Source organism: Nyctereutes procyonoides, unplaced genomic scaffold (assembly GCF_905146905.1).
Source record: "Nyctereutes procyonoides isolate TBG_1078 unplaced genomic scaffold, NYPRO_anot_genome, whole genome shotgun sequence".
NCBI classification, from domain to species: Eukaryota; Metazoa; Chordata; class Mammalia; order Carnivora; family Canidae; genus Nyctereutes; species Nyctereutes procyonoides.
In genome coordinates this window covers 48,797,919-49,086,276 of record NW_026575042.1, presented here as the reverse complement: position 1 = coordinate 49,086,276, position 288,358 = coordinate 48,797,919, and the positions used below count along the sequence as shown (strand labels likewise).

Here is a 288,358-nt window from a genome sequence, read left to right as displayed (position 1 = left end):
AATTCTTTAGAGCTAATATTCACTTATATTTATTCACTCAGCCAGTATTTACTGAGTATGTACTATATGCCATCATCACTGATATTCAACGACTAGAATAAATTTGTCCCAGCTCTCAAAATTATATGTAGCAGGTATTATTGAAACTCTTGACTCAGTTACGAGCAAACAGGAAGGCCAGTTTATTCTCTTGAATATATATGTTCATAAGAATTAATATATAGGGGCACCTGGGTGGCTCAGTTGGTTAAGCATCTGCCTTTGGCTCATGTGGGGGTCCCAGAGTACTGGATGGAGTCCAGCATCAGGCTCCCTGCTGAGAGGGAAGTCTGCTTCTCCCTTTCTCGCTGCCCCTCCCCCTGCTTGCGCTCTCACTCTTGGTCTCTCTCTCTGAAATAAATTAAAAAAAAAAAAACTTTTTTTTAAATGAATTCATGTATATTTGACTGGCCTTACCTACTGGTATCCTTCATATTGTGGGGGGGTCTCAACTACTAACATCAAGGATAAGTGCTGGAGAGAGACAGACTTTTGTTAAATCACACAAAGCTGTTACAATTGTTATGTAGATGAGGAATGGTGCTTGAGTTGCTATAAAATCATATAAAAGAAAGGAAGGGGGACCTCCTGCCCCAGGTAGTAGTTTTTAAATTAGAAACTGAAGGATGAATAGGGTTAAGAAGGTGCAGTGCAGTGAGTTGAAGAAGAAAATCTGAGGCAGAGACTACACCACTTACAAAAGTCCTGTGCTCAAAGGGAGTGCAGTATCTTCCAGTAACTGAAAGAAATTCAGTACAGCCAGGGACAGAATAAGAAAAAGAGATGGGGAGCACTGGGGAATCTGAGACCGGCACATTAGCTGCTTGCTCACCGTTCTCTTCCTATGACTCCGAAGTATGGAGTCATCTGTAGCAAAGGAGAAAGTTACGTGGTTCATCAGCTGAAGTTTGTTGAGCGAGTTCTACTAATGTGTCCCTATCTGACTGAAATGTGGTAGGACCATAAGAAGTGGTGAATGGCACAGGGATGACCACTGTCCTCAAACTTTCCCCCCTTTTCCCTGAGGCAAGGTTGGAGGAGCTGGGAGTGTTATGTTTCTAACGGAAACCAAAGTTAAAATGTGTCTCAAATCACCTGCTGTCCCAGTCACATTGCATATAACACACACAGGACACCAAGTCCTCCAGCATGGTGGGTAAGAGGAGCAAACCATACCTCAAGCTTCTTGAAGGTAAGCCAAACCACCCACCAGTGGTCCACTGGGCCACAAGGTTAGGCCAGCCTCCAGGGTGTCCGCACCACGGCAGCAGACATCTGAGCTCTAAGGTTACCAGCCCTTGGAGTCAGCTACTAGCATGTTTATGAATAAATATTAATAAATGAACCCTTCTGTTGACCATAACTGAGTAAAGAATATCGGGAATAGCTGCCACATATAATTGTGACTAAAGAAATTACTGGGTAATTATTTGTTTAATATCTCACTTACCTGCTGAAAGACAAATTCCGCACCCACCCCCCTGGCGGGGGGACCATGTCTTTCCCATTCAACACTGTTTGCCCCCCTGTGGAATGCCTTGCATGTATCTGTCACCCAAAACTGTTCTATTTTTGTTGATAACCGATTGGTGTCATTTCCTTTGATGGGGGACAGTGAAGAAAGGGTATGTGCGGAGGGAAAGATCAGACACCTAGAGCTCAGATGAGAAATCTAGACCCTGTTGATTATTTTAGAAATGAAAACAATCTTAGACATAGAGAAAAAATATTTTTTAAATTGCCATACATGCAGTGTAGATCACATAAAAAAGGGTTTTTCTTTTTCTTTTTTTTTAAAGCCATAAAGCAAAGTTAGTGAATATTCTGTGACTCTACAAAAGGAGATATTCAAAAGCTTGAAATAATGTAGACTAATTTTGGTTTTCTTAATAACTCTTTTATCTGTATTTGTGATATTTTTTATCTAATGGCTCTGAAACCACTGAATTTCATATGTAGTCAGATCTCTATACTTATTTCAAACTTCTAGTCATGATATTCAATTACCATACCCTACTCTATGATAAATGCCTGTCATCATGATCTACAAAACAATCCCAAGTTCAAGAATATTCCTTGAGTTTAACTGCCTTAAAATTCTTAATGTATTGAATGGACATTTTGCTTTCACTAAGGAATTCTTCAATTTATAGCCAGAAAATCATCTCCAATTTATAGTCAGAATGTATAGTCATACTCCTCTAAGGCCCAGAAAAAGTAAAAATATAACACATAGATATATAGCTAGTGAGTAAAAAAGCCAGGACAAAAACTACTTGGTGTTGTTCTTGTTCTACTACCAAAGTACTGCCACTGTGCTCATAACATTATAGTTTTGAATAAAATTAGATTAATTGAAAAATAAATACTTCTCACCCTTCAAAGCTGCTCAAGATTTCAGACATGAAAATGTTTGTACTTTATTAATATTGCATCACACAAATGAGCATTTACAGCTTTGAAGAGCATAGCACTTCACAGCTATGCTCTTTTGGAAAATTTTTAAACCTCCTTTAAAGTTATTTACTTACGGCACATGGCATTTTCTGCCCTTTCTTTTTGGTAAAAGATTATTTGATCCAAGGTAATGAGAAGTATCCCTCTGAGGTTTGAAAATACGTTTTTCCCTCAGAGAGTCATACATCAGAGGCACATTTCAATATTTTAAATTGCTTGGTCAAAGAGCTTGTGCATGGTGAATATTTGCTGGTTGGCTGGCTTATTAGATTTATGGATTAATTGAAATATAAACTGAATACATTTACGATTCTAGGTAAGATTAATGAAATGAAATATGGTTGGTGATCAAATAGAAATAAACTGGCCATGGAATCTTGAATTTTGCGACTTTCACTTTTAGAAAGTGACATTTTCTTTATTTTTTAAAGTTTTTATTGAAATTCCAGTTAGTTAACATACAATGTAATATTAGTTTCAGGGGTACATTAGTGATTCAACACTTATATACAACATCCAGTGTTGATCACAAGTCCACTCCTTAATCCACAGCATCTATTTAACCCATCTGTCCACCCACCTCCCCTCTGGTAGCTATCAGTTTGTTCTCTACAGTTAAGAGTCTATTTCTTGGTTTGTCTTTTTTTTTTCCCTATGATTGTCTGTTTTGTTTCTTAAATTCCACATATGAATGAAATCATATGGTATTTATCTTTCTCTGACCAACTTATTTAACTGAGTATAATACTCTCTAACTCCATCCATGTGTTTGCAAATAGCAAGATTTCATTCTTTTTTATGACTAAGTTATATTCCATTGAATATAGAGGCAGCACCTTATTTATCCATTCATCAATCAATGGACATTTGGGCTCTTTCCATAATTTGGTTATTGTGGATAATGCTGCTACAGGCATTATGGTACATTTATCCCTTTGAATTAGAAACTTTGTATTCATTGAGTAAACACCTTGTAGTGCAATTGCTGGATCATAGGAAAATGAAAAACCATTCCCTGCTCATGGGTTGGAAGAATAGTAAAAAGTCTATATTATTCAAAGCCATCTACACACCTCTTTAGAGCTTAATTTGAATTCATAATGTGGAATAATGTTTTTATTAAAGAAGTCCAGAAAGATAGTCTAAAAAGCTTTATTTTGGGGCTGAAAATAATTTGTCCAAAGTTAGAATTCTAAGAATCTAACCAACCAACTTCTGAACTGTTGATACAAATAAATGCGTGTGAACATGTACTGGAAAGCAACCAACACCAAGTAGTTCTGATCTTGGGTTCTAGTCTCATTTTTACCATCAGATCATGAATGTCCTAGAAATCATTTTTTTAAAATTCTGTAATCCAAGTGTCTTACGTACTTTCTGGCACACACTAGACACACAATAAATGTTGAAGAATGAATGAATGAATGAGTGAATGAATATGCTCCATATTTAACATGGAAATTTGCTTAAACCTTTTAAGATTCAAATTCTTTAAAGAAGATTAAATAATTTTAAAGGTCAGTAGGTTTGTTATTGGATCATCAGTGGGGTCATTTCTTCCTCTAAAGTTCAGTGGCCCATGTTGAATATTACTATGATGTTAAAACTACTTTCTAAGTTCAAATGTAAACTTGTTAATAATAAGTTTGTCTGTGTCTTCTAAATTTAGCATTTGACATTATTGATTAAGACTCATTTGCATGTTCATAGCTATATTTGAAATTAAATAGTATTGAACATATACGTGCGTGTTAAGGGGATATTTTTCTTTATTTATTGCAGTGATGTTTTAAGATAGTTTTATTAAAGATTACAAAGATAAGTTCTAAATAAATGCAGTATAAAACTATACTTAGTTTCAATATTTGAGAACTCCAGTTTCAATTTCTGGTCAACCAGAATCAAGACAATCAGATTGAATGATAGATTTATATCATACATTTTAATATCCTTCATTCTGGAAGCAAGATATTCAATATCCTTTATAGATGACTCTTTCAAAATATTTTTTGACAATAAGACATAAACCTAACCTTGGAATAATGTTCTCTTAGGTCTTCTTCACCTTTAAAATTTTTTGAGGCTCTGCTTATCCAACTAAGCTATGAAGATTTAAAATGATTAATATTAATAGCAATTCTATTCATATTGAGTCTACATAGGAAAAAAGTTTAAATCAAAGTCTTTATAAAATGTATAGTAATATCTTGATCTTAAAGACATGTATTGGTAACCTCATGTGTTCAGAATATGAAAATACATTTAAAAAGCCCTTTAGCTGGTAAAATATTCCTTAAAAATATCATATCTCTCTGCGTCTTATAAGGACACTTATGACTGCACTTGGATTATCTAGAATAATCTTTCCATGTCAAAATTTTTAATTTAATGACATTTTCATAGTTCTTTTTTCCTTTTAGGGTAACATTTGCAGGTTCCAGGGATTAGAACCTGGTATCTGTGGTTTCTATCATTCAGCCTACTACAATAAGGTAGGTGAAAATTAAATGCACAAAAATTCTTAGTGAAGTTGTCAGCATGTAATAAAAGCTAGTCACCAAACAGTAAAAATAGTTGAGTACTTACCATGCACAAGGATCTGCAGATACATCAGTGAAAAAAAAAAAAAAAGATAGATGGATGGAATCTTTACCTTTGAGGAGTTCTTCTCATTTTACCGGGGGAACATATAACCAAAAATGGATAGACTGTTACATAGGATGGATGGATGGATGGATGGATGGATGAATGATAGATAGATAGATAGATAGATAGATAGATAGATAGATAGATAAAAGGACAGGGAAAATAAAGCAGAGCAAGGAGGCTAAAATACATCAGAGGTATGAGGAGAGGAAGGCCACACTTACAAGATGGCAATAAAGTAGATATTTGCTCATGATAAAAAATCCATCAAAGTTAGCCACTATTATTATTAGCATTCATTACAGTTGATAATTCTGTATTTATCTATATCATGATTTGTTTAATATCTTGTTCCCTAATTAGATTTCCATAAAGGCAGAACTGTATCTATTTGAGAAATCACTGCATTGCAGAGTACTTATACATAGGGGATGCTAAAAAAATATTTGTAGAATAACTGTAAAAATAACCAGATTAACAAATATTTTTATTTAAATACAAGATGACATTCTGTCAGACTTCTATTTCTGGCTCTGATTAGAGCAGCCTGAAGCAGTCTAATACTTCAACTTATACGGTTAGATTTAAAACAAACAATACAACCCCACAACTGTTTGAAAAAGGAAAGCTCTGAAGAGAGCTGGTGTGTGGGAGGCCAAATCAGAGACAGAATAGAATCTCAAGAAAGGTGAACTGACATTCTTTAAGCCACTTTTCCCCTTAAGGCATTTGCCAATTGTAAGTATAGGATAAGAGAAAACGAGCAGAGGAACTACAGCCAAGAGTCAGAGGATTCATATTTGGATAACCTCAAAGAAATAAAGAGATATTATGGGGGTTTTCCTACTGATACTAACCAATTCTTTGATTGCTCAACACCAACTGGTGTCCAACAATTCAATTCAGTTCTGACACTAGTTATCTAGAGTTAGCACAGACCCCATAGGTTAAGGGTGCAGTATCACAAGACTGCTCCCACTTCAGGAAATAATAATAATAATAAGATAATTATAATAAAATTTAGATATTATATAATATAATAAAAATATAATAAAAATAAATATTCTTATTTTTGCCCAGCTGCCCATAAATTATAGGGTTCCCACAGCTTCATCTCAGGGTCAACAATTCACTAGAATGACTCACAGAAAGGAAAACAGTTACCTTACTTTTACTGATTTATTATAAAAGATACAACTTAGCAACAATCAAATGGAAGAGATACATAGGGCAAGGTATGGGGGAGGATCACAGAACTTCCATGCCTTCTTCAGGTGCACCACTCTCTCAGTACCTCAAAGTACTCACCAACCTAGAAATTCTCTGAATCTCATTATTTAAGGGTTTTTATGAAGGTTTCATCAAATAGACATAATAGGTTATTAACTCAATCTTTAGTTCCTCTTCCCTTCCCAGAGGGTTGGGGCAGGGGCTGAAATATCCATGTTTCTAATCAAATCTTTTTTCTTCTGGCAACCAGCCTCATCCTGAAGCTATCTAAGCTCTCACCATGAGGACAAGATAGTCCTATCACTCCAATCACTAGGAAATGCCAAGGGTTTTTGGAGATTTGTGCCAACAGGAACAAAGACCCATATCTTTCTATGACACCACAGATACAAAAATTGAATTTGGGGCTCAATTTCCACTTCCAGGAATATGAAGTAGATGGAATTTACCCTATCTCACCCACTAAAAGCTCTGGACATTATATATAAAACAGACTTTAAAAGAGTCCTATGACCATATGACACATGCTCAGCCATTCTATTCCTAGGTATTCACTCAGGGGAAGTGACAGCATGTGCCCATACAGACTTGCACACAAATGTTCATGGCAGTTTTTTTATAATAGCTAAAATTGAAAAGAGTTCAAATGTCCATTAACATGTAAATGGAAAAATAAACTGTAGTATAGCTATACAGTGGAATAGTACTCTGCAATAAAAAAGAACACAAAGATATGAATAAATCTCAAAACAATTTTGTTGAGTGAAAAAGGCCAGAGGAAAAAATACTACACATTGCATTCCATTTATGCAAACTTTTAGAAAATGTAAATATGTAAATATGATGACAAAAATCAACAACATAGTGGTTTGGGGATTTGGAGGCAGAAAAGGATGGGAGAGAACAATTAACAAAGCAGCAAAAAGAAACTTGGATGGTTTCACAGATACATGTATGTATCAAAATTATCAAATTATATACTCTGAATATGTGAAGTCTATCATACATTAATTAGACTTCGAGAAAGGTATTAAAAACCAGTTCCATATTTTTCTATGTGTACATGCAACTGTAGTAAAGGGTCCACAAGCTTACACATCAGAATGGTATGCATGGTTCTACCTCTGGGAAAATGGTTGGAATTGGGGTTGATAAAGTAGAGTTTTCCAGAAAAGTACATGCTTATTTTAAATATTTAAAAAATATATATAAAACAATGTAATAAATTTTATTATCCTGTGAACCCAAATTAGGAAGTGACTAAATCTACAAGATAAGGAGAGAAATAAAAGAAAATTACTTTCGGCAAAAACTTCACAGAAACAATAATACCTAGTCTGAATCTTAAAGAATATTTAGGATTCTATGAAGAGAGACAATTGGGAGATAATAAGCAGCATCAGAGAACAATGCCTGAGGGATCAGTGCTGCACAGTGGTAGGGTGTGGAGTACAGGGTGGGAGAGGTTGAGGTCTGTGCCAGCCAAGGAAGAGTTTGGGGCTTAGAAAGCAATGGAGAGCCCTTATGAGTTGATATTTTGTTTGCTTGTTTGTTTAAGATTTATTGATTTGAGAGAGAAAAAGAGCATAAGAGCAGGACTAAGGGGCAAAGGGAGAGGGAGAGAAAAAAATCTCCAGCAGACTCCCTGCTTAGCGTGGACCTGGAGGCAGGGCTCTATCTCACGACCTTGAGACCATGACCTGAGCCAAAATCGAGAGTTAGATGCTTAACCAACTGAGCCATCCAGGTGCCCTTAGCCACTAAGGGTTTTAAGCAGAGGGGTGCCTGGGTGGCTCATCAGTTAAGCACTGGACTATTGATTTCTGTTCAGGGTTATTGGATCGAGCTCCAAGTCTGGCTCCAACCTGGTCATGGATGGACCCTACTTAAGATTCTCTCTTCCTCCCTCCCTCCTTCTCTTTCTTTGTTTCTAGGAAAAAAAAAAGTTTTAAAAAAGGAATTTTAAGCAGAAACATATTACAATAAAATTTGTGTGTTTAAAAAAATCACTCTGGTGGCACTATAAAAAAAAAAAGATCCTGATGATTTGTGTAGAAGAAGAGTTTTCTAGCTCAGGCACTGGAATGCAGAGAAAGAGATGAATTTAAAAGATCATTGAGGGACACTTGAGTGGTTTAGTGGTTAAGTTCATCTGCCTTCAGCTCAGGGTGTGAACCTGGAGTCCCGAGATTGAGTCCCACATTGGGCTCCCTGCATGGAGCCTCCTTCTCCCTCTGCCTGTGTCTCTGTGTCTCTCATGAATAAATAAATGAAATCTTAAAAAAAAAAAAAAAGATCATTGAAGTGTAAAAGGAGGTTTTAAGGAAACACAGAAGTTTAGGATTTTAGGTGATTGGGGAAATTATGGCACAAATACCAGAATCAAGGAATTTTTGTTATGTTACTTTTTGTTTTATTATTTGAGATTTAGTTTTACAGAGGTGGAGTGGTTGGTTCTAGGCAATTATAGGCACAGAGATTTTTGAGATTTTTGCAACATCTATGATTGACTACAAAAGCCAAACATTTAGGATAGAAATTAGGTTATCAGCCAACAATATGAATGTATTAGCTGACACCAAGAGACTGGTCAGAATCATTCAAAGAAAACATGCAGGAAAAGACTAGAAATTAACTAGTTAAGGTATTTTTAAAAAAGAAAAATAAAGAAGTTGATTGAAAGGTGGGGTCGTGGCAACTAAGAATGCAGAATATAAAAGAGCATGGAGGGGTCAAGAGTTTCAGCAAAGAGAGCAGTCCAGGAGGGTGAAAAGTGAGAGGGATTATTGGAACTGGGCATTGAAAGTCACAGGTGGTGACCTTGGGCAGAGTCTTACAGTGTGAGAGTGGAGACCAGATTAAGATTCTTGGGATGCGATTGATTCAGTGAATATAAGTTAGGTGTTCAGATGGTCTGGAAGAGAAGAGAATGAGAGAATTAGGGTAACAGCTCGAGAGGAAGACTGGGCCAAAAAAGGAGAAGCAGTCTGTGGAAACAGAAGTAAACACAGACGGGGGGTTACTGGAGCAAAATCTAGAAGAAAGCAGAGGATAAAAATCAAGGGCACTCGTTCTGGCCATTGAGGAGGAAGGAGGGATCCAGGAGGTTGCTGGTAAGGGAGGGAAATTGAAGAATTTAATTCTAGGTGACTTTCTTTTCTTTCTTTTTTATAGGAGGTAAGACTATCTGTCAGGGGTGAAGACAATAAAGGTGAAATAATATGATGAAGATTTATAAGAGTTTAAAGCTGGCCTCCATGACATATGTGAAAGGCTAAATAAAACTGCATTAAAAATTATTCAGGGGCACCTGGGTGCCTCAATAGGTTAAGTTCTGCCTTTGGCTCAGGTCATGATCCCAGGGTCCCTGGGATCGAGCCCCATGTCAGCCTCCGTTCTCAGCGGGGAGCCTGCTTCTCCTTCTCCTCCCTGCTCCTGCTCTCTCTGGCTATCTCTGCTGCTATCTCTGCCTCTCTCAAATAAGTAAGTAAGTAAGTAAGTAAGTAAGTAATTGTTCAGAAACTTGCATGGCCCAGCTGGGTTTCGACGTGTGTTTATAATGGCATGCATCAGGCCCTTTAATGTCTATAACCCAATTAGGTCTTATTAGTGAAAAGTGGTTCTCGGTCATGGCTACATGGTGAAATCACATGGGGGGAACTTTAGAAAGCACTTTTGCTTGAGTCATATTTCCAAATACTCTGATTTAATAGGTCTGGGGTGTGACCTGGGTATTAAGAACTTTAAAAACTCATTAGGTGATTCTGATGCACAGCCAAGCTTGGGGAACACAGCACTAAACTCACATCTTTAATTCGTCATACCCAGAGCTGAATTCAAAAATGGAATGTAGTTGGGTTTAAACTAAAAAGTGAAACATGGGTCTCAAACGTAATAATAAATACATGTTCATGAAAGAGCTTCAGAAATTGTAACATCTTTATGCTGCACGCATTCACATTTAACAAGTTTATATTTTTAGCGCCCAGGCTTGCTGCTGTGGCAAACCAACATCAGCATAGACTGTCATAAAATCTAAGGGAATTTCTAAAACTTATCAACTACCTGACAAATAGTGGAACAGGATGAATGATGCCAAGGCTGCATTGTTCATCTTTGAGTCACTGATTCAGCCTATACATTAACCAAAGTATCATGATTGTTCTGAGCTTTTTTTTTCTCTCCTCTCATACTGATTTTTTAATCAAAAACAAATGCCATATATAGTTATATAGTGAGTGAGACAAGAGGAAGTTTTAGCCTGGGCTTTATAGTCCTGTCACTCGGTTTTATAGATTATACCCTTTGATTTGATAAATCTGGTAAGTTGAGTCATTTTTAATAGTTTCAGGAAAAAAAAGATTATAACACAAAACAATAGTTTATTAAATTGTAATAAGGAATGTGATTTCCATCTGGGCCACATTCTTGCTGGTCAATCAACTCATTATTCACTCTTCATCTGGGATGGGGACATTTCATTTATATGGAGATCACATGACTCCATCTTAAGTGTCTGGAACAAAACCAAAATTTAAAAACTCCTCTGAGCAGTCAGAACAGATTCAAGTAGACCCAGACACTAAAACTAGGGTAATTTTGTCATTGGATCGTCCCATGATCCTTCATTCAAACATATGTTTTTGGATTCAGAACACTAATCCTAACTGAAAACAGCCAGTTTGAATCAAGCCATAGGTGACTAGAAATAGCAAACTGAAAGCAAAGAGGAGGGCAGCCCGGGTGGCTCAGCAGTTTAGCACCGCCTTCAGCCCAGGGCCTGATCCTGGAGACCCGGGATCGAGTCCCACATCGGGCTCCTTGCTTGGAGCCTGCTTCTCCCTCTGCCTGTGTCTCTGCCTCTCTCTCGGTGTCTCTCATGAATAAATAAATAAAATCTTAAAAAAAAAATGAAAGCAAAGAGGATTGCTAGAAGGAGTCACAACACCAAAAGCAAGAAACTGAGACGCAGAAGACTGCCTCCCACTCCAAAAAGAAGCAGACATTAAGATCTCACAAAACAGGAGTCATCTCAATTAAATACAAATGGCCTGGCATGCCTCAAGATTCTCTGAGGCCTAACAGAAACTCTGAAACAACAAAAGATTTATTTATTTATTTTTAGATAAATAAGGAAACACGTATGTGTGTGTATACGCATAATACACATATATGTGTGTTGAGGGTTTAAAACTACATTTCTTAATTTAGAGAATTAATATATTGGCTATATCCATCTTTGAAAATCACAGATAAATAAGTGACTAGTTTATTTTAATCATGTTATGGCAGACTAAAATCCTTGGCTCTGATAAAAGCAGATGTGGTGTCAACCTGTTTAGGCACCCTTTCTTCTGTAGTCTACCAAACAAACAAACAAAACAAAACAAAAAACCCTGCTTTGGTTTCAATCTTTTGGATCCATGAACCAAAGCATCATCCCTCTTCAACCCGAGAGACTTTTTTAGCGGTTATTATGAGCTTACATTAGTCTTAGTTCATTTTGCAGGATGAAGGGTTATCCTCTTCCAGTCTACATCAAGTCAACATCATTTATATCTTTCCAGTGAGTTAATTCCAAATCAAAATGAAAGATGAATTACTCCGAGGCGACCTCCCTGCAGTCAGTTAATGTCATCTATGGCAGATAGTATTAACTGACTTTCCTTACTACTCCACAGATTTGGAGATGCAATTTTTTTTTGGGGGGGGGACCTGGAAATTTTTACCTCTTAAATTTATCAGTGTTCATACAGTAATACCACCAGCATTCAATCAGTCCAAAGTGAATAGAGTAATATATGGCCACAGAAGACATTAAGTATTTATTAAGGTGTTTCCTAACATCCAAAAATGCACATACTCCAGCAAGTTAAAAACAAATGGATTTGTAAACTTAAGAAGATCACAAGGAACAGTTCACTTCCAAAATTGAGATCTTAGTAGCATTCAGAAAGTTTTTTTTTCCAGTATCAAAATAGGGCCCAAATGAAAAAGAGTAAAGCATATGAAAGAATTTATGAAATAAAAAGTATCAATTTCCAGAAAAATTATAGAAAAGATAAATGCCCTGGATAAAATCTAATAAATATCCTTTTAAATATATGGGTGAGCTCACAAAAAAAAAAAGGAAAATCCTGGAGGGTCAAAGGAAAACAACTCCTTGGAGAATTAGCCATCACAGGCTTGGGTTCAGATTTATAGCCCTGATTCGGTCAGTAAAGTTTAACTAGCAGAGAGTCTAATATAAAATATATTTTAAGATCAATGATACTCATAGGACTACAGGCAGAAAAAGAAATGCAACCTTTCTCAGGAAAGACAGTCCCTTAATTCAAGTGAAAAGGATCTCTACCTATAAAGTTTTGCTGAAAATGGGTTTATCCTCATCCTCCAACAAAAAGATATAATGAAATTATTACTCTGAAACAATGTGCCACACTGAGTAGCTGTTCTTACACTTATTTTCTCTATAGTCACTCAAAGTGATAAAGTTGGTTTTGTCCATGTTGCTTTCAGTTCTAAATTCTACTCACTGTTCAGACATAATCATTCCATATTTATATATATATATATATAATCTTTCCACATTTTTACATATATTTTAAAATATGTTTATATATATCCATTTTAATATATATGTGTATATATATATATATATATATATATCCTTAAATCTTATCATGCTTGTGAAATAGAAGAAAGAAGCATGAAAAGACATAGAAATATGGCTTTCTTTTCTTTTTCTTTCTTTATTTTTTTTGGCCTTTCTTTTAAAACCCAGGCTTACTCAATAATCAACTAAGAATGTGATTCACCTAATAAGGTAAAGGTTAAACAGTTACATAGTTCCAGAAGAAAAATAGTAAATAGGTAAGGGTAATTATCTTTTTGAAACAACCTTTTTTTTGTGTGGTTATGTCATAGAATTATCACGTTTGGGGTGACTTCCTATACTTTCTTTATGCATATATACATAAAATGATAATGGATTAGATGTCCCAGGCTGTTGAAGGACCAGAATCTGAAAATTTTTCTCAGTTATCAGAAGAGTGGATTGCTTGTTATATGTAGTTTGAGTTCAAAGTATATTCTACGCATTCAATTTGCTCAAACATCAGAAATCCCTACGGGGAATTCTATTTACCAAAATACATTATTTCCAGACTCTGACAAATTGGCATTCTTGCCCACAGATAATTAACTGACTAAAATCTTTCTTAAGAAGGTATATTGAAAACTTCTGGGTGGGTCAGCTACTCTTATGAATAGCAAAGATAAATTTCTGAGAACAGCAGCCCTGAATGTTATCCAAAGCAAGAAAATTCCATTATCTGTCAGGAGTGAGGGCTTTTGTGGTGGGTGCTCTTCACCTCCTGATTCTAAGAGTTGCCTCACAAAGACATTCCAGAGTGTTCTAAGAGGCAGGTTCACAAAAGGTTCTGTCTTCTTTTAGCACCTTCCCTGGAGAGAGAGAATCTGTTTACGGAACAGCCAACCACCTCAGTATATTTCAGAATTATGTGGGATAGAGGTCTGAGATTTAAAGCCATCCTGTGAACACTTCTTTCATTTAACTTTTGCTTTGCAGGATGCTAAAAAAAATTATGAAGCCTTCATACATTAAGAAGACATAACAGAGACTTCTACACTTCAAACTACACATGAGGAAAAGATTGGATATAGTTGATGAGTAAAAGGACAGATATGTGGATTTCCTGACACAGATAGCAAAACTTATGTATTTATTTATTTATTTTTTTGCCAATTTTTAAAAAGATTTTGTTTATTATTTATCTGAGAGAGAAAGAGAGCACATACAATGTAGGAGGGGGGTTGGGGGGAGGAGGAGGAGGTGCACAGGAGAGGAAGAAGCAGGCTCTCCGCTGAGCAGGGAGCCCGATGCAGGCCTAGATCATGACCTGAGCCGAAGGCAGATGCTTAACCAACTGAGCCCCCCGGGTGCCCTGTATTTATGGATTCACTTAGCAAACGTTTACATCATATCATTTGCCAGACATGGTGCTGGGCACTGAGGGAATCACAGGTGAATAAGCCACTGTCACCTGCTTTCGGGGAACTCACAGGTTAACGTAAAGGGAACATGGTGAATCTTCACTTGGAGTAACTGTGGTTGATTTTTCTTTTTGCTTCTCTCTGGTTTCTGCAAGAAGCAAGTTGCTTGGAACCCCTGTACTTGGTTCCAAATCTTAAGCAGTGGCTTCAGGCAACAAGTGCTTCTACAAAGTGTTGCTACTGAATGAAACATGGTCAGGATAACTTGTGCTCCATATTTTTTTAAGTCACAGGAAAGTGACACATGGTAAGAATGAAAACTTCAGCAATGATAACTTGATGCCAAAATAACTGATTTGGTACCAAAAGAGAAAGACATCATTTAGCAGTCAGTTCACTCCCAGGCTGGGAGGTTGGAAGGTAGAAGGAATAATCCCAAGCCATGTATTACTCATTATGGCACTTGTAGAACCACATCTATTTTTACTACATCCAAGTGTCGCCATATTTCTTTATTCCTGATAGACTGAACCTCTGAAATATGCTGCTTGCGTTCCACAGACTCTCCATATCTCAGGCCACAGTTCCAGAACCATGTCCTCATGACTCCTAACTATGCCAACTCCAAAATGGTGCCACCATTTCTGTGCTCCTGCAGTATTCACAGTCTGACCACCCACCCTCAAACCCTAGTTTGGGGTTGCCCACTGTGGTTTTCTAGCCATGGGAATTGCCCATTGTGCCCAATGGTTTCCCATTGTGGTTTTCTCCTCTGCACCTAGCACAGCTCTGAGGAAAAAGTAGGTTCTCATTAATGCCAATTCGATTCCTTAACAGAGTTTCTAAATTATAAATAGTAAGGAGAAAAATCTTAAATCTTATGGGAAAAATAGTTCTTCCAGGTTATGCAGTAACTTTATTAGCAGGAATTCTGATCCTAACCACCCAGTGTAATGCTGGACAACAGAAATTTAATAAAAGTTTATTTGTTGGGTCATAGATTCACAATAAGTAACAGGATGACACACAACTAAAGATGCGTGAACGAGTATATACCTAAAATCATCCTGTATCTTCAAGGCAAATCATAATTTCAGTTTGCTCGGCTTAAGTAAACCTATACCTGGGGAATTATAGGTCGCATTCAGTATACAAAAGTAAATTATTAGAATTTCCATTTAATACGTGCATTAATATCTTACATGTCATCATAATATTTACACATAATGGGCAGTAACATGGACTAGAGAAACTGAAACCTGCTCAAGACACTGGGTTTTTATAACATATGATAAATGACTATTTCAGCACCAAACACTAGTAGTATTTATTCTCAAAATCCAAAAAGAGAGGGTAGGGGTGAGATTGAGCAGGGAAAAAGAAATTCTGATTTTGTTGGAAGTCTTTCATATTATTTCAGTTCTACCAACGAAGAAAGCAAGGCTGTATTTGTAGCTACCATCGATTCATTCTTTACTGACTTAACTTCAATCTCCTTTTTAATATTCTGACACTGACATTGTAAAGGCCACAGAAGATGAACCAGTGCCTCAAACAGGCATTTAATTTTGTATTTAAATATGTTCTGATTTCATGATCATGTTTTTATAAAGTCCACTTTTTAAAATGTTTTCATTAACATTTTTTAGCTTCTCTAATAGAACTTATCTGGTCTCTAAAAGAGTATATACAGCTTGTTCTTCCATCAGAAAAATTAAAGAAAATGTGATAATTTATTTGAGTTGGTATGTCATTAGTGTGTTTTAGAACATCAGAAAATCTTTATTTCAAATCTTTTAAACTTGGCATCTTTTTCTCTTTCAGGGAAAATATTATTCTTTATAAAGATGTTAATGTAATATGAAGTAATTTGAGGAGGCATAGTTCACTAACACTTTTTAACATCTAAATGTCGATCCTTTAAGAAAGATTTTGCTTAATCTTAAGTAATGTTTAAGACGACAATTCTTGCTTGGACTAATGCTTTCCACATTGAAGTCCCACCCAACTCCACCATTCAGATTTTTCCGCCTATATTTCCCAGTCTTTAATGCATCTAATATTAGCCAGAGGTACTGTTTAAACCTCATTCAGATCTTGTCACTCTGCTCCAAATACCAGTAGCTTCCTGTCTCACTCAGAATAAAGGCCAAAGTCTATGTATTTCCCTACCAGGACCATGGAGTCTTGTTGCTGCCATTACCCCAAGACCTCATCTCTTACCTCTCTCTCCCTTGCCTATTTCCCTCCAACCTCTTGTTCCTTAAATATCCTATCCCACTCTATCACAGGGTCTTGTGCTCACTATAGCCTCTGCCTAGAATGCCCTTTACTCAGATATTTGCAGTTTCACCCTCATTTCCTTCAGGTTTCCGCTCAAATGACATCTCCTCATGAAAGTCTCTCCCCTGGCTACCATATAAGCCAGCAACACATCCTGCCAGTACTTAATCCCCGTTCCCAGCTTTATTTCTCTCCATAGCTCTTATTACTAAGCAATACCATCATAGACTTACCTGTCATTGATTATCTTCCTCCCCCACTAAAACATGAGCTCCCCCAAAGCAAGGATTTTTTGTCTTTTTTGTTCTCTGCTGTGCCTTCAGTACTTGTAAGAATGCCTGGATATAGCTGGAACTCAATAAATATTTGTTGTATTAATGGATTCACTGTTGTGAATAGAAACACTTATTAATACTTATGAAACTCCAGCATGCAAATGTAGCATGACATTTCTCTCTCAAATCAGTTCCCTACAAATTATATCTGCATTAAATATAACCCAGTTTTCTGTCGTTAAAGAATTAAACCATCCTAACACAATAAAAGAGTACAAATGGAGGCCGACTTGTCATATGTCTAAATATTTAAGAATTACTGAACAAGTTAAAAATGTTAATATATAATATGCCTTTCTACCTTGATAAATATACCACATAATGGCAAAATCTTCCAGCAAGATATTTTTGAAATTATTTTGAAATAAATGAAAATTCAGTTATTTTATTTTTATTTTTTTTTTGCTGTTGTTTTGGAGTGTGTGTGTGTGGGGGGGTGGTAGAAGGAGGAAAGGGAGAAGAGACTGTGTTCTTCATTTTTGCCAAGAATTAACAATTTTCCTCAAAGTGAGAATGTGAAGTGTGGGCTTTTTGAGATGTTCTGATAATCTCATCCATAAAAGAACCAAATTTAAAGTAACTTTTCACGTTGGCCCAACAGCCTTAGCTATTATTCATTGTGCAAGGAAACTGAACTGGGAACTGATACTGAAAATACTTTCACTATAATCCAGTAGATTTTGATGCCCTTCTGTCAAAATAAAATTAGAAATATGATTAAGAGAAACCAGTATGCAAGTGAAAAAGAATGAAAGAGAGATTTTTAATTCATGTGAGAGAATTATTAGTTCCTTTGGGAAATAATGAAATGCGGCCAACATGACCTAACCCAAAGGACAAATCCAGATGTAAAAGCAAGACTCAGAGATATGAATAACTCACCCAAAAATATAATTTTAGGACAACTTATAAATAAGACTTAGCAGTGTGGTATAGTTGTATTTGAAAATCTTGAAATAAATATTAAAAGTAGAACTCAAAGTATTAGCTTTTACAAGGAATACAGTAATAATAACAGGAATAATTTTATATCATTTATTTTGTGTCAGGCATTGTTCTAAGTGCTTTTCATATATGAACTCAGTTAATTCTAAAAGTGATTACGTTGAGAAATTGTTATCCTCAACTCAAAGCAAGGAAAATGAGCCACTTAAAGTTCAAGTTATTTGCCCAAAGTAGGGTAGTTGAAATTTGAATTTAGCCACGTGGTTCTTGAGCTCACGCTTTTACCTATTACTGCTACTTTACATTCCTTTAGCCTAAACAATACAAACATAATTAAAATACTAATAGTACTTTAGCTGTATAAAGTGATTTATGATACACAAAATGTCACTCTGCTTTCATTACTTTATTATAGACTTACAACTACTCTGTAAGTTGCACATAATCATGTTATTCCTGTTACATGTAAGGATTTTTTAAGGCTTTCCTTTTTGGATAAGCAAAGCAAGAAAAAAATATTCCACATGTGAAGGAAGAATTAAGGATATATAGGATTAGTAAAGTAATGGGATCTCTAGTCCTGATTTCCTCAGGGCATCACCTGGATAAAGTACATATATGGCTCCCAACCAAGAGCGAGTCTTCAGAGCTTGTCCTTTGTACATTCTCAACTAGAAAACACTGTCCAATGAATGTCTCACATGGGTGTACACATTTCTCTGATTTTGAAGGGCACTGTTTTGTGAATAGAACCATTCTCTTCATTAAACAAAACTTTTAAATTGTCAGCCTGGAGGAGGATTCCCCAAAGCTGTGTATATCGTTTTTATTTTCAACCAAAATGGACTCACCTGAATAAAGAGAACGTCTGTCCTCCAGTGAATTCAATTTTCTCTCCTAGGTTAGTCAAATGATTAAAGTTTTAACATAAGAATTTTCTTTTTTTTTTTAGAATTTTCAAATTAAAACAATTATTAAGTATCATTACTCAATGGCAATGACTAACATGGATTCTGGGTTTCCTTTTTGGCAGGCTCTGTGCTAAGCACTTTAGATCATAGTGTCACTCAACTCTGGGCAATGTGAGAGAGGAAACTTTTGCAATACCCATTTAATAGATAAAGGATCCAAGTCTTAGAGTTAAATGATTTCCCTGATTTACACTCTTGTATGGGCACTTGGACCCAAATTTCTCTATTAGTCCATGCTATCCTATTATCTATTAGAAAACTATCTGAGGTTGTTTGTTGTACAGCACAGTGGAAAGAATAACTACAGAAGTTACAAATTCAGAGAATAAAAAAAATTAATAGTGAGCTCTTCTTATAGCAACTATAAAGAGGAAAGTACATTCTGTGGTGAGTCACTTCTCCTTATAAAGCTGTATTTAGTTAAATCAGGTGAAATGGCCATTTATTTAGGTCACAAATAAATAACTGGTAGTTCAATATTAATAGGACATAACGTAAGGAGAACTGATGTTAAACTCAGTTAGCCCAAGTGTCTGGAGTGAGGAAAGTATTTCTTCACTGGTGTTGCTTTGGTCACAACATCTCTCCCTTTCTTTATGAAATAGCAAACTCACTTTTGCTTTGGGAAAACAGTTCTTCTGTTGGATACAGTCTTATGGTACATGATTTTCAGCCACACCAACCATGCATTCGATAGCACTGGAGTTGATTTTGCCCCTCTCCCCCAGCCAAAACAAAAACAAACAAAACTGTCTACATGTTTCTGCTGTAGTTACTCTAGTTCCTATCCTTTTGAAGCTTAGTTCTTAACCTCTCCTACTGCATAAGCTCTCTCATAAGCAGAACAATTTTTTTTCTGATTGATTTGAATCAGCTTAATTCTAGTTAATTCTGTTTCCTTCTATTAAATCAGTTTAACTCTAGCTAATTCTGATGAACAAGAATCACTTTCTGTTGCTTGCCACCAAAGAATCTTAACAGATTTAATTTTTTTATTTACTTTTTATTTATTTATATATGTCACCATTTTTAAAGTTTTTATTTAAATTCCAGTTAACATACAGTGTACTATTGGTTTCAGGTATAGTGATTCAACAATTCCATGCAATATCTGGTGTTCATCACAAGTGCATTCCTTAATCCCCATCACCTATTTTATCCATTCCCCCACTGACCTCCCCTCTGGGAATTATCAGTTTGTTCTCTATTGGTAAGAGTCTATTTCTTGGTTTATTTCCTCTCTCTCTTTTTTTCCCCTTTTGTTCATTCATTTTGTTCCTTAAATTCTACATGAGTGAGCTCACATGGTATTTGTCATTCTCTGACTAGCTTATTTCCCTTAGCATAGTACTCTCTAGCTCCATCTACATCATTGCAAATGGCAAGATTTTGTTCCTTTTTGTGGCTAAGTAATATTCCATTGCATACCTATGTCACATCTTCTTTATCCATTCATAAGTCAATGGATATTTGGGTTCTTTCCATAATTTGGCTATTGTAGGTAATGCTGCCATATACATCAGGGTGGAAGTGTCCCTTTGAATTAATATTTGTTGCATCTTTCAGGTAAAAACCTAGTAGCACAATTGCTAGATCATAGTATAGTTCTATTTTTAACTTTTTGAGGAACCTCTTTACTATTTTCCAGAGTGGCTGCACCCACATTCCCACCAACAGTGCAAGAGGGTTTCCCTTTCTTCACATCCTCTTTTAGCAAGACAAAGCTTGTAGACTAAGGGCAATGGATGATATAGGGTTATGGTAAGGATGAAAATGAGGGTAACAAAGAAAAGGTGAGTGGAGGAGGTAACAAGTCAGTATATGATACAGGAGGTCTGAGATCATTTGGAACAGGCTAGTAGAAGACTAGATGGAGCAGCACCTGGGTGGCTCAGCGGTTGAGCACCTGCCTTTGGCTCAGGGCATGATCCCGGGGTCCTGGATCGAGTCCCACATCAGCCTCACAGGAAGCCTGCTTCTCCCTCTGCCTATATTTCTGCCTCTCTGTGTCTCTCATGAATAAATAAATAAAATCTTTAAAAAAAAAAAAGAAAACTAGGTGGATTTTAGTTCTTATTGATATTCTAGTTTTTGTGTTGGGTGATGAGTTTTGGGGTGCTTATTTTATAATAAACAAAAACAAATAAGGGCTTTACATAAACTAATGATGTAAATACATCGCGAAATAAGACATATTTATGTCTTATTAAGATATAATTATTTATTTATCTCTTAAATAAGACATAATTATCTTGGGGTGCCCGAATGGCTCAGTCAGTCAAGTGTCTGACTCTTGGTTTTGTTTTTTGTTTTGTTTTGTTTCCAACTCTTGGTTTTAACTCAGGTCATGATCTCGCAATTGTGGGATTGAGCCCCACGTTGGACTCTATACTCAGTGTGCAGTCTGTTTGAGGTTCTTTATTCACTCTCTCTCTCTCAAATAAATAAATAAATAAAATATTTTAAAAAAGGAATTATGGGGATGCCTGGGTGGCTCAGTGGTTGAGTGTCTGCCTTTGGCTCAGGGTTTGATCCTGGAGTCCTGGGATCAAGTCCCACATCGGGCTCCTTGCAGGGAGCCTGCTTCTCCCTCTGCCTGTGTCTCTGCCTCTTTCTCCCTCTCTCTCTCTCTGTCTCTCATGAATAAATAAAATCTTTTTTTTTAAAAAAAGGAATTATGATTATGCTAATTTTATGCACTTCAGGTAGAAAAATATTTTTTGAAGAGGTAAAAATTTTAAAGAAAATTTTAAATTGGGAAACTACTGAAAATATAAATACAATTTGCAGTTTAACTCCAAAAACCTCTTTTAGACAAATAATTGCAGCACCTATTAAATAAGAAAAACTTAAAAGGAGTTCACTCCAAAAGCTATTTGATAACAGTCTAAATCCTAAAATAGTTTAATAGTGGAAACTTAAAAAATAAATATTGAATTAAATTAGGTTCATTGACTTTTCTTTCTGGTCTTTTCATTCTTCCAGGCATGATTCTTTGATTCAATAATGAAATGCACTCTAGCAATCATTTCAGTAGCGTCATCACCAAAAATCTCATGTTCTTCCTTTTATTTAGTTTTAAGCAAAGCATTATTTGTACACAAGCCCTATTTAGAAAAAAAATCCTATTTTAGAAAAAAAAGTGATATGCAAATAATGCTTCTGATAGAAAGAAACGGTGAGTAGTGAATCATCTGGATAGATTCCAAATCACAATCAATATGGAATGCAATGACAAAGGCAGCCAAACGGCAAATTTCTTCAGATACTATCTCTATTGAGCATTGATCATAATTCCAAACAAGGTCTTGACTAAAATTCTAAAGAAAATACTTAAAAAACTATCATGTTTTATCAACTTTAAAAACTTTCACTGTCTAGCAAATACACAGATATAATGTCACAGAATACTTACATCATAAATAGAGTGAATAGTCAGTAGAAGAAAAGAAATGATGTTACAAGGATCCCAAATCCCAGTATGCTTTTGTGTATATGGGTAAATATTTCTATGTGATTACTTAGAGAACAATTAAAAGTAAGCTATACATCAAAGACTTAGATACATCAAACTTTAGAACTGAAAATGATACATGTGCTCTTGTAGTCAGATTCTCTCACTTCTTTATTTTAAAAATAATGGATCTGGAAACTCTGTGGATTCTATAGTTTTGTTATCATTTTAAATTATGAGGATTCTTAAGTCCAGAAGACTTAAGTAAATTGCTATGTCACATAGGTAGTGGCCAGCCTCAAAATGGAACTGAGGTCTCCTAACTAAAAGTATGATGCTCTTCTGACAAATATTTATTAAACATCAACTGTATACCAAAGGGCACAGAGACAGTAAAGAATGAAAGATTTCCCCTGAAGAAGATAGTAAACAAGCAAATAACAATGAAAATCAGTAATTTAAGTAATAATAAATGTTGTTAAAATGTTAAAAAGTGGAGAAAATGGTAAACAGCACCCTAGTGGAAATGAGGATATTAAATATGGTATTCAAGGAAGGTATCTCTGAGAATTCAGGGCTGGGATATGAATCATGAAGAGGAGTCAGCTGTGATAAAGTGTTGTGAATGAGGTAAATGTCAAGGGCAAAGCCATTGATCTCTTTCAACTTTGATATAAAGTATAAAATAGCATCCCAGAAGGACCTTCTTTTAACCTCCATTTGATCCTAAAACTCCGTTTCTTTCATTATACCACATCGTTTACATGTGGCTTAGTTTCTCATGAAGTCTTCCCAAAAGGGAGCGATCACCTATACATTTAACATATATGCACAGAATTTTAGTTTTGTAAAGTGCCTTCAAACACATTTTTTTAAAGATTTTATTTATTTATTCATGAAATACACAGAGAGAGGGAGAGAGAGGCAGAGACACAGGCAGAGGGAGAAGCAGGCTCCATGCAGGGAGCCTGACATGGGATTCGATCCAGGGTCTCCAGGATCATGCCCTGGGCCAAAGGCAGGCGCTAAACTGCTGAGCCACCCAGGGATCCCCTCAAACACATTATTTTATTTGATATTGACAAAAATCCTATACAGTAGGGAGAAACCCATCCCACACATGGGAGAAACCCTTGATGGAATGAAATGAACATCAGTTTTGAAAATGGAGTTCAAAACCTGGTCTTACCACCAAAACAACATTAATCCTTGGGTATATATAACTTTTAAACTCTCTGAAACTAGGTTTCTTCATTGATTAAATAAAGTGTAGCTTTTTTAAATAGGTTGTTGTAGTAGGAATGTAAAAATATTCTTCAAAATGTGTCTTACAAAAGGTACTGAGGAATTTTATTTTTATTATTTTATTATTTCACGTAGGCATTTATTTTTTCAGTGAGAGAGAGAAAGAGACTGAGTGCACCACCTAGAAAGGGAGGGAGAGAGGAAGAGGAAGAGAGAGTATCCTGAGCAGCACAAGCCAGACACAGAGCTCAATCTCATGACCCCAAGATCATGACTCCAGCCAAAATCAAGAGTTGGACACTTAATGGACTGAACCATCTAGTGGCCCCAGGAATTTAAAGTAATGATTCTGGATAAATGCAATCTTCAGGTAAGAAATGAATGCTGGAGCCCTCAAAACTGCCAGTGGTATATTAACGTTGCACTACAGAAGTGTGTTAGAAGTTTGAATAATTGGCATTTAGAATCTCTATTCTTCTTATCCTTCTACACATTGCCTAAGAACATATAAACTGAATTACATAAGGAGTCTCTAAGCTATTGAAAACCACACCTAAATTACTTCTAAGTGTCTGTTAGTTACAGCTTGGGCTTGGCTTTTTGTTGCAGTCGGTGATGGTATTGGTGATTTTTTTTTTCATTATTTTCCTTGGAGGTCAGTTTGGATTTTTTATAACATTTTTCTTTGCCTTACTTGAGGGTCGTATAACATTTGAAAATGCAAGAAGAATGGGAGAAGTGTGACATTAACAAACCAGTGGTGTTGGTTGTTTGGATTTTGTACTAATTTAATTGCAGTCTAGAGGATTTTTTATGAAGCTAGGGAAGACTAACATATTATAAGTAAACTAGAAAACAAATATATAGAAGTATTCTCTCTGTATTTTCACTTAAGCTTTTATATACTCATCCAAATAGTCCAACCACCTTTCTTATCATACCGTTCTCTGAGGGAAGAAAATTATTCTGTTTTTAAGATTTAGTCAGAGCTTTGAATACCTTCAACCCAGAAATAACCCAGCTGCTCCTTGGAACCTCCCCTCAAGTGCACTCAGATTTATGCAAGAATAATCTCATAGAGAAAAAGATAGAGTTTTCAAAGATAGATACATTAAAAACTGTATACTTTGCCACACTTAAACACCACAGTTTATACTTTCTATGACAATTACATTATAGAGTAACTATTATACATCCTTGATCTCTGCATCAAAAGGTCAACGTTAATCTTTGGATGCCAAAATAGATGTAGAAGACGAGAATATCAAGATGAGGTTCTAAGTTTATGGAGCATCATACAAGGACGTTCCATAATCCTCACAGTCTAGAATCCATGCTGTCTATGATGAGAAAATTGAGATTCAGAAAAGATAAACTATTCATCCAAGGCCACACAAAATGTGACAGAATCAGGATTTGATCCCCAGTCTATCCACAGGGGATTTTTCTATTACGCAAAGTCTCTCGGTTTAGATCATTTTAAAGATTTCATAGCAATGTTGCATACATTGGCTCATCTCCGATCTAAACCGAGTTCATTTAATTTGCAATGATAAATACAGAAAGCCAAATGCTAAATAGAATCACTTCAGTCAAACCCTCCCATACTCATCATTTTCCGTTTATACTGCAATTACTCTTTAATCTCATAATTTCAGAATACAAACTCATTTGTTAGGGGGGAAAAAGGAGTTGAGGGGGATTTATAAGCACTGATTGATTTTTCAAATATATAGCTGGAGAAGGCAAATTGCGTTCCTGCTTCCTTATTATGTTAGCTAATGCTTATCATTTCATACACATGTCAAATGCTAATTGATTAAACTTTGGAAGAGGAAGGGAAAGAACAGTATCTCACTTTGAAATATCTTTGAGAACTTCAAATTAAAATGAACATCAGATAATCGGGGGTGGAGGGAAACTCACACTCTCTTCATTTCAAACCAAGAGCTCACAAAAGATACCAATTCAAACCTCCCACCTGGTTGGCAATTTGAAAAAAAGACCAACTTACTAATATGCTCTTTTTGTTAATTCTAACATCTTGATGATAAGTGAGCACCTGTTTACTTGTTTTCAGTCAGTAATCTCTTATTTGCATCCTTTTTCACACAAGAAGCCCACCACTCAAAGCAAGTTTGATGTGTGTTCATAATAAAGCTAATTAGGCAGCAGGCAGTTTGGAAGGCTTTTCTGCATAGCAAATTAGCAGTTAGGTAATTTCTCCAGAGAAGAGTGGGAGGAGCCCTGGGTCTTTTAAAATGCCAAATAGTTCATTATTGTCATCATGTCTTTTTTCCTTAACAAAGCTAACTTCTTTAAGTGCCACTGAGAGAGAGCTAAGGTCCTTTTGAAAATGAATATTGATTCCATGGTAGTGAACTCAGGATCATAGGTCCATGGCCAGAAACTAAACCAGATTTCTGAGCAACTACTTGGCAAATACATAGCATTATGTGTAATGGAGAATTGTCCGAAGTGTGAAGAGCTCAGGGTCAGTAAGCACTCAAACCACAGAACACACAAAAGTCAATTCAAGTTCCCTACTGTCTTGATTGCTTATTAGTGGAGGCAACACACGGACTTCATTGGAAAAACGAGTACATTTCTATGAGTGCTGAACACTCATGGCAGTCACTAAGTCTTCCAGGCCTTGAAGAAATCATTTAATGTCACAGTCCATTGTTTCCATTTTCTTTTTTTACAATCACCAAAATGTTGCAGTGAAATAATGGTACTCCAGTTGCCTCAAATAATTAATATATTTCTAATGTGTCTTTCCAATAGAACAAGATTTAGCCATTAGCTTGATTAAAGGCTCTGATTTAGTGCCTTCTATCAGGAACCAGTGTCTTCGAATGTCAGAGATTTATAAAGACCATACCTTGCAACATTCCATTTTATATCTATCTGTAACTGACTTCTTTTAATATTGCAATTGTTCTTTAATGAAGACAATTAGCTAAGAAGGCTAGTCCAAAATTAGTTCAAGTCTGAAGAATTCACCAATTTAAAGGAAAGGCAATTGTATTATACTTTAGTAACATATAATTACAACAACAAATAATAATTAAAATCTTAGGAAGAGGTTTCCAACTAGAAATCAGTTTTGCATTTATTCACTATATAGAGTAGGTAAAAATTGATTGAAAATAGTTGTCTTAAAGAGGCTATTCTTTTTCTCCTATTCCAACTTAAAAGATAGTTACCAAAACAACAAAAAAAAAAACCAATATGTTAATAGAAAATGTAAAGATGAATCTCATCTGAATCCAAGAAGAATTACCACAAATTCTGAATTAGTAAAAACTTAGATTTTACTATAATAAAAACCAGGTTTAATCATCTTTTCATCATTTATTGAATATTGAACACATATGAAAGCCTCTTCTGTAAATGTAGTCAATACATTAGTGAAAAAAATAATCTGTGAATGAGGGAGACAGATAAACAATAATAATGTTGGTTAGTGCTAAGCACAAAACAAATTTAAAGAAAAAAAAAATAAGGATAGGATAGGGGAATTGAGGGCAGCCCTGGTGGTGCAGCAGTCTAGCACCACCTACAGCCTGGGGTGTGATCCTGGAGACCTGGAATCGAGTCCCATGTTGGGCTCCCTGCAGGGAGCCTACTTCTCCCTCTGCCTGTGTCTCTGCCTCTCTCTCTCTCTGTGTCTCTGTGAATAAATAAATAAAATCTTTAAAAAAAAAAAAAAGGATAGGGGAATTGGGAGTGTTTGAAAGCACAAATTGTAATTTGAGATGACCTGGCCAGACTAGGCCTCATACAGTAGGTAATATGCAATCAGGATTTTAAGTAAGGAGGGAATCATGCTGGGTCAAGAGTTTTCTGGCAGAGGGAAGGCAAATGTGAGGTCCCCAAAGTGTAAACATGCTAATAAGTTTGAACATCATCAAAGGATTAATGTGGCTAACAGCAGATTCAGCAAAGGAGAACATAGGAAGAGAAGAAGACAAAGAGGCAATTTATGGTGGGAGGACACAATCATGAAGGATTTGGAAAGGGCTCTAGTTTTTCACTCAGTGAAACAAGTGGCCAACAGGTGTAGGGGGTGAGGTGAGCAAAGGAGGGACATATTCAACACATTTCTGAAGGTATCCTCTGGCTGCTGTGTGGAGAATAGATTACAGGAAGCAGAGATTGGAACAGGGGGACCGGTTGGAGGCTATTGTGCCGACCAAGGTAAGAGGTGACAGTAGCTTGATGCAGTAAGATATAAGAGGGACAGGCTTCAATGACTCTCAACTTCAATCTCTTTGCCTCAAGTACTGTGTTCTCCCTATATAACAGGATTTATTGTGTTGTATTGTCATATATCTTGTTATAATACTTCTCCCTCAATAGGCTGTGAACACCTCAAAGACAGGGACCATATCTTACTAATTTTGTACTTTCAAAGCTTAGCACTCTGCCAAGCATATGAAAGTACTCTATATACATTTGTTGAATAACCGAGTTAAAATTAATTACAATAAACAATATTGGGTTTTTGACTTGGGGATAATTTTTTTAAATGTACTTGAGAGGCAGAAAATATATATATATATAAAAGAAGTTTCAATATTAATAAGCCAGCCAGAATTACTGAACTGTGAGATAGAAAAAAAAAAAAAGATGTATTTTGTGCCTTATCCCACTGTGAAGTAATTCACATTTAATGGTGATCTGTGGTTCTTTAATAGTATCACATATTTTCTACGAAAGTATAAAAAATTTTACATTCTTTAAATTTGGCTACTGAAGAAAGAATCCTAAACCGTTCAAAATCCTAACTGGTAAGAAAGATGATAATGTTTTCAGTAGTAATTAGGAAAGAAAGAGTTCTTTAAAAAAAAAAACAAACCACAGACTAAATGAATGGAGTTACATTACAGAATTGCAAATAATATATGAATGTATAGAATTATATTAGTGCTCAGGGTGCCTCTAAGCATAGGAGAAGCTATATGATCATAGACTCTTTTTTTTTTTTTTTGATCATAGACTTGTTGAGTATATTTTGAAAAATGTTTCATGGGACCCAAAGAGTATAAAAATGTCAAAACCTTCCATCAAAAATGACTAAAAGGATGAATTGGAAAATAATGGTTTGTAATCCTTATTTATGTACTAACAGGAATTTAGAAAAGGATATTGATTTTCCTTTTAGAATAATTCATTTCTTTTCTGATCATAAAACTAAATCACATAGTCTTTTGGCAACAAAAATATTTTTTCTATTAACATTTTGGTATACCTCTCATCTTTTTTCAATTTAAAAGTTTATATTTTCTTATTTTACAGAACTAAAATCACACTATACATAATCCCATAACATGCATTCTTTACTTATCATTATATCTGATCATTGTCCCACATCATTAAATGTTTTTGAAGACAGGTTTTACTGCATTGGTGTTACCAATTTACTATTTTTTCAGTTGATCAAATATATACTGAGCACCTACTATGTGCTGGATAATACATGAAGCACGAGAGACAGACTCATGGAGTTCTTGCTCTTGCAGAGCTTACATTCAACAAACAACGCCGATAAAGCGTGATGATGCTATAGGATGCTAAGGGAAACACAGTGGATCACCTAACCTAGTCTAGGGAAATCAGGCTGCAAATAAACTGAGATATGCAGGATAAATAGGAGAGTAATTAGTATCTGTTGAGGGATTTCTGGATTGTTTTCCAAGCAAAGGAAAATGTGTGTATAAATGTCTGTAGTCAAGAAAAACTGTAACTTGTTCTAGGTTCTGAAATAAGTTTGCTGTGGCAAGAGGGAAAAACAGAGTGGTTAGGAGAGGGATGTGGAGCTTGAGGATCCATGATATTTCCAAATGACAACTTCCATCAGACAGCTTAAGATGTAGGTCTCGTGTTCAGTCGAGGTCACTAAACTGGAGATGAGGATTTGGGAGTCTTTATTATACCCATGGTGATTATTCACCACTCTAAAATTATGTGACTATTTTAGGAATGTAAAAATCTACTACACATGTGGTTTGTGCATTATAATAATATGTTCTAATTAGTAAATGCAAAGGTATAATTTGAACGATAAATATTTGCTGTTTGAATACTGTAATGATTATTTGGGGTTGCGGTTGCTGTAACTAAAACTGGTGAATGTTAGAGAGCCTAATTTTTCTTAGATTATCAAAATGCAAGAAAAACTGAGAATACCAAAAATTTAAAACACTGAAAATTATTTCCCTCTTAGAAGTATCTTCTACCTAGATTTTATCCACAGATAGTAACCACAAACAAAGTTTATAACACATTAAAGAATGGTAAGTGTTACAGAAAAAAAAAAGTAAAGGAGACTGGAAATATGGGGTGTGAGTGGGGTAGCAATTTTGAATAGAGTGATCAGGAAAGGCCTCATGGGAAAACTTAAGCGAAGAATCCATGTAATGGAGAGAGTAAGTCAGGTAGATATCAGGTTTCTAGAGGGAAGAAAAATCAAGGAAATCAGAGGCTAGAGCAGAGTGAGTTCAGCAAGGGGGATCATGTAGAAGATAAAGTCAGATAAGTGAAGTGCTGATGGGGGCTGGGGAATAATCTGTGGCCTCAGGGTCCATTCTAAGGACCTTGGGTTTTACTCTGAGTGAAATGAAAGAACTGTCACAAGGCTCTGGACCAAGGAGTAATGTATCTGACTTACAACCTGCTGTGCAGTGAACAGGCCTAGGGAACCAAGCCGGGAACAAGATCAGTGAGAAGCTACTGTAATAAACGGGTCAAAAGATGATACCATCTGCTCTATGATGGAGTGATGACGTTTATCATTTCCTCCACAAAAAGAAACACATCAAAGAAAAACATTCAACTTGCCGATGCTATTACAGTTAATCATTGCTATTTGTGGTTACTTATGTTCTAGTAAGTCTACGCAAACACTAATGAGAACTGTATTAACAAGTACTCAAGCATTGCTTCTGGGGGAAAAACAGGGCTTAGGTTCCTATGAGCTTCTTTCTGGTCACAACATCTGCATCAGCTGATAAATACATAACCTTGTTTTTTATGTGTGTTTCTGTGTCTTTATTTAATATATGTTGTTGATTCATTAGCAATGAAGTCATGGTCAAGAGCACTAGAACTCATGCCTGAACACAGCTTATCTAACATGTATTTCATCCAGAAGGCAAATCCTGTCCTTATGCTTAGGAACCTACCCAGCACCTCAAGCACTATGCGTGGGGGGGGGGGGGGGGCACTCGAAATAGCAAAGTCAACAAAAAGAAAAAAAAATCAAGAAACACGACACAAAAAAGACTGAAAAGTATACCTCTGTTTACAATACGAACACTGAAATAAGAAGACAGACATTACCTTGTTCAACCTCAGCGGAAAACATGTGCGGTGGGCAACCCAAATTTACTGCAGCTCTGAGAGGACCCACAAATGACCACAACTGCGAGTGCTGATTAATTTTAATGTGTAGGTGAATTAGCAAATAAGAACTCTTCAATTAATGAAAATCAACTGTATTTCTTTGAATGTACTTCCTTAGTTCATACCACGGTTTAGAAAGATCTTAGAAACTAAAGGCATGGTATTACAATACGGTTCTATTGTTGTAAACGGATTTTTTATTTCTATATTCATAATATTAATTATGTACTTAAAATGTTCATAAATATAAAATACAACTTTACCATCCTACCCACTTGCTATGATCAGGTTTTTGTTTTCATTTTTCCTCTTGGGATCTTTATAGCTCCACAGAAGTATTAAAAATAGAATGAAAAACAGCCAATTGTACGTATAGTTTCAAAAATTCAATCTTTCTCTTCAATGAATATTTTACTTTGTTTAGTGTTTCTGCTCAGAATAACACCCTTTGGAAAGTTGCAGTATTGTTAGGAAAAGGATAGGTAGGGCTTTGGATGTGTTCCTAATTGTAGTCAATAGCCATACTACCCATTAAATTGGGATTTCAATTGCCTTCGAGCCAAAAAAAAAAAACTTTGTAAAAACTCATTCTCAAAACTTCCTATCAAGAAAGTGGACAATTTCCATTTTGAAGATGAGAAGTGTCTTTCTTAGAAAGAGGAAAGGTATAATTCTTTCATTCCACTAGTCTTTCTCAAACTAAATCCTACCCATTCTCTTCCAGAGATGCCTCTTCCACAAATTGTTTTGACAGTTGTACAGGCACATGGATGTCTTCCACTATTCTGTTCCTACTGCCCTACATACAGTGCTGTTTGAGACCTATTTATTAATCATTTCATTTAGGTTCATCTTATATCCTCAAATATCTGAACAACCCTCAACAAGAGACAGCATACCTCTCTCTCACTCTCTACATTTGACATTTTGGCTAGAGGATTCTTTGTTGCGGGAGGGCTGTCCTGTGTATTGCAGATGTTTAGCAGAATCTCTGGCCTTTCCCTATTAGGCACCAGGAGCAAACCTCCCCGCCCTATATCCATCCCCCCAAGTTGTGGCCACCAAAAATATCTCTAGCCATTGCCCAATGTCCCTTGGAGGACAGAATCACTCCTAGTTAAGAACCACTGCTCTATATAATATCCAATAGTCTGGAGTAGAAGTTTTAGTCAGTTTTAGATAATTCAGTCAAATTTATTCACTCAATAATTAACATACATGTGAATTAGATTCAGATATCCAGAAGGCTGCTTGCCCCTTATTGTCCACGTTCATAAAGAAACAAAATATTCTAGGTGTTAAAAGAGCAATCACATAAAATTAGTACAAACAAATAGCTCCCTAAGTAATAATTTTAATGTCTTTATAACAAAAGAATTTCTAAACCACTCTATCTGCATTATTATAAAGCAAAACAAGTGACATTATTAGCCTATCTGTATTAATGGCTCTTCTTCATCTGTGTGGTTTTACATAAATATCTTTGTTTTCAATCCCTGATACTCAAAGCATGGTCTAGGGACCAGAAGTTGGCATCAGCTGGGATCTGTCACAAATTCAGGACCTCAGGTTCCACCCCAGACCACCACCAAATCAGAATCTTCACTTTAACATCTCCAGCAATTTGTATTCACAGTAAATATTGAGACAGAGTATGTTAGATGAAAGCTTCTCTCCCGCTACCCACTCTAAATTAGTATAATGCAACTTTTTTCCTGCCCATATAGAAAATTTTCACATTTTTATGCTAATAATGCTTTTATTTTTAATTTCCCATCCATTTGAAAATAACAAAAAAATTGGCTACAGCCAGTAGAACACTGTTTTTGTGATAAGCACTTTGAGCATCAGCTAAGTCATATAATATGTTTACATGCTTTTAAATGACAAAAATGATGACTTAAGCTGGTATATAATCAATATTTCAATGTAAGTGGCTAAATATAGACAAAAATACTTCAGAGAATTCTTGACCCTTATTCTTCACCATTTACGTTCTTTTCAATATAATCATGTACTACTCCCGGATATACCACTCACTATTGTATGATTTTTGGATGTTTAAAAATACATATTTTAGATTTTGAAAAGTAGGTATGCCAGTGGTTTCTATTGCTAAATCATGTTTATATTCTGCTTAATTAGTTTTAGGGTCAATAAATAAAGTTTCAAATATAAAATCATTTTAAAGAAAAATAACTTTTACTTGCATAATCTTTTCCCTTCCCTCCTGGTATTTTTACTCTCAATTTAGCAACAGTGAGCACAGTAAACATGACGTTGAAGGTTAAAGGAGAAGGGAAAATAATCAGAGCATATTTTTTTTTCCTGTTTTCATTTACAGCCCACGCATTTTAACGCATCCAGTGACTTTCAATGGGACAGAAAAAAATCAGTGACAGAGTTAAAGTCTAAAGTTCCCATCCTGGGATGCCTGGGCGGCTCAATGGTTGAGCATCTGCCTTGGGTTCAGGGCATGATCCTGGGATCAAGTCCTGCATCGGGCTCTCCACAGGGAGCCTGTTTCTCCCTCTGCCTGTCTCTCTCTCTCTCTCTCTCTCTCTCTCTCTGTCTCTCATGAATAAATAAAATCTTTTTAAAAACAAAAAAGTTCCCATCCTTTCTTTCTTACCACTAATATCAATAAAAACGGCTTTGCCCCAGGCTTCCCATGAACTGAAGAAGAGATAAGACAGAGATGATATGCAAATTTGAAAGGTGACCTTTTAAGGATCCTCTGCAGTCCCATTTTTGGAATTAAGAATCCAGATGTTGACGGGCCACACGGCCTAACCACTATAGAGCCAGGAAGCCTAACAACTTTGTTTTCTTGTCCCCCCTGAACCCTCAATTAAGAAATCAAAACACAGAGGAAGTGGATGGATTGTAACGGAAGAGAGCTCCCCAGAGACAGAAGGGTAATTGCTGAGTCTTACCTGTCCTTTTATCAGCCAAAGGGGGAGGGGGGAAGAACCCTGATTGTTCCTGCAATTACCTATGTGTCCCTCTGCAAGGACAGTAGTCATTCCACAAAGTACTGGAAAAAGCCAAATTCCCATCTTAAAGAAGACAGGAAAAGAAGTGATGCTTAATGATACAGAGGGAACATGGTTCTGTATTTTCTTCCCAAAGAATATAGTATTTAGAAAGTAGAAATGCACAGGGGAGGATCATGTGAATAAATACGAATGAGTTCAGCATTTGTCCCGATGTAAACATTTACACATCTTTCGAGTGATGGGTGCAGAAAATATTGCCTCCCACGCTAGGCAGCCAGAGCTTTCCTTCTGCAGATTTACACAGGCTCCATAACCCATCATTACTTCATCTCACAATCTGATCTGACCTTCATAAGCTTTGCTTCTTCTATCATCCCTTACTCTCCCATGTCTGGCTGCCTTTATTTCACAGTTCAACATCCCACCAAACTGAATTCTTTTTGCAAATCATTAATCCTTTATCCTACCATCTACACAGCTGTGAATCGATGCATGTTTTCAAAGAGTATTTCATGAACTGAGCGTTGGCTGACTTATTAATTATAGCAACTACTAAAAGAATATGTGTGCTTCTTAGAGGTTTTGTGTGTGTCTCTAAAGTCTTCTGGTAATATGTTTCTCATGGAATGGAGAGGTTTTTTTTTTTGTTTTGTTTTGTTTTTTTTAGAAAATATTTAAGCAGGAAAGAGAAAGACATTAAACTGAGAGAGAACATAAGAGATATAGCCATTAACTCGGCATGATGTAGATGTGCTGCCCAGAATATCCCTGGCTATGGAAAATGTCTTTCGTATTTTTTCTTCTTTGAATCCTTGTTTCTGGTGACTTTGGGCTCTCACTTAGTGATAGTAATAAGTGAAAACTACTTAGAGAGGCTTTAGTTTTCTGCCCTCACATTTGGAATCCCCCAGTAATTTTTTCAACTCTTCTAAATTAAATATGTATCTCCTTCCCAAAGCAAATATTACCTTCATATAGACAAGTATTTATATTTCATTTTTTTCTACTTAATATTTTAATGTAGATGTAAAGACATAATAATGAGTTCTATCAAATCCTGGAACATTTCCTTTGGCTGCAAATTATTAAGTTCCTCAGTGGCTTGGGCCATAAAAGCTTGTACTTTTCATATATTCTAAGACTATGGGGGAATTCTGAAACTCCAGTGGAGTGAGGAAGGGGCACTGATCCCCACTTCTGTCTAGAACCACAGTTGGCACCATAGGCCTCAGCTTTCTCATCTGGAAATTGACAGGCCTGAAACTGGGTGATCTCTATGGTTCATTCTAGTTTTATTAATCTTTGATTTTTTTTAAGATTTTATTTATTTATTCATGAGACACAGAGCGAGCAAGAGAGAGAGAGAGAGAGAGAGAGAGGCAGAGACACAGGCAGAGGGAGAAGCAGGCTCCATGCAGGGAGCCTGATGTGGGACTCCATCCTGGGTCTTCAAGACTATGCCCTGGGCCGAAGGCAGGCGCTAAACCGCTGAGCCACCCAGGGATCCCCTAGTCTTTGATTCTAGTGACAATGGCTTTTAGATGCCACTTAAATAGAGTAAACACAAACTGTAATAATAAAAAGACTTAAACTGAAAGAATGGGTATTTGTTCAACATATCTGTTTTGTGAGAGCTTCATTAAATAGCCCAGGGCACCCCTTTTATGAAAGCACTTGTACTTCATTTAAGGTTGCCAAATTTAGTAAATAAAAATACAGAACACTCAGTTCAGTCTGAATTTCAGATAAACAGTGAATAACTTTTTAGCATAAGTATGTTCCGTGCAATATCTTAACTCAAGTTTAGCTCAGAGTCCTATATTTTATCAAGCACCCTAACTACATTTTCAACCTAAAGTTTACTGTAATTGTTCGAAAATAGACAATTCTTAATGCCTATAAAATAGTTCTTTGCCATTTTTGCCAGTGAACTGGCATAATTTTGCAGACATTATTTAAGAGCATCTAAATTCTTCTTGTGTTGTGCTCCTGAATGGTGCAGTTAATAATGAGTGCAATGCCATACTAAACTTCTGTAATTTGAAATATTGCTTCAATGTGCTCCCACCTATTCAAGATAATGAGGGAGTAGTTGTTCTGGTTACGTTGCTACTCTTCAGTGTCTATCTGTGTCTCATATGGAATTTTCCATTTGTCAGAAGATTTTAAGTTATACACCTGACATTAGAAAGTACTTCACGACACCAAAAATATAACAAACACATAAAAGGAAAAATCATCTGATCATCTGAACCCCATCAACACGAACAACTTCTGCTCTGTGAAAGATTGTGTAAAGAGAATGAAACGACAAGCTTCAGGCTGGAGAAAATATTTGCAACCCATATATCTACAAAGGCCTTGTATCGAGACTGTATGAAGAACTCCTAAAACTCCCACTAGAAATGGGGGAAATAAAAGACCATGAAGAGGAGACATAGCTGATAGGTAACATCAGCCATTAGGGAAAGGCGACGCGATGTGTGCTCTTTTATTGTTTTGAAAGTGAACGTACATACAACATGCAAGTAACAACCATTTTAAAGTGTACACTTCGGTGGTGTTTAGTGTATTCACAGTGTTGTACAACTATCACTTCTCTCTAGTTTCAAAACCTGTTTATCACCCCGACGTGACGGATAATTTAATGTATCAACTTGGCTGGGCCATGGTGCCCAGATATTTGGTCATATATTATTCCGGATGTTTCTCTAAAGGTATTTTTGGGTAAGATTAACATTTAAGTCAGCCCTTTAAGCAGATTGCCTTCCATAGTGGGGGACTTCATCTAATCATTTGTTGTCCTGAATAAAACAAAAGACTGTCCTCCCTGCACAAGAGGGAGTCCTGCCAGCAGACAGCCTTCGGACTTAAACTATAGCATTGCCATATCCTAGGGTTTGGGGCCTGCTGACCCACCTTGCAGATTTTATACTTGCCAGCCTCTATAATCATATCAGCTAGTTTCTTAAAATAAATACCTTTCTGTATATATACACACGTTATTCTTCTGTTTCTCTGCAGAGCTCTAACAAACCCCTGAAGAATATCTCATATGCTTTAAGTGATCATTTCCTATTCCTCCCACTCCCCCATCCCTGGCAACCACTAATCTGCTTTCTGTTTCTATGAATTTGCCTATATTTGGTATAAAGTGAATCACATGTGCCCTTTTGTGTCTGGTTTCTGTCACTTAGCATAATGTTTTTGAGGTTCAACCAAGTTGTATCAGGTTATCAGTTCTTCATTCCTTTTTATATTAGAATAATATTCCATGACATGTATACATGACATTATTTATCCATTCATCCGTGACATTATTTATCCATTCATCCGTGGGTAGACATTTGAATTGTTCCTATCTTTTGGTTTTTATGAATAATGCTGCCATAGACATTTACATAGTTTCTGTGTAGACATACATTGTCATTTCCCCTGGGTACATACCTAAGAGTGGAACTGCTGTGTCGCATTGTAATCCTATATTTAGTATTTCAGGAACCACCAAACTATTTTCTACAGTTGCTGCACCATTTTATGCCCTCATCAGTAGCATCCAAGAGTTCCTATTTCTCCACATCCTCATCAACATTTGTTGATTTTGTTGTCCGATTTTTAAAAATTTATTATAGCCATCCTAGTGGTGCAAAGTTATACTTCATTGTGGTTTTAATTGGCATTTCCTTAATGACAAATGAAATGAAAGAGATTCATGTGCTTGTGGGCCATTTGTATATCTTTGAAGAAATATCAAGCCCAGTGCTCATTTGTTAAATGGTTCGTTTGCCTTTTTGTTGTTAAGCTACAGGAGTTCTTTATATATTCTAGATACTAAATTCATACCAGAGATATAATTTGCAAATATTTTTCTGAGTTTTGTAGGTTATCTTTATGTTTTCTTCTTGGGGCTCTTGGGTGGCTCAGTCAGTTAAGCATGTGACTCTTGATTTCGGCTCAGGTCATGATCTTAGGGTTGTAAAACTGAGCCCTGCATTAGGCTCTGTGTAGGGCATGGAGCCTGTTTTAAATTCTCTCCCTCTCCCACTGCCCCTCCACCTCCTCCTGCTCACTCTCTCTCTCAAAAAAATTAAATGACATAACATAAATTTTCTTGATAGTATTATTTAAGGAACAAAAGTTTATAAAATGTATGAAGTTCAATGTATATATTTTTGTTGTCTCTACTTTTAATATTAAAAAAATCTATACCAAATCTGAGGTCATGAGGATTTATTCCTTTGTTTCATTGTAATAGTTTTATAGTTATATCTCTTAAATTTAGGTTCTTGATCCATTTAAAGTAACATTTATATGTGGAACAAAGTAGGAGCCCACTCTCATTCTTTTTCATGTAGTTATTCAGTTGTCTGTCCAGTATCATTTATTAAAGAAACTATTCTTGCCCCATTGAATGGTGGTGTCACCTTTGCTGAAAATCAATTGACCCTCTGTTTGGGTTTACTTCTGGACTCTTAGTTTTACTCTTTGATCCACATGTCTACCTTATGCCAGCACCATACTGTTTTGATTACTACAGCCGTTTAGTAAGTTTCAAAATAAGGAAGCATGAGCCCTCTAACTTTGTTTTTATTTTTCAGTATTATTTTTGCTATTTTGGACCCCCTGAAATCTAATATCAGTTTGAGGATCAGCTTTTCCATTTCTGCTAAAAAGATCATTGGGATTTTGGTAAAGATTGCACTGAACCTTTATTTCATTTGGGAAAGTATTGCCATATTAACAATACTGGCTTCCAATCCATGAACATGAGATATCTTTCAATTTAATTAGGTTTTCTTAAGTTCTTTTAGCAATGCTTTGTAGTTTTCAAGGTACAAGACTTTCACCTCCTTGGTTTAAATTTATTCTTAGGTATTTTATTCTTTTGGATGCTCTATATATGGAATTGTTTTCTTAATTTTCTTTAGATTTTTTTTCTTGGTATATAAAACACAAATGAGTTCCATATGTTTATCTTATGTCTTTCTGCTTTGTTAAATCTGTTTATTAGCTCCAATAATTTTTTTGTTCGATTCTTTGGGATGTCCTATATAGAGAATCATGCTCCCTGTGAATAGAGGAAATTTTACTTCTTCCTCTTCGATTTAGTTACATCTATTTTTTTTTTTCTTGCCCAATTGCTCTGGCTAGGACTTCCAGAATGACATTGAATAACAGTAGCAAAAATGAGCATCCTTGTCTTGTTCTCGATCCATGAAAAAAAGCTTTCAGTCTTTCACCATTGGCTATGATGTTAAATTGTGAGTTTTTCATAAATACCTTTATCTTGTTGAGGGAATTCCCTTCAATTCCAACTTTTTAATGGTTTTTTTTTTTATCATGAAAGGATGTTAGATTTGTTGAATGCTTTTTTTTCTGTGTCTATTGAGATTATTCTTTTTTTAAAAAAATTAAGTTAAAGTGAGATTTTTTTTTACTAACAATATAAGCATCTTCTATAATTTTGTTTTTCTTTTCTTTTTCTTCTTCTTTTTTTTTTTAGTTCTCTTCTCACAGAAATTGATTCAGCAAGTTGCAAGTTTTACTTCAATGAATAATAATTGACCATAAGTTTGGCAAGGAAGTCCTGAGAAATGCCTCTATTAGATAACTCTGATTTTATTGGCTTTATGTCCCTATTATATAGGTCTTGATTTATCTCAAGCTACAAAAGGTTGTGGATCTTAAACAATGAGAAATAAAAATGAAAAAAAAATCTTTACTTACAGTTTTATCTTCCTATGCAGGAACAATACTGATGTGAACAGAGCTAAGAAAATGCATCATATTTTCTTTGCATCACATACTCCTTTTTGTCCCCAGAAATGATTTCAAGGAAAAATACTTGTTTGGAGTGAATTCTCCCTTGAAGTCCCTACTGGTTTCTAGCAAATCTTGTCCAAAATCTGATGCCATCTGTTCCACAATACTTTTTCTGAGAAAAGATCAATTGAATGGGAAGGGGAAATGTCTAATACAGCAAAAAATAATAGTGATCTATGAAGATTGTAACCAGAGAGGGTTTAGCTTTCCTTTTGCTCTCCCATTTGGAAGCTCTAAGACTTTCTTTCATTCCTTGACATTTGAGAAAAGATTTAGAAGTAGAGTGCAAGTGTGCAAATTCAGAACAAGATCAAGATCACTGTCCAGGGGCAGCCCGGGTGGCTCAGCAGTTTAGTACCACCTTCAGTCCAGGGCGCGATCCTGGAGACCCAGAATCGAGTCCCACGTTAGGCTCCCTGCATGGAGCCTGCTTCTCCCTCTGCCTGTGTTCTACCTCTCTCTCTGTGTGTCTCTCATGAATAAATAAAAAAAATCTTTAAAAAAAAAAAAAGCTCACTGTCCAGTCAGTGCTTTCAGGATCTCCAATAGTTCCCTGTGCTTTTTCATGTACTCCCTAATCTTCAATGCTTTTATAAAACAGGAGAAATAATCAGATTGAATGTTAATGTGACAGGTAAGTATCAGATCAGCTAGGTTGTCATTCCCTTGAAATTTCTTTCAATTTCTTTTTCATTTCTTAAAATTTTTGAAAAACCATTTATTTCATCTTTGATGTTATTTATTCTTTAAAGGAGAACAGAGTATGACATAAAGAACTAAATGGGTAAGATTATTCCAAGTGTCATTGAAAAAGACAGGAAATTTGGAAATGATTACTTGAAGAGGAATGAAATGTAAAACAGAGAAGGGGAAAACTACTACACACACATTCATGTGGTTAAGGTGACTAAATGGTCAGGGATATTTTGGAGGACAGAAAATGAAAGCACTTCCCTCCCTCCTCCACTCTATAAAACATCTTTACAATCATATGTCCACCATTTTGGTAATTCTGACTAATAGATATATAAGATTCTGGGAAGAAGAACTGTGATGATTAAAAGAGATGTCATTTAGTCTGTTTATAACAAAGTCCATTATCATCACTACCAGAGCTTTGGGAATAAAATAAGAACTTTAGAGTGCTTTCTTCGAGTTGCCAATAGCAGACCCAAGAGGCTCTTGTTTCCACAGGGAGATAAGGGCAATTACACTATTGTTCACCATTCTCCAAAAAAAATCCCAAGTAATTTCCGGTAAGAGACTTAAAACCTATTTTCCCTCCTTAGCCATTCTACATGATAAATTCAAAGATTTTCAGAACAAGAATGTACAGGAAGCCTTAATTGTTAAAATTGGATTTTTAGCAAAGCTTTTCCATTTTTTCCGAGTGCTCACTAAGATTAAATATTCATCAGCTGAAACCAAGAAATGCCTGTAAACCCAGTGCCCTGTGTACTTTATTGTATGGAGGTTAGTGGGATTTGAAGTGTCTAATACTCAGCAGCCATTAATGAGAGCTCCAGCAGCATGCTTTAAGTCTGGGCACCTGATGCTGTATTCTGGTTTAAGTAAAATCATAAAAATAAAGAGACTTGCTCCATTGACTCCTTGTGTTATCCTTGCACTGTACAACCTATGCTGCTGCCTACTTCTCATTTCCAGCAGAATCAGTGAAAGCAGCAAAGCTCAGACTTGAGACCACTAGAACAAGCATCAGCTAAACATCATTAATAAATAAGTAGATGAAGCATGTAACAGGATCCACAATATTGGCTTTAACAATGAATGGAGTAAACCAACAACATACATAAAAAGTAATGGGATACACTGCTGTTCTGTGAAGTTTTATTGTTATCATCCACAAAAACTCACTATAAAATACCTATTTTTTAAAAAATAAAAAAATAAAAAAAATACCTATTTTTTCATAATCACATAATCTCAATTTAAAAATATTTATATGTATAAATACAAAATAGGTGGGTTTTTTTTGCATTACAGAATTATTTTATTTTATTTTTGTTTCAAGCTTTTATTCAATTCTAGTTAGTTAACCTAAAGTATATTAGTTTCAGAAGTAGAATAAATAAATAAATAAATACATAAATAAATAAATGTATTTCTCTTCTGTTGTTTTCAGTGACCTTTGCCTTCATAGCATTCTAAAATATAACTAGAATCTAAATGGTTGGAAAAATTAATTGAAACTTGGAAACTGATGAAAGAGAGATTACTAAGTGTACTTTAAATACAGTATTAGCCTTGACTTTCTCTTGACTGAGCCAGATCTGTAGAGGAAGAGGTTAACTTATGGAATTTTGTCCAGTAGAGATGAAGAATTACAAGATAATGTCCCCCACCAAAGATGGCCACATCCTAATTCCTGAAAACTGTGGATATATTATGTTACATAGTAAAAGAGACTTTGAAGATGTGGAGTGAAGCATCTTGAAATGGGAAGATTAGCCTGGATTATTCAGATGGGCTCAATGCTCAAGATCCATGATACAATATCTTGATCTTCTGGAAATTTCATGTAAGTTAGATTGAACAAAACAGGTATATAAAATACTGATGTGTATATTTAATATTTTAATATACACTTGGAATCCCTGTAGAGTGTATTTCAGATGCTTCAAATTTTACTTTTTTAATCAACATTTTGTATTTATGTTTTATATTTATATTCAGTACTCCAGAGGGTTTGGGAACAGAACTGTGCTTGGCAGGGCATTGAAGCCAGAGAAATAGTGGTTATACAATTTTCTTGCCAATGAATAGATGTTTTATGATTTACTTGACATTAGCATAGTACAGTCATATTCTCAAAAAAGAAATCTAATTGTAGGTGACTTTCTGTGTTTGACCTCATATTTTTTCCTGTAGTCTCCTAGGTCAAGTGTATATTTACAAGGGCCTCAATTATTTCAGCTGTAAACTAAGAAAATTGAAATAATCCCCAATGTTATTTTTAGTTCTAAATTTCCACATATCATTTTTATTTGTTCTTGGCAACAAGAAAGTAGTCAGAAAGTTTAATGCTGTCATTCACCAACAAATTCATTCAACAAACCTTTATAATTTAGTGCCTGTTACTATGTGCCAGGCAATGTTCAAGGCACAGAGATTATGGCAATAAGCAGCAGGTTCTGTCATAGGGTTTAAATGTTAAGTGGAGTAGGAAGACAATAGACAAATATACACAGATTAATATAACTTTTAAAAAAATATTTATTTATTTATTTTATGATAGACATAGAGAGAGAGAGAGAGAGAGAGGCAGAGACACAGGAGGAGGGAGAAGCAGGCTCCATGCCGGGAGCCCGATGCGGAACTCGATCCTGGGACTCCAGGATCACGCCCTGGGCCAAAGGCAGGCGCCAAACCGCTGAGCCACCCAGGGATCCCCTAGATTAATATAACTTTAAAGTCAGGTTGCATAACTGCTACTGGAAATATTTAGCAGGATAAGAGGAAGTAAGAATATACCCCAATATATATCAAGCATCTGTTTTTTATAGAATCAGTCATTCTTAATCTGTATTGCTTCTATAGTCTTTCAAATCTTTCATTTGTTACAGCCTGAGATTTTTATTGTTTCTTTACCTATACCAGTTCCTTGGCTTTGTGACTGTTTTTATTTTTATTTTTTATTTCATTTTTTTAAATTTTATTTATTTATTCATGAGAGACAGAGAGCAAGAGAAGCAGAGACACAGGCAGAATGAGAAGCAGGCTCTGTGCAGGGAGCCTAATGTGGGACTCGATCCCAGGTCTCCAGGATCATGCCCTGGGCTCAAGGTGGTGCTAAACTGGTGAGCCACCCAGGCTGCCCTGTGACTGTTTTTAAATGGAGTTGCCACTTGAATTATTCTGAAATGTCCAACATCTTCAGAGAAACTGAGTATAATAAGTCAAAGCTAAGATTTGGGTCTCATGTATTTGAGATCCCCAAATGAATTAGATATCCAAAGTACAGTCTTCTGATCAATATTATTATTGTTCCATTATTCACAGAACCAATAAGCTTCTTTCAGGCAAAAGTTGAAGGAGTGTGAAGGAAATGACATAAGTAATGTAATACTCCATGTTCTCCACAATCAAAAAATATCTGTTGTAAGTTCATGCGTAAAAAGATGTAAAATCTTCTGAGGCCCAAAATAGATTCAGGAAATAAAATGAAAGAAAATAAAATGAGTGTTGCTTCAAAACATAAAGAATTTCTAACTCTGTGCTGTTAAATATGGCTATTGAGCACTCAAAATGTGGCTAATTCAAATTGAGAATTACACTGCTAGTATAAAATACATACCAGGTTTCAAAGACTTATTACGAAAAAAAATCCCAATGATTTTATATGGATTCCATACTGAAATTATAATATTTTGGATATGTTGGGTTACATAAAATATGCTATTAAAATTAATTTTATCTTTTTGCTTACTTTTTAAAATGTGGCTAACTAGAAAATTTTAAATTAAACATAAGGCTCACATTATATTTCTATTGAATAACACAGCCTCTGGACTCTGTGGAGGATATAATCCTATTCATTAGAGGGAAAATGGATGACTTTGAGTTCACTGAGTTCATAGGGAGTCCCATGGCTTCCTCAATATAGCTACATTTAGTAAATGATTACAAACGTAAAACGCTACAAAATATAGCCAGGCTGAATATGCATGCTGAATTTAGAATGTTTTATTCAGATTCCCCTCATTTTGAAGTAATCAATGTGGGGACAATTATCCTTCCTGTCTCAGGCCTTCTGCCCCCAAAAGATGGATTTAGCATTTTAATCTTTAGACTGCTAGACATAAAAAAGACATAAATCTGAATGATTTACATAGCTGTCATGAGCTCTTTGAGGGCTTTTCCAAGATACAGAGAATAAATTTAACTGTTTTTATGTTATGTTTAGGTCAGAAAGTATAACAATGAGTTCTCTGAAAAATCGAGGACCAAAAACCTTAAAATGCACATTATATAATTATAGGAGAGCATTTAAGCTGGACAGGAAAAAGAAAAAAAGATTAATAAAAATGATAATAGATTAAGGAAACTCTTCAAGCATAACAACATTCACATTATAGAGATCCCAGAAGGAGAAGAGAGAGGAAATAGGGCAGATTTTTTTTTTTTTTTTTTTAGGAAAAAATATCTGAAGACTTTCCTAATCTGAGGAAGGAAACAGAAATTCAGATCCAGGAGGCACAGAAGGCCTCAGTAAAAACAACCCAAGGAAGTCCATCTCAAGACACATAGTAATTAAATGACAAAAATACATAGAGAATTTTAAAAGCAGTAAGTCAAAAGAAAACAGTTATATACAAGGGAAACCCCATAAGGCCATTTGCTGATTTTTTAGCAGAAACTTTGCAGGCTAGAAGAGAGTGGCATAATATATTCAAAGAGCTGAAAGAAAAAAAAAAAAGAACCTACAACCAAGACTACTTTATCAAGCAAGGCTATCATAAGGAAAGATAGATAGTTCCCCAAACAAAAGTTAAAAGAATCCATTACCACTAAACTAGTCCTACAATAAATATTAAAGGAAGAGTGGAATGGAAAGGAAACACTATAAGCATGAGTAAGAAAAATGGAAGCATAAAACCAATAAAATTAAATGCATCTATAAAAATGAGTCAAGGGATTTACAAAACAAAAGGATGTAAAGTATGACACTATATACTAAACTTTGGAGGGAAGAGGATTAAAAATGTAGTGCTTTGAAAAAAAAATGTAGTGCTTTTAGAATGGGTTCAAACTTAAGCTACCATCAACTAACTAGACTGTTATAAGCATTAAGATTTTAAATATAAACCTAATGATAACCATAAATTAATAACTGGTAATAGATATAAAAAAATAAAGAGAAAGGAATCTATCTATATCACTAAGAAAGCCAGCAAACCATGAGAGAAGAGAGCAAGAGAAGAAAGGAACAGAGAGGTACTACAAAAACAATCATAAAACAAATTTTTAAAACGGCAATAAGTACACACTTATCAATAATAGTTTTGAATGTAAATGGACTGAATGCTCCAATCAAAAGACATAGGGGGACAGAGTGAATTTAAAAACAACACCCGTCTATCACCTAGAGAGATTAACTTCAGACTGAAAGAAATCTACAGATTGAAAGTGAGGGGATGGAGAAACATTTATCATGCAAATGGATGTCAAAAGAAAGCTGAAGTAGCAATATTTATACCAGAAAAAAAAAGATTTTAAAACAAAGACTGTAATAAAAGACAAGGTAGGACACTATATAATAATAAAGGGGACAATCACAATTGTAAATATTTATGCACACCACATGGGAGCACCCAAATACATAAAGCAGCTAATCACAAACATAAAGAAATCAATAGTAATACAATAATTATAGAGGACTTTAACACTCTAATTACAACAGTGTATAGATCATTCAAACAGAAAATCAACAAGGAAACAGTGGTTTTGAATGACACATTGGACCAGATGAATCTGACAGATATATTTAGAACATTCCATCCTAAAACAGACAAATACACATTATTTTCAAGTGCACATGGAACATTCTCCAGAAGAGATCACATTTTAGGTCATAAAATAAGTCTCAACAAATCCAAAAAGATTGAAGTGGTACCATGCATCTTTTCTAAACACAATGTTATGAAACTAGAAAATAATCACAAGAAAAAATCTGGAAAGAACACAAATATGTGGAGGTTAAAAAAGCATGTTACATGTTATTAGCATGAATGGGTCAACCAAGAAATCAAAGAGGAAATCAAAAATAACATGGAGACAATTGAAAAGGAAAACACAACAGTCAAAAATCTTTGGGATGCAGCAGATGCTGTGCTAAGAGGGAAGCTTATAGCAATAAAGGCCTACCTCAAGAAGCAAGCAAAATCTCAGATAAACAACCTAACCTTACACCTACAGTAGATAGAAAAAGAAGAACAAAGAAAACCCAAGACAAGTAGAAAGACAAAAAATACTAAAGATTAGAGTAGAAATAAAAAAAAAATAGAAACAAAACAAAACAAAGCAAAACCAATAGAACAGATCTATAAAACCAGGAGCTGGTTCTTTGAAAAGATCAACAAAATTGATAAACCTTTAGCCAGACTCATCAAAACAAGAGAGAGAGAGGACTCCAATAAACAAAATCAGAAGTGAAAGAAAAGAAATAACAATGGACACCACAGAAATACAAAGGATTATAAGAGAATACTCGAAAAACTATATGCCAACAAATTGACATAAAAATGGATAAATTCTTAGAAACATTCCTAGAAACCTCTCAAAAATGAATCAGGAAGAAATAGAAATTTTGAACAGACTGATTACCAGCAATAAAATTGAATCAGTAATAAAAAACTCCCAACAAACAAAAGTCTAGGACCAGATGGCTTCATCAGAGAATTTTACCAAATATTTAAGGAATAGTTAATACCTATTCTTCTCCAAAGACATTCTATGAAGTCAGCATTATTATCCTGATACCAAAATCAGTTAAAGACGCTACAACAAAAGAGAACTACATACCAATATCTCTGATGAACATGAATGAAAAGATCCTTGACAAAATATTAGCAAATCGGATCCAATAATACATTTAAAAAATCACTCACCACTATCAAATGGTTTTCATTCCTCAGATGCAAGCGTGGCCCAGTATTTGCAAAACAACCAGTGTGATACCTTACATCAATAAAAGAAGGGTGAAAACAATATGATCATTTCAATAGATCCAAAAATAAAGCATTTTACATTCATTCATGTTAAAAAACCCTCAAAGTAAGTTTAGAGGGAACATACCTCAACATAAATAATAATATATGGAAAAACCATAAAAATCCTAGAAAAGTGCACAGGCAGCAATTTCTCTGACATCAGCTGTAGCAACATTTTTCTAGATATATCTCCTGGGCAAGGGAAATCAAAGCAAAAATAAAATATTGGGACTACATCAAAATCAAAATCTTCTGCACAGCCAAGGTAACAATCAATCAACAAAACAAAAGAAAAACCTACTGAATGAGAGAAAATATTTGCAAATGATATATCTGAATAAGGAGTTACTATCCAAAGTATATAGAGCATTTATACAACTAAACACCAAAAAACTCTAATAATTCAATTAAAATGGGCTGAAGATATGAAGTCATTTTTTTCACAGAAGACATCCAGATGGCCAACAGACACATGAAAAGATGCTCAACATAACTCGTCATCAGGGAAATGCAAATCACAACCACAATGAGACATCACCTCACACCTGTCAGAATGACTAAAATCAGAAACATAAGAAACAGCAAGTGTTGGTGAGGATGTGGAGAAAAAGGAACGCTCCTGCACTATTGTGGGGAATGCAAACCGGTGCAGCCACTGTGGAATACAGTATGGAGGTTCGTCACAGTATTAAAGATAGAATTACCATATGGTCCAGAAATTCTACTGCTGGGTATTTACCCAAGGAATACAAAAACACTTATTCAAAAAGATATGTGCAGCATTTTTTACATGCTGTGTTTATTGCAGCATTATTTACATTACCCAAGATATGGAAGCGGCTTAAGTGTCCATCGATAGATAAACCAATAAAAAAGAGGTGATATGTATACAATGGAATATCACTTAGCCACAAAAAAATGAAATCTTGTCATTTGTAATATGGTTGGGTGTATAGGGTATAATGCCAAGTTAAGTAAGTACAATCAAAGAAAGACAAATGCCATTCGATCTCACTCATATGTGGAATTTAAGAAACAAAACAAATGAACAGAGGAAAAGAAGAGAAAAACAAACAAACAAAAAAAAACCCAGACTCTTAAATATAGAGAACAAACTGATAGTTATCCAGAGGGGATGTGAAGGGGGAATGGGTGAAGTAGGTGCAGGTGATTAAGAGTACATTTATCATGATGAGCACTGGGTAATGTATAGAGTTGTTGAATCTCTATGTTGTACACCTTAAATTAATATAACACTGTACATAATTATACTGGAATAAAAAAAGAATGCATGTTAGGTGTCCTATTTTTATATAGATTCCAATACACAGCTCCACTGTCCGAATGATACCCCTTTTACATATGTAGATTAAAATACTTGAGACTTTTAAATGGTCTTAGACGTCCCATTGGGAATTAGGTCAACTCCATTTCAAATACTTCCCCTTTTACTTTTTATCTCAGAACCCACTTTATTTTTCATCATGACACCCATAACTATCTGACGTTATAATATATATATATATATATATATATTTACTTATTTCTTTATTGTCAATCTCCCTTTCTGGAATGTGAGCGTATTGAGCCAGGGACTTGACTTTATTCACTGCTGTATGCTTCCATCAATAATAGTATCTGATGCATATTTATTTCTGAATAAATATATGCTAATCAATGAATGAACAAATACTAATTGTATGGAAATCACTATGTTTCTTTACCCTAAATTCACTACTCTACTATGCTGGTTTACCAATCTAAGCATTCTAAAACCCACCATATTTATAAACATTTAGAGACTGAATTAAACATCTGTCTTCTATTGCTTTTCGGAGAGTTCTCTGTGTTGGTGTGAAAACAAAACTCTCAGTATAAAAAAATCAAATTATCTCCGGGCATTTTACACAAAGAAAAGGAGCTTGTAAAACAGCAAGAAAAAATAAAAATCTATTCAATTAGTTAAGAAATGTTACCGATGACAAATTTGTTTTTAAATTAAGATCAGTTTTGATACTTTTCTTGCTCTTACCTTTGTCTTGATGTTGCTTTTCAACAAACTCTTGAAAGGATCCAGGTATACCATTTTAGAGTTGATCTTCTCTTCTTTGGCTTTGCTTATGCCTAATATTAAGTACCTAAAATGTCACATATATTATTTAATCTATTATCTCTCTTTTTAAAAAGATTTTATTTATTTATTCATGAGAGACACAGATAGACGCAGAGACATAGGAAGAGGGAGGAAAAGCAGGCTCCGTGCAGAGAGCCCAATATGGGACTCAATCCCGGGACCCCAGGATCACGCCCTGAGCCAAAGGCAGATGCTCAACTGCTGAGCCACCCAGGCATCCCTTAATCTATTCTCTTAAAACCATCAGCCATTAGTAGTCATCAAAGGCTATTGTATGTGTCATCACAGGTGTTGGCTTGTGGCAAAGTGGTTTGTCATCAGAAGCTCCCCACCAGCCTGCAATGGATGCTACTAGCTAAAGAGGACACAATCTGGCTGCTTGCCATCACAACTCCTTGTCTTAGAACCTCTCAGATCATGCCAGGAATCTGGGGTAAGATATGCAAATTACTCTGATAGGACTTCTTTGATGTTTTTCCTTTCTTCCTCTTGCTTTAAGACAACAGCTTGTATTCTCTTATCTAGACCACCTTTCATAGTACACCCCCACATAATAGTTATGTATTTCTTTAAGATTATTGTTTTCCTTCTCCCCATGATAGATGGTATTAAGTACCCATAAAGAGAATAAATATTAATATTATTTTTATCTAGTCTCACCTATACATTTCTATAGAACAGCTCTAAGGAGAGTTGAAATCTCAATTCAAATCTCAATTGAAATATAAAAATAATATTTATCTAGTCTCACTTATACATTTCTATAGAACAGTTCTAAGGAGAATTGAGATTTCAATCTTGGTCAAAATTTATTGGCTATTTTTTTAGCACTTTATGAATTTCAAAAAGAAACATTCACTCAATAAGTATTTTTGTAAATAATGTGTAGATTCTGAGGGTATAAAATGCATAAGACGGATGGTTTGGGAGAAGTTAAGTTGACAGCTTGAAGACCAGTAAGAACAATAATTAGTCCATGGAAGAAATTCCAAGTGCCTGAGCTTAGGCAGAGATAGAACAAGGAGGATTGAAGCAGGGACGTGGTTTACACGTGGGTTGGACAGGTGCTAAAAGAGGATGTAGTTGAGCATGACTCCAAGGTTTCCAAGTAGCAAGTGGTGGTTCTGTTCACTAAGATGGAAGGGGGATGCAACAGAAGGTGTTCTCCACAGATCCTGGGATGTCTTATCTACAATCATAGATTCACTTACCTGCTATTGATTTCAAAACCTGCATCTCTTGCCCACATTTGTATTTAATGCTTTTTTGACACATAGAAAGTCTGCTAAGGGACAGCTCCATTTAGATGTTCCACGGGAGTCTCAAGCTCAACCTTTTCAAATAAACTCACCATCTTCTCCCAAAGCCACTCATCCTCCTGCATCCTGATCTTAGGAATTCCTTTATCATTTAAAAACTAACTGAAAATCTATTATTTCTTCTTCCCACTCATGTTCTATTTCCACTTCATCATCATATCATGTTAATTCTATCTACTATACCTTTTCAATATTCCCATATTTCTCTACACTTTGTCTACCTTAGTTTACATAAATCATGTTCTTATTCTAGAATTATGCAACAACCTAATTTCCCTTCCTTCCAGTATTGCCCTATTTCATTTTGATATGCTATCCAGTCTTGCCAAGTTCATTCAGAATTATGTTCTTAAAATATGACTTTTCCTATTTAAACTGTTTATACAGCTCTCAATTGCTTTTAGGATAAGTTTGATCTCCTTAATATGGCCTACTGATTTCTATAAGAGGTGGCCCTAGTATACGGCTCCAGCTCTGTCTCAGCACTGCTCTCTTCCCAACGAGGCCACTTCCACTCATGCATTGCCATTAGAACCCTCTACATGACAAACACAATGAATTACCTCTATCATCCCATATACTTTAAGGGTTAAGTTAGATAAGAACTAAAAATTGCCCATGAATTTGGCAGTTTACATTACCCAGAGCAATTTTAGATTATTAATGGAGGCAGAAAACAAAATACAGTGCCTTCGGGTATTAGGCATCAGGAGTAACAAGGAAGTGGTATCAGAAAAAGTAGAAACAACTTATCAAGTTATCAAGTTTTGATTGAATTGACCAGGTAGGTACCAGTTAACAGCATATGACAAAATAAGTGGGTGCATGACACCAAACTGATCCTTGAAATTTAGGTATGTGTTAGCTAGAAGAAGCTGTTAAGGGTATCCCAGTTTAAATTTGGCCAAATAGTATCGCAAAAATAAAGTGTTGGAAGAAAGGATTCTGTTTACAAAGGAAGACAATTTCAAGAAATCTTGTAACAGTAGCACATAGAATATGAGAATAGAAAATAATGCAAGATGAGACCCATGAGTAGGAAAGAGTCAGACCATAGAGGGTTTTGTTTATCATGTCATGTCCTTAGATATGATTTTTTGCAGATAAAATGTCATGGAATGTTTAAACAGGAAAATAAATTTCATTTCTGTTTGATCTCTGCAGGGTGTAGGTAAGCTTTCAGGGGAATAAGCACTGGAGGCAGGGAAGATTAGCTATGAACAGAGAGACACTGACAGAGAGAGACAGAATCAAGACTTTGATTAATCAATTAATTATTAATCCCTGAAACCACCTGGTGACCTAGATAGGACAGGCATTATTATACCACTTTTATAGGTCAGGAGGTAGAAACAACTGGTTTCTAGCAAATCTGGAAGCATAACACACATTCTTCATTTAGAGTCTAGTGTAATGGGAGCTGGAAAACTTGAAAATTTCATTTTTCAAGGATTTCAGTTAGAACAGCTTATATGACAATTAAGCCCAATTAGGTTGAGGTATCAGTATGAACTTGTGTTTATTTAACAGATACAGAAAAGAAGAAAAAGGTTGCACGGGTTGGTACACACACACATACCAAGTTTGTCCACTGAGAGGGCCTAAGAGCAAGGACACACACCTATCATCCAGATCTTGATTTCTAAAAACCATTCTCTAAAAAAGAAACCAGGGCTCTTTAAAAGTGAGGCAGGAAAAAAAAAACACAAAATAAGCCTGGAGCATCGTGTGGTTCCAGGAAGTAAAGAAATGTGCTCCAGTGAGGGCACATCAAAAGGACACAGGAGCTAACCTGAAGAAGTTCCCAATGACCAAAGCTGCAATGATAGGAGAAATAAAATAATAATGATATTGGATTATAACTCATAGAATAAAATAAATATCCATGAGTCGATACCGGTAAATAGAAATACTTGAGTAAGAAAATAAATCTGAGATAGGGCCACCTCTTCCATACAGAATTCGAATTAATTTATAGAAGGAATGGGGGAAATACAAAAGTCACCATGAAGCCAAAACCACAGTAATAATTGTTTCAAGCAACATCTACCAATAGATACTAAAATTAGTGGATAAAAATTTCAGAAAAAAAAAAAAAAACAGGATCTCACAGTGTTCTCTCCTCTAAGATATTTATTAAAAAATCGAAAAGCAGCGAAAAACAGCAACTTTAAAGTGGAGGAAGCTGGCAGACATCATCTCAACTAAGTGATCAAAGTCAATATCACCAGGGGATCTCTGGGTGGCTCAGCGGTTTAGCGCCTGCCTTGGGCCCAGGGTGTGATCCTGGAGTCCCGGGACTGAGTCCCACATCAGGCTCCCTGCATGGAGCCTGCTTCTCCCTCTGCCTGTGTCTCTACCTCTCTCTTTCTCTCTGTGTCTCTCATGAATAAACATAAAATCTTAAAAAGAAAAATGTCAACATCACCATTAAGATAGTGATGTGATTCACCGATTAAGGGCACCATCATCACTTTGGTGGTATTCTTGCCAAGGATACATCAATCTAACTATGAATAAACATTACACAAGCCCACATTGAGGGATATCCTACAAAATAACTGACCGGTACTCCTCTGTAATCTCAAAATGATGAAAGACAAGGAAACACAGGAATTGCCACAGATTGGAGGAAACTGAGGAAACCCAACAACTAAATGCAATGTAGGAAGCAGGACTGGATTATGAAACAGAAATGGAATGTTGGGGTAAAACTGGTGCATAACTGAAGCCTTGAGTTTACTTAATAGTAATCAGCAATATTAACTTACTGATTTCGATCAATGTGCTATGGTCATGTGACATGTTAACATGGGTGAGGAAATAAAGGAGCTTTAAAATTATTTTAAAGTTAATATATTTTTAAAAAGTGATGGCAGAAATATATTTTTCAAAAAATTTTCAGACAATAATGAACTGTATCCAATATAAACCTTTCTTTAAAAAAATTCATCAGTATATTGAGTTAGTTTTAGTTTTTGTTTTTGTTTTTGTTTTTTTCTGTTGATCTTTCTCTGCACTGGAGCCCAAATTCATCTAAATAGGAGGCAGCCCTTGCGGCTGATGCATGTTTAAATTAGCTTTCTGGGGCCATAAAAATTCTGAGAAGGCCCTTCGTATGGAAACAGGCGCTTTTACAGATTAGGCTTCTTTATAGAGAGGGATCTGGACTCAAAAGACAAATAAGTAGATTTTAAAGCCATTGAACAAGTCAAATGAACAAAGAATTTAGCATCTGAAGCCTGTGTTTGAATATATCAGTTCTTCCACTTGTAGATGTGTAAACTGAACCACTTGGAGCCTCTGGTCCTTTATTGGTTAACTGGAGACACCACAAATACTGACTTCCTAGAACTGTTATAAGAATTTTGTTTATATTTAATGTAAAATCATAGTCTGTTCATACCAATTAGATGTTACTAATGAAAAATGTAAAAGTCGTATTTAAAATGCTCTGTGAAATATAGATCTGAATGAAATGTAGTCCTTTTTAAATTTTATTATTGCTGTTTTTCCCTACAGTTAAATGAACATTTGGGAAAGCAAAAGTGCTGCTAGCTTTTCTGACTTGCACAGAGCACATGGTCATATTTCTATTTGGCAGCTAATGAAAACAACTGCTGGGATTTAGAAGCCTCCTACTTAAAAGGACTATGATAGATTGTTAAAACTAAATTTAAATGTTATTAATATGTGTCTGAAGATAATTGTAAGGTGGTAATTAATTACAGAGTCTCTGGAACTAAGACATATTCACATTTATCATCTCTACATTCCTGAAATAACAGGATGATGCTGATAGATTAGCCTCATTACCCATACAAACTTCAAGACATCTCTTAGAAAGTCTCCCCTTAAGGAAGTTTGCTCCAATTCCCTCTCCCGGAATTACTATTGACCTATTGACAACTGACCAAGCAATAGTGATAACTTAGCAAATGCTATGTCTTTGCTTTGTTTTAAAAAGAAAACCACTACTTTATTTTAACCTAATACAACTATCAAAACACTTTCCTCCTCAGACACATAAGTAATGCTGTATAACATTTAGCTTTGGACTTCCTTTCCAAAATATCTCCTGGTTATACTCCCACTACTCATTTTAGTCTTCATTATGGATTCTCTTTCTTCAACTTATCTCTTAAATGTTATTTTCCAAAGAATTTCAGGTTCTCTTCCCCTCAAATACTATACATTCTGGTGAGTAGTCTTGTCTATAAACTGCCTCTACTTACTATGGACACCATCATCTTTGCTTGAGTTATTATAATAGCTTCCTAACCAGTTGCTATACTTGCAGTTTCTCTGCAATCTACTCTCTGCACGGCAGCCAAAAGTGATCTTTCTACAATACTAATGTATTCATGTTAATCCTCTGGTTAAGCCTTAAGAGTTTCCCACTGCCCTTAACATTGAGCACAAAATCTTAGTTGTCACCTTCCTGATCTACTCCTCTTAATCTATTAAGCTCTCCATTTCCAGATCTTAACCACTCCATCTGTTACCAATACATCCTACAATCATGCATATTTTTCTTTTCTCTTTTATTTCTCCTGAACTGGAAAGTTGTATTGCATTTATGGTGCCTAAGAACTGCTCTAGGGACATAAGTGTTCAATAACTCATTGTTAAGTGAATGAATGAGTGAATGAAAATGATTATCTTTACAAAGAAGGCAAGTCATTGCAAAAATTAACAGCTTAAATCCAAATATACAAAAATAAATAATTGGACAGTATGATTTTACAGTAATAAAGAAAGGGAAATAAACATTAAACATTATGACATCATCCTAGGGTAGAGTATGCAACTCTTGATCTTAGGGTCATGAGTTCAAGCCCCACATTGGGGATAGAACCTAAAAAAATAAAAATTAAAACAGATAAATAAAATGATCATACTAACGTCATATTTTTAAATAGGTTTAAAGTATTAAAAAATAGCAATATATTCTTATCAATCTATTACAAAGAGAATCTGCAATTTTATTCTCTGTAAAATAAGCTTAAATGATTTCAGGACAACTTAACTTATTTTGGCACCTAAAATACAAAATGTGTGTTACTGACATTTATAAAACTGCATAGTTGAAGAAACCCGCTGCCTATTCAGTTTTACAGAGGAAAAAATTGCTTGCTTCATAAGAAATTTGAAGAAGTTACTGGCTCAAGAGATGAAAAACAGCCTCTTGATGGAATACTAAGTACTGACTACTCTATTATACCACAGTTCTATAGAAACACGAGCAGATCCCATAAGCATTTCGTGAATCTGTATGGATGTGTGAGTTTTCATTTGTTTCTCAGGAAAGTTTCTTATTACAAAAAATTTACTGCCTAAGTTAACTGTCCTCTATTTTCCTTTTCAGAGACAGGCAGTCGGCAGTCAAATTCTTATCCAGTAGCCCTCTGATTTTAACTCACTCTAAACTAATGACTTTATTTTTGATATTATAACAGGAGATTAAAAAAGGTAAGAAAATTGGCCAATTCCATATGTAGCTGTAGCCCTAGTGGGAATATGGAGTGGAAAATTTTATTCATACTACAACTATTCATCATTTATTTATTGATAACCATTCATATCCAGGTCATTGAAGACACAATTCATATTCATAATTTCTCAATCATTGTCACTTTAAATTTTAATAGGTAAACTCATGAGGTACTATTCTTCCTGTGTGAATTATTCAAACGCAAAGGATACAACCTCAAACAACATGATGTTATATGAATGGGACATAGAACATAGATAGGAAACAGGTCAACCATGAAGTAAGAAGTCATTGAATTGACAAGTCTCCTCCAGGAATAGTCCTGGTCTTTATGTATGTACTTGAAGATTTAGAGGTGACTTCTGTTACAAACTGGTTTGTTAAAAAGTATTCCAAAAAAGTTCTATAGTATAACTGCCTCTCTGGTATTAGTATTAGTATTATTAACTTCTGGTCTTGAACTCTTTTCCTAGGCAAACTCTTGAACACTATGAAGTATAATCAACATTTCTTCATGTAGCAAGCCAATCTTGCTACTATATTTGAATTTAATTTAATTACTGAAATGTAATTAATTTCATTGGAAAATTATTTGTGAACAAAGAACACGTTGCTCTACACTACACTGCAGCTGCACTAGTTAGACCACAGTCTATCATGTCATGTTTATTCTAGGAAAAGCACTTAAGAAATTAACAAATAGAGAAGTCTCCCTAAAGTTATAAAGAAGGACATCTATTCATGTCTCTCATGAACAAAATAGTCTTTTTTTAATTAATTAAAATGATAGAGTGATCTTTATTTTTCACTGTAATGTGCTCAACATGTAAAACGTTGCTTGCACATAAGTGCTCAACAAATAGATATTGAATAAATTAACAAATGAATATGAATGAAGAACTGGAAAAGATATACTTACAAAGCAGTCATTAAAAAGGGATAGATAACTGAACTCACACTAACATGGTACAATAGCCAAGATATATTATTATGTTCAAAAAACAGACTGCAAAATAGTGTCTATTTATATATAATTACATAAGTATATGTTTATAAATGTAGCCTAAAGTTCAGCAAGAAAATTAAGCTAGAAACTAAGGGTCTTTGTATATGCTATGAACAAAATATAAACACTCTGTGATTTACTAAATTCTGTGGGTTTTTTTTTTAAGATTTTATTTATGTATCCATGAGAGACACAGAGATAGAGAGAGAGGCAGAGACACAGGCAGAGGGAGAATCAGGCTCCATTCAGGGAGCCCGATGTGGGACTCGATCCCGGGACTCCAGGATCACACCCTGGGCAGAAGGCAGGCGCTAAACTGCTGAGACACCCAGGGATCCCTAAATTCTGTGTTTACAAATGATATTTACTTTTAACAAAAGTAAATTTATTTTTATATTTTCGGGTTGAACCCAATGGCACTTGTAAACTAAGTAAATATTAATATTCAGATGTATATTCACTTAAGGTAAAACATAAACAGTGATTTGCACTTCTTTTCATATGGAAGTCATGAAAATAAGTATCAATTCTGTAGAGGCACATAAATCTTGTTTCTTTTTGTATGTCAGCAGCAATTGGTAAGGTACCTGACAATGTAAATAAGGGCCAGGATAGAATTTTGGGTGTTTCAGTACAGATGTATCTAAATTTAAAGACCATTTTTTTAAAAATATTTATTTATTTATTTATTTATTTATTTATTTATTTATTTGAGGGAGTGGGTAAGGGGCAGAGGGAGAGGGAGAGAGAATCTCAAGCAGACTCTGAGTTGAGTGTGGAATCTGATGAGAAGCTGGATCCCATGGCCCTGAGATCACAACCTAACCCAAAACCAAGAGTGGAATGCCCAACCAACTGAGCCACCTCAGCGCCCCACTTAGAGCCCATTTTTTATATCTTTTACCCAGCCAAGTTTTTCTTTTCACTGCAATTGCCCAAAATATTTTCATTGTTTTCTAGTCCTACAAACCACTTTCACTTTTCTTCTAATCTCTTCAACTGCCTCAAATACCATACTTCTGAAGTATAAGATGGCACTGATTGAGACATCATTATTTCATATAGCCCTAAGAAAGAAAAAGCTCCTCCCAATTAAACTAACAATGAATTTATCTCTTATAACTTTTATTCAAAGTTTTCTTTAGATTTATTTAGGTATATACATTTTTATCATATATATATACTCTGGAGCATACTCAGAAAGGATAAAAAGTGATTAGTCTACAGTATTCTTTCAATTAACTTCATGATTGCCTTGACTCTTCTGAATCACTTTTCAACTCAGAATGATAGACGCCCCTGTTCTGCTATCCAGTACATCCTCTGTGCCACCATGAGCATGGGTGATGCAGACAAAGGAGTGCTCTTCTTCTGCCTTAAGAATTTTCTTCTTAAGGGCACGTGGGTGGCTCAGTGGTTGAGTGGCTGCCTTCGACTCAGCGCATGATCCTGGAGTCCTGGGATCAAGTCCCACATCAGGTTCCCCACAGGCAACCTGCTTCTCCTTCTGCCTCTGTCTCTGCCTCTCTGTCTGTGTCTCTCATGAACAAATAAATAGAATCTTAAAAAAAAAAAATCTTCCTAGACACTGACACCCATTTTGCAAGTTTGGATGCTGGAGCATTTTTTGATCTTATGAGAAGATGCCAATAAAAGGTTTCAGACAACAACCAGGATACATGTCTCTTCCTTATTTGATCCTTAAATTGTTTGTTCACTGAATCACCAATGGCTTGCAGTTGTCTAACCATGACAGCGGGAGCCAAGTTTGTGCATAGGCAGACAGTTAACTATGTCACAAAACCCACCTGGCTCGCTCCAATGACAAGATGTCATCAATTGTGACACACATTCTCTATTTCAGGGATGGTAAAACATAAACAAACATGCTCCTTGTAATCAATGAAATATAGCTGTCGTTCCATCATTTTATGGCTAGGAAAGCAAGATGCTTAAATCTCTCATTTCCCATAAAATCACACTGCCAGTAAGTCAGCAAGCCAGGGCTTAAACCTGGGTCTCATAAAATACTATTTCAGATCCCCTATCTGGTATTCAGGAGATGAACGTTATGCTTAACTCCTTTAAATGTCAAGAATTCTTACAAACTAGATTTGTGTGAATTATTCTTCTCCAACCCCCACTCCCAACCATGCCTTGTTCCCTATTTTCCTACTAAAATTTAAAGCCTCCTCAATAGACATCTTTGCTTTGCATTTAGTACTTTTAATTTTCCTGCTGATTGAGAAAAGATATACAATCATGTACAATGTTAATGTTTTGATTTCTGAATTTTCTATTAGGTCCCTGAAGAGATTTTCTTTTAGTTTCCTCTTCACCTCTAACTATTTTCTGTATGGTCATGGATGCCAAATGTACATCCTACACATAACCACAGTCATATTCTTTGTTGTTTGTTTACAATTTTTATGTATTTCATATGATCTATAATTCTTTACTAATTTAGTCTGTGCTATAAAATTTCTCATCTCTTGAACCATAAGAGGCTTAACTGGTAACAACTACTATTGATATGTTATTAGGGGTACTCAATAATTTTAATCAGACAAGTTATCTATGTTATCTATAATTTATGAACTTCAAAAAACCCAGAAGTATAAGTATCAGATTGCTTCTATAATTGTCCCAAGTGACTAAAAGAGCTGTTATAGTTATAACTTATAGATTATGATGTATTATATGTAGGATGTATATATTTTAATCACTTGGCTTTCAATTTATCACACGTTTTCTCTTAGACATATAGATTTTTTTTTTCATCACTAATGAATGCTCCCTTGGCCCTTTGCCCTGGAGTTACTTAACAAGCTACAACAAAGCTTGTCACAACAGAACTCTGGGGTAAAGAAAGCTACCAGGATTTTTATTTACATTGAAAAAGAATATAAAGAAAAAGATGAAGAAGATATTTATCTCTAATCTAGTTTTGGCCGTATCTATCTTATGTAGCAGCAAGATCAGATCTCTTCTATCCTATCAGTGTCGTCCTGCTGAAATGGCATTTCTGCGTTCTTCCGCTAGCTACCTTCAGTTATTCAGACTGGTTCCCCATTCTTACATTGTATATTGGCTGCTTGTCTGTATCGCTATAGGATATTTTCACCAATCTGAATGCAGTATTGGATTATTGGTGTGTCTCATGAAGATTTCATTCTTCCTCTCTCAATGAAATGCTAATATGTTGAAAGCTGTGCCTGCTGTTAAATCTCAGAGTCTTATGTTTTGACAAAAGCCCCAGAGCCGTATAATTTATAAAGACTGACTCCTCTTATACACACACAGATATCTGACATGCTTGCCTTGACATTTATGGGCTAACCGATGGGGGTTTCCCATTTAACAATAAGGCAAAACCCCCCAAGTTACATCGAGTGGTTTGCTTCTCTGCATAAAGCACAAGAGTAAAGAAGAACATATTTGAATCATTCAGCAAGCAAACCATGGATCTTTTTTGCTGTCAACTGTACTAGTGTCCTCAAAACACAAAGGGTCTCATGACCTTCTTAGAATCTGTGCATTTATTGAAGGCTGTATGTAAAATTAAAGAACAACCTTCCTGTTCTTTAGATCTGGAACTCAAATAATGTGATTTCATCCTGTCCTAGCCTAATTTGAGGATAGGGGCATTTATTCCAAAATCAGGTTATTGTTTTCTGTTTCTTTTTATTTAGAACCTAAAATATCAATGTCCTCAACTTATTTATAGTCATCTTTTTGGTGGGTGTATGTCACAAATTCCCTACCACATTTCTCTACTCCTAACCTTAGAGGATGAGAATCATTTTTCTAAAAAAATCTTTTAGGTCTGCAGTTCAGTAATAAGGTAATACTGGTAAGTCTGTGATCTTCAGGCTACAGGAAACCTTCAATAGTATACAGATATCTTGAATAAATTGTTCATTATGAGTTGTTTCTTCTACCTCACCTCTGAAGTCCAATCTACTCAGTATCCAATCCCCACTATTCCACTGCAGTTCTTACCAACCTAGCCATTACCTCCAATATATCTAATCAATGGATTATTTATATTCTCAGTTTTTAATTCTATGAAATCACTCTCTCATAATAGCCTTCCTATCTCTTTAGTGACTCCTTTATAGCCTGCTTTGCAAACTTCTATTCGTTTACCCAACTCCTAAGCACTGGTATTATCCAGCCTTCCTTCTCAGCATTCTTTTCTTCATACCCTACCCTCTCTCTTCCTTTGCCATTTCATCCTCATGTGTGGTTTCAAATACCACCAAAATATTGATCATAATGTCATCTATATCTTCAGAATCTAATCTTTTACTTCAAATTTTCTTTGGATTGTCAAATCCATGTTCCCAACTTCCTACAGAACACCTCTAACTGAATGTATCACTGGTATCTCAGCATGTTCAATCTGAACTTGTTATCATCCCTGTTAATCGTCTCTATTTCTTTGTTCTGTATTTCAGAATAGGGCTCATCATGTATTCAGTTGCCCAAGCAAGAAGTGTGAACATTACCTTTATGTCCTTTCTTGCCATGACCCTACAACCAATTAGTCACCGAGTTGTAACTTTACTATTTCCTTAATACTTCTCAAACTTGCTCTCAAAGCTCCATTTCTACAGCTCGCTGTGCGAGTTCAGCCATTGTCAGCCCTTGATTGACTCTCTACACAGTGTCCTAACTCTCTCTCCATCAATCCTTTATACTTCTCCAGAGTGACATCCAAATGCACAAACTGGATTACCTCATTCCACTGCTTAGCATCTTTAATGGTTACCATTCAACTTCAGGAGCAAAAAAAATATAATATCATATAAGATCTTTCAGGAATGAAATCTTCTCTTTTGTGCAGTTGTATCACTCTACAAACCTTCACTACCATATTCACCTTTTGTGGCCGAGCTCAAGCTCACTCTGAGTCCCAGTGCTGAATTAAACTCTGCAGGGCTGCAATCACACCTTAGGCAAATAACTATAGAGGAGTCATTATGTAGTACCATAATTATTTTTCCCTTCATTCTCAGTCCTTTAAAAGGAAGAAATTTATTTCATTTCTGGACTCCCCAACACCTAGTATATAATAAGAATTCAACAAGTCTTTGTTGAGCGTATGTCTGATTATAATTGTGAAAATATAAAAATGTCTCTTCTTAGTATATTCAATGCCTATTCTTTACTGAAAAATATAGCTTAAAGAAACAACTTCTGTTGCCAATTCAAATTAATTCAGAAGTTTGAATAATCATAGTGGAAGAATAATAAAAAGGTCAAAGTGAAAGTCAAGAGAAAAATCGAATGATACTGTAAACCAAAATGATGAATTACACAGTCTTTGAGAATAATTTTTAATTCTAAAGATGCTTTTAAATAGTTTAACTGGCTTATGCCTAGAGGTGATATTTGATTTTATATTTGAATCTAAAATGTTAAGAGCATAAGATCTGGCATGCTCAAGGCAAGAACAGGGACAAGTGTCACCTATTCCACCCAACAACCATTTTACAGCCTTCTAGATTTGCAAAAATCAATGAGGATTTTCAAAGACTTATATATAGCAAAATTTTCCTCCAAAGTTTGTATGGTCCAGTCAGACAAAACAGAGCAAGAAATTCAATATATCTGAATTTCAACAGCATTAGTAATTTCTATTTCATTTTCCACAAGCATCAACAAATAGAAACGTCTGAAAATGTGTCTCCTAGCTAAGGTTATATATCATCTCAGTTGTACTTAATCTCGAGGGATGCCATAAGATTAAAAAAAAAATCTAAACTAGAAATTCACTTTCACGTTAAAAATGAATATCACCTTTTAGATATTATGTTGAGGACTGCCTAATCCAACAGTGATTTGGGAATATAACAGTCAGGAAACCTAGAGATTCACACTGAAAATATGATATAAAATAAGACCTATACGTAAATAAGGGGAATTTCATTGTTTGATTTTCTTACAATGTACATTATATATTGATTTTAATGTTTTAGATGAGATCTGAATACCCAAAACAGGCACACAATTTGTAATTATGAATATACTTTAGTGATAGCTATTAATGTAAGTGCTTTGATATACAGAATAGCTCAAAGCTATTTCCACAGAGAAAAAGATCAGTATAGTACTAAAGAGTAAATTATATACTTCTTCCTTCTTAAATATGTGGATAAGTAATAAGATTCCTAATTAAATTATTCCTTGTAGATTAGGAAATAAAAACCAATGCGTTAAACATTTTAATATGTTAGAAAAAATTAAAGATGCACCAAGTAATTATCATAGAAAAATCATGTACCTAAAGAAATGTATGATGGAAAATTAGAGAAATGGCTGAAGTCTCTTGAAGTAGGTTAACATATCCTGGAATTGACATGGAAGATTGAATATTAATTTACTATACAAATAGAATGACAGATAAAAAAGGAAACTACTTTTAGTTACAATGAAAAAGGAATAAAATAAGAAAAAAAATGCTATTGGAAGCCATGAAAGTTTCTGGAGAGTTGCTAAAACATATATTGCCTTATAAAGTACATGCCTCTGAACATAGGAATTCACATCTAGGAGTTGATCCTGATTAGATTTGGGGTAAAATATGCAAATTTGTTTGAAAAAGGGTATTTACCATTTATAATGATGGAAACTGAAACTATACTTCCAATAGATGATTTATGCAATAAATTATACTATATATACATAATGTAATGTTATTCTATCATTAAAAGTTACTCCAAAGTGTACATTTATTTATTCAAAATATACTTTCTACAATCAATATGACTAACTCAAAGAAATAATCAACTTTTTAAAAATGTACAATGAAAGAAATAAGCCAAGGTTAATATTCGATGAAGTACGTAGAATCACATGAAATAACAGTGAATGAACAGATTTAGAGCTCAATATCATAGATGTAATTAATGAATAGAAGTATCATAAACTGTGCTGTAGTAGCAGAAGTAGTAATAGCCTATAAATCTGGTGAGTGATAGAGGCATCATTCAAACCTAGGCAGTTTGGTTCTGGAGACTAAATACTGAACTGTTTGCTGTGCACGCTGCTTTTCTGCAAATAAAAATATTCAAGCAGTTTAGTAGGAAATAATATCATGCACCTAAAATCATACTAGGGAAGAACTGAAAATTATTGGGGTGCTTGGGTGGCTCAGTCAGTTAAGTGTCCGACTCTTGACTTAGGCTCAGGTCATGCTCTCAGGGTCGGGACATCAAGCCCTACATTGGGCTCAACTGGGCATAGAGCCTGATCAGGATTCTCCCTCTCCCTCTCCCTCTGTCCTTCCCCTGTTCTATAAATAAATAAATAAATAAATAAATAAATAAATAAAATCAAGAGAAAAAAAAAGCTGCTACATGAGTATATAGATGAGTATATAGGAAGTAGGCTTGGAAATTAAAGTAATAGTAGACTTAAGAAGTTGAAAGTAACTTTTGTAAATTATGAAAACACAGAAACGGGGAGGGGGTGATACAAGCCATAAAGTATCTAGTGGTAAACAAACAAAACGAAATAAGCAAATACAAAACAAAAACAACAAAACCCCTCACAGCCCATGCAGGGATCTCTTCCCTAGGAATATCTGCAGCCAGTTAGCCTATCTCCTGTGTATTTTTGGTGAGTCAGTCCTATTTCACATACTCTTCCAATTCTAGCTGTAGAGTTCTAATTTTTAGAAGTTTCTTAAATTGAAGAAAACCCCCCTTTCCCAATGTCTACACAGTTAACCCAGGCTCATTCTCAAAGGAAACAAATGTTTAATCTCTTCTATATAATGGTATGTAGTCATTGAAAATTACAATCTTGGGTATTTCACTTTAGCTTTTTTCTTCACACAAAATATCTTTAAGGTTCTCTCATAAATACGGTACCTGTTTGGTGAGTATATTTTGTGCTCTAGGCATTGAAGAAACAAAGACAAATAAGGAAGTTATTGTTCAATCACTTACACTCTAGAGTAGGAAAACATTGTATGAATGAATGACTAAATATGCCCTTTGCTGCCAGGTCAGGGTGTAGTGGGAGTACAAAAGATGGAGTAGAAAACCCTGACCCAGACGGAACCAAAAGAGTTTCATCATCAAGGTGAAATTTTAGCTGATGCTTTATTAAAAAGCTTTTCTAGCAGACACGCACGGCATCAAGCATAAACACTTATTTGTAGAACAGAAACTATTGTGCCTGGGAAGTCATCAGCAAAAAGAATGGTTAAAGATTAGGTTTAAGTGATAGGAGAAAAAAAAAGCCAGATCATTGGGACTTTGGGGCTGGAGCAAAGAATTTGCATCTTCATCTATAAAGGCACTGAATGGGGGAAAAGTGGTTTTCTGATGAACATTTTTAAATAGGCATTCTGGCAGCTGTGTAGAACATAGACTTCAAGGGAATGCATGGAAGTAGGGAGATCAGTTAGAGGATAATGCAGTCATACAGCTGGAAAGGACGGCAGCTTGGTCTAGGTTGGGGGCAAATGCAGTCTAAGAGACCTAAATTCAAATTGCTCTAGAGGTAAAATTGACAGGACTTGCCAAAGCATAAAGAAAGAAAGTGAAAAATTAAGATTCTTAAGAATTTGGCTTGAGCAGTGGTGGTATCTTTTACTGAGATGAGAAAATTGAGGGTGGTACAAGTTTAGAGAATAAAATCAACACTCTGGTATTAAATATGCTTTTTAAATGTGTGTGTGTGTGTGTGTGTGTGTGTGTGTGTGTGTGATATACGTCTATCAGACATCCAAGTGTGGGTGTCAGGCATTAGAATTCTCAGGGAAAAGTTCTTGGATAAAGATATGAATTAGAGTATTTAAAGCATCAAACCAGAAAATTTCATCTAGAGAAGAGAAGACGACCAAAAACAAAGCTCTGCTTCCTACAGGCTTTAGAAATCAATGAGAAGGGAGGCCATTAACCAAAGGGCATGAGAAGAAATGGATGTTAAGTATGAAGAAAACTAAAAGTATGAAGTGTCACAAAAGATAAGAAAGGAGAGTGTTTCAGGAAGGTGGAAATGGTCAGTTGTGTCCAGTACCAAGAAGAAAATAGAGAAATGGCTATCAGGTCTGATAGGATGGGAGTTACTGGTAATCTTGACTGACGGGTAGGGAGTGAGGCGGACTCAAGCTCATTTAAAATAGGAGGAACTGGGGCACCTGAGTGGCTCAGTCAGTTAAGCATCTGCCTTCAGCACAGGCCATGATCCTGGGGTCCTGGGTTTGAGTCCCACCTTGGACTCCTGCTCGGCGGGGAGTCTGCTTCTCCTTCTCCCTCTGCCCTCTCCCTGGTCATTCTTGCTCTGTCTCTCTCTCTCTCAAATAAAATCTTAAAAAAAAAATAGGTGGAACAGACCATGGAAATGAAGATACCTCTGTGGGGAAATTTTATAAATTATTTCCTGAAACTAGGAACCTATTCTCTTTATAATGTCTTCATCGGCTACATTACATAGACTATCTAGAAAAAAAATATGCTAAGTGTAATTGTAATATATTGTCTGGCATATCCGTGCATTAGATATTCTTTGCCTTTTTGGATCAATTCTGCAGCCTTCATTAACCTGCTCTGTTAACATTCGGCTTTCTGGTTGGGTTAGTGGATGGGAGACACCAGTAGAAGAAGAGACAGTAGAAGGAGGCACAGAAGTCAGGGTAGTTATTCTCTGCATTTTGCCTGATGGGCCAAGGTTTGGTAGTAGTTTTCTCGTGTACCTAAGATCTCAGGTCCTGCTGAGACCTTGTCATATATGGTCACCCGCTGGCTCCCAGTAATAGCTGCCTTTCCTTGCCCTTTCAAGCATAAGGAAGATAAAGGCTTCCTGCTCTCTGCCAGCCAGTTCTTGAGTATTTCACCATTCGTGAGTAATTCCTGCAGCCCTACCTACACTTTGTATATAGCTTCTTCATTCAAGTTTTTTCAATTGCCCTTTGGAGTGTGTCCTTTCCCACCAGACTTCCGCGTGATGTAACCCTCCAAAAAGGGTCTGTTGAAAGTATGTGGACTACATTTTTCCATGTACTCTATGATCATTGTCAAATATTTCAATCTTTTCTGGAACAAGGCAGGGCAGTCAGGAACAATGGGAAAAGCAGAGATGAAAGAAAGGGAGAGGAAGAGAGGAAGACCAGTTACCTCCCTAGCCCTGGAATTTTTTTCACTCGTCTTCAACTTTGAGTGAGCTGTCTCAATTTTCTCTAAGTCAAACCTCTTTTGGCACAAAAGCCAGCCTTTCAGGATGCAATCTCCAACATGTTAAACACATCTCTCTTTGTGGGATTTCAGATCCCTGTATTTTATTTTTATTTTATTTTTAAGATTTTGTTTATTCATGAGAGACACAGAGAGAGAGAGAGAGAGAGAGAGAGAGAGAGGCAGAGACACAGGCAGAGGGAGAAGCAGGCTCCATGCAGGGAGCCCGACGTGGGACTCGATCCCGGGACCCCAGGATCACACCCCGGGCCCAAGGCAGGTACCAAACCACTGAGCCACCCAGGGATCCTGATCTCTGTATTTTAAATAGCCTTAGATATATTAAAGTGTATTGTAATCAGATGACTCATTAAAGAATAAAATTTCCTCAGGTATCTAAGCTGGATAATACAATATCTCAGCCACCTGAACCAGATGTATAGTGCCAGGTATTTGCTTCCTGACAAGATGTTTTATATCAAGACAACTTTCTGAGAAAGCTTCCCTAATTTAAATCCTCATGTTACAACCACTGCTCTCAGTCACAAAGATTTTAGGGGGCTTAATTTTTTTCCTCAAGTTGTTGAATTAATGAAGAGGATACATGGATTCTTTGGGGCGTTTCCTTTAGAAAATAAGGAGAAAAACATACCTTTCAGTGAGACCATGTTTCGTGGATTAAAAAGTATTTAATTTTTGTCAGGGAAATGGAAAGAGCTTTTTTTTTTTTCCTTTTTTTTTAGCTTTTGTGTTGAGCTGTAAAGTTTAAGTTTCTAGGGAAAAATCTATACTGAAAAAAATCTAAAATATATTAAAGTCTTTTTATAGTGGACATGTCACTTTGCCAGTCACATCTAGTTCCCCTTTTCCAATCTCAACATAAAAATTGGGTTTAACAACACTAGATTTCCATCCTCCCAAATCGGCAGAGAGCCTGCTTCTCCCTATCCCTCTGCCACTGTGCTTGTGTTCTCTCTATGTCAAATAAAAAATTAAAATCTTAAAAAAAAAAAAAAAAAAAAAAACCTTACGGGCAGCCTGGGTGGCTCAGCAGTTTAGCGCTGCCTTCAGCCCAGGGCGTGATCCTGGATACCCGGGATCAAGTCCCGCATCAGGTTCCCTGCATGGAGCCTGCTTCTCCCTCTGCCTGCCTCTGCCTCTCTCTCTCTGCTCTCTCTCTCTCTCTCTCATGAATAAATAAATAAAATCTTAAAAAAAAAAGCCCTTACATGAACAAGGTACTATCCTTGGTTTATCTTGGAGAAGGTAAAGGTACTATCCTAATTATTACAAAGCATCACAAACTTTTGTGTCCACAGCCTAGGAAACTAATTTTTGAAAGAAACTTTGGATGAATGGGTTGGGGAAATAATTTCATCTATTATCTAGCTAGATATTGTTATCTAGCATTCAATACAATGTTCCTTTGGAGTAAGCTTTCATCAGAGATGTTCTCAGCCAGTACCAGAAATAGAGCATTTTCATTTGGAGGCTCCAAAATTGGATTTAGTACTTTAGAAATAGATATAGACAGATGCATTTGCCAGCACATTGGTTTTCCAAATAATTTCTGAGGAAGCTTTCAGGCCTGGTACCCTATTATCCAACTTTTATTTAGACTTTGGGGGTTATTTGGGGGAGCAGCAGCAATGCAGAGGCTAAAAACAAGAGAGGCATAGGAATTTTGCTTTGGTTGTGATTAGGCTGCCAGTGTTCTGGCCATGGGTTGAATGAATTGCCAAAGAGACTTAACAGGAATACAACAAAAGAATAAATTGGTTTTACCAGTAAGAGTTTTTCTTCTGGAGCTCCAGAAATAGTGGCTATATGGGCTTATCTAATTTTCCTACAAAGTGTTTCACAAATGCCTTAAATTTCTGTTTTAATAAAAAAAAAAACAAAACTACAAATGAGTAACATTTCTTGCGACCTTCCCCATCCCAACTGCTTCCAGAATTAATGATTACTGGTTTTCCTAGTTCATTCAGGTTGTTGTAATAAAATACTATGGACCAGGTAGCTTATAAACAGCAGAAATTTATTTCTCACAGCTCTGGATGCTGGAAGCCCAAGACCAGAGGAGCTAGCCAGCATGGTAACCTCTTGTGGGTTGTAGAGTGCCAAACTTTTTCTGTAAAATCACACAGTGGAAAAGACCAGGGAGTTCTTTGGGGAGATCTATTATAAGAATGCTAATCCCATTTGTGAGGATTTACCCTTCATGACCTAATTACCTCCCAAATACTCCACCTTCTAATACCACCTCCTTTAGGGGTTAGGATTTCAACATATGGATTTTGTGTGTATTGGAGGGGGGATACAAGCATTCAGACCATAGCACTAGTTATTCTATCACAGTGGATTAGAAAATGCATGTGAACACATAGGGAAAGGCATGAACGAGAGACTAAGAAGATAGAAATGTTAATCGTTTATAATTAATAGTATTTAAATTACTATATAAAAATTTATATTTTTGTCTTCCATAGCCTCTCCTTCAAATGGTTGGTTGCCATGTAAACTGTGAGTTTTAGAAGACTGAAGAAGCCCTTGAGATTCACAGTGTTTATTGGTTAAGACTGTGCCTTTTAGTCATTTGATTAAGGACAGTGCTAAACTCATTCAAATAGCAGCTGGCAATTGTCCTTGGAGTCATTGTCCTTGTAGTCACTGGTTAGAAAAGCCTGCAAAAGCAAGCTCTGAAAAATTAATAGAAGTAGACAATTTCTCAGCAATTACGGTACAATAGTTACAATACTTTTTCTATATTTGAATGAAAAATTCATAATAGGTCAAGGGTAGAATCTGAGTTTTGCACAGTTATCAAAATATGTATGTGTGCTTATGTGTGAGTATATACATATGAAAACAGAAAAAAAAATCATTCCAGAAGTTTGGAATCAAAAGGGAAAGTTATAACGGGACAATAGCATGAAATTAAAATGAGGCATATTTTGTAATGTTGACAAATGAGGCTTTGGGCTTTATTTCGATCATCAACTGAGATTTAAAATGTGAATTATCTTTAACTCCACTACTATACTAATTTACCAAGGAACAAATTCCTAAGTGACATTATTTTCCTCATCTACTTTGTATAGACAGCTTCTGTCCAAGTTCTACTGCTTTGCAGATGGAGCTTTCTCCAAATCTACCAACCTTTCCTGCACAACTCATAGGTCTCTGTCTGAATGGAAACTTTTATCACGGAATCAAGGAATCTTAGATCCTCAAGGACATGAAATGGCATCTAAATCAACCCAGGGTAGAAATTCCCTGTGGAGTAGAGCATCCCTGACGGCCACCTTGTCTCAGAAGAAACAATTGTAACGGAAGGAGAGAAGGAGCAAAATCTAGGTCATAGTCTGCTGATTGGATGACTATGAAATAATTACTTGGCTGTCAATGAAATATAAACTAATGCCCATTTACAAAGATTTTATGTAAAAAAATTCTTTAGAACCTCTAAAATACTACAAAACATGCTATTATAATTTAATTCCTTATTATTTCACCAGTCAGCCTATTCTGTTTATATTTATCTCTGGTTATCAGTTTTCTTTCCTGTCTGAAAAATGACCAAAGGTGTGTCTCTGAGGCTCCACCTTGAACAACACAGAACAGTTTACTGATGTTGCTGCCCTTGAATGTCATGAGGAGTAGATGGACAGTCATGTCAGTAGGGTCAGGCATAACTACAGCATCAGTAGGGAACAATGTCTATTAGATAATTACAAGCTGTTAAGTTATTTCAAAATCTTGATGGAACATTACACGTTGTGCTGATACATACATCTCAGTTTCTGAGTTCTTCTAGCCAAGGTCTACATATTTAAGATTAAGTACACAAGTCTGAGGTGTGGAATAATAAAACTTCTGCTTTAAAAGGAGCCCAGGAGCACCTGGGTGGCTCAGTCAATTGAGCATCTGAGTCTTGACCTCAGCTCATGTCTTGATCTCGGGGTCATGAGTTCAGACCCTATGTTGGGCTCCATACTAAGTATGGAACCTACTTAAAAAATAAAAATACATGAATAAATAAAAAGAGCCTAGGCAGATAAATCTTGGACTGCTCTGTTGAAGGCTGCTCAAGCTCCACAATATTCCATTTTTCATATTAGGACCCACATGTGGTAGATACTTCTTTCTAATCTCTTATTTTTTATTGGCTGCAATAAATCAGTTTGGTAGACTTTTACTAGCAGATTGGGGGTGATTTTCTTACACCAAGCTTTAAATCCTGGTGCTCCAATTAGCCACATGTATCTACACCTTCCTCCATATGGTTTCCCCATTCTACACCTCTATGTTCACCTCTCCCTGCACTCCCACACCAGGATTTTCATCTCTTTTACAGCACAGGCATCTGTCTTACACTGTGGTAAGCCATTTTCTTGTCTGTTTTTCCTAATAAGTCATAAGCTCCATAGAGGGTTGATAGTGTGATAAATGGATGAAGTATAAAGAACGAAGGAATGATTTTTTTAAATGGCAATAGAAAGAATATCATTTTTCCTTCTATTGTGTAATATTTTTCATATTTTCTGTGCCCTATAAATAGGATAATATTTCTGATCCTAACTGATCAATCAAGAAATCTGAATTTTTTATCATTTAAATTTTATTTTAATATAATATTTCAGAATTCAAGCTTATAAATGTGTTATGTGGGGAAGCAATCAAGATGCTCATAGTTGAAAAGCGAGCTTTGTTTCCAGAGATAGCCTGTTGTTGAAGAGATGTATCTTAGTGCCACATTTATCCATTATCTGTCAGAAGTTATAAAAATCCTCAGGATACATAAAATGAATATTCTTGGACTATTTAATTTAATTGAAGGTTTAGAGAAAAAATCATGTTTATAATAAATATGGAGAGATATTTTTATATGTATTATATGTTTTGTATATGGTTTATAATAAAATATACATGGATAATAGGAAATTCCACATTTTTAAAATATGAAACATAAACATATTACAACTATAACAATCCCTTTAGACTAAGCTTCCAGCCTCTGGGGATCTTTGTTCATTCTGTGTTTTTAGGTGAACTTTGGTAGAAAACTGTAGCCTATAAAGGGAATGAAAATAGTTGTAAGAGCAAATGGATGACAAGTAACTGGTACATATGAGTAAGTTGATACAGTACATAATTATGCAAAAGATTATCTTACTTGCCTTTCTCATCAATTTGTTGTCTCTCCTGAATTTAAACCTGCGATTGATTTATTCCGTAGACATGTTCTCCCTCACCATGATGCAGGCACTGACCAGTCAGTGAAAGTACAAAGGCAAAGGTGCATGGCTGCCTGCCTGAAGGAGCTTTCCGATGACTCAGTGGTAATGGACGTTCATCTAGTGGCATAGGGGTTGTGACACAGGGAGGCGCAAGAAAGAAGGCAGTCAGAATAGTCTTCCTGAAGCAAGTATCTATGAATTATACTTTGGGATTCTTAAAATTGAGCAAATTAAAGAAAACATGAATTGTAAGGTAAGCCACAAAGAAGCCTTTTCTGAATTCCTAAAATTTTCTGTCTACAAATATTCAGCGGTTAATCTGTTTCAGATAGGATTTTATAAATAAATTCAGACATGACCTTCATTTGGTTTGTGCTCTGGCAAGAGGAGCAAAGCTCCTATAGCCCCTGAGAGCTCCTGGTTCCATGATAGTAACAATATAGAAAAGCCACAGAACACTGAAAAGAGATTTTGAATACTTTAGAACTACTTTTGAAGCCATGGCAACCATGAAACAATTGTAGAAATAAAAAAGTTTTGAATTCTTGACACACCTAAAAAAAATTTTTAGGGTTCTGGATTTGCACATACTTAATATTATACTTGAGACATTATGAATCTGAAGTAGCCAAAAGCCTAGTTGTCAAGGATTCACTGAATAATTTCAAGTTGAATAGGAATTTTCTAATGCTTTGTCATCTTGAAAGTTTTTGCAATACCTTGCATGAAACCATTAGCCATTCAGACATCGAGTAATGTCATGGGCTTTTGTGGATTTTATTCCATACCTTAATATGAACCATGAGTAAGACAAATCACTACATTAGTGAATAGATTTTTACATCACTGAAAATAATATCTGGGTTTTTCAGACTTTAATTTTTATAGACCATGGCCAATGGCCTCAAAACAGCTCCATGACTTACAGAAAAACACCTCACTAATCTATTTAGAAGCATCAGTATTATGTTTTCATGATTGAAACTAAAAAATGAAATAAATTTCCTTTTTGTACAACTTTTCTCTAGGATTTAATACCATAGTGTCTAATATTAGTTCAGTGACCTTTCTTGTTATATTTATTCACAACTGAAGGAGAATAAGAGTGAATCCTTAAACAGAATAAAAAGACAGAATTCATTTATCATTAAAAAAATAAAAGAAAAATATGTATTTGTCTTTATGTTTTCTTATCATGAACAGCCAAGCTGTATGCATGCAATTTAGCTCCATAATGAAATTATACATTGCTCAGACCACTCTGTACAAAGACTTTATTATTATTAATGATTTTGACATCACAAAGATTAATGTATCATTACTAAAAATCAATTGCTTAAAATAAGTTTCAAAAATGACTCAGTTGAAAGACAATTTGAGGCCGCATCTAAACAAAATGTTTCAGTGCCAATGGAGCATGAATCAGAACTTTTAAGTAAAAAATATATGGTTTTACATTTTTCACATATTCTCTAATAAGATCAGCATTAGAAACGAATGAGTGCAAGTTCCATCTCCATACCCAGTGCTGACAAACACCAAGAAATTCAGGTTTTATGTCATCATGTTCATAGGAACTTGCCAAATCTTAACTGCAGAGTCACTGTCAAATCTGGGCTTTTGCATCTGCTGATTTCCTTAGAAGCGCCAGCCATTAGAGATACTGTTTTCAATAGATTGTTCAAACCATATCAATATGTATGTTGTTGGTCATGAACTAAATCTATCACAAAGCTGGAAAAAAGGATCAATTCAGGATGGATGTCCTTCTGAGTGGAGTCTCCTAAATCATGAATTCCTGGCAAGGAGGATCAATGTTGCCTTCTTTGTTGAATCCTCAGTGCCTGGCACATAGTTTTGATGAAGAGATGTTTGTAGAATAAAACTTCACCTAACCACTGATTAGCCATAACAATATGAAATATGGAGGATATCTCAGGTTCTAAACTGAAGGTTACTGCTGCCAGTTTTCTGTCCTTCCTCTGAATGGCTAGGACACTTGTCTGGAAAGCACAGATGGAACTCTACTGTCTTATAGGATACTTGTACTGTCTATAAGATGATACTTTTTTTCTTTCTTTTCTTCTCTTTCTTTTAAAATTTGGTATATGACATTCTTTAAATAGGCTGTAAACACCCAGAGAGCAAGAACCCTTTCATATGTTACTTTCTATTTCCAAACAATCTTATAAAGCAAAAAGTTCAAGAAAAATACAGATTAAAAAAAAAGTTTTATTTTCTTCCGGATGTATACTTATTCTTTTATGATTTTTACAGTTTTATCAATCTATATGACAACATGTAATGAGGGCAATCTGTTAACAAAAATGTACTGAATTCACATGTATATTAAGGTAAGACTAATCAAGTTCTGATAATTTTAAAGATATTTGGAATAGTGGGAGGATTTTCAAGAGCAAATTCTTGTAGCATGTGACCTAAATAGAGTTCCTTCCCCCTCCCCATCCATTATCAAATTTAAGCTATTACACTTCTTTCCTGGCCAAATGTCTCCTGGAATCCATAGGTTTGTAGAATTTGAATCCTTTCTGGCATAAGGAACTAGTGTGGGACTCTATCCAAGTGACAGGCCAAGAACAAAGAATGGAAAGCAACGAGAACTGAGAAGACCTTGTCTCTCAGAGTTCCGAAGGCAACTATGCATCCTATGAATGTGGAGAGTGTTCCTGAGCCGGAAAAGACCAATAAAGGACGAAGGGGAGAACAAAGTTTTTCCTGCAGTTAATGTTTGGAGAGCAAAGGAACAAAACAATCAAAGTAGATTTACCAGATGCCTCAATAGGCAACTGACAGCCTGCCCGCCTCTACACAACAGAAGGCCACAGAGATAGAAATCCCTCTTCCAAATCCCACCACCTCTGGAGCTCCCACAGTTTCAAATACTCATACACCAGACCTGAGGTGTGATGAGCCAACAAGGAAAAAGGTCACATCTAAAAGAAGCCATCAACCAAAAGAATCACAAAACAAATTTTCAATGAAATAGAATGGCAGGGGCAGCCTCGGTGGCTCAGTGGCTTAGCGCTGCCTTCAGCCTGGGGTGTGATCCTGGAGACCCAGGATCGAGTTCCACGTCGGGCTCCCTGCACGGAGCCTGCTTCTCCCTCTGCCTGTGTCTCTGCCTCTCTGTCTCTCTCTCTGTCTGTCATGAATAAATAAATAAAATCTTAAAAAAAAAAAAAAGCAATGGAACAGCTGTAGGAGAAAATGCAGCCTTGAAATAAAACATAAGAACAACACCGAAAGGGATGTCAGAATTTAACCACTTCTCCACCACCACAGCTACTCTGTTCCATGCCACCATTGTCTCTTGTCAGTGTCACCTCCTATCGCTCTCTTTATTGTCTCTTCACACGGAAGCCAGATTTTTCTATTGAAAAAGCGAGTCAAAGAGGAGGCTCTGTGGAAGATTTTTGGCAGCAAGGACTGGGTTTATGAATCTCTCAAGACCTTTCATAAAAACAGGGAGCAACTAGGAGAGCAAAAACAAAAGCCTTGGATAAAATCAATACCAAAACCAGGTGATAAGACATCCCCACAAATAAGGAGGTGGTAAAAGCCACTCAGATCCATGTGGTATCAGCACTATACGAGAGGAAGCAGAGAGAAGGCACTTAGGCTTTAGTTAGCCCTGAGCATAGGAGACCCCTAAAATCATGAATAAGTACCTTCTGGAAAGTGCAGTGGACCAATCTAAGAGTCACAAGGAAACTTTTGATTTACGGTGAGTGAAGGGGCTAGAGCAGTCTGGGTCTTATAAACTCCTGACACTAATAAATTAAAACTATCTTTCAAGCCAAAGCCTTACATTGTAGAAAAAATTACTTTTAGTATGATATAAACTGAACAAGACAGGGAAATATGGACAAAGAAAGAGAGAATCCATATAATGTTGGAGGAGGGAATAAAGGAAATAGATTGCAACTTCCTTGACCCAGCCCCCCCACCCAGAAAAAAGAGAATAAGAAGAACTTAACAAAAAATATAAGTCACAAACATAAAGGCAGAGGGAACAAACCAAGCAAATCAGGCATTACACTAAATGTGAACACTAAAATCTATTATTAATCAGGTTGAAACAGTAACAACAACAACAACAAAAACATTGAGAAGATCTTAAGAGTTCTCTTCACTAGGAGATTTTTTTCTTTTCTTTTTATTGTATTCATAGGAGATAATGGATGTCAACTAAATTCTAAACTTGTGGTAATCATTTCACAATATATGATACATAATATGTGTTGTACTCATTTCACAAACCATCCTGTAATACACCTTAAATGTATATAGTAGATCAATTATCTCTCAATAGAAAAAAAAAACAGGCTATTTGTTGCTTCAAAGAAATACATTTATAACAAAATTATTGTGGAAAATAACAAGTTGAGAAAATAAAAGAAAAAAGAACAGGCAAAGGAAAACAAGAAGAAAGTAGGAGCAGAGTATCAACAGGGTGAAATATGAAATTAAAAGCAATAAATATATACAAATAGATACTAAATCCAAATAGAAGTTCTTCTACAGCTTATGAAGAAAATACAGCAATTATAAATCAATATGTACAAAACTATCAAGTAATGAATTATATAAGGCAAAAACATTCAAAATGGAATCAGAATTTGATACGTATACTATGAAAACAAGAACCTACGATAAGTGTATTTAGGAATGAGGTAGATCTAAACAACAAAACGTTTACAGCATATATTTACCAAACTGATGATTTGTCTGACTATAAAGAAAACCCCTGGGATCCCTGGGTGGCGCAGCGGTTTGGCGCCTGCCTTTGGCCCAGGGCGCGATCCTGGAGACCCGGGATCGAATCCCACGTCGGGCTCCCGGTGCATGGAGCCTGCTTCTCCCTCTGCCTGTGTCTCTGCCTCTTTCTCTCTCTCTGTGACTATCATAAATAAATAAAAATTAAAAAAAAAAAAAAATGTTTTAAAAAAAAAAAAAAAAAAAAAAAAAAAAAGAAAACCCCTTGTCAGAATAAAATTCAATTAGGTTAGCGACAGATGTTATTTTATTTATTTATTTATTTACTTATTTATTTATTTATTTACTTACTTATTTATTTATTTATTTATGGGGTGGGGGAGACAGGGAGAGGGAGAGAGAAACTCCAAGCAGACTCTATGCTGAAGCACGGAGTCCAACTTGGGGCTCTATCTCATGCCCTGAGCCACTCAGGTGGCCTAGAGGAAAAAAAAAAAAAAAAAAAAAACCTCAAGTATTCAGATATTAGGAAACAGTCTCCTTGAGAGCACTTGCATCAAAGATAATATAAATGTGAAACAATAAGCTATATAGGAAGCATTGAAAAGAGAACACTTTATAGCAGAAAAAAATAGTATGCAAACTTTACTAGAATGTAAGCACATTTATGGCAAGAATTTTGTGTTAATGTGTTCCTAAATCAGTGAACATAGTAAATGTTCAATAAATATTTACTGAATACATGCCAAAACTAATGAGACACAACAGAAACATTATTCAGACAAAAACTAAAAATATTTGGTACTCACCATCAAAATCACACAAGGTATAGCAAATCAAAAAAAATTATAAAGATGAAATTAATAAGAGGAATCCCCAAATTAATTTTTAATGAAAAAAAATAAATCCAAGGCTGGTTCTTGAAAATAGGAAGGTTAGTGATTAATCTGATCAAGAAAAACAAAAGAGGGGTAACTGGGTGGCTCAGTGAGCTGAGTGTGGACTCTTGGTTTCAGCTCAGTCATGATCTCAGGGTTATGAGATCCATCCTACGATGGGCTCTCAGCAGGGAATCTATTTAGGATTTTCTCTCTCCCTCTCTCTGCCCCTCCCCATGCTCACATTCTCTCTAAAATAAATAAATAAATCTTTTTAAAAAGGAGGAAAACACACAAATGAGTTTAGAAGTGAGAATGGAACCATAGACAAAGGAAAATAAAAATAATTACCAGAAAATATTATGTAACTCTATAACTTTAAATATATAAACCTCTAGAGAAAGATGATTTCCTGGCAAAAGAGAAAACTATTAAATTTGACCTCAAGAAGAAATTGAAAATTTGAATAAATATATTACACTAAGGAAACTATAAAGGTGAAAAAACACACTTGAATTATTAGAAATGCAATTCCCAGGAGGAGATTCAAAAGAGCATAGTTGTAAGCATTGATTTGAAAAACTGTATAACATTTTTGTGTTTGTGTCTATGTAAGTAGGCATCCCTCCATAAAACAGTTACAACTGCCAAGAAGAAAAACTTTCCCAGTGTCTAGAAAAGTAGCTAATGGGCATTCTCTAATACCTAGCAACTCCTTAGAGAGGCTTTCCCACAAGAGCGTAAACAGCCTTGATCATGAATATTGACTTATAATGGTGAACTTCTGAAAATAATCTAAATGTCCATGGGAAGGGGATGGATGAACACATTGTGATGCATCCAACCAAGTGAATTTATGCAGTGGTTAAACTGGATACAGCTCAAAAAATATGTTGAATGAAGAAAGCAGGTTGTAGAAAAACTATTTGTATATGAAACCAGTTATGTAAATCTTTAAAATAAACAGGACGTGACTATGCTGTTTGTTTCAGACACATATGTATGCCATGAAAGCACGAAAATATGCACTGGAGAAGCCCAGGTGGCTCAGCGGTTTAGCACCTGCCTCCAGCCCAGGGCCTGATCCTGGAGACTGGGATCGAATCCTGCGTCGGGCTCCCTGCATGGAGCCTGCTTCTCCCTCTGCCTGTGTCTCTGCCTCGTGTGTGTGTGTGTGTGTGTGTGTGTGTGTGTGTGTGTCTCATGAATAAATAAAATTTTTAAAAATTGTTTTTAAAAAAAGAAAATATGCACTGGATACACAGTAACATCACAGGGATCATCTGCGGAGAGAAACACATCCTAGAAAGGGAAAGATGGGAACCTCAACTTTCATCTTCACCATTTAAAATGAGATATAAAATAAATATGCCAAACTGTCAATATGCTTTAAAATTCTGGAACTATGCACAGTTTTCTATAACTCTTAGTCAAAGTTTTAAATTTATTTTTTTTTATTTTTTTTTATTTTTTATTTTTTTTTAAGTTTTAAATTTAAATTTATATTTATATTGTCTCTCAAAAGCTCTTTTCTGAATTCCTTTTGTCCTGTGTGCTCCCAATTTCCTGAGAGGCACACAGTACTACTCTCTTCTTCCCTATACCAACTCTCCGAAAACAATCCGGTATCTGCTATTGGTATTTAGTGGAATTTTTTTTAAAGATTTTATTTATTTATTCATGAGAGACACACAGAGAGAGGCAGAGGGAGGAGCAGGCTCCTTGTGGGGAGGCAGATGCAGGACTCGAGCCCAGATTCCGGGATCACGCCCTGGGCTGAAGGCAGATGCTTAACCGATGAGCCACCCAGGCGTCCCAGTATTTAATGTAATTTAAAGCAGCTTATGACTCTCAGAGATATCTAATTATCTACTTGTTGAATCTATATCTGTATGTATTTTCCAAATATTAAAATATCAGAACAGGTAGGTGCATCTTCGTCATTGTAGTGCTGTTTTTTTTTTTTTTTTTTTTTTTTTTTTTTCTGGGAAATGGGTTTCCCCAGGCTCCTGGAATCACATCTGCCAGGGAACCTTTTTTATGTCTGCATGTAATTCAAGTCCAACTCAATAGAAAGCAATTAACTTGAGCATTGTTTTACTATTACATGAATGCAAGAGACTTGCATAGGGACATTCTAGTATTCACAGTATTGCATAAAATTGCATAAACACATGTGTCAGGTCCCTGGATGGACAGGGTGACCAAACACATGACGAACCTCAGTTTTACTTAGATAATAGTTTGCTAGTGAGTATGCATTTAGAGAAATATAGGTAGGGGAGATGGTTGAGTTTGGAATTAGGAACTTGATACTAGTGAGGCTGCTGCTCCTTCAGAGACCAGAAGGCTATTTCTCTATAACGTGCAAGCTGCAGAGCAGGATACAATTTTTTGGCTGTGCACATGCAGGCAGATTGCTACTGGCTGGAACAGAAGCTCAATAACTTCCCCATTAACACTGGATTTAGACTTTTACTTCAGCTTGTTTTAAATAATTTTGAACATAACCCAAGATTCCTTTAATGAGTACAAACAACAAACACTTTCTAATAAGTCTGGTAGATGTACTTAGATTTCTGTACCACTTTAATAACAGGCGGTACACAGTTTATATTAAATAACTAAAAGCTTGGTTGACTACAGTTTTATTAATTTTTTTCTTAACTGGCCTATCATATTCATTTATAATATCTGAATATTTCTAATAAAAGCTAGAAACTTCTGTTTCTGTTATACTGAAGCCAGATAAATGACTCATGAAAATGTTAGAATCATATGGATAATTAAGTATATATATACATATATATAAATATACAAAAATTATATACACTTCATTGATATATATATATGTGTATATATATATATATACATATATATATATGTCAAATCTTTGATTACCTAAATTTAAACCATTGTTTTTGGGAATAGTATATTTAAATGTATAATATGCCCATGCATTCATTATTGGTTCTTAAATACCAATATCCATGCTTCATAGTAGAAAAATTGCTTAAATAGTTTAGGGATAAAATTATATACTCCAGATCAAAATCTCATCCACAAAAAAGGATGAAATTTTGCCATTTATGACAACATGGAAGGATCTAGAGGGTATTATGCTAAGGGAAATAAGTCAAATAGTTGAAAGACAAATACCATACGATTTCATTTTTATGTGGAATCTAAAAAAAAAACAAAACAGAAAACAAATGAGGGATTCCTGGGTGGCTCAGTGGTTTAGCGCCTGCCTTCAGACCAGGGCGTGGTCCTGGAGTCCCATAATCGAGTCCCACATCAGGCTCCCTGCATGGAGCCTGCTTCTCCTCTCCTCTGCCTATGTCTCTGCCTCTATGTCTCTGCCTCACTCTCTCTCTGTATCTCTCATGAATGAATAAATAAAATCTTTTTTAAAAATTAGTAAATTAATTTAAAAATAAAAAAACAAATGAATATGCAAACAGACAAAAAGCAGAACCAGACCTATAAATGTAGAGAACAAATTGATGATTACTAAAGGGGAGAAGGGCAGGGGGATGGGCAACATGGGTGAGCAGGAGTGGGAGACCCAGGCTTCCAATTGTGGAACAAATGGGTCACCAGAATGAAGGGTATAGAATAAGGAATGTAGTCAATGATATTGTAATAGTATCAGATGGTGGCAGATGGTGATTTGCACTTGTGGCAAGCATGACACAAAGCACAGAAGAAGTTGAATCACTATGTCATACACCAGAAAACTAGTGTCACACTGTATGTCAACCATGCTCAAAAAATAAATAAATAAGATGGTGTTATCGTCAAGATTGAGACATGCTAAAAATAAACATTTGCCTGGTTCCCATAAAGATTTTTAAACAAATAGTCCTAAAATTCTCTAGAATAAACATTTTAAAAGGCTGAGTTCTCAACCTTGGTGGAGAGGAAGGACATGGCTTGCATCTAACTGAATAGCAGAAAAGTCACTGTGGTCCTGTGTCAGCAAAACCTTCCAGAAACCTGCTGTCTAGGGTGTCAGAGAAAGCAACCCACAGGGAAATATCTCCCCAGAGGCATTCTGTGAGAGTATCACCAAGGGAAGCTGTTGGCAGCTGAATTCTGCTGACCACCAGCTGCCGCAGGAGGCAGAGGATGGAGAAGCTGCAAGTGCCGCAGGAGCCTGCTGAGTGAGCACACACTGGAGCCAGGAAGCAGAGCCGTTCTCTCCTTCCATAGCTCTCCATCATCTCCTTGCAAAGCCTCAGTGCCTGGCGGCAATGGAAAAAATACTTGGGGGCCCAAACCCGTTTTCACAGAGTAATATAAAAGAGTTGAATTTGTCTTTTTCTACTGTGTTATTTTTCTATCTTCTCCATGCAGTTCTCAATGCCCATAGCACTTGCTTATATCGAATCAGTCAAAGGAGAAGGATCATGAAGGATTTCGTGAGAAAGGTTTCTAAGGGCAAGGTCTGGAAGTGGCATGTGTCATTTCTACTTACGTGTCATTGACAAGAACACAGTTGTATGCTCACCTCTAATTGCCGAGGTCAGCTAGGAAATGTAATTAAGCTGGTGCCCAGGAGGAAGAAATGGTTTTGGTGACTCGGTTAGTCTCTGTCATAGATTATTTCTCTTAATTGATGATTTTATTATTTTTGGAAGCAACGCATCTTCCTGCTGGTCACCATTACCCCCTGGCCTGGATGATAGTAATGCATGTGTGTAATACTCCCAGATGTCAGATGGGGCCCCTCCAGCCCACTAAAATCTGGTGACGATGGCAATGTGTGTATGTGTGTATTGAGATGTCAACTAAGATTCCTCTTCCCACTGAGTTCCAGGCAAGACCTGCCCCAGTTTCATACCCCCAGAGAGGTCTGCAAATTCCCAGAGTTCTTACATGCTTACAGTCTTCTCTATTCCTCACTGCTTTGATCCAGATATGAAATCCAAATCTTTCATCAATTTCCACCCAAAAATATTTGATTTTCCACCACACTTGTGGGGAAGGAAGACTTTCCTGAAGATTTGAGGATGACAGAGGAGGTTTGAATGATAGCAGGAGGAATCATTTCAAACTACATACTATGCAGCCTCTTGTCCTTTGGTACTGACTTCTGGGAAATTTCTGAGGTTCTTCACCTCATCTGGTTTCCCTTCTTTACATCACCTCGCTGCTCCCTTTCTCCCAAGTCTCTTTACCCATCAAGAGGAAAACAGATAACCTTTTGTCATACAGAATAACTTAACCATTTATATTATAGTTAACTTAACCATTTATATTATAGTTGTTTCTTAAGCTCCTACTGACACCCGTGTTCTTGGGAGTCTTATTTTCCATGCCCAAGGGTTCTAAATCTACTTTGAGAGGAATCCATATGATGTTGGTTGTTAAAACTAAAATTTTCACATTATTTCATACAAAGTCAAATGACTTGACACTGACTCTATCAAGTGAGTTCTAACAGATCGGCATTCCTGACATGTATTCTCTGGTGGACCAGTCCTATGAGATCATCTGTAGACAAAAATCAATAAATAAGCAAGATCTATGATCAAGTAATTTTAAGAATCCTTGTGCACTATACTCCCCTTCTTGGAAACTGACCATGCATCTTAAGCATATTGGGAGCTGGGAAAAGTCACATAACTGTTTAGTTGTGATAGTAGCTAACTTACTTGATGGCATAACCTTTTTATATTTTCACAAAATGCCCTCTAATGAATATACAGAATGCACAGAATGAGCAGGTCACACCATAAAGAAGATGCGGTCTCTATATACAATGGAATATTACTCAGCCATCAGAAAGGACGAATACCCACCATTTGCTTCGACATGGATGGAATTGGAGGGTATGATGCTGAGTGAAGTAAGTCAATCAGAGAAGGACAATCATCATATGGTTTCACTCATATGTAGACTATAAGAAATAGTGAAAAAGATTATGGGGGAAAGGAGGGGAACTGAGTGGGGAAAATTAGAGAGGGGGACAAACCATGAGCTACTCCTAACTCTGGGAAACACACAAAGGGCTGCAGAAGGGGAGGTGGGTGAGGGGATAGGGTAACTGGGTGATGGGCGCTGACGGGGGCAGCTGATGGGATGAGCATTGGGGGTTACACTATGTGTTGGCAAATCGAACTTAAATAAAAACAAATGTAAAAAAAAAGAATGTAGGAAGCCCCTTCTAGCTATAATGTTCTGAAACACTATAATTCATAAGAACATACATGACTAATGACACAAGAACCATAAAAATAATCAGTGTGACAGCCTGGCCAGAATGGGAGCTGTTATACACACTTTCTTACTGTAGGAGCCCTCTCAGGTGACCACTAAGTTTTAAGTCATCAGGTTATTCTAAGAGGGTGAGGCAAAGCCTCTCGGAATCTAGTCAGAAATGAACGGGAAAAAGAAAAAGCAAATTTCCCAGCTGGTGCTGGAAGCTCCGTGTTTCTAGGCTTTCATCTTCACTACGGCTACTTGAGGCAGGGCTTTGGCTGTCTGCCTGACAAACATCCCCTCCCTCTCTCTTCCTTGTGTCCATCCACTCTAGGGTTCCTGTGTTCTCTTGAGATAAGCTGCGTCTGCTCCCTGCACTCCTTCCAAGTCTCCTACCCTCTTCTCTCCTCACCATATTTAACCTTTCACTAATCCTGGTCTTGACAGTTTGATCTTTTTGGCCAAAGGTACACTTGGGTGTAATGTAACCAAATTTTATTAGCAAGTCAGCAGTCTAGACAGTAGGTGACTTTCACCGGCTCTTCCAACCTTGACACTATAAAGTAGTTAGACTTTTGCTCTGATAGAAAGTATTGGCAAGTAAATTTTTGAAAATACATCTTAGGTGAGAAATACTGTTGGGTAGCACAATACACTTGAATATTGTTCACCAAGGCACAGGCCCACATTTTTATCAGTTTGAAAGTGTCTTGAAAAACACAAAGTGTGATACAAATACAGTAAATCATTAGTATTTCCTGTCACTTTCTTTGAAGAAGTATTTATTTCTACTGTTTGAGTACTTCAGACTCTGAAGTAAATGTACTGAAGTCTCCTTCTCCTTTCAGATAAATTTACTTTTTTAAAAAAAGTACAAATCTTTATTTTACTGACTATAAGTTCTTTGCCTGATGTATGTGTCACAAATATTATCACCCTGTCTAATGGCTCAGCTTTCATTTTCTTAGTGGAGTCTTTTAAATAGCAGAGTTTTAAAATCTCTAAGTTCAATTTATCCTTTTTCTCCCAGAATATTTATATTTTTAGCTTTTATGTTTAAGTCTATAATCCATCTCAAAAGAATGTTTGTGAATGATATGAAGTAGAGATCAAGGTTAATTATTTTTCATATATTTTTCTGGTTGTTACAGTACTATTTGTTGAAAAAATTTCCTTTCTCCACTGAAATTCTTAAGCCCTTCATTAAAAATCTATTGACCATAAATGGTGGATCTATTTCTTTCTTTTCTTTTCTTTTCTTTTCTTTTCTTTTCTTTTCTTTTCTTTTCTTTTCTTTTTCTTTCTTCTTTCTTCTTTTCTTTCTTCTTTCTTTCTTTCTTTCTTTTTAAATATTTTACTCATTTATTCATGAGAAACAGAGAGGCAGAGAGGGAAAAGCAAGCTTTCCACAAGGAGCCCGATGCAGGACTTGATCCCATGACCCCGGATCACACCCTTAGCCGAAGGCAGACGCCCAACCGCTGAGCCACCCATGCATCCCAGTGGATCTATTTCTGAGCTCTATTCTGTTCCATTAATTTATCTTTCTATTCTTATTCTAACATCACAGGCTTAATTACTATAGCTATATAGTAAGTCTTGAAATCAAGTAATGGAAGTCTCCAACCTAATTCTTTTTCAAGATTGTTTTATTTATTCTAAGTTCTTTTATTTCAAAATAATTATAGAATCACTTTATTTATATTTGCAAATAAATAAATACAGACCTATTTCTGTTTTAAGTGGGATTGCACTGAATTTCTATGTCAATTTGAGAACTTAACATCTTAAAAATATTAGATGATATCATCCATAAAAATAATCCTCCATTTGTTTAGATTTTTTTATCTCAGAAATATTTTTCATTTACTGTATAGAAGTTGTGTGAACTTTTATTAAATTTATTCATAAATACAAATTTTGTTTAAAGACTTATTTATTTATTTTAGAAAGAGAAAGAGTAAGCCTGAGCTGGAGGGACAGAGGGAGAAGGAAAGAGAATCTCAAGCAGGCTCTGCATTCAGGTTGATCTTGCAGCTCTGATACTTGACTGACTATGCCACCCAGGCACCTCTAAAATGTTTTTAATACTATTATAAAGCATTACTATTTTAAAGTTTCATTCTCAAATGTTTGTTGCTAATATGGAGAAACACTAATATCTTCACATGAAAAAAAATTTAATTAAAAAGAAAAACGATAAACTTAACTATGAGAAATATAAACCAAGTGCAGTTTACTTTCACATAGGATTGATTGTTCAGAATTTATTTCCCAGTAATATTTTCATAAGTTGATTGGCTCTTCATCCATGATAAAACTATTACGGAAAATGTGACAGATGGCACCAGAAATAAAGACTCTTAAAGAATTTAATTAAATGCCTTAGTTTCTACATTCTCTGTCCTTGGCCTACCCATGAAACTTTAATGTAGTAAATTTTAACTTAATATATTCTTTTAATCTAGTAGTTAATCCGTGGTCAAATTCACACTAGAAGTTTATAAAAGGCATTTTAAGCTAGTAAAAAATATAATTGTAAGGCATACAAACTGATTAATAAATGTAGTGTTAGTGATACAAAATTCACACACTGCCACTTCAACATCTCTTAAATCCTGTGACTATCTTCTCCTCCTTCTCAAATCTCTAAATTTCTTGTTCCCATACATTTTCTTTTTTTCCCTAAGGGCTTTTTATTATTCTTAATGTCTCACCATACAATGGTTATCTTACTTTCATTTAAAAGGTAACTAGGTTTTTCTTTTGTTGAGTGAACCTTCATAAAAGAGGCTTCCTCTGGCCCACATCATCTTTTTCTCTTGGCTCATCTCCTTGAGTGTCTTCATCAGGTATAAACTTTCCATATTAGTACATGCCCAGAACATAGAAGGGGTCTGGGTGAAGATCTTATTTTTTTATTTTTTTATTTTTTGGATGAATATTTTAAATGAATGAGTAAATGAATAGACATAAAAATGAAATAAATCTGGGTTATATTCTCAACTTTCCCTAAATTCCCTAGCTAATATTAACAATTCAATAAGTTTTTCAACCTAACCCTTGCTGAACATTTTCACTGCACTTGGTACCACTGAAATCTTCCTCCTTCATATCTTAGTCTTATGCTTGCTTTAATCTCTTCTTTATTTTCACATTAAGTTTCCAATGTATTATCCTGTTCCTTATCTTTTTCTCTACTTATATTGACCTAGTTCTTTTCTTTTACATGCATTTCTTAAGAGTACTTCCAATTTCCAGTTTAAATTGATTTTATGGATCAGGTCTGCTACCACCTCATAAAATGCCAGTGTGAATGAAAAAAAAATCAGACTTTTTGGGCACACACAGCTCTGTAGATGCACAGATTGTGACTATAAGCCACTTTTGTACAAATTTGAAAGCTCTGCACCTTCCCTGAACTCAGCCAGGTATATCATACATAGAAGTCCTGTGAATGGGTCCCAATTCTACACTTCTAGCCAAAATACCAAGTCTGGATTATCTATAAAGTGTTCATATGAATACTCCTACATCATGTGGGACTTTATAGGTCAAAAAAAAAATCAAAATTAGCCCTTTCATCCAAATTTCTTGTTCTTTCTAACTTCAAGATTGCATTAGCTTATCAATGACCAAGCCACTCTGACATATACCTAACTTTATAACTTGTCTGATCATTTCCTCTCAGAGACTACCCACACTAAAACAAGACCCTACAATCTGATCATTTTGCTATTCCAGTGGCCTTATGTTGGAGGTGTTAATCTTTCAGTCTCCCTATTTGGTGACTTTTCATTGCACTCAGAATAAAATCCACTGAAAGCCCAAAGGACTTTATTTGATTGAGCATTCACTTCTCTTTCCCAACCTTCATATAACAATTAGTATCCTTGGTATCTCATAAACCTGCACTTTCCCTTGACAGTTCATCATCATTTTACTTAAAGAAACGTGTAAAGTTATGTTTTATATTTGTCTCCTTCAGACTCACATTCATCTAAGAATGTAAGGAGCTTATCAACTTATGCAATCTTTATTCCCAGAATCTAGTATAATACCCAGCACATAGTAGGCAATGTGTATTTGTGAGAAAATAAATTAAGTATCAAAAAAAACATCATTTTAAAAATGGGAAATACTTTGGCTAAATATAGCTTATACTGAAAAAGCCAGAAATAATAGGGTTCAAACTCTGCCATGTAAACTGAAGATGAAGTACTCATTAATCATTCCTACAATTTTCAGAGGCCTTGATTCTTCCAAGAACACCATTAGTCATTGCTCCTGGAGCAGACCCTGTATCTCAGTATCTCACAAGAACAGTCCCTAGTACTCATCATTTAACATTAACGTTTTAAACTAACCCATCTCACTTTTTTATTTTTTTCCCCATCTCACTTGATTAATGAGAGTGAGCACCCTGACACAAACAGCTGGAAGAGCTGCTTAAAAATGAAACATAATTTTTATTCATTTAATATTTTAAAGGGAAAAATGGCAGAAAAGTAAATGGAAATACACAGGAACAGAAAGTATATTGGTGGTGCTTGCCAATGGAAAAAGAAATGAGTATTGATTTATTTATTTCTCCCTAGGTATGTGAAACAGAAATGCCAGAGCTAAAACTCCCCTAAGCCTGCACAGTCAGTCCTCCACCACAGAACTTTCTGTATCCAACTTCACTGCTTACTAATTAAGGATGTAATGACATACTTGTGCCTCATTTTGCTCATTTGTAAAAGTGGGATAATACTAATATTACCTATTCATATGTAATGAAATAGTGCACTTAAACTATTTATGACAGTGGTTAGTTAGTGCCTCTCTCTCTTTCTTTCAAATGAATAAATAAAGTCTTTTTTAAAAAACGGGGCTCCTGAGTGGCTCTGTTGGTTAAGCATCCACCTTTGGCTCAGGTCATGATCCCGAGATCCCGAATGGAGCCCAACATCAGGCTCCCTGCTCAGCAAGGAGTCTGCTTCTCCTTCTCCCTCTGTCCCTCCCCCTACTTGTGTTTTCTCTCTCTCTATCTCTCTTTCAAATGAATAAATAAAATCTTTTTGTCAATAAATTGACAAATAAATTTGTCAATAAAATGGTTAGCACATGGCAATGAATCAATAATTTCTCTCATTATTATTAATATATAATATTTGTGGTTGGAGATTTGATAAATTTCCTTGGCATCAAATTCCAGCACCAGTCACCAGTTCTATCAGTTTTTTTGACCAGTTGAACCTAAAAGTTTTTATCTACAATTCACACTCATCTGAACCATTTACAAAGCTATGATTTAGTCCCATTTACACCAGTCACTACCCTTTTGTTCGTTGAAAAGATCTTGGCTCGTTAGGCTGTCCAATTACCTGGCCTTTAGCCCCAGTGCACATTTTGCATCTTGGTTTTATAGGGTACTATTTCAAGGCCTCACTTTTGCAACTCATCATGCAAAGAGAGATGATCAGCTGATACACATAATAAGGACAACAAATATTTCTACTCTTCTACTGTTTTTGTAAACAATGCAATTGATCCACATTCCAAGTCACTATGGGATATAATTTCTATATTGAACATCTTATATCATAGTCATTTCCATCTTTGCTTCTTTGCCATTTTTTCTCAACAACATGGACATCTGGCTGGTATCTAACAGAATTAAGGAATTTTTCCCTCTGTTAAGAGAACCTCTGAAACAGCCTCCAGCACAGGAAGAGCCAAGTACCAAAAATATCTAGAAGAAATGACATCTGCCTCTCCTAACATGTATGTATTGCTCATCTATGACAGAAATCACAGCCCCACCCACTCTGAAGAGTGTTTTCTGGTCCTATCTGAACAAAAGGGCTGGCAACAACTCCTGGAAGCTGTGAAGCCCCGCAATACTTAAGAAGCAGGTGGACAGAGCTGATCCTCTATAGAGCAGAAAGCCAGCCCCAGGCATGGAACATTCCTGTGTTATGCACATACAGGGGGGTTAAATCTTAGCCAAGGTCGAGGGTAGCCCCTGGCCCCTTCCAACCAGAGAGCCTCTTATGGAAACAGAGTAGCCTGAAGTGGCCCCTTTTCATCCCACCCAAGCAAGGGAGCTGAGACATAGCCCCATCCACTATGGATACTGTCTTTCAACCCACCTGAATAGAAGGGCTGGGGACAACTCCTAGAAGCTGTGTAGTCCAGTGGCACTTAAGTGAAATAAATTAGTGATGGGGATGAATATTAAAGCATAGGGAATATAGTCAATAATACTATAATAACTTTGTATGGTGACAGATGGTAACTACACTTGTAGTGAGCATTGTGTGACATATAGAATTATCCAATCACTATGTTATGCATCTGACTCTAATATAACATTGTATAATAACTAAAATAACAAAAACAAGTTTTAAATTGTTTAAAGCCAAAACAATAAAGGGAACAAAAGACATTTTCCTACTTTCTTATATTAATCTTTGAAAGAGACTTATGGCAATTATTAAGTTGTTATTTAATAATTACTTAATAATCAATAACCAATTCTCTTCAAATTAAATAGAGCTAAATTCTTATATAATTTTAATTCAAAAACAAATATATACTTTAAAATATATACTTAAAAATGTTTTCTTTTGGACTTCCAAATTTCTTTATGACCCTCTTTTTAACTTCCATAAAGTAAGACATATATATATATAACTTGGAGTCGAATGGTTTCATAAGGCCTGTGGGGTGGGAAGGGAGCTTGTCTTTCCCCATTTCTTGCCCCACAAAAGCAGTATTTTCAACTCTCTGTGATGATTCTACTGCTAAACGTCTGGCATATTTTTGTCTTTCTGTTTTAGATATTTTTCTATTGATTTACAAATAATTAATTGACAATTGTGCAATTTTGAAGATAGATTTTACCTAACATGGTAACTAGAATTTAAGTTCTTTTTTAGAAAGTTTACACACGGGTTCCCATTGTACAATTGAGTGATATGGTATAGTTTAATAATTTTCTCTCCATTGGATATATATTTCCAACTTAGCATAGAGATGGAATTATATAAAGTAGAAATTAAAATATAATCCTAATTTAGGAAGCCAGGCAGAAAGAGGACATTAACTTTCTCACAGAAGGATTTTCAACCCTAGAGTGATAATTCCTTTTGGAGTCTTGCAAAATGGGCATTTGTCACGAGAACAGGGTTCAATAGAGCTGGAAGATTTACTAATGTGTCCTTGAGAACTAACACCAGTGTGCCAGCTGGCTGGGGAATGTGACTTCTGGTGTCTTGCTGGAAAACAAAAGCAAAAATAAGTAAAAATACAATCTATTTTTAAATGATACTTTTAACATATCTGATTCAAAATGCTTACGAAATTTAAGGTTTGTCAGCAGGAAGACTATAGAAGGTGATGAGTCATTTCAAATATAGCAGTTCTTCCTCATTGACAACAGAATGAAAGCCATCCAAAACTGCGAGGCAGGTGACCTGCCTTGACATCTAAAACATGAATGGCCTGCAGAGAAGAGATGAGTGATGATGAAGATGACAAGCACTGACATCACAAGGCTTGTCAAAGGTCAGGAAAACCAGCCAAGAAGCTGTCACTTAAATAGGCATCAGATGGCAGGTTTTGAGCTCCATCATTTTTAAAGTTTAAAAAACTTTTTAGGTAGGAGGATGTTTTGCTTCCTAAATTTTAAAGAAAGTTAAAACTCCTATCACTATTGGTATCTAAAGTCATTTTTTTCAACTTATTGAATAACAGTGAAAATACACAATGCCATAGGTGATAACAGTAGTGGCATTAAACAAGAACCATGGAAACACTTTTCCCAGAGTGAATACATGAATCGTCTTAAGCTTCTGTGCTTTGCAAGTTCAGTTTGTCTACCTAGAGTCCTCCACTTTCTCCCCACAGCAACTTCCTATTTTGTCAGTGGCCAATGAAGTACATTTAAGAACCAGGATCCAGTAGTCTCCTCTCCTTTGGGTTATCTAGAAGCTAATTCACCTCTGCCCAGCTGGCAGAAACTGTTCTACACCTCCTTCAGGCCATACAGCCTGCATGCTGCCCAAGAACTTGCCTGTGTTTCCATTCCCCAGCTGTCCTTGTTCACCCTTCTCCCAAGATCATTGTCTTAGTCTGAACAAGCTCTTCCCACATCTCTATGAATTTCTCTGAGAACCTCTTGATTGCAGCTAGAGAGGACCTAACCCAGGCATCTGATATAGGAGGCTCAGTGGGATATTCCTGTTATATTCTGAGTTGAGAGAACCACCAAAGGCCATGTTATCCACTTCATTGTAGGAACTACTTAGAAGTGTCTAGTTCAAAGACTATGTCCTAACACCAACCAGGACTCTACCCTCAGCACCAGACATTTTAAGAAGATATCTATGGGAGAGAAGCTGCCCTTTTGAGTACTGTAGAGCTCTTAAAAAGATTATTTCCATCATCTCATCCCAACCATCCCATGGTGGTAGAAATGGAGGGGGTCTTCTTTCCCTTCCCAAAGCAAAATAAGAGGAGTCCAGGAGCATTACTCATAATACAACTAGAAATATAGTGTACGATTTTATTTTCTTAATTTGGGTTCTCCTAGAAAGAAAATCTTGAGATAAGAATTCAAATACAGAAGTCATTTATTTGAGAAGTACAGGAAGTATTGGGTAAGAGAGAGGGGGAGAAAGAAAGGGAAGGGAGAGTAACAAGAGGTTAATCCTCCCAGGGAAATTCAGAGTCAGAGTCAAACAGATACCTGAGAGTTTTCCCTGAGGGGCAAGGGAGCTGGGGTATGTATACACCAACTCTAGTTAGCAACTTTGCTAAGGCTACTTGGGGAAGGGTGATAGCGTTATTATCCTGACACTGGGGCCTTCCTCAGGGGACACAGAGGTCACAAAGTTGACTCTGAGGCAAGAGAGAAGGCCCTCGGGTAGTTGATTAGAGTCCTACTAAAGGTCTTACCCAGTAACTGAGCAGGAGTCCACATCTCCTATATTCTAGTAGTGCTTCAACTACACTAATTAAGCATTTTTAACTTTTCCATATCCATTGATTTCTTTATTTCATTTAAGTTCCTTCTACATACGGAATAACATTTCAGTTGGAGAGGAAACTGAATATTACATTCATGAGTTTTTAAAGAGTCAGAGCTAGTGGCAGTTTAACTTAATATCCAAGACTCCTAATTCTCAAATCAGTTCTCTTTAGAACTATGAACCTCCTGGGCCCTTCCTTGACATTTAATCGTTAAAATTCTTCAGAGCCCGTGGACATTCTGACCACATTAACATCAATATACGGCTATTGCCTTGAATATGATGATATGGATTCTTTGTCAAACTGATGTTCACTTGATGATATCTCTACTAAAACAATACACCCATACAATCTCAGACATGTTAGGATGAATTAGGGGATCCACCTACTCAGATGAGTTGTACACTAAGTTTCTTCAGAGTATGCAGGCAGGACCAACAATATGCATAACACTTTCAGAATGGGTTTTAGAGCCCTCTTTGGAAATGTAAAAGGTAAAACTTTTTTTTCTATGATCCCAGATATTCCAATAGTGGGAAGAAATACCATCATGAAACAGGGGGAAAAATACTGTCTAAATTCAGGCCATGCAAGAGTGAGCACTTTAGGTGAGCTTTCTCTTGATCAGGCATTTTCCTATATTCCTGAAAAGGGGAATTCAAAGATGTGAAAAATGGAGGGAGAGGCCCAGAACATAACCCTGCTGTAGTCAGCAAAAATTTCCCTTATGAATAAAAGTTTTCCTGTGTAAGAAGTCAGCACAGAAGCTTTGGATGAATGATATCTTCATTTCTTCCCCTTCTAGTGTCTTGGTTTTTATTTTCTATTCTTGGCTTTTTGGTGTTTTCTACCTTAGGGAGTAGAAGGGTTCACATTGGCTTTCTGGCTGTAAACATTTGATTTCTTTTTTGGTATTCCACTTAAGCCAATATAATGATGATTGATAGTTATTTAGTAAGAATAGAACTCAAGAGAATGATTCATGGGTGGCTATGTATTTTCAAGAGCTTCAATCATGATGCATCTCAGGAAAGACAAGTACCACAGAGAGCTATGAGGCACATACATTAATGTACAAAGATTTTGCTTAATTTCTAGAAAGGAAATAAGACAATTTTTAGAAAATGGTTATTATATCTATCAGAGATTTTTCTTAAAACTTTAGAACATAATCTGAACCTCTACATAAGAATCAGAAGAATGTGAATGTTCCTATCCTTCAAAGTTGAAGTTGTTTTTTGTGGTTTGATTCAGGATAATCTCCTAACGAAGAATGCCTGGAGAGTGGCAGTTAGAGCATGAATAGCTACAAAGCATGAGTTCTTTGGGGAACAACATGGTACATCATTTATCCAACAAATACTGTTGAAAGGCACAAGGGATATAAAGGTAAAAACCTCATAGTCTTTGACGTCATGGAGCTGAGTTCATATGTGGAAGGCAGTTAACTTAATAAAAAAGTATAAGTACAAATTAGGGTGCTGTGGAATAGAGGAGGCATAGACAACCCAGTCTTGGGGATTTAGGGCAGGCTAACAGTTAGCGTTGGGGGACATGGAGAAGATAAAAGAATACATCAGGCGAAAACACTGCTGCAGAGGCAAAAGAAAGTAGAGCACTTTGGGAAACCATGGCTAGTTCCATTGAACTGCATGGCAATGGGTAAGGCCTGTAAATTGATGACAAATGGAGCTAGTCAGGCAGGGCCTTGTAGGTCATGTTAAAGAGTTGGAAATTTATCTAAATATAATAATTACTTAAGAAGGCTTAAAAAAGAAAGTATTGTAATCTCGTGTATTTTTGAAAGGTTGCCCCAGCTGTACCATGGAGACTATTCTTAGAAAATACAAGACAAAAAAAGAAAAAAAGAAAATGTAAGACCTGTAAGACAGGAAGATTCATAAAGATCCTCTGGCAATAATTCAGACAAAGGGCAGTGGTGGCCTGAACTACAGTAGTGATAGTAAGTACAGTGAGAAATAGATTTGAGAGATATTTAAGAAGTAGACTTTATAGGCCCTGGTGATGGTTCAGATGCCAGTAGAAAGGGCAAGGAATAATCAGAATTTCTGGCTTGGACAACTGAATAGGTGCTGTGCCATGTACTGAAGACAGAAAACTGAGAAAAAGATGTGGTTATTATGTGTTTTAGCCACTCCTTAGAAATTGGTATTTTTATAATAACATTTATAATTATTTTTTAAATTACCTCAAGGTCCTTACTTTGTCACATGTAATATACATTTTACAGGTTAAAAATTCAGGGCTTAAAGAAATTAAATGACTCGTCCGTGATCACATCATAAATGGCAACATCAGGACTGCAGCAAGATCTTATGTTTCTAACACCATTGCTTACTGCACTCTGCCTCTGTTCCCTGGAAGCTGCATTAACTCTTAAGAACCACAGGGATACTATCTTTAGCAATATTATCAGTGATTACTAAATGATGTTCTGATGACCTGAAAGAGATGATACTGCCTTCTGAGCTATTCAATCCGCTCATCCAGCGAGGCAATTTCAGTCTCCCAGAGCTTTATGTCTTTACAGCGATCTTATTTTTAAAAAGAACAACCTTGAAATAGTTTTCCTACCTTTCCCCTTAAAAGTGTTCCACAACTATGTTAGAAATAGATATCTGCTTCAAAAGGAATAAACATTCAGAAATAGGTCCTCATCAGATAATGAAATCATCATATTCTTATGGTATGTACATGGCAAAAAATATCATGGAGTCTATTTTCTGGCTATAGGTAGATTATTTACCAAGGCTATCTTAAAGTATCATTTGATTTTCTGTAACTATTTTCCCTATGCTACTGTCTAGCTTCGTAGAGATTTTCTGAGACAAGTATCCACTAACAAAAGGTGCTTTGTTGTTACAAATAAAATAAAACACAATTTTCTGAAGTTTTTAAAACACTACTACTACTACTAAGTAATGAAAGAATCTTCTCAATCTTAATTCTCTTCCATACATGTTTATTAAAATTAAAGACCTGCTACAAATTATCTATACCAAAATCTAGCGTAAGAAGATTCTGGAAAGATGAAGACAACATCAAGCCATGAATAGTAACATAAAAACAGACAGAAGAACCATACTAAATAAGTCATGGAAAACATTAGGTGACAGACTATACTCATGAACCTCAAAATACAAAGCAGATGAAGACAAACTACAGCCACAAGAGTTTATGGTATTAGCACGTGAGCAAGGGAGAGCAGAGGAAAGAAACAGGGAATCTGATGGATCTAAGAATAAGAAAATCCCAAAAGAGCCAAGAGCTAATCATTGGAAAGCACATCAAGCTGATTTGGAAACAAGAGTTAAAATCTGGAGAGATTTTGCTCAATTCAATATTGGATAAATAAAAGGATTCTACGAGGGGGATTAAAAGGGCAGAGAATTTTAGCCCCTAGAGTCTGGGTACTCTTGAAACGAACTTGCCATGGCTCTTTTTTAGGAGAGGGCCCACACTGAAGAGAAACTTCTGGAAGTAGAATCAAAATCAAGCATGATATGTGAAACAGAGATAAAGGAAATAAAAGGTCTAGGTAAAAGTGGGGAAGAGGAAGAGAGCCAGGAAATCTCGGAAAGTGAGTTGTCATCTTTTAGAATACTATGCAATAATGAATGAAGTGAGAGAGTGTTATGAAAGGAGAAAAGCTATTTGAGCAAAGATCCCTTCAAAAATCACAGGGAGACAAATTTCACATTAAAATGTGAATGATGAGGGCATCTGGGGGGCTCAGTAAGTTAAGCATCTGCCTTTGGTTCAAGTCATAATCCTAGGGTTCTAGGATGGAGTCCCCCAGGGCTTCCCGCTTCTTCCTTTTCTTCTACCTGCTGCTCTCCCTGCTTGTGCTTTCTCTGTTTCTGTCATATAAATGAATAAAATCTTTAAAAAAAATAAATAAAGATGAGTCTGTCCAACCACACAGTGAAGAAGCTATCACAAACTTCTAAGGTTATGTCAAAAGGACTCAGGAGCCACCCGGGTGGCTCAGTGGTTGAGCATCTACCTTTGGCTCAGGTCGATCCTGGGGTCCTGGCACGGAGTCCTACATCAGGTTCCCCACAGGGAGCCTGCTTCTCCCTCTGCCTGTGTCTCTGCCTCTCTCTTTGTGTCTCTTACGAATAAATATATAAATTCTTTAAAAAAAAAAAAAAGGACTCAGGAGCTTACTTGATTATTGAGAATTGAGCATCTTCTAACATCACAAAAAATACATAAGCTGACATTACATTTTACATTTCAAGTAAAATTTTTAAAGAGGCAAGACTACACTCTACTCTCTAAGGAATTCACACTAGGGTAAGAAAACTATAAAGAAAAGAAGGAAGTGGTTATTTTAGGAATTGGGATAAATATTTTTAAAGTCTCTTTTAATTTCCAGTTTCTTCAATTTATGTCCCCCCAGCTCCCACTTACATCTTATGTAGTGAAAGACTCAGGACATTTGACTAGTGAAGTCATGGTAACTTTTGAGGTTGAGGGACTGCATACTTGGAGGAACCTCTGGGGAAGATGACAAAATTCTATTCCTTGACTTGCTGCTGATTACGTGGCATTAACCTTAAATATATAAATAAATTATCCGTTTGTGAAGAGTTTCCATAACTGCATTTTACTTTTAAATAAAATGGTTTTGTAAAAATCCACTATAACATGTTACTGATGTAGGAGGAAATAATATATTTTGTTATTTCAAGTATTTAAATAACTCATAATTAAACCATGATTCATATGACCCATAGAGACCTCTGTGATTAAGTTTTGAGATAATTCATTATTTGACATTTGAGAGCCACATTAATGAGCAAGAACTTCCCCCAGTGGTGACTGCCTGCTTTCTGTTGACATTCCTACAACCTGGTATGTAGTAAATAGTCAATAATATTCACTGAAATAATAAAGGCTGCTTTACAAATTGCACATTTGGTTTTGAATTTTAAATCATCTTGAAATAGACACTTGTTCATTTGCCAGCCTCCATAAGAACAGAATTATGGTAGCAGAAATTTAGTTCATTCTTCAAAAGCTCATCATTAATCTGGGGACAATTCTAACATTTGAAAAATAAGTATTAGTATTGTTTTCTTCCATGAAAAATTTCATAAAAACAACACTGATTTGTTTTAACATTTTAATCCCTTAAAAATATAAATAAGGAAGTAAAAAGGAATGGTAGGTAGTATTATATAAATATAATGCCCATGACGCTAGACATTTAAAAACAATTTTTTTTAGTTGGAGAATTGGCAGTATGATAGGAATAATATTCCATTTATCACCAGGAAAATGCACAAGATTTTATAAAGTAGAAAAATGATAACCAATATGAAACTTCCAAAAAAGTGATGTGTACTTATGGTAAGCTTGATATTAAAACCTTAGAATCTATTTCAGGTATAGATTTATTTTTAATTACGACCTGAGATCATCCTAGTAACTTTAATCATAGTTACTGAACCATTTTATACACTTTTGTCTCTACTTTGTTCCTTCTCTTTAGAACTCTGATATCATTTTTAAAAGTGCAAAATCTATCTTACTTCCTGAATATGACAATTACATTCAGATCTTTTTTAAAGGAGAGCTATTCCGAGCTGTTGCATTTACTTTTCAAAATCATTACCTTTGTCATGGACAGAGTAACCTCAGAATAGTCTAAGTCTCTAAAAAGTAATTGTCCTTGACTTTTTTTTTCTTTGAGAATTCAAAGCCATTTTTATCCAAAACCCTTTTAGATAATGACTCCCTGATCAATTCTAATTTGCTGTTTCTGCATTATTTGTTTCTGAGATTTGACAAATTTATACCATCTCCCATCTCTCCTAGAAACAGCTTGGCAAATTCTAATATATATATATATATATATATATATACACACACACACGCACGCACATATATATATATATATATATATATATATATTATGTTTAAGTTTATAATCACAAGCTTTTCTAGTCCTGAGTGCTAATTTGGCCAGGCAAGATTTTTTTTTTTGTACCCTTATGTTTGTGACCACAGAATATCATCCCAGCAGAACTCCATAAATACTGGTCTATTCAGAATAGACAAAAACTTGCTAAGTTGGTAATTATTTTTATTAAAGTTAAAGCTATTAATTTTACTCACCCATGAAAACTTCAGGTAAATCTGAAACTTAGGAACACATAAACGGTACATGTAGAAAATATATTTATTTTGTTTTAATACTTAGCATCATATAAACACAGGTAATAGAAGGGGGTCAATTCTATACAGCACTAGAACACATCCAATGGAAAAAATAACTCAGAAATTCTAGTTTCCCTATACAAATGTTCATAGTGATCAGAGAGGCACTGGCCTACGCCAACATTCACTTAACAAGAGTATTTAGTACAATGGCACCCCTAACAATAACAGAAAAAGAGCATTTTTGAGATGCTAAGACACAGGGCTACTTTTGGAGGGCCTGCACAAATGTCTGACCAAAGAGAACGCTAAAATTCATCCCATGCTCTAACTGTCAAGCCCCATACCATGGCTTGGGACTGCTTACCTCAGTGTGTCTTTTGATAGATAAGTCATGTCTCCAAATGGCAGCATCCTCAAAGGGGGGTCTGTTCCTACTGCCACAAAGGAAATGCACTAGAACTACTGAATTAAATATACAGAGTGGGCCCCCATCACTGTTTTAAATTTAAATTCAATTAGCCAACGTACAGTACATCTTTAGTTTCAGATAGAGAGTTCAGTAATTCATCATTGCATGTAAAACCCAGTGCTCATCATATCACATGCCCTTCTTAATACCCATCCCCCAGTTACTGCGTCACCCCATCCATCTCTCCTCAGCAACCCTCAGTCTGTTTCTTATAGTCAAGAGTCTCTCATGGTTTGTCTCCCTCTCTGATCCCTTCAAGTAGTTCAGCTGGTAGAGTGGAGGACTGTGGCTGACCCTCCCATCACTTTTTATTTTTAAATTCTGATGAGAGCACCTGGGTGGCTCAGTCAGGTAAGCAACCAACTCTTGATTTCAGCTCAGATCATGATCTCAGGATCATGAGATCAAGCCCCACATCGGGCTCCATGCTCAGCAAGGAGTCCGCTTGAGTTTCCCTCCTTCCCCTTCTGCCCCTCCTTTCTTTCTTTCTCTCTCTCATAAATAAATAAATAATAAATAATAATAAATAAATAAATAAAATCTTTAAAAAAATCTCCTGATGATTCCTAAGGACTTCCCATAGCTAAGAGAAATTTTAGAAACAGCATCACTTCTCATACCACATCCTATCAATACATTGGAGTTAGTGTAGGGTGGATACATAAGTGAACGAATGAATATGCTCAGCTGAATCAAAAGTCTTGTGTTAAAGTACTTTATCTCCATAATACATGGGTTAGATCTAGGCATCACAAAATCAACCCAATGACAGTTTAAACATTTAGTCACTCTACAATATGCTAGATATACATATTATTAAGCAGATAATTTGATTTTCCCTCAGTGGATTACATAACAAATTGGTCATTCTGACATTGTATAGGAACAACTTGAATCACAACTTACAGAAATTATAACATTAAGAATAAGATAAGAGAGAAAAAGAACAACACATGAATTTTGAATACTTTTAAGCAGAAGGACTTGGGGGAACATTTTACTTATATAGTCTCAAGACTGAGATTGCTGGCTCAAAGAAGGTAGACAAGAAGGGAAAAAAAGGAAAAAGTTAAGGCTTAGCTGATTTAATAAACTATGTCAAAATTAAGTAAGATTTATGTTTCAATGTTATTTAAAAGCATAAATGGATTTCTCAAGGGAACCTTGAACAATGACCGTAGTTAGGCTTATGTATAAACAGATCCTACAAATGGTGGTAAAACAAGAGTCCTTGACAAGGTAACAAACATGGAAAAATCAATGGTTTACAGATGCTTTTAAAAATTCCATTTCCTTCAGGTATATCTGTATTACATTAATCATTAATTTTCTTCTTCAAGCTACAGTTTTTCAACTATATGTCATAGGATTATGTGTGAAGGACAGACAAAAAGTGCCTAACAGTACAGAGTACAGAGTAAACACAAAGTAAATACTAATACTGGGGCATTGTCTTAGTAATTTGCAATTACTACTCCATAACAGCATCGGTCTCTGGAATACTGAGAGGAACGTCAACAGGAAACATCAGAGGCAGAGATGATGCAAATGTGCATGGAAGGCTAGGCATGGAAACTTTGGAAGTGGACAGTCAAGAAAAGACGGCCTGATTTCAATGTCAAAATTTCAGTTGTAAGCTTACAAACCACCCTAAAATATTCACTTGCTTCTTACTCCCTTAAACTATAATTTCTGTTAGTGTATTTAAAAACATTTTTTAATTCTCTCTCTCTAATCTACTTCTTCTCTCTCTATTTACTGTAGCGTCCCTCCCTCTACAAATCCATCCACCTTGTGGAAACCTCCTACCCACTGACTTTAAGGAACATTAACTCCTTTATATTCTCACTTCCCTCTTTATCCAGTATTGGGAATCCTTCCCTGGTATCACTCTTATATTAATCATTCATTTCCCTTGTTCCTCTCTCTCTCCACCCATCTCTTTTGGAAAATCCTAATTCTGTTTAATTCAACTCTTTACTCACTCTGCAGTGCTGTGAGAGTGAGTAAAAATTTGGGTACTTCTCTGTTCTGTGCAGTTGAGCAGAGCAGGAGAAAAAGACACACCATTGTGGTCTCCCTTGAAGTCTGAAAATACAAGTGGGTATTGAGCACTGGTCTGCAATCTTAGCTGCATTCTCCTAGTAAATGAACGTTCTTCTCTTGGAAAACTAATTCACACCTTCTTTCCTATACTCAAATTTCTATTATCTCCTCCCTCCTTTCCCACTCTCTCTCGATGACCTTGACATCTATATCACTCAGAAAATTAGAAGCAATAGCACTAAAACTTCTCCAGTGCCAAATATGCTCAACTCCCTGCTTCTGTATCTACATACTCTGCCTGCCTTCATGTTGCAATAGTATTCCTAACCTTGTCTGTGTGCCTATGCATGTGTGTTTGTGTGTGTACATGTATGCACCATGAGGCCTTTCAGCAGTCTAGTGAAGCCTAGGGATTCTTTTCAGAGTAATGTTCTCAAATGCATAGAACACAATGCTTAGGGATACAAAGGAAACAAATTATATTAAAGTTTAGCTATCAAAATGTTAAAAAGCCTATGGTACAGTAATACATGTGTTTCCTCATTAATGCATTATACAAAGATGATCTAGCAGGTAGTCTAATAATAACCATATATTAATATAGTGAGGAGAAAAATATTTAAGATATTTCCAACAGTTGTTTTGCGATTTGAAAATAGCTATATTGGTAGCTAATTCTGATTTGTTGATTCATTACTGAAGGAAACATTAAATTTCAGCTAGAGATCAATAAAAATAAAGATGTAGGTTTTTTTGCCCATTTGAGTTCATAAACTTCCTGAATTCTTATTATTGGGCTTCTTGAAAATTGGTGGATATCAGATTTTAAGTCCCAGATAAAGCCAACTATTTCACTTTTACAAAAATTGACTAATATATTGGGTGAAAAGCAAATTTCAAGGGATTAAATAAAATCTGACCTTAGTGAAGCTAAACCTTAGAAATCAATAATAAAAAAACAACTCACAAATATCTCTATATTTGGAAATCAAGAAATACTAAATGACCCATGTGTTAAATAATGAATTAAAGTAAAAATTAGAAGAGTTTTAAGTCTAAATTATAATAAAATTATAACAAAAGGTGAAATAACCAAATTTTTGTGATATAGACAAGGAAGTGTTAAAGGACATTTATAACCTTTAAATTTAAATGTATAAATTGGAAAGGAAGGGCTGAAAATTAATGAACTGACTATCCATCTCATGAAGTAAGAAAAACAAAATAAAGTAAAAAAAAAAAAAAAGAAAAACGATAAGAGCAGAAATTAATGAAATAAACAAATATCCATTTAGAGGGAAACAACAAAGCCACAGACTGGTTTTTTGAGAAGACCAACCTCTGGTAAAATTCTTGGAAGAATAATCAAGAAAAACAAAAGACAACGCATATCACCCACGGAACATCACTATAGATCCTATAAACATTGAAAATATATATGAGCATGTTATAAGCAACTCTATACTGATAAAATAGTGAAAATGTAAGTGGTATGGACATGATTCTAATAAAGAACATTCACCAATATGAACAAAGAAGATACAAAAACATGATTAGTCTTGTGATTATTAAAGAAATTAAATCCATAATTTAAAATCTCTTAAAGAAAACTCTAGACCAAGATGGCTTCCCTGGTAAATTTTTCCAAGCACTTAAGGAAGAGTTGTCCTCAATCTTATAAAAGCCCTTAGAATATAAGGGGAAAGTGAGAACTATTTAACTTGTTTTGTAAAGCTACCATAATCTTCATATCAAAATCTGACAAGGAAACCACAAAGAAAGAAAATTAAGTCCAACCCCACCCATGCACATAGACACAAAAATCCTAAACAAGACATCACCTAATCATATTCAATAAATACAAAATAAAATATAATAGTCGAGATAATAATAATAAAGTTTGTGTTAACACTTAAAAGTAGCATAATTCACCACATTAACAAAATAAAGAGAAAAAAATGTGATCTCAGTAGGTGCAGAAAAAAGTTTCATAAAATTTGACATCTATTTGAATAATTTAAAAATAGCAAACTAAGACCTCCTTTAGTATGATTTTTTAAATGGATACCAAAGATATCTACAAATATAAAATTTATCTAAGTTATTGAATAGAAAATATTCATTAAAACATTTTTTTCAGCATACCAGCAGCAATAATTTAGAAAATAACTTCTATAAAATACTATTGCTCAAAATAGCATGAACTCATATCAAACTGGTACCTTTGTTCCCATTTTCTGGGCATGGGGAAGCCTAAAGCACCCAAAGAGAAGTGAGTAGGAGTAGATGGAGGTGGAGTAGGGATGGCATTTAAGGCAGAAGTGCAAGGGAGGTTGGAGCTCTTTGATAAGAAAGTACCACAGACTGTCTAACCAAATATAAGAAAGGATAGCAGGAGCCGCAAGATGGTAGGAGCTATGGTAGTGCTTCTACTGACAGTTTATGTTACATTTTAAATACTTGAAATAAAAATTAATTCAAGTTTAGAAAATCAATTTTCAGGATCAGAATCACACACAGCTGCATATTCTACAAAATCTCCCAGATCAAAAGAAGGTTTATTTAGCTACAACATAGACACAGTAAAATTGATTCCTTCCTTTGTATCCGAGGTTTGACAAACATGTTCAGTCATGTAACCAGGACCACAACCAAGTAGAAACTGTGGCTGTCACCCTCAAAATTCTCTTATTCCGCTATGTGGTCAACTTCTCTCCCTCCTCCCTAGCCTTTGGCAAGGATTACTATGTCTCATAATTTTGTCTTTTTACAGAGTGTCACATGCCTCTTTGCTTCCAGAAGTATTTTTTAAAAGAGTACAGGTATTGGGGCACCTAGGTGGCTCAGTTGGTTAGGCGTCCAACTCTTGATTTCAGCTCAGGTCATGATCTCAGGATTGAGAGAGCAAGCTGAAGCCCACACTGGGGATGGAGTCTGCTTAAGATTCTCCTTCTCTGTTTCCCTCTCCCCTTACCCCATCTTGTACAAGTGTGTGTACAGGCTCTCTCTATATATGAGAAAAAGAGTTTTAAAGAATATAGGTATTTCTTTTTTTGAATATAGGTATTTCTGAAATACTATGAAATTTTCTCACTACAATAGCATTTTACTATAGAAATTTCATATAACTTCATATTCTGAGCAAAATTTTAAGTAAAAATCCTATGCACAGTATAGTCATGTATAATAAAACAGACAAAAATACTAAATACAGATGAAAATACAGCAGTCCCCCTTATCTGTGGAGAGTATGTTCCAAGTGGATGCCTGAAACTCCAGATAATACCAAAACATATATATGTATATATACTGTTTTTTCCTATGCACGCATACCTATGATAAAGTCTAATTTATGAATTACACATAATGAGATGAACGGCAATAACTACTGATAAAATAGAACAATTATAATAATATAGTAATAAAAGTTATGTGAATGTGGTCTTTCTCTCAAAATATCTTATTACTCTGTACTCACCCTTCTTGTGATGATGGGAGATGATAAAATGTCGATGTGATGAGATGAAGAGAGGTGAATAATGCAGGCAGTGTGACGTAGCCTTGGGTTACTACTGACCTTCTGACAATTCGATTCATCAGAAGGAGGATCATCTGCTTCCAGATCATGGCTGGCTGCTAGTAACTGAAACTGTGGAAAGCAAAACCACAGATAAGTGGAGACTACTGTATATGAAAATAAGTTTAAGAGCTTGCATATCATCTCTTTTATGTGCCAGATACTCTGCTAAATACTTTAACATGTATTAAACCATTTCATCCCCAACTATTTTTTAAAGATTTACTTATTATGTTTTAAAAAGATTTTATTTATTTATTCACAAGAGACACACAGAGAGGCAGAGACACAGGCAGAGGGAGAAGCAGACTCCCTGTGGGGAGCCTAATGTGGGGCTCAAACCCGGGACTCTGGGATCACGACCTGAGCCAAAGGCAGATGCCCAACCACTGAGCCACGCAGGTGCCTCATATTTATGTATTTTAGAGAGAGAGAGTAAGCATGGGCTGGGGGGAGGAGAAGAGGAAGAGAGAGAGAGAATCACAAGCAGACTCCCTGCTGGGCACAGAGCCCAACACATAGCTCAACCTCAGGACCCTGAGATTATGACCTGAGCTGAAATCAGGAGTCGGTTGTTTCACTGACTTGGCCACCCAGACGCCCCCATCTCCAACCATTATAAGTATTTTTACACATAATAACTCGTTTAATCCAACAATGCTATAAGGAGACTATTATAAACCATATTTTATGGATGAGGAAATTGGGGCTCAGACAAAGAAATCTGTCCAAGGCAAATTTTACCAAATGGCTGGTAAGTGGCAGAACCACTTGGCAGACAAGTTGGTTCTATATCTAGTCTCTAAAACAAAACCAGACAAAACAAAAACTGAAAAAAAAAGAGAATATATAAAGTTCAACCAAAGTAGATTGTATCATAACACCCTGGAGACTGAGGATGACCTAGAATATATACTAGGTCTATACATCTACGTAGATACACTAGAAACTAGATTAATCAAATCAGCACACCATATATGAAAAGCAACTTGCAGGCATCACATCAAATTCCCTCGCTTTATCACTGGGGAAACTGAGGTCCAGAGAAAAAGAAAAAAATGTCCAGTGTTACTAGGACTGATTTATGGTTTACTTGGCAATAAAAATACAGGAATTCTCTTCTACACTCTCAAAATCTCCTTAATCACTTTGAATTAGACACTCCATGCAAGTTGCCTGTCACGTACAGAGCCCTCTTCTGAAAATCCTTTAGTGTCTTCATTCCCACAGACCCCTTCTAAACAAAGTTAGATGAGATGCGCTACACATAGGTGATTATGGCTTATTCTGCATGACCTTGCCAGTCCAGAATCTTTGCATGACCAAAGGGGCCTGTCAGGTGTTTATTACGAGAGCTGTGCCCTATAGGGTTACTCTCTACTGAAGGGTGACGGGAATATCTTAGGGGACTTTAAATGAGAGAAACAGACTCAGCTGACAGGTACAAAGGCAGAGGAAATGGAAAAAGCAGAAGTGTTGAGGCACTAGACTCTCTTGAGTAAGCCGAGGACTCAAGATAAAAGTAAGAACTGGTATCAGGATAAAATGAAATAGGACTATGGAAGCGAAGTTGAAAGAACCAAGTCACTAGTCCTAGACTGCCCTATGGTCAACATGGTGGCTTTTATCTTACTAGGCCAGGGTGCTTAAAGGGCAGACCCAGTCTAGCAGGATCAGAATGACTTGAGAACTGGTTAGAAGTGCAGATTCTCAGGGCCCACACAGATTTACTCAACCCAAAATGGGGTGGGGTCCAGCAACCTGTGTCTTCAGTAAGCACCCCGGATGCTTCCGCTGTACCATAAAGTTCAAGAACCACAGCACTAGGTCGGCCACTATACCCTGAATGGTAGTCCGAATGACATCCCATTTCCTTACTTTCCCTAAATCCTTTAAAATAAAATCCTGCATCCTAGAGTAACCCTGCAATTTTTGTTCCTTGCAGCAATCTAATTAACACTCAGCTTCGAGTGTTGGAGAACTGTATATAATTAATTTTAATGAATTGTTTGAGCTTTATTCAAATTTGCTACTCTTTTGCATATTAATTTCTTCTTTCATTCATTAATTAATTCAGTAAATATTTATTAACTGCTTGCCATGTGCTAGACAGTACATAGCAGTGAATGTACAAAAATTCTTGCCTTCATAGAACTTAGATTTTGGGGAGAAGAAACAGAAAATAAACAGACAAATAAAACAAATAGATCAGATAAGCTATGGGAAAAAATGAAGCAGCAGGGAAGGTGATAGGGTAGAGCAGGTTTTGTGATTTTTAGAAAGGGTGGACAAGAAGGCATCTCTAAGGTGACATTCCAGCAAACACCAGGCCAGCACGGCTGGGGCTAAACGGGTGATGAGAGGAGCGGTGGACAGGAAGACTAACAGGAGGCTAGATGGTTTAAGAGTTTACAAGTGGTTATAAAGATTTGGGGTTCGTTCACTAGTTTTGTAAGGCATGGGTGGATATTTCATTTCTCCAGTCACATAAACTTCAGGGTTCTTTAGCTGATAGGAATGAACTGCCTCACTTGTTAACCAACATGTGCAGTATGTCTGTGCCATTTGGGAAGGCCAGATTGACCTGGTAGCTTTACGATCACAATTGCTGGCTAGCTCTGGAGAGAGTAATACCAACAGAGGGGTCTAGACCACTCTAAAAGGGAGAATCAAAAAATAAGTCTCTTCTGGTGGTCCAGAAATAGATGAAATCTGTACAGCACTTTGAATAAAGTAACTCTTTCTGAGGCAAAAATGACTTCCCGGAGAAAACAATTCTCTTTGGGTCGGTTCATCATTAGGCTGGAAGGATGCATGTGGTACTTTCTGAAACCTTTTGTTGCCCAGGACATAGAGAGTTATATGAAAATGTTCAGCTTGACACATCTCTAAGACCTAAATCCATTTGAACAGATGTACCTAGAGACAGGAATGATTGTAAACAGCACATTTCCTTCATTGTACACGTTCCATACATTGGGGAGTCAGCAATGAACACAACAGACAGCAGTCCCAGCCATGTGGATCTCACACTATAGGACAGGGATGCAGAAAGCAACACGTAAATCAGAAGCAGGCAAATTCCAGATGATCATGAGTGGTATGAAAAGGGAAACAGAGCAAAGAGTGACTTGTAGAAGCTGTGGATTTCTACCTTAGATAAACTTGTCACGGAAGCCCTTTCTGAAGAGATGACATTTAAGTTAAAACCTAAAGGATGAGAACCCAGTCTTGCAAAGATCTAAGGGCCAAGAACAATTTGAATGGTTTCTGATCCACAATCATTCTTAACATTTATACTGTGAGCTGTGGCTTTCACTTCTGTTTCACCTACATTGATTTGATTTTTTTATCCTCACGATAATACTGTAGACAATCTACAGTTGATATTATGTGGCCTATTTTGCAGGTGAGAAACCAGGTTTCAGAGAGGTCTAAGGGCTTGCCAAAGTCAGGATCAGTAGACGGTCCTTGGCAGGCATTCCTTCCTGACCCAGTTTGTTGCTACTGTGATTCCAAAGAAAATGAATATTCTCAAGCTGAGTAACACCAATGTCACATAGAGGATAGGAAACAAGAACAAAATTACATTTAGGTTTCAGTTATTTGTAAAAGATGAAAGATAGGCAATTCACCTGTAATTTTTTAGCTATAGTTTTTAATTGCTCTTTATTTTTCATTTAAGGTTTTAGTTTTCGTAATCTAGGTTTGAGGGGTGATAGTGCTCCTTAAACTGACTTAATTTTGGGGTGCCCAGGTAGCTCAGTAGGTTAAGCAACTGCCTTGGACTCAGGTCATGATCACAGGCTCCTGGGATCGAGCCCGACAACAGGCTCCTTGCTTAGCAGGGCGTATGCTTCTTCCACTCCCTCTGTGTGTGCTCTCTCTCTCTCTCACTCTCTCGCAAATAAATAAATAAAATCTTAAAAAAAACTACCTTAATTTGCACTTCCTTCTAATTTAAACAATAGATACTTTAAATATTATGTACTGGATACTGAGAGATTTAATAAGATTTTAAAAAACAAAGACATAACCTACATAAAGTTCAGCTACATTTTGACCTTACATATTTTCCTTACATGTATGGATTTTCAGAATAAATCCATGTACAATTTCCAAATCTAGGGTTATCACGGCAAAAATATATCTGATCAAATGAGATCATGAAAGTTAAAAAAGTTTTGAAACATATCAACTACTATACTCTATCATTGAAGATGGTAAACCTTTCTTCAATTCCTAGAGGCCTATATCACAGGGAAGACTATTTTTCTGAGGATTCTCTTGTTCCCTGAGGATTCTGACATCAACAGTATAAATAACAAGAAGATTTTTTTCTATCTATTCTAGAAATTTGTAGTTCACTTTGTCATTTTACAATGATAAATTTCAGGGAATAAATTTAAGAAATATCCTTGTCATCTTTTCATGAGATGAGAAATTCTTTCTTTGTCTCACAGAGTTTGGAGGTCTACAATTGTAAGTTCAGCTACTACACACTGTAATTAATTGAGAAATATTTCTAAAATTTACCGAAACATAATATTTTGAAATTATAGGATACAATGTTATCTCATTTAACATTAAAGCTGATTTTAATCACTGATTTTAGCACAGTGATCTATATCAGTACATAATAATAGGCTGTTTGAAAGTCATAGCACACGGCAGGAAAACAGAAGGATAATGACAAACATTGGTAGTGCTAAAGTCAAACAGAAATGCAAGTTATGATAATAACAGTATTATATTAAAAGATAGCATGTGCCAGCAGCTGCAGTATATCAGGTGCCAGGCTAAGCACTTTGTTTACTTTATCTTATTTAGTCCTAACAACAATTCCATAACATAGAGAGTTAGAGAATTACTGTATCAATTTTATATATGAAGAAAAAATGATTCGTTAAAGATTAAGCAAATTGCCCAAGACCACATATTTATTGAGTAGTAGAGCCAGCATACCATGCAGGGGAGCCTGGATCTGAAGCTGTCCCTATTGTAATTATAGAGTAATTCTGTTAAGCATATATGACACATTTATATACTAGTGCAGCACTGGTATCCTACAAAACACTAGTGAAGGCAAATGGTATTCTTTATCAGAAAAATCCCATGGCCAAATTATCTTAAGAAATCCTGCATATCAAAATCCCTTCTTGCAGATTTATAGTGCACATTATTATATGGAGGCCCAAAGAATTCCTGCAACAAATAATTCTGTATAACTAGCATTTTTCAAATGTGTATGAGTATGTACGTACGTGTGTGTGCGCATTATAACACTTTGTGAATTTCTCATGATATGTAGTTTAGGAAACACAACACTCATATTTTTTTTTTTACCAATATCCCAATACTTCAGGATAGGTATTAAAATCCAATTCAAAATTTGCCATTAAAAAAAAAAAACTATGGAAAATTTTCAACAGTTTTTGCCTATAGCTATCATCCCTAGTTCACCCATGTCCTATTTACCAGCATGCTAGACCTATGAATGTATAATACTCTCTAGGATGTCTGCAAAATTGGGAAGCATAGGACAAACTTACTGTTAAACAATGTTTGATTTTCTTTTCTTTTTTTTTAAGATTTTATTTATTTATTTATTCATGAGAGACACAGAGAGAGAGGCAGAGACACAGGCAGAGGGAGAAGCAAACTCAGTGCAGAGAGCTGGATGCAGGACTTCATCCTGGGTCTCCAGGATCACTCCCTGGGCTGAAGGCGGTACTAAACCACTGAGCCACCTGGGCTGCCCCAATGTTTGATTTTCAAATATCATGCTCAACATATTTCCAGATGTGATACTTCTGAAATTAAATATATGAGTCTAATTGTTCATCTGGTACTTACAGACTTTTAGATTCCCTATGTTACTATTGTGTATCAGATTACTCTAACCTGAGAATTACTGCTAATGAGGAAAATGTGGAAAAAGATTTATCAAAGCAAAACTTCCTCCAGTATGTAAAATGAGTTGCTATTTGTATTAGAGAGATACCCATTACAGGAAGTAGTCAAGAAAATGTTGACCCTCCTTGTTACGCATGATATGGATATATTTACATCCTTCATCATTCCATACCTAATGTCAGAGCACATCTTTGGACCCAATTCCCTTCCTCTCCAATGCATCCACTCTGTATCTACCAGGAGTATCTTGCATAGAATATCACTTCAATTATAGACTTTCAGGCTCCGTGTTAGCAAATCAATATGTCTAAAAGTGAACTCTATGGAGTATAAGCTCCTCAAAATGCACTTGCTGTTTCAACAGAGAAAAAGATTCCAGTCAAGAAAGTTAGAATTATCCTGGATTAAATAAAGTCAAACTCGTCCCTTTACTGTCAAGTCTGTTAATTATGAATCTATGAGTGGAGGACATATTGTGCAGTTTCTGAAATTTGTTTGACCATGGAGACCAGTTATCAAAGAGCATCTCACAGTCCCAGCATTCTTTAGAAGTCATTTGAAAAACGGCTGACTTGAAATAAGAAAAGCAAGTTCTTGTGCCTGGTTTCAAGGTCATTATTGTTTGGCTGCATTCTCTTTTGTTCAACCTTATTTCCCAACACTCTCCTTAATAAGTCCTTCATTAAATCTCTCTCTCTACTCTATCCCATGTGTGCTACACTTATTACTGCTTTATTCATTTACTAAACATTTATTGAACATCTTTTATATATTATGCACCATGAAACACAATCCCTGCCTCCCAGTGAGAAAGAAAACAGGCAGGATTTGTGCATAAAAATGAGTGCTCTGCTGTTGGTGGGAATACAAACTGGTACAGCCACTCTGGAAAACAGGATGGAGGTTCCTCAAAAAGGTAAGAATAGAACTACTCTATGACCTGGCAATTGTATTACTAGATATTTATACAGAGGACACAAAAGTGGAGATTCAAAGGGGCACAGGCATCCCAATGTATAGCACTATCAGTAATAGCCAAATTATGGAAAGAGCCCAAATTATGGAAAGAGCCCAACTGATGAATGGATAAGGAAGATGTGGTATATGTATACAATGGAATATTATTTGGAAGCCATCAAAAAGAATGAAATCTTGCCATTTTCAACAACATGGATGGAACTAGAAGGTATTATGCTAATTGAATTATAAGTCAATCGGAGAAAGACAAATATATAATTCACTCATATATGGAATTTAAGAAACGAAACAGATGAACATAGAGTAAGGGAAGGAAAATAACATAAAAACAGAGAGGGAAGCAAACCATAAAAGACTCTATAACAAAGAGAACAAACAGAGAGTTGCTGGAGGGCAGGTGGGTAGCGGGTTGGGCTAAATGGGTGATTAAAGAAGGCACTTGCTGGGATGAGCACTGGATGTTATATGTAAATGATGAACCACTAAATTCTACTCCTGAAACCAATACTACACTATATGTTAACTAACTTGAATTTAAATTAAAGAAAAAGTGGGGGGGGGGAGCTCTGATGGAAGGAAATAGTGGGTTCTACAGCAAGCATAGGCAAACATCTAGCCCAACCTTGAGAAAGCTTCTCAGAAGTATCATCAGAAATAAAGATGAGTGAGTGAGCAAGGTGGGGATAACAGGAAGCATTGCAGGCAAAAGGCATATGCAAAGAAATGAGAAAGACTATGTTGGATTGGGTACCATCAAATTGATCATGTGGCAGTAATGTACTCTATGTGGGCAAAGTACACAGCAATAGGTTGAAGGCAAATTTTGCTGGCCCTAGCATACCTTCCTAGAGGACTTAGATTTTATCCTATTATATAGGCAAGAGATTGGCAAACCCTTTTCTGTAAAGTGTTAAGAGTAAAAATTTTAGGTTTTGTGGGCCATATGGTCTCTCAACTATTCAATGCCATCACTGGAGTATAAAAGCAGTCATAGACAAGGGGTAAACAATGGATGTTCTTGTGTTCCAATAAAACTTTATTAAACAGAAAATGGTAGGCTAGATTTGATCGATGGGCTGTAGTTTGCCTCACCCCCATCCCCTCTATACTGAACTTTGTTTCTCAAAGTTTTATTTGAGGTCCAGCAGCAGCAGCAGCAGCAGCAGGAAACTTGCCAGACTCCACTGTATACCCACTGAATCTGAATGATTTAATTTAATGTGCTTATTTAAGTTTGAGAAGCTCAACTGGTAACCATTGAATGGTTTTAAGCATACAAATGATATAATCAGCTTTGTTCTAGCTGTAATGTGAATCTTTGGTTTGGTCAATGTGAATATTCCCCATCCAATATTTTTCATATCTGCAAATCATCTATTGTTCAAACCCCAGTGTGAATCTATACCTTCTATAAAACCAGCGGCAGCCAACCTGAAATGATCACTTCCTTCTCTGATATCTTAGAGCACAAAAACACATTTTACCACTTAAGTGTTTCTGTGAATTTTCATAGGTCATTTTCATAGGTCATACTCTGCTCAGGAATAAGAACGATATCCACCCATGCATTTCCTACAAAATCTAACAATAAAATTTATGGAGTTAAAAAATGTATTCCAAAAGAATGTGCTAGTTTAGTAATTGGTGTTGATAATTTAGACTAGGGCCACAGAGTTGTTAAGTATAGCACTGGTATTGCCTTGGGGGCATGGTTTCATATTTCACAGAAACCTCCTATTATTGGGCTGGGAAATTCTCTAAAAAGTACACCTCTAAGCCATGAGTACTCTTAGCTGCAAGATGGCTGGGTCAGAGGAACTGTAAGATTCAGAACAAACTCATCAAAAGTTTTGGTGGGAGAAAATCAACTTGGAACAAGGGCATTATTTTTGGATATTTCTTTAACTCTTAAAAGTCTGATCTTCAGAAATATCCATCAAAACTTTATTTCACTATAAAAAGGCCTGTACAATTCCAAATCAAGGCTCTAAAGTGTGGCTGCGTTCACTTGAGGCATTTATGGAATTTGTTATCATCTTATAACTATCAGTCGAAGGTATCCAGCATTCCAGGGTCATCTCATTTTCTCTTATTTGGTGAAGGGGTGTTGGTGGCCAAGGTGACCCTGAAGGCCTCATTCACAACCCTGGGTCACACCACATAAAAAGGAACGTGAACTTTAAGTTCTTCAGGAAAATCTCTTAGGGTACCTGCTAACTCTTTGTATCTGGACAGATAAGATTACCTTCTAGAATAATTTACCAGAACCAAGATTCTGGGGGCCAGGACTAGGGATGAAGTAGAATTATGCCGGTCTATGGGCTGTAGAACATAAAACCCAAGAGGAAGAACTGAAAGAGAGATTATCTAAGGGTAAAACAAGAATCAGAATGACTATCCTGTCCAGTACAAAAAATCTGGATAGTTACAGAAGAACGTAGAACCACATAGCAGAGTAAACACATGACCAAAGAAGAGTGGAAAGCAGAGCCAGGAGTGATTCCCAGAGGTATGGGAATAAAACTACAGGACTTTATGGGGTGCCAGAAATCTTTCTTGTGGAAGAGAAGCTATTACAGATATGCAGCATTTTGGAACAATAGGAGTTTGGTCTAAGTTGAATATAGTTCATCTGGTTCTATAGAGTAGAAGATGGAGAAGATGCTCTATTTAACCCAATAGTTGCCTCCATATAATGATTATCAAAATATTTTTAAATTTGTTTTCATGAGTGGTTTTGGGATGATTTAGATTCATTAACTTTTAAAAGGAAACAGCTTTAAAATCCCTTTTCTGGCCAACTAAGACCTTTCTCATGCTCATCTAGAATGAGGATTGCCACATAGAGAAGTGCCATCAGAATTAAGATCTGGCAGCCCAAGTTCAATTTAATGACTAAATATTATAAGGTTTTCTTCAAAGACATGCCATTAGGGAGGCATTAGAAAAGCAATGGTTTAGCATTTCAGAAACTGTCTATGAAGATGGTACCATGAATTATAGTAATGGAATAAAAGTTAACTTTGAGCACTTACAATATACTAAACCTCAGCACTCCATACAGATGATCTCATTGTTTTCTCACAGAACCCTTTTAAGTGATAATATACTCCCCATTTTATGGATGAGGAAACTGAGGTACCAAGTGGCAGGTTCACACAGAGCCAATCTGACCCTCTGCTTTTAGCCAACACATAGAATGGCACTCCACCATACTGTGTAACTCAATAGCCTATAGAATCTTGCCTTCTTAGGTGATCACTTGCCTAATGAAAAAGAATATCATCAACAGTACCAAAGATTGTTTGAGACATTCCTATTTTATGAATAGTTTCACTGAAATAAAATACTTTTAAATTTACAAAGTTTCCAAATATCAATGAACTTTTTTCTCACAAAATCAGCCTCAAGTTCTGAAACTTGTAAGTTGATTTATTTTTGTGTTTATAAGGCACATAGGCCTACATGTTTTTCTAAATAGAACATCCTTCCATCAATTATCTTTAGATATCTTTCTGTAAAAAAAGAAACTAAGAATCTAACAATACTGAATTTAATTAGCATGCAATGATTTACAGAACATTTCAGCATTTTAGCCCAGAGTTTCTATATGAATGTTTGAAATTAGAATATGACAAACTTCAATGAAAAATAAAGATGAATGTGCTGAAAATACAACTAATTGATATAGACATGGTGAATATTAACCAAAGAAGCTCATTTTAAACAGAATGAAAATGTTTTATTCCCTATAGAAATCTATAGGGAGGGGCACCTGGGTGGTTCAGTGGTTGAGCATCTGCCTTTGGCTCAAGTTGTGATTCAGGGTCCTAGGATTGAGTCCTGTTCAGGCTCACCACTGGGAGCCTGCTTCTCCCTCTGCCTGTGTCTCTGCCTCTCTTGTGTCTCTCATTAATAAATAAATAAAATATTTTTAAAAAAGAAAAAATAAATCTATAGGGAAAATGAGAAAAAGTTATTTATTAAAGAAAGTGACTATTTTTAACTAATTGATTTTTTTAGATGGGGCGGGGAGCAGAGAGGAAGGAAGAGAGAATCAAGCCAGCTCCATGCCCAGCATGGAGCCTGACACAGAGTTCAATCTCACAACCCTGAAATCATGACCTGAGCAAAATCAGGAGTCTGATGCTTAACCAGATGAGCCAGCAGGTGCCCCAGAAAATGACTATTTTTAACAGTATATATATATGTTTACTTAAGTTATCCTTAAGAAACATAGAAACTACAAAATTTTGTGTAGCTATTCTGATTTACAGATCTTGTTTGGAATGAAAAAGAAAAACTACTTTAAAACATCTCATTTTCTTATTCCTTTCAAATCACTCTCAACTGTATAATTCATCTTTTACAAACTTATTTTCATAAACTCTGAATTATAATAGAAATATGGATCACTTAATAAAGATTTTTACTGTAAGTATGTGTACAAGGTCCTTGGAATATGCTGAGCTTTCAGGATGAATAAATTAAGCTATTGAATATAAATTATGTCATTGGTATCTGTTCCTTTACACACTTTATCCAAGAAACCGTGTGATACATATTGCTATCTCCATTTCATAGATGAGAAAGCTAAGTGGTTTATTCAAAGTCACCACAGCTAGTAAATAACCATTTGGTTATTCTTATTCTGAATATTTCTGCCTTCTTACTGACATCAAGAAGAAATCTTTGTATCATATCAATCTACAAGAATCTAGAGTATGGGACACCTGGGTGGCTCAGTGGTTGAGCATCTGCCTTTGGCTCAGGGCATGATCCTGGAGACCCAGGATCAAGTCCCATATCAGGCTCCCTGGTTGGAGCCTGACTCTCCCTCTGCCTACGTCTCTGCCTCTCTCTCTGTCTCTCATGAATAAATAAATAAAATCATTTAAAATAAATAAATAACACAAACTTTTATGAAAAGAAGAATCTAGAGTAAAATAAGAATGAGGTCAGAAGAAATGGTAATGATTATAATGATGTTGATGGTATTTTAAAACTTATTACAATAAAATAAAATAAAATAAAATAAAATAAAATAAAATAAAAACTTATTACATGCCAGTCATTGTGTTAAGAATCTTACAGGCATCGCTTCATTTAATCTTAAGAATATCATATGAAATAAGTAGTTTGACTATCTCCATTTTATAAATAACAGAGACAAAAAAAAAGTTAAGAAACTTGTCTCACTCCAAAATTAAATATCTTAATCTCCCCAGAATTAGACATGAAATTGTGTACTATTTTTAAAAGTAAGATACAAAGATGAAAGAGGCATGGATACTTAATCTTTCAAGGAGCTCATAGTCTAACAGGGGAGAAAAACTCCCAATTAACGTGATGGAAACAGGTATAAAATTCAGTGGGGCCCCCCCAAAAAAAAAAAAAGAATAAATGGTCATCTTAAGGAAAGAAGTGTTGCTTAACTTAACTCTTGAACAATAAATAAATGTTGACAAAATTGGGAAAGAGCATTCTTGGCAAGACAAAGGTATGGATAAAGATAAGAAGGGGTAAAAGAGCATAACATATTTAGGGAAATACTAGTTGCCAATATGAATGGAGAGTAACAATAACTAAGTCAACAAGGAAAACATAGATTTCCAGATGACAATTCTTTCAAGATGAAGGAATTATGGTTTAGCTTTGAATGTGAAATATGAAGACGTATAGGTGAAATGTTTAAGCGTAGAAGTCGAGGAGCCACTCATATACAGGTTTCCGGCTGAAGGGGGATATATCTGAGTTGGAAAGGTAGACTTCAGCATCATCAGAAATCAGGTGTTAATTGAAATCCTAGAAACAGATTAAGTCACCTGGAAATTTATAGAATAACTAAAGAGTAAGCCTGTACTAGGAATCTTAGGAAAACAATATTTAAGATGCAAGATAGGAGCACAAGAAAGAAAAAGAATAATCAGAGGGCTAAAGAACAATCAAGAAAGCATGACACCTTAGAAGTTAAGAAAGTGAATATATTCAAAAATTGGAAAGTAGTCAACAATGTCAAATGACACCTCGAGGTCAAATAAGAGTGACCAAGTAAAATGCAGATGGTCAAAAGAAATCCACTCAGTAGGTGAGAAGAAAAAGATCAATGATCAATTCACACCAAAATTCTTATGTTCATCAACCCTCTATGATGATCTTTTTAAAAGACTTATTTATTCTCAATGTAGAGCTCTATCTCACGACCCTGAGATCATGACGTGAGCCAAAATCAAGAGTCAGATGCTTAACTGACTGAGCCACCCAGGTGCCCTATGATCACTATTTTTATTCTTAGTTTCCAGATGTATGCACTAAACTAGTAACTTGCCAAATATCACACAGCTAGTGGGTAGTGGAGACAACACTTGATTTCAAAGTTTTGAGATCCCAAAGCCCATTTTTGAACTCTAAACATAAAGGTTGGGTAAAGTTATTAAAATGGTAATGGTGGCTCCCAAAATAAGATGTCTACATCCTCACCCTTGGAACCTGTGAATATTACCTTACTTGGAAAAAGCATCTTTGCAGAGGTACTTAAGAATCTCAAAATGAGGACATTCTGGATTATCCAGTAGGTCTCAAATCCAATGACAACTGTTCTTAAAAGAAACACAAGGAGGAGAGAGACACCGGGAGAAGCAGCAGCCATGTGAAGACAGACAGAGGCAGAAGTTGGAGTGATGCAGTGACCAACCAAGAGGTGCCTGGGGACACTAGGAAGAGACGAGGAAAGATTCTCTCCTAGAACTTTAGCAGGGAGCAAAGCCCAGCCAACATTATGAGTTCATATTTCTAGGCTCCAAAACTGTGAGAATAAATTTCAATTGTTTTAAACCATCAAGTTTGTAGCAATTTGTTATAGCATCCTTAGGAAACTCATGTAGTTGATAGCTTGGGCTGCTATAAAAAAAAATATCAAAAACTAGATGGGTTATCAACAACAGAAACTTATTTTCTCAAGTTCTGAAGGGTGGAAGTCTAAGATCACGGTGCCAGCATGGCCAGATTCTGGTGAGAGCCCTTTCCAAGGCAGTAACTGAAGACAGCCAATGTCACCTTGTATTCCCACATAGCACACACAGTAAAGAGCTCCTTGAGGAATATAAGGGCACTAATCCCATCCATCCAGCCTCTAACCTCATGACCTTATTTCCTCCCAAAGGCTCTATCTACTTCCCAATACTGTCACACTTGGAGTAGGATTTCAACATAGGTATTTTTGTGAAGATATAAACATTTAGTTCAAAACGGTAATGTGATTTTTGTTTGGTTTTTGTTTTTATGTTATTTTGTTTTGGTCACATCTTAAAAGAATTGTTCCCAGGAAAAAGGAATTCCATTAATCAAATGAATCATTTTAAAAGAAAAACTTCTTGATTATTGCTATTTAAAGGAACTTTACTATGCACATTTAAGAATCAAAGGTGCTTTTATCCTTCAAACTTAGTATCTATCACTGGTGTAGCAAAACCTCATAATAAACCATCAAAACAATGGCTTTCATTTAAAGTTTTTGATTATAATAAATAACAAATGCTTCCAGAAAATTAGAATATTTTAAAAAATATCTTAGTACTTTACAGGAATAATCAACTGTGTCTTCTTAAATCAGATCTAATAAAAAATTTTCAAGAAAAATTATCTTATTCCACAATATTGAGATATTCTAGCATCATGCAAAACTGACTTATTTTGACTATTTTAGAAAGTATGTTGGTGACGCAAATTAAGAAGTAGTAAGTAGTGATCCTCAACCAAAATTTTCCCAATGACTCAAACTCAAGATTTCTAGCATTTAATTTTTCAGGTTTATCCCAACTTCTTTTTTCTGTCAATATATTTTCATTGATGAGGCACCAAAGATTATACATTACCTTTTCCAAAGGTATTCTAGAGACCTCATTAGTACTCTTTTCACCACATTCATAAAAGATAAATGATTTTGCATCATATATGTGGCTTTGTTCCCTTTTGCTATTTGACATTATGACAGATTTTGATTTTAAATACTTTACACATTCAACATAATTATGCCCTATTTTATAGTTTGCTACATAATACTTTAAAAGTACATTATTCATTGTAGTCTGAAAATTTTCAAGTAATAAATGTGAATGTATTAATTTAGTTAACAAAGCTTCAAGCCAAGTAAGAATAATATTAAAATTGATGTATTCTCTGCTAGAACACACACATAATGGCAAACATAAATTAAATTACTTATTTTGAAATCATACTGTACTAGTTTTATTAGTACATTATATTAATATATCATAGTATATTACATTAATATACTATATTTATTAATATATATACTAATTTTATTTGGTCATGTTGTACTAATATCCAACAAGTAGTGAGAAAAATATCAGAAATTAGATTTTATTTTAATGCAACATAAGTAAAAAGGAATAAGTGATGGGATTAGTGTATGAAAAATAAGTACATTTTTAACCTCTTAAGGCAATTTCAAGATAATGTAGTGTTAATGGAAAGACTATGAACTTTTTATTCAGGGAACTATGATTTTCAACTTCTGCACCACCACTAACTAGCTGAGTGATACAGCATATAGTAATTAACCTCTATGAGACTTTATTGTTATCTGAATCATGGGAGATTCCCTACTCTCTGGGCCACTGTGGAAATTAAATGCAGTAAGTGAATAAGGTATCAATGGAGACTGACAGATAGTAAATAATCACTACATGAGAGACATTGTTGTTGAATCTACCTTTAGGATTTGAAGTGCAATAAGGGGCAATTGCATGATTTGTGAATCTTCCTAGATACGATATCATGCCTTTTCTTATGATCTCTTTTCACATTCTGCTACATCATTTCTTTGTAGATTCACCTCATTGCTTATATGTTGTATTACAGAGAATTAATCACAACTTTGAGATGTCTTATATAACTGACTATATCATTATCATGGGGCTTCTTAATGCTTTTAGGCAACCAAGCTCACTGAGGAAAAAATGAAGTCCATAATGAGTGAAGAATAACATACTTAGGAAATGCTTCCACAGATGTTTGCCTTTTACCTGATATGAGGCAATTATAAGTGTTGTGTACCTTCTTCCATATAGTAGAGTATGCAAACATTGGAATACTGTTCAAAGTGTCAACAGCAGATTTAGTCAAATGTAGCACCTCCCCTTCAAAAAAGATAAATAAGTCAGAGGTTTTAAGTTTGGGAGATTTACCTTCTTTTTTCTGTAGTAAAAATTATTCTTGGGGCACTTGGGTGGCTCAGTCAGTTGAGCATCTGACTCTTGGTTTCAGTTCAGGTTGTGATCTCCAGGTTGTGGGATTGAGCCCCCAGCTGGGCTCTGCATTCAGTGTAGAGTCTGCTCCCCATTCTCTCCCCCTTGCTCATTCTCTCTCTCTCAAATAAACAAATAAAATCTTAAAAAAATATATCCTTTAAAAAAGAAAACTATTTATAGGCTTTTGGTCCAAAGTAGTATCTTTCTTCTCCCACAAAAAAAAAAAAAAATAACTGGCAAAATCATATAATATCATCTTTTCAGGTGTACTGTTTGTTGTTATATCATAATGTTGACAACAAAAATTAAAATTCCTCTGTAAGAACTAGAGAGAACAGAAGCCTATCTAGGCTGGGGTTCTGAGGGGCCAGCTTAAATGAGGAATGAGTTGCGGCCAAGCCTACTCTGAATAGCAAGGAATGTAGGCAGAAGTGGAGGCAAGAGAGGAGGAGGGCCAAATAAACTGTGGCCAAGACCACAGAGATGATCAACCCCAAAGGACCAAGGCAGAGAGATGAAAAAATGGTTTCAGGGTACTAGGTCTGTCAATAGAGCTGAATATATAAAACGAACAGATTAAAAAAATGACCCTGACATATAGACCTAGTAGATAAAAACAGGGCTCTTTTTTTTTTTTTTTAATCTTTCCACTTGTCTGTGGTCTTATCTTTCCACATGAATGGAGCCATTAAAGGCATCAAATCAGAACAAAGAATACAACCAGGAATAACCATCACTCCCTCAAAAGCACACTTCCCAAATGTTGTTTTAAAAGGGGGCCTTCAGGGCAGCCCTGGTGGTGCTGCGGTTTAGCGCCGTCTGCAGCCTGGGGTGTGATCCTGGAGACCCAGGATCGAGTCCCACGTCGGGCTTTCTGCATGGAGCCTGCTTCTCCCTCTGCCTGTATCTCTGCCTCTCTCTCGCTCTCTGTGAATGAATAAATAAATAAATCTTAAAAAATAAAAATAAAAAAATAAAAGGGGGCCTTCAGTTCTATCTTCACCAAATATTCTTAATCACTTACATGACAGGATCATCTATTAAGTGACTTTCATTAGTCACTTCAAGTTGACACTAAAACTTTCCTCTATTAAAAAATAATAATAATTCATTGCTCTATCTGGAGCCAAACACATATCAGATAAGCCTAGAATATTACTTCTTATCCATATACCCATATGCTAGGAAACTATCAAAGACTACTAGAGTTGTGTGAAAAGAACTCAAGAGTCAACTTTAAGAGGCTCTCACTAGCCAAAGATGGGAAAATTCAAGTATCAATAAAGAAAACTATAATTGATAGAAAAAAATAAAAATGCAAACCAAAAGCTCATAGTAATATTTTTAAAATAACAACTGGTCACGTTTGGAGGATCTTAGGATATTAATTCATTATTTTGAAAACTGGAAAACAAAGGGAAAGAATCTAGAACCTTTTCTGCTGCCTTAAAACATATAATACCTCATGATAACACAATAGCTGATGAGGGAGTTTCTGTTTATAATTATCGCAGCTGATAAATGAAGATGAACTGACAAATTTTTGTAACCTCTAGTGAATTAACAGATCTGGGAAGTGAACGTCAATGGCTAATGGTATTACAAAAAGCGAGACACCCAGATACTATGCATCTCCTGGTGGAAATACACATCAATTATGCAGTATTTAGGGGGAAAAAAAAGGTGAACTTGAATCTTACCAAACCTTTAAATAACTATCAATTCACAGAGGACAGAGAAACTTGTTAATCAAGAGCATATGAGACAATCTGATATACAAAATCCAGACTATGAAGATCTACAAGAAAAATGATGTGTTTCTTCAACAAGTAGACTTTAAGGACAGAAAAAGACATTTATGGAGAATCTATGGATCAAGAAACACTTAAGAGATATAGCAACTAATCTAAATACATAGATCTTATTTGGGTACTGATTAAACAATCTGTTAAAAAGAAAGAAAAAATAGGGGTGCAGAGAAAAAGTATTAGGCAATTGGAAAAATATAAATCCAGTCTATGTACTTGATATAATAAACTTCTTATTAATATTTCTTATTTTAGATGTGATAATACTACTGGGATTATGTTTTAAAAATCAGTCTTTAGGGGCACCTGGGTGGTGAAGTCAGTTGGGCTCTGAGTCTTGGTTTTAGCTTGGGTTATGATCTCAGGGTCATGAAATAGAGCCCCGATATCAGCTCCACACTCAGTGTGGAGTCTCTTGAGATTCTCTCTCCCTCTCCCTCTGCCCCTCCCACTTGTGTTCTCTCTCACTCTTTCTCTCTCTCTAAAATAAATAATCTCTCTCTCTCTCTTTTTAAAGTAGTCTTTATTCTTGAGAGTTACATACCAAAATATCTACAGTGGTTTGCAAATCAGAGTTGTCCAATAAATAGTGGTTATCATCATCATTATTATATATTTGACCTGGAAAGCATCCAAAATTAGCACTACTATAAAGACAAAGTAAAATCTTCTTGGAAATGGAGTAAATTGAGATTATGCCAGAAGCATCATCACTGCACACGAGAGGTGATGTCTCAAAAAAGGAATATTGGAGTGTTTCAACACAGGTAGGAGAACAAATGCTGGGTAGTAAAAAAACAAACATCCGGGGATCCCTGGGTGGCACAGCGGTTTGGCGCTTGCCTTTGGCCCAGGGCGCGATCCTGGAGACCCGGGATCGAATCCCACGTCGGGCTTCCGGTGCATGGAGCCTGCTTCTCCCTCTGCCTATGTCTCTGCCTCTCTCTCTCTCTGTATGACTATCATAAATAAATAAATAAAAAAAAAAAACAAAAAACAAACATCCTACTATATGGAGAAAGAAGAAAACTTTTTTTTTAAGCCTAGTATGTAATTTTACATGAACTAAGATTCAGATAGAGTAGCATTGCCCTTTATAAATTTCAGTTACATCCTAAATCACAGCTAAATTTCTACCCATGCCATAGTCTTTTATTTTTTATTTTTTTAGATTTTATTTATTTATTTATGAGAGACACAGAGAGAGAGAGGCAGAGACATAGGCAGAGGGAGAAGCAGGCTCCCTCCGGGGATCCTGATGTGAGACTCGATCCCAAGACCCTGGGATCACAACCTGAGCCAAAGGCAGATGCTCAAGCATTGAGCCACCCAGGTGGCCCCCCCATGCCTTAGTCTTTTTCATGGCAAAGCAAAGCATTAATTAGACACTCACGTACTTTCCCTTTTTATCACCTGTAAATATATGTGTATGATTTGATTGTAACAGTGTAAAATCTACCTCAAAAGGAACACTGAATCAAGTACTATCCCTTTGGCTTTTACACTAAACTTGTGTATAAGGATTACTTACATACTGACAGAGAGGAACATATTGAGCCAACATTTTGATCTCAATATGATCCATGTATTTAAGAAGAGAGAAATGTACCTTTGTGTCACAAATTAACTTAAATATTAATTTATTTACTGATCCTGAAGTATGGGAACCTAGATTTAGACTGACTCTGGAATAGTTCAGTAGCAAGAAACTAATGAAAAAGAAGATTTTCAAAATTTGGTCTTTATAATGACCACCATGCTGTTGGTGGCTGATTTTCTTGAGATTATGATAGTCAAAGGTGTCATTTGGCTTCACATCTGAGCAAATAGCCTTCTTCAATCTCATTCCAGAGTAGAGTGATAACCTATCTTTCTGTATGGTTTTTATTATTATTCAATAATACAGAGGAGACTGCAACAAAGATCTAGTAAACAGTTACCTCTCTCTTAAGTGTTGAAAAACTACAGGGAATAAGTCCCCTTTAGGAGTAGCTGAAAAGTTTACAATTTTAATTTTTTTTTTGTAGGCATCAAAATCACTCTGAGAACCTGTTATAGATAGGTGTGCCACTCCCAAGAGATTCTGATATGCTGTATTTGGGTGTGGAGCAACTTGTGAATTATTATAAAGTTCTCTGGTTGATTCTGATACACATAAAACTTGGAAAATTATTGAATAAAATATAAATCAACATGCAAAAAACCCCTAAATATCTACTCTAAGATGTAGAGTATATGTAATTATGATTAATTTTAGTCAGATCTCACAATTTAGAGTTTTAAGTAGAGCTCTTAAAAATATACATCATTATCTTCTTCCTAATGTCAATTTGAGAAGGTGTCAATTTCTCACAATTTATATAAACAGAATAAAATTTCACTGCCAAAGTTGTAGGATAACGTTTTACATGGTACACTTAATATCATAAATACATCCCATTACTGAAAGGCCACAATTTATTTTGCTATGCACATACAAAAATATCTGCCCATATTGACTGTAATGAAGAAAACCAAAACCTAAATATTTTAAATTATATTTATACAATGACTTACGACATTCCATTCTGGGGGAAAAATGTTAATTTTTTTAGATGGTGAAGATTTCAAAAGCTCTCAATTTCTTTCAGAAGGCAGCCTGTATCAAAAAACATCACTACAGGGGCTGGCTCAGTCAGAGGAGTGGGACGTGTTTGACCTCCAAGTTGGGTGTACAGATTACTAAAAATAAATAAACTTGGAAAAAAAAAGACAAGAAAAAGAAAACACCACCACAGTGATAATTACATTGGTGATGATCAAGTGTAAATTTCTGTTTACTCAAAGCCTTCCTGAAGAATTGTCCAAAAAGTATAGGAGAAACTTGGAGTAGATTAGTTTACAAACGCAACCCACTAATTCAGCAGATATTTATCAGACTCTTGCTTTCCCCAAGCACTGTTTTAACTTCTTGGTATACAATGATGAATCACATGCAATACTGTCCCCACCTACAGTACACAGTGAAGAAGGGAAGACTTCTATTTAAATAATCACTGTATGACGTAATGAACAGTATGACAGAGGTACAGATTCAATGCTGTACAAGAAAAGAGGCGCTAAGATTTTCCTGGGGGGTCAGGAAAGTTGGCTAGAAGATAGAATAAGTAGTAGAAATACGGCTGACTATAAAAGAGTCACTGGATTTCACACTTCAGATAATTCGAACCTGTAGAGTCATGGTCACATAATATACATATTTTTAGAAAGATTACACCGGCAGCAATGTGGAGATGAATTGGAGCAGGTGAGACTGAAAACAGGAACACCGGGAGAAAGCTATTTTAAGAGGGGAGAATTAGGACAAAGAGAATGGAGAGGAAAGCTGGATGTGAGGCTCTTTGGAAGGTAGTATTATTCAGGAGGCTTTGGGAGTGATCAGAAAGGGGGTTATGGAATAAGAGAAGTGGTAAAGCCAGTGGTTCTTAAAACGGTACCTGGAACAGAAGCATTAAGCATCTCCTAGGAACTTTGTAGAACTAGAAATTCTCTGACCTCACTCCAGAAACTAAACCAGAAACTCTGGATATGGGGTCCCATCATCCATGCTTAATAAGGCCTCTAGGGGATTCCAATGCTAAAGTTCGAGAAGCACTTGAAGCTATTGGTTCCCAAACATAGCTGCACATTAGAATTGCCTGGGAAGCTTAGAAAAAGAAATTCCCACCTCAGAGATTCTGGTTTCATTGGTCCAGACCCTGACCCACCTACCAGGGTTTGTAAAAGGTTGCCCCAGTTGAATTCAATGAGTGCCCAATTACGGTAGACTGTTGGTTCTGGTTGGGGAGGCTGAGTGGATAATGCTGATACTCACCAAGGAAAGGGAGGAGGTTTAAATGAAAATCTGATGCCATTTTCCCAGGCTGTTTTCTGTTGAATCTCAAAATAAGTATGCAAGGCCTTTATCCAACTAGCTTTTTAATGATTTCCTGTAGGTAAACAGACCAGCACATAAAATCTTCAAAAGTTCTCATAACACCCTTTTCGATCTCTGAATCTTTTCTTAAACTAATTTCCAGACGTTCTAATGTCCTTCTGTTCTCCACTCATTTTTATTACTAAAAAAGAGAATTCATCAGTGCTCCCTCTTCATTTAGTCTACATCCTTAACGCAGTGGTTAAGCACACAGGCTACCTGGGTTCAAATCCTAACTTCACCACTTACTAGCTCTGTGGACTTAGGCAATCTGCTTAATTTCTCTGTGCCTATTTCCTCATCTTTAAGTGGGAATAACCATAGAACCTACCTCTTAGGGTTGACTGAAGACTGAATGAATTACCAATTGAGAAGTTCCTGGAATAGTGCCTGGCACATGGGTAAGTGCTGTGTGTTTGTTAAATTAAAAAAAAATAATAATAATGGGTATGGAATATTTTGTGTGAACTGTGAGACATTCAAGCCTTCCTAGTAGGAGGGAAGTAATTCATCAGGTGAGCCTCACCTGTGCCTCCAGGAGACACATACAACATTATAACCCCTGTAACTAGACTGCCAAAGTCCTTGAAGACATGCATCATGGATTGTTCCTTTTTGTATCTCCACTTCCTAGTACAATGTCTGGCCTACAGTAATTTTTCAATAAGTGATTGTTGAATAAATGAACTAATGAAGGATTATTCATTTCATTCATTAATTTTTACTTTATTTAGAAAATAAGATCTCAAATGATATCTTCTAAAAACAAATAAACAGCTTCGGGATGGTGGTTTAAGCCAAAGTGTCCCTAGCTGGAGGCAGAAGATAAATAGCACAACATTACACATCTTACCTCATTCAGATCTAGCCAGAAAATCAGGTGGATCTGGGCCTGCAGAAAAATCTATTAGAGATGCTGGGAGGAGTGGAGACAAGGAAATGAAGGTGGTCAGACACTAGGACTGGAAGAAGAAGAAGAAAGAAGAAAGAAGAAAGAAGAAAGAAGAAAGAAGAAGGAGGAGGAGAAGAGAAGGAGGAGAAGGAGGAGAAGGAGAAGGAGAAGGAGAAGAAGGAGAAGGAGAAGAAGAAGAAGAAGAAAAGACTTAGAGCACCAGAAAGTCATTTCTGAAGCAGTTTCCATTTGCCTAGCAGAAGAACTGGGAAATTTTATAGTCTTAAAAATGCTGCCAAAGAAATTAAAACATTATTTAATTCTTGATGGACTTAGTATCAGAGCCAGCTCTACCATTAGCTAGCTTCTGACCTTGGGTGAGTCACTTGCCTCTCTGAGCCTCAGTTTCCAACTCTCCAAACTAAGGCATTGATTAATGATCCAAAAGGTCCTTTTCAGCTCTATAATTCTTTGATTATAATAGCAGATTGCTAATTTAAGCTCTTCCAAGGAAAAATAATATGCTTTTTTTAAAAAAAATTCATGGGGCTATTGCAGGGACCCTATACCTCTTTTCTATTAAAATATATTCATTCCGTGTTTTAGACTTTTATTTATAATGATATGGACTGACATCCAATTTAGATAATTACCAAAAAATAGTGCTTAATGCACTAGACCAAATTTATTTTTAACTTTGAGTCACCCATCACAACTCTGTAATAGCAAAATGCTACGAAAATCTTAACAGTCTCTAAAGAGCCTTTGTGAAAACTAGCTTGAAAATATCATGATACCAATTTAGTTCTTGAACAATTTATTGGTAAAACTGAAAAGGCTGTACCCATCATCTGGGTTATAGTTGCTCTCTAGACTTACGAAAAAAAAATTACAACCAGTAACTCTGGGTAGGTAAGAAATATGAGTCATGATTCTACGACATTTAGGCTTAGATACAAATTGCACATAGCACATCTAGGGATTTGTGTCAAACTCAGGTTTAAATGGTGGAAACTGATTTATCTATTTACTTAGATTACAAAGTTTCAGTACCTCTCGGGAATCGATCTCTTTGTAGAAAGTCATCAGTTATTTGAGATTTTTACCACAAAACCTACTATGCCTCCAATGTGCTATGTCTGATTATTCTTAAATGAAATCTTGGTTTGCAAAAAAATTTCACCATATGAGGGATATTGATAGCTTCAGAGAAACACTTACTTCATTAGATTCTAAAGCACTCAAGCCATACTTCCAAAGCACAGACAAACCTCCAGAGTCTCCTTCAAAAATTACTCACAACCCAGCTACTATTGTAGCCATAAAACACATGCTCTCAGAACCAGAGTTAAGGAAGAAACCAATTCTTTATTCTGCACAAGGAATATTTTCCGTGTTATCAAAATCTCTAAAGCTCCATAAAATATGATGTTCCTGTCAACACCGACTTCGGATAAACACTTCAAACATGAAAGCAGTTCCCAGCAACTGGAAGTCAATTCTTTCTTTGACACGTAGCTGGGGCATGCAACATTCATCATGTTGAGTATTTATAAGCATCCAAAAGGTTCATGCCATGTATTAATTTATCAATAGTTCTGCCTAATTTGTGCATGACAAGTCTTTTGTGTAAGAGTGTGGCATTTAGCTAGTGAGTAAATCTAGTTGAACACCCAGCATCTCAAACTCTACAAATCTTGCTGAAATTTATTTGTAATCACAGAAACATTGTTCTTAATTTAAAATGTTCTCTGACAGTCAAATATTCATGATGGTGACTAAAATGCAGAGAGTCATAGGCTTCCCAAAAAGAGATCATTCTTGATTAGAAAAAAAGAAAAAATCTGTAAGGGAAATTATATGCCATAGTAATTTCTTGTATACACTGAAAATTTGGAAATATAGCTACTGTACATGTCAAAGGTCTGTTATATGCAAAAGGCAAATGATAATGAACTTTGGTAAATATTTGTTAAATCAACTACACTATAGGAAGAGTAAAGATGATCACCATGTAGGTGAAATTGCTCAGTAAACTATAAAGTACTTTGCAAATAAAAATATTAAAAGTAATGTAGAGAAAAGCACCAAGATGCATCATCATTTAAGGATGCCAGACTATAATAAAAGCTACCGAGTCCATTTCTGTATTCCTCCTGAGAAAACAAAAAGTTCTAGTTATATTTTGCCTCTATGCCATTTCTGTTTCCACAAGTTCCTAAGAGGAAATTCTGTGTTTGGAAGAACTACATGAGAAACAAGAAGAGAGAGACAGAAACAGAGACTGAGAGAGAGAGAGAGAGAGAGATAGGGAAGGAGGAAGGGAAAATCTAAAGAGCTAGATTAATATATTGCATGTATTTAATTGTGGATAAGTGGAACTATACAAAGAATATTTCATAGTCTCATAGCATGCTTGTCTTCTCAACAAATTAACTGGATCTGGATGTTGGTTATTGGCTATGTTAACAGTAGAGTAAACCTTTCTTCTGGGGTTAATGTTTTAGAGACAAGTATGTTTTATTGGTTTTATTAATCAAATACTAACTAGCCTGCAATTTACTACTTTAATATGTATCTCAAAATCTTCTAGGATAAGTCTAAATTTACTGACAACTTTGACATCTTAATGTTGAAAGTTTGTATTTTTATTTCTAAAAATGCATTACTTTCTTTAAAGAGATCCGACAAATAGGTCCTAGGATCACAGATTTTCAGAACTAGGATAGGCTTTCTATGTCAATCTTACCATCAATTAAAATTATGAAATATCTCTAAAATGTCCCAGGCCTGGATGCTCTTTGGATACTTCCCATGACAGGTAACCTCACTACTTTGGGAGAGCGTCATTTCAATTTTAAAGAGCTCTGGTGGGTTCTTTTTAAAATTCATATACTCACTTTAAATCTGCCTGTTTCTAATTTCCACAGTGTGGTCTTAATTTCTTCAGATGGAGAATCAAAGAATAAATCTAATCTCACTTCCTTATGAAAACCCTACAAATGTTCAGCACGGCTATCATAAGTAAAGCATTTGAAAGAGACTCTATCATAAGTAAAGCATTTGGAAGTAAAGCATTATCCAATCAATAAATGCAAGCTATTATCACTTTTACCATCAAAAGCCTAAATATGTTTCTTTCTCAGACTTTTTCATACCCAGTTTCTTTAAGAGCCTGGGTATGAATATTTGGAATATTTCAAAGACTCAAACTCAACATCAAGCCATGTTCAGGACATCCAAATTTTTTTTCAGAGGTTGAGAACTTGACCTAAAATAATGGAATGCTATGACTCCACCTTCATCTTTATTTCTTCACTATTTTTTGTTTGTTTACAAAGGCAGTTTAGTTCACCTCAATAAGACAAATACCGAATGCTTATTCTTATGAGTGAAACAATACAATCTGAAGTCTTTCCTAGCAGGTGATTCTAAAAGAAGAGAAATCATCATGCAGGTTTTTCTTTGCTCTTTCATAATTATTATTTAGATAACTGCTTACCCATTACCAATATATGCTAAAATCAAATTTTAAAAATATTTATTTATTCATGAGACAAAGAGAGAGGCAGACACAGGCCGAGCGAGAAGCAGGCTTCATGCAGGGAGCCCAATGTGAGACTTGATCCTGGAACTGCAGGATCACACCCTTGGCTGAAGGCAGATGCTCAACCACTGAGCCACCCAAGCATCCCAAAATCCATTTTTATATTCGAGATTAATCAGTTCTCTTACCAACTGGTTTTATGTAAGAAACTTGATTATAATATTTATATGAATATTATATTTTAAATATTTATAAAATGCCAATGTTGGGTTTTTTTATTTGTCCAAATCCCATTATAACCAAATGCTATAAACATGAATGAATGAATGAATGAATGAATGAATGAATGAATAAGACATTAGTCCTCAATTTAACAATCCTCTAAGAAGATTCCAAGAATCAGAATCTTCAAGACAATAAAATTTTAGTGTAAAGAGAGAATTGGAGGAGTCTTCTGAGATATTTTCAAGACTTTTTAATAACAATCATAGGTGCAACATAGGTTCTCTGTTTTCACTTGAAGCAAATGAATTCTTGAGTTCCATATATTTAATTTGGGCTTCATTATCATTATTATCATCACATTTTACTTTAAAGCATTTATTAGGGGGATTTCCAAACAAAGATTATAGTGAAAAGGTTTTTCTACTCAATTCTCCAAAAAAATCTAACAACCTCTCCCTGCAAAAAAGGAGAATGGAAAGTAGTGAACAAAACTCCATCTTTAATGAAGATGTCCAAATCAGTAAATTTCATACTGAAGGTGATGGGAAGAAGACAAAAGCAAACACATGTCTCCATTGTTAAACTAATCACATGAGGAGGCCATTAGGTGCAGGTGGCTCTAGTGCCATGGTGGCCTACATAAGCAAATCAAAATCTAAACCTGTAAATGCCTCCAGGTTTGGAAATGGAAACCTAAGGACAGCCAGTTACAAAAAGCCAACTAGGCTTAAGCTATAATGAGTGGATCATTTCCTTTCTTTGCTTCCACACCGTCTCCCTGTAGGTAGCTCCCTTGGCTCCTCTCAGTTAAGTACTTCTAACCACTTCTAGTCAAGGGCTACTCAATTCAATCAATTTTTGCTAAAATAAAAGTTTTAAAAATTTTATTACACCTCAGTTTATCTTTGAACACTGTAATCTAGAGCAGAGTTATACAAAAAGTCTATCAAGTGCTGTATCTTAAAACAGAGAATGTATCTTCTTTTTAAGTGCCCATGGATCTTTCACAAAAATGAACTAAATATTATACAGCCAAGAAAATCTAAATTCACTCCAAAATTTATAAATAATGTGGGTCATTTGTCTCTCATCCAATATAATTCTATTAGAAGTATGTAGAAAATATTTTTTTTAATTCTCCCACCTGGAAATTAAAATGAAAACTCTTTCAAATAATTTTGGATCTAAATGAAAACAGCCAAAATTGCATATAATTTTTTAAATGATGATAATGAAAGTAATATGAATCTCTACATTCTCCTTCATCTCCTCTCCTGTGCTGCTCATTCTATGCATATCTGTTGCCCATTCAATGAGGAGGCATTGAAGAAGACTCTAGTGTTCACCACAGCCAGGAAAAGCCCAAGGAAACAGTCAAAACCCAAAATAGAAAGCTATTTGTTTTCAATCAGCAGATAAATCCTAGTGTGATTAGTAGGACTTCTTGTTGAAATCAGAATAAGAATTTAATTTGGTGGTCATTCAATAAAATAAACATATCCATAGGTTGGAAATTAAGGAACAAGATTAATTTGAGCTCCAAAGAGAAGACACTACTTTACTCTAGAATTATTCTCCCATAGACAGCAAAATATTCACAATTGGAAAATATCATCTGGTTCCAGTACATACAGACTAATACTTCTGTTCTCACTCCAAACTAAAACCTATGAGACTTAGCTATCACAAAATATAGATTTAAAAACAATAATTTTATTATGTATATTTTTTCAAGCATTCCCATTGCTATGCAAAAACAAATGGAATTAATTAATTATGCAATCCAAGAAGTTAAAATACAAAAATAAGTAGATTTTTTAAATTTAATGAGTAAAAGAAGTAAAACAATGAATTTGTAAATAAATCCATTGTTTTAAATGGATTTAAATAGAGCAATAAAATAGATTACCTACTACAATCTAGTCAAGAAAGTAAAGTGCCAAAGCAAAAAATATTCAAAATGAAACTTGGAGAGAAATAGCCAAGATATGAGAAAATCATAAATCATGAAAATCATTGGAGAATGATTTACTCAACTCTATGCAAATATATTTGAAAACCCAGATGAAGTAAATTCTTTTTCTTTTTTGTCTTTTATTTCTATATCCCAATCCCATTTTTCTTACTCCTTAGGATCCAATGTGTTCATTATTTACAATACATTGCTGTTAGCCATTTTGAAGAGACATCTGCACTTCCATGTACATTGAAGCAACATTCATGACAGCCGAGAGGTGGAAACAACCTAAATGTGCCTTGGCAGATGACTAGAAAAAGAAAATGTGCTCCAGGGCGCCTGGGTGGCTCAGTTGGTTAAGCGTCTGACTTTGGCTCAGGTCGTGATCTCAGGGTCCTGGGATGAGCCCTGCCTCTGGCTACCTGCTCAGCGGGGAATTGGCATCTCCTTCCCCCCCCGCCCCCCCCCCCACCCTGCAACTCCTGCTCTCACTATCACATAGATAAATAAAATCTTTTTAAAAAATAATAGCCCCTATAATATATAAGGGCCTTATATTATAAGGGCCTTATATTTTATATATATATATATATATATATATAGCCTTAAAAAAAGGAAATTCACCAATATGTGGTGATATGAATGAATTTTAAGGACATTATGCTATGTGAAATTAGCCAGTTACAGGTGAAGCTACTACTTTTAATAGACATTACTCATCTTTTGTTTTTCTTTGGTTTTAGTAATTATAAAAATATTCTTTCCTTTTGTGATCTCTTATAAACCTTGTCCATGGTATTTGTTTTTTTTAAGCAGAAATATTTCTTAATTTAAATGTAAAAAGTATCATCAATGTTTTTCCTTTTTGAGTCATATGTTTTCAGCTTTAATTAGTAAAACTTTGGGATGCCTGGGTAGCTCAGCAGTTGAGCATCTGCCTTCAGCTCAAGGCGTGATCCCAGAGTCCCTGGATTGAGTCCCTCATCAGGCTTCCTGCATGGAGCCTGCTTCTCCCTCTGCTTGTGTCTCTGCCTCATTCTCTCTGTGTCTCTCATGAATAAATAAATAAAATCTTTTTTAAAAATTAGTAAAACCTTCACTGCTCTGGATTACAAAAGATCTTAGTAGTTTGCCTTTTACATTTAAGTCTTTCATTTACCCCAAATCACCTTTAAATGTGGCACATGGTCAGGATCTATTTAATTTTTTTTCCATAAAGTAAGACATCATCTACCATAGCTTGTCCTTCATGGGGACATGTTTGTAAAATATGTTGTCAGATATCCACAGGCCTGTCTCTGAACTCCCTGTTCTATTGCACTGGTAGTTCACATGTTCTTGTACTAATATCACACCACTTTTAGAGCAATGGCTTCATTGTATGTATTATTTCTCTCTTATAACGCTGACTTAGCTATTCATGGACCTTTACTGTCCCAAATAAGTTTTAAATTGTTTATTGAGTTCTTCAAAAAAAAGTGCACTAGAATTTTGATCAGAAATGCATTGTATGGATAAATTTAGAAAAAAATTATATCATTGTAATAATGTTACTTTATCCAGAATCACAGAAATCTCTCCATTTATTTAAATCATCTTCCTTAGCCTTTGTTAAAAAGGTTTTCCTAAGTAGGGCCTGAATGTACATGGTTAAATTAATTCCTCAGACATTTCATGTTTTTTAGTGCTTCAAGTGCTGAAATTATGAAAATAAGTATTTTATTACATTTTCTAGTTGGTTAGTGCTATTGATTTTTAAAAATTGATCTCTTGAACAACAAATGAATTCTTTTTTTATGATTTTATTTATTTGAGAGAAGGAGAAGGAGAAGCAGACTCTCCACTGAGCAAGACCTCCATGCTGCTGATCCCAGGACCCTGAGATCATGACCTGAGCCAAAGGTACTTAACCAACTGAGCAACCCAGGCACCCCAAATTCTCTTTTTGGTTGTAATAATTTGTCTGTAAGTTCTTTTGCTTCCCAGGTTTATGATCATATTTTCTTTCTTAACTTCCATTCATTCCAAACTCATTTTCTTTTCCTCATTACAGTGGTTAGGACCCCCAGCAATATGTTCAATTGTAATGGTAATAGTGGGTATGGGTATACTTGTTCTGTTCTTACTGGGAGACAATTATCCATGCATATCTCATGTTTCTGCATGTCTTAAAAGCAGAGAATTGAATGCCTTTCTATATCCTCTTTGTAGTGATGTCTGTATCCAAAGTAAAAGGCAGGTTTGCTTATAGCCTTGGAAAAAAACAAAACAAACAAAACAAAACAAAACAAAACAAAGTGTCTCCCTCCAGAGTGAAGGGCAGGCATACTCACTGACCATAATAAACTATTTGTATTCCCTAAGCTAGTTCAGGGTTTCTCCCCTGTAACACAATCTCTATTGTGTGTGTGCAGGTGGTCATTTGGCCTTCTGCATGCTGATCTGTGGAAATTTGGGCTTGGGAAGCTGGCACAAGAAAATACTGATATTTTGCTACTGTTGTAATAAAATTCTTTATTTCTGAACCAGGAATCCCCTGTATATTGCCATGAAACTGTAGCAACCTAACTTAATACCTTGCAAATAGGGTAAAATCTGCAAGTGTTTGTTTATAATAGCTCCAAACTGACAACAACACTAATGTCCATCTATGTTGGAATTGATAAATTATGTGATATTCATAAAGTATTATACACCAAAGAGAAAGAACCACTATATTTAAAAACATGGGTAAGTTTCACAAACGTGATGTTGAGCAAATGAAACTAGATACAGAAGAGTGCATACTTTATCTCTCCAAGGAAAACTAGTCTATAATTATAGGTTAAAAATCAGAACATTGGTGACTCTTGGGATAGGGGAGAGTAGCAACTGGAAGGGACACAGGGGGCTCTGACATTTTGGTGCAGTATTTCTTCATCTAGGTGCTATTTACATAGGGGAGCTTACTTCGTGAAAATTTATTGATTTTGATTTTTATTATTTGCACACTTTTCATATGCATGTTACACTTAAATGGAATTTATTTAAAAATATTATTTTATTGGAAAGAAATCAACAGGAAATAATCTGTGAATAGAAGATTAGGAAAAGATATAAGGGTGGCCCGGGTGGCTCAGCAGTTTAGTGCTGCCTTCAGCCCAGGGCGTGATCCTGGAGACCTGGGATCGAGCCCCATGTCCGGCTCCCTGCATGGAGCCTGCTTCTCCCTCTGCCTGTGTTTCTGTCTCTCTCTCTCTCTCTCTCTGTGTGTGTCTCTCGTGAGTAAATAAATAATTTTTTTAAAAAATAAAAAGATATAATAGATATAATTCATATGGGAAATTATATCTGTATATTAAAGTGTCATGGGGATCCCTGGGTGGCGCAGCGGTTTAGCGCTTGCCTTTGGCCCAGGGCACGATCCTGGAGACCCGGGATCGAATCCCACGTCGGGCTCCCGGTGCATGGAGCCTGCTTCTCCCTCTGCCTGTGTCTCTGCCTCTCTCTCTCTCATTCTATGTGACTATAATAAATAAATTAATTAATTAATTAATTAATTTAAAAAAAGGTGTCATATCAAACACGGGAAAAGATAAATTATATAAAACTATGTTGGAGCAACTGGATAGTTACCTGGGAAATAAAAATCAAGCAGAATCCCTTCCTAAATCCTTGTCCCAAATATATTCAACAAGTAAAAATATAAATGCAAAAAGTGCTTCCATACTAGTACAAAAAATCACAAAATTTATTTTAAATAAAATAAAAATACTTCAAAAATACTTTTCATGTATTTTGTGACACAAATGAAAATATTAATAATTCACCTTCAAAGTAAAAACTTCTTTAAAAATATATAAATAGATTAACAAGTACCCTTCAGAGACAAGAGATGATTTCTTAGATCCTGCTTCTCTCCACTCATGAAGTCTTTGATTACCTCTAAGTTGTTCAGCGACAAAATTTATTTTGAACAAAAGGGGAACATGACAATGTTGAACTTTATCTGAGCCCTTTGTTCCAAGAAAACAGAATGGTTGAGAAATTCCCACCCTTTACGTTATGCAAATGATTAAATACAACAGGCCACCATATTCTGGCATTTTTTCTGGATAACACTACTTTCAACTTTATCAGTAGTTCCATTGCTTACTTGCCTCTATACGACCCAGTCCCCTTCTTTTTCCTTGAGCTCTTTCTCATTAATGAATAATAGTCCAAGTTCAGTAACCTAAATAAAATAATCTTTTAAAAAAATAAAAATTAATATAAACAAGATCAAATGTAATTGACAAATTCAGAACAAATATCTGACCATATAAATGTATTTCCTTTATACACAACAGGCACTTATAAATCCATAATTTTTATTTTTTAATTTTTTTTAATTTTTTTTAAGATTTATTTATTCATTCATTCAGAGAGAGCGAGGAGAGAGGCAGAGACACAGGCAGAGGGAGAAGCAGGCTCCACGCAGGAAGCCCGATATGGGACTCAATCCCGGGACCCCAGGATCACACCCCAGGCTGCAGGCGGTGCTAAACCGCTGCGCCACTGGAGCTGCCCTAAATCCATAATTTTTAACCTAGCACACTGACCAAAAAAAAAATTTTTTTCATAATGCTCAGTACTGGTGAGAATGTGAGAAAAACAGGTGATCTATATAATATTTGGGTTATGAAACTGTTATTGGTGCAACTTCTTGGTAGGCATATAGTCAAATCTGTCAAAATTTAAAGTGACTTTGTCCCAGCAATTCCAGTGTTAGGAATTGACCTTGTATATGTACTTATAAAAACATGCTTTGCTTTGATATATGTACAAGGATGTTCATTCAATATTATTTTTAGAGCAAAACAATCTAGAAAGAAAACTTACATATTCTTCAATAAGGAACTAATTAATTAGAGCTCATCCATATAGTCAAATACAAAACAGTTATGTAGTAGGAATGAAATACTGATATGAAGTGATCTCCAAGGTGGTTTGATCCATGAAAAAAAAAACACCAAAGATGTAAGTAGGACTACATATGTATATATTCCCTCTGTGTGTACACAAGAAACTGCTAATAGAATTAACTTTTGTACAATGAGAGCATAGCTTTCTTTTGTTTTATTTGTTTTTTTTTCTGCCATCACTTCACAATTGTATCTAATCCATTTTCAAGTCTGATTTAATGGGTTTCATCTCGAAAGGATGATGAACAAATAAATTTTAAACTACAGAATCTATGTCTATCAATTTGTCTGTATCTCCAACCCCTGAGCTTGCTAGGTTGGCCATATTCCTCCAACCCCAATACCTACCATCACCGGGACCCCAATGTATCAGCCTAGATACCTCAGGTCTACTATAATCCCCACCCCACTCCCTCACACACACACTCCTTTTTTCTTCCCTCTTTTCTTTTTTCTTTTTTAAAAATATTTTATTTATTTATTCATGAGAGACACACACAGAGAGAGAGACAGACAGAGAGAGAGAGGGAGAGAGGGGCACAGACACAGGCAGAGGGAGAAGCAGGCTCCATGCTGGGAGACTGACGTGGGACTCGATCCCGGGTCTCCAGGATCAGGCCCTGGGCTAAAGGTGGCACAAAACCACTGAGCCACTGGGCTGCCCTCTACCCTCTTTTCTTTTTTTTTTTTCTCTACCCTCTTTTCTTTGCACATTTTACTTTATTTATTTATTTTTTAAGATTTTATTTATTTAATCATGAGAGACACAGAGAGAGGCAAAGACACAGGCAGAGGGAGAAGCAGGCTTCTTGATGGGAACCTGATGTGGGACTCGATCGCAGGATCCCGGGATCATGACCTGAGCCAAAGACAGACACTCAACCACTGAGCCACCCAGGCGTCTCTTCATTGCACATTTTAATTTGAGCATTAAATGGGAAATGGTATAACATGCAGAGTGTCTGTTGGTTCTGATTATGTATTGGATATGGAAGGAAAGGAAGGAGGTAAATGCCTCATCACCACTGTTTCCCCTTCATTGTCATCTACCAGAGAGCCCGGAGCTGGTGATGTTTTGAAGATAACTGTCAGTTATGAAGATAAGCATACCAGAGACTCATCATTATTTATTCTAAGCTCTTATGATGCTTTTCATCTGAACCTTTAAAGTTCTTCAGGATAAGTATTATATTCTGTCTATGAAGATAGAGGAGTTGAGCCAGAGACAAGATTAAGTGGCTTGTTGAAAGATTCAAAACAAGCCTGATGAGAGTTAGAAATCACATCCAGGTTGTTGGATTCCAGCTTCTCAACCACAGTGACCAGGGAATCGATACCACTTTTCACCTCTGTAGGATTATTATTTTTGAGCCCATATCATGTCTGTCTTTCATTCAAGATTTTATATGTCCTTCATAAATAAACTTTCCATTCGATTACACCCAGAAACAGCCCAGAGACACCTCTGTCTTTTCGAAAATGACAGATGAGGAAAAGAAAGAAGGTCGATTTGTATTTCAGTCACTGAATTAGAGTAAAATCTTGAATACGTGATTTTGCTTGCATGCTCTAACTCCTCAGTTGTAGAGTTTGGATAAAACTTCACTACTCCTTTGGGAAGTAAGAGCTACTGAAATAATTTCTTTAAAACCCTTGGAGCTCAATGATACTAAATGAAAAGAAACAACAGGAGGCCATCTGCATTATTCTATTTACTGAGTTAGGACCTCAGAAATGTTGCCTCAGGATGTTCTCTACCCAGCAATCCCTCTGATTTATTGGAGCTCACAGGATGTTTGTTAAAGGAAGAAATCTAGAGAATAAGGCAGAAAAATAAAGCACCTACAGTCCTGCCTCTGTAAGTCAGGGTTCTGTCTCTGGTTTACCAGCGTTCAAAAACTAACCCTTTCACTTACCAGCAGTGTGACTTCAGGTGGGTTATTTATTCTCTATGAATCGGTTCCTATGTCTGGAAAATGGTGCTAAAACTAATATCATCAGAGAATTGTGAAATTGATGAATACATGTAAATAACTGAAGAATGTCCAGCACATTATAAGAACTATATAAATGTTAGCCATTGTTATTATTATTACTAATTACATATAAATATATAATTTATTATATAATATCATATATATTATGTATATTAGAATACACAATATATGGATGTGCTCTCACAAATGAACTAAACATTTTACCAATTTGAGATTAGTTTGCATTAAAATGCTCTTTTAGATAAACCAAGTATTGACAATTTTTTTCTGTAAAAGGCCAGATATACATATTTCTGGCTTTGTGGACTGCACAGTCTCTGTCACAATTACTCAGGGCTCAACTCTGTTGTTGTAGCTTAAAAGTAAGCACAGGAAGACTTAAATGAATGGGTGTTGCTATAGTCCCTTAAAACTTTACTTATAAAGGCAGACCCTAGCTTGCCAACCTTTAAAATAAACCAAGAAATCTTTCAAAATCATTTTCTTTACTTAATGAAGTAACCTGAGACATCAGTAAGGAAAATACCCTTCCTGCCAAGAAATACTAGATAAAATATATTTCCCATTACCGTGCCACAGATATCATCTCAAGGCGAGACAATGATGCTCCTATAGGGCAGAGTGCTCAGGTCAGAAAGCAAAGCCACAGTACTGAGCACAGAGGAGCCATTCCTAAGGAAATGAGTGGCATTCATTTCATGAAGGACTGTAAAGAGCAACCATTTTTGAGAACACGGTCAATGAAGTTTAGGGACTTAAAGAAAACCTTGAGCATTTATAGATACAGAGACTGAAAAGTTTCTGAAAATACTAAGAAAGTCTAATAAGGAATAAGGAAGCAATGTCCCAGCACACACTGGTGTGGAACAGGAGTAATCGTGGCGGGGGAAGGGGAGGGGTGATCACATAAACATTGAGGATCAGAATAACAATAACTAATTCAAGATGAAAAGAAATCTGGACCAGACCAGAACCAAGAACTAACCTCATGGCTGCTTATACATTTTCATCTACTCCCTACTGAAAAGAAACTAAAAGTTAATATCAGAATTCCTTTGTATATCACTCATAGTGATAGTACTTAGCTCAGGATATTATTCTATCCTTGAGATACCGAAATGTTGAAATAATTTCAACATTTGAAATTGAGACCATGCAGCTCAAATCGACTATGGGGAAACGAGGTACAAGGGTTCCCCTGCATTACTTCCTGAATTACTAATTTAAGGCTTGTTCAATTTGTTGTACAGAAGCACATTCTAATCCTAACCATTAAATATTTACTGTATTGAATCTCTCAGAATGAAAGGTTAAGCAGAAGGCAATCTAAGGAAGAAGACAGTATGAAAAATGACTGGATCATAAGCTTCACAAGGGCAGAAAACATAATGCACACTGACCTTTAGACATCAAATAGATGTGGAGCGAATGAATGAAGGTTTATAGTTACCACGTTCAGAGTAGTCAAATATTATTTGTACATATTTTTAAAGCTTTATTTATTTATTTTAGAGAGAGAGAGTGCAAGAGTGGGGGGAGGGGCAGAGGGAAGGAAACTCAAGCAGACTCCTCAGCTGAATGCAGGGCCCAAGGCAGAGCTGGGGTGGGGGCAGGGGGTGGTGAGGGAGACGTCTCTGCTCCATCTCATGATCCATAAGATCATGACCTGAGCCAAAACCAAGAGTCCAATGCTTAATTGATTAATTAATCTGGATACTTGCTGTAAGTACCTAAACCTCTATGCAGGGAGCCCAATGCAGGACTCGATCCCAGGACCCCAGGATCACACCCTGAGCTGATGGCAGATGCTTAACCACTGAGCAACCCAGGTGCCCTGAAGACAGAATTTTAAATAATTGAAGACTAAGGCTTTACTGTAAGTGAAGCAGGGGAAGGAGGTTTACTCATAGGAACGGAGTAAATTTTTTTAAGGCACAAAGTAACCTCTTAGAACTTTCTTTCCAGCCTACTAAAAGTTATACTGGTTATTTGAAAAGTATTGAGTGAGTTTTTAATTTTTTTTTAAACTCCAGAGGATATTGTAAAGAACATGAGATCATGACTAAGGGGAGGGCTTACAACGTTCAAGAAATGCATGTATATAATATATGCATATATAATATATATTATAAAACATAAAGCTTGGTAAAATGTTGTTAATAAATCAACATTCTGAAAAATGAAACATTTCAAACGTTCTTTCTGAGAAACAAGTCTATGATAATAATATCCATTGGAAGTATTCACAAGCATGAGATGCTAAGAGGGGCTAATTCAAAAATGTATGTCTGTAGTGAATCAGAATGCAAAGCCAGATTATGATTTTTAAATCCGACTCCACCACTTCCTAACTCTGTGGGGGCAATAGTATACCTAACCATATTAGGATGAGGCATTATATCCTAGTAAAAAATCAAAACCCCAAATCAACTGACTCACACAACAAATTTTACTTCGCACTCATACAAGGCCTATACTGGTTCCCTCGGCTCTCCAGGGCAGCCACAGTCCTCCAGTCTGCCCAACATTCCAGGCTGCCTGACTCTTACACCATCTTCATATTAGTAAGGGCCTCCATTCCACGATGGCAAGGGCAGGGATGGCGAATCCAAGTATCAGGTCTTTAGGCTTCCTCCTTTTATTTTATGACAATATTGATTATAGTGAAGTAGGTAGAAAAGAAAATTGAGATAAAGTTAACCTGGTTTTAAAATTGTATCATCTAATTTTAGAACTTGAAAGGACCTAAAGATACTTCAGTCGAGCTCCCTTATTTTATAGATGTGAAAACAGACATGGAAACAGGAGAAGAGATATAGTGATTTTTGCCCCAAATTACACAGCCAGCAACGGCAAGCTGTGAAGTCCACATTCAGCTATCGTTCCTAGCTCCATACTGGCTGCCATTCTACCTCCAACCTTTGCGGGTGTGCTAACATTCTTGCCTCTTCTGTCATATTCTAGAGACCAGGGCGCCAGGGTGGTTAGGTGCCTCTTTTTCAAATTTGTATTGAATGGAAAACCCCAAACCAATGGTAATGATAGAGGAAATGTCTCCAGGCCTCAAACGGTACTGCAACAGCTATTGTCAATTTCTACTCTTTGTATTTTAACGGTCATACTTATTGTCCAACTCAACAGAAAATCCAAGATTAAATGCCACATTGAAAAGTAGTATTTTGGGCAGCCTGGGTGGCTCAGCGGTTTAGCGCCTGCCTTCATCCCAGGGCATGACCCTAGAGACCCCTGGATCGAGTCCCACGTCGGGCTCCCTGCATGGGGACTGCTTCTTCCCTCCGCCTGTGCCTGTGCCTCTGCCTCTTTCTCTCTGTCTCCTCTCTGTGTATTATCATGAATAAATAATAAAATCTTTAAAAAAAAAGAAAGTAGTATTTTTGCTGACAGGAGGGAGGAATAGGTCTCAGAAAAAGATACAGAAGAGCATACGCAGAACTTTGAAAAGGATTTTAAAAAGAAAAGACCTGCTTATCATTTTGTGCTTTCTGAAGCCACATTATTTTAACATGAAGTTATCCCCAGACTCTTCTAACTGCAAGACCTGCACTGCAGGGCCTATAACATGTCAGTGGGGAGGACTGGAGTGTTCAGCTAGCTGCAACAGGCGGGTTTTGTTTCCATTTGCCGAGAGAAGGGGACATAAAACAACATGTGAAGGTCAGCAAAGTGCCTACTGTGTTTACTGAGGGTCTAGGGGGGCAACGACGAACACCGTCACTTCCCACACGAGCAGATTCAGGTTTAATTCATAGCTCCAGTTACCTCTAAAATGAAAGGAATGATCAGAGTTCTATCACCACGTCCATCCACTTAGGTCATTACCATATCAGCTTCTCCTTCCCTGCTTTCCTTCGGACCCCAGCTCTGTACAGGGAGGGTGGGGGTGAGTGAGGGGTGGGGAACCCTCAGCTCTCCAGGCCCAGCCAAGGAGGAAAGCTACCCTAAATGGTTCAGGGAGATCCCTGACCTGAACTGAGACAGTTGGGGATCAAGCCCTAAGGGAAAAGCATTATGCACTTGGGACGCTTTCTGTTGGCTATTGTTGTTAAACTGTTTCTCTTAAAGAGCAAAACTGGCATGAGGATCCGCATCCAAGCCAGATTTAAAAACAGAGCTCCCTCCCCCCCCCCAGGCTCCAAAAAACACAGACTAGCTGTCTGAGTTGCCTGCCAGTATCAACCAATCGGGATGAGTCTCCTCCAACCAATCGGGAGGAGGCCCTTATTTTTCTTCCTTTCCCTCCTTAGTATATTGGTTGGGGACACTACTTGAGAGGGAACTTTCTATATGAGGGCCTCTCTAGGACCTCGGGGAGGCTAGATTGATGGTGTGTCACCCCTCAGCTGAAGCTGTGGCCCCAATTAAGCCTTTCTTCTGCCTTTGGTTTTGGGTCTGGCCTCCTTTCAGTGGTCGGGCTCAAATACCTCACTCTGCTAACAGAACCACTGTTGCTGCAACTTCTTTGCTAAGTCACTCATCTTGCAAAGCTGACAAGTTTTTGGTGAGGTCAGAGATGCAGTTACTGTATGCCCCACTGCAAATACTCTGGTCAAAAATGCTTTTGTGGGGTCATCGCCCTTTACACCCTACACACAGTCATCGGACTTTATCAGCTAGAAAACATGACTTATTCAAATGGCAGCTTGCTTACCGGACGACATTGATAGAAAATAGTTACATGCCTGAAGTTAGTATGGATGGCTCTGCCCGAAGATTCTGCAAAAATTCCTTTAGTGTAATGAAGACCATTGTGACATTAAGTATAATATATATTTAAAAAAAACAAAGCTGGTACATTCTATTCTTTTAAAACTGGCTCCGAGGCTATTCTTCCTCTGAAACATTATGAATCAGAGAGGTCTAGATAAGAATACAATGAAAATCTCTTAGTGTAGTAGCTTGGACCTCTCAAAGATGGTATTTGTCATTCACATCAAGTCTGAGCAAGTATCTGGGCTAGTTTTATATGTCAAAACCACAAAGGAAGGCTCAGCAAGGACACTGTTTCTTGCCTTGCATGAGGCAGGCTGAGAAGATGTACATCATTTTGCTCATACACTGAACTCCCCTCCCTTTTGTTCCTGCTTCTCTCCTGCTTGGAGTTGACTCCTCCTTCCTGCAGCTCCGAGGATCACAGGCTGATTGAAGAACACAGCGGTTCGACGGGGAGCTGTGCTCAGCCTCAGCCTCTCTCTCTCTCTCTCTCTCTCTGTCTCTCTCCTTTTTGCACGTGTCTCTCTCTGAACCTGCAAAGCTGAAACCTACCTGATAATCTCCCAGCCTTTGAATCCAGCTCTGGAACCAAATGCATCGCCTTCCTGCTCTTAAAAAAGTGAATAGAGTTTGATTACCTCAAGCTACAAGCTGCTTTGCTCCATAAGAAGGACACAAAAGGAGCCAGACATCATTGTTTTTCAGTCTACCGAGGAGTTTTTTTTTTTTTCCTTTTATGCCAGAAACTTAATGGTTTCAGGAGCAAGTTTCTGCCTTGCTTGTTTTTAATCGGAGTGTCGAAAAGTTTCTTGCTGAAAGCTTTACACGGAACTCAGTTTTTTAAATACGGGCTGAGTCCGATCTAAAGGAGACACGCGTGATCATTTTCTGCTGGACTGACTTGGGGGGGGGACATCTAGAGGGGAACTTGGTAGGGGAGAATGAGATCTGATTTGCAACGGACAATCATGCTTTCTTCTGACAATAGTCACAGACCCGCTGAAAGGGGGGATTGACTGTTAGCCCGAGACAATGTCTGGATTTTCCAGTAACTTGTCAGCAAACGACTCTAGCCTGTGGGAAGAAGGCGGTGATTCGACGGACCTTTTAAGTCTGCCAAGGACTCTGAACATCTCTCTTTTCTGCCTGACATGCCTGATGACTCTCGCGGCCCTGGCGGGCAGCATCTACTCGCTGGCGTCCCTGCTGAGGATGCAGAACCGGACGGTCGTGTCCATGCTCGTGGCTTCCTGGTCCGGGGACGATCTCCTGGGCGCCCTGTCGGGGACCATCTTCATGTTCTTGCAGTGGCCGAGCGAGGTCCCTGCGTCCTCTCGGTCTCTGTGTGCCACCTCGGCCCTGCTGTACCTGTGCCAGGGCCTCTCGAGCAACTTGAAGGCGACCCTCCTGGTGTCCTACAACTTCTACTCGGTGCACAGGGCGGCGGGGGGCGGGGCGGCCTCCCGCAGGGGCGGCCAGGTGCTGGCCGTGGTGCTGACGGTGTGGGCCGCCAGCCTGGGGCTGTCCGCGCTGCCGCTGTGCGGCTGGGGCGCCTTCGTGCGCACGGCCTGGGGCTGCCTGGCCGACTGCTCCAGCTCCTACGTGCTGCTGCCCTGCGTCGTGTACACCTCGGCCTTCGCGCTGCTCGCCGGCCTCTCGGTGCCGCTCACCCACCAGCTGCTGTGCTCGGAGGAGCCGCCCCGGCTGCACGCCACCTACCAGCGCATCTCCCGCGGAGCCTCCACGCCCGGGACCCCTCCGGGCCGGTGCGCGGAGGATGCTGCGGGCTCGGCGCCGCGGTGCCCCGGGGCGCGCTCCCAGGGCCCCCACGCCGCGCTGGGGGCACGGCCGGGGCGGGGGCCGCTGCCCGGAGCCTGCGGGCGCGCGAACCGGGGGGCCCCCTGCGGCGCCGGGAGCTTCCCGGCGAGCGTGGCGCAGAAGCGCTTCTCTCTGATCCTAGCGCTGACCAAAGCCCTCCTCTGGCTGCCCATGATGGTAAAGGTGCAGCCGCTGCGGCGCGCGGGGGCGTGCGCCAGGGCCGCGGGTCGGGGCCCGGCCCGGGATGCGAGAGGCCCCACGGGGCGCGCAGCCCCGTCCGCTTCCACCTGCGGCTCGCGCGCTCTTGGAGACGCACCTGCAGGAAGGGCCGCGCAGCCCTTGCGCCTAAGGCTTCACGCTTCGAAATTGGGGAGGGGTCGTGGTGGTGGTGGTGGCGGTGATGGGAGGCAGCGAGCGCTTCGGGGCGCGGGACACAGTCTTCCCCTCATCCATCGTGGTGGTGGCCGGGGGTGTTCTCCTCTCTTCTGGCAATATCTGGGAATATTCAGAAAAGAGGGGAGGTAGTAAAAGTCGTTCCCCCCCCCTCCCACCCCCGTCCTGCCTTTTTCTCCACTCCATTCCTGCCGAGTAAGGACGCCGCCCATCCTCAGCAAGGGGGAGAGATTGGAGAGGCGTGATCTGAAGTAGAAAGAGAAGAGAGGGACCAAACAGGGGTTTCTGTTCAAGCCTTCAGGAGGGAGCCCAGTATTGGTATAGGAAGGTGGCGCCCTGCTGTGACAAGCAGGCTGGGGATGGGGGGAGGTGAGGGCCCAGGGATGTGACAAAGGCCATCTGGAGGACCGGGTGCAGGTGTCCAGTTCGTCTGCCTCTTTTCCTCCTAGTGTCCCCAGCATTGTAAAGTGTGCTTCCCTGAAGAGACCTGGGGCAGCAGGGGGCACAGACCTGGCACCCAGAGGGCAGAAACCATCCTGTGGTCTAAATCATCCGGCCTCATCCCAAGGGATCCCAGTGGTCCACCACCAAAACAGAGCTTCTGGCTCTCAAGCAGGAAGGGAGCCTGGAGAAGAGGGCTGGGGCAGCATGCTTGGGGGGAAGACTCGGCAAAGTGGAAAATTTCATCCTGGGATAGGTCTGAAGCTCTTTGCCTTTGCAGATTCACATGATGGTTCAGCACGTGCTGGGGTTTCAGAGCCCTCCCTTCGAGATGCTCAGCTTTCTACTAACCCTGCTGGCCACCACTGTAACCCCAGTGTTTGTCTTGTCCAAACGCTGGACCCACTTGCCCTGTGGCTGCATCATCAACTGTAAGCAGGACGCCTATACAGTGGCATCGGATGGGGAAAAAAGTAAGTCCTTGACAGTGTGGAGGTTGGGAGCAATAAGCACACAGTCAAACACAGAAAAGTGGGCTGTTGAGAAGTCGTCTGAGTAGTGAATGACGAATCCAAGGACAGATGGAAATGGTAAATAAAGTCAAGAAATTATAATGTGAAACAATTCTTAGCACAGTGCTGAGATAAGTTTTAAAGGAGGCAGGTTTAAAACAACTCTGTAAAGTGCTAGGACATTGAATAATTATTTTGGGGGAAGAAAAGAAAGAATTTACTCAGCACAGCACGAAGTCAACAAGGCCCTTAGAAGTCATATCCATCCACCTTAGTTCTTAGCCCAGAGAAGAAAATAGATTCCTTTCCCAAGTCTACATATGAGAAGCCTGCATCTGAAAAGAGATTAACTCTTTGAGGTGTTAAAAACGCATTATATGACAGCCCATTATTATTTAATGGAACAGAATTTTTATTCCTTCTCGTATTCTTCCAGGGTTTTTAGAAAGTTTTCAAAGGAGAGTGCCTCAAAACAGTTAAAAAATTTTAAAGGGCATCTGGCTGGCCCAGTTGGTAGAGCACATGACTCTTGATCTCAGGATCTTGAATATGAGTTCCACATGGGGGGTAGAGAGATTACTTAAAATCTGAAGGAAAAAAAAAGACAAAAAGAAAGTAACTTTTATAAGTATATGGCTCTGCTTTCAGAAAACACAAAAAAATTCTCAGTTTCAAGAAGGGAAAATGTGACAGATTTGTCTATGTATGTTCATGTATGAATATAGCCATGCTAATTACAAACAAACAACAAAAACAACAACAACAAAAATTATGTTCTAAAGAGTATACCTAGAATGGGAGTGGGGTCAATTATGAAACTCTCTAGAGAGTGATTGTTCTCATACTGAGACAGGAACAGTTGAGGAATGACCCTTTATTTTGACTGTGCCAGGAAGAAAAAGGATATTCGTTTGTCATTCCAGACAAAAGATAGGATGGTCTACCATTTAGTAAACCTAAAAATGCATGAATATCTGCTGAATTACTGTTCCATTTATTATCCTTTGGTCAGAATAAGCAAATATATCACTCTTTAACAGAGAGAAAGAAAAGGTAAACAAAAATAGTTCATCTCAGACTATTTCAGAGATACAGAAACTGGAGAATATTAAAGTATATTCTGCAATCAATTCTACAACAGAGTTATTTTATAAACATCAATTAATCATGAACTGGTCATTTTCCATGTATTAGTTACATTTAGAATTTAATATGTCTAGATAACTTTTCAAGTGACCAGAAGATTTCTTCAGTTTTAAGGACACCGTAAAGTTTTTTTTTTTATTAATAGATGCCAAATTCATCTAGGTCTTTAAAATAAAATAACTATGGAACTTATATAACAATTATGTGATTCTGGAGATTAATATCTGGAGCAACAGTGACACAGAAAATTAGTAATAAATCCCATTGAGCCCCATAGAACATACATAAAAATCATTTACAAGCCTGGAAGTTCTAACATTCTATCAAATGTTAACATTTGACTACTACATTAGTGAACCAGCATTGTCTTATAGTATTTAAAGTTGTGAGAGAGACGAAGAAAGTCCAATGTCAGAGAAAATGAAAAGTCTTAGGGAAGTGACATAGGGAGTCATTTTAAGAAGTAAGGGACACCTATATCAGAGCTGAAAACAAAACAACGCAACAGACCTATCACCGCAAATGGTCTAGGAAGTAATTCAATCTTGTACTGCACAAGACAGAAGAGCCTACGGCAGGCTGGAACAATCAATCATTACATTAATATACGATGTTTGAAAATAAAACCACGCCTTTTCAAGAGCAAAATAATATTTTTCCTCCAAATTTACCATCCCTCTTATTTCTATTTAAAATTTCAAGGAATAAATTCCCTGAAACATGTAGGTTTATACAAAGACACATAGCTTTAAGAATCGAACATTGTGAGAAACATTACTCTAAAATGCCTGTGGTCCAAATGGTTCCATTCTCTTTTATGATCCCAGGTCTCCCCACAGGGAAATTCTGAGAACAAGAATGATATGTTTTCATTGTCTGAGAACCCATCATATATTTTCCTATTGCTAGGATGACATGAGAACAAAATTGCAAAATCCCAAAAATGATCATCCTCAAATAGGCAAGTGCCTAACCAAATGCTTTGATTCTTTGGGAATATGGCTCCAGTTTTACATTTCAGCTTTTTCTCCTTAACAAACTAAGATTCCCCCTTTTAGATTCTTTGTCAGTGAACTCCAGAAGCAAGGAAGCTTCCTAATTCATATCTGCTATAGGTTCATTTTGCAGATGTAAATATAATTCTACATTTCAGCTTTAGTGAATGGAAATGGAGAGACATGCAATAAAAAAAATGCATGTCAGTAATGGGAAATACTTTGCAGATTAATAATTTTCTCCTGCTTCTAACATAAGCCTGTATTACTAGTGTCTCAAAACAAAGGTGTTAAAAAAATGATTTTAACACAGAGGTCTCAGGTGGAAGACATATGGGATAGATGTGGCTTTCACAATCATTTTGTTTACATGAAATGATGTTTCCTTTTTTAATTAAACAGTTAAATATTTTCTATGAAATCAGGTATTCAGTCTTTATTTTAAACAAAATCAAAGTATCTGCTAGGTATCATTCTGAAGAATTATTTATTTTTGTAAGCTGATATAATTACTCATGTCTAAAAATGCAATTAGCAAGATATGGTTAAAAGCAAAAGACTAAAGCTGATTCATGTTTGGTCCAGGGTTTAGCTTTTCAGAACAAATACAAGATTACATTTTTTTTAAAGTATAATATAGTATAGACTTCAAAAGATCCTGATTGTGTTCTGACAGTCTTTAAGTTTCTGGTAAGTTATTAGTCAAACATTGTCAACTGTTACACTGTTATGACTTATTATCTCCATTAATTACCTTAGTCAGAAATTTACCTTTAGTTCTCTCATGCGTCTAATTAGCAGTAAAACAATTTCACATACAGGTTGGTAACTCCAATTCTAGAATCAGTTGGCTTTTAAATTCAAAACCCTTTACCAGTTAAGTAATCTTAAGTAGGTTTCTTCTACCAGCCTCAGTTTTCTCAACCTTAAAACAGAATCAATAAGCCTTTTATTATGTAGGGTTGTTGCCCCTTAAACGACAAGACCCATGTGCATAACTTAGCCCTGGAGTTTTCTGCTTCTGCATGGTGTGCGTCATAATTGCGCTTCCCCCTCAGAGCCTAACTCAAACTACCTCTTCCACTTCATGACATGGAGATTCTCCATTGACAGTATGCACACTACTTCGAAAACATTACTCACTTTTGCTTTACATATTTCATAATTATAACATACAGCTAATAAGGTACATAGTTGGAAACATCAATTTTATTGTTATATGTTAAAGGTGGGATTTATGTGTTTTTGTTTGCCTACTGTCTTTGAATTGACGATTTGCCACTTTGTATCTTTTTTAGAGAAAAGGGAAACCCATCCATAATTAATACATCCTTTTAGTTCCTTCAACTTTCACACTGTTGAAGTAAGTTAAAAATCCCAATTTAATTTTACTGGACATATTAGTAGAAAAAAAGTAAGTAGAACTATACATAAAAGTATATTTTAAAATATTAACTATGTTTCTACTTTTCCATTTTCTTTGGACAGAAATTCTTGTTTGTGTTGTGGCTCAAACAATTAATGTTTTAAATACTCAAATAATGAATGCTACCTCTAAGTTCTATTATCACTTAGTGGAATTGCTTTGTAAATCTTCAGTAGTGGGAAAATTTTAGTAATAGAATCAGCATGTGAATGGCACTAGGATATATTGTAAAATGAATAAAATTTTTTTCTGTTGTTCCCATAGAATTTTATAATTTTTCATAGATTTTTCCACCAAGGATAGCTAAATGTCTGGTATATGACAGCTATCTAAGAAGAAAAATACTTTGAAATGAGCCGTATTTTGAAAGATGAAAACCAAAACATTAAATTGCATTTTGTCTACCACCTTAATACATAAAATGATCCAATATTTTATTACATTCACACATAAAAATTGTATCATTTTCTGTCACATTCTCACTTGTTATCCTACTAAGAATTTGTACCATATCTACTAACTAGTAGTACTTTACTAGAATAGCATTACATTTCGCTTGGTTTAAACCATAAAGAGTTTTATGTATTCCTGCTAAATTCACCTTGTATTAATCAGGTTTAGAGACATGCTGTAAAGTGCTTTAGATCACAAAAATATAAATCTATTCATTATTTTTTACCACTCATTACAAATTTATTTGTATCAGAAATACATATGCTATTTTAAAAAGTTTAAAAACCATGTTGTGGCATTTTCTAATTTTTAATGTATGCATTTATAAACATGTAAATGGAAGTGTCATACATCAAAATATTTAACACAGTAATTTCTGTTGGTGATATTGTCAGCTGAATAACTTATATAATATTAAGACCTCAATAATTTCCAACAAAGTAGTTTATAAACAATATCTTTTATCATCAAATAAAGAAATATATAGATAATTGGTAAACTGAGAAAGTTAAAACTAAATATGTGTGAGAATTTCCTAATTTATGGTTAAATTATTGTTCATTAAAACTTCTCTGAAAACTGCAGCATTCTTGGAATTGTAAATATTTTAAGCCCATCATTGTACAAGTGAGAAAAGTTAGGCCCAGAGTGATGACACCTTGGATTTATAAGATTTAATTACTTTGCATAATCGGCAGGAAATGAAGGTAGTTTTTAAATTCATAGTAATCAGTTTGGATGCACTTTCCTATTCTTATTCACTATGTACACCCAATTATTGTTTATAGCTACCTTCCTAACCACAGAACTTTCCTTTTGCTTTTACGTAGCCAAGAGGAGAGGCTTTGAATTCAATCTATCATTCCAACGGAGTTATGGGATTTATAAAATAGCACATGAAGATTACTATGATGATGATGAAAATTCTGTATCCTATCACAATCTCATGAATTCTGAATGCAAAACTACAAAAGACTCTCAGAGAGACACTCACAGCATCTTTAATGCCATAAAAGTGGAAATCAGCACTGCACCTTCCCGGGACAGCTCCATACTAAAAGGGATCAACAAATGTACCAATACTGACATGACCGAGGCTGAGCAGGATTGCCACGGTGAGAAGAGCGTTGATCCATTGCTTTCTGAAAAAATGGGACATGATGCTAACTATGAAGAAACCACCTTTCTGGAAGGGCCAGAAAGAAGACTTTCTCATGAGGAGAGTCAGAAACCAGACCTTTCAGACTGGGAATGGTGTAGGAGTAAGTCAGAAAGAACTCCTCGTCAGGTACAGTAAAGGCTGTTCTTTCTGTCAAATTAAAAATGAGACCAAATACGATAGGCATGAAAAAAAAACAAAACAAAACAAAACAAAACAAAACAATGATCAGTTGTTTATTTCATTCAATCAAGTCTAAGGTTAATTTCACTTGCTTTAAGCTCCATAATGTTAAATTTTATTTCAAGGTATTCTTTGGAGGGACTTTTAAATGTTTTAAGTTCTACATTTCCAGTCAAAATCTGTATATTTTGGGATTGGCAGAGCTAAACAGGCTCTTGAGAAGGTTAGAGCTTTCTAGTTTAACCTCAAGTAATCTGTCAAAATTCAGACTAGCCTCTCAGAACTTGTTTCAAGTTAGTTAACTTGTATGCTTTATTTTCCCCTCTTCCACCCAAAAAAGTATTTCACAAGTGCCCAAGGGAAGTTTTCTTTTTTACCATAAAGGAAAATATTTATACAGCTAGTGGTGAGGAGGGTAATCCTGCTGCAACTTTACTAGATAGCTTGCCTATTAGTCTTGCTAGAACTAGTCCCTCCAGTATTCAGCAGGGGGAAAAAAAAAAAAAAGATCTGTTCCAGAATATATCCAAGTGAGCCCTTGCAAGCTCTGCTAAATGTCCTATCCCTTTAAGGATAGAAGAATGGCTTTACGTTTTATAAAACTGAAAAGAATTTGCACCTTAATTTCATCCCATTTTCTCCTAGGTTTCAGCCTGCCTAGAATGATGAGAGATACTTCTTATTTTATTGAAACTGTAGTGTAATATTGATATGAGATTGTTCTTTACTCCAAAATCTCATATCTGGTAATTAAAATTGCTTTAGCTTCCCACACCACTGATTTACTAAAAAGATGAGCTGTTTTCTGCCAGATTCAATTGAAATCAAAGTCCACTTGTCAAAACAAAGTCATAATTCCAAAAATATGTGCAAAGAATACTACATTTATTGATCAAAATATGACCATATAACACCAAGTATGAATATGGGCAGAGTACTCTGAGATTTCCTTTATTCTCAGTGATAATTAAAGCTACTAGTCTTACTCTTAATATCGTTTAAAAAGTAAGTTGGACAATAAAACAAAATATACAAAATATATTATTAAAAATAATTATTCATACTATTTAGTGATTAGGTATTTCAGAAAAACATCACTAAATATTTGCCACAAATTACAAGATAATATGAAAATGTATTATTGACTGGACACAATGCTCAGTATTTTTAAAACAAAATGGTACCCCAGCTAAGAGGAAAATCCTTACAGTCTCATCATAAATTTCCTGAATAATATAAACCTCCTGGTTTTCTTGCACTTAAGAATTGTTAAGTAATACTCATGATGAAATGTTTTATGTGTGTGTGTCCATGATGTACACACGCCAATAACTTGCAACTACCTTGGTGTGCTACTCCTCTATCCCATCCCCATGCTTACCCCTTAGGGATTACGGTTATCCTGAATCTTGCTCATGCTTTTTTATTTTATTGTTTTATCACAAGTGAATGCATTTCTAACACAGCATATTATTTAGTTTTGCTTATTTTGAGCTTTCTAAAGATGGCATCATACTGAACCTAATCTTCTGGGATTTGGTTTTTTCCCCACTCGACATTACTTTAAATGACTCCATTTTTTAATGTATTTTGTTAAAACATTGGGAATTATTATTAAAATATCAGAAATATAGTCCTCATTTAAAAGTCTTGATTATAGTATGGAGAGTATAATCAATTAACTACCCTAGAAACTTGTGAAAGGATCAGACACTTTACACAATAATATACCGTACCTTGAGCATAATGAAATACAACTTACCCACAAACCTCTATAAATAAAAAATTAAATGATATATAGAAAGAACTAAATTTTGATCAAACCAGATCAAGTATCAATTGACACCTTTCAACTATAATGATTTGCTTAAGTATTAATATTTTAACATCTGTGAAGAACAAGTAGTTCAGAAAATTGACCTAAAATGGTGGTTGTAAAAAAAGTGATTAGTGATAAAATGGAGAAAATTCAGGAAAGATAAAAATCTATATTTTCAGGGACTGAAATTAAATGAAATACTATAATACACTTTCAAGCAGCAGTAAGAATCCTTAAATTATAGGCTGATGTTATTGATATGACTTGCCTGTGGCAAAACTGCCTCTGGACTTTAAGGTTAACATGTAACCCAAATACATTTAGGGCTTAAAAGCTTCTGATAACTTTTCCATGACCAAAGACAGGTTTTAACCGGCCACCTATTCTTCACCAGCAGATACTTCATGGGAGTAGACGGTGACTTAGCACTTTCATGTCATCATCCTTTTCTTCCAACTACCTTCTCTGTTCTATGTATCTTAAAGTGATACATTACACTGCAGTAGACACTGCAGTAAGTCTATAAAAAATACTATCTCTTTTGATTTCCCATATATTAAATACCCAATATTTAGGCTCAATCTATCAGTTTGTATTTAATTGCTGTACAATTTATAGTGTGTTCTTTGTTCTTAGGCTTAAAAAAAAGCAAGTTTGATTTAAAATCTATTTAGTGATCCTTATTTTATTTTGACAATACATGTTGCTTAATTTTTTTATTAGAGTTTATGTTAGTAAACAAATTCTCATTGTATTTTGTTGAAAATCCTGGAAGGAGTGAAAGCATTAGGTAAGATTAAGGTGTAAAGAAGATGGCAGTAGTAGAATGGCTTCAGCAGGTTTAATTGGACCTACTAAAATTTATCAGAGTGGGAAGTGCTTGTAAAACTAAAATTCAGTATTAAATTTAACCATACAATTACTTCTTTTTGGATCCCTAGTAGGTAGAATCCCAAGAAGTTTGCTATTAAAATGTTCATTAAAGGACAGCCCGGGTGACTCAGTGGTTTGGCGCTGGCTTCAGCCCAGGGTGTGATCCCAGGGTCCCGGGATCAAGTCCCACATCGGGCTCCCTGCATGGAGCCTGCTTCCCCCTCTGCCCGTGTCTCTGCCTCTCTCTCTCTCTGTGTCTCTCATGAATTAATAAATAAAATCTTAAAAAAATGTATACATTAAAAAATAGTTAGAAATGTCAGAGCTCTTCAGTTACAAAGTTTTACTCTGGTAGCCATGATTTGACTGTTCCTGAAAAGAAATAGTTATTTTCCAGAACCTAAAAGTTTTTTCATCTGTGAATAAAGGACATTTGGCATACGAAATAATTTGGTGGCTTGTGGGTAATCACTCTAATTTTCTCTTCTAAAACAAAGCCCATCAATGAGTTCCATTTTCTTTTAATATGTTGTCTTAAAGCTCTAGAAACTCATTTATTATAAAAAATCAGAAACAAAGATGTGCTGTAACTATGTCACTCCATCCCTTTTTTAATCCATTCATCAAAGCATCTGAAAGATGAATAGTCATCCACTATGCCAGGAAAATACAGGAAAATAGAGTCTGTAACAATCATTCTCAAATGAGAGGCCAAGCAGGGGGAAGTGATTACATTTGAATTAGCTACACAAACCACTTAGCATAAGGATGGATAAACAAACAAGAACTAACTTTAAAGTCACCTGAGCATCAAAGAAATTTTACTCTCATGTTAAGGAAAATGTTTTAAATATCTAAAAATAGTTTTACAAATCAAAGTTGTGTTTGCTATCAGAGTGAAACAGCAACACTGGTTCCTATAACTTTTAAATATTATTATTTCTTTAAATAATTTTCATAAAGAACTGTGGAAACCAAGTCAAACTAGATTATTCTGGGTTCTTTAAATTAGAGCTTCTCAAATTTTAATGTGCAAATAAGTCAAATGGAGATCTTGTTAAAATGTAGATCATGACTGAGTAAATCTGAGATGGGTTCCAAGATTCTGCATTTCTGACAAAACCCTAGCTGATTCTGGTAAAAATAAAAAGTCCCAACCCAGACCTACAGAATCAGAATCCCCCTGCCCCTGTTGGTTCAAATGAACATCAAAATTTAAGCAGCTGCATTAGCATCCAATCACTAGGAGATAAATACTAGTTTAAAGGGAAGGGCAAAATCAATTCCTTCCATTTACTATATGCCTCATAAAGTAAAATAAGACTGGAAGAAAATACTCCAATACAGTAGGGTCCCCCTATCTGTGGGCAATGTGTTCTAAGACCCCCAGGGGTTGCCTGAAACTGCAGATAGCACTGAACCCTACAAATACTATATTTTTTTCCTATACAAACATACCTAGATACAGTCTAATTTATCAATTAGGCACAGTAAGAGATTAATAATAACCAAAAATAGAACAATTACAATAATATAGTGTAATCAAAGTTTAAAGAATTTGGTCACTCTCAATTTCAAAATATCTTCCTGTGATGATGTGAGATGATAAAATGCGACATGATGAGATGGAGTTGAGTGACATAGGCTTTGTGATGCAGCGTTAGGCTACCACTAACCTTCTGATGGTATCTCAGAAGGATTATCTGCTTTTGGACTGTGGTTGACTGCAGGTAACTGAAACCACAGAAAGTGGTATCTGGATAAGTGAGGGGCCTACCTCTCCTAAAAACAGTGCATCTTCTCTTTTCTCTTTTTTTTAAGTATTTATTCATTCATGAGAGACACAGAGAGAGAGAGAGAGGGGCAGAGAAACAGGCAGAGGGAGAAGCAAGCTCCATGTAGGGAGCCCAATGAGGGACTCGATCCCGAGACTCCAGGATCAGGCCCCAAGCCGAGAACAGACACTTAAGCGTCTGAGGCACTGAGGCACCCAGGCATTCCCATTTTCTCTTTTCATTAAAAAAAAAAAAAGACTATTAAAAAATTAAATCAGGCATAAAAAATATTAGTGTTTCCTGTGACACTGTTAACTTAATAACTGCAAATGCTTAAACCTGTTCTCTGAGTAGTTTTTCACATTTTTAACTGAAGTGACCGAAGGAGAAAAATTCACTTATCACCTTCTATTTGTAGCCTCAAGTAACACAAATGATTCCCTGGAGTATAGATAGTTTATATTTAGCTACATCCATTTGTTAGAGCAGTTAGTTCATTACTCACTGTTACATTGCTTTCTTTAAAAAAAAATTATAACCTTTATTGTTTTGTGATGACAAAGTAATATAATTATTGTAGGAAATTTAGAAATTGCTGATAAGCAAAGAAAAAAAACACCCAATTCCAACCACCCGAAGTTAAATACTGTTTACATTTTATCATATAAAACTTCAGGCTCTTTCCCATGCATATATTTTTATTTTTGACAAAAACAGGATCAGGCTGCAAAAGCATGCATATGCATATACATATATGCATGCCTTTCTTTGCATAAGAGTATAATTTCCACCTGCTTTAAATTGTTCAAGCACTTTCTGAGATTATCTAGTATAGTTTAGAATGGCTGTTTGGAGTGCAGCTGAAAGCTCATCCATGAATGCAAATTCATTCTCAAGTATTTAAAGTCTTGAAAGTGGAAGCTAAGGGGGTTTTGTTGTAAAACCACTTCAAATATTTCATAACAAATTTGTAATCCTCACAACATGTATCATTTGCTGAACTGAAGTAAAACTCTGCTAAGTTTAATTATTGACTTTCTCAAAATTCAAGGGGGCTACCATTGGATCAAAGCTTGTGTGGAATCTTATAATTCACCTTTTAAACTAAGAATTTTGTTGACATTCTCAAAAACACCTCATGGTTTAAGGAGACCTTAAAAGGCTACGTACTGGAGCTTCCCAGTTACGGCTCAAATCCCTTCTATAACCTCCTACTGAATAGTTTCCCTTCCTTGAATGCAAATGCCTGGAAAGTCACTATACTTTTTAAACTTTTTAGTGTGAACTAATTTTAGACTTACAAAATAGCTTCAAAAATGGTACAGAAATTTCCTCTTTTTTTTACATTTAAAAATTTTATTTAAGTTCAATTAAGGAACATATAATGTATTATTGGTTTTAGAGGTAGAGGTCAGGGATTCATCAGTCTTTTAGAATACCAAGTGCTCATTACATCATGTGTCCTCCTTAATGTTCATCACCCAGTTACCCGGTCCCCCTTCCTCCTTTCCTCCAGGGACCCCTAGTTTGTTTCATAGGATGAAGAGTCTCATGGTTTGTCTCCCTCTCTGGCTTTGTCTTGTTTTATTTTTTCCTCTCTTCCCCTATGGTTGGAACTAGAGGATATTATATACTAAGTGAAATAAGTCAATCAGAGAAAGACAATTATCATATGATCTCATGCATATGTGAAATTTAAGAAACAAAACAGAGAATCATGGGGTACAGAGAGTTTTAATATATCCTCCATTTGGTTTCCACTAATGTTAACATGGTAGTTGGCAATAATGTAATTATCAGGAAATTAGCAATTAATTAATAGACCTTATTTCAGTTTTGCCAGTTGTCTTGCTTATATCCTCTTTTTGGTCCAGAATCTAATTCCAGATCCCATAGTGCATCAGTTGCTATGATTCCTCAGTCTCTTCTAACCCGTAGCAGTTCTTCAATCTTGTCTTTTATAATTGATGCTTTTAGACTGCTGGCTAGTTTGTTTCTGGAATATCCTTCAATTGTGTTATGTTTTCTATTGATTAAATTGAAATTATGCATTTTTGGCAAGAGTACCACAGAAGTGATGTTTGCCCTTCCCAGCTCATCAGATCAAGAGGTACATGATGTTGATATGTCTTATCATGGTGATTTTTGTAAAGGTGGTATATTCCAGGTTTTTCCATGTAAAGCTACTATTTTTCCCCTTATAATTTATAAGTATCTTATGGGGAGATGACATTATGAAACTATGCAAATATTCCATTTCATGTATACTTTTGTTCACTACTTTCAACATTAATTGATGAATCTTGCTTGCAATGATTATATGAAGATAATTTTTCTATATCATTTCTTCTATATTTATTATTGGAATTCTCCTGTAAGAAAATGCTATCTCCTCCCCTTTGTTTGCTTACTTATTCATGTCATTTTGGGCTCAAAGATTTTGTTTTAATCTAGAAGTTATAAGCCATACTATTTATTATTCCTTATTTTGTTACTCCAGTTGTCCTACCGTTGACTATCGGAAGCTCTTTCAGGATGAAGCCAGATCCATCCAGTGTCCTATCCTCATCTTTCTTACTTTCTAGAAGTACAAGAGATTCCAGCCTCATCTTGTATTATTACTGACCCATCCTTAGAATCAGCTATTTTTTCAGGGAGTTTTGTTTCTTTTATTGAAAAATGGTATTTAGAAACCGACATTGGATTCTAGGTATGCTCATTGCTACTGGGGTTTCTTGCTTTTAGACTTTGTTGGCCAGATCTAGGAAACAGATGTATACTCATGTACACATCTATATTTCTATAACAGTCTCTCTGTCTAAATAATTTAATACTATGAGTTTGTACTGATAAATTCCAAGTCCAATCAAATACCATAGGACTCATTTGTGCCTTTCCCTTTTCTTGTTTGCTATTTCTTTTTCTGACAGCGAGACAACTGGCTCTCACTCTCCACTAATGTATTTAGGTATTTGGTCAATTCTGGTATACATATAAAGTAGTCTAAAAACTGTAAACCTACACTCTTGTGAGGAAAAAAAAAGTATTGACTAGAGTATAATAATTTTGTATAGTTTTTTTTATCTTTAACCTTACAGTTTATGGCTAAAATACAATCTCTCCCATTTATTTAGGTTATTTTCATTTTCATTCCTTTCATTTTATATTATGTTTTGAGTTCCTCCCACTTTCTTTTTGATTTCAATTATTTATGTTTGGGTATGTGAAACATTACCATGATTCTAAGAGTCAGAACTACATTAAATATGTGCTTTCCTCCCTCATTTCCTCCCTCATTCCTTCCTCCGTGTTCCCATTTTCCCATTCTTTCCTTTACCTATCTGTCCCCTCTAAGTAATCAATCTCATTGTTTTTGGTTTAACTACCCTGTATATCTTTTTGCACAAATGAGCAGATACATGTATACCTTCTTATTTTTCCTTCTTCTTTACATATAGTCTTTTGTACTCTACTTTTTCCATTAAATGGTGTATCATAGGAGTCACTCCGTATCAGTTCACAAAGATATTTCATTTTTTATAGCTGTGCAATTATCCATACATGGATACACCATGGTTAATTCAGTCACTCTCTTATATGGGCCTTATCATGTTTCTAGTATTTTGCAATTAAAAAATATTGCAGTAAACATTATGCATCAGTATTTTCATATTGCTGGAGGTATATCTTAGAATAAATTCCTAGAATTAGGATTTTTGTGTCAAAAATAAGTGTAGTTTTGTTAGGAATTGCCAAATTCTCTCCCAGAAGGGTCATACCAGTTTCCACTCCCATTAGCAATATGTTAACAGAAGGCTCTTTTCCTCACAACCTCATTATTATGTTTTTAAATTTCTGTCAGCCTGATAGGATGCAACCTCAGAATTGTTTTAAATTATATTTATGTGATTATAAATGGGTCTCAATAGTTTTCATATATTTAAGAGCCTTTTTGTCTTTTTATTTTTTTGTAAATTGTTCATATCTTTTCCTTATTTTCCTATCAGGTTTTTGTCCCTTTATCCTGTGATTTTTAAGACTTATATATTAGGGATATTATTCCTTTGTCTGTGATGTATATTGCAAAGGTATTTTCCAAGTTTGTCAGTTATCTTCTGTTTATGGTAGTTTTTTTTCCAATGCATACTTTTCAAATTTGTTTACAGTAAAAATTATCAGTCTTTTATTTACCTGCCTCTGAATTTTGAGTCATAGTTAGAAAACCAGTTTAAAATGGAATTTGCCCATGTTTTATTCTAGTACTTGTATGGTTTTAATTTTTACATTTGGATCCCAGATACATTTGGAATTTATTTTTGTATTTGATCTAGGGTATGAATGTAATTTTGTCTTTTTTCTGGATGGCTACCCATTAAAAAGTAATTTATTTATAAGTCCATCATTACCCACAGTGTTTTGAGGTATCATTTTTATCTTATACCTACTTGGGTCTATTTCTGGGTCTTCTATTCCATCCCACTATCTATTCATGCACTAGTATCTCACTGTTTTAATTGGAGAGGCTATTATAGTGAGTTTTAATGTCTGGTAGGGCTGGTTCCCCTACCCTCAGTATTTTTTTTTTCCTTTTCAGTATTTTTCCATGCTATTCTTGAACTTTTGCTTTTTTCATATGTAATTCACTTTCAACTTGCCTAACTCCATAAAAAAGCTTTATCAAGATTGTGTTAAATTTATAAATTAGTTCAGAGAAAACTGATAATATCTTTACAATGTTTAATTCTCCCATCTGAGATGAGAACAGGGTATGTCTTTCCATTTTTGCTAGTCTACTCTTGTTATCTTTGTCCTGAAAGATTTTAAAGCTTTCTTCCTACATATTTTATGCCTTTTCATTAAGTTTTTTCCAAAATATTCAATCTTCTTTGTTTTCATTATAAATGAGGTTCTTCTACCATTATGTCCTCTAACTGGTTATTGTTTGTATATATTAAGGATATTGATTTCTGCCTGTTGATATTATTTCTGCTACAGTACTGAATTATTTTATTGTTTAAATAAAATCATTGATTAGGGTTTTCTAGGTATATTATCATATCATCATCAAATAGAGATAGTTTGCTTTTTTATCCATTCTTTTTTATCCACCTCTTTTTATTTTTTCTTGTCTGGTTGTGTTGGCTAATACCTCTAGAACAATTCTAAATACTGGAGAAGACAGGCATCCTTGCCTCATTTCTGACTTAGTAAAAGTTTTATGATGCTTTCTCATTAAAGAAGATACTGGCTTTCACTACTTTGTAAAGCAGGTAATTTAATCTTTTGATGATGATAATGATGGTGATGATAATACGATGATAACTAATACTTACTGAGCACTTGCTATGTGCCACACATAGTTCTAAGCACTTTACATATAATTTCTCATTTAGTATTCACAAAGACTATCTGGTAGATTTATTATACAATTTTACAGATGAAAATACTGAAGCATAGAAAAGTCTATCAGAGCCTAGAAGCAAACTCAGGCTTACTGACTCCAGAGATACTCCATACATGCACTATCATAACTGCTTTAGAGAAATAATTTTCATAGTTAGCAAATCATTTCTTTCTAACTCCTATCTATTCACACTGGCAGATTAGTATCACCTGTGGAACTTTTAAAACTTTTAAAACTGACCCAATCCTACCCACACAAATTCTGATTTAACTGGTATGCAGCAAGATTTGTGTAATGTTTTTTTAAAAAACTTTGTATGTAGATATTTCCAAAATATATCAGCAACAAAGAACTTGCATTTAGAATATATAATTTACAAAGAACACCTCTAAATGAACGAGAATGACAGACAACCCAATAGTATATGACCAAAGATTTAAAGGCATACTTCATATAAGAGAAAATCAAAATAACTACACACATATATATAAAAGTATATCACATCATTAATATCTGAAAATCTTAATTAGAATAGCAATGAGATACCACTACACACCCACAAGAGTAGCCAAAATTAAACCATCTGACAATGCCAAGAGTTAATGAGAAACAGTCTGGGAACATCTACAAAAGTTAAATATATACATGCCTCACGCCCCAGCAATTCCACTCTTGGGCATATCCCCTAGAATTATGCTGTTCAATACAGTAGCCACTAGCCACATATATCTACTTAAGTTTAAATTAAATAGGGGCACCTGGGTGCCTCAGCTGGTTAGGCACAGGACTCATATTTTGGCTTAGGTTGTGATCTCACGGGTCATGAGATTGAGCCCTATTTAGGGCCCCACATTTAGTGGGGAGTCTGCTTGGGATTCTCTCTCTCCGTCTCCTGCCCCTTCTCTCTCTCTCTCTATCAAATAAATAAGTCTTTTTTTAAAAATCAATTTTTTATTTAAAATTCAGTTCCTCAGTTGTGCTATTCATAGTTCCAGAGCTTAATATCCAAATATGGATAGTGGCTACTGTATTGGACAACACAAATATAAAACATTTCCATCATTGGAGTTCTGTGGGACAGTGCTACCCTAGAACATATGTTTATGTTTCTGGAAGCTCTATTTGTAACAGCCCCAATACTTAGGGATAGACCAAAAGTCCAGCAACATTAGAATGGATAAATAAATTTTTGAATATTTTTACAACAGAATACCATGTGCAGAAGTGTATTTTACATAAAGCAAAATAAGTTTGCCTGATGTCTTCAAAGGCTGAGAGATGATTTAGCAATGTGTTCATAGGGACAGATGCTTTTGTAAAATTAACCATAATAATATTTATGTATTCCTTTTCTTAAAGGAGACAAGCAAATATTAGCTTCAAGCCCCTCAATATCTGGCTCAACCCCTAACCAAAAAATAATGAAATTTTAAAAACTGAAGCTATGCAAACTGTGAGGAAGTTTTGCAAATATATGAAAGGAACATAACAAAAGGAGCATATACTCTGTATTCAATAAAGCTTAAAAGCAGACACAACTAAATTAAATGATTTAAGGATACATACAAAAATGGTAAAACCATAAAGAAGGATTGAGAGGTAATTATCACAGAAGTCTAAGTAGTGTTTGCTTTTAGAAAGAAAGTACATAAGAAAGTACACATATGGTCCACTGGGGTGCGGGAAATGTTCTGTTTGTCATCTTAGGGAGTGATTATATTCTCCTATACTGCATAGTTATCCTTAATGCTGTCTTGGATGTGTGTTATGTTTCACAATTTTAAAATACTAAACATAGTTTGCTCGGATGGTTTCCGATGAGCATCTATTGCTCTAGGCCTCTTACATGTCCTGCCTCTGCCTCTTGGGACCATCCAGAATAATTCTCGTACCTCTGCCACTTGCTGTTAAGCTAATGGAATATAGTTATCCAATTCATCATATTGCTGTCTTTTCTCATCCATGCTAACTAAATGTTTTTACTTACCTCAACCTTTCTCCTCATAAATTCACTTATAGGAGCCCATGGCCCTTCATGCAAAACCCATAATCAAACAAAACATTCAAGTTCTTTCCTCCTTTATGCTATAACCTATCAGTTGACCCTTGAACAATGTAGGGACTAGGAGAGCCAAGCCCCCGTACTGCCCAAGAGTTGAAAATCAATATATAACTTTTGACTCCCCAGTAACTTAATAGCCTACTATCTACCAGAAACCTTACCAATAACATAAACAATCCATTATTATGGACTTTGTATTAATATGTACAAAATATGTATTAGATACTATATTCTTACAATAAGTAAGATAGAGAAAATAAAATATTATTGAGAAAAACATAAGGAAGAGAAAATGCATTTATAGTGCTGTACTGTATTTATAAAAAAATCTGCATATAAGTAGACCCGTGTGATTCAAACCTATATTGTTCAATGGCCAACTGTTCTTCTCTTAATGCATCTTAAGATCACCTTTACTTATTAAGCAGTCATATTGCACTGCTAGGTGTGTTTAATATCAGCTAACACCCTTATATCCTTTTTGCTCATGCTGCTGCTTAGCCATTTTATACATTTGTAGTCGACTCTTTGGACCCAATTATATCTTATCTCTGTTCAATTTCATCTTGTTCCATTTAGCCCACTCTTCCATTACTTTTGGTAGCCTTTTCTAGTGCTATCAAAAAATGCCTTCAGATGATGCTAAGGCATGAGTTCTATACTCTCATTCCTGAATTTGAATCACCATGGATTTAATAAGTCACTCTTTTTATTTTTATTTAAACTGTTGTTTTAAAAATGTGGAGTGAGACGAGGCCAAATAAAGAAGTCTGCTGCACACTACCAGAAACAAGTCCCCTTGTTCATTTTGGTTTATTAAGAAACACCTTTAGTGTTTAGGCTTTGGAGCCTGGCACGTCTTTTTCTGGGTATGTTCTTTCCCATTTCACGTGGCTAAATCTGCTTGTTCTTCAAGGTCTCCATTTGAATACCTTATACACTGGGAAGCCTTTCCTAGGTTTCCAGTCAAGACATTAATATTATGCCCTCTACTTATTAAATACTCATTTATTTAACTTTTCTATGTTGGGGATTAATTTCATGATGACAGAGTGGATATTTCTTTTGTAAGCTGCTTTATCTCTCATCGGCATAAAGCGTAGTGCCTGGAAGCTAGTATACGTGCAATTGGTTAGCTGCTGAATGAAAGAAAAAAAGGAAGAAAGAATCAAAGAATGTATGAAAGAAGAAAGAAAGAATAGCAGAATAGTATTAAATATAGTGTTTTTATTCTGCATTATACACTGAAATAAATATGTGATGTACACGATCTGACCTAATCTTCATAATATCAGTTTTGTTATTTCTCTATATGATAGATGAGGATACAGGGGTACAGAGGTAGAAGCAACACTGAACTCTGGCCTGCCTGTTTACAAACATGCCATAGGAGACTCGTCACTACTAGAGTGAAAATACATCATAATCCATGATTAAACCAAAAGTTATTACATATCATTTGTTTAGAATAATATTTGTTTCAAAATGAATGGTTGTCAGTAAAGGCAACTATGTTTCAAACTGAAGTGTGGAAGGGACTGAGGTGTTGGTAATGCAGTTATTATTTTCCTGTTCTCTAATAAAGAGAGCTCAGTGTGTCAAAGAACAAGGACTTCTTATTAATGGTGCCACAGAGAAACCTCAGGCCATGCCTTCAAATACTTCTAACAATCTTACCAGGACAAATGGACCATTTATCTTTGGGACAGAGAGGAAAGCTGCCAACACCTCTGAAAACACTTAAGGGAATTTTTGACTCTAATATGGAGTTACGTTCCAGGAGGGATTTGGGTTCAAGATAGGATCCAGAGTACTGAGAAAGGAGTCCAAGACTAGTCAAGGAGAAAAGTGATATTTATTACACTAAATGTTCATTTGTAAAACATTTGTGGAAATGATATTAAAATAGATACTACTCTCCATTGTAAATTCTGCATAGTCCCCATAGTTGCAACTGAAGATAGATATAGTTCTAATATGAACATTGGCTCATATTCTCATACCTTAATAAGAGGAAAGTGAAACAACTAGCTCTCAAGATTCCTGAAATTCTTATGGGTCATACAAGCCAGCTTCATTATATCACTGGCATGTTCCATTCAACATAAAACCATAACACTCTGTGTCTGATCACATGAGCCACACAGTCCCTCTAAGCCAGCTGTCCTGCACTCTTCCTTCCCTGCCTGCTTTTATGTGGTGTGTTTCACTCTATCTCTTCTTAGAATCTGATTCTTTCTCTGTTTTACCATTTATGAGTTGAGTCTGTCCTTTACCAGGCATCTCACCATCCCGGAATTGACTTAGGCATTTGGTCTTCTTAGCTTGATTCTCAATTTTTCCTGAACAATAGGGGTTGAATTTGTTTCCATTTTAAAGGCAACGTCTAAATCATAAACATTTCCTTCCTTCCCCCCATCATTCCCAATGGACATACGAAACAGTGGAAAAGATACAAACACCCAAGTTATATGGCTAGTATTGCAAGTTTAAAACTCAAGGCTGGGGGCACCTGGGTGGCACAGTCAGTTAAACATCTGCCTTCAGATCAGGTCACGATCCCGGGGTCCTGGGATCAAGCCCTGTGTTGGGCTCTCTGCTCAGCAAGGAGTCTGCTTCCCTCTCCCCTGCTCGTGCTCTCTCTCTCTCTCTCCCTCTCTCTCTCTCAAATAAATAAATAAAATTTTTAAAACATTTTTAAAAATAAAACTCAGTATCTTCAGGTTCAATGTTTAATAATCTTTTTAAATCTATAATATCTAACAATAGATAATCTAATCTAATAATCTTTTTAAAAACTATATTCTTTGAAGTAAGGAACTGACAGAAGAAATCATCCTCTTTCTCCCTCTTTTTTTTTTTTTTAAAACCTGTCTCCTTCCCTGCCCCAGCCTGGTGGAAATGATTGATGAAGACTTAAAGGGTTAAAAAGACAAAAGAAGAGAGAAAGAATCTCTAACACCTACAAAGTCCTTACATATATAATAAAAAATCTGATCTTAATATTTACATTCCTAAAAATGTTTTTATTAGTATCAAGCTTTATTTGAAATTGTGTTTATAGAATCACGGTATTTTATTCATCTTCAGGCATAATTTAGAATTTTGAACCATCTACATATGACATCTCATCAAATTATATAATGTTCAATTTAGATGGATAGCTCCTCTACTGAGTTGCAATAATTTTTAGGTTTAGGGAGTCTTTCAAACAAAAGAGAAGTAATAAAATCAATTCATTATAGACAAACTCTTTTAAGTCTCCTGTTATAGTAAAAGTCACAAAAATATATCTATATATATTTGAGTTTATATATTCATAATTAAGAATACTGTTTCTTTAGCTGTGTCTTGAAAATATAAATTCTTAAACATAGAAACAAATAGCATGTGATCTCTACTATTCCTTGACAATTAACTGCTTGACTTTATCTCTTAGTGTCTAAGTTGACTCATTTATAAAATGGCAATAGTTATATTGATCCCATGCTAAACAGAGATTCCCAAATAAAAAATGGAGGTTGATATAAAGAAAAATTTTACTTTATTTCTTTATTTATAAGTTGAAGCTCATCTGGGCAACATTTTTTTAAAAAAAAAAAGCTTGCTTGGAATGAAATGTTCCAGTCAGACTCTTACAAAATCCTAACTACTCCAGCAGTATTTAGATTTAGGTTCAAAACTAGATACACAGTATTAGCATATTTATAATTCTTGATAGCGGCCGCCCCTATCCGAGCCTAAGGAATTAGGAAAAGTATAGATAGTCAAGAAACATACTATTATTGAATATTAAATAAATATTCTGAATTCCCCAGCTGTGTTCTCCTATCAAGAAATTACTTTTATATGATTTTCTAATTTGCCACATCTGGGTTTTTTGGCTGTATACATGAAGGTTTGGGAAACATTACCTTTAATTGACAGAATATATGATTTTTTAGGCATTGATGGTTTTAGTCTTGGTCTAGAAATTAAACAACTTGATTTAAAAGATATTCCCCCCCTAAAAAAAAAAACATATTTCCCCAAATCTACATCCTTAGCTTTCTGTTCACATCCTAAGAACAAGTCAGTTCTTAAGGGTATTATTTATTTTTTTCAGGTCAGTATCTTCAGGCCTATATTAGCTTCCTACAGCAGGGAATCCCAGCACTCACTTTTCCTTCTAAAATATTCAAATTTTAAAAATTTCTTCCTTATTATAATTTTTCATATATAAGAATTAGACTTAGTGCATCTAAGACAATCTATTTCAGACATGTGATCTATAAGAAAGCGATTACTCTTTTTTTTAAGATCTTATTTATTTATTCATGAGAGACACAGAGAGAGGCAGAGACACAGGCTGAGGGAGAAGCAGGCACCATGCGGGGAGCCCAAAGTGGGACTCGATCCCAGGACCTCAGGATCATGGCCTGGGCCAAAGGCAGATGCTTAACCACTGGGCCACCCAGGTGTCCCGCAATTACTCTTCTTACCAAGTCAGAAGGGAGGACTCAACTTGAATGGTAACTGGTAGACAGAATCTAATCATAGGGATGTTGGAATGTGAGTTAGAAGACAACTATCATAAGGCCTCTGACAGCTGACTGGTTAATGCTAATCAATGAACTTCTGCGTATCTATATACTTGGGATGTTTAAAATACTTATACTCGGGCTTAAGCTTAATAGTATCCAAAACTTTCTCTCAATTGTATTTTAAAATAACTCATACTTGTTAATTTAGTTATGCTCGATTGGCCATTCCATCTCAGTTTTCTGGGATCAGGTCTTCTATGCTGTAAAGATGCACTGCCCAGTAATGTAGCCACTAGCCACATGTGGCTAGACTTAAATTTAAATTAAGATTAAATAAAATTTAAAAATTATTTCCTCAGTATCACATTTCAAGTGGCTTGAAATGTGGCTAGTAGCTTCTGTCTAATGGCAACTTCATTGGAGTGTGAAGTCATAGAACATTTCTGTCATCACAGAAAGTTCTGTTGGATGGAGCTGCTCTATAGCATCTATGTTCTAAAGCTTCTTTAAATAGCTGAAGTGCATTTTTTTCCCTTTGCATCCATTACTGCCAAAATCAGGTTATTATAAAGAAGAAATCAGAGACACTCAGTACTCAAATTCCATCCTACCCACTCCTAATCCAAGATTAGTGCCCACCCAAACCCAGGAGGCTTTAGTCTGCACTGAAACATCTACAAAACATTTGCTTTTCTATATGATGATCCCAGCCGACCCACTGTTTCCCTTGTTAGAAGGGAAGACTCATAGGAGATAAGGGCATTTCCAAAAATGATTTGGAGCATTTCCCAGGTGACTTCAGTAAGTTTGGATGCACTCTGCTCCTAGCATAAGTGATTGTTTTTTCCTCTATGCCTTTTTAAACGGACCTCTCTCTCTCTACCCTTTCTGTTTTTGTACTTATGTATTTGCCATCTTTACAATTGAACTTTGCGTCTCCCAGTCTTGTATGGTACTTGCTGTGAACTTAGTACTCCATAATGATGGACAAAAGAACACATGATCTGGGTGGGGCTCAACCACTCTCTCCCAGATTTTGCTACAAGTGGTTACCATTTCTTGGAACTCTGAGGAAACCCATTTGTTGTTCTTACTGTCCTATGTTAACCCCCACTCTCACTCACTAGGTAGTGCCCTAATAAAGGCAAATGGTTCCATTACTTTATTTAAATACATGTTTATATTTGTAAAGTGTTTAGCGTAACAGTGATTCTATCCTGCTTTTCCTGAGAGTGGTTGATCCATCAGGAAGAAGGCTGCTCTTCCTCTGTCTGTGCCATGAATGATATCGTTCTGTGCTTATATATATCCAACTTCCAGGTCACATGGACTGGTGTCAAGGTTAGGTCAACAGTGTTGGGTGAAACAGAGCCAAGGATGGTAAGTGAAATGATGGACTGTCTGATCTTGTTCTGTTAATTCTACAGGGGATTAACAGTCAGGGGGCAGGGGGCAATGGCTAAGTTTTCTGAATGTCACTTCTAAGGTGCCAGAAAGTCATCTCTAACTCAGTTTTCAGGTAAAAGCATAGTTGGGACCCAAGTATTTAGAGAGCCAGAAAATTGAGAAATAAGAGCTTGTAGTGTTGTGGAAAGCTGGGGAAAAACAGAGAAAGAAAGAAGTTGTTTGAAATTCTCCTGATAAACTGGATTCCAAATTGGTACTTTTCCCATAAATTACAATTCATAAGAATACACATATTTTGGAATGTCGCTCTTTACTCAGCAATTCACGATTATTTTGTGCCACATTCATTTTTATAGATGAGAAAAACTAACCATAAGGGTGCTTTAAATGCAAAGTAACAGAGAATCATTGGGATTTTCCAAATAACTTGTTGACTCAAACATCATTTTTCAAAACCACCTGAAAAGCCAGTGGTATTTTTTTAATGCACTTCATTAGAAATTATGTATGGTTTACATATCAATATGTTTTCCTCCAACTCAAAGAAGGCAAAAAAAAATTTATTTATTTTAAATACCTCTGCACACCTAGAAGTGAGTTATAAAAATCAGTGGTCCTCCACAAAAATAGTGCTTAGGCTTGTTTTTTTTTCACATTTATCTTACCTTTTGCTTCATTCTTCTAGAATCATACCATAGGGGTTCACAGGATGTATACTGTTTAATAATAGAAAACAGCACTGGTAGGATGAAAATGTTTCCAGGTTGTTTTTTTCTTCTTGGAGTAGATTTTTCAGCTCTCAGGAGAGCTTGCTTGATATGATAATAATAATGTACTCTCCAATAAGAAATCCTGGTTCTTTAGATCTGGTCTTATTTATTTTCCACCATTCCCATGAGGTAGGAGAAGGTACAGCTTTTTGAAGTTTAATAAGACATCCAGAGATAGTAGATGATTGAACTACGAAAATAATTTAGGCTCAGTGACTCCTACTCTACCAAAATTAAAGAAGACGTGAGATTTGACCTATTGCTTGGGTCCAGTCAGGTTTGAGTCTATGTCAGGTCACTGTATCTCAACCTCAGGTAGCGTGGGGAGAATGTGAGGGTACCTGACTGTGCCTATATCACCCACTCAGCAAACATTCTTTGAGCCCAGGGCTTAGGTCCTAATATAATATTCAAGGCAATAAGATAACTTGCTCTCATTATTCAGAGATCAGGAAGGGCAAGAGGTACAAATAATGACAATATTTCCAGAAAACTGATGACTGCAGTTTGTGCAGAAGTGCTATAGATACAGCTAATTCTGCCAAAGGGAGAGCAGAAATCATCACAACTTTCACTATGAGTCTTGAAAGGAATGACAGTCTACCCTGCGGAAGGGGTGGGAGGAAAAGAGCACAGTCCAACACAGAGAGGCACAAAAAGTCCAGGAACTTTCCACATTATATATATTTTTTCCACATTATATTTTGGTATAAAATTTTAGTTCAAAAATTGTAGTGATAGATATTGTTGTATATTCAGTTATACATTTAAAAAATTAACATGTGGTTAGTATAATCCTGATATAATCCTGGATTTTTTTTAAAGGAAAAAAGAGAGGGACACCTGGGTGGCTCAGTGGTTGAGCGTCTGCCTTTGGATCAGGTCGGTGATCCCGGGGTCGTGGGATTGAGTTCCACATCAGGGTCCCCCTGTAGGAAGCCTGCTTTTCCCTCTGCCTATGTCTCTGCTTCTCTGTGTGTCTCTCACGAATAAATAAAATCTTAAAAAAAAAAAAAAGGAAAAAGGAGAAAAAATATACTTCCACTTTTTCTTCCAAAAGAAAAGAATGTGAATTTATCCCAGATTATTAGGAGGGAAATACATAGATTATAATATTTTTAAAAATATTATATATATATAATATATATATATAAAATATATATATATAATATATAATAATAATAATAATATATATAAAAATATATTGACTCTCTTATTCAGACATCCTCAACTTTATTAATTGGAAATGCCCTTGCAAGAAAAATTATAAATTAATCTTTTTTAAATAACCAAATCTTAGTGTCAGCTCCATGAGAATTATATTGGCAGTGGCCATATTTATTTCTTTGTTTGTTGTCCCTAATTCTGTATTTTCTCCAGCAACATCTTTCACTGGGATGTCTTGCCCATAGAGAATTCACAGTCTCTCTATCACAAGCCTCAGTTGGAATCAAAGAGTGAGAGGTGTTCTCTCCTGGGGAATGATGCACATTGCCTTAAGGAATTAGTTTACACTACAAAAGCCTTCCTGTGTAATCCAAGCATTGAGTACAGGCTCCACTGGAACTCTAATGCCTTAAAATATTGATACAAATAACCCTTTCCAATGATCATGGAATTGCACCATGATAAGTACCATCCTCCTCCCATGGTAGAGTATTCCTTTGAGGTCAGATCTAAATCATTTTGGTGGGAATTTGTCATGCTGAGCCTATACTGCTGAAAACGGAGATGAACAGTTATTCTTGGATCTTCAGAAATGACATGTAGCTTTTTGTAGTTGTGTAAGTTGCAACTGTGGGTCTCTGGAGTCAGAGCCATGTGCTTCAAAGGTGGCGCTTTCTACTTCTGATCCATAACTATTGTTCAACCTTTTTTTTGACCTTCAATACCCTCGACTGAAAAGGGAGATAAAAATACTCACTTCACAAGGTATTGAGGTGAAACAAGCTAAAAGCATGAAGTATCTTTCAAGTATTAGGTGTTTGTTGTTAATTACATAGGTATGTATCCATGAATTCATTCAACTAATATTTGTTATGAGCCATTATCAGCCTTATCTGCACCAGAGTCAGAAAGAACAGAAATTTGTGACAGTTATTGCCTTGAAGATGCATTGGGGAGGTCTTTAGATTTATGTCTGTCTCTCAAGCAGTTTCTAAAGGAAGAATCTATGTGTAGATTTAATGGCAAACAGACAAAAAAACAAAAACAAAACCAAAACCAGGAGCTCTCCCCAAATCACACACTGGTAAACAGCCTAGTCAAGACTCCACCCAGAGTGTCAGACTCTAGGACTCACTTTTATCTCTCTTCTCACCCTACTCACTACCCCACTATCTATGAGAAAACCAGGCAGTAATTCACAAAGAGGACACTGATTGGCTTACTGAAATTTTACAAAGAATTTCCTGCTTTTGTAAGAGTTCATCTTCTGAGTTTTAAGTTGCTTAGTACTCAGCGACATTATGAAGAATATGAATGCCTACTCTGGATTTTCTATCTCCAAAGGGTCTCCAAGGAAAGGGTACAAAAATCAAGTGAAATAACCTTCAAATTCATCATCCTTTTACTGTCATAAAGCAGACACACTGCAAGTTTCTTTCCAGCAGATAACTTCTCTGCCTGACAACAGCTACACACCAAGTGCCCAGACACAGAATGACCCATATCTAATCCATAGTTCAGATACGTACTACACACTCATATACTTTAAGAAATAGTATTTCTCAAAACACAACCACACTCACAAAACAAATCATATGCATTCAAAACTGTAGTCTATTTACATGTCCATCTGGGGGAAACTCATAGAAGTTGGTAGAAGAGAAGGTAAAAAACAGTTGGCAGTGGCTCACGTATCATCCTTTCCTGCCTATGAGAAGCACTAAAAACTATTCCATAGTTACTCTATAGCCAAAAAAAAAGGTCATCCTCCTAATGATGGAGCTCCAACCATGGACCCTACACTAGCTCTACTATGACACAGAATAATTAGACACGAAGGCACATAAACCCAGAACCCTAGATAGCTTTCTTGCTGCTGGACAGAATTTGGACTCTAGCTCTGGTTCTGTGACTATGTGACACTGAGTAGGCTCTTTGCCTTTGTTTTCTTATTTGAGAAATGAGAAATGTGAGGAAGAACCGTAGATTGGAACTAGGTGACCTCAGGGCTTTTATAGCCCTAAAACGCTATGCTCTTTCTTTCATATATGGCCCAGTCCCCAGATTTCAGTTCAAAAAGGTTTTCTCTCCAGAGTACCAGGGTTTTCTCTATTCCAGTTATATCAGCCCAACATTTGGATTTCCACAGCAACTATGTAATTGCCTCAGTTGGTATTTTTTATTGAACATGTTTCTATCTATTATAAATCTATGTGCCTTGAGGCAGTATTGATAAGGTAAACAGATTTTGGTTTTGAATAATTCTTTCATGTTTGAAGTGTTCCTAATTTGTATTATATTAATTAGAGCCTGGAAACATTTCTACATGAGGAAATGGCTAAACCTTTGCTTTACCAGTAATAGCTATTTATAACTTTGCTTCTTTCAAGTTTAGTTTACTAGAAATAAAACCACACCTGAGGCTTTGGGGAAGTGCCTGGGGCTTTTTAGACTTCAGGAATTTCTAAACCTCCTCTGAATTTTCAGCACCCTAAGTGCAAAGAACATGGTTTCAACCAAGTATCTTGTAATGTAACTTTATAACCTCCTCAAAGGTCAAAGTCTGACTTTAGCACCTCTGTTTCTCAAACACATGCCTATGGAATATGGGATTCTTGAGTACTGGAGAATTTGCCATACAAAGCATAAATCAGAATTTTTGTCATGGGAAAGCCTCAAATGACTTGACAAAAGTTTTCAAGAGTCCGCATATTACTGTATCAACAAGAATTTTTTTTAACCTACTTCAGTGTGCCCAGTACCGTGCTCCATATTCATTGCCAGGGATTGAAACAAAATAAGAACTGCAAATGTTGCTTCCTTTGAAGGGCAGAAATCTATACAGAAGCAAGTGCTTGCAGCTTCAGCCAAATCCTACTTGCACTGTCTCCTACCTTGGGATAACCCATGAGTTGGAGGAAGCAGAGATGATAGTATGCGGTCTGAGATGGTGTAAATGTGGCCTGCTCAGTGGAATTTCTCAGCCCTATGCCTGATTTTTGAGCTTCCACCTTCCCCAGTTCTCTCACAGCTGGGTCAACTCATTTCATCTCTGCAAATCCAGCCTCACTATTTATTTTCAGAGCAATCTGGGTTTTAGTAGGCTATAAATGCCTCCATTCATCCAGGCTTATTATAGTATCCCTTCTCCTGCAGGCTGGCCCCAGTCACAGGGCTTGGGCACTGTGTCCTGAGTTGCCCTCACTACATTCTAAACTAGAGCCATTTTCTACTCTTTCCAGATCCTGATACCCCCCATTTCAGCCCTACTCCTACCTCCAAATTCTAGCTCACACAGAAGACAGAGCAACTTGAATTCCCTGAAGGAGTTATTTTCTGAATAACTAATTCACTGAATTTAATACATTTGTCAATATATCAACAATTTGTTTTAAGGAATATTCTTTTTGAATATAGTAAATGAATTTGGAGATATTCATATAAAGCCTATATTCAGAAATATGTCTTACTTAACTGTGATCAAAATGGATTCTTCTTGAAAACGTTAAATTCTACTTATGGAACTATTCTTCAAAAACATATTCATAAGAAAATTTAATGACCCATATGACCCTCAGCATTTAATAAATTGAACATTAATTAAAATATAGCTAGAGTAAAATTTATTAATTGAATATATTCAAGAAAATGATTTCTCAAGGTAAGCACTTGCTGATTGATAAATTTGATGAAATCATCATTTGACAAATTGATCTTTTAATAAACTGAGTTTTAAGTTGCTCAGCACTGATTTTTGGTAAAGGGATATGGAGCTCCCTGGGTGCTGTGCTTCCACAGACAGACTCCTATTCCAATGATCAGCCTTCCTGAATTTCAGAGTATTTTCTATATCACCTACCCAGGGCTAAGCTCTGCTACATATGGCCCCTGGTGTTGATTGAAGAATACCACCTCCTGAAGTAGCTTGGTCTTACTCATGACCAAATAGCCACTGCTGACTATCTTATCTTACCCAAATGGAGCCATATACTAGACCCAACTCTTCCTACTTATTGTGTTCAGCCTTATTGACAAATCTCAAAATGATAATAAAAAAAAGGCCAGAGGCCTGTCTTCTTTCTCTTTCAAATACTTGTTTTTTTAAATATTTCATTGTCTCTCATAGTAGTGGAGTTATCAGAAACCTTGAAAACCCACAGGGAAATATATTAACCCCCAATGTTGAAAAAAATCTTAGCAGCTTTTAGCAGAATAACTTTTGTTGGAAGATTTCTTATAGTTTGGAGTATAATAGAAGTACTTGGGCAGCAAAATAGACAATTTTAACATCAATTTGATTCATTTAGGTTGAGAATAATATTTCTCCTTACTCCCTTGTAAAGACACACACTCTCAATATGTTTGTGGTAGGAAGTAATCACATCTTTTTTTTTTAAAAAAGGGGGGTAGCTAACTGGAATTCAAATAAAAACTTAAAACATAAAATAAAATAGTCACTCTTATAAAGAAAGAGTATATATCACCAAATTCAATTTTCAGTGCTACGATTTAACATATGACTTTACTGCTTTTGCATAAATGGACTTCAAATCATTACCTTTACTTCTACAGTTAAATCTTAGTAAGTTGTTCTATAACATATATCTTAAAGTCTGTTTTATCTTGCAGTTCCTCACCCCCCTCACTACCAAATATAATGACTTTATATTTATATTCAATATCTTAAAGCAATTAGACATTTCTGGTATGGCAGAGAACATTTTGAAATAATTATTCCTTCTAAGAAAAACTAAACCCTAAGTATTTGGAGACCAACAGAATTGAATTAACTTGAAATACAGAAATTCAAATAGTAAAACCTTATTTTGTTGGCACTCAAAATAATGCTAGCTGTAAAAGCTCAATTTCTCAAGTATAAATGATATAGTGACTACTGATCTGAAAAGTCATGTGAAAAGCAAGTACATGATGAGCAACAAGAATACATCAAATTTTCAGATTATTTTCTGTTAGATCATGGGTACATGAGTGAAACAGATAAGATCACATGAATAGCATCGGGCATGGCAGTCCAGTGAATGCACCTTGATTCTGCAGTAAAATTCTCCTAATGGTATCCATGTTGTTTTTAATATAGATTAACCCATTAAAAAAATCTGACTTGTATTAGTCATAATATCACAATTTGCTGCCTTATTGAGGTTTTATTTAGAGCAAAATTCCTTAACCCTGACTGTACATTAGAATCATTTAAAGATGGTCAGTCCCCACCTAGACTAATTATATCAAAATGTCTGAGTGTGGAATACCGGTATTTGTATTTTTAAAAGTTTTAGAGATTCTGATGAATATGTAGACTTGGAAACTACTGATCTAGAACATTGTATCTGCTAGACTCCAAAAACACAACTGTAGGAATTTTCTTCTAACTTTTTCTGCCCCAGGGCTGTCTTTGGCTTTTAGGTTCCTAGTTTAAAATCCGGTATCTAACATTTATTTAGCTCAGAAGATGTTGGATTTGGGTTTGCTTGGGACTTATATGGACATACAGCCTAATAGCAGGTAGTTATTATGCTAATGGACTTTAAAAAAGCTCTATATGAATAATCTAACACTTAAATGCTTTTACAGAATTGGATATTGGCAGTTTGGATTTAATTTACTTAGGCACAATAATTTTGAGCTTGAAATAATTAATTTACATTAATTATTAGTTCAGAATATTATACATGAAACAATGTCAATTTCTAAAAGAAGGATTGGAAAAGAGAAATTGATCTGGGGAGGTATTAAAAGGATATTTGCAGATTAAAAGAGCCTATTTGCTGAAGTACATAATGAAAGAGTGACCTCTATTTTTCTCAACCATAGTAGAACCTGCATGATTTTCATCAGTATAAATGTTTACTTCTATTTTTAATCATTAATGAGCTATTATCTCCACATTTTAAAGTTCAAAGAGAATCACAGAGTACCTCAAGAAGATTCAGCAAATAGATTTGTCTCAGTTCTTTGAACAAACCTGATAATAATGAGGACAGCCAACTAGAAAATAAAATCACTACCTTTATAAGTTATCTTGTTATTCATGCTTTAATATTTCCATATTGTAAGAGGAGCACTATGTTCATGTTTGATCTCTTACCAGTAGACTGAACATGGCATATTGTATGTATATACTGGGGTGACAGGTAGAGGAGAGTACAACAATTAAGACGAAGAGTGTATCATAATAATCTTTTACTTTTTTTGTGTAAAAGGGAGTTTTAATGGAGACTTAGATGAAATAATATAGTTTTTGTTTTATTAATAGACTGTTATATTAATTTCAGGTGTACACTATGATTAAATAATTCTTTTTTTAATAATAAATTTATTTTTTATTGGTGTTCAATTTGCCAACATACAGAATAACACCCAGTGCTCATCCCGTCAAGTGCCCCCTCTCAGTGCCCGCCACCCAGTCACCCCCATCCCCCGCCCTCCTCCCCTTCCACCACCCCTAGTTCGTTTCCCAGAGTTAAGAGTCTCTCATGTTCTGTCTCCCTTTCTGATATTTCCTACCCATTTCTTCTCCCTTCCCCTCTATTCCCTTTCACTATTATTTATATTCCCCAAATGAATGAGAACATACGCTGTTTGTCCTTCTCCGATTGACTTACTTCACTCAGCATAATACCCTCCAGTTCCGTCCACGTCGAAGCAAATGGCGGGTATTTGTCGTTTCTAATGGCTGAGGAATATTCCATTGTATACATAGACCACATCTTCTTTATCCATCATCTTTCGATGGACACCGAGGCTCCTTCCACAGTTTGGCTATTGTGGACATTGCTGCTAGAAACATCGGGGTGCAGGTGTCCCAGCGTTTCACTGCATCTGTATCTTTGGGGTAAATCCCCAACAGTGCAATTGCTGGGTCGTAGGGCAGGTCTATTTTTAACCCTTTGAGGAACCTCCACACAGTTTTCCAGAGTGGCTGCACCAGTTCACATTCCCACCAACAGTGCAAGAGGGTTCCCTTTTCCCCGCGTCCTCTCCAACATTTGTGGTTTCCTGCCTTGTTAATTTTCCCCATTCTCACTGGTGTGAGGTGGGATCTCATTGGGGTTTTGATTAAACAATTCTATACATTTCTCAGTGGTCATCAATCTACTTTATCTGTTTCACCCATCCTCCCACCCACTCCCTTCTGGCAACCACTGGTTTGTTATCTGTGTTTAAGAGCATGTTTTCTCATATGTCTCTTTTTTTTCTTGGTTTGTTCATTGTTTCTTAAACTCTACATATGAGTGAAATCATATGATATCTTTCCTTACTGACTTATTTCACTTAATATTATACTCTCTAGGTCCATCCATGTTGCTGCAAATGGGAAGATTCATGTTTATGGCTGAATAATATTCCATTGTGTGTGTGTGTGTGTGTATGTGTGTGTGTGAATGTGTGTGTGTACTTTATCTATTCATCTATGGTATGATTGTTTGGATTGCTTCCAACAATCAGTGTTGGCTACTGTAAATAACAATCTAAAAACATAAAGGTCCACATATGTTTTCAATGTGATTTTATTAATATCAATATTGTTTAACTATATTAATATTAATATTGCTTTATTTATATAAATAACATAAAGAAATAATTTAATGTAATCATGTAACTACAGGAATAAGTAGTACAAGAGCAGTTTCTTTGCAAAAAGGACAACTTTTCTGTTTACTTAACTTAATTTTGTTTTGTTCCTTATTTGCATTAAATGTGACAACAGAAGGGTTTTGGATGAAATGAGAATTGGTTCAAATAGTAGAAAAATCTTTCCACTAAACAAGAATTTTTCAATTACTTACTTGGGTTTATGCAGTACAATTTAATGCATGCGATTAACTCCCTGGAAGTAGGAGACTGCCTGAATAAAAGTTCAGTATCCTAGAAACTGCATACCATTGATGCTTACAAGTTTCACCAATAGTAAAACACAGACACTTTATTAGAGATAGTAGCAAAAAATGAACTAACTAATGTAAGTAATATACCCAAACAAAAAAACATATTCATTTACCACTTGAGCCTAATCTTTATTTTATAGAAAATAGAAGAGGGTTGAGAGGTACTTTGTTTTTTGTCTCCATGTTGTCGATTTTGTTGTTGGCAGATGGGGGTAGTAAAATGTGGTAGTAAATTTAGTTTTTAGTCAAAATTAAACAGAAAACCCATGCACATGTGTACACACACACACACACACACACACAAATACACCCCAGGATTGGCTTTATGTTTAAATCTTGTACTTTTAAAATGTAAACAGGCTATAAATAGCAGTACAAAAGGAAGAACAACTTGAAGGTCTTGCACTATCTGATTTCAAAACTTACTAAAAGACACAGTATTCAAGACAGTTGGTCCTGACATAATGATGGATATATATATATATATATATATATATATATATATACACACACACACATATATATATAACAGAATTAAGAGTCCAGAAAGAAATTACATTAACAGGCAACTGATTTTTGACAAGGAGGCCAAATAATTCAATAGGTAAAAGACACAGACTTTCAAAAATAATGCTCACAATTACATATCAATATACAAAAAATAAAACAAGAAATTAGACTTTACTTGAGATCATACATAAAAATTAACTCAAAATAGATCAAAGGTATAACTACAAGAACTAAAGCCACAAAACTTATAGAAAAAACCACAAGTAATAAATATTTATGACCTCGAGTTAGGCAGAGAGTTCTTAGATATGACACCAAACAGAATTCATAAAAAAATAAATAGATAAAAGTATATCAAAGTAAATAAGTTAACTTATAAAAGTAGGTAAGTATATAACTTTTATGCTTCAAAAGATACCATTAGAATTAATAAATAAGCCACAGACTGGGAAAAATGTTGCAAATCATACATTTGATGAAGAATTTGCATCCATAATATGTAAAGAATACTTACAGTTATGAGAAGAAAAACAACCCAATTTTTAAAATGAGCATAATATTTGAACAGATAGTTAACCAAAGATGGTACAGAATGGCTAATGAGCACATGAAAATATCCTCAACATCATGAGAGAAACACAAATTAAAACCACAACGAGATACCACAACACACCCACTAGAATAACTACAATCAAAAAGATAGTAATAAATGTTGACAAGGATATAAAGAAACAAACAAACAAACAAAAGGATATAAAGAAACTTCAACATTAACACACTGCTAGTGGGAATGTAAAATTGTATGCACAAGTTTATATTTAACAAAAAAGCTAAATATAAACTTATATAGCACGGCAATTCCACTCCCAGGATTATATGCAACATAAAAACACATGTTCATACAAAGCCATGTACATGAAATGTTTACAGCAGCACTAGTCATAATAGCCAAAAACTCCAAGCCATCCAAATGTCTTCCAAGAGAATAGATAAAAGTTGTGGTATACCTATAAACGGGATTCTATTCAGCAATAAAAAAAAGGAGCAAAGTACCAAAACATACGACCACAGGGATAAACTTCAAAAACATTATGCCAAGTGAGAGAAGCCAGACCCAAAAGACTACATATTGTATAATTCTATATGGAATGTCTGTAAGATTTAAAATTTATAGAGATGGAAAGCAGAGTAATGGTTTCCAGGGGCTGAAAACCAGAACCAGGATTAACTCTAAGTACATATGAGGAACCTTTTTTCTAGGGGGATGATGGAAATGTTCTAAAGCTGGGTTGTACTGATGGCTGCACAGCTCTATAAATTGACTAGAAAACACTACACTGTACATTTACAGGGAGTGAATTTAGCAGTATGTACATTATACCCTAATAAAGCTGTTTGTAAAACTAAAATAATAATCGTAGAGAACAGCAGGAACATATTCTAGCCCAGGGTCATACTGGCCTACAGATATGCTTACAGAGGGGAGTCTGCTGCAGGGCTCTATCCCAGGACCCTTGGATCGTGACCTGAGCCAAAGGCAGACGCTTAACCGACTGAGCCACCTGGGTGCCTGACTGTTATCTTTTGATGTGATGTGGTGATGTGTGTGTGTGTGTGTGTGTGTTTAATTCAGGCCTATCAATGTTTAGAGCTTATAATAATAATATTTCTTAAAACATACACTCTTCTGACTACATATGTTTTATTTACTTCTTGCTTTATTTCATGTAATTCTCAAAATAACCCTATAAAACAGTCATTATTGTTATTCCTATCCATTTTCATTACAATAGCATTGTTGCTTTGTGTATTTTTAGATACAGTTCCGTAAAATAGAAATGCCCCATTCAGTGTACTGCTCCTTCCCTCCAGCTTTCCTAAGACAAACCATGAAGTACGTGGACACATTAGATGAATTTGCTATCCATTTCTCCAAAATAACATTTGTTTGGTGTTAGTAATTGGGAAAAGTTATTAAAAACACATACACTCTAAATACACACACACACACACACAGAGACTTAAACCATTTATTTTACATCCTGATAGAACTTTGAATTTTTATTCCAATAACCAATTTCTTTATACACATGGCTTTGTTCTGACATATATGCCATTTGAAAAGACAAAATTCATTTATAAAAGTACAAAGCTACTATAGATGCATTTTTAGAAACTTTATTGCAGAGGAAATGTGTCTCTAAGAAAACTGAAACTCTGGCTATAAACTTTATAAGCAATGAGAATACCATTACAGGTTTTGTGAGTAATGCCTCTTCCAGCAACTAAAGGTTGAATTAATCAAGGAGTAAACAAAAACAGGAAGTTTTTTACACTTTCCATAATCAGAGATATGAAAATACACCCAATTCATCATAACTCATCTTTTACAATTTTTGTTTGGACTGCCTGCCACTATATGAGGAAACATAATTCATATTAACTTTCAGATTAAGATCTGTTCAGCAATTTAAAAATCAACATTCTGGCACATCTAGTCCTCTGGTGAAAATAATGTTCTAGTTTCAAGTTGACAAAATAGCCCAAGGGTATTTTGTATAGGAATTTATACAGATTTAATACTGACAGTGATGTCCTGGGGTTAGCTTTGATGATAACATTGAACAGATTTCAATGGGGAGAAAGAAAACTTTTAAAAAGATGAAAGTAATTTGAAAAAAAATACAATATTTGCACAGTGCCATATTTTGGCATGGAACTATTGAGGACAAATGTTCTCAAATCATTTAAGGTTTTTTTTTTAAATTTTTTGAGGTAATGTTTCCTACTTAACACAAAATTGCATATTAACACAGATAGCGTACCCCTACTAGGCAAAGGAAAGGAAGCAAGCAATATTAAAAAGTGACTCTTGGGTGAACATTTGGATTAAAATTTCATATTGAGTATTTCCTAAGGAGCAAAGGATATTAGAATTTCTAGGAACAAACCTCTATCAAAAGCTGCTCTACAGCTAGTTCTAACTACTTATCTTCAAACTGGATCACACCATGTACACAGACTTGGAAGGCTAGCCAGAGAGAACAAGGCTATTAAGTGGCTCTGCAATCACATGCTGTTATAAAGGACTGGTGAGTTGTTGGAAGTGCCAGCAAGTTTGTTCAGCCCATTCCAAGAGTTTGAGAACTGAAACCTGCGTTACCAATGATGGTATCACAAAAAAACAAGAGACAAACCAACAGTCAACTGCTTTTCAATCTTTCCCTACTTCCTAAGATTCACCAAGAATAGTTTTCTTTTTTTAAAAGATTTTATTTATTTATTCATGAGAGACACACACAGAGAGAGAGACAGAGACACAGGCAGAGGGAGAAGCAGGCTCCATACAGAGGGAGCCCGATGTGGGACTCGATCCTGGGTCTCCAGGATCACGCCCTGGGCCAAAGGCGACGCTAAGCCGCTGAGCCACCTGGGCTGCCCAGAATAGTTTCTTTTATTAAATCATGCCCTCGAGATATATACACTAATTCAAACAAATTTGACATGGCTGTGTTTTTTCTCCCTTGATATTTGACCAGGCTTAGTTTGAGTTGGGAACACCTTGTTATTTCCGAGTATTACCAGGGACTAGAGACAGTCCTTGCCCCCAACACTTTGCCATCTGGGGACTCTTGGAGAATGTTAAGACTTGTGTGAGCCACTTTAGATATGTGGTCAAGCTCTCAAAGAGCTAATATTGGGGGGAGGGGCTCATAATTTTTTGCAACTGTAAAGGCAAAAACTCTAGGATATTTTCTCTAGCAGTTTTTTTTCTTCTTTTTCCCCACTCTTCTATTACACATAAAGATCAAATTAGCTTCTTCCATTTTCTTTTCATTTATTCATCTGATAAATATTTAGTTAGGGCCTACTCAGTGCCAGGCATTGTCTTAGGCACTGAGAATGTAGCAATGAAGAGACATCTACCTACTTTGATGGCATATTACTGTTTCTTAAAATCCCACGCATCATGCTGATGAAGAATTGTAGATGCCTGACAAAAAAAAAAAAAAAAAAAAAAAAAAAGGAGTCCTGAGGGAAGCAGGAAAGGATGCAGAATTGGAACCAAGCTATGTATGCTCTCGTTAGGCCTTAGGTATACACGAAGGTAGAAGGCAGGATGAACTGTATCTCTTGTTCTCATCGTATGTATTCCTAAAACATACAGTGACCACATTTCCTTGAACAGCAACAAAAAAATCTGATTACCACTTCTGACAAAAATAAACATGCATGACAAAAAAGGATTTTTCAAACAAACTGTCAGATAAAACCAAGCTATTTGATCAAAGCATTTGGCAATCAGTGTTGAAGGCTCATGGACTTTTAACATTTCCCAAGGGCTTTCCAACATGGCTTTCATCAGCCACCGCTCTTGTTTTGGGCCCTGAGGAGAGAGTGTATATGTGCATTTTTGCACTGATTCCATTTGTGATGACTTGGTTCTCCATCTTGTATTCTCTACCTCTCAAGGGATCGATGACCTTTTCAGACCTTATCCTACCTGACATCTCAGTAACATCTACACTGTTGTATCTCTCTTCTACTTCCCTTGGTTTCCATTACATTTTATATTTCTGATTATTCTACTACTTTGGCTCACTCCCTGGATTCCATTATGCTCCCCCCTATCCCTGCTCATTCCTTAAATGTTCATGGTCCTCAGGATCCTCTTCTCATTTCACACACTCTCCTGATTCAACTTAATCTCAAGTATATACCCAGTATAGATTCAAAGATAAATTCCAGGTCAAATCTCTCCTGAGCCCTAGGCCCCAGTATCCAATCTCCTGCTGAATTTCTCTAGTTGGACACACCACAGGCACCTCAATTTCAGCTTTCTAACACTGAATTTCTGTTCTCCTGATCCCCCCTAATCCCATTCCTCCAAACTTGCTTCTCAATTCTTCTGTGTTCCTTCTCTCTGGAAATAACACCATCATCCATCCAGTTGCCCAAGTCAGAGTATTTGGTCAACATCCCTGACTCCCTTTTTCTGTCACAATTCATATCAAATCAGTCACCAAATCCTATATCCTAAATATGTCTTGCTATTCCCATGTCTCACACAGCCATTGCCTTTCCAAACTTAAATCACCATTCTCTCTCAACGGCCTCTTTACTGGTCCTCCTGCCTCTGGGTTTGAACGTTTCCAGTCTATTTTACTGATCAAAGTCTAGAATACATTTGGCAAAAATGTGATTTTTATCATGTCAGATTCCTATTTAGAAACTTTGGTGGCTCCTTTCTCATTCAAATCAGGGTAGAAAATCCTTAATGTGGCCTATGTGATTGGCTCCTATGGCTTCATTTTTCCTCAACCTCCTCTTGAAGTCTTTGCCCCAGCCATTCTAGGTATTAATAATTTTAATTCCTTGATGATGCCATGCTTTTTTCCCCACCAGACCTTTGCACCCTCTATTCAGTCCCTCTTAGAGGATTCTTCAAAGATTCTCCAGTACTGTGTATTATTAAGTGATCTTATGTCTAATGCTTCTCCAGTGGCATATCTCTAAATAAGTCTTATATTCCTGCTGTGATTTCTTAATACTGACTGACTATTGAAACAGGCATTCATACAGGTTTTGTGGGACTTGAATATTGCATCTTCTGGAGGACACATCTTTTTCTTTAAAAAGTATACAAATCATGAATATAAAATTAGGTATGAAAATGATTATTTATTTAGAACAAGAAGAGAAATCACAACAAATGTACTGATACCTTGGAGACTGAAGTATCTTTCTTCTGAGATCTCTTTATGCCACTTTCCAGATATACTTACCTAGAAATGCCTTCTGATTGCAGCTTGGCTTCCTCACCCTTCCAGAACACTACAGCTTCCAACAGTGTTCAGCACTCGGGTTAGTCCATGCTTGTGAGTGGCTCTGGAATTTTAGCTTCATGATAAATTTATCTTCCTGTCTCTTGTTTTGATATTTTAAAATAGTCTTTAGGTGTTCTAGCTAATACAAATTCCCAGTTTATTTTTTACTTACAATTGGGAAATCTGAGAATATACACAGAACAGGATATTTCTTAATGTCCTTTTCTCAATGTCTGTAAATTAACCAGCAAATTATTTACTGTGACATCACAGCTCTATATTCACTTTCTAGTATCTTCCTAAGTCAGTGGTTCCCAAATCTGGCTATATATAAGAGTCATCTGGAGAATCCTTTAGAAATATAAATTCTTAGTTCCAGTTCTAAGCCTACCAAATTAGAATTTTCCATAGGGAGGACAAAAAAAAATCTGTATTTTTTAATACGTTCTCCTGGCGATTCTTATGTGGTCAGTTTAGCGCTGATCTCTAAGTGGCATTTGAAAACAGCTGGTCTAAAGTACTGAACAGGCCAGGTTGTAGGCCTGACTCATTGAAGTACAGATAGTCTCAATCCATGGATTTAATTTTCTTCAAACACTTATGATACAAAGAACCATTTGATCTAAGAACCCAGATGACCTATTGCCGATTCCTAGGACTGCCATGTTAGGAAAGCCAACTTATTGTGAATCATTAGTAATTACTGATAGAGTGATAGCAGGGAAGAAAAACACTACTGCCCCAAACTAAAAAGAGAGAGAGAGAGAGAGAGAGAGAGAGAGACACTGGAGCATCACCAGTTTTCATCTTGTGAAGTTAAAACGTATTTGTGCATATGGTTGTCCTATCCACTACACAAATAATGTGAATTAAAATCAAAATAAAAAAAATTAAATGTAAATATCTTAGTAATTCCATCAATTAAAAAAAAACACTGTCTTGCATGTTACAAACATGTAAATTTTATTAGGACAAGGACTTTTATCTATTCCTTATGTTGTTGTATATTACTCTTTCCCCAGGAACAAGAAAAACTAGCCAGATATGCCATTTTCACTTTCACAGGGCTTATCTCCTCTGAAGGCAAGGGGTTAATTTTCAGAGTTTGCATATGAGTGATGTTCCATGCATAATGCATCATTAGCATTCTCCTTTTTGGAGATCCAATGATACCACTAAAGTTTTTAGTTAATTTTTTTCTAAAGAACCTTTGTAATAATGTTTTTTAAAAAGAAGTGCTTTAGTATTTGCTGTGTGGGATGAGAAGATTTTGGAGACCTTGCCTTCTAAATCAGTCTTAGAAAACAATTTCCACATGTCATGTTCTATTGGCTTTGTAAGTAATGAGAAGAAAGAAAATTTAAGTGTGACAAGAAAGAATAGAGCCCTCTTTTTTATACTCCTTTTAGTTTAAGATTTGAAATTTTACTTTGTATTTCTTCAAAAGAGCAATGAGTTGCACTACGTTTTGTCTTAAGAATAATGGCTTTATTGTTTTTATAAAAATAACATGCTCACTATTTTTCAAACTCAAGCTAGTACGGAAAGGAAGAGAGAGGCAATTAACCTATAATCATACTACCCAGAAAGAACCATGGTTCTCTACGCACATATACAGAGATAAGTATGATGGGTGGGTGGATTGAAGGAAGGAAGGAAGGAAGGAAGGAAGGAAGGAAGGAAGGAAGGAAGGAAGGAAGGAGGAAGGAAGGAAAGAAGCAAGGGAGGGAGACCATTTTATATCCTCAGTCCCCAGAAGAGTTGTCTGGCTCATATTAGGTACTCAATACAAAATATATAGTGAATGAATGAATTGGATTATATAATTTTTTTCTAGAGCTACACTGGCCAGATTAGAATATAATTTCTACCATTTAGAAACTATTTGACATTGAAAAAAGTACTGAGGGGTGCCTGGGTGACTCAGTCAGTTGAGTGTCTGACTCTTGATATTGGCACAGGTCATGACGTCAGGGCTGTGAAATCAAGCCCCTCGTTGGGCTCTGCTAGGTGTGGAGTCTGCTTGAGATTCTCTTCCTCTCCCTTTGCCCTCCCCTGCTTGTGCATGCATACTCACTCTCTCTTTCTAAAATAAATAAATCTTAAAAAAAAAAAAGGAAAAAGGTACTGAACATCTTCACCAAGGAAAGTCCTTCACCAAGGACATTAAGTAAAACTAGACTGTGTGTGTGTACACACATATACAGCGAGCAAACATATAATGTCTACTAGTAGAATTTGATGTCACTGTCTTGATTCCTGTTAAAGTGCTAGCAGTTTTACCCATCGTTGCTTTTGCACCACCAGTGAACATGAAGCATGTCAAAACACTAAAAATGTCAAACAAAGCTTTAGTATTAGTATTACAATGAAAATGGTTTTGACTATATAGACTCCCTCACTTAAGTACCTCTGCTTCAAACCATCTTCTTGCTAAAACAGAGTCCATAGAATTCTCAGGATACTTTCAAGTCATCTTCTTTCTATACAGCTGCTTAGAGAAGTGGGCCATCATTTGTTTTCTTTTTGTGATCATTACCTTTGCAAGCTTACACATGAGTCTGAGTCTTTTATTTGGTCTCTGCTTGAATCCATGGCTATTCTTTTTTTTCCCCCCTTCATTTTATTATTGGATGAGATTCTGTGGTTGGACGTCTATCCATAAGTATATTTCGGTTTTTGAATTAATTAAAAACCAACTCTTTTTTTTTTTTTTTCTCTTAAGATTTTTCTTCCACTGGATAGGACTTTGCATCACTTAGGATTTAGTCAGGGGAGCAGAAGCACTCCGAGTGTTACGGAGTAAGAGACTTATTTAGAGTTATGAGAAAAGCTGGGGAAGTAAAGGTTTGAAAGAGAAGTTGCAGAGTCAGGGATGGAGTTACCAATAAGTCATAGTTTGAGAAGCCAAGTATGTCAAGTCACCAATGCAGGAACACGAAGGGGGAATCTGTGTAGAGGTCTGTGAAAAACCATTGCCTATAAATAAACCAAGACCTCAGTGAGTCCACAGCCAAGCACCTGGGGGTGAATCTGTGGCCACTGATGGCCCGTAGTCAGGAAGAAAAGCTAGATGTGGAGCAAGAGAGGGAAATGGCAAGCTGGGCACCTGCCGGGCACCTCTTCTGCCCATCCCTGTGTCTCCCCATGAAAAGAGCTCCAGATGGTTATGGCTACTGCCTTGTTTCTACCTCCCAAATACTGAGCCAATTCTAACCTGGAAGCATACAAGGAAGGGGATTTTGGAGAATATAATTTTCAGCTTATCTACACTCATACAGCACAAACCACAAGAGTCTAATAGCATTATTGTCTTTTTTCTTAAGGTATAAATATTAGCCTTACCAACTAATCTTCTATATAATATGAAAAAAACTTTCTATGGAATTTTGTCCCTATTTTGAAAATAATAATATTGCAAAAACTGGAAGAAAATCTCTTTAATTTAGATAACTCAGAATATCCATATAGGCTATATAGTTGAATGATTCTTTTTTTTCAAAAGGATTAAAATTCTTAAAATTATAGTCACATGGAAGTCATTCTTTGCTATAACATAGGGACTGTTTGGTGCATATTCTTCAGATATAATTTCAATTGCAAAACTTAAGCTGTAATGTATTATTTTTATCATCAGAAAAAAATTATTATACACATGCATATAATATTCACATACACAAGCCCATACATTTATATACACATACACATACATGTGCACAAAATATTATGCGGTCTCTTATCTATGTCTAGTGTTCAATAAAAGTTTCTTATGATTGGAGATTTAAATCAGAACTATTATAGGCATTGTTAAACCCTCCTGACAGGTTTCTTTCTAAACATTGGTTTATAAATTGCTTCACTTTCTTTCTTATTATTTTATCTTCCCACAACAGACATTATTATTGCACAGAGTGCATTGTGGCTTACATTTCATATACCTGGAAAGCAAAGAAAATGATCCATCAGCAACAGTGCTTTATTGATTTAAAAAAGGAGGGTCTTTAAGGGGCTTGGATCTATAATTTCTTTTGGCAAATTTTTAAAGTAAATTTTGCGATCTTAATTTCTTTCAGAAGAGCATCTCTACTTAGATATCTTTCAAGGAATAAAAAGTACTTTCTTTGAGGCTAACTTTGCCAAAATGGAGTCACAGAATATTGAAATGGAAAAAGACAAGAGATACTTTGGTGTGCATCTGCCCAATTCCCCCTTTTATATGGATAATGAAATAAGAGCCTATAGTGAGTACACTATTTGTGTAGGATCACACAGCTATTTATTTAGTGGCAGAACAAGTGCTGTATTTCAAGGTATGCTGAATATCAGTCAAATGCTCTGAAAAAAAAAAAAAACCAAAGCCTTATTGAGGGATATTTTACATATCATATCATTCTTATATTTCATATGTACAATTGAATGATCTCTAGTAAATTTACCAAGTTGTGCAATCACTATGAATCATTTTAGAATATTTTCATCACATCAGTTAGATTTTATGTGACCATTTACCCACAATCTATCACCACCCCCTTGTCCCAGGATGCCTCTAAACTATGTCAGCGCAGATTTGTTTTTTTTGGTTTGATCTTTTTACTAGAGTACACTGTCTGATAAAACATTTTTGTCTTCCATACTTTTATGAATACCATCAACATGGATTTTAACACTTTAGAGTATAATAATATTACCAGGAATACTGTATTCATCCTTTGAAACATGAAACATGAACATTGAACATCTCTCTTAAACATGAAAATATGTATCTTCTTTCTGACCTAATTCTGGTCAAGGAGATATGAGAAAATTTTTTCATGCAACCATTTTTAGTAGGATATTTCTAACTGACATAGCAGTCAATTGAATGGATCTATATCATTAAGATAAAAAAACTATTTTTTATCTTTTAGGATTCATTTATTCCTGATAGAATTTTATTTATTTTCTCAATAGAATTAATGTGTGCTTCCTTTCAAGCTACAGTTTATTCTTTATTTTGTTATAAAAACAGAAAGAGGGATCCCTGGGTGGCGCAGCGGTTTGGCGCTTGCCTTTGGCCCAGGGCGCGATCCTGGAGACCCGGGATCGAATCCCACATCGGGCTCCCGGTGCATGGAACCTGCTTCTCCCTCTGCCTGTGTCTCTGCCTCTCTCTCTCTCACTGTGTGACTATCATAAATAAATAAAAATTAAAAAAAATTAAAAAAAAAGATTTAAAAACAGAAAGATTGGAAACATCTGGAAATAAATTTGGATATATCATATCTGAGTTGAAATGTCATCATTAGAGATAAGACAAGAGATTTTAGTTTCTATTAGACCAGAGAATAGAAAAACCTATTCAATAATCCCAAGAGTAACAACACACTTAAATTTAAAACTCTCACAAGATTTCTTGTAGACTGTGATGGTTGTGCTCATGGGCTCAGATAAAGTCAAAAAGTATGAGTTGAAAATATGAGAATACCAATTTCCATAAATGAAAAGTAAAGCAATTTAAATGTAATGGTATATTCATTTCAGAAGTTTACATTATGGTCATAAGATTAATATAAAATAAAGATTGATGCTGAAACTTGATTATTTTTCATCAGAACGGTTCACCAATTGAAATGAGTGCCATTTAAATATGGCATTAGAATATATTGAAGGGTTTTCAAAAAGATAAGATTTTGTTTTTCATTCTGTTCAGCTATAAAATTGGCTTTTGGGGCTTTCTGTCATTCCTTTAATTAAAATTGAGTTCTCTACTTCTCTAAATTGCCAACATGATAAAGTTAACAAAATCTATTTACTCACTAAATCATGCAGCTTTAGAATTATAAGGAGCCTTACAGATTGTACATCCTTTGCTACCCAAAAAGTGCAGCACATTTTTGTTCTGTGCAAAGGACATGGATCAGCAGCCTCGGCGTCATCTGAGAGCTTTTACTAAGTGCAGAATCTCAGACCACTACAGACCTACTAAATCTGAACCTGCATTTGTAAAGAACAAAAGTTTTTTAACTTTAATGATGTCTAATTTACCAATTTTCCTTTGTTGGATCATGCTTTTGGTATCAAGTCTAAGAACTCTTTGCTTAGCCTTAGATCTCGAAGATTTTCTCCTATGTGTTTTTTTAATTTTAATTTTTAATATTTTATTTATTCATGAGAGACACAGAGAGAGGCAAAGGCAGGCAGAGGGAGAAGCAGGCTCCCTGCAGAGAGCATGATGCAGGAATAGTCCCCCAGGATCATGACCTAAGCCAAAGGCAGATGCTCAACCACCGAGCCACCTATGTTTTTAATAAAAGTTTTACATTTAAACTGTGAAGCATTTTGAAGTAATATTTGAGTAAAATATAAAACTTAGTTCTAGATGTTTTGTTTGCCTATGGGAGTCCAGTTGCTCCAACACTATTTGTTGAAAAGGCTATCTTTTTTTCAATTGTTTTTGCACACTTGTCTAAAAGCAGTTGGGCATATATGTGTGGGTCTTCTATTCTGGGTTCTCTCATTTATCTCTCCACCAACAGCACAGTCTTGATTATCATAACTATATTGGAGTTAGGTAGGTTTCATTACTTCCACTGTATTCATTTTTTCCAAGTAGGTTTATTATTCTAGTTCATTTGCCTTTCCACACAAATTTTTTAATAATCATATCTATATCTGCAAAAAAATCTTGATGGGATTTTAATAGGAATTATATTAAACAATGTGGAAAGAACTGAGATCTTTACTTTGTTGAGTCTTCCTGTCCATGTATGCAATATGTCATCTCTCCATTTATTTAGATCTTTGGTTTCCTTTATGTAATTTCCAGCATATAAGTAATTTTTTTTCAGCATATAAGTTCTATTCAGGTCTTGTTAGACTAACACCTAAATATTTCACTTTTTTGAGCCAGTAAATGGTATTGTATTTTTTATTTTGATGTCCATATGCTCATTGCTACCATGTAGAAATATATATGATTTTGTAGGTTTAACTTGCAAATAATCTTTTTCTTTTTTAAAGATTTTATTTATTTATTCATGAGAGACACACACACACAGAGGCAGAGACATAGGCAGAGAGAGAAGCAGGCTCCATGCAGGGAGCCTGACATGGGACTCAATTCCAGGTCTCCAGGATCATGCCCTGGGCCAAAGGCAGGCGCTCAACTGCTGAGCCACCCAGGCATCCCACTTGCAAGTAATCTTGATTAGCTCATTGGTTAGTTGTATGACTTTTTATGTTCTTTGAGAATTTCTAAATAGGCCAGTCATGGCATCCGAAGTTTTAGTTCTTCCTTTCTGATCCACATCTGATTTCCTTTTCTTTTTTTTTTTTTAGATAAATGTTTTTTTTTTTAATTTTTATTTATTTATTTATGACAGTCACAGAGAGAGAGAGAGAGAGAGAGAGAGAGAGAGAGGCAGAGACACAGGCAGAGGGAGAAGCAGGATCCATGCACCGGGAGCCCGACGTGGGATTCGATCCCGGGTCTCCAGGATTGCGCCCTGGGCCAAAGGCAGGCGCTAAACCGCCGCGCCACCCAGGGATCCCGTGATTTCCTTTTCTTGACTATTGCACTGGTTAGAAGTTCCAGCACTCTGTTGAACAGGAGTGGTAAGAACTGACATCCTAATCTTGTTCATGATCTTAAGGGAAAAGAGTTTCTCACCATTAAGTAAAATGTTAGTTAGAGGTTTGTTTTTTGGTTTTCTTTATCAAAGTGAGAAATTTACTCTCTATTCCTACGTTTATCAAGAATGGATGTTGAATTTTGTCAAGTTGTTTTTCTATATCAATTGATATAAGCATGTGATTTTTTTTTTTAGCCTATTAATATGGTGGATCACATCAGCTTATTTCTGAATACTGAAATTAGCCCTGCAGTTCTGGAATAGACTCTTAACCATGGAATACAATTCTTCTTATTGACTGAATTCTGTTTGCTAATATTTGTTAAGGATATTTGCATATATATTAATAAATAATATAGATCTGTAGTTTTTTGTTTGTTTTTATTTTTGTTCATACTGCCTGGTTTTAGTAACAAGGCAAAACTACGTTCCATCTTTTACTTTCAGGAAGATATTGTGTAGAATTTATATTAATTCTCTTTTAAATGTTTGACAGATTCCTCCAGTGAAACCATCTGGGCATGGTGATTTCTTTCTAAGAGTTTTAAAATTATGAGTTCAATTACCCTAATAATTATAGGGCTATTCAAATTATCTATGTCATACTGGGTGCATTATTATAGTTTATGTTTTATAAGGCATTAGTCCATTTATTCTAAGTTGTCAAATTTAAGTACGTAAGGTGGTTTGTAACATTTCCTTATCCTCTGCAGAGACTGTGGTGATGGCTCATTTCATTCCCAATATTGGTAATTTGTGTCCTTTTTTTCTTTGTCAGTGTTGCCAGAGGTTTGCCAATTTTACTGACCTGTTAAAAAAAAAAAAAAGCAGTTATTTGCTTCACTGATCTTTCCCTACTGTTTTGTTTTTATTTCGTTGATTTCTGCTCTCATCTTTAGGATTTCTTCTCTTATTCTTGCTTGGATTTTATTTTGCTCTTCTTTTTCTAGATTATTGAAGCAGGAGCTTACATTATTGACTTGAGACTATTCTTCTTTTTTAATGTACACATTCAGTCCTTAAATTTCCTTTCAGCACTGCTTTAGATGTATCCCCCAAATTTTGATATGTTGTTTTAATTTTCATTCAGTTAACGTTATTTTATTTCCCCTTAAGACTTTCTCTCTGACTGGTGGATTATTTAGAAGTGCCTTTACTTTCTAGAAGTTTGGAGATTTTTCCTGTTATCTTTCTATTAATTTCTATCTTGAATCCATTGTGGCTAGAGAACACATTCTGTATAATTTTAATTCTTTTAAATTTATTGAGATTTATTTTATGTTCCAAATACAATCTATCTTGGTATATGTTACATTGAAATAATCTGTATTCTGCTCTTATTGGATAGTTTTCTATAAATAAAAGTTTTTCCTTCTATAAAATTTTCAACAAATATTGATTAGATCATGTTAGTTGATGGTATTTTTCCATACCCTTGCTGATCTCTGTTTAACTGTTCTATTAATTATTGAGAGAAGGGTAGTGAAATCTCTAGCTGCAACTGTGAACTTGACCATCTCTCCTTTCAGTTCTATCAGTTTGCTTTATGTATTTTGTAACTCTGTTATTTGGTGTATACACAGTTAGGGTTGCTGTATCTTCTTGGTAGACTTATATTTTCATCACTATGTAAATAATCCTCCCTGTGTCTAGTAATATTCTCTGCTCTGAAGTCTATTTTATCTGATATTAATATAGCCAATTCTGCTTTCCTTTGATTGATATCTGTGCGCTATATCTTTTTCCATCTTTCAACTTCCAGCCTGCCTGTAGCATTATATCTAGAGTGAGTTTTTCATAGACAGTGTGTAGTTGTCATGTTTTTAACCCATTCTCATAACCTCTGCCTTTTATTTAGCATCTTTAGACCATTAGGACAAAATACTGCAGAGGAATATGCTACCTGATTAGGAGATGAAGACTGCAAAGGTAGTATTGCCTTATGTACATCCTCCTGACCTCCTTATTGCAACTACTGGTACTAGACACTAGAAATCTGAGAGACATCATGGGTTCCTGTCTTACTCACCTCCCGATAATACCTAATAGCTAATACTTATGGAGCACATTGTGTGAGGCACTCAGCTAATCATTTTACATTCATTAGCTCATTTATTCTTCATATTTTACAAATGAGAAACCGAGACTTAGAAAGGTAAGGATTATAACGACAGTGACTCAACTGAGTTCTATGATAGGTGTATGCAAATTTTGCCTCTGCAATTCCCCTGGAGCCCATCTCAAATTTGTCATTTCCACTACCAGTATTGAAATTCAGATTCCCTTTCCCTTTGTGCATAGTGGTTTTTAAAACCTGCTGACTGGTCTCCCTGACACCATGGTCCCCTTCCTCCAATCTATCTTTCACAGGATCCCCCATCATCTTCTTAGACTTTAAGTGGGATAGTAGAAAACATCTGGAGTCTGGGTTGAATTTAGATCACAGTTCAAAACTTAACATTGTATGTAACCTAAGAAAGTTGGTTAACCTTTCCACACCTCAATCTGCTTGTCTGCAAAATAATTTTTATCTCCCTTATAGATTGTTGTATTAAACTAGATTTCACATGTAAAGTGCCAAATGCACTGCCTGCACATAGTAGACTTCCATACATATTAATTTCTTTCCTTCCATAAGTGTGAAAACAAAAATCATATTTGCCCCTTGCCCATGGAATATAATCATAACTCATTATCCTGGTATACAGGGCTCCTTGCCCTGGGCCCAACCTCTGTTTCTAGTCTCATTTCCTTGTACTATATATCATTCCCTCCAAATTCCATTTGCCTTTGGTCTTACTATTCCCTCATCCTGGAATTCATTTTTCTTACTTTCTGCCTACTGAAATTATCTTTTAGGACCTGTTTAGAAACTATTTTCTCAAGTACCTTCTCTAAATACTCCTTTCACTTCTTGGTGTGAATCAATTAATCATTCACAGGACATAGTGGGTTCTAACTGGGTTAGGAGAATGAGATATTATTCATATTTTATTACAAACATTATGACTTGTAGTAGCAGAATGGCTAAGAGCAGAGTGTTTGAGATAATCTTGGATTGGGATTTGACTATGCCATTTACTGACTTATATCCCCATAGCTCAATTACACTATTTACAAAATTGGGATAATGAGTGTCTCTATTTTGTAAGGTTGATATGAAAAGCAAGTAAGAAAATGTATATTAAATTCTTGGTAAGTAGTCTGACATATGGCTTGTGTTTAGTAGAATCAATAAATATTTGTTACGATGAATATAAATCCTAAATTTGTTATTCAATTGTGAAACTTTAAATCATTTAAAAAAAAGGCTTAATTTACAGTTTGAAGATCTGTGAGGATTAAGTCAAACGTGTTAAATAACCTAGCACTTTCAATGATACATGGTGCCCTTTATAAAGATCCTTATTTTCTTGCCCTCTTTAAAAGATTTTATTTATTTATTCATGAGAGACATAGAAAGGCAGAGACATAGGCAAAGGGAGAAGCAGACTCCTTGTGATGAGCCTGATGCGGAACTCAATCCCAGGACCCTGGGATCATGCCGAGCCAAAGGCAGACACTCAACCACTATGCCACCCAGGTGCCCCTTACTTTCTTTTTCTTGAGTAATTAATGTGTCCTCCTTATTCTGGTGTACTAAACATTCAAATGAAGCTGGCAAGATGACACAAGGAATATTTTAGAAGTCGAAAATATTGCGATCACACAGTTTTAAATAAAATTCCAAAAGTAAATTGTTAAAACTCTAGTTTATTGTTTTCTCACAAAGTTCTCATTCTCCCTCTTATTTTTGTTTTTAGTGTTTTTATCTCTTCTCCTTCAAACCATCTTAGATGGTCTGCTTGACTTAATTTTTCAATGTCTGTGCTTTTAGATGCCTAGGACTCACCTAAATAATCTAAAGATCATCTATATTTTAATTTAGATTAAAATTGTTAGTCACTTGGATTACTCATGAGTTTGTGATAGGATTCTAGCTTCCAGGGCAGAAAACCCATGATCTACTCTTGGCTAAAGCAGACTTATTTTAAAGTGACAACATGGTACATTGGAAAGAACACTTAACTGGGCAACAAGACATCTATCCTACTGTTACTTGTGTGACCCTGGGAAAGTGGCTTCATCTCTCTGGCTGTCAATTCTCCCTTTATAAAATGAGAAATTAGAACTCCGTGGTTTGGTAAGTGCTATGATTGTACGTGTTATAATATGTCTTTCTTAAATTTAGTGATTCAGATAACACAATACTTCACCTTGTTAGGAGAGAAATTTGGAGCAGCTCTTTTATATTATAATTTCACCCTGAACCCACCGAAGCTTATAGTAAAGAAATAAAAAGTTCAATATGCCCAAGGTCAGTAAGTCTGAATCAATTATCACAGCAGATTATTTGTGCTAATGTGTTTACATGGCACGCTCTCTCCTCCTGAAGCATTTGTGAGGTTTAGAGACTGCTTTTCATTTCCAAATAAAAAAGCTCCCAGCCACCTACGCTCAGGGGTACAGCAATAATGGATTATCATTATTCCTGACAGCATATGCTAATTCATAGACTTTTAAATGGAAAGAAAGTAGAGACTATGAAATGACTAGTTTTATGCTCTCTGAATCTTATCACTTTTTTAATCATGCAGTACACATTCACCTATAATTCATTCCCATAATGTTCTTTTATTTTTATAAAAAGGATATGTTTAAAATCACCTTCTGATGCATCTGCAACTATTATCATTTATTATATAGGGCTGTTAAAATATAAAAAAATAAATTTTAAACACTAACACTTTTGAAAGATGATCTTATTTTTTTCTGCTTTAGTAAATTAAAATAGGGAATCTAAAACAAGGTCAATGTTGCAGATTCATTCATTCATGCACATGTTTACTCATTCAACAAATATTTGTTGAGGGCCTACCACATGTCAGGCACTGGCATAGATGGTAAAGAAAATAAAGACCCATAAGGAAATATTCCTTTCCCTGGAGGAGATTACATTCTGCTTGGATTTGGCAAAAATGCTACACAGTTCCAGTCTCCAGAAGAAAATGGGCAGTTATAGAACATTGCAAATGTTGCATTTCATAAGCATTTTTTACCTGTTTGCATAAAACACTGTATTAATTTCCTAGAACTTCTGTAACAAATAATTACTCCAAACTTAAGACAGTTTAAAACAACAGAAATCTATTGTCTCATATTTCTGGAGGCCAGAAGTCCAAAGTCAAGGTGTCAGCAGGCTCTAAGGGAGGATCGTTTCTTTTATAATAGCATAGCTCTAAGTGCTGTCTCTTTCTTCACATGGCCATATTCCTTCTATGTGAGTCTATGTCCAAATTTCTCTTCTTAAAAAGATATCAGTCACTGGATGAGGGCCCACCCATATCCATTATGACCTCATTTTAGTTTGGTTATGTTTGAAAATACTCTATTTCCAAATAACACTATATTCATAAGGTAGAGGTGGATAATAAATTTGGATGAGACACACTAGTCAACCCAGTACAAAGATAAAGATAAGTTAAACCAATAATAACAGGGTTTTTTTAAATCTCCTCACAAATAATGTTAAATTTCACTTAAAATTTAATGCTTTTTACTTTTAGTCTCATTTTGAAATTATTCTTGAACTTTTTGAATGGCTTACAAATCTGTGGATGACATTGCAGTTTGTGATTCAAATTATATATGTTTTGTCTGAAGTGGGATTCTTTATTTGAACTTAATGTTTGCATTGAAAGATTGTTAGACTCAAATGTTTATACTAGTTTCCACAGTAAAATTAGTGAAGAGAATCTGACTCATGACAGACCCTAGTCACTTTATTTTGTCTTCTTAGGGCCAGATGATTGATCCTTTTCATTTCTGATATTCTAAAATGTTTATTTTTCTTGTCAAAAGCACCATTCGCTACTCTTTTAAAAAATGGGGGAAAAAGGGGATAGAAAATAAACGATACCCCAGTTGGGACTCTCATTCTAATCAATCAACCATCAGAGTAAAATTTTGTGACAGTGCTCTGCACGCACCTTGTGTCCTCTCTCCTACCCTAAAAATGGCATAAACCCCAAATGCAGCAGAAACAAACCTCCAATATAGCACAAACCCCAAATACTGCACAAACTCCAAACTGACTACCAAAGTGAACTCTGAGCTATCATCATAGACAGCACCCACTCAGTAGCCTACCCCACATCCTGGATGCCCTTCTAGTAATATTTTGCACTCTCTGCCTCCTCTTTTACCTAATAGACTTCCATAAGCAAAGTCATCATCATTAAACAATTTAGATATATAAAACATAAAAGTTGAAGTCCTCCCCCCCGCCCACTTCCAGAGGAAACAACTGTTTGGAATGTAGCCTTTCAGATATTTCCTGTGCCTAGAATATATGTGTGTGCTGTGTGTCTGTATCTTTTATTCCTGTACAGGTATCACTTGCTGAGTTGCTTTCTGGTAGGTGTTTTTCCTACAAGAAAATTAGATCATACTTTACGTATTGTTTTGCAACTTAAAGTTGCTATTATCACTCCAAATGTATCAAAATTATTTTACCCAGGCAAGACTTACAGCTTTATCTCATTCTTTCAAGACAGTTTTCCAGTACATTTAGGTTATTTCTATTTGGGGACTTATAACAGTGGTGAAATAAACAATACTATGTGTTGATATTTGGTGGTGGGACTGACTCACAGAAATAGGATTGCTGGTAAGTATATGTAGTTTTATTTTATAATCAACTAAAATCAAATTGTACTCTAAAAATGGCATTCTATCCTTTTATTTCTTCCTTTCTATCTCCCCCCCCCCCTTTCTCTTTGTGGAGGGCAATCTGAGATGCTAAAAATGAACCATTGTTTTACTTACATTTTTTTGATTATTGGTGAAATTGAGTATCTTTTCACATGTTTATTCTCCACTTGTATTTCTTCCTTCAATTGCTTTGCCCACTTCCTTTTTTTCTTTTGGGATGTTTATCTCATTGATTCGGAGAAACTCTTTACAACTATAAAACTTTGTCTTATGTATGCTGCAAATATTTTCTCCTAGGATGCCATTTGTTTTTTTACCTTTGCTTTCAGCATCATTTTCTACACAGACATTTTCAACTTTTCTGCAATAAAATCTGTCCCTTTTATTTTGTCATTTCTGATTTTCATTCCAGATTTGTAAAGGTCTTCCTCAAACAGCATTTAAAAGGCATTATTAAGACTCAAGGAATTACTTTTGCTTATAACATGAAAAGGAATCTAATTTAATTTTATAATGGAAAGCCAATTGATTCTATTTTGAAATGCCATCTTTGTGATATACTATATTTTGTTTCTTGACTGCTTAATTTATCATATTTTGCCATTATCAACCTGTATCAGTTACTGTAGCTTCATATTATGTTTGTAATCTACCTTATTAGTCTGTTTCCAAAATTTCTTGGTTATATATAAACATTGATTCTTGCAGATAAATCTTAGGAGGAACTTGCATGTGCCAAATAAAATTTCATTGATATTCTATTAAATTTTTTTATTAAAATTGTACTAAATTGATGAAATAAAATTGCCATATTTACAATAGAGTTTTCCCATGTGGAAACATCGTCTCCTATTTATTCAGGAGTTCTTTCATTATAGTGTTTTTTCATATTGCTCTCACACATTTCTATAGTTTTATTACTATTTTGAATGGGACCTTTTTAAAATGTATTTTTAATTGGTAACTGCTATTGATGTCTTAACATTTACCCACAATTTAGGAACCTTACTACATTTCCACATTAGTTATTTTCTAGAGTCTCTTCTTCAGAATTTCTAAGTAGACATTTTCACATGAAAATTGTGATAATTGTATCTCTTCCTGCTCAATATTTATGTTTCATATTCCTTTTCCTTGACTGTTATCTAGCTAAGAACAATGCTAAAGAGTAGGACTGATTTCAAGTATTTTTTTTCATCTATAAAAACTGAGCCCTGTCCAGGTCTCCTTTTCCTTCAGTCCACCTTGGTTACGTGCTCTTATTCCATATTCTTATAATTCTCCAGCCTGGGTCTTTGGTAGCATGAGTCACATGGAAATGCAATTGCTTACGAGCTTGGTATTTGTGTATTCTATGAACTCTTACAATATGACAGCCTCTTCATTCCTTGCTATAGACCCATCAGCTAACCCAATCTTAATACATAATAGTGGTTCAGTTAGTCTGGTTTTTTTGCTACTTATCTCTCTCCATTTTACCCTTCCTTCCAAATTGTAAGACAGTTGGAAATTGTTTATTTTACTCAAATTGTTAGATGTCTTCCTGAATCTCTATCCCTTTTACTTCTCCCTTCATTCAAGGTCTCATTTTCCCTCACCTGGAGGAATGTTTCTCTAACTTAAATAACATACAGGTCTCTCTGAAAGAAAAAAATAAATCCATGAATCTTACTGTCCAATCAAATTTTTATGATTTTGTTTAAGGACATATAAATAATATTCAGTAAAACTCTTTACATTTACAGTCCTTATACAAATCTAAAAGAAAAATAAATTTATATATGAAATACTTTCATAACCAGTAACATTAAAATTACCAAATTGGCTTAAAGTGACAGTACCATTTTGCTGAAATTAACATGTCAATTTTTTTAATTTTTTTAAATTTATTTATGATAGTCACACACACAGAGAGAGAGAGAGAGAGAGAGGCAGAGACATAGGCAGAGGGAGAAGCAGGCTCCATGCACTGGGAGCCCGACGTGGGATTCGATCCTGGGTCTCCAGGATCGCGCCCTGGGCCAAAGGCAGGTGCTAAACCGCTGCGCCACCCAGGGAGCCCAACATGTCAATTTTGGATTAAAATTGTAAAGATGTATGCTCACATCTGCTTCTATACAATCTGTCTCTGTGTTTTTACTTGTGTGACTCTCAAATGAAGACTATCCCTTTGAATAAGAATGTTTCACAGTTGGGGATCCCTGGGTGGCTCAGCGGTTTAGCGTCTGCCTTTGGCCCAGGGTGCAATCCTGTAGACCCAGGATCGAGTCCCATGTCTGGCTCCCGGCATGGAGCCTGCTTCTCCCTCCTCCTGTGTCTCTGCGCCTCTCTCTCTCTCTATGTCTATCATAAATAAATAAATAAATAAATAAATAAATAATCTCTAGAAAAAAAAAGATTTTTTCAGTGTAATTTTTTTTTAAAGATTTATTTGAGAGAGAGCAAGCCCCCATGAGTGTGCGAGTGGTGGGAGGAAGAGAAGGAGGGAATCTGCAAGCAGACTCCCTGCTAAGCATGGAGCCCAATGTGGGGCTCAACCTCACCACCCACCCATGAGATCATGACACTTAACCAACTGAGCCACCCGGGCACCCGTCACAGTGTAGTTTTGATAACACAAGACTTTTCAAATAACAGACTTCGTACTTAGCTAAACTCTGGCACTATGCAATTCTCGAATGTCATTAATGCCATTTAATAACTCAGTAAAGCTTGTTTGTTCATTCAAGTAAAGTTAGCATGAGAGAATTACTGAAATCACATTATGTGGATGTATGATATCAGATACAAAAAAATTCTTTATCACATCTGCTTTTATATGAACTGCTCATCAGTGATGCACAATTAATATAAAGATACAGATAAAGATACGGTCATACTATTGATGCTCTAGTGAAGGTTCTTTTAAGACAGACAAGCCAATACTGCTAAACACTGTCTGATGACTCAGTTTCTCATCCCATTTTTCTTTTTTAAACTAGTGTACTCCATAGGACTTTGTTTATATAGAGTACTATGTCGACGAGAAAACAATTTTTTAAGCACTGAGAGGGGGCCTTTTTTTCTTCTTGCAATAAAGTATAATCTAAAGAAGTTAAGTTTTCATGTTACTAGCTCTCAGAATGAAGAAGGAAGTATTTATAATTCACATCATTAAATGACAAATTTTCTGATTAAATAACATTTCAGGGCAGCCCTGGTGGCGCAGCGGTTTAGCACCGCCTGCAGCCTGAGGTGTGATCCTGGGGACCCTGGATGGAGTCCCACATCGGGCTCCCTGCATGGAGCCTACTTCTCCCTCTGCCTGTTCCTCTGCCCCCCTCTCTCTCTCTGTCTCTATGAATAAATAAAATCTTTAAAAAAAATAACATTTCAGTCCATTTTTATTTTTATTTCAGTCCATAGAAAAAGCAAATTTCTGTCTTTGATAAAAATTGTTCTCAGGATAGGAATTTTTAAATTTCTTCTTAATTGTTTTAATTTCTTTTTAACTGTTCTCAGGATAGGAAGTTTTTAATTTCTTCTTCTCATGACTTACCACTCAGAAAGCAAAGCTTTTGAAACTGTAAATCTTAATTCTTTTTTTTTTCATTTTTTAAATGATAAATTTACTTTTTATTGTTCAATTTGCCAACATACAGAATAACACCCAGTGCTCATCCTGTCAAGTGCCCCCCTCAGTGCCGTCACCCATTCACCCCCAACCCCCGCCCTCCTCCCCTTCCACCACCCCTAATTCATTTCCCAGAGTTAGGAGTCTTTATGTTCTGTCTCCCTTTCTGGTATTTCCTAGCCATTTCTTCTCCCTTCCCTTCTATTCCCTTTCACTATTATTTATATTCCCCAAATGAATGAGAACATATAATGTTTGTCCTTCTCCGATTGACTTACTTCAATCAGCATCATACCCTCCAGTTCCATCCACGTCGAAGCAAATGGTAGGTATTTGTCGTTTCTAATGGCTGAGGAATATTCCACTGTATACATAAACCACATCTTCTTTATCCATCATCTTTCAATGGACACCGAGGCTCCTTCCACAGTTTGGCTATCGTGGACATTGCTGCTAGAAACATCGGGGTGCAGGTGTCCCGGCGTTTCACTGCATCTGTATCTTTGGGGTTAAATCCCCAACAGTGCAATTGCTGGGTTGTAGGGCAGGTCTATTTTTAACTCTTTGAGAAACCTCCACACAGTTTTCCAGAGTGGCTGCACCAGTTCACATCCCCACCAATAGTGTAAGAGGGTTCCCTTTTCTCCGCATCCTCTCCAACATTTGTGGTTTCCTGCCTTGTTAATTTTCCCCATTCTCACTGGTGTGAGGTGGTATCTCATTGTGGTTTTGATTTGTATTTCCCTGATGGCAAGTGATGCAGAGCATTTCCTCATGTGCTTGTTGGCCAGGTCTATGTCTTCCTCTGTGAGATTTCTGTTCATGTCTTTTGCCCATTTCATGATTGGATTGTTTGTTTCTTTGGTGTTGAGTTTAATAAGCTCTTTATAGATCTTGGAAACTAGCCCTTTATCTGATATGTTATTTGCAAATATCTCCTCCCATTCTGTAGGTTGTCTTTTAGTTTTGTTGACTGTATCCTTTACTGTGCAAAAGCTTATCTTGATGAAGTCCCAATAGTTCATTTTTGCTTTTGTTTCTTTTGCTTTCGTGGATGTATCTTGCAAGAAGTTACTGTGGCCAAGTTCAAAAAGGGTGTTGCCTATGTTCACCTCTAGGATTTTGATGGAATCTTGTCTCACATTTAGATCTTTCATCCATTTTGAGTTTATCTTTGTGTCTGGTGCAAGAGAGTGGTCTAGTTTCATTCTTCTGCATGTGGATGTCCAATTTTCCCAGCACCATTTATTGAAGAGACTGTCTTTCTTCCAGTGGATAGTCTTTCCTCCTTTATCGAATATTAGTTGACCATAAAGTTCAGGGTCCACTTCTGGGTTCTCTATTCTGTTCCATTGATCTATGTGTCTGTTTTTGTGCCAGTACCATACTGTCTTGATGACCACAGCTTTGTAGTATAACCTGAAATCTGGCATCGTGATGCCCCCAGATATGGTTTTCTTTTTTTAAAATTCCCCTGGCTATTTGGGGTCTTTTCTGATTCCTCTTTTCTTAATTCTTAAGATCAATTTCAAATGCCATCCAGGTATGAAATCTCTTTACCAAAAGTGGTCATTCCTTGGATTCCATAGAGCTTGGTTCCCATCTCTACTAAAATAGTTGGAACTAAAATTTTATTTTCTTTGTTACATGCTTTTGTCACCCAATTATATCTATGAGGTCTTTGAAGGAAGAGATAGTACATCTGTGTACCCAATGAAAGTTCAGAATCTTATGCACACTGTACTCACCCCTTATCCATAGGGGATACATTCCAAGACCCAAAATGGATGTCTGAAACCCTTGTTAGTACCAAACCCAAAATATATTATGCTTTTTTCTATACAAACATACCTATCTAAAGTTTAATTTATAAATTAGGCACAGTAAGAGATGAACAGAAATAATAAATAATAAAATGGAACAATTAAAACAGTATATAAAAGTTATGGGAATGTGTTCTCTGTCTTTCTCAAACTATCTTATTGCACTGTATTTATTCCCTTCTTCTTGTGATGAGATGATAAAATACCTACATGATGAGATGAAAGTGAGGTGAATGACACAAGCACTGTGACATAGTGTTGTGCTACTACTGACCTTCTGATCATACTGCAGAAGGAGGATCGTCTGCTTTCAGATCACACTGAAATTGTGAAAAGTGAAACTGTGGCTAGGGAGGACTACTATAACACTCAGCAAATGTTTAATGAATGGATAAATTAAAAAATAAATAAATGAAGGCCATTTCCCCTTTGCTGAAAGTGCTACCACTCAAACAATGCTTTGGTATAGTAATGAACCTAAGTATTGTCCCTATTTCCCTTGCTTCAGTCACACATGTGAAGTTGATGAAGTTTTTTGCCTCAGCAGAAGGGTAAGCTGAACTTTATAATGTAAGTGTTCAAAGTTTTCAACCCTTTACGGTACAAAGCCCTAAAATTAGGTTCCCAGGAACCTTTATGGATAAAGAGGATTCAAGATCTCTCCATAGAGAATAACTGCAAAAGACTGGTAACATGTCTCATATATCCTAGACTGTATTTTTCGTTGTCCTTAAATTCAAAGAATTGGGCATGAAGGCACCTAAATGAATCTTATGATACATCCTCCCTTAAAAATTTCTTTTAGTAAAAGAGAAGTCCTGGGCTTCTTCCAGCCACACTTAGGTCCATTTACAGAATGCCCATGGCAAATAAGGTGACCAACTATCCTGGTTTTTCTAGAACTAAGAGGTTTCCTGAGATGCAAGAATTTCAGAGCTAAAGCTGGCATAGTTACAGGCAAACAGGAAGGTTGATCATCCTAAATTGGCAAAATATGATGAGCCCTCATGCCAATTCCCCTGTAAAGACACATTTAAGCCAATTTAGTTAGTAACTCAGCTTTTTAGGTAGTCAGCACATGTATAAAAAGTGTCTATTGGGATCCCTGGGTGGCGCAGCGGTTTGGCGCCTGCCTTTGGCCCAGGGCGCGATCCTGGAGACCCGGGATCGAATCCCACGTCAGGCTCCCGGTGCATGGAGCCTGCTTCTCCCTCTGCCTGTGTCTCTGCCTCTCTCTCTCTCTCTCTGTATGACTATTGTAAATAAATAAATAAAAATTTAAAAAAAGTGTCTATTGACCATCTTCCTACCCTTTTTTTTTTTCCAGACTAAAACATTTCTTTAGTTAGGGATTGCAAACCTTACTGTGCAGCAGGATCACTTGGAGGGCTTGTTAAAATAGATCACTGGAACTCATCCCCAAAGTTTCTAATTCAGTAGATCTGGAATTGGGCTAAAAAAAATCTGCATTTCTTACAATTTGTAAGGTAATGCTGATGACACCAATCTGGGAATCTAGCTTTCAGAACATTGCTCTAGGAGTTTGGTATCTTCTGAGACTAACGTAATTGAAAAAGAAAACAAGTCAACTGAAGTAAGAAGGCATGAATCAATAATATAAAATACTGGCTATTATAGGATTTAGTCTGTTTTCTTTCATTTCTTAAGTACTTATCCATGGTGAGTACAGATTTTTAAAAATCTTAACACGTGAAGTCTTAAATATAATATAGAAGGTTCTAACCTTAAGAACGTTTTTTGCAGAGATGTGAGAAAGTTCTCTATTATTGGATTTACTTTAGTGACTGTGATTTCTCTGTGAAAAAGCAAGCACGGGGTAGCACAATTTAGCACACTCCTGGGACATCTGGTTCCTCTTCTGTATGCTCAAACCTAACAGCTGAAATATACTTCATACTTAATCTGAATCACAGTTTCACAATTATTATTCTCTCTGACACACTAAGCAGGAAGAAAGTGCATTTTGATAACAATCTGCATTTCTTTCAACCTATGCAAACTTTTTAATGTAACAAAAACATAAAAGCAATTCCAGATTATAAATATGCATTCAATTTTTTGCCCACATTCTGCCTTTTGAAACATCTACTGCTGCGCCCATCAATACTCAAATTTGCCTTAAACTACAAGAATATGTCTTCTATCTTCAAAAAATAGGTTCCTGGATGTCCTCATTTAGATGTTATATTTGACCTAGGAGAAACTGAACTATAGGATTTTGATGGAAGAATTTAAATCTCATTGATAAAGGTTTCTAGGGAAATGCATCCAAAATGGAAAAACTTTACCACAGTGATAAATCAAATGAATTTCCAAATGGCCTAATTTCAGAAACCAGCTTTCAATAATAACAATTTGTTTTTGTCCCCAGCGTTCTGGTGGTGCCCTGGCCATTCCCTTGTGTGCATTCCAGGGGACCGTGTCTCTCCAAGCGCCTACAGGGAAAACCCTATCTCTTTCTACCTATGAGGTAAGTGCAGAAGGACAAAAAATAACCCCAGCATCCAAGAAAATAGAAGTCTATCGATCCAAAAGTGTTGGCCATGAACCAAACTCAGAAGACACTCCCTCCACATTTGCGGACACCAGCGTGAAAATACACTTGGAAGTTCTTGAAATTTGTGATAATGAAGAAGCCTTGGACACTGTGTCAATCATTAGTAACATCAGCCAGTCCTCGACACAGGTCAGATCTCCATCCCTACGCTACTCACGGAAAGAAAACAGATTTGTTTCCTGTGATTTAGGGGAAACAGCCTCATACTCTCTCTTTTTACCCACGAGTAATCCTGACGGTGATATCAACATCTCCATTCCGGACACTGTTGAAGCACACAGGCAAAACAGTAAACGGCAGCATCAAGAGAAGGATGGTTACCAGGAGGAAATCCAGTTATTAAATAAAGCTTACAGAAAAAGAGAGGAAGAAAGCAAGGGTAACCAGTGATCATTTGGTCTAATAAAGGCAAGAAGGGAGTCTGTGAGTTCAAATTGCTCAACTAAACATTTTTGTTCTGAGGCTATTTGATTTCCTTTATTTCTTGTTGGTTTACATAAGCATTACAGATTTTGTAGTTAATTGTTTTCAGGCTAAGCAGCTGGAACTTGTGTACACACTTAAGTGCTTTTGATGTATTATCTGTAGATCACACACTGTGGTAATTAAAAGATTTGTTTCTTATCCGATTCCTAAAGCTGTTTTCTAGATTAAATATCAGCCTCATTTACTAAAGTTTTTGCCTTCTGGTCATCCTCAGAGTAAACAGAAAATTGCAAAAATTTAGTGAATATACTGTTCACATGCTCATGTTTCAACACATAATGCTGGCCTTTACTGCAAGGGGTAAGAAGATATTTTGGGAATGGAAGAAATGTAGCAAAACTCTGAGTTTATTTAAAGAGACTTGCCTACATGTGCCTAGCAAAACAAGCTTATTACAGTTACTGCTTTAGCTTTACACTCATGTCTAGGAAATATATTCTCATGTAAAATGGCAGACTAGCTTCCAACTTTGAAACATGCATGCCTGTAGTCTGTAAATAATTGTTTCCTTCATTTCTATAAAGTACAAATTGCTTACTAAATGTTTTTCTTCCTTTCACTCTTAAATGTATTTTCCTTTCATCTTTTCATTACGTCAAGACTGCCCTTGACACAAAATGCTGTGTGTTACAAGTGGAATTAGTAATCCATCACTCAAACATTACTGGGAAAAGGTTGTAAATGTACACATTATCATTTCTAGAATTGTTTTATTTAAGTGGAAATTTGGGAAAAACACTGCCAGATTAAGTTCTGTGAGGTATACTCAGCTAGATTAACAAACTTCTGGGTAAAGCAGAGGAAAATCCACTAATTAAAAAAATAAAAGTGTGTTTCTAAAGCTGCAGATTTGGCAAATTTTCTCGGCCATTCTTGAAGTACAGAAAATTTTAGTACAAATATTGTTCTAACTTTAGGTGCTTTTGAGTTTTTTTTTCTCAAAGATATGTATATCTCAAGCAAATTCAATATATTTTATTAAATGAGTGTAAGGTATACATTTCAAGACTAATTTTAAAAGTAGTTATGCAATGTTTGCAAATGTTATATTGCAAAAAACAGGAATCACCTTGTCAGAATATTAGTAATGTATATTTCAAAAATTACAAATTGATTTTACTTCAAAATGCTTTATTCTGATCTTCCTTTAAACATACATTAAATGCATTACTGAAATATTTATTTTCCAAGGTTATTGAGTTGACATTTTACATGGTATCTGATTTTGTGTACTGCCACACCTCACTCACATATCTTATTTACTATTTACAGATGGGGTTATTATTTTTTTAATAATTTACTTTGGTTTCTATTTTATTATACTGAGAATTCTAAATTACTTGACATGAACTTTCAGAATGTTTCATCTTCAGAAGACTTTTTTTTTTTTTTGCCAAAAAGAACTTATTTTCAAAGTAATTATCTCAATAGACTTTATCTCTCATTTAATCTTTCAATAGCTCATCTTCTAAACTTCGGAAGCAAAGGTAATGCCATTAGTAAAGTTTGTAAAGCAAGACTCAAATAATGCATAAATATAAGTTCAAATTCAAACATATTATCATGACAAATTTATTTAAAAAGACTTTTTATATCCTTAAAATTGAGGGCTACTTTATTTTATTTTTTAAGATTTATTTATTTAGTTTAGAAAGAGAGAGAGAGACTCGGGGTGGGGGGGAACGGCAGAGGGAGAGAGAGAATCCTGAAGCAGACTCCCCACTGAGCGCAGAACCCAACTCTGCTCTAAGCTGGGCTTGATCCCAGAACCCTAAGATCATGAGTTGAAATCAAGAGTCAGCTGCTTAACTGACTGAGCCACTTAGATGCCCCATAATGGAGGGCTATTTTACCATAATGACAGATGGCTAGACAAATCAAATATTATAGATTAATAGCATTGAATGCCTGTTATAAAAGTTGAAAAAAATAAAGATAAAAGTTGGATATTCAATAGCGCTTTGATATATTAAATTAGGTGTACAGTTTTACAAAAGAGAAAGGTGATTTTTGTTGCCTTAAAGTACAGTTTTTGGCAGCAAGGAAATTAGAAACAGAATCATAATAAAAGTGAAGAAAATAATAAAGATTTAAACAGAAACAAATCCTTTATGATTGGTACAGCTCTTCAATGCATAGGAGAGGATGATGGAAATCAAGATCTAAAGAGCACAAGAACTCAACTGGAAGACAGTAATACTCCTTTTCCCTCTTATGCATTATTTTCTTTTCATTGGACTTGGACCTATGCTGAGAGAACTGGAAAAAACAAAACAAAAAACAAAAAACTAGGATATTTCCATTTAAGTGCCCTTAGCTATTAACTATACACTGGATACACTTAAAAGTTTTGCTGTATTACGGGTGCCTGAATGGTCCAGTCAGTTAAGCGTCTGCCTTCAGCTCAGGTCATGATCTCAAGGTTCTGGGATTGAACCCCATGTGGTCATTGTGTCATCATCATCATCATCCAATCCAATTATAGTTGAAGCTATAAGAAAAATCTACAGGGGCTACGGCTAAGCATGAATGGCTCCTCTCAATCCTTGTTAAGAAAGAGTAAGGGTAAGTACGCTACATCAGTACAAAATCTACTTACTATTTAAAGTGATTATGATTGTTAAAATGTGTTTCTGGCATAGGAAATACCTTTATAGATATCCTATCCTATATTTAAATACCTTACCCTGTTAGGCTTTATTAGTAATACTATACTCCGTATAATTTATTTTCTCTATAAACTGATGAATCTGAAGACAAAAACTATTATCTAATAAAAATATCACCATCTGGTGGTGACTTCTACAAACTGAAAAGACATAATACCTAAGACTCCCAGTTAATATAAACATGTATATAATCTCAAAGAATTGTGATTGGCAGAGGCAACCATTTTGAAATCCACAGCATTATTCAGAATATAAAAACCATTTGGTTATACATTATTTGGAAGCTTTTCTTAACATGGTTCTTTAATATTGGATTTTATCAGATTTTCCCTTAATTTCTCATTCTATTCAGTTACTTTCATTCATTTATTCATTATAACATTTAATGAAAGCCTACTATATGCTAGAAATTGTTCCAGGTACTTAAGATTATGGATGTGAACAAAAACAAAACACACACACAAATATACATTATATATGTATAATGTATATACATAATGAGTTTGAGCCAAGTGCAAATTTAGAGAATACAATCCATACAAGACTTCCTTCACTTATTTTTTAAGATTTTATTTATTTGTTTATGAGAGAATGAGAGACACACAGAGAGAGGCAGAGACACAGGCAGAGGGAGAAGCAGGCTCCCTGTGGGGAGCCCGATCCGGGACTCGATCCCAGGAACCCCGGGATCATGACCCGAGCCTAAGGCAGATGCTCAACCACTGAGCCATACAGTGCCCTGACTTCCTTCACTTCTGACACTGATTACAAGTTTGGGATATCCCCAAAACCATGATCAGTTTCAATAATTCACTAGAAGGACCCACAAAAGTCACAGAAATCTGTATTCTTAGTTACAGTGCATTACAGGGAAAGGATACAGATTAAAATCAGCCAAGATAAGAAGCACATACAACAGAGTCCAGAAAAAGTCTATACATGTGGAGCTTCTGTTGTCTGCTCCCGATGAAGTCTTAGCATTACTTTCCCAGCCATCAGTGTAAGACAGCATATAGGGAATATTGCCAAGAAGAAAAGCTCATTTGAAACTTGGTGTCTTTACTGGGGCTCCATCATGGTAGGGGCTCCATCATGGTAGGAGCAGAGGCAAGCAATGGTTGACTGCTCACCTGAGTGATTTCCAGCTCAAGAAGTCAAGCTCTTTAGGAATGACGCAAAATCCCACCTGAAATCACATGTTACTATTTAGCTGACCCACCACGCCAAAGTCACTCGTATAAAGCGTGATGTTCCAACCTCCTCAAAGGGGAGAGACCTCTCTTTGGATGGGGTTAAGTTCCACACTACACATCTGCATACCATACATGTGTACTTGTATATGTCTCAGGTAATGCTAAATGTATTGACAGAAAGTAGGTACCAGAGGTAATAAAAATGGTAAGAAAAATAAAAATAACAGGACAATGATGGAAGGAGTGCTTTTTCAAATACTTCAGCTAGGAAAGGCTTCACTGATAAGGCAATATTTCATCAAATACAGTGATGAAACATGCTATGTGTTTAGGGAAATCATAGTTCTAGCAAAGGGAACATCAAGTTTCCAGAAGTGAGAGTATGCCTTTTGTATTTTGTGAAACCACTGAGGAGGTCAATGTAAATGCAAATGAGTAAGAAAGACAAATAATAATTGGAAATAAAACCAGATAAGGGCAGGGAGGGACAAAGGCCTTGCAGATCAGGTCCCTACGGACTTTGAATCTTATTCTAAATGAGGTGGGAAGTGACTGGAGGGTTCTGAGCAAAGGAGTGACATATTTGAATATAAAATTACTGTCTTTAGTTGTCAAGGAGAAAAGACTATACAAGTAGAAACATAATTACAGAAGAAAGAGGAGGCAATATTTTAGTAGTTTGGGTTGAGATATTTGTTAGGATTAGGGTTTAGCAGTGGAGATGGTGATGGTATTGTATTCTGAGTCAATAAATAGGAAGGATTTCCTTGGTAAATGAATAAATTACAAAATTCTTATATGTTTTTCTATGGAGCCTGTAGCCTGAGAGAAAAAAAATGACCTCTGGTGTCTATTTTCTGTTACTACTTTGGAAAATCCCAATGTTTCTAATGTCCTCAATTTTTCACAAGGCTAGAAGCCTGAAAACTCTATTTTCCAGTCTTTCTTGCTGGCAAGTTTTCAGGTTTAGGACCTGCCAAAGAGAGGTATTTGTGCAAGATTTGGTAGAGTTGAAGAAAAGCAGCGGCAGTTAAATGAATGTTCCTTACTAGTTGAGCTTCTTCCTTTAAGATACGGTTCAGGGTCTAGGCTCTTTCTATCTTGTAGGTCCAACTTTTCATGATCATTACCCTTTTTATGATCATTATCCTCATTTATAGTAAGCTGGCAGGAGGGGAAAGGGCATGGAGGATCCTACAAGGACTCTTCCAGGGATGGCCTGTAAGAACAGCACCTCAGTCACTGCAGCTTTTGCTATGGTGGAGACATACAGCCATTCCTAACTTCAACAGAGACTGGGAAAAATATCTATTTGTGCATAGGAAGAAGACACCTAAATTTGGTGAACAGCTAGCTAGCCAGTCTGTGCCACAGGCTATGACCCCCCACTAGACAATCACACGCCATACTATAATTCAATGTAAATAATGCCTCCCCCCTGGTGTCATGAGATGCAGAGATACTGCATACCACAATCCAAGAATGGCACCTCTTCCCAAGGTTTGAGTTATTTGGTCTTGATTCTAGAACAGATTATATTGGTCCAAACCCTAGGTCAGTTTGTTTATATGATCTTTTCTCCAACTTAAGATACAAAGAAAATCATGTTTGTATGTCTTTCCTACAGTCTTGGGATCTCCATTTTAAAATGTCTAAAGAACATATGTACATTCACATATACAAAAAAAAAAAAAAAAAACGTGTTCTTCTCAAGAACAAGCAGGAACTTCCTGGCATGGGGCAATCAAAATCCAAATACAAAATGACCACAATGACAATCTTTTGCAATATTATGCAAAACAATTTAAATTCCTGGATTTACATGGTCTTGAAACACTTTATTACAGAGGAGAATGTTTACCTTCATATAAGCATAGTTTCACTGAGTAATTTTTTCAGAAAAAAAAATATCTCAGAAGCAAATTTTAGTTTCTACCACTTGACAGAAATACAATTACCAAAAGCTTTAAAATATGAGGGTCAAAAAATAGTAGGGTTGAGACAAATCCATAGTCATTTGGTTATAGTAGTGAAGATATACCCACTTGCTTAATAGAAGCTTTAAGACTTTGTATTTTCATTATTTAGAAGAAAATTAAATGATTTAAAAATTTTTTTCTTAGTACTCATTCATAAAATTTTTTTCTAAATTCCCAAATTGTCTGCTTACATTGGACAGAGAAAAATTGACCAATTCAATGAAATTATGTGGTTTTCAAGGGAAAGTATGCTATGTAAGACACTCAAGATCTTTAACATGGATCCTAGAATCCATTTTTTTTTTTCATGAGAAACAGATGGAATTAGCAGACATTGACAATAATTCATAGTTACAATGACAAAATGTCTGGTTTGCCTGGAATAGTCCCAATTTATAATTGTTTCCTTAGCATAACAATTTATAATGTCTTCTTTAACTTTTACAGAATTGCACAATAATTTACACACTCTAGAGTTGTGAGGCAAGTTATAACTTATCTGCATGTTTTTTCCCCAAATGCAGGATACCTATAGTAACTAAAAAGGAAACTAGGTAATGCCTATAAATTTCCTGCTAAAAGTACTCATTGTTTTTTATTTTTCTATTACAGAATTTAAAAAAATTCTTTCAGTATTTTGAGTGATATAAGAAAATAATGATTGTGTATCATCAAGACCTACCTTTAAAGAAGGTAATAAAAGGGGGACAAGTACATCATGCCTCCAGAAATTTAGCTTAAAGGTGAGGACATCCCCACTCCTACTGCTAACTGTAAAATACCCCAAGTCACCAAGAAAGCAGTACCTTCTTGAGCCACTGAATGTTTGGACAATTAAATTAAAAGAGGAGGCTGAAAACAGATAATATCTGCATTTGATAGAGAATAAAGGGACAGAAAATTCTCTCTGATTGATTTCTGCCTCTTATTGAAATATTTACAGTTCACTGCAATTAAAAGCGTCAAAGGTATGCTCTGGACCAGAGCACGTTATGTTAACTTTTCTTCCGCAAATTTCTCTACTCTTCATCCTACTCTCTGCACCAAAAGCCTGACTTGCACCAAACCATGGCAACAGACAGAAGCAAATGTTCTCTGCTTCCTGCTAGGTTTGGCCACTGGGGACTTCCAGCAAGAGACAAGAAACAAGGAAGAGAGTGAGGTCAGGGCATTTATTCCTCTTTCCCTGAAAAATTACCTTGAACAGGATCTTACCCTTTATCAGCAGTCACTGATTCTTGTAGAAAGCTGACTCTATGCCACTTTGTTTCAGGAGGCTGGTACTCCCTTTCTTCATCCACTTGGGCCTAGAAATAGTAACATCTCTATTACTACTAACTCCAGCTTAACGAAATCTTCTATAGTCCCTTTAAAAGATCTTTTGTACCTGCATATATACTTTAAATATGTATATGTACAAATGTCCCCTGAATAATGAATTACCGCTTTAAGATTGCCATCTATTTTCTTTCTTTTTTTTTAATTGTATTCATTAATTTATGAGTAACACAGAGACACAGGCAGAGGGAGAAGCAGGCTCCATGCAAGGAGCCTGATGTGGGACTCGATCCCTAGACTCCCGGATCACGCTCTGGGCTGAAGGCAGGCGCCAAACCACTGAGCCATCCAGGGATCCCCAAGATTGCCATCTATTTTCTATAGAGACTGTAAATGACATATCCACCATCTATAACAGTTCAAGTGTGTTAAGTGTGTTCCACTTCAGCTGTACAGTGGAAGGAGCACTGGGATAGGAATCAGAAGGCTTAGTTTCAATCTCTGATTCTAATTCTGACTCTACCACTGTTTGATCTACACTTAAATTCTCTAGAGCTCAGTTATTCTCAAGTGGATGTTAGAAAGATTAGGGATGAGAAGAGCCCAGGCAGATATGATTATCCGTAAAAACTTTTAGTCATACCATTATTTATAAAGTTTTAAAATACTAAATGAAAGTTAAGAATCTGCAACTTCTCTGTGTTATATAAAAACCCTACTATGACGAACATATGATTCTCTTCTACATTCAAGAAGAGTACCTTGGTGGATCTGGGTAAGACACAGGTTTGGTGTTCATTGATCAAGAGACCTCAGTTTTAGAAAGTTTACCAGTTTTAGAAAGAAAACCAGGACAAAATCCTGACTTGTCCAAAAGATTCTGCAAAGGTCAGAGAAGCAAGGAAACTGGTGATGGGAGCTGACGAAATTGGCATAAAGGAAGACAGATCAATTTGAGATAACGAAAAAGTAAAATCTCCCAGAATTCCAGGGGAATGCAGGAATTCAATAACTTTTTCTTTAGCACAAACGCTGAATACACTAAAAAACTGTAACCAGAGATTTTTAAAAAATATTTCAAAATATGGTGTGCTTTCAGATCTGTAAGCAGGAAATGTGAAAGCTGAGATGAAGGAGGGAGGTCAAAATTCAAACACATCTTCCCCCTCCTTCCCCCACCTAACCCATATTCTCTCACAATAATAAGACTTCCTTGTTCTTCTATTTTCTATGTATCAGGGATTTTCATTCCTTCATATCATCTTTCCTAAGCCTTTCACACTCTCTCCTCTCTGGAGTTATAACTGAAATGTCCACTGGGGGACATGATTTAGAGGGGAGAAAACCAAAAATATGTTGATTATTTCAAAAGTGTCTCTGATAATAGATAAATGAGATTTCAGTGATTGAAAATAGAAGCTTTATAAAGCAAGGAAGAATGAATAATGAATGCTGCTGACACCTAGTTTTTTCTGACATTCACAAGAATACGTTACTTCTTATGAAATATATCAGGTACAATGGTATCCTTGCCTTGGGTAGGTCTCATTCTTTTTAGTCTTTCCATCCCCTGAGTTTCTTACTCTACCTGTAATAAAATAAAAAGAAGCCATAGAGAAAAAAAAAAGATGGGTATTCATAGTATCTGACGTTTAATAAGCACTCAATAAATATTACTTATAGTATTATCATTCTTTTTCCTACTTCTAGTTGTCATATGGATAATAGCAGATGTGTCTGTCATACAACATAAGTCTGTAAAACTGTCAAAACGGTGGTGCAACATGGTTTGAAGAGGGCCTAAGTTAGCACGTACAGCAAACTGTATCTTGTGAAGATGGACACAATATCTCTCATGTGGGATGATGATGGGAGATCTTCTCCCATCATGTGATGAGGTCTAACTGCCCTTAAACCTGGGTGGACATCTATAACCATCTCAACTAGTAACTCGTTGCTATATGACTTCTGAGGTTAGTTACTAAAAATGTCACGTACTTCCACCTTGTTCTGTGACAACTACTCTTGGAACCAGGCTGTCGTACTATGAGGAGACTAAAACTAGGCCACACAGAGAAACTAAACGGAGAGGCTAAACGTAAGTGTTCCAGCCCATAGCCAGCTACAGTTCCAGAAAAAAAATCAGGATCGATGGCCACCTCTTTCAATGGAGAGGCCTCCAAATGATTCCAGCCCCCAGCTACCAAGTCTTCCCCTAAGATAGGGGGAAGAAAGAGAGAAAAAGGCCTAATTAAGAATTACATAATTACCTGAAATAAGGAAAATTAACTATCAATTTTAAGATGTTTCTGTCATTATTGCCTAGCAAGAAGGGAATTTAGATATTAGATCAGTAATAAAAAATTATGATAATAACGAAATCTTACATTTTGTCTACGTGAGTTGTGTTTCAAGTAAATTTATAATTTTACTATAATTGTTATAGTCAGGAAATGTTCTCCACAAATTTTCTTTCAAGGTAACTAAAATTTCCCAATTTGAGTTCCAAAATACACAAGATACTCTACTGAGTTATTTATTAATCCTCTTGTATTTTTCCTGATTTCAAAAGAGCCATTTCCTCCATGTCCCCTACCCCACCCCAAAACAGCCAGATTTTTATATATCTAGGATTACTCTTATCAGCATGGTCCCTTCTTTATGCCACCAGGAAGAGGTAAGGGTCCATTAACGATTCCATTTTCCAAGAGGAACACTAAAAAGAATTCCCACCCAGTCCCTCAAGAATATGAGACCCATGAAAAATTATGCTAAAGTTGTTTCATGGGGTTGGGGTAATGAAAATGGAGAATAAGAGATTCCCTAAGACTGGGAAATCCGTGGTTAGTTTCCCATAGTGGTGTGGTCTTGTGTGGCTCACCCTTGCTGCATTTTAGAAGTGGCTGGATTGGGAGGCCCATGCCTGTAGGCCTAGAGACCAAGCACAGTGGGTTTGAAAGCAATGGTTCTGCATTCTGTGCCCAGCCCATGATCAGGGGAGAGCACACTTATGAAAGACATCTTTTGGCCTGCCCAGAGCACAGGACAAAGCAGAGCATCAGACAGAGTGACAGTGGCAATTACAATGAGCCAGTCAATCCTTTTGCTTTCTGTCATTAGGAAACCTAAGAATTCTTGCAGATTCTAAGCAAAGCAGAAAAACACACATACACACACACACACACACACACTAACCAAAGTACTAACTGATAACTTTTCTTCCCACTAATATCTTTGTGGTCTTTGCTTAGAAATCTTCCTTTTGCCCAGATTTTTACTACAGGGTCATTTGTTCCAAAATGTCTGCCTAAAGCAATAGCCTCAAGCAATACTGTATTACTTCGTGCTGAAGAAGTTAGGAAAAATCAGTAATTTTGAATTTATAACTGAGATTCTGTTTAGGACCAACAAACATGAGGTGAAGAGAAATAATAGAATTTATCAGGAAATAGAGATAACACTACCTTTCTCTGGGGTTATCATTGGATCATGTGAAATATGGAATAGATTACTTTTCTATTGCTGCCATAAGAAATTACCAGAAACTCAGAGTCTTAATTAGCACAAATGTACTACCCTACAATTCTATAGCATAGATGCTTTGATAAGGGTCCTCCCTAGGCTAAAATCTAGGGGTTGGTAGGGTGTGTTCCCTTCTGGAGGCTCTAAAGGAGAATCCATTTCCTTCTCCAGCTCTGGATGTTGCCTGAATTCCATGACTTGTGGCCCCCTTCCTCCAACTTTAAAGTCAGCAGCAGTTGCCTGAGTCCTATCACATCACTATGAAATTCTCTTCTGCCTCTTTTTTCCACTTTGAAGGATGCTTTTTTTTTTTTTTTCCAGAAAATTCTTTTTTTTTTATTTTATAAATTAATTTTTATTGGTGTTCAATTTACCAACATACAGAATAACACCCAGTGCTCATCCCGTCAAGTGTCCCCCTCCGTGCCCGTCACCCATTCACCCCCACCCCCCGCCCTCCTCCCCTTCCAGCACCCCTAGTTCATTTCCCAGAGTTAGAAGTCTTTATGTTCTGTGTCCCTTTCTGATATCTCCCACACATTTCTTCTCCCTTCCCTTATATTCCCTGAAGGATGCTTTTCATCACATAGAGCTCATCCAGATAATCTAGGATCATCTCCCCATTTTAAGGTCAGCTGATTAGCAGCCTTGATTTCCCTCGGTCACGTAATTTAACATATTCATCATTCTAGGGATTAGGATATGGACATCTATGGCGGTCATTATTTTGCTGACCACAAATGTGAATTGCCTAGACCAATATTTAGCAAATGGTAGGCAACAAATAAATGCTAGTTTTCTTCCCCAATTACTCTCTATTAGTCTTATTATTCCATTAGTCTGTTCAGTCTGCCCTAATAAAACACTACATATTTTAGTGGTATTACACTACTTTATTGGTCTAATAAATAAAGACTATTAATGAATAAATAAGTACCATCTATTTATGCTATTTTTCTGTCTTAAATAACAAATTTCTTATAGTTCTGGAGGCTGGGAAGTCTAAGATAAAGGTGCTGGCAGATTTGGTTCCTGGCGAGAGCACCCTTCCTGGCTTATAGACAGCCTCTTTGTCCACCCAGGGTCTTTCTTCTGAGGAAAGAGAGAAGGGCTCTCTGATATCTTTTCTTATAAGGATACTAATCCTGTAATATTAGAGCCCCAATGTGATGACCTCATTTATTTGTTTCCTTAGAGGTCCCATGTCCAAATACAGCTACCCTGAGGGTTAGGTCTTCAACATAGAAATTTTGAGGAGACCCATTCAGTTCATAACATTCTCACCTAACAATCCACACTATTTCCTTCAAATTTTGCCCCGACCATCCCCAATAAGCCTACTCAATCTTACCTGTTGAATAATTAACATATTTGTCATATCAGGTATGTCCAGTGAATTTCAATACATTTATTGGAACTATTCATTCCTATAGTCTTAATCTTATTTGCCAAGGACTAACCAAAATATATCTCAGTCTGCTCTCTCTGTGCTTTTAACTCACATCATCAACCACTATCCAGACATCTCAATTTTTTTGTTTCACGGGCTCCTCAAACTCCACGTATTATTTAAATGCATTAACTCAACCCTTCCCCAATTAAAAAAAAAAAAAACCTCCTCATCTGTGTTTTTCATCTCTGATTATGGTATCTCTTTATTTGGTAGTCAATCAAATCTTAAACTCAAGAGTTATCTGATGCTTTCCTCTAATTGTCCACGTTCAGTGAATCATCAAATCTGACATTTTTTATCAGCCAATATCTCTTAATTCTAGTTCTTTCCATATGCCATCTTGCCTCCCCTAAACCAGAGCCTTTTAACTAGCCTCTCCATATCCACTCTTGCCTCCTCCATTCCTTTCTCCTCAAAGTAGCCAAAAATAATCACTCTCCTGCCTAAAGTTTACTGCTGTTCTCTATGTGGCATATAAGGTCTCCATGATTAGGCTTTTTCCTACCTCTTTGGTCTTCTCCAACAGTGTTGACATTAAGGGTAGACTTTTCTCACACTCCAATATCTTCTTATTTCTCTTCTTATACATTGTTCCTTCCACCGCTAAGCATCTCTTTCCCCTCCCGGTTAGTTTGGCTAAAGTCTCCCTCGCTCAAAAGTCACTGCTTAATCTCTCATTCTTTAAGAAAGACTTGCCTGACGTCAAAATCAAATTATTTTGCCATAACCTCTTATGGCTGTTGGGAAAGAAAATCGTTTCCTCCCCGATCTTAGGTTTATTTCTTGGGGCCTGCAAATTAAACCAAGAAGAGACAGATTAGCAAAAGAAGGGGCAGATTTAATCACATACCTGTGGGACTTCACATAAAAATGTGATTCAAGGAGACGGTTGGAACTTGGGGCTGATCTATCTTAATAGGGGAAGGGGAGGAGGAGAGAAGTACTCATGGGAAAACGACTTCTAGGAAGGAAAAATGGGCTCTTATGAGCATAGATGGAATACACAATAGTTTTGTGACAATTCCTGCTCAGGTGTGATGCTGATTTCTAGTCTCCAGAGGTAAGAGTCAATCCTGCAAGCTCTCAGGGGAAGGGATTTATGATGATAGAATTCTTTTGGGAGGCTCTGTTCTTAGGCAGTTAAAATATTTCAGGAACTCAAATGCCTCTGCTCAAAATAATTTGTATGCCACAGGGGTGTAGTCTGGACCCCTTCAGAGCATATAGCATCTTCCTTTCTTTGCTCGTCGCACAGTCACTTCTTTGGCCTTTACCGTCTCAAGAGCATAAACAAATGAAAGCTGATGCCACACTTGTCTTGTTCAGTATCCCTGGCACCTTTAATTTAAACCCGTTAAAAATATGTCAAATGAACTGGATGTCCTCTGGTGAACATCCGGGCCTATGTGGCCCAGTCGCTTGATTTATTCAAGAAGAGTTTGTGCTCAACACGAAGTGGCCTGGTCAACCAACCATACATGGCTTCACAGGAACATGTGAATCTTCGGCTGCCTTTTTATTCAAATTTCCTAAGAGTTTCTGTACTGATTTTTGGCATCCACGCTCCTTGTTATGCTGTTGGATAAAGGCAATAAATAATGACAGCCCTGTAAGAGACGCAGGGACCGTCTTATACTTATTTGAAACAAGTGTCAAACTGTTTTCAAGATGCAGCTACCCCCCCAAAATATATATATATATGGTGAGCTCATTTTTTGGGGGGGTAGCTACATAAATAATATATATATGGTGAGCTCTTTTTTGGGGAGGGTAGCTATAGAAAATAAATAATGGTGAGCTCATTTTTTTGGGGGGTAGCTACATAAAAAAAATATATATATATATATAGTGAGCTCTTTTTTGCGGGGTAGTTACATAAAAAATATATATATATGGTGAGCTCATTTTTGGGGGGGTAGCTACATAAAAATATATATATATGGTGAGCTCATTTTTTGGGGGGGTAGTTACATAAAAATAAATATATATGGTGAGCTCATTTTTTGGGGGGTAGCTACATAAAAATATATATATATGGTGAGTTCTTTTTTGGGGAGGGTAGCTATAGAAAATAAATACATATATATGGTGAGCTCATTTTTTGGGGGAAGCTGCAAATATATATATATATGGTGAGCTCATTTTTTGGGGGGGTAGCTACATAAAAATATATATATAGTGAGCTCATTTTTTTGGGGGGTAGCTACATAAAAATATATATATATATGGTGAGCTCATTTTTTGGGGGGGTAGTTACATAAAAATATATATACGGTGAGCTCATTTTTTGGGGGGTAGCTACATAAAAACTATATATACGGTGAGCTCATTTTTTGGGGGGGTAGCTACATAAAAATATATATATATGGTGAGTTCTTTTTTGGGGAGGGTAGCTATAGAAAATAAATACTTAAATATGGTGAGCTCATTTTTTGGGGGGTAGCTGCAAATATATATATATATGGTGAGCTCATTTTTTAGGGGGGTAGCTACATAAAAATATATATATAGTGAGCTCATTTTTTTGGGGGGTAGCTACATAAAAAATATATATATGGTGAGCTCATTTTTTGGGGGGTAGTTACATAAAAATATATATATGGTGAGCTCATTTTTGGGGGGGTAGCTACATAAAAACTATATATATGGTGAGCTCATTTTTTGGGGGGTAGCTACATAAAAATATATATATATGGTGAGCTCATTTTGGGGGGTAGCTACATAAAAAATATATATATGGTGAGCTCTTTTTTGGGGAGGGTAGCTATAGAAAATAAATATATATGTATGGTGAGCTCATTTTTTTGGGGTAGCTACAAATATATATATATATATGGTGAGCTCATTTTTTGGGGGGTAGCTACATAAAAATATATATATATGTGAGCCAATTTTTTGGGGGGGTAGTTACATAAAATTATATATGGTGAGCTCTTTTTTGGGGAGGGTAGCTACAAAAAATATATATATATATGGCGAGCTCCTTTTGGGGGGGTAGCTACATAAAAATATATATATGGTGAGCTCATTTTTTGAGGGAGTAGCTACATAAAATACATATGTGACTCATTTTGGGGTAGCTACTAAAATATATATGGTGAGCTCATTTTTGGGGGGTAGCTACACACACACAAAAATATATATATATATGGTGAACTCATTTTTTTTTTTTTTTTGGAGACTTTTAGGAGAAAGTGGAACCAAGCACAGGTTGTCTTATGGTGTCAAGAGATGTCTTACTGTTCAGCGCCTCGTTGGAAGCAACCCGCAGACTTCACCACGCGTAATAAAGTACAAAGCGAACCCCACTTCCTCACACGCTGGGCGTCGGTAAAGGACACCTGCGAGGCTGGGCTCGCTCTCCGTCCGCAGGTGCAGAGGCAGACACCTGGGGTCGCACGTGCCGTCGCCCGAGCCACCTCGCGGGCCACCGCGGCGGCCCGCCCGTGACGTCACCGGAAGTGGGTGCTGTGACGCCCCGACGGCCCTCCCACTCGCGCCGGGCGCCGGAAGCAAAGCGGAAGTGGACGTGCACCCGCTTCCGGGCCCGGGCGCCATTTCTAGCGGCTGCAGGTTCTCACGAGTTGCGGTCGGCTGGGACCATGAGCTACGATTACCACCAGAGCTGGGGCCGGGATGGCGGGCCCCGCAGCTCCGGCGGCGGCTACGGAGGAGGCCACGGAGGGAGCCGAGGCCCCGGCGGCGGCGGCGGCGGCGGCGGCGGCGGCGGCGGCGGTCGAGGCGGCCGAGGCCGACACCCCGGGCACCTGAAGGGCCGCGAGATCGGCCTGTGGTACGCGAAGAAGCAGGGTCAGAAGAACAAGGAAGCGGAGAGGCAGGAGGTAACCCTGAGACTCGGTCGCGCACACGGGGGCACGGGGCCGACTCTGGGCCCCCCTCCCCCCGGCTCCTCAGCCCCCGGCTTCGGGTTGCTTTGTGGTTTCTGCGCCTGCGCCGAGGTGCCGGCGGGGACTTCCGGTGCGGAGGCTGCGGCCGCGTCGCCCGGCGGGCTGCGCCAGGGGAGCTGCGCCGCGGGAGCTGCGGCCCCGCACCGCGGCCTCCTCCCTCATCGGTTTGCGCAGAATCAAAGCAGCCAGAGCGCCGTTGGCACTTGTAGGTCGTTGAGGAAAAAATGGTCCAGCTTTCATTCACGTTCAGTATCAAAATAGCCACAAATCCAGGGCTTTTGTGTTCGGTCTGTGCTGTCTGTTTTTTTGTTGGGCCGGGGGAGTTCCGGTTCATCAGCGAGCTCCTCTTTGGGCATCAAACTTAGGATCCTAGAAAAAAGAAAAAAAAGAAAAGAAATTCCAAATTCCAAAAGATGTTTTGATTTAGTCTCTTCAGGCTTTGTGTCTTGAAGATCTGTAGCGAGGGAAGCTTAAGTGTCTTTGGGAAAAAAAAAAAATTTTTTTTTTTCTTTGTTAAACAGAAGCTTTCTTACCAGGAGTGGAAAGCTTTTTAGTGACTTCTTTAGAAGCACCTTTCGTATTAGACACAGAATGTATGCAGTTAAGTCCTCGCTTAGGCTTCTGTTTCTTTCTTTATTTAAAGATTTATTTATTTATTCGTGAGAGGCACAGACTGAGAGGAGAGAGGGGCAGAGACACAGGCAGAGGGAGAAGCAGGCTCCATGCAGGGAGCCCGACGTGGGACTCGATCCCGGGACCACGGGGTCACGACCTGAGCCGAAAGCAGGTGCCCAACCTCTGGCTGAGCCACCCAGGCGTCCCTATTTCTTTATTTTTCTTTGACCCGTGTCATTTTTATCCAAGTGTTTTTTTTTTTTTTTTTTTTTTTAAGATTTATTTAGACACAGAGGCAGAGACACAGGCAGGAGAAGCAGACTCCATGCAGGGAGCCCGACGTGGGACTCGATCCCGGGACCACGGGGTCACGACCTGAGCCGAAAGCAGGTGCCCAACCTCTGGCTGAGCCACCCAGGCGTCCCTATTTCTTTATTTTTCTTTGACCCGTGTCATTTTTATCCAAGTGTTTTTTTTTTTTTTTTTTTAAAGATTTATTTAGACACAAGCAGAGACACAGGCAGGAGAAGCAGACTCCATGCAAGGAGCCCGACGTGGGACTCGATCCCGGGACCCCAGGGTCACGACCTGAGCTGAAGGCAGGTGCCCAACCTCAGGCTGAGCCACCCAGGCGTCCCTATTTATTTTTCTTTGACCCGTGTCATTTTTATCCAATTTTTTTTTTTTTTTTTTTTTTTTTAAGATTTACTTAGACACAGAGAGGCAGAGACACAGGAAGAGGGAGAAGCAGGCTCCATGCAGGGAGCCCGACCTGGGACTCAATCCTGGGTCTCCAGGATCACACCCTGGGCCGAAGGCAGGCGCTTAACGGCTGAGCCACCCGGGCTGCCCTCCAAGTGTGTTTTTGGTATCATCCATCTATCTTCACACCTTATCACATTCTTCTCTTAAAGAAAAAAAGTGTGTGTGTATATTTGTGAGCCCAAAATTGTTCATTAGATGAACTTTTTTTTTTTTTTAAACGAAAGGAAGCTCATCTAAGTCATCTTGAAATTGGGAGAATCATTGGCTGATTGCTGTAAAAGGATGTGCACAGTAACTAGAAAGTTAAAATGGGCTCACATTTTATTTAGCCCATTTCCCACATGACGCAATGGGGATCTGAAGAAATACGACATTGACTGGGAAAAATAAGACGTAAACAGATGAAAAGTTTAATCAGGAAAAGTCGTTCATTATTATTTTCATCTAAAGCTAGTTGTGTGATGGATCATTGTGAATGGAACTCTGGATTTCTACCCTCTCCTCAAACCTTCTTTAGTAAATGTTACTACGATTTGTTTACTTAAAAGGCCAAAATTGGATTTATCTTTGATATTTCTCTTTCATCTTAGCAAAATCTGCCAGCTTTGCCTTAATATATCCCAAATCCAACCACTTGTCTCCACAGCAGTTACCATAGATCAAGCCATTATTTTGTTCGGCGTTCTTGGCCTCCTAAGAAATCTTCTAGCTTCCACTCCTGCTTTCTACTGAATCTGTCCTTTGCAGAAAGCACTTGTGGTGCTTTCAAAAGCAAAAATTAGATCATCTCATTCTCTAACTCACAACCTGAGATTAGAAGCCAGATCACTTCTGAGTTGAATACATTTCACTTGGATCCTAACATGTTTTACAGGAAACCTTGGTAATATAGCTTCAGTATACCAGGTTTCCTTCTTCATGTACTGAGCCTGTGTCCCCAATCTGATGTAATTATAGCTTTTGTAGATATACTTCCAGTTTTGCTTTTTATTACAGGTCTTAGACCATTGTCTCTGAAATGCATCTCCATCTTAATCTAAATAAGACCATTTGTCAATGATTGGCTCACTTTTTTTTTTTTAACCACCTTCAGCCCATATGTGATTGCTTTCCAGTCAAATTCCTTAGCTTCAGTTACTTTTTAATTAATTCCTTTGTTTGCCAAGCGATTGCATTCTAAGGATGTGCCCTTTTGCTTCCAACTTTCATTTCTTTTTTCTTTTTAAATTGAGGATCTGATATATCTGAGACATAGCCTTAAGCACTGTATTAATAGAATGTAGTCATTGCCTTACAGAAATTGTGGTGTGTTAGGGGCTGTTAGAGGGATAGAATATAATGTTAAAGTATTAAAATGAGAATGTGGGCCATCCCCTAACTCAAACTAAGAAGATTCTAGGTTTTCCAAAGATGTAACCCTTAAGCAGAAAGTTGAAAGATAACAAAATGTGGGTGTGTTTGGAATTGAGGGATTTGGAAAGGGATTTTCAGGCAGAGGCAGCAGCATGTGCCACAGTTTAGAGGTTAAGAGGAACATATTCATATTCTTGAAAATTCCATATTCAAGAGGAACCAATAGAGCATGGGGGTGGCGTGTCCTGAGATGAAGGTAGAGCAGTGGCTTTCAAAATGTTGACTACTTCCCACGAAAAGGAGTATATATTAATTTGCAACCCAGTACACACATGCGTATAATTGAACCAAATCTTCATGAAATAATACTTAATTATCTGTATGTTGGTCAGGGTGTGTTGTTGGTACCTGTTTTGCTCTTTTTATTAATACTGGTCATGATCTTTTAATTCTAAAATTACAATATGAAAAGCCTAGGACTAGAAAAATGAGCAGAGCCTTGAAATTCATTAACTTTTCCCTAAGAACTCCTATAACCCATTAAATCATTCGAAACAAAAAAAAAATTAAATGATTGAATTTGTGTTTAAATTCATTCTGGCAGGGATCCCTGGGTGGCGCAGTGGTTTGGCGCCTGCCTTTGGCCCAGGGCGCGATCCTGGAGACCAGGGATCGAATCCCACGTCGGGCTCCCGGTGCATGGAGCCTGCTTCTCCCTCTGCCTGTGTCTCTGCCTCTCTCTCTGTGACTATCATAAATAAGCTAAAAAAAAAAAAAAAATTTAAATTCATTCTGGCAGCAGTATAGAGAATTGATAAGAGACAATCCTGGGGGCAGGGGAACCAGTTGAGTAGCCTTTGCAGTAATTAAAGTGAGGAATGATAGCTTGAATTAGGACATTGGGGGAGAGATGGAGAAAAGTGGACAGGTTAAAGTGATTTAGTGCTTTTATCTGGAGGCGGGGAAAACCAGGTATTAATAAATGACATGTTTATGGCTGTATAAGGAACCGACTTGATGAAGGAAGATGATGGAACTCAGCTTAAGGAGAGTTTGATTTTTGTTATAGGGCATAAAAAAGGATTTCTGGGCGCCTGTGTGGCTCAGTTGATTAAGCATCCGACTCTTGATTTTAGCTGAGATCTAGGCTCTTGTCAGGTTCTGTGCTCAGCTCAGAGTCTGCTTGAGATTTTGTCTCTTCCTCTCTCCCTCCCCCACGTGTGTGTGTGGATGTGGATGTGCATGCGCGCTCTCACAGATCTGAAAAAAAAAAGGCGAGAATTTCAGGGAGGTAGAAGGCCATGTGGATCTGATATCTAGAAAAATCTAGACTGGCAGTTCATGGTCCTTTGAATACTAGCAAGTGACTGGAGAAGATAAGGAGTGGGTGCAACCCTAAATTCTATAGACTATTGTTTTCAAACTTGCCCCTGGTACCTTGTTAAAATGTGGACTCAGGTAGCGCCAAAGATTCTCTTTTCCTTGCAGACACCCAAATGGTGTCAGAGTTGCTAGCTTGTGGATCACTAGTGTTGTTCAATGTAGCACAAGAAAATTTAAGGGATGGAGCAAGAGGAGAAGATTCTTAGATTCGTAACTAGGAAGGAGCAGCCAGAGAAGAAAATAAGGTGGGTGTTCCTTTAGAATCCAAGGGCAGTGTTTCAGGGAGCAAAGTATATAAAAAAGGGAAAGTCGTCAGTGGTGGCAAATGGTACAGAGAGGTCAAGTAAGGTAAGAGTTCAGAATGTCTATTGAATTTAGCAACAAAGTCATTGGTAACCTTGATGAGAGCGCTTTCTGTGGAGCAGTGGAGGTAAAAGCCAGGTTGCAGTGGGGTGCGTAGTGAGGAGATGAAGTGGAATGCTTTTAAAGTAGTTTTACTGTGAAGAGGAAGAAGAAAGGGCAGTATCCGGTAGGGTTGGGAGAATTCAAAAGAGGATTTTTTGTTTATTTTAAAAGTAAGATATTCGACTATAGTCTTGTTCATGGACCGGCGGTAAGGAGTCAGTGGAGAGGAAACATCAGGTAGACTAAATTATGCTGCAGTGGTAAATAGTCTCCAAGTCTTAAATTTTTTTTTTGATTTTTTTATTTATTTATGATAGTCACAGAGAGAGAGAGAGAGAGGCAGAGACACAGGCAGAGGGAGAAGCAGGCTCCATGCACCGGGAACCCGATGTGGGATTCGATCCCGGGTCTCCAGGATCGCGCCCCGGGCCAAAGGCAGGCGCCAAACCGCTGCGCCACCCAGGGATCCCTAGTCTCCAAGTCTTACTGGGTTGGTTTTTCTACTCACTTTACTAGGCGGTTGGGAGTTAGGTTGAGAGTCCTCCTTAAGAGAATGGCTCACAGAGCTCTACCCATCTGAGAAGCGGCAGATTTTGGTAGCAGTGGGAAGGAATACAGTACATTGCCCTGATTCTTAGAGACTTCAGTCATGTTTCTCTGGCCAGTAAGTCACATGGCCATGCTTAACTCATGGGTGGGAAAATCCAGTTCTACCATATATTTGGAAAGAAGCAAACCAGAATATTGATCAGCACACTGATGATTACCAGAGAGAGAGATTTAGGAAAGGAAGGTAAATCTCGATAGGATTAGCCCTCAGGAGATGAAAGGGATTGGGCAGCAGAGTTTATTTAGGTGGTGAGATTAGCCTTAAGCAGGAAAACTGACTCCACTTCCCTTTTAACAGGAAGGAAGAGAGCAAAAAGATTCTGATAATGGTGGGCTTAGGTTTGGTGGCAAGCACTTGATTTTCCTTGGGTTTTTGTTTTCTTTGTGACTACTGTATTTCGTGAAATGTGAACAGAAAGGTGGTATGGGTTTAAAATACTTGTAGATAACTAGAAGCTGATAAACATAGACAATTTGCAGGCAATCACAGGATTTCCTTTGCCAGGAATTTGTGACTCGAAGCTGCAGGAGGAATATTTAAGGATGTCCAAAAAAGGGAAAAACAACAAAATTAAATATCATGATAAAATAGTCATGAAACACAAAACATGACTGCTATTCTCCATGCTGGGGCCAGGTAAAGTGAAGGGTGACACAGCTAGGTTAGGGGAGGTGACCTACCTCTCCCCCCCCCCCAAAAAAAAGGCTAGGTCCAGATTTGGAATTTTGGCACTCCTAAATTCTCCACTGCCCGGAGCTTCTGGAGCCTCATTGTGGGAGGAATCTTGTTAAAAATAATTTATAGAAGGTGTAAATTATGTATTCAGGGGCTATTTCGTTTTTAATCATCCTTTTTGTGACTATCTAAAATTCATACTGTAGGGTGAGGAGAGCTTGTGTTCTGCTAGTAGAGGTAAAAACTTCAAAATGTAAGGTTTTGGTAGGTTGAAGTAAAGCTCTAAGTGTGAATTTCAGTTGGAAATAAATAGTTCTCTGATAAAAAGTACTTAACCTTGTCTTTCCCGTTTTGAAAGTAAATGGTAGAAACAGTGCCTTTGGGCCCTTGAGGTGTTTGGAAAAATGAAGGAAACTGCTTGATAATGACTTTATGTCCTGGGGCCTCTTTCCCAGAGTAGTCTTTAGTCATTAAAGTGTCGCTGTAGATTCTAACTACCAAGAAAAAACTTACTTGATAATCATCTCTTGCAGGTACAGAAAACAATAAATGTTAACCAGTGCTGAAAACATTACAGAATTTAAAGTATTGGACAAAAATGTTCTAATGATCCTGTATGTTGGGTTTCCCCAAGACCATTCGCAAATTCTGGTATTCTCACAGTAATTTTTTTTTTTAATAGATGATTACAGATGAAGATCATCAGAGGTAAAAAATATACATAGGGGAGAGCCTAGGAGAAACTGGGTACAAGCTCCTAGTCCTAGTGAAGTACCTATGCCATGAGAAGAGATACATTAGTCTGATCTAGAAGCCAATTTAAAAAGATTTTCATGCTGTAACATTTAAAAAAGAGAGAGAAAGGGCTTTAGTGCCTGTCAATAAGTGTATTTTGCTATCATCTCTAATTTCATAAGGCTATCAGAATTTTACTATATTGGACTTTTAATTGTATGATAAAGACGGTTTTTGTAAACTCTTTGATAAATTGCCGAAGTCTTCTGGAAGTCCCCCAGAGATCTGATTGTATTTTTGTGTATTTCTTTTGAGAGAAAAATGGTTTTAACACTAAAGTCACACATGCTCGTTGTAAAAGATAGGTTCAGCCATTCATCCATTTGACAAAGTTCACTGCAGCATCTACCATGCATCATAAATATAACTGGAAGGAATACTGCAAAAATGTAGAATGTAATGAATAACCTAGAAAATAAGATCCTGCTGCATGTATTTTCTGCAGCTGGCTTTTTTCCAGTTAATACATTAGTCCTTTTTTTCTGTCTGCACACTTAAAGAAAAATCTACCCTCTCGTAACTACTAGGTTTAAATTCAACTAATTATAACATACAATTGTAAAAGAACAGTTTTAGAAAATCTTATTCCTACTGTGTACAGTGTAACTCCTATCTTCTGTTTTTTTTTTTTTTTGTTTGTTTTGTTTTGTTTTTCTCATTCTGTGAGGCAACTATCAGGCCCATTGGACCATCTGCATGAGTGTTGATTAGTTTTATTTATTCTGTCTCAGCTCCACCTTCTTCCCCAAATATTCATCCTTTTAGTGTGAGCATTTAAAATGCTCACTGTGAGCAAAATATTATTTCTAGTTTTCAACTTGGCCTTTTTGATTTTTTTTATGAGCTAAACATTTGTGTTTTAATAACTTTAATTGTGAGTGTCTTTGAAAACTTAAGATAGGGAAAAATTGAAATAATCAGTGTGTGAGAGGGTAGAAGATAAAGTAATTAGTAAGGGACATAAATGTACCTTCTTTGCGATCATATTAGAAGTAACTTTATAGATAGCAGAAAAAGGTTTAGAAGGATATACAAAAATGTTAACATTAATTAGGTTTATGAAGTGAAATTGGGCTAGAGGGCAATGTGGGGTAATTTTAACTTTTGTATGTTTGTTGGACATATATTTATCTTCTTGTTATGAAATAATTTTGCACATGCTTTTTAGTGTTGATCAGAATACTTTTTGCTTTGCACAAAACAGAGAGCTGTAGTACACATGGATGAACGTCGAGAAGAACAGATTGTGCAGCTGCTACATTCAGTCCAAGCTAAGAATGATAAAGATTCAGAAGCACAGATCTCTTGGTTTGCTCCCGAAGATCATGGGTAAAACAAAACATATTCTTTTACAGAATGGACAGAGTAACACTTCTTCCATAGCAGTGGCTAGGGAAAGGTTGATAATGAAAGTAACATCCTTAGACTCTTCAGTGAGTGAAATTCAACTTTGAAGTAAGTTTTTTTCCTTATGTAGACTGAGCATATTTGGTGAAAGATTGAACAACATGGTCATTACACAGAAAGCTAAGTGGTAAGAACAGTCTATTTGGGTATTAGATTTATTAAGTTATTATTTATTGCTTTCCTACTCATCCTCTTTGTATTTCCAAAATTCTCCAGTGAGAGAGATCTGCAAGAAGTTAAATTGTTGATGTTTTTAGGATGATCACAAGAACTGTATCATTTAGAGGAAAAAGTAGAAGTGGTTTTTCTGGAACTATGTAAAGTCGCAGCCGGTTTAGAGCAGCCTCTATAGCAGCCGGTTTATAGCGCTCAGAAAGGGTGGCAGGAAGAAGATAAAGTTGTGAAATAAAACAAAGCTCAGAAAATCCGAAAAAGAAAAATACTGTAACTCATTGCAATGGAGAGATGACTCTTGTGTGAGTTTTAGTTTTTTTAACTATCACAAGGAATAACTTATCTGGTAATGTAAGAATCTAAATATTTCCTTAATTGATCTAAGAAAAAAGCTGATGATTTTTTAAATAAATAGTGTATTTTGTTTCAGGGCTCTAGTGGCTCATTTTTTTATTTTGTCAAAATAGATATGGTACTGAAATTCCTGCAGAGAACAAACCAAACTCAGAGAAGAAGCTGGAGAACCAGGAAAAGAAATTGATAAGTCAAGAAAAGAGAACATTTAGAATCAGGGACAAATATATTGACCGAGATTCTGAGTATCTCTTGCAAGAAAATGAACCAGATGTAGCCTTAGACCAACAACTATTGGAAGACTTACGAAAGAAAAAAAGTGACCTTCGGTATATCGAAATGCAGGTAATGGAAAGCAAGATGTGGAAAAAGTTTTTACTTGTCATTTCTTCTCACATTTCTGTTTAGAGGGTACTACATGATACAGATCAGTGGTATTTCAATAGACCATCCTCTGTGGGAATTCTTTCTCATATACTAGAGAAAAGCAGTGGGAATGGGATTGCACAATATAACCTAAGGTAGCCGGTCTCATCTATGGCAGCTTATATAGTGAGAAAAAAATTAGTTTTTTAGGCCAGTTTTGTGAGATGTCATAAACAAGGTAGTTAGAATTTTAAGGTTTCTAGGCCATTTAATCCAACTCCTTCCTTTTACAGATGATAATACTAAATCCCCCCAAATTATGATGTGCTTATTTTCAACACTTTAAAGACAGGGCTGTGACAAGAGTAGATATTCATGGAGGCTTTCATGTTCTTTCCATGCTAGATAAGGTTTTTATTTTAAACTATTTATTCATGAGAGACATAGAGAAAGAGAGGCAGAGACATAGACAGAGGGAGAGGAGAAGCAGGCTCCATGCAGGGAGCCTGACGTGGGACTTGATCCCGGGTCTCCAGGATCAGGCCCTGGGCTGAGGGTGGCGCTAAACCGCTGAGCCACCCAGGCTGCCCTAGACAAGATATTTTAAGGTTTCTTCCTGTTAACACATAAAATTTGTTTTGTGGACATTCTAGAGATAGATGTAATAAAATGTTCATGTATTTCTTTTAAGAGAAAAATACTGAGGAAACTTTGAGGGCCATATCTTTAATATGCACATATGTGCTGCCGTTTGTAAAAACAAAAAAAAAAGCAGGATATCACATCTTCCATAAGAAAGAAAGGATCCGTAGACTGTCGCTGATGATCAGATTGGATATCAGAACAGGTGAGGTGAGGTTGTCCAGGGGTGGAATTGTGTAGATTTTGGTGCCTATTTAGTGAAAATAAGATTTGAGGAGAGGAAATTTCAAGTTGAGTTATTTCATAATGTTGTGATTGAGAGAAGAGCTTCTTTTATAGCCTTTGGAAGAAGGAGAGTTAGTTACTATCTGCTTTGTATAGAGGACAGAACTCAAATACTGAAAATGAGTAAGTGATCTAAGTCAAAAGAAGTTAGGAGAAGAAATGTATAAAACATAAAAAAAAGTTGGTGATCTTTCTGTTGACTAGACACTTGCAAACACTTCACTTGTGCTACATCATTTAAACCTCCCAACAACCCTGTGTAAGAGATTATGGCTCTGTTACAGAGGAGGGAAAAAGAATCTTAGGTTAAGTGACCTATCTAAAGGTTGTACAGTTAGTAAAAGAATCAGGCCTAAAATTCAGATGTTTAAGAGCTCAACTTTTTAATCCTTTTTGGTAATGTTCCATTTTTTTTTCTTTTTTGCTTACATTCATTTAACAAACGTTAATTTTCCACTTACTAGATGCATGTCATTGTGCTGTGTTTCTGAAGACTAAAAAAGACATGTATCCTCAGATTGTAATCTCATTGTTCCTTATCTCAGAGTTAAGCCTAAAATTAGGAAATTAGAATTTAGGTTTGTCTGTCTTGAGAAAGAATATTGGGTTATAACTGTCTTTATCAGCTTTTACATATTTATAAAGCAAATTGATTAATGTTTCAAATCTAATGGGTTAGCTTATGTATACTTAAATATTGAGATTGTTACATTTGAGTACATGAAGTACTTTTAGAAATTGTTAAATGGTTTTAAATAATGTTAAAATAAAAGACATTACTAAGAAAATAATGGCAACCTGATCTTTTAAATTACTAGAATTCATTAAAATCATCACATTGACTCTCAGTTTTTTTGGTACTGTTAAGAATTACCTGATTGGCCATAACAGGAATGGCATATACAGCATGGTAACTACAGTTAATAATGTTGCACTTTATATCTGAAAATTTCTAAGAGAGATCTTAAAAGTTCTGATCCCAAGGAAAAGAAATGCTAACTATGTGATGATGGATATTAATTAGACTTTCTGTGATAATTACTTCACAGTATACAAAGATATTGAATCATTATGGTGGTATGCCTGAAAGTGATATAATGTTATTTGTTAATTATATCTTAATTTAAAAAAATCAGGATTTTTTTTCAGTCTTCTATTTTGACAAATAGGCAAAAAATAAGGATGATGTTTTAAATAAAAATTAAGAAAAATATGGCAGTTATACTAGATTACTTAGGACAGTTCTAATTTTGTGTGTTTTTTCTTTTCTTTTAAATAAAGGGAGTTTGTTAAACCTGTGGTTTATTTATTTTTTTAACGTTGAAATTTTCTCATTTATGTAGGTCATTATAAATCATAGCACTGCTAAATGTATGTCCTTTTTATGTAGCATAGGTTTGGGATTCCATAGTCTTCAAAATTAGACATTATCAAATAAAAGATATAGGAGTTAATCATTTCCTCTTTGGTATTCCAGTTGCAATTCACGAAAAATTTGTTGAGTAGCTTTTATGTATTAAAAACTGCTATTTGCTTTTTTTTTTTTAATTTAAATAAAGGTTTTTCATTCAGATTTCATGGCAACTGTATGAGATAAAACCTTTGAAGGATGTAGGATCCAAGTTGGATTTAAGATCACAGTTCTTAAATGGCATAAGCAGATTTTCCTGTTTCAGATATTACTTGTTTAAAGTTTTATTCTCAAAAGCAAGTACACAGAAATACTTAATCTTCTCCAGTGCCTAATGGATTAGTAAATGGTGGATCATTGGGTGGGAAAATGAATGTGATAAAGAAAACAAATGTAAGATTCATATATAAAAGAAACAGAAAAAAATGGAAAAAAAATGGGGATTATAAAAATGCTATTAAATGACAGATCAGATTTCATTTTACTGGCACTTTCAAGAAAGTGTCTCCATTCTATTGAATATAATAAAATTCAGTATTTCAAAAATAAAGGGGATTGCCAAATACATTAGTTCTTTTTATAAAAATTCTTTTTTAAGTCTTGATACTTGACATAAGCTGTGAGGTAATAAAGTATTTGGGGATTCTTGCATATTTATGATATATTCTGATTACCATGATTATAATTTGATTAATTGCTTTTGTGAAATTAAAAACTGTTTTCAATTTTCAGCATTTCAGGGAAAAGCTGCCTTCATATGGAATGCAAAAGGTAAAATGAATATACACTATTTAATTTGATTTGTAAAATAATTTTTTTAAACCTCTGTATGAAGAAAAAAAAAATAAACAACCTTCCCCTAAAAGGTATTATTGAAAGTACATTTTAGCCTTGAATTTTTGGAAGCCCAAAAGTAAAAAATGGTCATGAAACAATTTTCCTGATGTTTTCTCCTTTCTGTCTGTAGTTGAATTTTTTATATAGATGTTACTTTGGGTAGAGGCACCCTGGGTGACTCAGTTGGTTAAGCATCTGTCTTCCTCTCAGGTCCTGATCCCAGGGTCTTAGAATCAAGCCCTGCTTTGAGCTCCCTGGTCAGTGGAAAGCCTGCTTCTCTGTCTCCCTCTGTCGTGCCCCCTGCTTTTGTGCCTGCAAGCACTCTCTGTCTCTCAAATAAATAAAGTCTTTAAAAAGGAAATTACTTAGGTAAATGCCCTTGCTCTTAATATGAGACCAAACATTTTAATTAAAATTGAGGCTCTACTGAAAGTAATGCTTAAATTAATTCATTGTGCTTTATTATGCGATCATCTTGGAGAATATAGTCTCCCATCCCTCTCTGTTGTCTCAGCCTTAATTTGATTTTGGTTTGGTTTTCAAAGCACTTAACCACCACCTGCCACAATGTCTTTCCCTCCTAGGCCATTGTAAGTTCCTGAGGACAGAGTGTTCTCTGTGTGTTACTTGGAACAATACCTGACATTCTGTGGACCCCCAGTAAATACTTGTTGAATGAATGAGGCACATGCTGCTTCTCTGTGTTTATAAGCTATAATTTAGTGTTACAATTTATTGTTAGCACAAATAATGTGTTAAGAGTAGATGGGAAAAATTTTAAAGGTGGGTTTTCTAATACTGTCTGTAGATAAAAGTAACCTCATATCTCTTTGAAGAAGTAGGATGGTTTTATTTTTTATTAAAACAGTGAATATTACTATTAAAAATTAGTGTTTATCTAAAAATTTTTAAGAAAGATTTTTCCCAAGTACAAGATTTTCCAGATAATTGAAGTTTACCAATTTAGATATTTAAAATCTTTATTTAGATATTTAAAATCCTTATTATAATTACTTGAGAGGAAATAATCTTAAGGTAAATCATATTCTTGATATCTAAAACAGTATGTAAAAGTTGTTCTGCAGATAAAACCATATTGTATGAGTTATTATATAACTCCTTAATGTCCTTAGTGTTAATTAAGTATTGGGATTTGTCTTTCTTCAGTACCCTACATATCAACAGCATTCCATGCAGGGAGCCTGACGTGGGATTCGATCCCTGGTCTCCAGGATCAGGCCCTGGGCTGAAGGCGGTGCTAAACCGCTGAGCCACCTGGGTGCCCCCCCCCCTTTTTTTAAGATTTTATTTATTTATTCAAGAGAGAGAGACAGAGAGAGAGGCAGAGACAGAGGCAGAGGGAGAAGCAGATTACATGCAGGGAGCCTGACAATCAACATTCTCTTTAATTAATGTTTGTTCTTATGCATAAAACTTACCTGCTTTCTCTTCTTGTTCTTGTTGGTGTGTTTTTCTTTAACCGCACTTGGCTTTGTTTTATAATTTGGTGCTTTTTTTTTTTTTTAAGATTTTATTTATGTATTCATGAGAGACACCTGCGGGGGGGGGGGGAGACAGAGACAGGCAGAGACACAAGCAGAGGGAGAAGGAGAAGCAAGCTCCATGCAGGGAGCCTGATGTGGGACTCGATCTCAGGACTCAAGGATCATGGCAGCAGAAGGCAGGTGCTAAACCGCTGCGCCACCCAGGGATCCCCAGTGCTGGTTTTCTCTTGAAAACTGGTAGATCCCGGATATCCAAACTGCTAGCATTGCATTTAACTAAATTTTAAAAGCATCAATATGTTTGTTAAAAGTAATTAACTTCAATTATTACAGAATTGGGATCACTATCGAATTTCTTCACCTTGTGATATCCTTCACTTATATTCCATTTTGAAATAGGAATTGGTAAATATGATTGATAACCATCAAGTGACCGTAATAAGTGGTGAAACTGGTTGTGGAAAAACTACTCAAGTTACTCAGTTCATTTTGGATGACTACATTGAAAGAGGAAAAGGATCTGCATGCAGGATAGTTTGCACCCAGCCAAGAAGAATTAGTGCCATTTCAGTAAGTAATGTCTCACTTTTTAAAATTCCCATTTTTTTTTCCATTGTCCTAGTCTTGCTAGAAATAAACTCATTTTGAAGGTTTGTAGTGATTCTTAATTGGGTTTAGGATCTATTGTTATGAAAGGAAGTACTTGGTAGTAAACACAAAAAGTTTAAATGACCTCTTACTGATAATAGGTGTTTGAGTTTAAGATCAATTATTAATCCAGGCAAATTGTAGTATAAAACTAGAAGAATAGAAAACTGATAAATTTTTATAGGATTATAAGTTCCAAAAAATGTCCATCCGTATAGATGCTTTAAATTTTACTACTTAACTCATTTAGTATCATTTTTTGGTTCTTTCTGATTGTTTTTTCAGTATATGAGTACTGTGGTGGTGAAAGCAGGAAGCATTGCAATATTTTAAGTTGCATTTAAAAATTTTTCTAGGGATCCCTGGGTGGCGCAGCGGTTTGGCGCCTGCCTTTGGCCCAGGGCACGATCCTGGAGACCCGGGATCGAATCCCACGTCAAGCTCCCGGTGCATGGAGCCTGCTTCTCCCTCTGCCTATGTCTCTGCCTCTCTCTCTCTCTCTCTCACTGTGTGCCTATCATAAATAAATAAAATAAAATAAAAATTAAAAAAAAAATAAAATAAAAATTTTTCTAATGCAGTTATTCAGTAAGAGGGAATTTATCATGAAAAAATTAGCAGTTAATTCTGTTCACAGTTGTAATTACATGTTTAGTGCAAACAGCATTTTTGTTTAGTTAGATGATTTAGTTAATATATGGGTATATGTTCTTTAAAGATGTTTGGGTTTCTGGCAGCATATGATGAGTATAGTAAATTAATTTCAGTGTTACATAATTTTATATGCAGATTTTAATTATAAAGGTTTTTGATTATGTTTAGTTATAGGATGGTGCTGTTTAATATCTTTAACTCATTAATACAGAATCTGGTTAGGAACTGCATTACCAATTATGGCAGTGTTTTGGAGGAAATAGAGTATACATTTTAAACTAATTTCTAAGAAATACTGTTTTAAAGAAGTACAATAGCAATCTTTTTGGTAGAGTCATATTCCTAGGAATTAAATAAAATCAAAGAACAGTGAAAAATAACCACTTTTGTCATAATACAATTATATAGCTAGATTTAAGTAAATTAAAAATATCTTATTTTCAGTAATACAGGATTTCAATATATATAGACAGTAGGAAGATATGTGCACTAGGTTGTGTTTTGTGTATTTTTCCAAGATCTGTTAGTACTTGAATGGGTAAAGTAATAAAGAGTGAAATAATGATCTAAGTCTGTGAATGCAAGAGGTGCTGATGGGAAAGTTTTACTTCTGAAGTATTGTTTCTTAATTGTGCCGATTTTTCTGTTTCTAATCTCATAAATCCACTGTTCTATAAGATGACTGTGGGTTACTTTTAGTTACATAAATCGGTATTGGATTATAATAACATTTCATCAATTCCAAGTTCATCTTTGGCAGCCATAACTTTTAGAACACAACCAAGAACCAGGAATTAAGCAACACCAATCTATACCAAGAAGAAACAAATAAAAAACTGGAGGGAAAAAAAAAGTATCAATATGTATTTACCCTCAAATTACACAAAAGTATTACAAGCTTAGACCATGATTTTAATTAACTCTTATAGAATAGTCCAAAGAAAGGAAGAATCAATGAAAGGATGCTCTAGAAAGGCACTTTGAAAATAATGATGAGAGAATTGGCCTTGGAGGGCTTTCTAAGAAGTGAAAAGTAAATTTAAGAAGCAAGTAGTCTGCAGCTTTTAAGAAACAAGTTTTAGGTCCCTGGGATTTTAGTATCTGCTTCTCTTTTTTTAACTCAGGAAAATCTGATGAACATTTTTTTCAACAATCTCAGATTTCATGGATGTTCAAGATTTTTTCCTAAAGGAAAGTATTTTCTTTGTAAATGCGTTTCATTTTGATTAAAGGTTGCAGAGAGAGTGGCTGCAGAAAGGGCGGAATCGTGTGGCAATGGTAACAGTACTGGATACCAGATTCGTCTCCAGAGGTAAAGAATGTTCACCTGTCGTGGACAGGTAGATTTCAGTGAAACTTTGAAGTTAGATATTCAAAAGAAATATGTCCCCCATTTTAATGTTGATTACAATTAAAATTAACATTAAAAGTAACTACAGCAGAGGAGGCTTGCAACTTTTTAAAATCCAAATTCATGTTTGGATTGCCTTTTTAAGATACGCTTTACATTATGAAATGATGAGAGAAATTACTTTTTCCAGGATGTACATTATTAGACCATCACTACACTCAAAAGGAGTTGGTGTCTTGTATCTTTTGGTACCAACACCCCCACTGACTTTATTGATTTTGGTATTTTTACCCCGCATTCACTCCATATTTCTGTGGTCCTTTTCTGGAGCTTAAGATTCAATTTACCTCTTTTAAGTGAACTGACTTTCCAGTTACTAACCAAGAGTTTAGGCCCCTAAGTATTAAGTTGTCTTCTGAATGTTAATGTTTATGTCTTTAAAAAGACGTTAAAGTTATGTCATGAAATGTGTCATTTCATGTATCGTGAAAGTAATGTATAGTGCACTTGAATGTAGTATTTCACATTACTCTGTTGCAGTAGGCATTCCTAGAACCAAAAAATTAACTGAAAATTTTGTTTAAATTGTAAGTTTTTAAATTAAAGATTTCTTTTAAATTTTTGTGGTAGTGAGTAATTTGTTAGTAAAGAAAACTAAAAACTGTTAACTCATGTCTTCCGTTCACAGCCGGTTGCCAAGGAAGCAGGGTTCTATCTTATACTGTACAACAGGAATCATCCTGCAGTGGCTCCAGTCAGACTCGTGAGTATGTTTCACTTCAGGACAGACATTTAGTTAAACATTATCAAGAGATGTAATTATTAAATTGGACTTTACTAGTTGTAAGGTAGAGTGATGCAGTTTTCAAATTTTGTACTAAGTTACATACTTCACACGTTTGTTTTAGGCATTTGTCCAGTGTTAGTCATATTGTGCTTGATGAAATTCATGAGAGAAATCTGCAATCAGATGTTCTAATGACTGTTATTAAAGATCTTCTCAATTTTCGACCTGACCTGAAAGTAATATTGATGAGTGCAACTTTGAATGCTGAGAAATTTTCAGAATATTTTGGTGAGTAAATTTTATGATTATTGTTTTAGAAAGTTGTCACAAAGCCACTGAATTTAAAGCTAAAAAAAATAACATTGCTAGGTAGAAAGTAGTTAAAAGAGTGTTTAGCAATTCTTTTAGGTATTCAGAAAAATAAATTGTCTTAAATAGTTGAGACTATCCTAGTCTCAGCAGATTAGAGAAGTGGGCCTATTTTTTTTTAAAGGTGGCATTATCTTTAAGGTGTTATATGAAGACATGTAAATTTTTGGTGCTATCAGATAAGGTGGCATCACTGAAGTCAAAGCACAGGTTTGAATAATTATTTTGTGATTGTTCTGTGGCCTTTATGTACTTTCACAGACTAGGGTGGCAGTTTGCCAATAATAATAATACCACTTAGGGAACACCTTCAGTATGCCAGGTGTGCTATATTTGGCACTTTGTCTTCATTAATCTTCATAACACCTTGTGAGGTAGGTGCTATAATTCCCATTTGTATAGCTATTTCCCAGTATTCCTTATAATGGTTGCATAAGAGTGGTGAGAGGATTTGAAACTAAATTTGACTAGCTGTAGAATAGATTTGTTTTTAAATTACACCTCTCTTGCTTACACTCATGGGGGAAGTAGAGGAAAATCAGGGTGGGGGGTTGAAATGGAGAAGAGCTATATTTTAGTGTTCTTATATTCAACCCAGTTGACCCTCAGACCCATGAAATTAGTTGTATGTCTTTTCTTTCTGTGTGTGTCACGAGCTATCCAGAACTAATATTGAGTAACTCCCTCAAACTTTTTCAAGTCAGAGGCAGAGCTGTGATACCGCTTCAGATACTTTGATCTGTGATGCAGTGTTGATCTTTGTTTACCATGTCTACTGCTTGTTTGCTTGGTATGAAATAGAAGTAGTAGCGTAAATAACTAAGCACTAGATACAGTTATTTTAACTAGTGATTCTAGAACAGTAGAACAATTTAATATTTCATTAGGTCTTGTTTTAACTATTTTTTCTCTTCCTGATTCTGGGTGACATAGGAGTACTTTTTAAGTTAATTTCAATAAAAATTGGGTTCTGATGGTACCATCTTGGCTAATGATGGAGAGGAAGTAGATTTTCAGTAACGGGTTTTGAGTCCAATAAAATGCTCTATTCTTTGATATTTTGGGTTACTTTGTAGGACTGTGAGGGATGTGTACTGTGTGGTAGCAGTAGAATGATAGCAAGTGGAAGAGTGGACTGCTAGTTCTCATTAAATTCTTTATATGAAAAAATAGGGTAGAACTCAAAGTGCCAGGACCATTTTTGAACTTAGGAAAAGCGTTACTGGCCTATTTACAGTTTCTGATTTTTTTTTTTTTTTTTAAACATTTGAGTACAGATTTATGTTTTGTCTGCCATAATAGGTAACTGTCCAATGATACACATACCTGGTTTTACCTTTCCGGTTGTGGAGTATCTTTTGGAAGATATAATTGAAAAAATAAGGTAAGTAAATATTAGGAAATAAAAATGTTAAAAAATACTAATATGTCACCTTTTGTCCTGTCAGACTGTAGTCTCAGAAACTTTTTTAACCACTTCCTTCTACAACATTGTTTGTCCTTAAATTGGTAATTCCTAAACTTGGTTGCACATTAAAATCACCTGGAGCCTTTTAAAATCCAGATGCCCCATTCACACTCCCTACCTTAATTATATTATAAATTCTGGGCTGGCAGCCAGACCTCAGAGTTTTCTAAATATCCCTGGGCAGCAGAGTTTGGGAACCTTTGTCCTGAGCGCTTAAACCTCTCTTCTGGTTCTCTTACCTGCTTTTTATTCTTCTTTGCTGGCTTCCATTGCCTACCCTTTAAATAGGATTTCCCTTGAGGGTTCTTAATTAGCCTTTTCTCAGTCTGTTGTGTTTTCACTGTGCAGTCCTGTTTCCAGGACCATAGTTCTGTATTTTCACAGCTTCAGAAGTGAAGCTCTTCCAGAACATTAAATTTGGGATTTAACCCTATACTCAGCAGCATTCTAACACCTTAGATACCCTGAACCTCACATCTTTCCCAACTAAAATTGTTATATCCAAATTTAAAAGGAAAAAATGGAGTATTACTAGTATTATCCTCCACCCAGTGTCTAGGCTGTGCATCAGAAGAGCTAGTATCAAGCAGGTTATGTTAGCTGCTTTATGTGTTTAGTAACTAATGTAGTCTAAATCATTCTGTGCTCTCACCTGCCCCCACAACGCAAACCCTGAAATCTTTCTCCTTGAACTTGCCGTCTTATATTTATTTCTCCTACTTAAGGTCCTTATTATCTCTCCTGGGCTGCTGATCCCTCTTTTGTCACTGAGATCCTCACTGTCACATGTGAGAGTGCCTTTAAAACTTAAGGACCTCTATGCTTTGTCATGATCTATTGCCAAATACCTCAGCTGGTATGACCAAATTACTGATTAGCTACCAGCAGCCTCCTCCAGGGACCTATAACCAAATTATATTTGAATTTCTTGATGAGAGAAGGGCTGGGAAAACACAGCTCATAGGATCAGGTTCTAGTCCCTTGCTAGTCATTGCGAGGCTCTTTACAGTCTGGCCCCATACTATTTTTTTCTAGCCTTATGCACCTCATGGCCTACCCAATGCTAAATGCACTGTTCCCTAATATGCCAGCCAGTGCTCTCTTTCATTCATGACTTTGTGCTTTATTACACGCTGTGTTCTCCTTTTAGACTTACATATGCTACCTTTTCCATTTTTTTATATAAAAATTCAGGGCTGTAAAGAACAAATCCCAACTTCAGTGCCTTCTCCTCCTCCCTCTCACAGAGTGAGTCGCTTTCTTATCTTGATTCCTATAGCACTTTTTATCATCTCTCAAAATACTTACCATATTGTCATGTAATAAATCTTTATATTTTTCTCTTGCACTAGACTAGGGATTATTATTCAGTGTCAAGGATTTTGTCCTGTTCATCTCTGTACCAAGTGCACAGTACAGTGCCTGGCCTGTAGTAAACGTGAATAAATAGACAGATGTAGAAACATTTGTGATGAGATCTTTCAGTATTCCACAGCCTACTTGTTAAGTGAAAAAAACAGGAAGTGATAATGGGAAGGTGAAAACAAAGACCCTGTAGCATATTTTAGATGGAGAAAAGTCAGCTGAATTTTGTGTGAACATGTATTTAACAGATTCTTATTAAATTTTATGTCTTGGCACTGTGCACTGGGGTCTGAGCATAAAGAAGGAAAGACTTGGCACATCTCTTCGGAGCTTACTTGTAGACAAGGCGACACATAAGCTGTCATATAAAGTATGACTGACCCATTATGGGGGAAGTAAAGAACGTATTGGGAATGAGATTATATAGTAGGGATAGACTGGGCAAGTCAGGAAAGCAGTGAAACTCAGAGAAGGCAAGTATGGGAAGTATGTATGTCAGGGTAGAACATACTGAAAGTATAAGAGAGAGAATCTTGGTCTTCCATACTCTGGTTTTGTCATCAATAAGTTCTATTATGCATTCCTTCTTCGATTCCACCATTCATCTCCCTTCCTACTGTGGCACCAATTTTTTTCTGATAGAATAACGGGGAGCAGCTTGACAGCAGTGAAAATGAAGTTTCAGGAAACAGTACTCTAAAGTTACTTAGTGATGAATTGCTTTCTTAAGCTCCCTAGAAGCCAGAGAATGTTCAGGGAACTGTAGCTAAAGGGTCTCTTGAGGCAGAAGGATGGTGTCTTTGCACTTCTCATCCCCTAGTCAGCTGTAAGAGGGAAGTTGAAAGAGGGTAGTCCTTGGGACAGAAGTTTTCAGGCAGTAGCCCCCAGCTCTCCCTTCACAAAAGAGCTGCAATACAGGGAAGGAAGAGGAAAGGAAACAGTGTGGTGATACAGAGGGTTGTCATTGGGCACTTGGGCTGGAGGGTTGAAGGTTACCTCTGGTTCTTGGAATTGCTGGGAAGGGAGCCAACTGTGGGTCCATCCTGCTGACTAGGACTAATCTCTGTCTCAGGTTGTCCTACCTCAAGTTGATGCCTCTATATGTATCGAAGACTTAGGGGAATCCTGGGTCACAGGTACTGAATAGGGAAGGGGATTAACATTTTTTGGGGTGTCTACTATGTGTCAGGCACTGTGCTTTATTGGATTTTTCTTTTATTTTCATGCCAATATTATTATAAGAGTATTAATTCCTCAAATAAACCAAAGGACAGAGATTTATACCTGGTTCAAGGCCACACAGGGTAGTCAGTGGCAGACCAAGGACCTCAGTCCAGTTCTGTCTAATTCTAAAGCCCACACTCCACAGTTTCCTGTTGCATCTAAGTGCTATCCCCTAGGCAAAGTCGGAGAGGCTTTGGATTTCAAATGCAGTTAATTTCTTTTTCTCTCTCTCTTTTTTTTTTTTTTTTTTTTGGTCTTTTCCCACCTCCATGCCTCTCCAAACCCACTTACATTAGGAGATGGCATTCTTAGGCAGATACACCCTCTATTTTTAGCAGTCATCACAGCATGGTGGAGTCCTGACATGATACTGGACTGACACATAAGAGACTTGATTACTGATTCTGGCTCTGCTGTTTAGCTTTGACAATAGGACTGAGCAGAATTAAACAGTTCTCAAGTTTGGGTTTATAAACTATCTGAATTTCCTGGGGCACTAATTAAAATTCCTAGATAGCAGACCCCAACCAGACCTACTGAATCCAAATCATCAGAGATCGGATTCAGGATTCTGTATTTTATAAGTTCTCTATGGGATTCTTATGTGCACTCAGGTTTGGAAACTATATTCAAAATCGGAGTCTTCCACTAGGCATTGACTATTATTTTGGACTTACATTAATGTTAATTTTGTAAAGCAAACTTAAAAGGTAAAAAGTGACTCTTAAATTTTTTTATTTCCATTGCTAATGATCTACAGGGTTTTATATACTTTAGTAGAGAAGGATTTTTATCTAAAAATTTTATCTCATTTTGTATGTTAATGAATAGTTGCAAATAAACAAGTATTTAATAGCATTCACTAGAAAACATAATGAAAATGTTCTTTAAAATTTGAATGTAAAGAAAAATTTGAATGTAAAATGTCATATTTGCTAAAACCAGAGAGTTTCCAAAAAGTGAAGCTATTTAAGAATATTTTAATTTTAGATATGTTCCAGAACAAAAAGAACAAAGGTCTCAATTTAAGAGAGGTTTCATGCAAGGGCATGTAAATAGACAAGAAAAAGAAGAAAAAGAAGCAATCTATAAAGAACGCTGGCCAGATTATGTAAGGGAACTGCGAAAAAGGTAAGTAGGGTGTTTGTTTTGCTTTTTAATTAGCACAGAGGATAAATGACTAAAACAAAAAGGCAGAGATTGTCCTCTTGAATTTGTTCATAACTGTTGTTATTCCAGTAATTCTTTTCTATATGTTTTCCCCATTTGCTGATTGAGTTCATTTTAAGATATTATAGCAGGTTGGACCTTAAGAAACTTTATTAGGTATTTCATGATTTTCTATTTAACTTTGATAGATATTCTGCAAGTACTGTAGATGTTATGGAAATGATAGATGATGATAAAGTTGATCTGAATTTGATTGCTGCCCTTATCCGACACATTGTTTTGGAAGAAGAGGTTAGTTTTTTGTTTTTTGTTTTTTGTTTTTTTTTGGTGAAATAGTTTTAATTTTATTAATGTAACAAGAATAATTTTCTTACATGTTTTTTAAAAATAGCATATAGAAGAAATTCCTTTGACACTAGAAGTAGAAATATCAAAATACCAAGATTTAGGCATTTGATCTGTTTAAAGGAAAGACTAAACAAATGGAAATACTTGGATTATACATCCTATTTTTAAGTGAACTTGTATTCTTTAGTTACAATCAGTAACTAAATTTCCTGAGCTAATAGAATTTTAATGAATACTCAGGTGTGCACAGAAGTTTACTTTTAGGGTGTTTGTTACTTGATCCTTTGTAATGGTTATTTCCACTCCATACAGGATGGTGCAATATTGGTCTTTCTACCAGGCTGGGACAATATCAGCACTTTACATGATCTCTTGATGTCACAAGTGATGTTTAAATCAGGTATTAATTTTATTGCAATTTCAAGAACAGCCTTTAAATCATATGTAGCATGGTTATGTTCTTTTTAATTGTATTAACTTCTAAGGCTACCTCTCTGTAGGATCTTGATGGTCTTAAGCCCAGGCTGAGTATCTCTCTCTTTTCCTCTCTCTCACTCTCACTCTCATTTCTCTTTTAAAAATAAAGTTCTAAGTCACAAGATGAAGGTGTTAAGTATATGGTAAAGTTCTTTATTTGGTATGATGATAAGAATATTTTACCTCTTTTCCTAAATTTGCCTAATAATACTGAGCCCTTAAAGTTAAGATGTTGGGTGCTTAAGGTTGTTTTTTTCACTCACTGCTGCATTTAGTTGGGCAGAAAAGGTTGAATTTATCCCTTAGCCTAGTGTTTTTCATCTTGGACTATTTATACAACAGAGTTGCTAGTGGTGCTTCTTTAAAATTCAAATACTCAGGGACGCCTGGGTGGCTGGCTCAGCGGCTCAGCGGTTGAGTGTCTGCTTTCGGCTCAGGGCGTGATTCTGAGATCTGGGATTGAGTCCCACATCAGGCTCCCTGCAAGGAGCCTGCTTTTCCTTTGCCTGTGTCTCTGCCTCTCTCTGTATGTCTCTCATGAATAAATAAATGAATCTTTAAAAAAAAATAAAATTCAAATACTCAGACCCTATCCTTACTCCAAATCTAAGAATGTGACTTAAACATCTGTAGTTTTTAAAAATTCGTCAGGTGATTCTGATGCTTTAGTAGCATGTTTGAGAAACAATCTCTTCTTAGAGAAATACATGAGGCCGTTGTTCTCCCATAAAATTCAGCCAGAGCATTTTCAGGAATAATTATTTTAAGTCAGTAAAATATTAAGCATATTCTCTGTAGTATTTGATAGTTCTGATTATAATTTCTAATCTTAATCTGTTGCAGTGCTTTTGACACATATTTTCCAAAAACACTAAAAATATTTCTATCTAATCCTATTGGCTGAAATAGTAGAGCTGTATTTTTCATTCTTCGTTAAATCCCACTATAGTAATGCCCTCTACATTAAAATTGAAATTATTTACTATTCTCTAGTTGGAAAATGTTCTTGTTTGATTACTTTGATTGCTCTGTAATGAAATACTGATTTCTCTTTCCTGGTCAGTGATAACGTTTCTCTAAAGAAAAAGCATAGTCTTGATTAAACAATTTTTTTTTCTTGAAATAACTGGATTTTTTTTTTTTTTTTTGGCTGAACCTTCTAATGTTGGCCTCTCTTACCCCCAAAATAAATGCTACTGTATGATCTACTTTAAGTTAAAAAAAAAAATTTGAGTATATGTGTATGTATTTACCAAGAAAAATATAGATATACCAAAATGTAATACTATAATTTCGGAGGGAATGTGGAAAAGGACGTGATACTATGGATTATTGTAATTGATTATTAATTTTCTAACTTAGTAATTCTCAAGGGGAAGTAATTACTTTATACTTTCACTACCAGCTCAGTTCTTTTTAAAGAAAATCTTTCCAAAGTTTAATGTTTTCTCAAGTTTTACTTTTTAAATTTAGCCTTAATATTAATACTTGGTTACACTGTTAGCCATTGTTGAAGGGGCAAAAAATTGGTCTAACTCTATACTGACTGAAAGGTGAATCTTAAAACTCAATTAACAACTATCTTATTTCTAAGAGTATAGACTTTGTTCCCATTAACTACTGTAGTTCACAATATCAGCACTATAAACTATTTTTATCCCAGTTATAGTCTTCAGTGGAATTATTTTTACTTTCATTGTTTTACCTGGCAGCTGATTTTTTTTTAACTTGTAATGAAACATTTTAAGCTGACAGCTAGAGAATCATCATGCGTATCATACTCCATTGACTTCAGTGCAGCAGTTATTTTTGTATTCTAATTTTTTCCTTTTTAAAGTAAATTGCAGATATCACATTATCCTCAAAAAATATGCATCTCTAAAAATAGAAAATTTTGTATATAACCACAATGTTTCTATATAACTACAATGTCATTATCATACCTAACTCTTAAGCATTGTTTAGTAACCCAGTCTATATTCCAATTTTTCCTGGAAAGTGTCTTTTAGAGCTAACTTGTTCAAATTACAGAAAAATGTAAACCAGATAAATCTTTTACTCTAGATAATCACTTTCATACCCTCCTCACTTTCCTCATGGTAATGGCTTGTGGAAAAGACTAGGTCCACCTAGACTTTCTAGATTTTTCTGAATCTGAATCATTATAGTGTCATTTCATTTGATCCTTTCTTACCTGTACTTTTTATAAACTGAAAGTTACATATTACGGTTCCAATTCAAGGTAAATATTTTTGGCTTGAGTATTGACTGAATTGATGTATTTCCTCTTGTGTCACAGAGATAAGTAAGTCAGAGCATCCTTTTAGTAGTATCAGTTGCTTGACCACTTTTTACTACTTTTTAAGATTTGTAACCCTTATGCAGAGGGTCCTAGAGAGTTGGGGAGCATCATAGCTCCTTTGAATAAAAATAGTTTTGTGTTGTTTTCTCCTGGGGAAATACAGCTATCTTTAGTCATTTGGATACTTGCTAGATATTTAAGTCAGGTTGCATTTTTTTGTAACCATAGCTAAACGTGAAATCTACCCTTCCTTAATTAACACTCCCTCGTTTTCATCACTAATACCACACCAAATCCTATTGGCTAAAATCACGAATGGACTATTTCATTTTGGAACTTAAAAATAGGAATATGATTTCTTACATTTCTAGTGAAATTATGTTTAAAAATGTGGGTCACTTCTGGAATGCATTATATTTACCCAGTGTTGTTTCATTATTTTTTTTAACTTAAAAAGGGACGTGGAAATTTCATAAATAATGTGCTCTATAAATTCACATATTCTCTGTTGATTAAAATAATAAGGATCACCCAGAGTCTATAAACTTACATTCATATTAAGGGAAAATTTTTTGGTCTTCAGTTAAGTGATGGGAATGGAGTTAATGATGTTTTTCTATCACAATTTGAAAAGATATTCCTAACTTTAAGCATTCTTTAGGAATTTGGAGAATGTACTTCTCAATGTGAAATAAATTGACAGCATAAAATGTGAGCAAGAATTTGTTGGAGCACTAAGGAAAGAAGAAAATAAAAAAGAATAAAGTTACTCTAATTATACATAGGAGTATGAGAATTATGTGGCTTAGCATCTCATCTCATTGTTCCAAGTCTGTTTGCCGGAGCTTTTCTGCAACTATATATCTTAAAGTTTAATTTTCTTTTTTAATTTTCAGACAGGTTTCTTATTATACCCCTACATTCACTGATGCCTACAGTTAACCAGACACAGGTATGTTGTTAAGTTTATTCAGCCTCTGTCTTTCACATTGAGATGAGCTTTAAGGGCTGCTGGTTGTGTGTTTTATTATCTTTTATGTTTTTAAAGGTGAGTTTTCAAGTAGTAATCTATACAAAAGTAGTTAAGAACTTTTGCAAATGAGTCTTTGGGATATAATTGGACAAAAACTTTAATTACCGAGGATAATTAACAAATGATAGTTTTGTCAATATTAGGGAAATATTTATTTTTTAATTTTTAATATTTATTCATGAGACACACGAGTGGGGGGGGGGGCAGAGGCAGAGGCATAGGGAAAAGCAGGCTTGCTGCAGGGAGCTTCATGCAAGAAGTCTCATGCGGGACTCGATCCCAGGATCACAACCTGAGCCAAAGCCAGATGGTCTACCACTGAGCCACCCAGGTGCTCCTAGGGAAAAGTTTAAAGATTGGTTTCACCAATAACTAGCTTGGGTTTCAGTTATCTGTGACATACTACAGCTTGATGTTTGAGATTTTGATTTAACAGAATTAGTATATTTGTAGGTATGAGATTTCCTCTTTTATTAATAATATATTATTATGGCTTTGAATGTTCTATCTCGTCAGATTCAGGAATATCCCTAGTTAGAATGAACACCACATTCTCAAAGGCAAGGTAGTTTTCTGGACTGCAGTGTTTGTAGGCCCAGGTAAGATGAGATGGATCAGAAGAAAATCCATCTTCCCTTCTACCTTTTCCACTTCCTTTGTAAGAAAATATCAAGACAAGGTGCCTGGGATGGTTCAGTCGTGTAGGCACCTCTTGATTTCGATTCAGATCGTGATCTCAGGGTTGTGAGAAAGACGTTTTTTATTGAGGGACTTTTAATATCTTTTCTGCTGATACCATAGGCTGAGTAAGGCCCTGCCAGTTTATTTAGATACAAAGTACATACCTAAAGGAAGACAAGGGGAAAGAGAAAAGACTTAGTTCAGAAGACCAGACAGAAAAGTATCCAGGGTGGAAGTACTTCCTCTCTGGCACCCGAATAGTAAATTACATATTCCTTTGCTAGAGATTATATGACTAGATTGGAAAACATGTTTTCTCTTGTGTTTTGTATAAATGAGGAGATGAATTTATGCATTTCTTTGCATTATAGGCAGGTGGTACTTGACTATATGTCTTGTCTTCCTTCTATTTGGCTGCTGTTTTTTTTTTTTGTTTGTTTGTTTGTTTGTTTTTTTTTAAGATTCATGAGAGACAGAAAGAGGCAGAGACATAGGCAGAGAAAGAATCGCTACTTGGCTGGCTTTGTAAAGGGTGCCATTGTTTGTAGGATTTGGTATTTGAAGACTTTTTTTTTTTTTTTTTAAATCAGTCTGATCTCAGAAGCTTATGTGTGATGGTATAATCAGACATCCATTCTGAGGAGTTTGGCATTTACCTGGTTGGTTGGTGCCCTTACTCATAGTTTTGGATAATTCCTAATTCTTATTGCTAAACTAACTCTCTCTTCTCTCTCTCAAAAGTTTGACTACATAAAAAGACATATACTTTCAGCTTTTGTTAAAAAACATTGTGTAAATTTAAATAATGATTTTTTTTAAGATTTTTTAAAAATATATTTATTCATGAGAGACACAGAGAGAGAGAGGCAGAGACAAAGGCAGAGGGTGAGCAGGCTCCATGCTAGGAGCCTGACGTGGGACTCGATCCCAGGTCTCCAGGATCAGGCCCTGGGCTGAAGGCGGTGCTAAACCGCTGAGCCACCTGGGTTGCCCAAATAATATTTCATTTGAAATCTTGTTTGTGATAAGGTTCCAGAATCTGGGAGATTTAGTTTGTGTTACCAGAAGGGAATTCTATAGTATTGAAAATGATGTATACCTATAAAATATATCTATAGATTCTAGATGCATATGTAAGTGAGTGGACACAGAATGCTAAAAAGTCAGTAGTATATTATGTGAAGTAACTCTTCTAATTGCAAGAATAATGTATTAGAAATTAATGTACTTTTGGGGTTTTGATTTGTTTTTACAGGTATTTAAAAAAACCCCTCCTGGTGTTCGGAAAATAGTAATTGCTACTAATATTGCAGAGACTAGGTAAATATCAACTACTGATGATTGTTGGTTTTGAGTCCCATAGATTGTTAATATACCTTGTACTTTGTTATCTCCAAAAGATTTTTCATAATTTCTTTACATAAATTCATTTTAATTTAGTCATGGCATTAAAGAGAGCATAGGTTTTGATTTTTGTTTATTAATCCCATAATGTTTTAGCCCTCTTTACAAATTGCCGTTTTAGTGTTTTTGTTTAAAGCCTTCTTAAAGAAGTGTGGGAGCTGAGGTCAGTTTTGTTTTTGCCTTTTTCTGGTTGGGGGTCATGTTTGAATCAGTTGTGAATAGCCTTTAAAATTTTTTATATTCATTTGGAAGTACGAGTATGTCTGTACAGTCCAAATTTTGCTCTGGAAGCTGATACTAAACCTTGGCACGGGGGCCCACAGAGCTAGGTCTACAAAAGTCATTAAGTAAGCTGTGAAGTTTGTGGGCAAATAAAAATTTATCATGTCATCTTTAGAATTAGCTGCCACTGCAGCTCCTGATGCTGCCTATAATTAACTGCTTAATTCCTGTAATGGTAAATACGAGAACAATAGGGAAAATCCCAAACTGCTAAATCACTTTGACCAATAAGAAAATGCTATAAAATCCCTATCTGTAGGCCTGTTAGAGGTTATGTACTTTTGATGTATTGTTAATATTTCATATATCTATTTTCCAAACAGCATTACCATAGATGATGTAGTTTATGTGATAGATGGAGGAAAAATAAAAGAAACACACTTTGACACACAAAACAACATCAGTACAATGTCTGCTGAGTGGGTTAGTAAAGCTAATGCCAAACAAAGGAAAGGTCGAGCTGGAAGGTAAGATGGAACATTTGTCTGAAAGTGCTTTTAATCATAATTTCTTTGCTATTTCATGATTCTTCTGCTTTTAATTCTTCCATCTAGTTAAGTAAAATTATTCTTTATTCTTAATTTATTACTCTGTTATGTGTAATTTTGTTGTATTCTTTTTTGAAAGCACATATTACTAATAATCATGAGAATGAGTAATATTTGAATATCCAGTCTTCTCACTGCAGTGTAGTGAGGTATGGTATGGTGCCCTTTTTAAGAGTATGGAAGTTAAGGTATAAAGAAATTAAAAGTTGGTCTGGCTCCAGTGTGGGCTCCTAGTCTTTTACTTTATAGCTATACTGATTTTTCACTCAGTTACCAGTGAAAACACAGGAAACATACCTTTTCCCCCTTGATGTGGTAGGCATAAGAAATAACGTCTCTCTTAATGGTGGAAAAATGATTTACCTTAACTCAGAGAACTGCACTTACTCATTTTAATGCATACTTCATAGTATTTTCACACCTGTTACTCTGGTAGGATCTTGTCTGGAGTTGTAGGAGAGAGTTGTTCTTTTGCCTCTTAGAGCTAAAGTGTTCCATCAGCCTTCAGATACTGATTTAAGTAAGGAAAGAAGAATTGAAAGAAAACTTTATAGATCATTTTGTTTGGAAGAAAACTTTATGTATCATTTTATCAGTGCTTTGTTTTATATTTGTATGTAGTAAAGCTGTCTCACCTGTAATCTTTGCAGATTATCCCATTATAACTCGGAGACCGTTTATTTAGATTATACAGTTGGTGCTTTTGAGGCAAAGTCATGGCTTACTCTAAGAATTTGTACTCTCCTAATCAGCTGTCGGGGGATAACTTGATTTCGGGATCCACCAAGACTAAGATTTTGTCCTGCAGACTTACTACTACTGGATACTGATTGAAGAAGTAGTTACTGTTTGGTACACTTTTCTATATGATTAGTAAACATATTAGTCTTAGATTTATCCTTAAAACAATTAGAGAAATTAAAGTATTATATTTCATCTAATTTTTCATTCCTGCTAGCTTGCTAGAAGTTAACTATAGAATTATAGTGTTTTAGTTCAGATGGAACATAGTTCCTTGTAGGGTCCATAGATGTAAATTTCTTTAGCAAAGCCTGATTGACCATTATTTAAATGCCAGGGCAAACTATATGGTCCTCAGTGAAGGCACTCTTAGTTTCTATGGGCATGTTATATTAATGAATGATGGATCATTATAGACTTGGGGCAAAAATAGCTAAGATTTTTAGAATTTATTTTTATTAACATAGGAAAATGGCATTCCCCTTCTGTAGCAGCAAGAGGTCATAAAATATTTATTCTGCTTGAAAATTTATGAATACCTTCACCCCTGCACATCTATCCTTAACATTGTCCATTCACATCACTAAAGAAAACCTTAACAATTAAAAAATTTCCAGCATCCCTCTGATAGTTCACTAAGCACATACTTAAAAGCTTTTAAAATAATACAGACAGGTTACATAATGCTAGGATATGTTACAGAAAATCATAAAAGACTCACAGGGCAGACAGAAGTAAACCTCAGAAGACTGCTGTTATTAAGTGCAGCAATCTGGAATCTGTAAGTTAGAAATAGGGAACCAGATAGTTGTTTGGAGGAGAAAATCTTCTGTTTCTTAAACTAGGACATAGGGGTAGTGGATCTAGTGTTATTAAACAAATGGGGAGAAAGAATATGTGATTAATAAAAATGAAGTATTAAGTAAGTTATGGTGTAGCTTACTGAAATATAGATATTGGCTACTTTCCCTACTTCCTCTCTGGAGTTCTAGAAAATCATTAGTAATGCTCCTCTTATTTATTTATTTTTTAAGAGTTCAACCTGGTCATTGCTATCATCTGTATAATGGGCTTCGAGCAAGCCTTCTGGATGACTATCAACTGCCAGAAATTTTGAGAACTCCTTTAGAAGAACTTTGTTTACAAATAAAGGTAAATTAGGTGGGAGAGTTAAAATAAATGGAGGGTAGGGTTGTAATTTTCAACATTAATAGAGATGAAAGTATCGTATTAATCTGTGAAGAAGAATTATTACCATGCATTTGTGTTTTTGTGTGTGTGTGTGATAACCAAAAGCCTCAACAAAATGGAAGTTTCCAGGCCTTTCTGGGTATGCATGAGATTCAGGGACACCAGCCCCCTCCCCTGCCATAGGCCCCTGTTCCTTCCATATCATCTGGAATGGGGGTGGGGGGGAGGGGTTAGTACTGTTTTTAAACTTCCTGCAAATGTTTATTAACCACATTTTTTATCATGTACACTCTAGAGCTGTACTGCCTGTGTTTGAATCCCAGCTCCTCCCCTGACAAGCTAGTTCTGTTAGTTGACAAGTTATTTAAATTAAGCTTATATAAAATTCTTAGAACAGTAGCTGGCATATAGTAAGTGTTCAGTAAATGTTAGCTTTGTGCACTGTTACTACATGATAAACCATTCACCATTTTCACCACCTTCTATATATTCTAATACAATTAACCTTATTTTGAAGATAATTGGTAATCAACTTATGAGATTTTAACCAGCTACTTTTACCATCAATATAGAGCTGGTGAGTAATTTACAAAGTAGTAACTTGAAAATCATGTATGGATTTAATGCTTTATTCAAGTGATTGATAGGCAGGACTAAACTGTTAATGTCAATATATCTGTTTAATGATATTTGTCTTCCCCCAGATTTTAAGGCTAGGTGGAATTGCTCATTTTCTGAGTAGGTTAATGGATCCACCATCAGATGAAGCAGTGTCACTGTCCATAAAACACCTGATGGAACTGGTAAATTTTACTTTATTTTTAAAAACTCTAACTTACATATATAATGTTAGTGCACATATGGGATCCGTGGGTGGCTCAGCAGTTTAGCGCTTGCCTTTGGCCCAGGGCATGATCCTGCAGTCTTGGGATCGAGTCCCACATCAGGCTCCCTGCAGGCAGCCTGCTTCTCTCTCTCCCTGTGTCTCTGCCCGTCTCTCTCTCTCTCTCTCTCTCTCTCTCTCTCTCATAATAAATAAAATCTTTAAAAAAAATAATAAGCTACCTCATTAAAATTTTTATTCATTACTGTAAGGTAGACCGAAGAATACATCGTGCTGAATTTGATAAATCCTTAGGCTGTTCAGTATAGTATATTAAATGCTAATTAGAAAGATAGGAAATGATACCTTTGTGATGGTTTTCTCGTTCTGGGCCCTTCCGACATAATTTTTCATTCCAGGCTTGTTTTAAAATTACATAAAATTTTGAAATCTTTGAATTTACTGGTCTTTGTCTTCATTTGTATTCTTCAAATGAATTTGGTTGGTTTATTGACTCTTCTGATTAATGTCAAATCCAAGTAATTTAGTGACAGTGTGGATATCTTATAAAGGCAACTCCTGTGTTTGAAAGAATACTAACAGGTGCCTTATATTCATATCCCTGCCTTTCATTTTGTTCTTAAAGTCCTTTTGTTTTAGTTGGTTTTGATGAAGTCAGTGTTTTGAGAAACTAGTTTCAGTGTCTTAGGCAAGTGACTACTTAGTTGGTAGCCATCCCTGCACAAGACCATGTTGACAAGAGTCACAGGACTGGCTGTGAGTCAGTGCCCAGAGAAGGGCGCTGTGAGGTAGTGCTCAAAATAGAAAGTGGTTTGAGCTGTGCTGTCCGGTAAGGTACCCGCTAACCATATGTGACTAAATTTAAATTTTGAAGTAAATTACAAATTCAGTATCTCTAGTCACAGTTGTACATTTCAGATGCTCAGTAGGCCCATGTGGCTGGTGGGGTACCACATTGGACTGCACAGAAGTAGAACATTTTAGTCATTGCCACAAATTCTGATGATTAGTTCTTTGTTAGGTTGTTGAAGGTGTACTTTACATATTTCAGTTTTATTTAAGCCATCTATTCAGTTAATTTTGAGAATTTGGGCCATATCAGCATTGTAGTAGCTTTTAATATGAGTAATGATATATTTAAATAAAAAAGTATTGTAAATCATCTATCTCGGAATTTGTATTAGATTTAGTGAGGTTACTTGTATTTTAGGGAGTAGTGTAGTTTTACCACTGACTTGTCTGTCTTCCCCTCCAGGCTGTTATCTAATAGAGCTTTGCTGCTTTTTTATCTAGTAGCATAGAGCTAGGTGGCAATTAGAACCAACTTACTATTTATGTTAGAGATGGACAACCAGAGGCTATCTGGGCTCTGAAGCCTAAGTAGATGTGACTTCCTCTCTCCGAACTGAACTTTAGAGCCAGTCTTAGCCATTTGCAGACAACAGAATCATGAAGAGGCCAGGAAATAAATCCTTGTCAACAGGGTCTGAAGCCTGTTTTGTTTGGTTTTGTTTTTTAAGTATGTATGTATGTAAGTATGTATGTATTTATTTGATTATAGTTAACATACAAGTGTCATTCATATGAGTTTTAGGTGTACAGTATAGCAATTCAGCACTAACATATGACATCTGGTGTTTATCCCAAGTGCACTCCTTAATCCCCATCACCTGTTCATCTTACCTCCCCACCTCTCCTCTGGTAACCATCAGTTCTCTGTAGTTAGAGTCTGTTTCTTGGTTAGCCTCTCTTTTTTCTGTATGCTCTTTGGTCTGTTTCTTAAGATCCACATATGAGTGAAATCATATGGTACTTGCCTTTCTCTGATTGACTTGTTTCACTTAGCATAATACTCTCTAGCTCATTCATGTCCTTACAGATGGCAAGATTTCATCCTTTCTTGTGGCCGAGTAGTATCCCCCCCCCCATATAAAATAACAGTATTTTCTTTATCCATTCATCAGTCAGTGGACACTTGGGCTGCTTTTGTAGTTTGGCTGTTGTAGATAGTGCTATAAACATTGAGGGATGGTGCGTGTATCCATTTGAATTAGTATTTTTGTATATTCTCTGGGTAAATACCTACTAGTGCAGCGGCTGGATCCTAGGGTGGTTCTCTTTTTAACTTCTTGAGGAACCACCATACTGTCTTCCAGAGCGGCTGTACAGTTTGCATTCCCACCAATGGTACAGAAAGGTTCTCCTTTCTCCACATCCTCACCAGCACCTTTTGTTTCTTGCGTTCTTGATTTTAGCCATTCTGACAGGTCTGAGGTAATACTTCATTGTAGTTTTGATTTGTTTTTCCTTGATGATGAGTGGTGATGAGCTTCTTTTCATGTGTCTGTTGGCCATCTGTATGTCTTTGGAAAATGTGTATTCGTGTGTTCTGCCCATTTTTTAATTTTTAATTATTTGGTTTTTGGGTGTTTTATAAGTTATTTATATATTTTGGATACTAAGCCTTTTCAGATTTGTCATTTCCAATTATCTTCTCCCACTTTCAAGGTTGCCTTTTAGCTTTGGTGATTGTTTCCTTTCCTTTGCTGTATAGGATAATGAATTATTGGATGAAGACCCAGTAGTTTATTTTTCCTTTTGTTTCCCTTGCCTTGGGAGACCTATTTAGTAAGAAGTTGCTACAGCCAATGTCCAAGAGGTTAATGACTATGTTCTCTAGGATTTTGATGATTTCCAGTCTGACATTTAGACTTTAATCTGCTTTGAATTTGTTTTTTGTGTGGTGTAAGAAAGTAGTCCATTTTCATTCTTCTACATGTTGCTGTCCAATTTTCCCAGCGCGGTTTGTTGAAGAGACTTTTTCCCATTGGATATTCTTTTCCTGCTTTGTCAAAGATAAGCTGACCATATAGTTATGGGTTAATTTCTGGATTTTCTGTTCTGTTCCGTTGATCAATGTATCTGTTTTTGTGCCAATATCATACAAAATTTAGGATTGTTTTAGCTCTGTGAAAAATGCTCATGATATTTTCATAGGGATTGCATTAAATGTGTAGATTGCTTTGGGTCGTGTAAACATTTTAATGTTTGTTCTTCTAATCCATGAGAATAGAATGGTTTCCCATTTCTTTGTGTCATCTTCAATTTCTTTCCTCACTGTTTTATTAGTTTTCAGAGTATAGGTCTTTCACCTCTTTAGTTAGGTTTATTCTTTAGGTATCTTAACATTTTTGGTGCAGTTATCAATGGCTTTGATTCCTTAATTTCTGTTTTTGCTGCTTTATTATTGGTGTATAGAAATGCGACAGATTTCTGTATGTTGATTTTGTATCTTGCAGCCTTAACTGAATTCATTTATCAGTTCTAGCAGTTTTTTAGAGGTATCTTTTGGGTTTTCTATATAGAGTATCATGTCATTTGCAAATAGTGAAATGTTTGACTTCTTCCTTGCTGATTTGGATGCCTTTTATTTCTTTTTGCTGTCTGATTGCTGAGGCTAGGACTTTTGGTACTATGTTGAATAACAGTGGTGAGAGTGGACATCTCTGTTTTGTTCCTGAAGGGAGGGGAAAAGTTCTCTTTTCCCCTTTAAGAATATTAGCTGTGAGTTTTGTGTATATGGCCTTTATTATATTGAGATATCTTCTCTCTAAACCCACTTTGTTGTGGGTTTTTAATAATGAATGAATGTTATATTTTGTCAAATGCTTTTTCTACATCTGTTGAAATGATACGGTTTTAATGTCCTTTCTTTTATTAATATGGTATATCATGGTCCTTGGTTTCCGAATATTGAACCACCCTTGCAACGCAGGAGTAAATCTCACTTGATCATGGTAAATGATTCTTTTAAAGTATTGTTGAATTTGGTTTGATAGTATTTTATTGAGAACCTTTGCATCCATGTTCATCACGGATATTATCCTGTAGTTCTCTTTTTTGTGATGTCTTTGGTTTTGGTATCAGTGTAATTAATGTTGGCCTCATAGAATGAATTTGGTAGTTTTCCTTCCTTTTTTTTTGAAATGTTTGAGAAGTATAGGCATTAACTCTTATTTAAATGTTTGGTAGAATTGGTTTGTTGGGAGATTTCCGATTACTGATTCCGTTTCTTTGCTGATTATCCGTCTATTCAAGTTTTCTATTTGTTTCAGTTTTGTAGTTTATATATTTCTAGGAATTTATCCGTTTTTTTTCCAGGTTGTACAATCTGTTGACATATAGTTTTCATTAAATTATCTTATAATAGTTTGTATTTCTGTAACAATGGTTGTCATTTCTTCTCTATAATTTATTTGTGATTTTATTTATTTGGGTCTTTTTTCTTTTTGATAAGCCTGGCTAGAGATTTGTCAGTTTCATTAATTTTTTCAAAGAACCAGCTCCCGGTTTCATTGAGCTGTTCTGTTGTTGTTGTTGTTACTTTCTATGTCATTTATTTCTGTTTCAGTCTTTATTTCCTTTCTTCTGCTGGTGAAGCCTGCATTTTAAAGAAGTAAGAACATTCCCAGTATCCCTAAAAGGTCCCCCTCCTACCCTTTCCCAAGCACTCCCTTGTCCCTCAGTCCCGAAGATAACCTCTATCTTGACCTTAATGGTAATCTCTTGTGAGTTTTTCTTGATTTTTGTACCATATAAGTGTACATTTCTATATATAAAGAGTTCAATTTAATGTCTATTTCATGAACTTTACATGAACTCACACAGGATATGGGGGATGTTTTTGAAGGGGACGATGGAGTTCTGGATTCTTTGACTTAATATTGTGGATTTCATCCACATTATTGCTTTTAGCTGAAATTTATTTTATTTCTTTACCATATTTTATTACACGACTACTCAAAGGCATTTTCTTATTTCCAGTTTGAGGCTATTACCTATAATGTTGAGATGAGTAATCTTCAATATTCACTTTCTTGATGCACATACTTACATGTATTTTCATGGATATATACTTAGGAGTGAATCTACTGGCTATTAAGGTATGTATTTATAGACATATATATAATCAACTTTGGTAAATAACAGTTTTCCAAAGTTGTCGAACCACTTTATATTCTTCCAGTGCCAGTGGTAGGTGAGAATTCTCGTTGCTGCACCAGCCCTTAGGAATATTTTGTTCTGAGGTTGCTGGTAGGTTTGCAGTAGTTTTAATTTATGGTAGTTTTAATTTGCATTATCATGACTTAATTTGCCAACCACTTTTCGTAGGTTTATTGCTCATTTGAATAGCCTCTTTTATAAACTGCCAATACCTGTTTTTCTGTTAGGTTTTAAGGAGTTCCTTTTATCCTTCTTGTGTATTCTTGATCTGAGCCTTTGTCAGCTGTGTCTGTATGTTTGTTCTTTGATAAATAAATTTCCAACTTTAATGTAGTCACATGTATGTGTCTTTTTTTACGTTAGTAATTTTTGTTCTTTAGTAAGTCCTTACCCCAGAGTCATGAAGATAATACTTATTTAACTTTAGTGTTTAGTCTTTCACATTTAGATATTTAATCCATCTCCAGTTGATTTTCTGTGTGTGTTTAGTAAGGTAGGATGCAAAATTTAAGCCCTATTTATGGAAAAGTTCATCCTTTCCTCTTTGTTCTGCAGCTTTTGTCCTCCATCTAGTGTCTGGATTTGTAGACTCTGTTCTACTATAATGCTTTTGTATGTCTTTGTGGAACCAGTGCCATGCTGCCTTAATGAACAGTATGGAGTCTTACCAGACAAGAACATGATTTATCCCATTTTTTTTTAGGTATTTAACATTTCTTGGTATTTTGGTGTTTTCTTTGTAGGGGTTTTAGGAGAGTTTTTAAAGATTTACTTCTCAGTTAGTGGTATTTTTGGATTCTATGTAGCAGATTTTTCGTTTTCTTATGACTCTGACATACAGAAATGAAACCGGTTTTTGTTTTGTTTTTAAGGATTTATTTATTTGAAAGAGTGTGGGAGAGGCAGAAAAGAGGGAGAGAGAATCTCAAGCAGACTCTCTGCTAAGCGCAGAGCCCAGCAAGGGCCTTGATCTCAAGATCCTGAGATCATGATCTGAGCCAAAATCAAGAGTCAAGCACTTAAAACCGACTGAGCCACCCACTGAAAGAGCCACACCTCTGAAATTGGTTTTTGAATGTTGATCTTGTAATCAGTCACTAAAACCCACTTATTCTGGTGATTATATGTAGATTTTTTTTTTTCTGCATGCACAGTTATATTTATAAATACAGTTTCTGTGTTTTTAAGTGGGTGCGAGGCTCAAACTCAACCACCCTGAGCTCAAGACCTGAGGTGATATCAATAGTCAGTCACTTAACCAGCTGAGCCACCCAGGCACCCCTGTAATACAGTTTTGTTTTGGTTTTTTTTTTGTAATACAGTTTTATATATCCCTTCCCAATATCTGGGCCCCCTGTACAATGCCGAGCTGAAGTGGTATGATAGTGTGCATTCTTATGTCTCTGTTCTTAACAAGAAAGCTGTCAACAATTTGTTGCGCATGTTTGTTAAAGATTTTTTTGTGGAAACTATCAAATTAAGGAAGCTTCTATTGTTAGTTTACTAAAAGATTTTTATCATGCATGGATAATTGATTTTGTCAGATCTCTTTTCTGCTTCTGATAAGATTATGATACGATTCTTTTTTTCTTGCTTAATTTGTCATGACAAATGTATTGGGTTAAATTGATTTTTAAAATATTAAACCAACTTACGTTCCTGAAACAAATCTGACTTGCTGGGATTCACTTTGCTATTATTTTCCTTTGGTTTCTCATGTGTAAGATTTTTCAATAGTGTTCCTTTCTCCAGATGTCCCTGTCACATTTGATGACTAAGATTATGCCAGGGACAAAAAAACAAGTTGGGAGCATTATATATTTTTTGTTTTTCTATTTTCTGGAAGAGTTTTTGTAAGATTAAGGTTATTTCTGCCATAAACGTGTAGAAGAAGTCTGTCTAATGGGATACATGTGTGTTATAGTTCTTATTTTTTTAAATTTTTTGCTGATACCTTCTTGTAGACGTATTTTAATTATATACTGGATATCGTATTTACATAATTCTTTGTAGATACAAATTTGAAGCCTGGGACGGTGATAACTTTCTCCAAAGAGGATTTATATTGCTTTTGCCAAGAAAAGAAGCCCCGATGCTGGGCTCACCAACCTGGACTTCTATTCCCTAAATTCTATATTTATAATTCTTGTACTTCTTTTTTTAACTTCAAGCAGCTTTTCTAGCTATGCTCAGTGGGATGATTGGACCAAATTCCCTAGGTAATCAGAGCAGTAGTCCACACCCATTTTTCAGTGTTCTAGATATGCCCATTATTTCTTGCCTTCCTGTCTGATGTCTCTTAAATTACTAGAATCAAGGCTCTGTATTATATATTCCAAATATATAATAGTTCTTTTTTGTTGTTTTTTTTTTTCCCCACAAATCTGGTGAGTGATTATCTTTATTTGATTGAAGGTTTGCTAATATGGTATTTCTCTTCTAACATTTAGAGTAAAGTGGTTTTTTTTTTTTTTTTTTGTTTTGTTTTGTTTTAATTTAAGTTTCTACCCTTTGCTGACCTCAGAACCTAAGTTTTGATGAAGAAAACAATATTGAATGATATTAGGGCATTTGGGCCTAAGAGAATGAGGACTCTCCTGCTATTTATTTATTTTAAGGCAAGCTAAAATAGTTTTGAATATGATGCTTTATAATGTCTGTTTTAAACATAAATCCTTGCTTTACAGAATGCCTTGGATAAACAAGAAGAATTAACACCCCTTGGAGTCCACTTAGCACGATTACCAGTTGAGCCACACATTGGAAAAATGATTCTTTTTGGAGCTCTATTCTGTTGTTTAGACCCAGTACTCACCATTGCTGCTAGTCTCAGCTTCAAAGATCCCTTTGTCATTCCGTTGGTAAGAAAGATACAAATAAAAGGCTGGACATTTTTATATACACAGAATAGTTGTTGTTCAGGTCCATTTTTCATTAGCTTTTTTATTAGGATGACTTTCTGTGTTTACCATCAGAGCTTTTTAAATTGCCTTCATGAATTTTTTTTTCCCCTCCTTTCTGAAGGGCAAAGAAAAGATTGCTGATGCAAGAAGAAAAGAACTAGCAAAAGACACTAAAAGTGACCACCTGACAGTTGTAAATGCATTTGAGGTAAAAAGTAAACAGTGACTTATCTTAGATTGTGACCATTCAAGTGAAAAGCTGATAGTAGAAGAGGAACATACTCACTTTTTAAAATCTATATTATTATAGGTATCTATTATAGATATTAGGATTAAATTACTGAGTGTTTAAAATTAGGTGAACACTCAAAAAAAATTATACAGGTTTTTTCAATTTTCTGGTAATTTGTTATATTTATCCTTTTGGGAAGAAAGTCTGTTTTGATAACAATAGAACAAGTGGAGAGTTTGTCTCAGAAACCTATTCAATGTTATTTGATAGTATTCATTTGTATCTTTGACTTTCATGAAAGATAATCTCATTCTGTTCATTAATAAACTATAACTGCTTTTAGATTTAACATTTTCATGGAGTATTATAATCATGTACATTATTTAGTGAGATCGTTTCTTCTCCCAAAAGTCATGCTTACTTGAGAAAAACATTTATCACCCATCTTTCCAAATTTAAATGTAATTTGGTTTTTAGAGATAGCATCTTTTTACTATAGTTCTTGATCCAGTTTTGTACTACATATTATGGGAAAGTTTATATTCTATTTAGAAGTTAAAAATATACAATAGCATTGGAATTTGTCCAACAGTATTCTTTTTGATTGATATATACTCTATATGTTTATATCTTATATAAAATACCCAATATATTACTATATAACTTGTACTTGTTTATATGAAGAAAGGTCTGGAAATTTATTTTGAATAGCTATCACTTAATTAGAATTGTAGAAAACCTGAGTTTTGTTTTTTTTGTTTATAAATTTCAAAATTCTTTGAATTTCTTTTACAAAGAAAATGAAATATCAGAATAGTTCTCTTTATTTCTTCGCCCCATAGGGCTGGGAAGAAGCTAGGCGACGTGGTTTCAGATACGAAAAAGACTATTGCTGGGAATATTTTTTGTCTTCAAATACATTGCAGGTAACGGTGATGTTTTGAAATGATTCCCAAATATGTTAGAGTATATATGTATCCATTTTGTTTAGTTATTAGATTTTTTTTTGTTTTTGTTTTCTTTTTTTTTTTTTTTTTTATAAATTAATTTTTATTGGTGTTCAATTTACCAACATACAGAATAACACCCAGTGCTCATCCCGTCAAGTGTCCCCTTCCGTGCCCGTCACCCATTCACCCCCACCCCCCGCCCTCCTCCCCTTCCACCACCCCTAGTTCATTTCCCAGAGTTAGAAGTCTTTATGTTCTGTGTCCCTTTCTGATATCTCCCACACATTTCTTCTCCCTTCCCTTATATTCCCCTTCACTATTATTCATATTCCCCAAATAAGTGAGAACATACACTGTTTGTCCTTCTCCGATTGACTTACTTCACTCAGCATAATACCCTCCAGTTCCATCCACGTTGAAGCAAATGGTGGGTATTTGTTGTTTCTAATGGCTGAGTAATATTCCATTGTATACATAAACCACATCTTCTTTATCCATTCATCTTTCGATGGGCACCGAGGCTCCTTCCACAGTTTGGCTATTGTGGACATGGCTGCTAGAAACATCGGGGTGCAGGTGCCCCGGCGTTTCATTGCATCTGAATCTTCGGGGTAAATCCCTAACAGTGCAATTGCTGGGTCGTAGGGCAGGTCTATTTTTAATTCTTTGAGGAACCTCCACACAGTTTTCCAGAGTGGCTGCACCAGTTCACATTCCCACCAACAGTGTAAGAGGGTTCCCTTTTCTCCGCATCCTCTCCAACATTTGTTGTTTCCTGCCTTGTTAATTTTCCCCATTCTCACTGGTGTGAGGTGGGATCTCATTGTGGTTTTGATTTGTATTTCCCTGATGGCAAGTGATGCAGAGCATTTTCTCATGTGCATGTTGGCCATGTCTATGTCTTCCTCTGTGAGATTTCTCTTCATGTCTTTTGCCCATTTCATGATTGGATTGTTTGTTTCTTTGGTGTTGAGTTTAATAAGTTCTTTATAGATTTTGGAAACTAGCCCTTTATCTGATATGTTATTTGCAAATATCTTCTCCCATTCTGTAGGTTGTCTTTGAGTTTTGTTGACTGTATCCTTTGCTGTGCAAAAGCTTCTTATCTTGATGAAGTCCCAATAGTTCATTTTTGCTTTTGTTTCTTTTGTTTTCGTGGATGTATCTTGCAAGAAGTTACTGTGGCCAAGTTCAAAAAGGGTGTTGCCTGTGTTCTCCTCTAGGATTTTGATGGAGTCTTGTCTCACATTTAAATCTTTCATCCATTTTGAGTTTATCTTTGTGTATGGTGCAAGAGAGTGGTCTAGTTTCATTCTTCTGCATGTGGATGACCAATTTTCCCAGCACCATTTATTGAAGAGACTGTCTTTCTTCCAGTGGATCGTCTTTCCTCCTTTGTCGAATATTAGTTGACCATAAAGTTCAGGGTCCATTTCTGGATTCTCTATTCTGTTCCATTGGTCTATGTGTCTGTTTTTGTGCCAGTACCACACTGTCTTGATGACCACAGCTTTGTAGTACAACCTGAAATCTGGCATTGTGATGCCCCCAGCTATGGTTTTCTTTTTTAAAATTCCCCTGGCTATTCGGGGTCTTTTCTGATTCCACACAAATCTTAAAATAATTTGTTCTAAGTCTCTGAAAAAAGTCCATGGTATTTTGATAGGGATTGCATTGAACGTGTAAATTGCCCTGGGTAGCATTGACATTTTCACAATATTAATTCTGCCAATCCATGAGCATGGAATATTTTTCCATCTCTTTGTGTCTTCCTCAATTTCTTTCAGAAGTGTTCTATAGTTTTTAGGGTATAGATCCTTTACCTCTTTGGTTAGGTTTATTCCTAGGTATCTTATGCTTTTGGGTGCAATTGTAAATGGGATTGACTCCTTAATTTCTCTTTCTTCAGTCTCATTGTTAGTGTATAGGAATGCCATTGATTTCTGGGCATTGATTTTGTATCCTGCCACGCTACCAAATTGCTGTATGAGTTCTAGCAATCTTGGGGTGGAGGCTTTTGGGTTTTCTATGTAGAGTATCATGTCATCGGCGAAGAGGGAGAGTTTGACTTCTTCTTTGCCAATTTGAATGCCTTTAATGTCTTTTTGTTGTCTGATTGCTGAGGCTAGGACTTCCAATACTATGTTGAATAGCAGTGGTGAGAGTGGACATCCCTGTCTGGTTCCTGATCTTAGGGGAAAGGCTCCCAGTGCTTCCCCATTGAGAATGATATTTGCTGTGGGCTTTTCGTAGATGGCTTTTAAGATATCGAGGAAAGTTCCCTCTATCCCTACACTCTGAAGAGTTTTAATCAGGAATGGATGCTGTATTTTGTCAAATGCTTTCTCTGCATCTAATGAGAGGATCATATGGTTCTTGGTTTTTCTCTTGCTGATATGATGAATCACATTGATTGTTTTACGAGTGTTGAACCAGCCTTGCATCCCGGGGATAAATCCTACTTGGTCATGGTGAATAATTTTCTTAATGTGTTGTTGGATCCTATTGGCTAGTATCTTGTTGAGAATTTTTGCATCCATGTTCATCAGGGATATTGGTCTGTAATTCTCCTTTTTGGTGGGGTCTTTGTCTGGTTTTGGAATTAAGGTGATGCTGGCCTCATAGAATGAGTTTGGAAGTACTCCATCTCTTTCTATCTTTCCAAACAGCTTTAGTAGAATAGGTATGATTTCTTCTTTAAACGTTTGATAGAATTCCCCTGGGAAGCCATCTGGCCCTGGACTCTTGTGTCTTGGGAGGTTTTTGATGACTGCTTCAATTTCCTCCCTGGTTATTGGCCTGTTCAGGTTTTCTATTTCTTCCTGCTCCAGTTTTGGTAGTTTGTGGCTTTCCAGGAATGCGTCCATTTCTTCTAGATTGCCTAATTTATTGGCGTAGAGCTGTTCATAATATGTTTTTAAAATCGTTTGTATTTCCTTGGTGTTGGTAGTGATCTCTGCTTTCTCATTCATGATTTTATTAATTTGAGTCTTCTCTCTCTTCTTTTTAATAAGGTTGGCTAATGGTTTATCTATCTTATTAATTCTTTCAAAGAACCAACTCCTGGTTCTATTGATCTGTTCCACAGTTCTTCTGGTCTCAATTTCGTTGAGTTCTGCTCGAATTTTAATTAACTCTCTTCTTCTGCTGGGCGTCGGGTCGATTTGCTGCTTCTTCTCTAGCTCCTTTATGTGTAAGGTTAGCTTTTGTATTTGAGTTCTTTCCAGTTTTTGAATGGATGCTTGTATTGCGATGTATTTCCCCCTCAGGACTGCTTTTGCTGCATCCCAAAGATTTTGAACAGTTGTATCTTCATTCTCATTAGTTTCCATGAATCTTTTTAATTCTTCCTTAATTTCCTGGTTGACCCTTTTATCTTTTAGCAGGATGGTCCTTAACCTCCACGTGTTTGAGGTCCTTCCAAACTTCTTCTTGTGATTGAGTTCTAATTTCAAGGCGTTATGGTCTGAGAATATGCATGGGACGATCCCAATCTTTTGGTATCGGTTCAGACCCGATTTGTGACCCAGTATGTGGTCTATTCTGGAAAAAGTTCCATGTGCACTTGAGAAGAATGTGTATTCAGTTGAGTTTGGATGTAAAGTTCTGTAGATATCTGTGAAATCTATCTGGTCCAGTGTATCATTTAAAGCTCTCGTTTCTTTGGAGATGTTGTGTTTAGAAGACCTATCAAGGGTAGAGAGAGCTAGATTGAAGTCACCAAGTATAAGTGTATTATTATCTAAGTATTTCTTTACTTTGGTTAATAATTCGTTTAAGTATTTGGCAGCTCCCACATTCGGGGCATATATATTGAGGATTGTTAAGTCCTCTTGTTGGATAGATCCTTTAAGTATGATATAGTGTCCCTCTTCGTCTCTCACTACTGTCTTCGGAGTGAATTTTAGTTTATCTGATATAAGGATGGCTACCCCTGCTTTCTTTTCAGAACCATTTGAATGGTAAATGGTTCTCCAACCTTTTATTTTCAGGTTGTAGGTGTCCTTCTGTCTAAAATGAGTCTCTTGTAGACAGCAAATAGATGGGTCCTGCTTTTTTATCCAGTCTGAAACCCTGCGCCTTTTGATGGGGTCATTAAGCCCGTTCACGTTCAGAGTTACTATTGACAGATATGAGTTTAGTGTCATCATGATATCTATTTAGTCCTTGTTTTTGTGGATTGTTCCACTGAACTTCTTCTTAAAGGGGAATTTTAAGAGTCCCCCTTAAAATTTCTTGCAGAGCTGGTTTGGAGGTCACATATTCTTTCAGTTCCTGCCTGTCTCGGAAGCTCTTTATCTCTCCTTCCATTTTGAATGAGAGCCTTGCTGGATAAAGTATTCTTGGTTGCATGTTCTTCTCATTTAGGACCCTGAATATATCCTGCCAGCCCTTTCTGGCCTGCCAGGTCTCTGTGGAGAGGTCTGCTGTTACCCTAATATTCCTCCCCATGAAAGTCAGGGACTTCTTGTCTCTTGCTGCTTTAAGGATCTTCTCTTTATCTTTGGAATTTGCAAGCTTCACTATTAGATGTCGAGGTGTTGAACGGTTTTTATTGATTTTAGGGGGGGATCTCTCTATTTCCTGGATCTGAATGCCTGTTTCCCTTCCCAGATTGGGAAAGTTTTCAGCTAGGATTTGTTCAAATACATATTCTGGCCCTCTGTCCCTTTCGGCGCCCTCGGGAACCCCAATTAAACGTAGATTTTTCTTCCTTAGAGTGTCATTTATTTCCCTTAATCTGTCTTCATGGTTCTTTAATTGTTTATCTCTTTTTTCCTCAGTTTCCCTCTTTGCCATTAACTTGTCTTCTATGTCACTCACTCGTTCTTCCACCTCGTTAACCCTCGTCGTTAGGACTTCTAGTTTGGATTGCATCTCATTCAGTTGATTTTTAATTTCTGCCTGATTGGATCTAAATTCTGCAGTCATGAAGTCTCGTGAGTCCTTAATGCTTTTTTCTAGAGCCACCAGTAGCTGTATAATAGTGCTTCTGAATTGGCTTTCTGACATTGAATTGTAATCCAGATTTTGTAGCTCTGTGGGAGAGAGGGCTGTTTCTGATTCTTTCTTTTGAGGTGAGGTTTTCCTTCTAGTCATTTTGCTCAGTGCGGAGTGGCCAAAAACAAGTTGTATTGGGAGAATGAGAGAAAGAGAGAGAAGGAAAGAAAAGAGAAAAAGAAAAAAGAAAAAGAAAAGAAAAAGGAAAGAAGAGAAGAAAAAGGGAAAGAAAAAGAAAGAAAGGTGAAAAAAAAGGGGGTGGGGGAAGCAATCAGAAATCAAAAAGAAAAGAAAAAAGAAAAGAAAAAAAAAACACGGGGGAGTATTTCTGTAGAGTTTAAGTCCCTTGACTTCCCCTGGAACTGGTCCGTCCAGCTGGTCTTCTGGGGGAGGGGCCTGTTGCGCTGATTTTCAGGTGTTAGCACTTGGGGGAGCTGCTCTGCCCCTGCCTGCTGCAGGGCTCAGCGGGGGTTGTTTACCCCGTGAGGTCTCAGGAGGATCAGCCGCAGTTGCTATGGCAACTCTGGAAGCCTGGATTCAGCCTCCGCAGGAACTACGGGGCTCGGGGCTCTCGGCTCTCCGTCCGCAGGGCCTGGAGGCTCCGGGGCGGGGCCGCTGATCTGCTCAGCTCGGGGCAGGAGCGTCCTTGCTGTCCTGGGCCCTCCCGGCCTCTGCCTGTCCCGGGGGGAGGCCGGATCCTGGGCTGTGTCCCGGCGCCCTGTGCTCCCGGGCCTGTGTTGTTGGATTTGCGCTCCCGCCCCGCAGCTCCCTCCCTGGAGCCGCTCCCGAGCCCCTCCGAACTGCTCCGGTGCGTGCTGCAGCCCTTAGGGAGCTCGGTGCACTCTCCTGCGCTTGCAGGTGCCTGTTAGTGTCCCCGGGAGCCCGAGGGCATCCCCGCCCTCCTGGGTCCTGCTCCAACTCCCTGCGAGCCCCTTTCCGCCCGCCCGGGAAGGTTGGTGCAGCTCCTGCTCCTCCGGGACGGGGCTTTCCTGTCCTGGGGACACTCGCCCCGGCCTCAGCCCGGCTCCTCCGGGGCCCCTCCCCCTCGGAGGCCTTTTGTTTCTTTATTTCTTTTCCCCCGTCTTCCTACCTTGATAGAAGCGTGAACTCCTCTCACTGTAGCATTCCAGCTGGTCTCTCTTTAAATCTCAGGCCGAATTCGTAGATTTTCAGGATGGTTTGAAGGTTATCTAGGTAATTTGTTGGGGACAGGTGATTTGGGGACCCTACTCCTCCGCCATCTTGCCCCTCCTCCTAGTTATTAGATTTGTAGCAAAATGTTGATTGTGTTAGTTTGTCATATGAAGTTGAATGATTATACAAAATGATAGAGGCAATCTATTAAATTAACTGCAACAAAACAAAGTTTACACTATAATAAACATAAAGCTACTATTAGCTAAGAAAAGAATGAAGATTCTAGAGTATAGCAGGAAGATGTAGTAAAGCTTGACTCCCCATTTTTCCCCGACTCCCTAGTTGCTGTTTTGATGATTTAGCCTGAAAATTTTCATTAATTCGAGAATATAGGGACACTTGGGTAGTAGCTCAGTGGTTGAGTGTCTGCATTCAGCTCAGGACATGATGCTGGGGTCCTGGGGTTGAGTCCTTCATAGACTCTCCATGGGGAGCCTGCTTCTCCCTCTGCGAATGTCTCTGCCTCTCTCTCTTTGTGTCTCATTACTAAATAAAAATCTTAAACAAAACAAAAACCTCCGAGGATCTATTTTAAAATATTGGATAATGTCTGTACGTTAATTTTGGGGTAGGTTATATTTAACTGTTCTGTGTCATAAGAAAACACTGGACAGGATGCATTTGTGAAACAGAAGATAATCAATAGGACAGACAGCTATCAGACTTAAGGCTATACTGAATTGGAGAAGTGTAAGAATAGGAATTCCTCACCTTCCCCTATTACGTGTATGTTCCAGCTATATGGCATGAACCCTGGTACTGGACATTTAACAAATTCCCAAGGAGGTAAAATAATCAAGAAAGTAGCAAATCTGATCAAAACTGCTCAAAGATTAACAGAATGAAGAGTTAGAAAATTCTGAAAGTTACTACAATCAGAGGGGGAAAAGAATGAAATAGAACATATCGTAACAAAATACCTTTCAACTCCTTCATAGTAGGAACCATTTTAAGAAGATTCTGAATTCAGTAAAACAAAGCAAATAAACCGATAGAATGGATATAAAGACTGCAGGTAGACCTAAGAAGACACAATGACCAAGAGAATCACAAGGTGCAAAGTGGAAGTCCCTTTAAAATATTGCCATAGAAGAAAGGCTTTAGATAATCACAATTTGTAGGTTCAGCTGCAAAAGAAAAAATTGTAGACAGGAAGATTGGACTGATCCATCATGAAGATAATGGATGTCTCTCCAAAGAAAATTCGGGTGTATTTACAAATGTGTACATAGAGATATGTGCAAGAACATTTCCCTGAAATAGAAAAAATAAAATGAACTACAGGTATGAAAAGGTGGCCTAATTTAAGTGTTGAGAATATTACATCCAGTCAGCATATTAATTCAACTATAAAGACAGAGGTCAGGTCAGGTCAAGCGCTTGAAATACTAGACCCATGAACTGATGTTGAAAAACTCACCAACAGTGAAATGCTGCCTATTAAGAGGTAAATCAAAAGAATTTCAGGAATGGAGAGTGCATGCTAAATCTGAGCGAAGTGTGTTAATATTGTTTAAACACAAAATGAATACAAAACAGTATTGGGAATTATAGATCCAGAATAGAATATAAAGATTATCTTGAACAATATAAAAAAAAAAAAAACGAGGTAGTCTAGAGAGTCAGTGATAGGAAATTAGTTGGGGAAGCTAAAGTCACACAGTTCATAAAAGGGGCATACACTTAAATAAGACTGACTATGTTTCATCATTTCTTAAGTTTACAGGGATCCTTTATTATACTATAATTATGAAAATTTAGGATTCATCAATTTAATTTCTATCCCTATTTAGTTTTCCTTTTTTTTTTTTTTTAATTGAACTAAAATTGGGCGCCTGGGTGGCTTAGTCGATTAAGTGTCAGCCTTAGGCTCAAGTTGTGGTCCAGGAGTCTGCTACATTGGGCTCACTGCTCAGCAGGGAGCCTGCTTTTCCCTCTCCTACTCATTTGTGCTCGTGCTTGCACTCTCTTTCTCTCTGACCCAGATAAATGAATAAAATCTTTAAAAAAGATAAAATGAGTAGTTTTTTAAATTATATATTTGAGAGTGAGAGAGCGCACACGCAGGAGGAGCCAGAGGGAGAAGGAGAAGCAGACTCCCCACTGAGCATGGAGCCCAATCCCAGGACCCTGGGATCATGACCTGAGCTGAAGGGAGGTGCTAAACTGACTGAGCCACCCAGGCACCCGTAAAAAAAAAAAAAAAAAAAACTTTAAATTGAACTAAAATTACCTGGCACCCCCCCAAATTGAACTAAATTAATTTTCATACTTTTATTAAAACAGCTTTTATGCTGTTATCACGTTGTTACCGTAGCATTTGTGTTCAGTTCTTCTGTCAGTAAATATGTGTAAGTGTCTACAGTATTTACTTAGTTAATGGTTACTTCTGACAGTACTGAGTTCAGGGAAATTTCATATGTACATTTCTGCATTGCTTATGTGCTTTATGAGCAATGCATCATTTGTACTCAAATTACAATTCTCCTTCAAAACAGACTTTAAGCCTTTGTGCCAGTGTGTAACAGTTCATTCTCAGCAGTAGAAATATAGATGTTATTTTATTTATGCTTTTCTGTATTTTTTGTTTCAAAATATTGGAGAACAACTTTTAAAATTAGTGACTCTTTTTTGCAAAAATTGGCAAAAATAGTTAAACACCAGTGGTTATTCCCTATAGCAGGTAGATCTTTTCTGAAAGGAAATCAGACAATAAATATCTTAGGCTTATAAGCATATAGTCTCTATTACAACCACTCACTTCTGCCTTTATAGTGTAAAATAAGCATATGTAATAGGTAAATGTGACTTTGTCCAATAATACTTTATTGACAAAAACAGGTTTTTGCAACCTCTGCTCTAAAAACACATTTTTGCAAGTGTTTATAAAGCAAGGAGAACTAGCTATTGATGAGTATATGCCTCTATAAATCTGTGTGAAAGATCTTCTAGTTTTGTTACCATTGATCCCTAGATGCTGCATAACATGAAAGGACAGTTTGCTGAGCATCTTCTTGGAGCTGGATTTGTAAGCAGTAGAAATCCTAAAGATCCAAAATCTAATATAAATTCAGGTAAAGCAGAAAATTCAGTGGAAAAAGCTTGTTGCCATTTGCCATTGTTGTATCTGTACTTTACTTTTTTTTTTTTTAATCTTCCTACCCCCTAATAGATAATGAGAAGATAATTAAAGCGGTCATCTGTGCTGGTTTATATCCCAAAGTTGCTAAAATCCGACTAAACTTGGGTAAAAAAAGAAAAATGTAAGCATTGAAGATTATTATGAGTTACTTAATTTCTCTCCTTAAGCTTTTGAAATACTCTTAATGCAACAGAACTTATGTTGTAAACTTGTTCTTGTTTATATTTGGACCCTATTCTTTGTTCTTTACTTTTGATCACTTAAGAGAAGGCCGACTCTTTAATATAGGCATCACACTTCCCCTCATAGTGCATACCTGGCATCAGCTATTATTCACACAAAATGTTAGTAAAATATAATACTAAGGTAAATATTAGGAAAGTAAGCCAACTATTAAAAAATCAGAGGTGGATGGATATTACTTAATTTTTTTTTTTTTTTTTTAGGATTTCTTGTCTTCTAAGACATAATTTTGTAATTTACCTCTTTGATGAAAATTGTGGTGATTTCACTATTTTGAGAAATCAGCTGTAACTTTTACTGTATATATAGATAATCAGCCTTAGTAGTAATTGGAGAGTGTAAGGCATGTTTTTGCCTAACAAATGAGTTCATTCTGGTGAGGGAACAGAGAAACTAGAAGTCACAAATGACTAGTAGTATGTGAATTGGTACCACCCTTTTAGAGGCACACTAGATAGAATCAGTTGTCAAGTCGTTAAAATAGTGGCTCAGTGGAGTCATAAGTGAGTATGTCCTAAGGAAGTAATTCTAAATGTTTTTTAAAAGCTGTACTATAAAGAACATGGATGTCCAGTAGCAGTGGAGAGATTATTTGATAATACCATATGGCATTTAAGCGCATAGGCTTATGAAAGTTACTATATAGTAGTAACAGAATAGTTTTACAAAATAATTTCAAAATAATTTCAGCAAAATAATTTCATTTTTCATTAAATGAAAAAGTTTGGATACCCTCTGATTATAAACATGAAAAAGTACAAGATCTTAGATAAGCTAAGTGCAGACAATGTTTTAGGTCGGTGTTTCTCAACTGGGGTGACTTTACCTGCCAAGGGACATTTTATTTGGCTCTGTCTGGAGATCCTGTGGTGGTTACAGCTGGGGCAGTACTGTTAGCGTCTAGTAGATAAGAGGCCAGAGATGCTATCAAACCTTCAGTAATGAGGACAGCACCCACAACAAAGATTACTCAGTTTAATATGTCAAAAGTGCAGAGGTTGAGAAACCCTATTAAACATATGAAATTGTGGGTTACCTGAATTTTAAGCATAGTGGCTGGATTATCCTCATTCTAAGTGATCCAGGTACTTCTCTGATACCAGTCCTTGTCACATTTCTTTTTGTATCTATTCCCTGACTTTACAGGTAGTATGAGAGAGAGACTCTGAAATATATATTATATGTCTCTCTGACTTCCTAGGAAGGATTTATGGGAAAAATGTAGTTTTGTTTGTATTTGAAGTGCTTTATTTTGGTCTAGACCAGGATTCAGCAAATTTTACTGTGCTTTGCCAAAATATTGTTTGTGTAAATTTTTATTGGAACACAGCCACACCTATTCATTTACATGTCTGTGTGTCCTTTTCTGCTACGCCAGCAGAGTTGGGTAGCTGTGACAGATCTCAGGGCCCGCCCACAAAGTATTTTCTCTGTGGTCCGATACGGAAAGTGTTTGCCAAACCCTGCTGCTCTAAGTGATGTAGGATTCTAGGGTGGCATTGGTTAAATAGACTGTGGTGAGGAAAAATAATTTCTGATTTTATTCTGCATAATGACTCATGACCCTAATTCATGATTTTGGTTAGAAGCATTTATGAATTCCTAGAACTATGGAAAAGATGCTCTTAGAAATGTAGAAAGGGTTAACAGATTACCAGCCTTTATGCTGTCACTTAGTACAGGTAATTACCATGGACTATTTAAACAAACCTCTCTCTGCTGAATTATATTAGTTAAAGACTCCTACTAACTGAAGTAAATTTTTTTGTTCTCAAATATAGATTTGTACATTTATTTCACAAAAATTAACTGACCTCAACTGGGGAGTTTTTTTTTTTAGATTCTAGGATTGGTTTGGAATCTCCCGGAATTTTTTTTTGACAAACTACATTTTGCCTTTTTTTTTTTTTAAGGGTCAAGGTTTACACAAAAACTGATGGACTAGTTGCTATTCATCCTAAATCTGTTAATGTGGAGCAAACAGAATTTCACTACAACTGGCTTATCTATCATCTGAAGATGAGAACAAGTAGTGTAAGTGAATATTTTAAGTAATCCGGAATCTAAACATCAGTATTGATGTATTTTTGCTGTTACATACTTTTCACAATTAAAAATTGTCCTGAAGTATTTTTTTCTGATATGAATTATAACTTCTTGAAGTAAATCTATACTTTTAATGTGCAGCTGGTCCATGATGATGGATCTTTGTATTTTAATTAATTGGGACAGTTATTTGATTTGCCTGGTTTTCCTTCAGAGCCTGCTTTCAAGAAATACCGGCATTTAGGGTATACAGGAGTTTACACCATATGGAGAATTTTGTGGATATGTCAATGTACCTTATTAGTACTGGTGAGAACACTAAGATTCTGTTTATGTATAGATAAAAGTAATTGCAGATACATTAGTGTTTTTGCTTTATCAATCAAAATATTTTGTTTGAAGAACAATGCTGTTTGAAACAAAAATATAAAACTCCTTTGTTCTCTGAATTAATGAATACAGGCTAGTTTAAAATGGTATATTTTTGGAGGCACCTGGGTGACTTAAGTCTTGGTTAAGGTCTTCCTTCACTCAGGATCGCGGGGTCCTGGGCTCGAGCCCCATATCTGGCTCCCTGCTCAATGGGGAATCTGCTTCTCCCTCTACCCCTTTCCCCTGCTTGTGTGCGCGCTCTCTCTCTCTCTCTCACATAAATAAAAATCTTAAAAAAACATTAAACGGTCTATCTTTAAAATTAGTCTCCGTAGTTGCAGTAGTAGAAGGATAATACCTAATTTAGAAGGAAAGCACTAATGATAGATGAACACTGGTGCTAGTGAATTAATGTGGCAATAATCCTTTCAGATTTGTGAATGTATTAATTTGCTTTAATTCTCATTACAGATATACTTGTATGACTGCACAGAGGTTTCTCCATACTGTCTCTTGTTCTTTGGAGGTGATATTTCCATCCAGAAGGATAAGGATCAGGAAACTATTGCTGTAGATGAATGGATTGTCTTTCAGTCTCCAGCAAGAATTGCCCATCTTGTTAAGGTGACTGACTTTTACATGATTGTCTTTGAATCTACGTGCAAGTTAGCATATAGTCTTGTGGTTTTGTGCCAAGTGTTACGTATGTTATCTGGAACATTTCTTGCTCTATTTCAGCGGAGCAAAAAGTATTGAGAAATTTATGTGTAGTTTTTTCAATTTTTTTTTTTGAGGGATTTATAGACTACCCATTCTAAATGGCTCAATGTGATTAAAGTTCAAATTTTTTAACTTTACTACCCTTGAGTCGGCTACTCTCATAACCACACTTTAGTTAGTTGCTCACTAGATATTTCAGTGTATAATAGCTTATGAAATTTCTTTGTAACAGCTAAAGTCACTTTTATTTATTATGATGCTTAATAGTATATCTACCTTTGTTGAACATATGTGGTTTTTCCCAACCTTAGGAATTAAGAAAGGAGCTAGATACCCTTCTGCAAGAGAAGATCGAAAGTCCGCATCCTGTAGATTGGAAGGACACTAAATCCAGAGACTGTGCAGTACTGTCAGCTATTATAGACTTGATCAAAACACAGGAAAAAGCAAGTCCCAGGAACTTACCGCCACGAATACAGGATGGATATTACAGCTGACAACTTCTCTGTGGTGGTCTGACAATTTGACAGCCATTTTCTATCATAGTTTAATTTGGGGCTAGATGCCAAACCATGGGACATGAATAATTTCCATATGTAAGGTAGAAACCTTCAGTAAGTAGTAAAGACGTAATGTGCATGATTTAACAATGTTATCTGTAGCTATCATAAATAAACCATAAAAAGCAGTATGTTCTCTGATCATATATTCTGTTGTGGCCATGTCCTCAGTTTGGGAGGACTGCTCTTACATCTATGGAGTGTTGTACCACTGGAGAAATTCCTTTGTTCTGAGAAGTTAATCTTTCTGCCCACAGTGACTGAGTATAGAAACCAGTAAAAAGAGAATGGTTAGGCAAAAGGCAGTGTCAAGTTAAAAATTTGAACACAGCCACATTTTTAAATGAGACTTCTATCAAAAGTAAATTAATTTGTTGTAATAAAGCCCAGTATTTAATAAAATGTATAGTGTATAAATGTCAGCTAACTTTTTGGCTTGGTTTCTACATCTCTATCCTTTTTGGCTTATTTGATTTTTTAAAGTCTTTTTAGAATATATTTGTACCCCTTTTGCATTTCCCTGTGCAGCATAATGTAGCAGTTGAAAAAAATGAGTCCAGACTTGACCACCTAAGTTCAGATTTCAGCTATGACTTAACAGCTCCCATGGGCAAGTTACTCAGCTTCTCTGTTTTCTTTATCTGTAAAATATTAGGTAACAATTGTGAGGATTAAATATGTTGATAGATGTAAAATGCGTAGACTAGTGTCTGGTACACAAAGTGTACTCACTAAATCATAGTTTTTATTTGTCGCTGAATTTTTATTTTTTTATAACAATCCATTATATTCATTTCCATGCTCTGTTTTACTCTTAAGACAATGGAAGTTAGTGTGATTTTAGGGCTAGTGAGCAATAGGCTAGTGTTTTCAGGCTTATCAGACTGACAAATTGTTTGTTGGTTGCTATCCAGTAGCCATTTGTCTCTCCTCATTTGCTTGATTATTCAAGTGTTCCTCCTCTGTGTAGCCTGGTGCCCAGGGATATTGGACTCTACCCCAAGGGTGAATCAGATTGTTCTAAGCCAGTCGTGCATGGTCTTCTCTCCTTACAAGTAACTGTTGAGGCACCAGGATGTGAACCTGTGTTGTCGATTGCAACTGACAAGAGCTCTGCAAGAGGACATCTGAGAAAGATTTTCTTCACTAGTAGATTCAGATGAGCAAGTTTTTCTCCTTTGGACATTGTCTTCTCTGAATCTGGCACTGCTGTAGCCACTTGAGGATTACAGAGGATAATGATGTTGGCTCAGTGGAAAGATGTAAATCACCAGGGTCCTTGATAATGCTAGTGAGCTGCTGAATTACGCAGTTCCAAACCTGCTTTGCACATGGACTTGTTTTGATACAATAAACCCTCCTTTATTGAGTCGGCCACTTTTGGGTAGTGTGTTTTGTTTAACTTGGCAGAAAGCATATTAACTGAACATCAGCTCCATCATTGAGTGTTTGCTGAGACTGTTTCTACCATTTCTTTTGTGACCTAACGTTTTGACTCACATGTCTGACAAAAGGTGTAAAAGTAGTCCTGAACGTACTGCAAAAAGAAACGTAGGAAGAGAACATCCTGCTGCATCCTCAAAAATACAGATTTTCTTGTGCCTTCCAACAATGCAAAGAAACCAAAGGAAGAGTGTCAAACTGACTGGGATTTATTGATGATGCTATGATGATCTTATGTAACAGCACTGGTTCAGGTACTGCTCCCACTTCTGGGAATGTATGTCAACCTATCCTTGCCTTCTAAAGGTTTTGAATGTACTGTGTGTCCTAAGTCCATTCTCTTAGCTAGTCTCCCAAAAGTGATCTCTTGCTGAATTCTTGAATCAAGTCATATCACGATATTGTGGTTTTGTCCCTAAACTCAAGGTGATCATTAGGTCCTGCTTGCTCTGTAAGTATGTGTCTGTTTGTGTGTTTTCTTCCCTTTACTCTCCAGTTTAAATTCACAGTGGGCCAGACTGTTCTTAGAAGATAGCCTTTAAAGAAACTTAAAAGATAACCTTTAAAGAAACTTTAAAAAAAAGGGGGGGGGGAATTTTTAGTTAATTGGTTCTATGTTCCCAAACCAGTATTTAAACCTCCAGAAGAATGAGGAAAATGTTCCTGAAGAATTGTTTAAAGGAACTCCTGAGAGCGATTAAAGCAGTCCCTGTCACCCCCAGTTTCTGTCTTCTGCATAGCCGATCCGGGTGGAAATCTTGATTGAAGGTGCTATTTGTGTTGTTTCTTTTGTTTACAAAATAGTGTATTACTGAGTGGAGAATTTATTCCTAGTCTAAGAACTATTTGTTATTTAGTAGTAGTTACTTAAGACGTTAAAAAGAAAAATATATTTGCCTCATTTTCTTTGTGATACCTAGAACAATTCTTAAACCCTGAAGCAGAAACTTAGAGGGGGGAAAGGCAAAGAAACCACCAAGTAGTCTTTGAAAAATGTCTTTGCAAAGTGAGTACATATAATGCCTCCTAATTCATTAACTTGGGCAAAGCTCCCGATACATTTATACCTATTACAACAAGTAATTTTCTGTTCTGACTGCAGTTTTAAAACAGAGTCTATCCTAAAAGGTAGAAAGTATTGAGAAGCTTTAGAGGGAATTTATTTTACCCCCTCACCAAAGTAAATCGTACATTTCCTTCCACTCTTATAGCTGAGTTTCTGTATATTTATTTTTAAGTAATTGTGATCATGTGGTATAATTATATAATATACTAATTGTTTTTAAATGACATTTTTATTCTGATTTTAAAATAACCCCCTTATTGTAGAATACTTGGGAATTGAACAAAGCATGTTGCCACTGTTACATTTTGATGTACTTCCATGTTTTTTTAAGTTTTAACATATTATTTGATATATAATAAAATTTGCCAATTTAAGTGTTTATTCAGTGAATTTTTTCAATTGTATAAAGTCATGTAATTGCTACCATCAAAGTCTTGATCTGGAACATTCCTATCACCTAAGTTTCCCTCGTTCCCTTTTGCAGCCAATCCCTTGCTTCTACATCTACCCACTGGCAACCATCGATCTGCTTCTGTCACTAGTTTTGCCTTTTCTTGGATTTCCAATAAATGGAAAATCATATTTAGTCTCTGGTCTCCATTTCTTCTGCTTAACATGCTTCTGAGATACGTTGTTGCATGTATTGGTAGTTCCGCTTTTATCATTTAGTTGTGTTTATTCATTGAGTAACTGAGTAACTGATGGACCTTTGAGTTATTTTCAGGTTTTTGTTGTTTCGAATAAAGCTGCTATGAACATGTGTACATGAGGCTTCTTACAGATAAAGGTTTTCATTTCTCTTGGGAAGATACGTATGATTAAGACCATTGTAGCATATGGTAAGTGTGTTTAACTTCAAAGAAGCTGCCAAACTGATTTCCAGAGTGGGTTTTCTATTTTTACGTTCCTACCGGCAATATAGGAGGGGTTCCGAGTGTTTCAAATCCTCAGCAGTTTCTTCGTATTTTTAGTTGTTACATAGTGGTGGTTAATGCTAGCCTTCAGTGGATGTGGGGTCATGGATCATTGTGGTCTTAATTTGTATTTATTCATATAATGAATTGTCTGGGATACTGATCTGTAGTTTCCTTTTTGTGGGGTAACGCTCCCCTCCTAAAATGAGTTGGGCCGTATTCCTTTTCTAGTTTCTGGAGGAGGTTATACAGAATTGGTGTTGATTCCTTAAATGTTCGGAAGAATTCTCCTGTGAAACCATTTGCACCTGGATGTTTCTTTTTCAGAAGTCTTTAGACAAATGCAATTTATTTAGTAGTTATGGGACTGTTTAGAGCTTTGATAGTTTGTGGTTTTCCGTGAATTTGCCCATTTTATCCAACTTGAATTTAGGAGTCTCTAGGAGTGTAAATATCCCCTTATCCTTTTAGCGTCTAAGGAATCTGTAATGATAATCGCCTCTTTCATTCTTGACACTCGTGGTTTTTATTTTATTTTGCTGAAAGGTGTGGCAGTTGTATTCATCTTTTTAAAGAACCCATTTTTTAATTGATTTGTTTTTTAAAGATCTTATTTTTTAAGTAATCTCCACACCCAACATGGGCCAGGAGCCCCTAATTGAGTTGTTTTCTAGTTGTTGAGAATTAAGAGTTCTTTGTGTATTTTGGATGCCAACCCTTCATCAAGATGCTTGTTTTGCGAGATTGCCTCCTGCTCTGTGGATTATCTTTCATTCTTCTGTCTTTCACAGAGCAGATATTTTTTAGTTCAATAAAAGTTCAGTTTTTTTTTTTCTTCCATGTATCATGCTTTTCATGTCAATAAAAGTCCTTGCCAAGCGTAAGTTCACCTAGATTTCCTGTGTTACCTTCTAATAGTTTTATAGTTTTGTATTTTACATTTAGGCCTGTGTTTCCAAGTAAGTGGTTATTTATTTTTGTTTATGGGATTTCTAACCTAAACGTAGCCCTAGAGCTCTGTAACTTCAGGCCTTTAAAATTTGTTCAAACTTTATGACCCAAGAAATGGTCAAATGTTTTAATATGCTGTGTGTTCTTGAAAAGAATGTAAATGCTTAAAGTTGTTGCAGTGCCCTATATCTACCTGCCTATTATTGTTCAGGTCTTGCCTACTGTTACTGATCTTTTAATCTACTTCTACGCTTTTATGTAGCAAACGAGTGTTAAAGTGTCCTATGATTTGGGATTTACTTCCTGTATTTCTCCCAAATTTTGTTTTATGTATATTGAGACCATATTATTGGGAGGAAATACATATACGGGATTGTTATCTCTTCCTGGTTAAATAAACCTTCCAGCATTATCTAGGCTCTCTCTAGCTCCACGTAGTGAATATTGTGATGTTCCGCCCAGATTTCTCCCTCACTGGACTACAAGTGCAGTCACAGGACAGCCTTCACCCGTCAGCCCTCTGCCGGGCTTGTCCTCCGCTGGGGAGAGCCACTTTCCCCAAGGCCACTTTCCCTCCCTGGGGACAGCCTGCTTCCTGTGACCGGTCAGAACAGGTTACAAAGGTCCCCTTGCCAATGCTCCCTCCCTCTGCTCTCTGCGGACTCCACCTGCATCTTTGCGTGCTCTGTATCTCTGCTCTCCACGCTTCCTTGTGGGCTTTCCTCTGGCCTCTCCCCCACTTCAGCAGCGTCCTGTAACCTCCACCGTCAGGGAGTTTTATCTGTTGCTTCTTACAGTTGTTAGCACTGTATTGCCTTACAAAGTTTGGCTTTAGCTCTGTGAAAAATGGCAATTATAATGGTTCAGTGTATCAAATGATTTCAATATCTAGAGTCCCTGAAGTGTCCCATTTTTTTCCTCTATCACTGATGCGGGATGTTTGCCAATTTGCTGAACCTTTTGAGAATTTGTTTTTGGAAACAACAGAACTAAGATAATGCCAGTTTCCTCCAGAGTAAGGTTTTGGTCAGGTCCTTGGAGTGTGCTGGAAGCCCAAAGGGAAAAGCTGGAGGTCCCCCCCAAGGTCATGTCCTCCAAAAGAAGCCCTTTGGGGGGGGGATTCAGTCCACAAGGGTGGTTACCGCAGCACTAATCAACGCTGTCCTGCGTTATGTAGCACTCCAGGCCCCAAGTAGCTCTGCCGCTGCTGCTTTCTAAAGGCCCAGGAAAACGTGGTGGCCAAGAGGCGAATGTATCTTGCTAGTTCCAGAGAAGGTGCACCCGTATTTTTCCCTCTTCCATCACTAACTTGAGTAGAAATCCAACCGGGCTTTGATTGGCGTTTCCTACCACATGCCGTATGTTAGTAAATACGAGATACAGGGAAACTGAGCA

At 36.2% G+C, this 288,358-nt stretch overlaps 2 protein-coding genes and 1 long non-coding RNA gene across 3 annotated transcripts; 2 read left to right on the top strand and 1 right to left on the bottom strand.

Annotated features, from left to right (window-relative positions):
* The first annotated feature begins 147,346 nt into the window (after positions 1–147,346).
* Positions 147,347–212,572, top strand: GPR149 (G protein-coupled receptor 149). The gene is made up of 4 exons (XM_055320961.1): positions 147,347–148,309; positions 149,247–149,439; positions 154,329–154,786; positions 211,077–212,572. Exons 1-4 carry the CDS (start codon positions 147,347–147,349, stop codon positions 211,650–211,652), a joined length of 2,190 nt encoding a protein of 729 aa, XP_055176936.1. The 3' UTR covers positions 211,653–212,572.
* LOC129506928 (uncharacterized) lies at positions 196,266–227,305 on the bottom strand. The gene is made up of 4 exons (XR_008663904.1): positions 227,083–227,305; positions 224,348–224,632; positions 218,805–218,896; positions 196,266–197,303 (listed from the first exon to the last, which is right to left on the bottom strand). It is a non-coding gene; the product is annotated as an uncharacterized LOC129506928 (long non-coding RNA).
* Positions 227,306–227,370: 65 nt separating this feature from the next.
* On the top strand, positions 227,371–285,472 carry DHX36 (DEAH-box helicase 36). Its single transcript, XM_055320960.1, has 25 exons — positions 227,371–227,684; positions 235,556–235,680; positions 236,400–236,631; positions 239,723–239,761; positions 241,732–241,902; positions 243,867–243,946; positions 244,674–244,748; positions 244,894–245,060; positions 246,444–246,525; positions 250,189–250,329; positions 250,557–250,659; positions 251,029–251,116; positions 254,392–254,447; positions 256,465–256,529; positions 257,219–257,362; positions 259,219–259,336; positions 260,080–260,178; positions 267,911–268,084; positions 268,248–268,334; positions 269,201–269,284; positions 278,481–278,580; positions 278,679–278,769; positions 280,805–280,925; positions 281,781–281,933; positions 282,341–285,472. The coding sequence occupies exons 1-25, from the start codon at positions 227,445–227,447 to the stop codon at positions 282,524–282,526; spliced, it is 3,021 nt and encodes a 1,006-aa protein (XP_055176935.1). The 5' UTR covers positions 227,371–227,444; the 3' UTR covers positions 282,527–285,472.
* Positions 285,473–288,358: the final 2,886 nt, after the last annotated feature.

Coding starts and splice junctions, on each gene's coding strand:
- GPR149 (XM_055320961.1), top strand. CDS start 147,347: ATGTCTGGATTTTCCAGTAACTTGTCAGCAAACGACTCTAGCCTGTGG. Junction 148,310..149,246: donor TCCTCTGGCTGCCCATGATG/GTAAAGGTGCAG, acceptor TTGCCTTTGCAG/ATTCACATGATGGTTCAGCA. Junction 149,440..154,328: donor GGCATCGGATGGGGAAAAAA/GTAAGTCCTTGA, acceptor GCTTTTACGTAG/CCAAGAGGAGAGGCTTTGAA.
- DHX36 (XM_055320960.1), top strand. CDS start 227,445: ATGAGCTACGATTACCACCAGAGCTGGGGCCGGGATGGCGGGCCCCGC. Junction 236,632..239,722: donor TTCGGTATATCGAAATGCAG/GTAATGGAAAGC, acceptor TTCAATTTTCAG/CATTTCAGGGAAAAGCTGCC. Junction 268,085..268,247: donor ATCCCTTTGTCATTCCGTTG/GTAAGAAAGATA, acceptor TCCTTTCTGAAG/GGCAAAGAAAAGATTGCTGA.